The 241,371-nt window shown below is 50.7% G+C and overlaps 3 protein-coding genes across 14 annotated transcripts; all 3 read right to left on the reverse strand.

The window, feature by feature from the left end:
* Nucleotides 1-11,462: 11,462 nt before the first annotated feature.
* Nucleotides 11,463-183,501, reverse strand: ARHGEF9 (Cdc42 guanine nucleotide exchange factor 9). 12 transcript variants are annotated; one of them, XM_058032786.1, is made up of 11 exons: nucleotides 183,482-183,500; nucleotides 74,895-75,074; nucleotides 64,372-64,563; nucleotides 58,201-58,380; nucleotides 55,583-55,815; nucleotides 50,590-50,719; nucleotides 42,244-42,375; nucleotides 25,970-26,213; nucleotides 25,196-25,264; nucleotides 15,194-15,353; nucleotides 11,463-12,783 (listed from the first exon to the last, which is right to left on the reverse strand). In XM_058032786.1, the coding sequence occupies exons 2-11, from the start codon at nucleotides 75,018-75,020 to the stop codon at nucleotides 12,777-12,779; spliced, it is 1,473 nt and encodes a 490-aa protein (XP_057888769.1). In that variant the 5' UTR covers nucleotides 75,021-75,074; nucleotides 183,482-183,500; the 3' UTR covers nucleotides 11,463-12,776. The 12 variants fall into 12 exon arrangements, with proteins under 12 accessions (XP_057888769.1, XP_057888773.1, XP_057888781.1 ...); XM_058032790.1 differs by lacking the exon at nucleotides 15,194-15,353; XM_058032798.1 differs by lacking the exon at nucleotides 11,463-12,783 and having other exon boundaries at nucleotides 12,837-15,353; nucleotides 183,482-183,501.
* LOC131088605 (uncharacterized) lies at nucleotides 123,864-124,450 on the reverse strand. The gene has a single exon (XM_058032799.1). The coding sequence runs from the start codon at nucleotides 124,041-124,043 to the stop codon at nucleotides 123,864-123,866; it is 180 nt and encodes a 59-aa protein (XP_057888782.1). The 5' UTR covers nucleotides 124,044-124,450.
* LOC131088702 (uncharacterized) lies at nucleotides 183,413-219,490 on the reverse strand. Its single transcript, XM_058032949.1, has 5 exons — nucleotides 219,407-219,490; nucleotides 193,340-196,065; nucleotides 186,829-186,976; nucleotides 183,482-183,591; nucleotides 183,413-183,430 (listed from the first exon to the last, which is right to left on the reverse strand). The coding sequence occupies exons 2-5, from the start codon at nucleotides 195,995-195,997 to the stop codon at nucleotides 183,413-183,415; spliced, it is 2,934 nt and encodes a 977-aa protein (XP_057888932.1). The 5' UTR covers nucleotides 195,998-196,065; nucleotides 219,407-219,490.
* Nucleotides 219,491-241,371: the final 21,881 nt, after the last annotated feature.

The following is a 241,371-nucleotide window of genomic DNA, read 5'->3' on the forward strand; positions in this document are numbered from 1 at the left end:
CCTCAGCCCTGGGCTGCCAAGTTGCTGCGCAGGTTGTGAAAAATGCGTTTTTTATGATTGGCTTTTCGCAAATATTCAAATGAATATTATATGTGTTGTGTTAGAAAGTGATGCTGTATTAATTCTCTTAAGTAGTGTGTTAAATATAGTTTTAGGTTACAAAAATTGTTAAAGTAGAAACTGTGCTATGTAGGATACTTTTTTTAAATAAAGGACTTGCAGCGAGACAGCAGCCACAGGACACCTGAATCTTTCAGAGAAAGAGAATTTATTGCCCCATTATCAGAAGAAATGAACTTCTTCCCACCTCAAAGGTGCTGTTTGGATTCAGAGGAAGAACTTGACCATGACCAGACAGAATCCTGTGTTTGAATGGAATTTTTGCATCATTTATGAAGTGTATGAATATGCAACAGGCTGTTGTTTTTAAGGGTTAATCCTTTGTTTACTTGTGTCCTTTTTCGGGCTTGTGCTGCCCAGAAAGAGGCACCCGGACGTCCATAACTCTTTGTCACTGTTGTCTCATATTGTCCTAATTCAAATTGTCCAAATTATCATTACTCTAATTGTATTACTATTTTTATAACCATTTTATTACTATTAAACTTTTAAAATTTTAAAAACAAGTGATTGGTGTTTTTCACACAGGTGTTTGTCCTCAACCAGTGACTCTTGGAATGGTCTCCTCCCAGCCAGGAGGGGATGATCCCTCTCTGTGTAATGAATGTGATGGGAGGGGATGATCCTTCTCTGTGTGTGGATGTGATGTGTGTGTCCACTGAAAGGAAGATAATGCTGCCCTGTGAATTCCCTCTGGATCCTCTGCCTCTTCCTTCCAGCTGAGTGACATTTGTGGATGCTCTGCTGGGTGAGTTTGATCAGGGCAGCAGGATGGAAACAACTGTCTTCTAAGCTCTGGAAGAGTTTTTTATTCAATTATTTCAAATTAAAAACATGGGAAGGCAAATCCCCCTTCTCCCTCAGCAACCTCGAGCCCCCAGGTCTGTAAGAAGCACAAAGAAATATTTTATTTGTGAATTTGGCTCCCTGCTCCCCCCAGACAGGGAAATACCTGCGGAGAGGCTGTGGAGCCAGGAGGAAAGGAAAGGGGAAAGGAAGAAAAAGTTGCAGCTTTGTCATGAGAAAACTGAGTAGAGAGCTGGGTTTGGGTCAGGAATTCCTGATGCCAATGATGTATTAGGGGATATTTTCCTTTTTCCTCCCCTCCTGCTCCTCCGCTGCTTTCTCCAGCACCTCTCTGCTCTCACATTTTGGGAGTACCAAGGCCCTGAAGGGCTGTGGTTTGTTGATTTCCCTCTGGGATTCCTTTTCCCTGGATTTTCTCAAGTGTTTTTCCTGTGGGGAATAAACCCTGCCTGGTACTTTCCTCCTCACCAGGGTTTGATGGCATTTCCTGGGACAGAAATGCAGGAAAAAATAATTAGCAAAGCTCCCAGCAATAACAAACTGTGCAAATCTTTGCCCTCCAATTCCACTGTTTGGCATTATCAGGGAGAAGAAATGTGAAAGTGGTAACACTCTTTAATTCATTAATGTGCTAATTGATTTCTCAAAATTAGTTTGCAGGCACTAAAAGCAGTTTTTCTTATCTGCTTTTCCTGAGCTGCCAGTACAAAGCAGAAGCAGAAGTAGGGAAGACACTTGCACAAATAAATGGAAATAGTGATACAAAAAACGTTGCCTGAAAGCAAAAATCAAATTCTTCCCTGTTCTGCTGAATTTGGCATGCATCAAAAATACAAATTTTCTGCATTTCCAGCACTCTGGAGAACAAAAGGGCCAATCTTTTAACCCCCATTAGCAACAAGCACCTAAGGGGCAGTCAGAACCCAGGGACAGGGAGCAGCCCAACTCCCTGGATTTATTTAATTGTCAGAAACCCCCTCACCACTGTTTGTCAGAGATCCCAGCTAGAGAGAATGGGGACAGAGAAATGAAATGGAGTTGTTGTCTCCTCTTGCAGTGGTGGTGATTTTTGGTGTTGGTTTCCAGCTCAGGCCCTCTCTGGGTGCTTCCCTGGGGAACTTTCTCCAGGTGTTTTTTTGAGCATAGATGGACAGTGGAGAAACCAAACCAGCAATGCAGCAGCAAGGGCAATGATTTCAGAGTTCCTCTGGAATGGTTGGGGTTTGCCATCACTTTCTCAGCAGCTTTGCTTGGATTCCTTAAGCCAAAGGCTCTGCTGCTCTTGGGGATAACAGACTTCTTCCCCTGCTCTCCCCCTGACCCACAGCCAGAGGGTAAAAATGGTGCCCTTGGAAAGAGGAAAATAAAAGTGCAGATTGCTCATTTGGAAAGAAAACATTTTATTTTTTTCTCCCATTTTAAGTGAAGATGGGCTTTAGTAGAAAGGAAGGGAAGGGATTTGTCCTCCCATTGCTGATGGAAGCAGAGGTGGCTGGGCAGGCACTGCCAGGCAATGGGTGCTGCCCTCACTGAAATGAATCTCAATTTGCCTTTCATGGCTCTTCTCAGGTATTTTTTGCTGGACATTTTTCAACAATCCAACCAGTCTGGGTCATCTCCAGGTCACCTTTGATTTTGGGAGGTACTTTGGGGCTGCCATGGGCTGCATTGAGGGTTTCTGAGCACACAGGAAAAGTCAATCCTGGCCCTTGCACCAGGAGGGTTTGCTCCTATGGTTTTCCAGCCTGGGAACAACCTGTCCTGCTGGGAATGTGGAGCTGAACCTTGGGATTGTGGCTACCATGGAGCTTCCAACTGTTTGGGGTTTAGGAGAAGTTCAACCATCTGAAAGTGCATCATCTGAACATTTGGCAGGATGAAAATCTGGAGGAGAGAGTATTGAAAATTTACTTTTCATTAACAGGAGCTAATTAAACCATGCAGCCAGCACTCTCCGTACCCAGAGCAGGCAGCCACGTCTGTTTTAAGCTTTCCCTTCTCCTGCCAAGCCCAAGTCTCCAGACCAGCTTTATTTTTCAGTGGGAACTGAGGACTTTGGGACAATGTCAAGCATCACGCTCTGGATCTGCTAATTTGTGGCTGGGTTGTGCAATTCTTGCCCAGCTAATTTTAGCTGTGCCTCGCAGGGTGAGAGTGGGACAGCCTTGGTAAAGAACAGGCCACAGGAGCAGCCCCCAGCTCCGAGATTAATTGTGCAAGAAGCAGCAGAACCATGGGTAAGGCTCATGTGATGGAGCCTTTCTTTAATTCTGCCTTGTTAATGTGAGCTCTGCTGCACTCCAGCTTTCCTGAGGATATCATTTATAACACACTTGCTGCCCAACAACCTTTTCCTTCTCAGCAGCAGAACCAAACCCCTCCTGTGGTTTCAGCACAAAGTCTGGGAAAAGGGAAAAGGGAAAAGGAAAGAGGGAAAAGGGAAGAGGGAAAGGGAAAAGGGGAGAGGGAAAAGGGAAAGGGAGAAGGGAAGAGTGAAAAGGGACTTTCTCCTGGCTTGTTGTGCCATCATCTCTTTGCCGTCATCCCCTCTCATCTTTGTTGGATGTGGGCTTTGTTTTCCTTGAATAAATTTATTTTTAGCTCACTAAAGTGCACTTGAGATCCCCTCCTTCCCTGGCAGCCTTGTTCCTCCTGCAGCATTTAGGGGAGGGGGGATTTGAAGCTGCACTGAAACCCTTGTGGTGCCTGGATTGGAGCTTTTTTTCCTGGGAAAGGCTGAAATCCTGGAAGCTCAGAGTGAAATCCTGAGAAGTGACGATAAAGGGGGAGTAGCCAACAAAACCAGGATTGAAACTGGGGCTCTGTGGGTGTCCAGCAGGAGCAAACCTGACCCAGCTCCTCAAGCAAAGCCCCTCTGCTCCTGCTCCTGTCCCTCTGCTCAGCTGTGGATGGACCCAGGGGTGAGAGCTGCTCCAGCCCCTGCATGCCCAGGGTGCCTTTCCAGGGGCTGGAGAGCCTGTGGAGCCGGATCTGTGTCCATTCCAGCTCTGTGTCCATCCCTGCTCTGTGTCCACCCCTGCTCTGTGTCCATTCCAGCTCTGTGTCCATCCCTGCTCTGTGTCCATTCCAGCTCTGTGTCCACCCCTGCTCTGTGTCCACCCCTGCTCTGTGTCCATCCCTGCTCTGTGTCCATTCCAGCTCTGTGTCCATCCCTGCTCTGTGTCCACCCCTGCTCTGTGTCCATCCCAGCTCTGTGTCCATCCCTGCTCTGTGTCCACCCCTGCTCTGTGTCCACCCCTGCTCTGTGTCCATCCCTGCTCTGTGTCCATTCCAGCTCTGTGTCCATCCCTGCTCTGTGTCCACCCCTGCTCTGTGTCCATCCCAGCTCTGTGTCCACCCCTGCTCTGTGTCCATCCCAGCTCTGTGTCCATCCCTGCTCTGTGTCCATCCCTGCTCTGTGTCCATCCCACCTCTGTGTCCATTCCAGCTCTGTGTCCACCCCTGCTCTGTGTCCACCCCTGCTCTGTGTCCATCCCTGCTCTGTGTCCACCCCTGCTCTGTGTCCACCCCTGCTCTGTGTCCATCCCTGCTCTGTGTCCATTCCAGCTCTGTGTCCATTCCAGCTCTGTGTCCATCCCTGCTCTGTGTCCATTCCAGCTCTGTGTCCATCCCAGCTCTGTGTCCACCCCTGCTCTGTGTCCATCCCAGCTCTGTGTCCACCCCTGCTCTGTGTCCATCCCTGCTCTGTGTCCATTCCAGCTCTGTGTCCATTCCAGCTCTGTGTCCATCCCTGCTCTGTGTCCATCCCTGCTCTGTGTCCACCCCTGCTCTGTGTCCATCCCAGCTCTGTGTCCACCCCTGCTCTGTGTCCATCCCTGCTCTGTGTCCATTCCAGCTCTGTGTCCATTCCAGCTCTGTGTCCATCCCTGCTCTGTGTCCATTCCAGCTCTGTGTCCATCCCTGCTCTGTGTCCATCCCTGCTCTGTGTCCATTCCAGCTCTGTGTCCATTCCTGCTCTGTGTCCATTCCAGCTCTGTGTCCATTCCTGCTCTGTGTCCACCCCTGCTCTGTGTCCACCCCTGCTCTGTGTCCATTCCAGCTCTGTGTCCATCCCTGCTCTGTGTCCATCCCTGCTCTGTGTCCATTCCAGCTCTGTGTCCATTCCTGCTCTGTGTCCATTCCAGCTCTGTGTCCATTCCTGCTCTGTGTCCACCCCTGCTCTGTGTCCACCCCTGCTTTGTGTCCATCCCTGCTCTGTGTCCATTCCTGCTCTGTGTCCATCCCTGCTCTGTGTCCATTCCTGCTCTGTGTCCACCCCTGCTCTGTGTCCATCCCTGCTCTGTGTCCATCCCTGCTCTGTGTCCACCCCTGCTCTGTGTCCATCCCTGCTCTGTGTCCACCCCTGCTCTGTGTCCATCCCTGCAGGACCATGACACCAGAAATGCCTCAGAGGGGCTGTGCTGGCACAAATGCCCAGCTTGGGGCAGCCCTTGGTGACACTCAGCCAGGTGGGAAGGAGGCACCAAGGGGCTCTGAGCTGTGCTGTGTCCCCAGGTGTGCCCTGCACAGCACTGGGATCTCTGCCTTTGGTCACAGCTGCTTTGGGAGCCCCCAGCCCTCTGTGTCTGGCCCCAGCCCTGCAGTGATGTCCCTGAGGCCACCCCTGCCCAGCCCTCCCCAGCTCCAGCACTGCAGCCAAACAGAAATGAGGATTTTCCAGAGCAGCTTTAATTCATTACGAGCCACAAGTCAAGAGGAACATTTTTTTAAAAATTCCATATATTTTACCTAGACAAGTGTTCCCATGCCATTCATTCTGCCTTTGCTGCTGAGGCTTTTTCCAGCCCCTCGCTCCAAGCACAGCTGGACAGAGCTGCTGGTGGCTCTGCTGGCAGCTTCTCCATGCTCAGTTCCACCTGAAGGATCCCTCCACAAGGTTTGGATAGAAACCCTCCCATGGTTATTTATTGGAACCATCTGTTTGCCCTGGCACAGGAGGAGCCCAGCACATCATTTCTGTTGGTTTCCAGACTCTTTGCACCCCTGCAGACCCCAGTGAGCAGCCCCTGTGTTCACATGGTGTGGTTTGGTGCAGGGATGGATAATCCTGGCACTGAGGGCAGAGCCCTTTCCCTGCTGCCCTTTTGGAATTTCTCCTGGGAACGGGGTTATAATGGGGTGGGGCATGGAATTCAGACATTCAAACTGGCATTTCTGCAGCAGTTTGGATCAGCCTTTGTTTGTGTTTGCTGCAGGAAGAGTGTGGCCTTTACCCCCCCCTTCACCTGTCACCAATGTGCCTTTTTATGAAAAGCCAGGAGAATCACAGAGGCAGGACAAAGCCCAGTGCTGAGCAGGTTTCCCCCCTCTCAGAGCTGTTATCTCTGGATTTTGGGGCATTCCCTGAGTGCCACCCACCTGTTCCCTGTTTCCACCCCTCCCTCCCAGGGCTCTGTGTGGGGAGGGGATGAGCTCTGGGGTCAATGTGGGCTCTGCTGGAGCAGCCTCTGGGAATGGGCTCTGATTTCTTCTGCAGAAGATGCCAGAGCTCAGCCCCTGCCAGCCCAGCCTGGCTTCCCTGGGCTGGGAATCCACAGTCAGCACGTCCCAGATGGAAATCCAAGCACCCATTTCCCTTTGCCAGGGAAGTGTTGTCAGCCCCCTGCTCCACAAACCCAGCTGGGACCCCCACCCAGCCAGGGATGTGTTTGATGGAGCCCTGTGGAGGCTGAAAGCACTCAGCTGTGAGCAGGCAGCACAATCCAACTCTTTAGTGGTGCATCCACACAGGAGGAACGGGGGAACACCAGCCTGGGCCAACATTTCTGCTTCTCTCCATCCTTCTCCCTCTGCCCCAGCTGGTCAGCAGGCTGGGCATGGCACAGCCAGGGAGGGGCTGGGTACAAACCTGGGGTGCCACAGTCACCAGGATCCAAACCTGGGGTGCCATAGTCACCAGGACACAAACCTGGGGTGCCACAGTCACCAGGGCACAAACCTGGGGTGCCACAGTCACCTGTCCCAGCAGCAGCAGAAGGAGATGCAGCAGAGCTGGGGCTTGGGGAGCTGCTCAGTCCTTGGCAAGGGCAGCAATCCCTGCTGGGCACAGCCAGAGCCCGTGGCCCCCCTGGCTCCCAGCAGTTATGGGTATTTATTGTATGAGCTCCTATTCTCCTTTCCTGGTCCAAAGATTCGGGATTTCCTCTGAATTGCGTGAAACCACCGCAGCAGCAGGGCTGGCCAGGCACTCCTCTCGTGCTGCCCTGGATCTGTGGGGGAGTGAAACTTTGAGGAAAGCAGAGCGATGGTCACATACTCCCTGAAAAAGCTGTGGGACAAGGCTGGGTTAAGGCAGGAGGGCACAGCTCCCCTTGGACCTGTGGCCTTTACCCCCCTTTACCTGTCACCAATGTGCCTTTTAATGAAAAGCCAGGAGAAACACAGAGTCAGGACACAGCCCAGTGCTGAGCAGGGAAAAACCAAAAAATCCCTCCCTGTTCCCTGTGCAGACAGCCCCACCCTGTCCCACCTGTGGGGATGGGAGGCGTTTGTGTCACCTGGGTGTCCCCAGAGCCCTTGCAGCTGGCCATGGACACCAGCACAGCAGAGCTGGGCTCCAGCCAGGCCAAAAAATAAATCACAAATCAACTAAAATAAATCACAGAACACAAACAGTCTGGTTTAGGACAGATAAGGCAGCAAGTGACAGAGATTTTGACAATTGCACTATCAGTACAATTTGCTTGTCTTGTCCTTTGCTGATTTAGGGCCGTGTAAAAATCAGGCTCTGTAAAAAGCACCCACTTTCTGTCACCTGAGCTCTGTGCTGTCAGGCTGCTCTTTGTTTGGCACAGAAAAAGCACAGTTTGGCTGCTGAGGAGTTAAACCAGAGCAAATGGCCCTTTGCTCTATCCAACATCCAAACTGAGCACAGAGGACTTGTGTGATGGCTCAAATGTGTGGAAAGCAATTCCACTCCAAGACGTGCTGCCATTCCTCAGACTCAAATCTCCCTGCACAGGAGTGACTGATGAAGGAAAAGCCATCAAATGTCCAGGTCAGCAGCACCAGACTGAAATGAAACCAGGCTGGGCAGTGCAGCTCTGCCCAGACCATTCATCTGGAGAGGCCAGGCTGCAGGAACAGCAGTGACAAAGGACTCTGTGACACAGCAGCAGGGACTGACTCCTGTAAATGACTTCTTTGTTCAAACCTGCTGCTCCCCTCACATTTCTGCAGTGCTCAGGGTGTCAACCCAGCCTCTGTCAAACCAGACTTAAAGACTGCTGCTGTCTTTGGGATGAGGCTCCTCTTAAGTCCCAAACCATTTCCACCCAGGGCAGACCACACTGTGGGCAAGGGCCAGCTGCTTTTTGATCTCCTGTGACCTTGCAGAGGTTTGAATGCACATCCACACCCTCTGAGGATTTACTGAATAAAAGCTGAACAGCTTTTGTAAAGGTGAGCTAAGAAGAGAAGCAAATACACCAATAGATCCTGTAATTGCTTCTCCAGATGAAAAACAGAGAAGGAAACTTCTCTTCTGAAGTTAACTCCACTGGCCATGAGGGCAGCCCTGAGTGTCTTGGAGATGATTCTCAGAGGTTATTTATAAGTGAATTTAGTGCCAGGATTTGTGGTGGAAAACCAGATCCTGGCAAAAATGTGTGTCTGTTCCAGCTGTGAAAGAGGAACAAGGCCAGAGGAGCTCTCTGTGTGTGTTATGGGTTTGGGTGTGTGCAGAGCTCTGTAGGTGTGAGCAGCATCTGCTTGTGAACAGAGCTCTGGGTGTGCAGAGCTTTGTGTGTCCAGAGCTCTGATTGTCCAGGACCTGTGTCCAGTCCTGTCTGTGTCCCCAGCTCTGTGTCCATCCTCTTGTGTGTCCCCAGCTGTGTCCAGCCCTGTGAGTGTCCCCAGCTGTGTGTTCCCCCTCCTGTCCCCCCAGTGTCATTCCCAGCTCCCCCCCAGCAGTGTCACATCTGACAGGTGCCCCAGACCAGGCACTGATGATTTCTTTATGAGACACATGTTCCTGCAAGGGTGGCACCTTTAACACGCTCTCCTGAATGGAAAATAAATCCTCCCCAGTGTTCCCTGTCTCGTCTTGTTGGTATCAGGAGAAGAGGAAAGTGCTCTGTGTCCTCAGACAACACACAGGCCACCCTGGTATTGGACAGGGAAGGGCTGGAAGGAAATCTGGGGATGTGCCTTGAGGGGCTCCTGAAACAGGGAAAGCTTCTGAGCTATTTCCAGCCTGGGAAAGGGCTGAGCACAGAGATCTGTCAAACCTCCAAGAGGTGACAAACTCCTGTGGCTCTAACAGGAGAAGGTGCAAATCTTCACCAGGATGAATTTTGCCTGGAGAGAGCTGGAAGAAAAAAGGATGTGAACATTAAAAGCATTTCAGAAATACCTTCTGTCTCTTTTCCGTAGCAAAGGTGGGAGGTGCAGACAAATAAAGACAGTTTTACAATTTGTACCTGCAGCTTTGGGGATTATATTTGTATTTAACAGCTCCTGTCCTTCCTTAGCAGCTGACTGTGGAACCTGTGGTGGACAGGGCTTGGAAATACTCTGAAAATGCCAATTATTCCAATTCCATCTCCCAGCACATGCAATTTCAGTCATTCCTTATAAACCAGCACAGATGGTGCATTACATGCTTTGGGATGCTGCCCTGCTGCTGCACTTAGTGCAGAACCTGGTGCTGCTTCTTAGCTCCAGAGTAATAAGAAAATGGATTGTTTGGGGTGGATTGGGATGTGTAATCCCTGCAGCATCACTCAGGCTGAAAATCTCATTCCTTAAAAAGCAAAAGCTGCTCTGTAACACCACGGACACACACAGGGATAACCCAGAGCTGGCTTTGCCACAGAGCCCTTCCCAAACACTGCTGCCATTCACAAACACATCCCTCACTCCAGAGGAGCCAGGCCCACCCTGCCCATGGCTGTTCCCAGCTCTACACGGGTTCCTGTGCTCCAGGTGAGGCACAGACACACCTGGGCTGTCACCCTGGAACACCCCCAGCCTCCCCACAAGAGAAGGGGGTTGAAATGGGTTTCTTTGGTTTTGCTTTTTGTTCTATGCAAGCAAGGTTTGGAGTAGCTGAATGCTGGCTGGCTGGAAAAGCTGAAACCAAACAGATCTCACGGGAGGCAGAATTTGGCCATCAGCTACAGGCAGCAGCAGCGTTCCTGGCCATGGAGGGCTGGAAAAGCTGAGGGGGAAGCAAACAGGGCTAGGAAGGGCTGCAGGGCAGGGAAGGGCTCCTCTGGAGCCTCGGTGGTGCTGCCGTCCCAGAGCACACCCAGAGCTGGGTGCCTGCGCTCCTGCTCTGGGCCCATCCATCCCCAGCGGGTCCTGTGCTCTCCCGTCCTTCCCCACAGCTCCTTCTGCAAACCCGGGGAGAGCAGAACGTGGAAGGCTCTGCTGGCCTGCACAGACAGCGGGGTGGCAGCACAGGAGCTCTCCGAGGGCAGGCTGGAGCCGCAGTTTGGGTGTGCGGGCCCTGCTGTTCCCTGCTCCCCTCAGGGACACCCTGAGGGAAACAGCAGCGCTGGGAGAGGGGGCCCCAGCACAGCCCCAGCGGCCTCTCCACTGCAAGCAAGGCAAGCAAGAGATGAAGCTGGGCTGGGGGCGCTGCTGAAGCGGAGGCAAATGGGAAGCTGCGATGTCTGAGGCTGCTCCTGAAGCTGCTCAAGGCGCGGCCCCGCAGGAGCCTTGGCGCCGCTTTGCCTCTCCTCCCTCATCCTCTCAGAGTTCCTTGGCCTTTGTGGGTTCTTACTGCCCTGACTGCTTCCCTCACCTGTGCAGGATGTGTCACAGAACCCTGGTCACTCCTCGCCCCGACAGGAGCCCGGGGAAAAGAGGAAAGCCCTCCCTGAAGAAGGAGCAATCCTGCCGGGATTATTTCCATCACCCGGCTCCTGTGCCTGAAGGACATCGAGCACCGCTCCCAACCCCCTCCTCCTGGTCATAATGGCATTTTTAGGCTGTCTAGAAATACACAGCTCACCTGCCTTACCTGGGAAATGCCACTGGGGTTGGAGAGAGCACCTGGCTTTTCAGGGATAAACCCCCCTCTGCAGAAGGGCCGGGTGTGGCCGGGCTCCCTCCCCTCAGAACCCACCCTGCTCTGTTCCACAGGCTCCGAGCTGCTCCTGGGCTGCTCACAGCACACCAGGGATGCTCACAGCACACCTGGGATGCTCACAGCACACCTGGGATGCTGAGAGCTGCTCACAGCACCCCTGAGATGGTCACAGCAGCCCTGGGATGTCTGTCTGTCTGTCCCCTGGGGGCTGGGAGCCCGGCAAAGCAGGGACAGAACAAATTTAACCCCGTGTTTGATCCGAGCTGCACTCGGAGCAGCCCCTGCCAGGGGTTCTGTCCTCATCAATTCCTCGGTTCAGAGGAGGGCATACAGCAAGGGCAGGGAGATTTTGCCAGGACAATGCTACTTTTTGGTGGCACAGACTGTCTCAGTGGCCATGGGAGCTCAGCCCACCCGTGCTCAGCCTTGGGAGAAGGGTGACCCCGCTCTGAGGAAAATGATGTAAAATGCCTTCAGATGCCTTTTCACTTCTTTTTATTTAATTCCATAAATATTTTCATAAGGCTCAGTGTCTTTACAACACTTTTTTAAACACTTTTTTTGTTTTATACACACAACTTTGACACTTGTTTGACAGGGTCAAACAGTCCAATATAAACAAAATAATAAAACTGGCAAGTGCGGATCAGCTGGGTTACCAAAATCCTTTTTTTCTTTTTTTTTTTTTTCTTTTTTTGCTCTTACTGTTAAAACCCCAAAAGCACTAAAATATCAGTATTTGGCTTCAAACTAGAATTTTAAAAACCTTTTTTTTTTTTTTTTTTAATTCTCTGCTACAAGTCCCTGTCGTCATAGTGCCTTTAAGCTCCTACAGACTCTTCTTTTCTTCTTAAGGAAAAATAAGCTTGGTGATGCCATGCAGAACTTACAATAGCTACTAAATATACATGTTCCCTGAAATGTAGCTGCAATGAAAAGATGACAGAGCATAAAGAGAACAAAACCAGAAACCCAAAGCACCACAGTGTACTATCAATAACATTGCAATGGACGGCTGGTGCCCATCCAGAAACTGAAACAAATTTCAAATATATTTCTCTATGTAGTATTTTATATTTACAACTGTTAGATGCACCTAGGTTGGTTCTTGTTTGACTTTTTGGAGAGGGTGGGGAGGCGAAAGTCTTGAATTTAGATCCTCTGTTCTAGTGTCTAGGTTAAGGGTAATGCATGTCGTTTACCTAGGGAAGAGGGTTTCTTTTTATTTTTTTTATATATATATATATATATATATATAGATTCAGCCAGAGAAATACCGTAAACAGTTAAGTTTGTTACAACTCTCTTGTTTCTGCATATGGAATGGGAAGTGGGTTCCTCCTGTCTGGCATTGGAATGAAAAGTCTGTACCAGATGCTCAGTCAAGTCACCCCCGTCTGCATGGGCGCTGCTCCCAGCGCTGTCACACTCACGCTCCAGCCCTGCTCCCTGCTGGGACAGCCACAGCAGGGGCTCAAGTGGGACCCAGCGCTGGTTCTTCTCTGTGCCAATGCTCCATCTCCTGCAGCACCTTGGCAATTTATGGAGGGGAAGAGCTTTCTTGAAGGCCCGAGAGCCAAGCCCCTCGTCCCTGCGGCCGCTGTGCCAGCGCCAGCGCGAGCGGCGCTGCCTGGGCAGGCTGCCCACTTAACAAAGAAGCTGCGAGTCCAACAAGTGGCCTTGTCAGATCTTGATTTATGATGCAAATAATGGTGTGGCGGTGGTGTTTCTTTTTTCCTAGTGCTGAATATTTAGGAAGCATCTTCTCATAAAAATTATGGATGTCTCATTCTCACTCTCTGAGGCACAAAACAGTAAATGAACAGGCTTAACTAATGTGCTTGTTACTTGGTTGTTTTTTTTTTTCCCTAAGCAATTAAAAAGGCAAAAGGAGTAAGTGAAATTTTCATCAAGTTGACAACATTTTGGAATCTCTCTCTTTCTCTCTCTCTCTCTCTGCCTCTCTCCAGCCATTCAGAAATAGTAAAACATTTCAGTTAACTGACAAGAACCCATCTCATGCACTGCTTTAAATACCCACTCTGTTAAAGAAACAAAACAATATTTGCTATGTATCCCACATTAAAATCTAGCCATAAAAATGCAAAGATACAAAAGAGCATAATAATAATAAATAATTTTGGATATAAAATGGGGTTGCTTCCTATTTGGGATTCCTGGTGTTTGCTTGCTGCCTGTCACAGAGGGGCCACTTCTCCTCTCCAAAACACTAATCTGGCTTTGCTGGTTATTGATAGTTTCTAGATTATTCAAAAGTATAAGAGAGATTATTTCTGGATTTAAATAAAAATAATGCCGCCTTTGTGACATGCCCTGAAATAAAACAGGCTCCATGGAAACAATGAAATCACACTCTCTGATCTTCATTCACTTGGATTTCTTGGGGGCAAAAAAAATAAAGCCAACAAAACAAAAAAAAGTATCTCCATGCTCATTGTCCTGGGGTGCTTATGTGGTGGATCAGATTCCAGAGAAAATGGCAAATACCCTGATCAATCACTTCGTCCCACATTTTCAAAGGAGCTTGTAGAATAGCTCTGCAAAGATTTCAAGTTCATCTTCTAAATCTGGTTAAACAGTCTCATTTGCCCTAGGAAAAAAAAAAAAATCCTCCTTCTGACAATGGTCTGTTTTACAAGCTTAACCATAAGCTCCTGCACTTGCAAACAAATGTACTTAAGGCTGAAATTGTAGGAAGGGTCTTTAAAAATAGAGCTGTGAATCTCCAGAGGGAGAAAAAGAGAGAGAAAGAGACCTGGAGGGTTGGGCTGGTCCATCAGCCCAGGCCCACTGCCAGTGACACCTCCAGGGGACACAGAGGGGCCTGGACCGGACCAGCACCAGCTGGGACTGGGCACAGAAGCACAGCCACGCTGCCCAGTCACACCCACAGCTGCTGCCAGGAGCTCTCAGCTCCTCTGCAGCTCGGGTTCAACCTCAGGTGGGCTCTCCAGGGCTGGGGCGAGGATCCTTCCACTAATGGGGCAGAGCTTGGGGGAACCCAGCGTGGGGTGGGCACTGAGAGCAGCCACTTTGGGGCTCACTTTTGGGGCTCACTTTTGGGGTCACTGCTGCTGCAAATGGCAATGAGTGCTTCTTTAGGTGCTGCTGTGCAGGCTGAGTGTGGCCAAAGGATGGGACCTTAGTTCCTGAAGACAGAAAACTGGCCGCTTGTCGGAGCCCCGGAGCCAATTTTCCTCTCTGCAATGGAGGCATGAAGCCATTGGGTTTTAAGCTTTTATCTTTGCATGGAAAACAAAGATAGGAGTGGGCTTTTCAAGTGTCTCAGCTTGAAAAGAAAATAAATCAAAGTTAAGCCCACATAAACAAAGCAAAAAGAAGAAAAGCCCCTGATTCTCTTTTCTCCGTCTTACTCCGAGTGTGAACAAATCACACCGAATTGAGAAAAAGACAAGTGCTTAAAAAAACGCAAAAGATGAACTGAGCAAAACCCATCCCTCACTTCCTAAATAGCTGCTTGCCCTTCTGCTGGGTTTCACCTGCCCACGAGAGAACAGTTAAAGCCAGAGAAATACTGCGCAGCGGAGCGGGAGCACAGGGAGCACATCCAGACAGGCACAAGTCAGACGGGGATGCAGGACAGGGACAGTGCCCGGGCTGGGGACCAGGGACAGCCAGGGAGGGACAGAGAGGGAGGGACAGGGAGCAGAGACCTCCCAGCACTCCAAAAAAACAAACAACACCCCCCATAAATAAAATCAAAGGAAATATACACCAATGTAGTCCATGAGGAAGTTCCATGACGGAGTCACACAAGCGAGAAAGCATTCTGGGATGCCAGTGACGACTCGGATGGGAATGAAGGAAAACAGGAAAAAAAAAAATCCCAACAAAAAGAGATGTCCAACCAATGGAGTAAAATAAAATAAAACAGGTCACATGGTTAGAAATCATTGGTGCTTCCTAGTATCTAGTAGCAGATTACTTCCCAAAAACAACAAAAAAAGTTTTTGGTCCTTCTATATATATACATATATGTATATATATTATTATTTTTAAAATGTTTGTATACATATATATATGTATATATATTTAGTTGCAACAGTGCTTCTCCGAAAAAAGGTCCATCTATAAATATAATTTTATTTATTTTTATTTTTTAAATTTTAGTTCTTTTAAGTTAAAATTCTCCATCTCTCTAGGTATTATTTTTTGAATGGTGTTAACCTGCTGAAGTTTTGCCAGAATGGTGCCTGGCTGCGTCTGGGTTCGGTGAACTCGAAGACCTGGGACTGGGATATGCCATCTGTCACCATGTATTGTCCCTGATTTAATGGATCCTGGGGTGGTGGGTAGGCTGGAGGAACCGACTTGGAGTAGCTCACACCTGCATCGATGATTGGGGGGAAAAAGAAACAGATCAGTCAAAGAGCAATCGGGTCAATAGTCGTTCTTCGTCATGCTACTGCTCCTTATCACTCCTTATCACTCCTTATCGCTCCTTATCACTCCTTAACCAGTCCCACACGCCAGGACATGCCAGACCTGGCCAATCTCCAATCTCAGTGCCTGCCTGACCTCTCGGCTCTGAGGCTGCCTCCCTAAGCCAAAGCTCCAAGGCTGGGACAGGATCCATTACTTTTGCTGGGCAGAGCTCTGCCCGCCCTCATGGAAAAGTCCTGTGTGAGGCAAGAGAGCCGGGACAGGCCCTGCCCCGCGAGGCCAACTCATCCTGCTCCCATTTAACAACTCCTGTTCCAAGCTCCTGCTCACCCTCCCTCCCAGCTCTCCCTGGAGAACGGCCTTGCCCCAGCATGCCCCACTGACCAGCCCCGAGCACGACCCCGAGCACCACCTGCTCCGGTTCCCGCACAGAACGGAGCAGAGCTGCTGTGGAAGAAGCCCTACCCTGCAGGGATGCGCCTACACAGAGGGCAGCTCATTCTTTAGAACAGTTTAGGACTTTTCCATAGGGTTTGTTCTCAATTCACCAGTCTGGTTTCAGCCCAAAAGCGGCCGCACACAATGCAGAAAAGGCTGAGTCTGCTCAATCCAAACTGGGAGCAATGGATGGACTGGCAAGGCTACGCTTTTAGGGCTGAGATGTTCAATTCCCACACAGGTGAGGCACAGCTCCTGTGCAGGAACTGGGAGAGGGGATGCTGCCCTTACAGCTTTCCCACGGAATGAGGGGGCTTCAGCATTCTGCTGTAGAGGATGGTGAGTAAAGGGTGACTGAAGTGGAACAGAAGGGATGTGTGTCACCACCAAAGCGCAGCCTACGGGGCACAGTGACACAGGCTGGATGTCCTTCCCCACAAAGACAACCCCTCCTTCAGCCTCGGGGCAGCAGGGCCAGCTGGAAACCATGACTCCAGGAAGGAGAGAGGAGCAGGGCTGTGGAGCAGCTTGCTGTAAGCTCTGGCCATCTCTGGATCATGCAGAACTGCTCTTCCTTCTGCAGGAGGGGGCCGTCGCCTCCCCAGGCTTTAACCACAGCAGCGAGGCCACTGTCCCCAAGCAGCTCAGTGTCCTCATCTGGACAGCGGGATGGCATCCCCCACCTACCTCACAGGAGGGTTGTGAAGCTAAATTAATTAATGTTTGTAAAACACTTTGAGATCCTCGGCTGGGAAGGTGCTGGAGAAGGCAAAATACGGTGATTAGCGCCCAGGAACCAGAGCAAGGTGTGCACAGCAATGCGGCTCCTACCACACACAGACACACCAGCGCTGGCCGGGCAGGACGGCGGCACACGACGGGCACTGACACACAGGGAAAGCCTCACGAGGGCACCCACAGAGCTCACCCACCACACAGCTGGGCCAGGTGCTGCTGGGCAGGCAGGGCCTCTTTGGGGTAGGAGCTAAGGCGTATCTTTGGGGAAGAGAATTGATTCACTTCTCCCTGCTATGGAATTTACCAATGGAGGGTGAAAATGCTCAAAGGGTTCAGACCAGATAGAGATGTCTTGAGTACATCTAACTGATTTCTCCTTCTTTCCTGTATTTTGTGCAGCTCTCTGTCCACTGTAGAGAATAACCAAGATCATTCCTCACAGTGGGCAAAAACCGCTCTGTGATTCACACTCATTAACCTTTAATGAATTCATCACAATTAGCAGTTCAAACTTGGAAAGACCAACCTGGAGATGTTCTGCATCTGTACTTGCATGCTGGAATAGTTACTCATGAAGGACTTCTCTGCTCTGTCTCCCCAAGTCCTGTCTGCCACCTGCAGAGCCGAGGGCAGCCCCAGAGTTGTGCTGGGGTCACACCTGGGCAGGGGCAGCTGCAGGAAACCTGACACAAATTCTGCACATTGAAATTCAAACTGTTCCTTGGAGTTCTGTATCCTTGGTACAGAACTCCAAGGAACAGTTTGAATTTCAATCACTATGTGACTGAAACCCACAAGGGCAGGGCACTGAGCTCCTCTCTGCCCACCTCTCCCATCCCATCTCCTGGCACTGTCCTGCTCTGAGCTGCCCATCTCCAGGCTGGCCAGTGTGTGGCCAGTGAGACCAACTGCAGGGGACAAACTCCAGCCCTCAGGCCACCCAGGAGGTCAACCTTCTCTTGGAGGCCAATTTTCCCAGCAGAGACTGGTGAGGGATTTTAGGATCTGTGGGACTGTTAGGATCTGTTAAAGGTCCCTCACACAGCTCGAGTTGGGAAATAAATCTGCTTTGGCTCTCAGACTGACCACAAATTACCTTAAAGGTAAACAGACCTTGTGCCACTAAAATTACTCATGTTCTGCAACAGCAGAGCTGTGAATCTAAAGCTGCTACTGGGGGGGACACAGAAATTGTTTTTAGCTTTGGAAGTCCTTGAAGCCACCTTGCTTTAGTGACATGGTCCCATGGCTTTGGCATCCTGTGGCTGGGCTCTTTACTGCCTCTAAACCAGTTTGAGGATGGTGAACTAATGTATTTTAATGATGATACAAAATGCTAGGAAGTCTCCTGGATCAGCAAAATGCTGTGCACTTGGAAAGCTGAAGAAGTAGAGAAAGGACAGTCTGGCTGATGTCCACTGACAGCGATGGAGTTACTGCAAGGAATGGAACCCATAGTCTGTCTTCTCCAAAAGGGAAAAGGGCAGACTCCCCTGGCCAGATCACTTCTAAACCCCACTCAGTTCTTTCCCAAAATTCCTGAAAAATGTCTGTCCTTGCTGGAAACACACCCATGCACAGCCTTCCCCCTCCCTCAGGAAAGCAGCTCTTCCCACAGGTGTGTGTGTGGTCATGTGATCTGGGCCACTGGCATCAACATCTGGGCAACTGGCATCAACATCTGGGCTGGAGGAATGCCAAAAGCTCCTGGCTGGTTCTCCTGGCATAAGCAGCTGAAGGTTTCACATTTCTCTTGTTCCTCCAGTGGCCTGAAGGATCAAACGTGTGGATCTCAAGGACATGCACCCTCACTGGTGTGGGACATGCAAATACAACCACTGTGCTCTGGTCATTCCAGAATGCATTTCCTTGTGGAACTGTGGGACAGCACTTTACCATAGGCTCAGGTGCCCCAAGAATGACTTCTCTAGTTTTTTTGGACACACCAGAGATCTGGAGAACAGAAACTGGGAGGGCAAGATTCACCTAATGTGCATATCTTCCAATCCTGAGAAAGAGCAGTTCTGGAAAAGGTCTGGCAGGCAGGTATTTTCTGTTCTGCTCTGAAGTGGTTTGTTCCCTCATCAGAACTCGGGGCCATCGTGCAAAATTGTCTCTTGAGGGCTATTTTTTTAATATGCAAAGCCATAACTCCGCTGCAATTCACCAGAAAGAGATGGGCAAAGCTCTTTTCCAAGGCAATTTTGGGCAGCGTGGCGAGCGGAATTCAAAGCACAAAGGGAAGAATCAATGGGTAAGGAACGATTTCCAGGCACAGCAGCAACTGCACCCCACGGGCAGAGCTGGAGCTCCTTCTGCTGGTTTGTGCCTCATTCTGCAGCCCGGCTGCAGCTGCACCGAGGGATCGCTCACAGGGCGGGGCTGCGAGAGCTGCTCACGACGAGAACAAGAAAATTCCCAGATTCATAATTTGGCTAGACAAAACTGGTGAGAGATGCTGCGCTGTCACTTGAAATCATGTCTTTTTATAGCACCAGGCAACGTCACTTGGAGCCTTTTGGATTTCTCAGCTCAGAAGGAAACAATTAAAAAGATTTAAAACTGTCTCGATTTTCCCTTCTAGTTTGGGGGGGATTTTTTTGTGTTTTCGGGTTTTTTTGAGTTTTTTTCCAAAGTGTCTCTTCTCTTTGGGGTTCCAACGCGATCTGAGCAGCACGTGAAGCATGCTGGTAACCCACAGGCAATCCACAGGGACTCGTGCAGACAGATCATCCAGCAGGACAATGCCCCTCCCCGGGCTCACACGACACAGACACGGAGAACACGCACATCTCCTCCACACAACCATGGAAACTGCCTTGCAAGCTGCTTACTCCATCCTCCACCTAGGAGATTTTAGCTTGTCCTTTGATCAGCAGCTGTTTGCCAGGCTTTGCCCCCACCCTGCTGTGCAGTCCCTTGGTGCTCATGAGCCAGGGCTGGGGAGGGGACAGTGACATCGCCACCCCTGCTGGCAGTGCTGCCTAAGGACCCTTCCAGCTCCCTCAGAGCTCAACAGCAACTTGCATCTTTCAGGAAATGCTCAAAACCCCCACAAACTCAGTTTCCTCCTGCATACTGCACCCCACACGCGGGGAAGCCATGGACACACCTCCAGCACTAATTGTTCTATGGTTAATTACTCCTGTCACAGCAACGAGTTTAAGTTAAAGGAAAGAGCAGAACTGGCTGGGTGGGTCCAGCCCTTTGCCCTCTTCAGCACATTTCAACAGAGGATCTCAAAGCACTGCCTGGGCCCCGTGCAGGGCTGGCAAAGCACGATGTGTCTGGGGCTGGCTGTCCCAAGGTGAGGATGGAGCTGGGAACAGGAGCCCTCTGCCTCCCCAGGCACTCCTGACCAGCTGGATTTCCTCCTTTACACCTCCCTGCTCAATCACACAACTCTCTCTTTGCTGTACTTGCCCAGCTCCAGAGGAATTTCAGTGGTGCCTCAGGCACAGCTCTTCACACAGCCAGGATTTCTCTCCAGGCCCTGCTATTCCCAGGGATGGTGAACATGCCTTAGCTCCCTTTGCTAACCATGAACCTCCCTTCTCTGCTCAGGAGGGAGAGGGCTGGCTGCACTTTGAGAAATGCAGGAGGAAACAGTCATCTCATGTCCTGATGTTCCCCAGACAACCACAACATCTACCTACACACACTGAGCTAACCCGACCTTCTGGAGTCTATTTATCAAGTCTGCTGCTGCAGCCTGATGTCATTATAGCAGCCATTAAGATAATGATTCCTCGTGTGATAAGAAAAGCTAATCGAGGCAAGATGGAATAAATGATACTGGGGCTTTATCCATCAGAGCTGGGTGAAAAGCAATTCCTGCCATCCTGTGTTTGTACAGCCTGCCTCTCCTCCAGGCTGATCACACAGCTCACTCCCTGGGTTTCCTGACAGGAAGGGATCAGTTCACACCTGGAATGCTGCTGCAGCTTCTGGGGAGCAGCTCCTTCCTAAAACCCTCACCAAACTCAAGGTGCAGGAGGATCTGTGCTCACAGACTTATTTCAGTGGGAATTTCAACATGTCATTGATGGCACCACCTTGGCTCTTCCCACGAGGGTCATTAACATCTCACCAAAAACTGCACTGGGGGATTTGCTCAGCAAATGTCACCAGTACCATCCTCAGAGACCCCTGGATAAGGATTTATTCCTGATTTGCCTTAGCTGGTAGATCTGACTGGGTCCTGGGGGAGGCTGAGGATCCCAGGTGGATTCCAGATGCCTTCAGTGGGATGATGATTGTGGACCCACTGGTAGGGTCTGGATTTTACAGGAAATAGGGTAAACTCTGAGATTGCCTTGAATCTGTGGGGAAATACCACTGACAACACGATCAGCTCCATTCCTTCACCTCCTGTGCTGCGAAAATAGGGAAGTGCCCCTGATTATCCGAAAATGCAAATGCCCCTCTTTGTTTTCAAGCACTTGGGCTGGGTTGCTCAGGCTCCTGCAATCCCCCGAGGCTGTGCCTACACGTGTGAATCGATGGGGAAGCAAGGCAGGGCCACGTCAATCTCCTCAGCAAGGGAGATGCAATAAAATGGGATTAAACAGCTGAGAGGAGCACGGGAGGGAGCCTGGTCAGCCCTGCCGGGGGAGCAGAAGTTCAGAAATGTGGGAAGTCAGAGAAGCTGTTGCATGTCTGGGTCAGGGTTTTTATGACAGAGTTGGCTGTGAGCTCTAGTGATCAGAAAGGAATAAATTAACAGGAAAATCCAGTGATTCAGAGGTGTTTGGTGACAGGCCAAGGCAGTTCATGCTGGTGAGGATTTAACCCCTGCTGGGTCTGCAGGGCTGAGTGTTCACGGGCAGCTTTAGGGGCAGCATCTCAGGTGATGCTGACTGAATCTCTGCTTCCCTCATGCCAAAGAGCTGTCAGGGCTGAAGGCATCTCCTGGGGGAAGGGAGAGGAGCTGGGTGTACTGTGGGGCTCAAGAGCTCTCCTGAGGTGGGAAACACCCCCAGCTCACATTAAGGTCACTTACTTAAATCTCAACTGACATTTCCTTTTCCAGAGGTGGGCAATGGTGCTCTAAGAATGGAGTCTCCTTCCTGGAAGAATCTCTAATTCCCTGACATCACTGGCTGGAGGCTGCTAGGAATATGAACCATTATCTCTTCTGTGGACAGGCTGGCCTGAAAGGGGCCAGATGTGGACAGAGGTGAGGATTAGAGAGGGAACTGAGTGTTGCTGCAGGCTGCAAACACAACCCTTGAAGGGAGGATCACAAGTGGCCAGGGAGCAGAGGCCCCTCATGGAGAGAGGCACTCCACGAGCTTCAAATGCTCAGCAATGGAAAAATGACCCTGGATTAACCTTTGTCTGCATTAGGAAAGGACTGGAGATCCACAAGGGATCCATTCTCCAGGCAGTGACAAGCACGGTGCTGGCACATAGGCCAGTGCCACCCTTGTGCTGCCCTGTCCCTCAGTGGGAGCCAGGCTCTGCACAGGACCTGCCAAGGGCTGCAGGGAGGGACTTTGGTTGTTTTCTAAGATAAAACAAATCAATTTCTCCCGTTACTTCACTATTTCTAGGAGACACCAGACTGAATTCTGTTCCCACACTGCCACTGAAGGGCAGAACCAAGAGGCAAAACCTTGAACAATCAATGCAAAAGGCAAACAGCAGCCACCAGCCCTTTTCTCTGTCACTGAGGTGCAGGGCCAGCACCACCCATCCCCTTGGTGTCTAATGGACTTCAAGAAGGCCAAAAATTGGTTTAATGCTGTCTTAAGGCACCTGGTCTAATATTTATTGTTATGTCCTGCCCAATCCAATAAGGAGTGCAAATCCTGGGATGCTGCCCACCATTAAGTGGGTCTGGCAGGGAGCCTGGCCCTGCACACTTTGCTGGGCACACCTGGGAGCCACGAGGGGGCTGCTGCCCCCACAGCACCCTCAGCTGGGCATCAAACACTTCTGGAAATGCTCAGAGAGTGTTCTCACTTAATCACCTGGATAAAGGTCCTGGTAGTTTAAAAAGCAGAGTTTTAAGGTTTCCTCTCAGCTGCTCTCCCCCTCTCCTGCTGCAGCCAGCAGAGGTTTAAATGCCTCCTTCTCAAACACATGCCAGCCATCTCCAGAGCAATACTTCTGGGAGGTGTGGTACAACAGTGCATGAAATAAGCAGCAGTTTATACTATTTGAAAAATGTTTTTCTGCTTCACCTCTAACAAAGTTGATTGCATTTTCCATTTCACCTCCTTCACGGCTTTTCTCTCTTCCTTAAGTGTTCTGTGACAGGGGAATTACCATGGTTTCCCATTTAAGAGGTGCAGGGAACAAGTGAGATAATCTAGGAACAAGTCTGTAATAGTCATCCTGTGACACAGGAGCTGGGCTGGCAGCACCTCGAGCTGTCAAGCCCTGCTGCAGCCACTGAGACCATCCTGCATTTAAATAAATAAATACATCTACTGAATTCAGTGACCTATTCCTCCTTCTGAAAGGCTTCCCTGCTTTTCAGGTATATCTGATGCTCCAAAAGCAGCTCCAAGGCCCTGCAGGAGGGCAGAGGCAGCAGCAGCAGCAGCCCCTGGCACAGGCACACCTGCAGCCCCAAGTGCTGCCAAGGTCTTGGCACAATAAAACACTGTCAATATCTGTAAAATGCATAGGGCAAGATTTAAAAAATCAGTCACCAAAAGCCACCTCTCAGGGGTTTCCTCCTACCTCCCTCTTCTGAGCAGTGCCAGCAGCTCCCTGCTCTGGCAGCCTCATGCTTTTTAGTTGGGTCTTGGGCACAGGACAAACCCCAGAGTAACAAAACTAAGAGTTCTCAGTGTCAATATTTAATTTAATCAACCTGGGACTGGGCTATGACCACCACAGTGTAGAGCAAAGCTTACAGAGCTACCATTTTAATTACCCTATTTATTGTTTTTCAGATTTCACATCCTAAAACCAACCAGGCTGTGCTTAACTCAGGGCTGGGGTGTGACTGAACTTCTGTCTGGCTCGAGGACTTAATCCCATAAAAAGAACTGCCAGTGCCACAGCCTAGGCTCGTTCTTCACTACAGAAATGCTGACTGCTGGTTTAGGAGCTAATGAATTTCATAGTCCGAGAAGCCCAAGATAACAACCCCTCCTTTTTCATCTCAGAGAGAAAGAGAGAGAAAGACAAAGAGAGCAGACAGAGAGCAATTGCTGTGTAAGACACCAGTCCTGTCAGGCAGATTGTATTTGTCAGGATGCAAGTCCAGTAATTTACGTGGGAATACTGGCAGGCATGCTCAGGCACCTCTCCACTGTGTCACTTACTGGCTGAACAGTACAATTATTAATTAATACCGCTATTAATTAATAATATAATGAACTGAACAGCAGCAATAATTGAACCTGGTTTTGTCATGGCAGTCATGCAAGTCAGGCTCTCTCATGGTGAAGCTCCACAAGCCCTGTGGATGCTCCCGTGCTGAGGGACAGACATGCAGGTGCTGAGGGGCTGTGACAGGGGACACTGTGAGGCACCTGGGCCTGCTCTGGGTGTGCACACTCTGAGCTTAGAACATCTGGCCAGGAGAGTTTTTAAAGAACATCTCAGGAGACAACAGAAGAAGTTAGGAGAGAGGAGAAGACTGATGACAATGGAGAGACACAGCAAACCAAGGAGTTCACAGCTGGCCTGGCAAACCACTCCTGGACCAGCAAAGCCAGTAGACAACACACAGGTGAGGCAGAAAGCAAAGAGCTCCTTCAGCTTCTGCAAACCCCCCAAAACATCTGCACAGAGCGGGGACCAACCTGCCTGCACCTGACCTGAGCCAAGCCTTGAGGAGCTCTCTCAAAACCCACTTGTAGGCCTACTTGTGCTATGGTACTTTGGTAACAAATCAATACATCCAAGACTGTGTGAAGCTTTGGAGAACTTGAGGAATGAGCTCTCTGACCTTCCCTCTGTGTTGAGTATTTCAAAACCTGTAGCTGCAAGAGTTATTGCAAGAGAGAATTAAGCTGGCTTTGGCCAGTTGAGGCTCTGCCTAACACCAGGCAGGGCACTGCTCAGCTGGCTGCAGCCTGCCTGGCTGGGGAAATGAATCTGACATTCCAGAGGTACAGTGTCTTTACTAAAATCCTTTATTTCCTACAGTTGATGCTACTGTGCTGTCTTAAAAAAGTTACAGGCAGCCCCAGGAAAGAAGAGTGTCCCTTTCCTTTCCAGCAGCAGGAAAGGGGTACTCCCTCCCCAGTTCCAGCATTTTAGCAATTTTTTTTTTTTTTTAATTTTTTGCTAATGGGAGACTTTGGGAATTAGCAGAACCTCTACACACCTCCGCACTCACTCCCATTTCAGCCTGAGATAAACAACTGAGATAGATTTCTGCCCCCAGGGACAGCTTCTGGACATCAGACTGGAGACACGAGATCAAATTCATCTCTGGTGCAGTTCCACTGGCTTTCAACCACCTTCGACCAGAGATTAATTTGGCCCACAGATACATTAAGGAAGGATACAAAGCACAAACGGTATTTGATATAAAAAGAGAAGGGAGGGGAAGTTGAGGGGATGCTGGATCCCAGCCCAGCAGGATTCAGCCCAGCCCGCTCCACCCTCACATCACCAGGCACAGAGCGTGTTGCCGGTTACCTTTTTGCTTACTGACTTTCTTTACTGTCATTGCCGCTTGCCGCTTTTGATTCTCAGAAATTTCAAAGCCTGCAAAAGGGAACACGGCAAACACAATTCAGAAGGTTGCTCACAAAGCCTCACTTCCTTTTGGGGAGGGGGATGCTCTGCTCTCTTTGCAAACAAGGAATGCTCTGGGTGTTCTACCGAAAAGCAACTCTTGGATGCTCTGCCCTGTTTGCAAACACAGAATGCTCTCGGTGTTCTACTGAAAATCAACTCTTCCTTGGCCTCCTTCTAATCTCACTTGTGCAGGGGCTGGATGAAAAGTAAGATTAGAGCCATTTTTATTTATATAGTGTCATAAATATGCCCAGTGCTTTAGACCTGAACAACAAACTGAGCTTGGACTGACACTGGTCACAGTCACTTTAGGGGCTGGTGCAAGGGAAGGGCTGCCACTGACTCTGCTGCCTCCCTCTGCATGAAACATCCCTAACCAGAGCAGGAGGATGCAGCCAGGAGACCCTGAGGTGGATGGCCAAAGACTTCCCTCTCCCACACACCCACAGAGCTCCAGGCTTGAGCTATGGGGAGAATTTGTTTATTGAGGGCAAAAAAAAACAGTAACTAAGCTGGAAAGAGACCTATTTATGACTAGGAGAGCAACCAAGGACATTTCAACAAGGTTAAACTGTAATTCTACCACAAAGAAAATATGGGCTCCTCCACACATTGGGGCTAAATTAAACACTACCAACAACCTCCTTCCAGATTCATTTCCACATTCCTCACCTATCTTTTCATCTTCTTTTACCATCTTCCTTTCTTCTCTGAAAGCTCTAAGCCATCGTAACTTCTCCTCCAGTTTCTTGGCAAAGAATAAGTGCATTTCCTCAGTCTCCTTGTTATGCAGTTTGAAGGCATTCTTCATGCTGACATTGAAGTCATCATCTCTCCCATCTTCTATATCCACCACTTCATATTTATCCATGTCTATGCGCCCTTTGTAATACAGGATATCCCTTCGGATCAGATCCTGCACAGGGAAAAGGAGACAGGGATGGTGGTGAGAAATCATGGAGAGCCTGGGCTCAGCAGGGAATTCCTGGGAGAACTGAGGGAGAGAAAGGAGGGATGGTGAAACCTGGTCAGGTCCTGCAATTCCTGGAAAAGCTGAGGAAAATAAAGAAATTATGGTGAAACCTGGTCAGATCATTCAGTTCCTGGAAAAGCTGAGGGAGAGAAAGAAGTGACAGTGAAACCTGGTCAGGTCCTTCAGTTCCTGGGGGAGCTGAGGGAGAGAAAGAAGGGATGGTGAAACCTGGTCAGGTCCTTCCAGCCTCACCTCTGTGAACATGCCTCTTTTTGGCCAAAGAGGACAGACCATAGGCAGAGAGGAACAAAACACAATCCCTGAGCTGCAAAATTCAGTTTGTAGGCACAAAGAAATGCCTCTGAGTAGGTGCCATGTTCCAGCATTTCCCCATGGGAGGTTCTGCTCCACAGGGTGAGCAACGTGAGGCCCAGGCCTGGCAGGGCCCAGCAGGCTGTGCACACACCTGGAGCCATCACTGCTCTGGCAGCACAGTCCAGATCTGTTTTTCACACACATTCCCACTCCCATTTGGGACTGTAAAACACTTTGAGATCCTCCTTCTCCTTGGAGCCCATCTCCCATTCACACACAGCTCACTGGTGAGAACCCACCCTGATTCCCAGCTCAAAGCACTCCCAACCTACCTCTGGTCTCATCCCACCCTGGATTTAACCTCTTGATCCAGCTTTTCTCTCCTTGGTAGTTATAACCTTTTCAACCAAACTTTTCATGCTCACCTCCTTTCTCAGTTGGTTATTCCCTGTTTTTCAGCAACAGCTCATTTCTCTGCATTGGGAAGGGAAAAGTAAATTCCCCATTGGCCCCATAGCTCTGTCCCTGTTATCTCAGATAACAGAAGATGATCATCAGAAAACAGAATGTTAATTCTCTAGTCATGGCCACACAAGGTGATTCAATTTATTTAAAACCAAATTCAGCAAAACAATTAAGATTTACTTCCACTTCCTCTAACCACTCTCAAAAGTATCTTAATATTTAGGTATATTAAATCAATTTAACCTAAACAGCTTTGGATTTTTCAAAGTGCCCTAAAGATAAATGCTATGTCAAAGGATTCATTTGAGAGAAAAAATGAAGGCAATATACAACATTTATTTATTGAAATAATATTTAGCAGTGAGGCTTTTTCAAGATAAGCAGTAGGTACTATTTTATACAAATTAATCTTGGAAAATAAACTCCACATCATAATGATTTAGCAAACTTGCTCATGAATCTGCCAGACAGTATTAACTATCACAAGACTGGCCAGAAGCTCACAGGCTTTAAATCCTGGCTCCTTCCTCTGGAATGCTCTGGGCAGCAGGGGAGGAATTTCATTAACAAATATCTTGTACAGAAACCTTCCTCTGGTGTAGCCTGAAATAGTGATAGTCCAAAACATAAGAAAAAGGTATTTCAGGCTGAATAGGCAACAGAAAACAATTTCAGTCTTGTCCTAACTTAGGCAATTGTTTCTTTCCCTCGGTGCTGTGGAAAGGCTGCAAGAGGCACACGGAGCTGATCAATCAGTCAATGCCACACACGGTGTCTAATGGAGGCTGGGGCTTGTTCTCACAGAGAACATTTATCTGCAGCACCTCCTCAAAAACACCTGATGGCAAAGCTCTCAGCAGCAAGGATGAGCTCCTTCCATCACTGCACAGCAGCTGCTCCCCTTCCCACTGCTGCTGAGAACTCCAGAACCAGCCCCAACAGACCACACTCCAGTGAGAATGGATCCAGTGCCCCTTTCCAGGCAATCTTCATGACTGTGGAGAGATCTGTTCATAAAGTATTCAAGAACCACAATCACAAGCTCTGAAAATCCCAGGCTCTGTGCACTGCTTGGGCAGGATAATAAACAGGACCAAAGGAACAGAGCCAGCCTGTGAACAAACCTGTGATCAAATCTCTAACCGTAGAGATTAATAATTTCTTCATTTCTCTCATTCTAATTCTCTCATTTATCCCTGGATAAATTGGAACTGTTGGAACCCTGGATGCTGAGAATTTTAGACTTTCTGTGCTGACAGGCACAGACCCCCAAGAGAATACTACATTTGACATGAGGAGAAGGGTTCCAAAATGGAATGATAGCACTGGGATTGTGGGTGTGGAGTTTGAATAGAAATGTGTGATATCACAGGGTGGAAAACTTGGAGTTTAAAGTTTTTGAATATAAATAATAAATAAATAAACAAATAACTAAATAAATAATGTGCATTCTTTCCTTACACACACTAAACACATTTTCCCCCTCCTATCTCCCCAGTTTTGACTCAGAAAACATTATGAGCTATGTTTAACAGCTACTGCCAAGGGAATGCTTTACCAGCTTTGTGCTTCCAGAGGACAATCCATGGGTTTGGACATTTCTGACTGAGCTGGTCCACACATTTCTCCATTTCTCCTCCTGGGATGCAGCAGGAGCTGCCCTGTCTCCAGGGAGGCTCCTGAGCTGCTCAGCACTGGATGTGAAGATAAAGGTGCTGCCCAGGAGCTCCTGAAGGAGCAGTGAGGAGATAATGGAATCCTCCAAGTGCCTCTGGAGATGAAATGGCCCCAGAGGTTATTGCTGGGGAAATGCAGGAGGGGGGAAGCAGCAGCACAGGAGGAAACACCATGGTCTGGCCTTGAGCTGAGCAAGGGAAGGCAACAGCACAAAGCTCCTGTCTGCCACTTCCACTGTCACTGGAGAAGGAATTCAATAATGACTCCAGAAGAAATGGATCATCTTTCTCCCAGTGCTTTCCTTCAAAAGAAGGACCATTCCTTACTTGTTGGCCATGAACTCCACACTGGTACTCTGAATTTATGAGACACTTTATTCCCCTCACAAACATCTCATGAGCAGCACATGCCTGGACATGGAGGACTTTGTCCACAGCTGGTTCCAAAAAGTTCAGTCCCCAGATCAACAACTGTAACTGGATAATTTCATTTTTAATGGGCTCAGCATTTCCTATTATCATTCTCCCTTCTTCTTGCCAACATTCAGTGAATGAATATTATTTCTCAACTGACTGAATTTTAACACCCATAATATGGGAAGCACAATAATTACTTGATCCATGGCTATTTTATCACAACTTTTAAACAATAAAAGACACTACTCAGCTCCTTAGTGAAGCATGGCCCTCTTCAAACACCTTGCAGTGTAACTGAGCTGAAAAAAATGCAGGTACTCATCAGGCAAACAGCAGACAGCAAACAAGGACAAACCCTTGTTTTAAGGAGCTTTTAATGCACATGGACAAGAGGAAATGGAGAGAGCACAGAGGCCATGAAGGGATGCTGCTGTGTGTTCTGCTAGGGGCAGGAGCAATGCTCAGACAGGAACCTGCTGCTCCTCACGCCACTGTGTCCAGCATAGTTCTGTCCTTTTCCCAGCATCTCCATGGAGCCAAGGAAAAGATGAGATTAAGGAAAGCACTGTGAGGCTGAGGAGGGAAATGGATTGTTCCACCAGCCTGGTGCAAGTACTGCATGGCAGAAGGACAAAGCAGATCCATGCACAAAAATGGAGATTTATCTGCTGCAGAAGGAATGCTGCTCCTGCTCCTGGTTATCTCTGAAGGTCCTCACTTCAATCCTCATACAGGGCACCACCAAATGTTGATTACTTAACTTCTTTTCTGCCTCTGTCAAGGTCGGTATTTGGTGTTCAGACTCAAATATTTATTATTTATCTGCATCACAGTCCTACAACTCATAAGTCCCAAACCATTCTACTAACAAGCTACAAAATGCTTAACTATCTTTCTCTACAAGGTTGGTTAAGGCTAAACTATCCAATTAAGAAATGACACCTAGATTATTTTCACTTTTAACCCAATAACCAATCACTCATGTCCTGCAGTGCAGACTTTTTGATTCAATTGCACAAAACCACCCAAACCCATGGAGAAGGTGAAGAACAACCATCTTGCCTTATATATATTGCTATATTCTAAACCCTTAAACTCTAAGTTTTCCACCCTGTGACATTACATGCTTCTATTCAAACTCCACACCCACAATCCCAGTGCTATCAATCAATTTTGGAAGCTTCTGCACACCCTCAGGTCAATGCAGTGTTCTCCTGGGGGTCTGTGCCTGTCAGCCCAGAAAGTTTAAAGTTCTCAGCATCCAGGGTTTGAACAGTTATCCAGGGATAAATGAGAGAATTAGAATGTGAGAAATGAAGAAATGATTAATCTCTAGGATATAGCTTTGTTCACAGGCTGGCTCTGTTCCTTTGGTCCTGTTTATTATCCTGCCCATGGCTCAGCCAGGGTGACCATGGGCTGCTCTGCACTGGCCAGTTCTGAATGTCACACAAGATTATTTCTTGTAGTTAAATCAGGCAAGACCAAGAAAATACAGAAACCCCCCAAAAACCCTCTCAAAACCTTATCAGTGGGGAAAGGCCAAAGAAATGCAGCTGTTTAATGTAGAAAGGCCATAACTAAAGAGGAATGTGCTGTTGGTATTCCAGTATGTGAAAGCTGCTCCTCTTTTAAGGGGGCAGGTGATCAGTTATTCTCCATTTTGATTGTGGCTTGGCTTAATTTACCACAAGGGAGAACAGGATTAGAAACTTGGGGGAAAAAAAAGTTTTTATCTAGAAGAGTAGTTAAACCCTAGAACAGACAAAACAGGGAAGTCTTGGGACAGCATTCCTGGGGGATTTTCAAAAGAAGGTTAGACAAACATCCATCAGAGATGATCTGAGTGTGCTTAATCCTGCGCAGGGAATAGGGAATAGCTGCTCTCCCGGGCTCCTGCAGCTGGATGGAGTGAGAGGAGCTGCCAGATGGGGCAGGGCTGGGAGCAGTGGGATGAGCAGGACCTGGGGCACAGTGGGGCCAGCAGCAGAGCAGCAGTGGCACAGACCTGCAGCCTCTGCAGAGCACCCAGCCTGCCTGCCTGCCTCTGAAGGAAATTGATGCATCTGGGTCATTTGCACTTATTTGTCTAAATATGATCTTTTTTTACCCTACAGCTTCTACGATTTCCTTTTCTTCCCCTCGCTGAGGTTAATTAAGCTCTTCTGAATAATGCTCTGCAGTCTGTTCACGTAATCTGTACTGAGGATTCACAGGGAGAAGATGAAGCCAAAAAAAGTGGTTTGACAGGAGCACAAAGCAAAGTTCTGACACGTTACATAAGCCCCCCACAGCTCTGCTCTCGGGTGCTGGGTTTTGTGGCCATGCTTGGGGCTTGCCCTGCCTTGGGACCTGCCTGGGCCACCCTCTCTGTCCCCACCCCACCACTGTCCCCTCCTGGAAGGGGAAAGGCAAATTCATGTAACTGTGCTTAGAAAGAAAGAAATCTTTGTGGCCATCATGAGGAAAGCAAGGCTGAGCTTTATTGGAAAATCTGGACACTGGAAAGGGCTCCCACTGGAGGTGAGGCCCCCCCAGGCCAGGGCAGAGCAGGACAATGGCCCAGCACAGGGATGTCCCTCATGGCTCCAATGCCCTCCCTGGCCCAGGACAGGGATGTCCCTCATGGCTCCAATGCCCTCCTGGCCCAGCACAGGGCTGTCCCTCATGGCTCCAATGCCCCTCCTGGCCCAGCACAGGGCTGTCCCTCATGGCTCCAGTCCCCTCCCTGGCCCAGCACAGGGATGTCCCTCATGGCTCCAATGCCCTCCCTGGCCCAGCACAGGGATGTCCCTCATGGCTCCAATGCCCTCCCTGGCCCAGCACAGGGATGTCCCTCATGGCTCCAATGCCCTCCTGGCCCAGGACAGGGATGTCCCTCATGGCTCCAATGCCCTCCCTGGCCCAGCACAGGGCTGTCCCTCATGGCTCCAATGCCCTCCCTGGCCCAGGACAGGGCTGTCCCTCATGGCTCCAATGCCCTCCTGGCCCAGGACAGGGATGTCCCTCATGGCTCCAATGCCCCTCCTGGCCCAGGACAGGGATGTCCCTCATGGCTCCAGGGCACTGCTGATGTTGTGTAAAGCTGCTGGGGATGGAGGGATGATCCCTCCAGCAGCACAGAGCACCCAAGGGGGAAATGAGCTCCTGAGGGGACCTGGCCTGGTCCCAGAGCTCCATCCCATGTGTGCAGCATTCCAGGAGTTCCACATTCCCCCATTACCTCCTGACTGTGGGGTGTACAGGGGTGCACGGGGAGGCCTCAGGCATGGGTTTGGATTTAGGATGGTGTCTTTTCTCAGGAGCTGTGGTTTACCCTGTGCTGGGTCACACTCCACTTCTCATGCATAGAACAAATCATCTGTGAAGCACAAATAGGGAAAGAGCCATTTCCAGCCTGAGTCATCAGATCCCTCTTAGGAGCTGACAGGACAGGAGATGCCAGCTCCAGAATCATCCATTACAAGCTCCTCACTGCATATGTGGGTTATTGGTGCTCCTGTTTATCAAACCCTGCATATTCCAGTGCCAAAGGAGTCTCACAATGACTCGAGGAGGGATTATGTGCTCTGAGGGCATGGATGCAGCCAGGCTCTGGGAGGGCAGCCCCTGGGGCTCTAGGTGAAATGACATTTCCCCCTCAGCCCTTCCCCATCTCTACCATGGGATAATGATGTTTATTTATTGTACAGATCAATGGGGAGCTCTAAGTAACCAGTGAGACACACTGGAGGGCTCTGGTGGTGGATCTCTAACAAATCAGAGCTGTGTGGGAACAGCTCAGCATTCCCCATGCCTTGGGATCAGAGCTGCCAGAGCCCAGGGAAGCAGGGGAGGCCTGTGGGCAGCACAGCACAGCCCCTCCAGCCTGAGGGGCACAGAGAGGAGGAGGAACAGGCAGCACGGTGGCCCTTCCAACAGGGATCATCCCTCCATCCCCAGCAGCTTTACACAACATCAGCAGTGCCCCGGAGCCATGAGGGACAGCCCTGTGCTGGGCCAGGGAGGGCACTGGAGCCATGAGGGACATCCCTGTGCTGGGCCAGGGAGGGCACTGGAGCCATGAGGGACATCCCTGTGCTGGGCCAGGGAGGGCACTGGAGCCATGAGGGACATCTCTGTGCTGGGCCAGGGAGGGGACTGGAGCCATGAGGGACAGCCCTGTCCTGGGCCAGGAGGGGCATTGGAGCCATGAGGGACATCCCTGTCCTGGGCCAGGAGGGCATTGGAGCCATGAGGGACAGCCCTGTCCTGGGCCAGGGAGGGCATTGGAGCCATGAGGGACAGCCCTGTGCTGGGCCAGGGAGGGCATTGGAGCCATGAGGGACATCCCTGTCCTGGGCCAGGAGGGCATTGGAGCCATGAGGGACATCCCTGTCCTGGGCCAGGGAGGGCACTGGAGCCATGAGGGACATCCCTGTGCTGGGCCAGGGAGGGCACTGGAGCCATGAGGGACATCCCTGTGCTGGGCCATTGTCCTGCTCTGCCCTGACCTGGGGTGGCCTCACCTCCAGTGCTTGGGCAGTTTTGGGCACAACAATATAAAAAAGACATTTAGCCATTGGAGAGAACCCAGAGGAGGCCACGAGGATGGGAAAGGCTCTGGAGGGGCCTGGAGGAGCAGCTGAGGGCCCTTGGATTGTTCAGCTGGAGGAGACTGAGGGGAGACCTCAGTGATGTCTCTGCCATCCTCCCAAGGGGCAGCAGAGGGACAGCTCTGATCTCATCACTGGTGACCAGGGACAGCACCCAGGGCATGGCCAGAGCTGTGCCAGGGCAGGGTTAGGCTGGAGGTCAGGAAAGGTTCTGTCCCCAGAGGGGGCTGGCACTGCCCAGGGAATGGGCACAGCCCTGAGGCTGCCAGAGCTCCAGGAGGGTTTGGACAGCACTGCCAGGGATGCCCAGGGTGGGGCTGTTGGGGGTCTGGGCAGGGACGAAAAGCAGCAACCCCTGCAGATCACCTCAGCAGAGATGAGTGTCACTTGTGCCCAGGGGACAACAGCCAGCCAAGGATGAGGCTGGCACAGCCCCACCCTGGCCAGCCCTGCCCTGGGAGCAGTTGCCATGGAATGGGTGATGACAGTGAACAGTTGGGGCTGGAATTAGGCAAGGACTAAGCCAGGGCTCCCAGCACCTGCACCCAAATGCCAGCTCAAGCTCTGGGAAAGGCAGAGGCTGGGAAGAGGCTGAGTTGCTTTTTCACTGAGTTCAGGGTGGGTCTTAGACCCTCTCTGTGATTTCCCACTGCTCTGCAGAGCAGAGGAGCAGAGTTATCCAGTGTACTCCTGCAATTTGTCCTGATTTTCCTGCTGGCCTGCTCTGTCTCTGTCCTGTGCCCAGGCTGCCGTGGGCAATGAGAGCATGGCACGCTGCCACTCTGCCATGTCCTGGCTAGCTTTAGTTATGAAGGCTTTCAACCTTCTTTGACTTTTAAAAGAAAGATTCTGAGCCTACATTTTTAAAGTCTAATTTACCTTACAGAGAGCCTTTGACGAAAGCAGCCTAGCCTGCTCTCCATGAACACCAAGGGGATAATTTTCTGTAGCACTTGTACATTTAATTTAACCCTACAGTGGCTGAGTGCTCAGATGGGACAGTAACAGTGACACATGGTGGAGCTCAGTGCACCACATTGGGCCTTCAGTCCAAATGAGACCCTAAAGCTCAATGAACCCTTTGGAGTGTTTTTGCCCTAAATATTCTTGATATCAGGAAATAAATCCAAGCTCTGCTAAGAGTTTGGACGCCAGAGCTTTGCTCTGAGCCCTTGGACACAGCATCTAATGGCATCACCAAAAGCCATCAGGGGTTTCAACAGCACAGGGCATGGAGGAAATGAGCTCCTGAGGGGACCTGGCCTGGTCCCAGAGCTCCATCCCATGGGTGCAGCATTCATGAGGGCTCTGATGGTGGATCTCTAACAGCTCAAAGCCCTGTGGGCTGGGCTGAGGGAAATGGGTTCTGCTCAGCCCAGCCAGGAATGAGGTAAAGGATGGATCCTATCAGGGACAGGGGGATGCCACCACCACCTCCCCAAAACCCTCTCAGCCACTCACCTCCCACCCCAAACCTGCCTGGGGAGTTTGGGAGTGTCCCTGGGGAGCTGAGCTGCTGGATCTTGGTAACTCGTCCTGCACAAGGCAGGGGAGGGAGGCTGGCACATCCCTGCCCAGTTATTCAGCACATCCCTGCCCAGTTATTCAGCACTGTCTGGATCCTGAGCAGGGAGGAGACGTTGGACTCATCCTCAACAGCTCCGTGGAGCTGCACTGTGGGATCCCAGAGTGTCAGTAGTCAGGACATTCCTCTGGGTGTCCAGGATGGCCAGGACCCCTGCCAGGGGGCTCAGAGACCCTGGCACACAGCCCAGAACACCTGGGGGTTTGATTATGACCTGTGGAGCAAATTGCCAGCTTTGTATGAAGACCTGAAAGCCACAGAAGTTTAAGTAGTGTGATAATAAAATTATCACTAGGTGAAAAAGTAGATTTTGGGGTTTTTAGAATAGGGGTTTTGGGGACAAGATGGAGGGACTTGGGCATGTCCAGCCTTTCTCCTTCTTCTCTACCTCCATCTTCTGCTGTGATGGTGGCACTCACAGATTGGTTTAGAGCAGAAGCTCACTGTCTAACACAGGTGATGGGTATTGGAAAGTAACTGTAAACATTGTACACGTGGTTTTTAGTATAAAGCCATAACACTGCCCTGGGGGCAGGCGGAGTGCCTGGAACTGTCCTCAGCAGGGCAGGAGAAAAATTTTTATAGATGAGATACAATAAACAACCTTGAGACTGAGAAATGAAGAGCCCTGACTCCTTCTTCCTTCTTCGAACACGTGGGACGAAACAGAGACTGTTCATGTATCTCAGGGCTGCAATAAACTGCAGAACTGCTGAGACCAGAGGGGAGGGCTGGGGCTCACAGCGTTTGTGGCAATGCTGTTCTCACTCCATGGATTCAGTGGAGCAGCACTGGCATTCTGGTGCCTTCTTCCACCCTTGTTCAATCCCTCTGGCTGCAGAGCAGCCCAGTGAGGGCCTTTCCAAAGGACTGATGGCAGGAGGAGATGTGGAGGGATGTGCCCCCTCTTGATGGAGTGACCAAATTATCCTTTGTCTACTTAAAAAGGAAAAAAGCCCAGAAGTTTCTCTCCTCAATTGGGTAAAAAGACACCTCATAGGACCTGGGGAACTTCACCTCAAACTTGAGGAGAGCCAATTGGACAAAAGCCAAAAAGCCCTGCCTGGGCAATTTTCTAGAGAAAGAAGAGAACAAAGGAACTAATGGCTTTTGTGAGGTGTTCTACCAGGAGCAAGAACCTCTTGAGCCTGGCTCAGTTTTTCTCTGTAAAGAGCTTTGTTATTTTGCCTTTTATTAAAACTTTTCTGTTTCCAACAGTACCACAGAAGCCATTCTGCTGATTTTATGCCATCTGAGCTATCTCAAGTGTGATACAGATCTCCAAGAGCTTATGAGACCTGGCTGGAGGAGACCATATATCAGAGCTGGGAAACCCTTGTGCAGCCAGGTCACTGCTCTGCTGATCCCAGGGGCTTCACATGGGGCTGATGAAAGGCCACAGCAGCAGCAGGGGTTTTCAGATCTGCAGGTTGGCCTGTGGGCCAAATTTACACCCACTGCCATTCCAGGAGGGGTAAATAAAGCACAGAGCGTTTTGCAGAACATCCTGCCAGTCTGTATGGTCACAGGAGGCTAAAACAAAGACTGGATGTGGCACTCAGTGCCATGGATTAGTGGAGGTGTTAGGGCATGAGTTAGACTAGATGATCTTTAAGGTCTCTTCCAATGCAGTCATTCTGAGAATTCTTTGAATTCTGTGAATTCTGTGAACCTGATCCCTGCCCAGACAACCACAGAGAGGTGGAGAACTCCAAATTCAGCCCTTTCTGGATTTTAGGACCCCTCCTGCTGGCTCCTCCAGTCCCTTTGGATCCTGCTCTTCCCCCTCTGCTCCCCTAGGCAGTGGAAGGGCAGCAGGTTCCATGTCAGCATTGAGCTCCCTGTGACACTGTGGGACATTGTGTCATGGGCCCCTGTGGCACTGTGACATGAGGCCCTGGGACATTGTCATGGGCCCCTGTGGCACTGCTCAGGCCATGTCACCTGCACAGCCCTGCAAGGGCTCACCCAACATTCCAGGCTGTGGGACCATTCACAGCAATGTTTTCTTCCCTGAGTATCCCTGCCTGAAAGCTGCAGTGCTGTTTCATATTTGGTTTTAAATGCTGGACTTGCCTTCCTTGGCTGTCTGCTGGCCAAGGGACTGGTGAAGCACCCAAAGTCCCTTCCATGGCCTGTGGTCCCACAGAAACCTCCTGCCTGCAGACAGCCCCAGCTGGACAAGAGCACAGGGGTCTGTCAGCAGGGCTGGGGCAGCCCTGCTCTCTGAAAACTTCATTTCACACTTTGTGACCAAGCCACTGTGCTGTTCTCTTTGGTTGTCTCCATGCCCACCCTATGGAATCATGGAATGTCCTGGGCTGGAAGGGACCCCCAAGGATCCTCAGAGCCCAGCTCCTGGCCTTGCACAGGACACCCCAGGAATTGCCCCAGCTCCAGCAGCAGGCTCTGCCTGTCAGGCCAGCACTGAGTCTCTCCTGAGCTGCTGCAACCCAGCCTGGCCCATTTCCCCACTGCTGCAGGCTGGACCCAGGCCTGCCCCAAAACCTGCATTTTGTGGAGATCTGTGTTACTGGGAGAAAAAGAGAAGAGCTGGGAGGTGCTGATGAAGTCAAAAACCCACTTAAAGTAATAAGAGCTGTCCCAGGGCTGCTGTGTGTTTGCAAACAAGGTTTTTGGCTGCTCCCACAGGCCCTCTTTAGCCTGTAATAAAAGCAGGGCCGTTGTTGTGGTGCAAAGATCACCTCAGTGTTTCCAACAGAAGCTACATGGGAGCTAAACCCTCTTCCACTGAAAGCACTCAGAAATGTCTCTTTTATCTTCCCATTTGGAAACCTGGACTGCAATGGAGCCTGACAGGATTATTTTATTTACTCCATCTCCTGTAGCACCGCTATTTCTGGCTGCCTGTCTGGCTGGTGCTATTACACTGGTCTCATTTTGCTTCCATCCAACCTGCTCTGCTCAGGCAGCTCAAGGGAAGACAGCAACAGCAATAAACCACAAGCTGGAGCTTGCATTGCCTCCTGATTACAAGAGACACATAAAAAGCACAAATGAAAACTAAATGTGTTTCATGCAGTCACTGATCTTTCTGCACTGTCAGAAAACACTAAAGGGGCCCCATCGAGGACTGCTCAGCTATTGGTGAAAGAAAAGGGGAATTTAGAGCAGTAACTCTGTTAACCCTTCCTACTTCAAACTGTAATTCCCAGCCTCATGCCACGGTGCCCTGGAGCCCATTGGGGGAATTCAAATTATTACCCAGAACAGCAAAAAGAAGATCCTCATCTGCTAAGAACCTCAAGCATCCCCAAGTGATCATAATTAATGCTGTGTGGCACAGGCCTGGATGTTAAGTACCATGATTTGCAAATCTAAAGCATCTCCATGTCAAACTCTCTCAACTTCAGGGTGATAAGGAAAGTGGACCCTGTGCCTTTAAGGCAACATCTTTTAGTGTTACCATCATCCAGGATTGCCTTCATTTCTTGGTAACTGCGGCCAGCATCCCAGAATAGGCATTTTTGTCCTGATTATGCACATATGGCAAGGCACACTGAGGCACTGCTTGTTCCTGCCCAGCCTATTCCCTTCTGCCTTCCCAACAGGCAGCTCTGAATTAGGGTCTCCAACCAGAGAAAGGCACCACCTTGTCCTCATGCCCACAGCAGTGTCCCAGCCTCAGGAAACATCCATGGGAGAGTTTCACATTGATCCAACAGCTGAAAGTTACCTGGCTTTGCAAGGAAAACCTGGATCCTGAGCTCTCCCAGTGCCTCTGGATCAGGACTGGTGTTTCAGCACTCAGTTTGTGGAACCCTGGAACAGCTGACAAAGCCATTTCACCTGATCAATCTCCTCGCAGCCTGGCACCAGGACAGCATTCAGTGGTGATGTTAGGAAGTGACCAGTGGCAAAATCTAAGCCAAAGAGACTTATCTGTAAAGCTTGGAAACTATTTTTTGTGAAAATGATCCCACACAAGTTGCTCTGCAAGGTGTTTGCCAGCAGGGAAAGGTGCCTGCCACACTGTCAGCTTCTCCCTGGAAACCTCAGTGCAGCTTTCCTGCTTGGAACAAATACCTCAGTACATCCACAGTGGTGGAAATAACATCTGCCAAGCACATCCGAGTGCAGTCCTGGGTAATTCTCATTTCCCAAGCCAGGTCTCTGTCTGAAGGTGTGCTGGTCATGGAAATGCATCCAGGAATTCCCAGTCTTGCAGCAGGTGGCAAAAGCAGGCAACAACCAGGTGATAATGTCAGGAATGATCACCCTGAGAGTTATTCTCCCTCACAGAAATGTCCTGGCCAGGTGTCCAGCAAAAAAAAAAAAGCCCTGAAACCTTGAAATATTTCCAGACACCAAGAGAAAGGAGTGGCAAAGCCTCTGGAGAGCAAGGCCCGAGCAGAACAGATGGGATTTGTTGGAAATGTGTTACCTGCAGCTGGACACTGGGAACACTGCACAGGAGTGTCCCTTCCTCAGCCAGGGAACACTGGATGGGCCAGCAGGGAGACCCCTCATCCCACACTGCAGGAACTGTGAGCAGGAACCTGCAGGGTGAGCCCAGGGGGAAAAGGTCTGGGGACAATGGAGTTCACAGGGAGTGCCAGCAGCAGAATTGTCACAGATTGATATCAATTGTCACAGTTTGATATAAACTCTGTCCCAGCAGAACTCCTGTATCACCTCCCCACCCACAGGATCCATCTGAATCACCAGGGGATGCAAACAGGTGAGGAAGAAGAGGAGGATGTGCAGGTAACTGCAGTGGAGATCTGGAGGAGAGAGGGATCCTGTCTGAAATCTGTGTTTGCCTCCTAAAGCCACTCAGGATATCTCCCATGCCTTCATCAAACTGAAGCATCTGTGGCATATTTAAATAAAGAATTAGATTCTTATTTCTATTAAAAATCTCTTTGGGCCAACAAAGAGATAAAATCACCATAATAATTTTTTAAAAAGTGTTTTTTATATAGACTGTGTCATGATGAAGGATATATCACACCTATTAATAATCTCCTTCACCTGAAGAAAACCCACAAATGGAGATTTTCAGAAGATTCACTGAGATGTGCCATCCTAAGTGGTTCCAAAGCTGCTCTCAGGGGTGTGTGGATCATATTCCACCCCTCAGTTTTAGAGCAGGGGAAAAGGAAAGCTGCCCCCAGGTTCCCAAACCTCGAGGTAAATGGTGCCTCCCTGAGGGGCCCAGCCCTGAAGCAGAGCTGATCCTTACTCTGTCAGGGGATCTGTCAGGGGTCAAAACAGCACAGACTATACACCACTCACATTTTACTTTATACATGGGATGTGTGGTCCCAAAATGGAGCTAAAACTCCTCTGAATCCCAGACTTGCACACTCCTTCTGAATAAAGGGAAATGTGATCAGGATGGGAGAGCCCAGCTGGAGCCTCATCTCCCCTCCCAGCCCAAGGCTGGAAAGCAGCAGCTGCAGTTTGATGCTGGGAACAGACACAGAGTGAGAACTGCAGTGGGGTCTGAGCCTGTGCCCAGGGGTCACCAGAGGGGCTGCCCTGTGCCCTGGCACCCCAGAGCTGGCTGGGCACACACAGCACAAGGCCCTGGCACATGGAGCCAGTGGTGTCAGGAAGGGCCAGAGCCCCTCACAACCCACAGGGGTTCCAGGCAGCACCTCCACACTCCCAAAATGCCTTTGCCATGCAGAGGGAGGAGGACAGCGAACCACTGGCACTGGCTGGACTCTGATGAACCCCACAGGCCCCCAGCAGCCTGCTGTGAACTGCTGACCACTCTCCACTCCTGCTGATGACCACGGGAATCCCAGCCTGATTTTCCCAGAGTTAAGGGAATGCTCAATACTTCTCTGCAACAGACCCAGTGCAAGGCAGAGCGGATGCTGCCATCTGAATGGGAATTCAGGGTCCCAGGCAAAGAGCAGGAGGGCAGCACTAGGAAGGGAAGCAGCTGTGCCCCCCAGGCTCACTGCAGCTCTCCCTGCTGCTCTGTGCCTGTTCCTGCACAGGGCTGGGCCAGGAGGGAAAGGGACAGCAATGAGGGGGAAAACAAGCACAGGCATTCCAGAAGGCAGAACTTCAGTCAGCCATGACTCAGGAGAAGCCAGTGCCACCCACTGCAGTGCCCGGGCTGTGGAGGGGCAGTGATGCTGTGCTGAGTCAGGAGCCACCCACGTGCCCACCCACAGTGCCAGGGCCTCCTGGGGGGTGCCAGGCTCAGCCTGCCCTGAGCCCAGGGGCTGGGACAGGAACACAGCCCTGTGCTGCCCCAGGGACACCCCCTGCACAGCTTTCTGTGGCTGCAGGAGTGACAGCACACCCTGACCTGCCACAGCCAGCCCTGAGGAGCTCTGTCCCTTCCTGTCACACAGGGGTGGTGGCAGTGAGCTGGGGTCACCTCAGTGGGACACCAGAACTGCTGTTGGACAGTTTCTGTGGATCACAGCTCACCTGCTGCTACAAACACCACAGCACAGCATCCTGCATTGCCCTCCCTCCTCCCCCACGGGCTCCTGTAAAATCCCAGCACAGACAGGAGGATGAGGCTTGAAAAGCCTCTCCCCAAGCACCAGCACAGACACCCAGCGCAGCCTGGCTGCTGCTCATCACCATCTCAATGCAGCAATTGGGCTGTCAGCCCCAGTGCCAGGTTTTGTAGTTCATACAGGAATTGCAGGGCTATCTAATCCCAGATCATACACTGCAGCCAAAACCTAAAACGAGAAGGGAGGCAGCGAGCCAAACCAGGGGCACATGAGATAAAGGCATGAAAAGAGCAAGTGGAGGCTGGATTTGCTATGAGTACAAAAATCCCTCTATCACAGAGTGCTCCCCACCCTGAGCATGCAGATTGTCCTTCCTCAGGGCTCTCCACATCCTCCTCTACACGTGCAGCCATCAGCCACTCTGCACTGGCAAGCCTGCCCACAGCATGCCCTTAGCTGTGTCCTTACCTTCTTGCAGAGAACCATCTGGTGATCAAAGAGAAAGAAAACTCGCTGCTGGTTCCGTCCATAAGGCTGGTAAATCCAGGACATCTCTCCCGTGTAGATCAGCTCCGAGCTGCGGTCCAAGATATCGTCCCCCTGGAGGGCACAGGGAACCAGCCTGAGTAACTGCACTGACAAGTCTGGCTTTGTACACTGGGCAGAAGCAGCAATTTTGTAAGATTTTGGCCCTTCTGCAGCTCTCAAACGCACCCCATCTGATTTCAGACCAGAAACTGGGATTGGGGATAATTCTGAAGGAAGGGGAATAAATGAAGGAGGTGTGGATGCTTGAAACGTGGTCACTGCAGCTCCCACTGCAATGGGGAAAGAGCTGCCCCAGACACTGCCCCCACTCCCCTCTCCAGGTCCCTCCAGACCTTGGATCTTGCTGCAGGTGCTGGTGGCATCAGGAAAACAAAACCCTTTCCTCCTCAAAGCCCACCCCAGAAACACTTTGAATTCAGGACACCAAATTCCCTGCACGCCCTCCTTTAGAAGAGCATCCCAAAGCACTTCCCCTCCTGAAATCTCCAGCCAGCTACAAAAGCCTGGGACACACTGGGGCAGCAGTTCCCCACCTCTGAGGCTGCCAGAACTCAGCCCTCTGGATTGCTGCCTCTCTTCTCACTCATGCAGGCACTGCCAGTCCCTTCTCCCACAGCTCATTAGAGCTCCCCACCTCCAAAATCCTGTCAGGACCACCCTGGTTCCTGTGGCAGCCCCAGCCCCTTGGCTGGCCAGGCCTCCCTGCTGGCTGCCAGAGTGCCCTCACCCTTCCCTGCCTCCGGCTAACACTTGTTTTCCTCTCCCGAGTTTTTTTTAAGGATTCATGAGCAGATGGTCTTGAAAACACAGTGCTCTCTCTCCCACTCTCTGAGAGAACAAATGCAGTCACCCTCCACTAATTGGAATGAGCTGGACTTTTTAAAAAGTTAATTAAAATCTATTTATTAAAAATGGGTGAATTCACCACCACCTGCCCTGTGGGCATCTCAGCAGAGCACTGTGGAAGGAGGTGGGATGGCTCCAGCTGAAAGGTGAGGCAGCACTCAGGAGCAGCACTCAGCAGCAGCACTCAGGAGCAAGACTGAGAACTCTTTTTTTTTTTTCTTTTTGGCTGCAAACTACTGCAGTTCTGGCTTTGATGCCAAGCTGGAACCGATTTCTGGGTCGAGAGCATCCCAAAAATCCCAGCAAACAGCTTGTGGAGGCTCAGCCAGCTATGGGGGGCACCTAGCTAGACACACACTTGTGGTGCTGCTCTCACTTGCAGGTGCCAAGGCAGCCAGGAACCCTTCCTGGTTCCATGGTGAGGATTTCAAACTGCTGCTCAGGTAAATGTGTAATTAACCTCTCAGCATTGATTGGGAGCGACCGCCTGTGTCCCCGGGCCCTGTGACAGCAGCAGCTTCATTAAGTCACTGCATCACCAAGCTGCAGCACAGACTCCAAATGGCCTTAGCCAGGGCTTTATGCACCTCCCTGCCTCCCTCCTGTGCCTGTGCTGCCCCAGGGGCTAAGGAGGGATGGACACAGAGGGTCAATGCCCCCAGGGGTGGGCTGTGACCACCCAGAGCCTCAGCAGGGTCACACTTCAGCCTGGTCACAGCCTGGGCACCGAGTGCTGCTGCCACAGCTCAGGGGGACATGATCCCCAGAACCCCAGAAACCTCTGCAGGAAACACACCAGCCCCAGAAACTGTGAGATTTCCTGGCTACACATGAGCTTACATGAAGAAGATTCCCACAAGCCTATGGATGGGAGCTTTAGGAGAGGGGGCGAGCTTAGGAGAGGCTGGCTGCTAAAAATAGAAAGTCAGCTTTGTCTTTTACTCCTGTGGTAGCATCTGAAGCCTGAGGACACACAGAGGGCTCTGTAAACACTTCTACTTGATTAGCTGAATCCAAACTGTGTAGTCCCTGCAAGCAACATAACCCAAAAACATCCAGATCCAAAATGATGGGATTTGTATTGCATTTCTTATGTGGGGAAAACAATTTCTATACCCAGTCTCTAGGCCAGAAATAGCTGATTTCCCACTTGGGGTGAGCAAAGTGGGAAATACAGATTGCACAGAGTTTGGGACTGGCACGTGGCTGTCAGGAGCAGCGTGTCCAAGGTCCTGCCCTGCTCCTCCAGCCTGGGCTGCTGTGCCAATTCCCACAGAGGAGCTTCAGGGCACATCCTCTGAGCCTCCACAGGCTTTTCTTGTCCTGACACAGTTGTAGCTCTCTGAAGAGCACAAATTGTCTCCTCCTGGTCCCCACTGAGGGCTCGGGGGGCAGTTGCAGGGTGGGGACAAAGAGGGACATTGGCTGCCCCAGCACGCCTCGATCCCTGCTCCAGACAGACGTCCCCAAACGTCTGTCCCAGTCCCACGCCTCCAAATCTCTACAGAACCAGGAAAAAAATCTCCTTTTTCTTCTCCATTTTTTTTCCAACTCCTACAGAGGCTGGATCATCTGTATCCTTCTGCAAGTTAAGACAAACCTGCTGAAAAAGGAAGAGGCTGAACTTTGAGTTGCTCTGAACTGGCATACATTCAGCAGAGCACAGCAGCAGAGTGGCCAAGAGAAGCCCTGACTCCTGACACCTTTTCCAACCTGACTTTTGTCCCATAAGCCTCCAAAAACCCCCTCAGCCCTCCCCAGACACATGCAGGGTTTTCAGAGCACATCCTGCAGCACCCAGAGGGCAGCCAAGGAAAGCTGACTCCCAGAGCCAGGCAGAGCCCCTGTGTGCAGCACTGGGAGCACAAGGCCCCAGCTCTGGGCTGGCTGTGAGCCCCTGGAGCCCCCAGTGACACACTGAGTCCCCAGGCCACTCCTGGCTGTGACAGCTCAGGGTCAGCTCTGCTGCTGCTGCTGCTGCCTGGGAAGATGTGGATGCCAGCTCCCCAGTGCTGCTGCCCTGGCCATGCCCTGTGATGGGCAGCTGGCAGGAACACAGAGCTTGGAGAGTGCCATGAAATAAATGGGAGCAGCAGGGCAGCAAGGCAGGGCCGGCTCTGAGAGCTGCCCCCTTCCCAGACACCTCCTTGGGCTCAGGAATGCCCAGAGCCCCCCGAGCTGCCCCCTGCCCACCCCAGCCCTGCCCTGCTGGGCACCAGGAGGGATCTGTGCCCTCTCCAGCTCCCAGGGAACCAGCAGGGCTCTCTCGTGCCTGACACTGCTGTTCTGCAATTAGAGACTGACAGGCTGATTAGCACCCGGGGCTGCACTGAGATCACACAAAGGAACGGCAGTGAAATGTTGTCCTTTTCAACAAGCTCAGTTCTGATACCTTCTGTTGCTGGGGGGAACGAAATAAAAGAAGGAGAAAAAAGAAGGCTCCATTTCAGTCCCTGCCATGGTGCTTTTTTCCCAGGAGGATTTCTCATCAGGCTGCCCTCACTTTGGTGTTCCAGGCAGCTTCTCTTTGTGGCACTCTTGGATTCACTGATGCAGTAGCAGGCTCAGGCCAGTGATTATAGATTACATAATTAAGGGCAGCAAGTCTTGATTTAAAGGACCCGTAAATAACAGGAATGGGAAGAAATTTAAAAGGACAATGCTCATTAAATTTCTCAAATATATTTCTCCCTTCATGGAAATGTAATACTCTTGGTATATACTCTGCCCTATTGGCAAACCATTAGAATCTCTGGTAGAAGCATATAAATATCTACACAAACCAAAGTGATCTGTTTAAATAGCAAGTTCAAACCCATCCAGGCTGATGAGCAAGGCTCTGTCCTCTGTCAAACCTGGTTAACTGTCCCCTGTTGGATCAGGGACTTCCACAGATCTCCTCCCAGGGAATGGGAGCCAATTTTCCTCCCTCCTGTGAGAAAAAAACTGGGCTGAAAGGGAGGAAAATGCTGCTGGAGATCTGGAGATGGAGCCTGAACTGCTGCAGTGATTGCTGCTTCATTTTGTTTTGATGCAGTTCAAGAGCTGTGTGAAAAGGCATAAAATTGAGCAATTCCAGGTGTGCTGAGGCACAGACCTGTTTTCCATCCCCACACCATCCATACAGGGCACTCAGGGAGGCTGTGCTGGGCCCTGCCCATGGGAACAGAGCCCAGATCTGCCCAGGAGCAGTGGCACAGGTGGCACAGAGCTCCTCAGACTCACAGGGGAGCAGGAGAGAGGGACCAGGAGCAGAGGGAAAGGCAGGGATGTATCTCTGAGAGGTGTAAATACAATCCTGGCTTTGTGGAAATCTCTTTAAATCCTGCTCTGTGTGTGTCTGGTCTTGTATTTGTGGGGTTTTCAGACAAAGGAAGGAATGATGTATTTGATTTTATGGTTTTGAGGTTAATTTATTATTTTATGATACTATGTTATATTAAAGAATACTATACTAAACTATACTAAAGAATAGAGAAAGGATAATTATAGAAGGTTAGAAAGATAAGAATGAAAACTTGTGACTCTTCCAGAGTCCTGACACAGTTTGACTGTAATTGGTCATTAAGTTAAAACAATTTACATTAAATTAATGAAACAATTACTAGTTGGATAAACAATCTCCAAACACATTCCACATGTGAGCAAAACAAGGAGAAGCAAATGAGATAAGAATTTGGTTTTTTTCTTCTCTGAGGCTTCTCAGCTTCCCAGGAGAAAATTCTGGTGAAGGGATTTTTCAGAAAACATGACAGTGACACATGGAGCTAATCCCACCAAGCTGTGAGGGCTGGAGCTCCCTCAGAGGGCAGGGCCAGGGAAGGGAGAGAGCAGCAAAGGCTGCCCAGGATGCTCTGGCTGCCCCCTTTGAAGGCAGCTCTGTGTGGAGATTTAAATGTCACTGCTCTGATCTGAGGGTGTGTCGCCCTGAGCAGGGGGACAATGGAGCTGGAACATCAGGGAACACTTCAGACCTGAAAGGCACTGAAAGGGCTCGGTGGGAGGTGGTGGAAGCCCCAAATTCTGAGCCATTACCAGCTCAAAGCACCGCAGGACTGGTGTGGGCAGCACCTCTCCGGGTCTGTTTATATGCTGGGAATTCAGGTTACAAAATAAATAAGTGAGTCACACGTGGCAGCAGACCAAGGCAGGCTTCTCAGGCAAGCCCACATTGCCACAAATTACACAGGAACTCATCTCAGAGTGGGATTATTGCTGATTTACAGCAGCCAGGGAGATCAGAATCTTCCCTTACAATTCTGCTCAGTCATTTCTTGTCCAAAGATGCCAAAGCTGCCAATAATTCCTTAAGATTTCAGGCCTGGCTGTCCCCTGTGCCAGGTCACCCTTTCCTGGTTCCACTGGAAATTTAAACAATCAGATCCTGCTTGCAGGATTTCTTGGGGAGAACCTCTGGCTTTGCTTAACTCAAGGATATTTGTAATTTTCAAATACTCACCCTGAAATTCACCACCATGGGGCCACACATGTGATAAATTTTTATCCCATGGAGGGATAAAAAGGATTCCTAAAAAATGGGATTTAGTAAAACCCCTCTGTTTAAAGCAGCTTGAACACACCCTTACTTCGCCTATTTGTTTTAGGATCAGCATTCCCAACACCACCTCTCCTTGCAAGAAACTGTGCACACATTTTATATACCACAACATTTCAAATATTCCCTCACTAAGTATTTTTTGTTTGGTTGGGAATTTTTCCTTCTTCTTTAAAGAATCTTTTTCCACCATCTCCTGACAAAACATGGGTAAATTTAGAAATGAAAACTTCAGAGCAGAGAATCAGCATCATCAGTCTCAAGATGCTGAGGAAAAACAGACATTCCTCCAAATGAAATATCTCCACATGCTGCAACATTCAGCCACTGAAATCAGTTGTGAAGTGCCAACGTGGTGGGAATTTGGGATTAGCTCTATCTTGTGCCCTGCCTGCATCCTGGGTGGAAAAAGTCTGAACTGATAATTTTTTATGGCTGGTTCCTGTTTTCTTGGGGTCCATGCTGTTTCCAGGGGGTCTCAGGAAGGCTGGGCTGTGCCTGTGCTCTGGAGCCACTGGGATGGACAGAACAAGTACAGAAAGGTCAGATTAGAGCAGGAGCAGGGCCAGGAAAGCTGGGAATTACAGCTGGGGATCCTGTCTCTGCTCAGGGAACTCCACAAGCCTGGACAGGACTGACAGCAACTGACAGCAAACACCAAGTGGGAGCTGATCTTCTCCTCAAAGCAGACCTGTCCCTTCCCCAGAGCCTGGAGAGGCTGGGGACACACACCAGGAGGTCCCTGCTGCACCCAGAACTGCACAGGAGACAAAGCTCTGAGCCTTCAGGGCTGGGTGAGGAGCCAACCCCCCTGCTCCATGTCCTGGGAGCGTCCCTGGGAGCAATCCCAATTACATCCCTGCAGCCTCCAAGTGGGGTTTGGGGTCTGCAGTGCCACAGGAACACCTGCACACATCTCAGCACATCCAAGCACTTCCCAAAGATCCAATCCTTTCATTTCTCCCACTCTCTTCCTGCATTACACTGTGGCTCACTCCTGGGTATTTTGGGTTTCTGTGCATCCTTCTGGCTGTTCCATGGACAGCTGTGCAGTGGGGGCTGGATCTGGTGATTCAGAGCTGCTTTAGAGGAAAGAATCAAGCAGTAAAATCCTCTGCTGGGTCCAACCCTCATCCTCTACTTTCTCATCAAAACTCTGTGACTCTACTTGATCCAAAATCCAGAATAAAAAGGGCAAGGAAGGTGTTTTTCTTTGACACCTTCCTTGCCCCTTTTATTCTGGATTTTGGCTGTGTTCCCTTGGGATTTCTGAGCAGAGCAGCAGCAGGCTGTGCTACGTTATGAGAAGCTGAAGGATGCTGCTGCAATAATGTGCTCAAAATCTGGAATAGCTGAAAAAAGCCTGGAAGAATAATTTGGCAAGTGCCTGAGGATGGGATGGAGATAAAGAATGGGTACTGCTAAGCAGGAATGAATTATCAAGGACAGGGCTAAATAAAAATGAATTATCAACTGAGCTAATGGAAGAGAAAAAGCAACTGCTATTCCACAGATTCTGTGTGGAGGTCACCTTGGCTTCCCTCTCACACATGAATATTCACTGGCTTGGAATGGATCTGTCCTTAATGGAGATTTATTTACAGTGAGGGGCTGGGAGCTCCTCACAAATGACCCCCATTAGCTCATCCCATGGCACACTCCAGGGCTGAGCACGGAGCTGATGGTGCTGTGCCTCCTGCAGAGCACTTTCTTCATTCTGGAAATGAGTCTGCCTGGCAGTGAGAGATGTTCCTGAGCAGTAAAACAATCAGACACATTGTCTGTGCTCCCTGCTCTCCCAGCCAGCCACAATCCCAGCTCTGATTGCTGCATTTATGTGTTTTATTGTGTGTTTTATCACCAGATCCAGGGTGATAAACCTCCATCCTCCATCACAGCAATAGCAATGAAACTAGCTCAGCCAAGGAGGACACAGGTGATGCACCTGTATTTCTCTCCCTCTCCTCCCAGCCTTCACAGATCTTTGCCAGAAATAAATTAATTAAAGGATGAATGCCTCTTTCCCACACACTCATTTCCACAGTATGATCCCCATGACTGGAATGTGGAGTTATTTCAGACTTCACAAGTGAGGAAGCAGAAAGGCTGCTCCATCACTCTGATTATCTCCTTGCTGAACACATGGGCTGATGACAACAGCGAGAGGATTTACAAAAACGTTTGTCCTCAATCTGCTGCAAAACCCTATTTATGGATTACTTCCATACAATGATTTTTAAAAATCAGGGACGAAAAGAAAGGGAGAACATAATTTTAGTATGGCTTTTCTTCCAAACACATGGCACAAATGTAGAGACTGAAGGCCTGCTGGTGAGGAATCCTTCTGCTGACTCTGCCTTCCCTGTGCCTCTCAGCTCCTTAATTACACCATCACTACACACAGGGCTGCTTCAGAAATATCTTTAAGTGGGATGTCATTTATAAAATGCAAATAACATCTCTAACTGCAGTTTAACAGTTTGGCTTCCAGTCATAAAGCAATCACCAGAAGGATTTTCTTCATTTTCTTAACCTCTTGCAATTTCCAGAGCTTTTTGCTACATCTTTCCCTCCCTCCTCCCCAGTGACACAGCACAGAGGCAGAATGCACAGGGGGTTGGTTTGCTCCAAGTCTCACCTACTACCAGCACTGCAACCACAAAAGTCACTCCAGATTGCTAGTGATGAAATTGGAGCAGGATTTTCTGTAGGGCACTGTTAATGTTTAAGCACCACCCCGAAGTCACGACTGTGCCTTCTCCACACCAGGCTTCATCCCAACCCATGGGAAATGAACTTTAGGGTTTTAGATAACCCAAGAACAGCCTGGAGGTTGCCAGGCTGGCAGGGCAGGGTTACTGTACCTCCCAGTCCAGGACAGAGGCCTGCCACTGAGCGATCTTGTCGATGTTCTCCAGCCTGCGCTTGCGCTCGTTGATCTGCAGGGTGACGTTCCTCATGACGGCGAGGGCAGCGGCCACGTACCTGTAGTCACTGCACACACAGGGAAAGGCCATCAAAGGCACAGCAGGACATGCCCAGCAGTCTGTCACATCTGCCACAACCTCACCAGCCCACAGGGACACGGGCAGGCGTGACCCCTCACTGCTACAATGGGATTTTTCCAACAGGATTGTCACGATAGAGCAGCTCAATGGAAAGTGGAGCTGGGAGCCCAGTCTGGCCTCTACCAACCCAGCCCTTTGGGTGAGCCCTCTGCAGCCTCATGGAGCCCAGTGAAGAGCATTCTAAAGACAGGCTGAACACTTTTACAGCCTCTGTCTCTGGGCCTGGATTTTTCTGGTTTAAAATGAACATTTAGTAAAGGGTTCATTTAGGCAAAGGCCAGAGCACCTTCCAAGCCACTCCCAGAGAAGTCACCCCATGGAATTCAGTCTCACTGCAGATTTCAGGTGAGCAAGTCAAGCAACTCTTTTTTCTTTAGCCTGCACAGCCCTGTGAGTGCAGTAACACAGAGTGAGAACAGGCTCCTGCCAGGGCCACTGAGGATGATGATCAGTCTTTTCAAAAAGTGATGCTGAAATCAATGCCATTGATTCCTGCCCTGTGCCTGCTCTTCCATTCCAAGGAGCTGCAACGTTCATTTCCACTGGGGAGACAGGCAAGGCCAGCTGCCACAACACCACCACAATGTATTATTAACTTAAGGGCTGCTATTGATTGCTGACTAATGAGAAAAACTGCCATCTTGGGCAGCTGCAGGGGGAATGGCTTTATTGATTATTGCTAAGGATTGTGCTGGTGACAGCTAAAAGAGGGATGAATACTGGGAATTAGATCTCCCCTCCATGTGTTCCCAACAGGATAAATACTAAGAAACAAGCACACTGTGATATACAAAAAATATTATTTGCTCAAGGATAAATAAAATATTATTTGTCCTTGCTCATGTGAAATCTTGAGCTGAGCTTTCATTTTTTCTTAAATTCTTATGTCAAAATTCTAGGTGTGGTTAAAAGCAATCTCACAAATTCCAGGACAGCAGGAAAGGGCCTTCAGCAAAATAAAGGAAAATAGAGGATGGGCTGCCTGATCTATCCCATCCATCACAGAGAGGTCTGGGTGAGGGGGGACCTTAAAGCCCATCCAGCTGCACCCCCTGCCATGGGCAGGGACACCTTCCACTGTCCCAGGTGCTCCAAGCCCCATCCAACCTAGCCTTGGATACTGCCAGGGATGGAAGGGATCGTGCTACACAATGAAGAACTTCTTGTGCCTCCCTTTGTGTGAGCATCTGTGTGAAGGGAGTGTTGGTTGTGTGAGGCAGGAAAGGAGCTGCACCAGGGGGACATCAGGGTGGCCTGGAGAACATCCATGAGCTCTTCAGGGAAACAGGGAGAATCTGGAGAGACAGGGAGAGGTGCAGGGTTTGCAGACAGTCACCAATGATCTCCCAGCAGTGATGCTCATGCTCAGACGGGAGGGCACTCCCTGGCAGAGTAATGCCAGGGAGTAAAATGTAAAATGAGCTGAGTGAACTCATGTTCCTACATTCCCAACTCCAGCTCCCTTCTGCTCTGGGAATGCTCAAAATTCCAGCAAGCTGCACTTAGGACCTTCCTATATTTAATTAATATTAAGCTGGAGTGGATCTTTAAGAGGTGAACAGATGTGGCTTTGTGAAAAATTCAAAGGAACCAGGCTGCAGACAGGAGGGAGGCTCTGAGCTCAGCCCATCCTGCCTCCATGCAGAGTGGGACAGTGCCAGCTGCTCATCCTGGGAATGCTAATTCCCTAATTCCAGGGAGAAAACCCCAGCAGTGTTTTCCTGTCATGCTGTAATGAAGAAAAGGCTCAGGACTGAACTTTTTGGGCTCCCAGCCCATGTCTGTGGCAGAGCTGGCAAAAACTTAGAAGAAAAAGACAACAGGAGGAGAGCATTTGGCCATGAGGCAATAATAGGATCCCATTAGCCATGAGATGAAGGCAAATAAATGGTTTGTCAATTCTGTTGGGGCTGCAGTGGCCACTTCCCAGTGCTCCATCAGAATCCAAGCCTAGATCCTTGCCAAGCATCACGTGCCATCTCTGGGGAGCCTGCTCTGGATGCTGGATTCAGCATTGTCCTGACCTGCTGCAGGGAAAATCCACAGCTCTGCAGGTGTGGTGGCAGTGAAAAGGAAGGGACAAAAGAAAAAGACAACATGTTCCTCTGTTAGATGAAGCTCACATCCCTGCTTTCCCCGGGAATTCTGTGTTTTCCCATGTTCTGTCTCACTCCAGGGCTGGGATATGGCACCACTGTGCAGCCACAGGTTTCCTCCCTGTGCTGTCAGAGCTTCAGGGTTACTCCTCCCAATGCAAGGTGAGCAAACCTCTCCCTGCCCTCCCTTCCCAGAGCACAGAGGAACAGAGAAATGAAGTGTCCATGGCAATCCAGTGGCACAGAGCCCTCAGGCTGAGTCACCCAAGTGCTGCTCCCAGGGCTCCTCAGAACACGACTCTGTGTGACTCCTTAACAACATGGTGAGTTTAGAACACCCCTAAGGGAACAGGAATGTGCTCCCAAAATAACCCAACCCTGGTGTTATCACACTGCCCATATCCCCTTTGCTGTGGCTCCCAAATAACTCACAGAGGGTCATTTGAAACACCCTCCTGGTGGGAAGCCACATCTGAGCTCCCAGCCAGGGCTGTGGGTGCTCCTGTGGCTGCTGAAGGGGAAACCCAAAACCTGTGGGATCCCAGAGCTGCCTTCTGATACCCTGAGGTTCCCATGAGTCCATTCCAAGTTTGATTTTGTCTTTGGAAAAGCAGGAATTGGATCTGAAGCCAAAGGCTTGTGCAAACTGGTGATTTGGGGCTACCCTGAGTCACTCAGACTTGTGGGTCAGGTCAAAGCAGATCAATGCATCTCTGCTCCCATCACACTTCTGCTCCGGGCCTGGGAAAACAAGCCATCAAACACTTGAAGAAGTTTCTGAAACATCTCTGCTCTTTTCTGTTCTCACTTGCTTTTAAATGGGTTTTGGAAAAAGTAAGAAAATTGGCAGGGCAGGAACAAATCTGCTCTCACAGGGCCTGATTTTTCTTTCACCTTATTTTCACAGCAGTAAATCCCAAGTGGTATCACAGGCACTGCTCCTGATTCACACTGTCAGGCAGCCAGGCTGATTGTCCTCAGCAGCAGCAAAAGAGATGCTGGAAATTTTGGGAAGCAATCAAACTGCAGGTGCTCCTCTGAACCTAAACTCCACAGGAAAACCATGGATGGGACTGGGCTGAGAAGCTGAGCAGGTTTGGAGCTCTCCCCACATCAGGCTCCAGCTGCAGACCCTGGCCCTGTGCTCACTGTGTGCCCAGGGTCTCCCTGGGAGCAGGGAAGGAGCCTCTCAGACCACTGAATGCTAATTAGGTAATTTTTCCAGTGTAACTGGTAGCATCAGAAAGTACATCCAAGGGTAATTAGTTCACATGTCTGATCAGAACAGAGCTGAGTGTGTCTCCATCGAGAATTGCTGCTTGGAGAAGACTGAATTGTCTGCTAACCCTTTGTCCTGCTCCTGTTTATCCAGGATGTCACAGGGACAAGAGCTGGACAGAAAACCCCAAGCCCTGGGGGGACAGAGCACTGGACAGAAAACCCAAGCTCTGTTGGGAAGGAGCACTGGACAGAAACCCCAACCCCTCTGTAGGGAAGCAGCACTGGACAGAAAACCCCAAGCACTGGAGAGAAAACCCCAACTCCTGTGTAGGGAAGGAGCCCTGGGCAGAAAACCCCAAGCTCTGTGTAGGGAAGGAGCCTTGGGCAGTAAACCAAAGCTCTGTGTAGGGAAGGAGCACTAGACAGAAAACTCCAACCCTTGGGTGGCAAGGAGCCTTGGACAGAAACCCCAATGTCGGTGTAGGGAAGGAGCCCTAGACAGAAAATGCCAACCCTTGGGTGAGAATGAGCACTAGACAGAAAACCCCAACCCTTGGGTGGTAAGGAGCACTGGAGAGAAAACCCCAAGCCCTTTGTAGGGAAGGAGCTCTGGGCAGAAAACCCAAGCTCTGTGTAGGGAAGGAGCCTTGGGCAGAAAACTCCAACCCTTGGGTGGGAAGGAGCACTGGACAGAAACCCCCAAGCCCTGCTGGAAAAGAACACTGGAGAGAAAACCCCAAGCCCTGTGTAGGGAAGGAGCACTGGAGAAAAAACCCAAGCCCTGTGTAGGAAAGCAGCATTGGAGAGAAAATCTCAAGCACTCTTGGGAAGGAGCCCTAGGAAGAAACCTTCAACCCCTTTGTAGGGAAGGAGCACTGGGCAGAAAACCCAAGCCCTGTGTAAGAAAGGAGCACTGGAGAGAAAACCCCAATCCTTGGGTGGGAAAGAGCACTGGACAAAAACTCCCAAGCTCTGTTGGGAAGAAGCACTGGACAGAAACCTCCAAACCCTGTAGGGAAGAAGCACTGGGCAGAAAACCCCAAGCCCTGCTGGGAAGGAGCACTGGAGAGAAAATCCCAACCCCTGTGTAAGGAAGGAGCCCTAGACAGCAACCCCCAAACCCTGTAGAGGAAGAAGTACTGGACAGAAAATCCAAGCCCTGGGTGGGAAGGAGCACTGGGCAGAAAACCCAAGCTCTGTGTAGGGATGGAGCCTTGGGCAGAAAACTTCAACCTGTGGGTGGAAAGGAGCACTGGACAGATCCCCCAGCCCTGCAGGACAGCAGCACTGGACAGAAACCCCAACCCTTGGGTGGGAAGGAACCCTGGACAGAAAAACCCAAGCCCTGGGTTGGAAGGAGCACTAGACAGAAACCCCCAGCTCTGCAGGGCACAGCCCTGGACAGATCCCCAGGCCTGGACAGCTCCCCCAGCCGTGCAGGGCACAGCCCTGGCCCCGTGCCCACAGGGTACCTGTGCTCCTGGGCCGTGTACTTGAGCAGCTCTGCCAGCTGCAGGGGGTACTTGCAGATCTTCTGCACGGGGGTGAGCAGGAAGCCGTCGATGGCGATGTCGATCATCTGCTGCAGCAGGCGGCACGCCTCGAAGAAGTGCTGGTACCTGCTGTCCTTCATCAGCTTGGAGAGCTCCATGCACGCATCCAGGTGGTTGTTACAGTACTCAGAGTAGATCCAGAAGCCGTCTTGCTGTGAGGGCAGGAGGAGGAGGACGGGTCAGGCAGAGATCTGGCTGATCCATGCTCCACCAGGGCTGGGAAGGGCAGGGTTCTGTGGGACATGTGGGGCTGGTGGGCCCACAGGGCAAGGAACCACAACTCTCCCCTGGAGAGAGAACCCTTCAGGCCACTAGGGTGAGAAAAAGGCTTCTCCCACCCTTTTCCCTTGCTGTGACATGCAGATTCAATGGATCCCATTGGCCCTGGTGTTCTGTCCTGCCTCTCAAGATCCCCATATAAACACCTGCTTTCGCTGCCTCAGTGGCTCCTTTGACACTGAAACCTTCAAGGAAGAAGCTCAATAAAGGCTCTCCTTGGAACCCCACATGAAGTCCCCATCTCTCCTTCTGTGTCTCCTGCATCCCAGAAGAGCTGAAACCACCCAGCATGAGCACAGACATGCCTGTGCCTCCCAGGTGTCTTTTTCCATACCCCTCTTCAGGGAGGTCACAGCACTCTGAACAACATCCATCACAGCAGGGATACTGGGAGAAACTCCTCTGGGAGGTGGGGAGGCCCTGGGATGGAATTCCCAGAGAAGCTGTGGCTGCCCCATCCCTGGAAGTGCTCAAGGATGAGCTTGGAGTCTCATAAGTCTATAAAGGTGTCCTGCCCACAGCAGGGTGTGGAAAAAAATGATCTTCCCAACCCTTCCAACCCAAACCAGTCTGGATTTCCAAGAAAGCACAGACCAAGCAGGAGGAAGGACAGATCCTACAGCGCTTCTCCTGTTTGGAAGAGGTGCTGGGAAAGGAGGGACTGCAGAGAGGGACCTGCACTCTGGCACAAGCTCGAGGTCTCTGCAGGTACAGGTGTGTTCATTGAGCCCTGCACAGAGCTGTGCTTGCTCTTAGCTTCAAATCCTGCAGGGAAGGTTTGAAAGGCACAACCCAGCAGAGCTCTGGCTTTTGGTAAGACAAGAGGACAACCTTGTTATTTCTAGAGCTCTTTCCCTGAGCCTGAAGCACCTGACAAGTGTTTGGGGGCTGGGGATGTTTGAAATTCCCTTTACCATTGGGGAACTCAAGGCACTCTGTGGATTTCCCCAGGAACAGCGCCCCAGAAAACACTAAAAACAAACAAAAAACCCACTGACACGTGTGCTCCTCCACCTTTTGGACTGGTCCAACAAGTTTTCTGGTGTCTATTTTGTTGGAATGTCCTTTTTCTGCCTTCACTGACCACAGACTGTCACCTTTAACTTGGGCTTGATTCATCTGGGCCATGCAGACAAGGCAATGAAAGGGCAGAGGAAGATTTCCCTGGGCAGGAGAGGGGCAGAGCCCAGCACCACAAATTAACTCTGAGACAGCCCAGGTCACAGGCAGGTGTTGCAAACCAGCCAGTTCCACCAAGCTGTGGTCAATGCCTTCCAATAAAAGGACAGATTCTATTTAGCCAAGACATGCCTGCCCAGCAATTGCTTCTCAATCCCTGAGGGTCCAAACAAGCTGCTTCTCTGGGAACAGTGATCCAGTGTCCTTCCCATCCCTACAGCTGACCCAGCCACGCACTGACAGCTCTCTCTTCCTGAAGAAAATGAGGAACAAGATGCTTTGGAGATCTCTAAACAGGATCTAAACATCCTCACCCCTCAGTTTCCCAAATGGCTAAGCAGGGACAATTTATCAGGAGTTTATCAGCCAGCTCTCAGCCCCTGTCTGGTGACAGGCAAGTGTCAGATCTTCCTCCAAATCTCAGCAGCAATTCCTGCTATTGTCACTATCAATGAATTGACAGCACAGCCTCAAGTCATGACATCTGAGTTACTGATTCTCAGCAAGATTTCCTACATCTCCCTAGCACAGAGGTGGAATGTGATGCTGCTTTCTGCAGGCTCTGATAAGAACCAGCCATGTTAACACCTCATGCACCTTCTCAGAGGAAACCCCAATGAGAGACCCAGGGATGTTTAAAAGATGCTGTGAAACTCTTTACAGATGTCCTGCTGAAGTTTCAGGAATGTTTGTTGGGAGTTTCCCTGATAAGCAGTGAACTGCTGCCCTGACACAGCACAGGAGCTGCTCCCCTCTCCCTCCAGGAAAGCCTCCAGCTCCAGGGCTGGCATTTGTTTGACATTTCCTGCCATATTTACAACATTGGCCAATTCATCAGCTCCTGCAGGAGGTGGTTTATGGAACAGTAGGATGGGCCAGGCCAAGTCCTCCAGTATCTTCCAATCCATGTGACTCAGGTGTACTGGGAGTTATCCAACTGCATTTCCAAGCTCTCCCTCCTCTGTATCTCCCACAGTACATGGAGCAGCCCCTGATCTGTTACCAGAAGAGGTTCCTGCCTTTGGGGTTTCCCTCCCTCCCTCCCAGCCATCCTGGAGGGACAGTGGCAGTGCACTCACGTGTTCCAGGAAGCAGGGCCCAATCTCACTGAGATGGGGGTCCTCGTTGTTGTACTGCTTCTCCAGGTCCCGCACGAAGCCCATCTGAAATCTGTAGATGTCCTCAATGTTCCCAAAGATGATTTTCAGCTGCTCGTCACTGAACATGTCCCTCCTCTTCCGGCACTGCTTTAGGTAACCCTGGGAGAGTGAGAAAGGAGGATTTGCAGGGAGCAGCCACAGTCAGGGCACAGCCCCAAGGAGGGGAGCTCAGTGCCCCTGCAAACCCCACTGCCCCCAACACCTCCTGCTGTTCCAGACTGCAGTGCAAGATGTTTTCCATTACCATGGCACATTACCTTTGTCAAGTGGGCAGTTTGCCTTATCTCTCTCTCTGAGTGACCACATTCACACCTCCCTGGGGAGGGGACATTGCTGATAACAATGTCCCTGCATGGCTGATAAGAACTACAGCATCCCATTGGGAGATGGGAGCCCAGAGGGAGGAGCCAAGCATTCCTACCCAGATATAATCCAGAGGTTTTGAGACACCAGCATGGCTTCTCCACTGGATTCCCCAGAGGAACAGCAGCTGCCTCTCCTGCCACTGGATCTTCAGAGGAAGAATCCATCCTTCTCTACAGCACCCCTGCTCCAGCAGAACCACCCCTGACACTGCAGCAGGGCAATTCCAATGGGACTGCTGCCAACACCCTGACCCACAGGGTGTCAGGTTGGGTTCTGACTCTGTCAGTGTTGTTCTAGTGAACTGCATTGTTTATTTTATCCTTTTACTTTTTTTCCTTTCCCTATTAAAGAACTGTTGTTTCCTGCTCCTATATTGTTTGCCTGAGAGCCCCTTAATTTAAAATTTATAGCAATTGGGAGGGGTGGGAAGGGTTTACATTCTCCATTTCAGGGGAGGCTCCTGCCTTCCTTAGCAGACTCCTGGCTTTCCAAACCAAGGCACCTACCCAGGTCTCCTACAAGCACTGCTGCCTCCCCATCATTCCAGTGGCTCAGCCTCCACAGAAAGCTGTGAGGGGCTGCTTGAGCCTGCTCTGATTTCTCCTTTCAGCTCAGTAATCAGGATAAGGAAGCTGTTTAGTACCATCAGCAAGTTCTGTTTAGTATCTTTATCAACCACCTGGATGGCTGATGGAGTGCACCCCCAACAAGTTTGCAGCTGATGTGCTGGAGGGTGGGAAGGTTCTGAGCAAATCCCCTCATCCTCCCACACTTCACCTGTCAGGATGATCATCACTGAATCACAGAATTGTTAATGTTTAAAAAGACCTTTAGGATCATCAAGTCCAACCAGAATGATTTAGACTAGAAACTTTGCAAGGCCAAATCTCAGATGTTGCAACTGGTCTGGTCTATTTTGCAGCATCCTGACTAGAAAGAAACAACACAGGGGTCATCAGGAGATGACTGTGCTTACTTTGCTTGCCTTTATTACATAGGAAGGGGAAAAAATGAAGGGAAGAAAGCGCCAGCAGCTCCAGTGGAATGGCTAAATTTGGGAACTCGGGATGCTTAGTCACACTGCCAGCTGGTGACATGCAGCTGCTGGGCCACAATGAACACTGGAACCCTGCAATGAACTGTCCTTCAGCTTCACCATGTGGTTCCTGGCAGGGACAACTTCAAACATGAATGGGAAATGCAACTCTGGCCGACCTGGCCTGGACCCAACCTCTGCCATGTGCAGCTCAGCTCGGAGGATGCCGTCACCCTGAATTTCCTGGCTTTTCAGCTGAGAAGTTTGGGTTATGGAACACCTTCTACACTTCCTAATCTAGGTCTCTCTTCCCCCTGGAGCTCCTTGATGACTCATTTCCCTGGGTTTCCCCCTCTGATTTTCCAAGGCCACGAGGAATGGGAGCAGGCTGCTTCCCACACTGCGGGATGGTCACAGGGCAAACCAAAATCCAGAGTGGGGAGAAATGACACAGAGCTTCCCTTCAGGCAGATTTTTCTGTTTAACTGATGATCTCAGAACAGCCTGGGAAAAAACCCAAGGAAAAAGCCAGGAAAAATTCCTCCCTGTGCCCATGGGGCAGTGTCCCCTCCCTGTGCTCTGTGACATCCCTCCCCTCCTGAACACAGGAATGACTCCCAGCCCTAGGGCTGCCATTGGCTGCAATTCCCATCCTCACTATTCCCACCCTCCCTGTGCTGCTTCATCATTTCTCTGGAATCACGTGTCTGGAGGAGCTGAAGCAGCACATTTCTGTGCAGGCACCCCTGAAAGCAGAGGGAGAATAAAGGAATGTGAGGAGTTCCCAAGCCTCATCCTCTCTGTGTGTTTGAAGGTGGTTTCCAGCACAAGACAGGAAAAGGAGACTGAAGATTCACCCACAACACACAGCAGAGGAGGCTACTGCAGAGTTTTTCCAGTAAATTTACTTCTGTTACATAAAACAATGTCATCTTCCTTCTGCTCATCCCATCAGGTTTGCTCAGAGAAGGGAGAGCTGACTGATGAGCAGATGTTGGTGACTGCTTTGCTCAATGATACCTAAAAATAGCTGCCAAACTGTCTGGCTTTAAAGTACTTTTCCATGTAGTCCCTGAAGTATAGGCCAAAGTTGGGCAGGATTTGCAGGAGGTTAAGTGCTAAGTTTTCTTCACCCCACAGTGGGCTTAGACACAGCCAGGAGAGGTGGTCAGTCCGTCCATCCATCCATCATCCATCCATCCATCCATCCATCCATCCATCCATCATCCATCCCCCATCCATCCGTCCATCCATCCATCCATCCATCCATCCATCATCCATCCATCCATCCATCCATAATCCATCCATCATCCATCCATCCATCATCCATCCATCCATCCATCCATCCATCCATCCATCCATCCATCCATCATCCATCCATCATCCATCCATCCATCATCCATCCGTCCATCCATCCATCCATCCATCCATCCATCCATCCATCCATCATCCATCCATCATCCATCCATCATCCATCCATCCATCCATCTATCATCCATCCCCCATCCATCCATCCATCATCCATCCATCCATCCATCCATCCATCCATCCATCCATCATCCATCCATCCATCCATCCATCCATCCATCATCCATCCATCCATCCATCCACCATCCATCCATCATCCATCCATCCATCCATCCATCCATCCATCCATCCATCCATCCATCCATCCATCATCCATCCATCCATCCATCCATCCATCCATCCATCCATCCATCCATCCATCATCCATCCATCCATCCATCCATCCATCCATCCATCCATCCATCCATCCATCCCTCCTGGTGCTGGCCAGCTCCTGAGCTCCCTGCCTGGCCAGACTCGTGCCATGGGTGTTGGGAATAGCCACAGGGTTTGCAGTGACACAGGAGCAGGGGCTGGAAATGCATCCTGAAGCAGAGGGGAGCAATGGGAGGCCTCTTCATCACAACCCCCCAGGAACAACCTCACATCCTCAGGTGCCTCCCTGGGGTCAGGATTTGTTATTTGTTATTCACTGCAGCTAAAAACAATAACCACACACAGCTAAACTCAGCACTAAACCAGGCTCAGCCCAGCCAGAGTTGCTCTGCCATCCCCTCTCACACCTCATCCTTCATCCTACACCTAAAACACCCTAAGACAAAGAGCCTGGGAAGAGGGGAATGTGCCACTGTCAGAGCAGCTCACCAGGGGCTGTCTGCTGCCTGCTCGTGCTGTGGCACAAACAGCAGCCCTGCCCATCCCACCAGGGCATGGGGAGCCCAGTCCAGCCCAGCTCTCCCAGCTCAGCCAGGCTCTCCCAGTCCAGCCCAGCTCTCCCAGCTCAGCCCATCTCTCCCAGCTCAGCCCATCTCTCCCAGCTCAGCCCAGCTCTCCCAGCTCAGCCAGGCTCTCCCAGTCCAGCCCATCTCTCCCAGCTCAGCCCAGCTCTCCCAGTCCAGCCAGGCTCTCCCAGCCCAGCCCAGCTCTCCCAGTCCAGCCAGGCTCTCCCAGCCCACCTCTCCCATTCCAGCCCAGCTCCCACCCCGCTGTTCCAGCCCCAGCTGACAGAGCTCAGGGAGCCTTGCCCAGCAGAGGGATTGCTGGGATTAGTCTGAGCATACTGAGCCTCTCTGCAGCAAGGCACAGCCCATCGTGGCACAGATGAGAATGCCCATTTCAGCCTCCTCCCTGCTTAGCTGAATCATTTCCTTGTGCTCTACCTGCAGGTAAGATTTATCCCCTCAATCCCAGTCTGCATCACACAGAGCAAGGATCTCTGGATCTCTCCTGTCTGGGACACATCATTAGGGGCAGTAAATCAGTGCTCCCCCACTGCAGCTGAACCTGTCTGCACCTCCTGAGAATCTCAATTGGCAGAAACATGGTGACATGGCTGGAGATGCAAGTCAAGGTTTATTTTTGTTTCTTTTGTTTTTGTTTCCAACAAAAAGTGCAAATGCAGGAAAAGAAACAAAATGTGGAGAAGTGTCTGCAGTCTTCCCTTCTCCAATGCAAAGCTCTCTGACTGAAATAGCACATTGAAATTAAGCTCATTTGTTCCCAAATTGAAATCCCAAGGCTCTTCCATATTTGTAAAGTGTCATAGATGCTTTTTGGATGGCTGCTCTGCCTTGCTGGGAGAAAAGCAGCAAGGATGAAGGGAGGAAGACATTCCTCTAAGCACCATCCCCAGGGGGCTTTACCACATTGACTGGGCACAGGCTCACTAAATCCTAAACATTGCGAGGGATGAGCTGAAAGCCATCCCCAGACTTTGATTTCAGGGCTCACAAACTTCTGCCTCTCAGTGATAAGGACATCTCCACACACAGTGCCCAACTCTGGCACAGCCACGTGTTCCCCTTCCCAAACACCCAGCACCACAGCCTCTGCACCTTGGGCTCAGCTCAGGGCACTAATCCTGAACCTAAGGGGTTGTAGGGGTTAATTGTACCCTAATGAACAAGAACCAGGTTGGGGATTTGTGGGGTCAGTCACTAAAGTCCATTGCTTGCTGGTTCCCCTCTTCATTTCCCAAGGTGGGAACGTTTTGCCCTCAGTCTCGCCATGAAAAAGGCAAATGGGGGCCGTCCTGAGCCAGGGGAAATTGTGAACCCGACATGAAAGGCACAGATGACATGGGTAACTGATTGGTTTAATTACAACCTAATTTCCTCAATCACAAGTTCAAAAGTAGATGGCATTGGGTTTTAATTAAGAGGGCTGCTTGAAGGATCTCAACCTCATCATGTTTTAGTCAAAGAGCTATGGAATAAAGGTCAGGAAATTGCACTTTTGGTTAATACAAACTAAAGGAATTATCAGATCCAGCAGGAAATTCTCAGAACTATCAATACATATTGACAGATGCTGCTCCTCCATTAGACACAGTCCTCAGACACTTCAGCTTGTTTCCCAAATCACCCAGGAACAAACCCAGGCTCAACCCTTGCCAGCCCCTCACCATGGGCAAGTGTGCCCCAGCTCCAGGTACCTCACAGATGTCCCTGAGGGGTTTGATGTGATGGGGACAGATCCAGGTCAGCCCCCATGTCGTGTTCCCACCCTGGGTACCTCACAGGTGTCCCTGAGGGGTTTGATATAGTGGGGACAGACCAAGGCTGGCCCTCAGGGGTGCCCCAGCCCAGGTACCTCACAGATGCCCTGAGGGGTTTGGTGTGGTGGGAACAGACCCAGGCCAACCCCCATGTCCTGTTCCCATCCCAGGTACCTCACAGATGTCCCTGAGGGATTTGGTGCAGTAGGAACAGCCCCAGGACAGGCCCCAGAGGTTCCCCAGCCCAAGTACCTCACAGATGTCCCTGAGGGATTTGATGCAGTGGGGACAGAGCCAGGGGAGCCTCCATGTCCTGTTCCCAGCCCCCATGTCCTGTTCCCAGCCCCAGGCCCTTCACAGATGTCCCTGAAGTGTTTGATGCACTGGGGACAGAGCCAGGCCCCACGTCCTGCTCCCACTCCAAGCACCTCACAGATGTCCTTGAGGTGTTTGATGCAGTAGGATCAGCTCCAGGCCAGTCCCCAGGGGTTCCCCAGCCCCAGGTACCTCACAGATGTCTCTGAGGTGTTTGATGCAGTAGGATCAGCTCCAGGCCAGTCCCCAGGGGTTCCCCAGCCCCAGGTACCTCACAGATGTCCCTGAGGTGTTTGATGTAGTAGGAACAGCCCCAGACCAGCCCCCAGAGGCTCCCCAGCCCAGGTACCTCACAGATGTCCTTGAGGTGTTTGATGTAGTGGCGCTCGGTGCTCATGATCTCGTTGATGACGTTGGCTCTCATCTGGTCGCGGTTCTGCACGGTCCTGCCCAGGCACAGGCAGTCGGCGCTGGGGTCCAGGTGCCCGTTCTGCACCTCGCTGGTTCCCTCCTCCACGCCATCCTCCTGGTTCACCCATAGCTGGGGACAGAGGCAGGCACAGGGATCACTGCCAGCAACAATAATTCCAGGGCTGCAGGGCCCTGGGAGATGTTGGATCCACCCATGGAGGATGCACAGAGCTCCCAGCCCACCCTGCCCAGCTCCACACTGGAGCAACCAGCCCCAAACGCTCCCCACACACTCCCCATCTCCTGGGGATGGCAGTGCTGGCTGCTCTGACCCCAAATGTGAAACCCCCCTGTGACAGGGTAAATAAATGAGTGAATGCTCCAAGAGCTCCCAACTGAGAGGGACATGAGTGAGACAGGGCAGCCTGAGGAAACGGCCGTGCTGGTGGCAAGCACACTGTCCCAGCTCCTGCCACCCCCAGCTGGGTCCCTCTGAACACAGGATCCTCTGGGAGTAGGGCTAAGCCCTTCCCAGGGGACTGATTCCAGGTGGAGATATATCCATATGGATTCCATGGATATGGAGATATCTGGCTGTCCAGAGACCTGAGGGGCACATCAGCTCTGGGCTGTGTTTCTGGAGCTCTGTGACGTCCCAGGCTCTGAAGGAGCCCTGATTCCACTTCTCAGCAGCTTTCCCCATCAGCTCACAGGGACAGCCCTCCTGGCTCAGGCACATCTCAGCAGCCCAGCACTGGGATCCCCAAACCATGGCACCCCCAAAGAACACAGAACAGACACCCCTGAGCAAGGGTCCTAAACCTGGGGGCTGAGGGCAGCTTGGGACAGGTGCACAGGGCACTGAAAATTACAAAAAGCAGTGAAAAATGATCTGTGTGTTCTCAGCACACTGAAGCTGCCTTCCAATATCAAATAAAAAGCATCCATAGAAATTGCAAATTCCACCTCTCCCCTGTGTGTCTGAACCAGCCTGTGCTCTGCACACACCATACGGATCAAGGGCTCCTTCTGGTACCTTTTCCCACAAAAGCTGCTTCAAATAACTGATTGACTCCAACTGGGCTCAGGGTAGTTTGTAAACAAACATTAAATAGAACTTAGAGCTGACAGAAATACCTCTGTCTTTCACAGACCACCTCAGCTGTGATGGAAATGAGGCAATTTCTCTCCTCAGTGTTTGAAGTCCCCAAATCCTGGGGACTTTCAAACTAAAAATACATTTTCCTGTGAGCAGTGGAACTGTCCACACACAGAGTACAAGCAAACCAGGCAGCATCATTAACCTGATCTTCAGGCTTCCTTTCAATGTTAATAGTGTTTCCTGCTTCCCCATTATTCAGTTTAAACTGGGCTTTGCACAGATTGTAAAGGGCAGTGTTCCTGTAAATGAGGAAAGTAAAAACCTCCAAACCTGCCCCTGCTCCTTCCCTGCATTCCCAACCAGCAGCTGTTCTGCTAAACCACCTCTCGCAGCTCCCACGTTCTGCCCTCCCACAGGGAGTTGTAAAGGCCAAGAAAGAATAAAAAACAAACACCAAAAAACCCAAACCCATCTCTTCTTTAGCAGGATGTTAATGATGCTGCAAATCTGAGGAATCAAAAAGGGGTTTTGCAGGATTTCTATCAGCACTGGGAGGCCCTGGGTCACTGTGAGGGAGCTGATCATCCAATCCTACCAAATACAGTGGAATCCAGCATGGAAAACCTCTCCTGGCATGCTGAAACAAATGTCTTTTGTTCAGAAAAACAAAAAATTTCTAGCCCAAAATCTGGCTAGAAAAGTGTCTCTTTCAGCAAACCCACCCTCCTCTGGAAGAGGTTTGGGGTCCACTGAGGCAGAGCAACACCCCATGAACATGAGCAATGGTTTACGCTGAAAATAAAATAATTAAAATAAAATTTAAATAAATAAATGAAACAAGTGTTCCTGCTGAGCAATGTCCCTGTTGGGGTAAGGGACAGCAGTGCCACCAATGTGCTGGGAAAACCTGGGGGCACCCTGAGAAGGGAAAATGGGTCCTGGCAAGGCCAGAATGGCACAGGGAGTCCTGCAAGGGACATGTCCTGGTGGCAGCTTCACTGGCATTCCAACAGATGTGGAAAATCCAGCAGGAGCAGTGTGGGGATTAAACCCTGTTGGTTGAAGTTTAAAATACCTTCCCTCCCTGCTTTTCCTCTCCTACAGAAAGGGATTTTGCAGCCTTCCCAAACCCAACAGGAACAGCCTGTTACCAAGTCTGATGACTTTCCTGCCAGTTTGGCAGCAGAGCACATTTTTAAATGTGCTCCTCCTGGAGTCAGGTGATCCTGAGAAAAAAATTGATTTTCACTTAAAAAAGAAGCCAGAAAGATCTAATCATTACAAGGCATGTGTGTGTAAGCCTGAGTCATGAATCCTAAAGGCTTTGAAACTCCAAGGCAGATAGCAAACTTACAAACTTCCAGGATTCCTCAAATTCAGGCTGCCTTTTGTGCACAGCAGGAACACTCCCTCCTTCCTCATCTGCAAATCTCAGGAGTCCTGCTTTCTTCTTTAATGAAATTTTTGCTCCTTCCTGCTAGAATCCATGTTCCCAAAAGGAAAAAAAAAATACATTTCTAGTCTAGATGACTTCTGCCTTAGATTAAAAACAAATGCAACAATTTTATCAGCTCCAGAGGAAGCTGAAGGTGCTTCCACCCTGCACCCTCCAGCCCCGGCTGCTGGAAGGACGAATCCCACAGGTCTGTTCAAACACTCCTGTTTCCATCTAAACCTCTGAAGTTCTCTGAAATTCCAGCAAGGATCCTTCTTCCAGGGCATCATTTGAAGCTGGGACCATGAGTAATAAAAGCTGAGGAGCAGCTCAGGCAGCTCTGGCACTGACCTTGGGCCAGTCCCTGCAGCTGGAGGAGGTTTCCTCACCCAAACCCAGGGATAACCATGGAAAATGAAAATATTCCAGGGATAATCATGGAAAATGAAAATATTCCAGGGGTAATAATGGCAAATTATAATATTCCAGGGATAATAATGGAAAAACTGATGGAGGTGTTGAAATATGGGCTGAAATGCATCCCCAGACTGTTGCTCTCACCCAGGAGCAGCACCTGGTGAGACATCCTGGGGCTGGGTTTGCACAACCAGCTCTCAGCACTGGGGGGAACCTGGGCCATGCTGGGCCAAGGGGAGGTGGCACTCCAAGGGTTAACTGTGCCCCCTGTCCCAGTGCCACCAGCCCAGGCTGGATCCCTGGGCCTCAGTGATGGAGTGCAGTGACAGGGAGGTGGCACAGCCACACTGGGGAGATGCTGGCCTTGCCCAAAACTTCTGCAATGTCACATTGAGTGATTTGGGTAAAGCTGCAAATGCTCCTGCTTTAACCCAGCACCTCTGACAGGGTCATCCCTCTGTTCCACACACACCGGGCTACCAAAAATGCCTGAATTTCCCTCCCTCCTGTGGGGAACAGCTGAGTTCACACTCCTGGAAAAGGGTCTGTGTGCTCCCCATGTCTCCAAAGGGACACAAAGGCACAGCTGCCCCTCCCTCTCAGGGCAAGTATCTCCATTCTTAGAAAAGAAACTTCAGAACTCTTGTTTTTCCCAGTTTCATCCCACCTCAGGATGGGTGGCTGCCATCCCTGTGGGAATTTCTAGGGATAAATAATAAATAATAAACAATAATAAAATAAATACAAACAATAATAAATCCAGGGTCTCTTCAACACCTCTGCAATGGAAAACATCAGGGGCTGTAAAATAAAACAGCACTGGGAGGGCGTTCCCCAGGCCATGAAAAACACCCAGCAACCAAACCACCAAGCCCTGAGAGCCATTTTGAGCACTTTGTATCAAGAATTAATTAAAAAATCAGTGAAAAACAAATCTAGTTGCTAAATGCTGGTCCTACGTGATGTTCCCATTGAGAGGCCCCTCCATGTTGGAGAGGAACAGACTTATCATGAGGCTCCAAGTCCTGTTCCAAAATTCAACCCTAATTGGGAAGTCATGACCAGCTCTTGTGTAATGCAAGAACTTGCAGAGGCAGATAAAAGTAAAATAATCACAGAAAAAAGGCCCTTTTCCCTAAGGAGCACTTCTGGGAGCCAGGGAGGGCTGATGGCTGCATTGTGCTAATTCATGCTCTCCATGAGTGACATCCTTTGGAAAGGAAAAAAGGGAGAGCCAGGGAGCCCCAGGCCAGGCAGGCTCACCCCAGGGCCCAGCAAGGAGAAGATTCCTGGAAAATCTGTTCAGGCACGTGGAGGGCAAGGAGAGCCTTCCATGGGGAGAGCCACCAGAGCTTCCCTGAGGGCAGAGCGTGCCTGACACATCCAGAGACCTGGGACAGGGTGTGACAGAGCCCAGAGCCCTGCCAGGGCCTGAAGGGGCTCCAGGAGAGCTGCAGAGGGACTGGGGACAAGGATGGAGGGACAGGACACAGGGAATGGCTCCCAGTGCCAGAGGGCAGGGATGGATGGGATATTGGGAATTGGGAATTGTTCCCTGGCAGGGTGGGCAGGCCCTGGCACAGGTGCCCAGAGAAGCTGGGGCTGCCCCTGGATCCCTGAAGTGTCCAAGGTTGGTTGGAGCTTGGAGCAGCCTGGGATGGTGGGAGGTGTCCCTGCCCAAGGAATCTTAAAATCCCTTCCTAGCCAAACTTGGCTTTAAACTGAAAGGGAGTAGGTTTACATTAGGTATTGGGGAAAAACTGATCCCTGTGAGGATGCTGAGGCACCCTGAGCAGCTGGGGCTGCCCCTGGATCCCTGGCAGTGCCCAAGGCCAGGCTGGACACTGGGACACCCTGGGACAGTGGGAGGTGTCCCTGCCATGGCAGGGGTGGCACTGGAGGGGATTTAAGGTCCCCCCCAGCCCAAACTAGTCTGTGATTCTATGATATAAAATTTCTATGAATACAATTTATCAGCTTGCAGCTTTACCCAAATGGCACTGAGCCAGCAGCACTGCCCTCAATCATTGCAGATTTACCCTGCTCAGTGCAGGCTCTGGATGGAGAGGACTTTTCCCTTCAACAGGCACCAAGGCCTGATCACCTCATAATGAGCACAAACCACAACAAAGCAAACATGTTCGCAGCCAGCTGGATGATTAACCTGCTGCCACTGGATATTCACAAGGACACAACCAGAGATAATGTGCCATGCTGGATTCTCACTCCCAATTAGCTAACGTGGCAGATTAATGACACACACACATCCTTCAGAGAGCTGCTGCCATCCCAGGGAATCTGGATTGTACAGGACAGGGGTTACAGTGCCAGAGGCTCCAATAACCTGAGAAATCCATGGAAGCACAGAGCCTCAGGACTCTCATCCAGCCTCCACCTGCCCTGCAGCAGAGCAGCTCCATTCCCACAGGATCTGCTCCTTTTCCTGCCTCCCTGCCTGCTTCCAGGGCTGTGTCCTTGTCTGCAGTCTCGTGCAGTGTCACACCCTGTGCAGTGTCACACCCTGTGCAGTGTCACACCCTGTGCAGTGTCACATCCCTGTGCACTGTCACACCCTGTGCAGTGTCACACCCTGTGCAGTGTCACACCCTATGCAGTGTCACACCCTCTGCAGTGTCACATCCCTGTGCAGTGTCACACCCTGTGCAGTGTCACACCCTGTGCAGCGTCACACCCTGTGCACTGTCACACCCTATGCAGTGTCACACCCCTGTGCAGTGTCACATCCCTGTGCAGTGTCACATCCCTGTGCACTGTCACACCCTGTGCAGTGTCACACCCTGTGCACTGTCACACCCTGTGCACTGTCACACCCTGTGCAGTGTCACACCCTGTGCAGTGTCACATCCCTGTGCACCGTCACACCCTGTGCACTGTCACACCCTGTGCAGTGTCACACCTCTGTGCAGTGTCACATCCCCAGCCCTGTCCATCCCCAGCCCTGCTGTATTGCAATAAACAGTTTATTTAGTTGTCTCCCGGGCTGGGAATGTGGATGCAGTTTGCTGGGAAGCACAGAACATCTTCTGTATCCTCTTCCAGGACAAGGAACAGCACATTTGGCAGCAGAAGGAAAGGCAGCTGAAGCAAGGTGCTTTCTCCTCCTGTGGCCCCACCACTCTTCTCTTCCCCAGCCTGAATTTCTCCCTCAGTAATCTGCCCCCAGCCTCAGTGCCCTCCACACCTTCCAGCCCACGGACTCTCTTCTCTTTCCTCCCTCCAACTGCCCCCAGCTTTAGCAAAGCCTCTTAGGTTCTTCCTCTCTAAAATTCTCATTCCCAGCCTCAGAAATTCCCTTTACCCACGGTGAGAAACACCCTTTAGTCATTTCTGGGAAAGGAGAAAGCAGGGGATCCTGTAGGGACAGCTTCAGGCTCTGTATCCCCAAGAGGTGAACAAGAACAGCTCAGAGACCAGGCCCTGTCCTCCCTCCATACTCCCTGTGCTCCCTCTGTGCTCCCTGCAATCCAAATGCACATCCCAGGGGCTGCAGCTCCAGCAGGGACCAAAAGCTGCTTGGACACTGCAGCAAACTGCATGTGCTCCATCAGAACCCCAGGAATCAGGGCTCAGCCCCCATTTCCCACAGCCCAAGCCCCGCTGGCACACAGGAGGGAAGAGCAGCAGCTCAGAGCTCCCTCAGAGCCCTGCCAGGCTGAGGAAGGGCAGGCCAAGGAAGGGGCTCTGCAGGTTTCTGCCAGGAGGGGCTGTGCAGATTCCTGCCTGCTTTGCCTGACTCAAAGAAAGGCCTCAAAACTCTGGGTTTGCCCCTCCAAACTCTGGTTTAGCCCCTCCAAACTCTGGTTTAGCCCCTCCAAACCAGCCTGTCCAGGGAAGGGCACAGTGTGTGACCCTCTGGGGCCCTGTGTGGGCTGCAGGTGGCACAGGGAGCCCTGGGGTGCTCCTAAGTTGCCTTTAGGAACCCCAAACTCTGCAGCTCAGCCTGTCCCCAGCAGTGCTGCCTGTGTGGGCCCTGCCTCCAGCACAGCTATTTGTGAGCTGGATTTGCCACAGGAGAATCAAATCTCCTTTAGAAGGCTCTGACTGCAGCTCCATCCTCTTTCTTTGGGAAATCTGATGGCCCTGGCTCTGAGGGAATGCTAATGCAAGAGCTGCAGGGGGGGAAAGCAGGTGAGTGATGAGCTCAGTAAGATACAATCAGATTTTACAGGCAAAAAGAAGCAGAAGGGGCAGCAAAATGGAGAATTACACCTGCAACACAGAGCAGGCACAGCTAAAAGCTAAACCCACCTGCCCAGTAAAGGCACTGGGACCAGGCTCTGGGTTCAGAGTCTCCTTCTCCACAGTGCCTTAAAAGCTCACTCCAATTTATCCAGCACTTCTCCTTTAGCAGCAGAAAATAAAGTGGGTCAAAGGCAGCTTTTCAGCAGGAAAATCAATCTAAAATTACAACACTTGGGGGAACCAAGGCAGTGGTGAGAGAGAACACGGAGCACTGCCACCCCTGCACTTCTCCACCCCTGCACCTTCTCCTGGAAGAGGAGACCATGAGGGTTTTACAGCCCCTCCTTGCTCCTTGGCAGGACCATTTCTTCCCCTCTTCAGTCACCAGGCACCACAAGAAGCTGCAGTAAAAGCTCCTCAGCCCCAGTTTTGCTCTTTACCTTGACTTAGTAACATAAGGAAGGGAGACTCAGCATTGCTGAGGTGAGAAGAAATATATTCTGCAAGCTCAGTCTGGTATCCAAAGAGACCAAGGAGAGCTTTACACAGGAATAAATCCCCCTCTCTGCCCAGGACTGGGGCACTCTGCAATGTCTCTGAGGAGAGATTCCACTGCACAGCATCCATAAGCTTTACTCTTTTTATTTCTCTTGCAGTGGAAATATGTCAGAGCCCAAACATTAAGCCATTTGATTTCTTGTGTTTGGAGTGTCTCACCTGGGCTATTTTGGAGCCTTGATGAGAGGCTCTGCAATCAAAACTTTGCTGTGCTTTCTGAAGGAGACCTCAAGGTACAAGAATGGGTCCATGGGCAGCCCTGGACTGTAATTCTGGGCTGTAAATCCCTCCCAACACTGAGCCTGCTTTTCTGAGCAGTGTCAATGTGCTGGTTATGCAAAAACTCATCTGGAGCCCATGATGTACAGACAGCCCAAGGCTCTGCCATCCACAGAGGGGGGAAAAGTGGCATTTCCACCACCAGAATGTGAAATATTGTTTGAAACTCCTGCTGTTTTTTCTCAGCTGTACCTCCCAACCTGTCAGAGCACTGGAAGCTGACAGGATGTTCAAAGGCACCGTGCAGCCACCACAGCTGTGCCCTGTGGGTGTCCAGTGTGCTCAGAACAGGCACTAAAATACACCACAGACACCTTCACCTGTCTAAACCCAGCTTGTTGCTGGGTCTCAAATTTAGTTGTGGAGTTCTCATCCACCTTTCTGACTTAGGGGTGTTCATGACCTTCTCCCTGGTTGCAGCATCTCCCTGGAGAAACCCTTCACCATTCCCTGCTGGCTCCAAATTTTACTTCTCCTGTGCTGTGCTTTCTCTTCTCCCAGATAAACATTGCTTTATCTATCCAGTTTCTCCTTGAAAGTTCCTGAGCTCCCAAACCTCTGTGGTTTCTTCTCCCCACCTTCCTTCTGTCCAAGCTACTAAGAGGATTAGTGCAGGTGTGAGCAGGGAGACAATTGCTGTGTGTGCAGGGAATTCAGGAGCCTTTTGGTTTGCCACCCCTGGCTGTCATGTAAAGGAGGCCAAGGGAATCAGCAGGTTCCTGTTTTCCTCTCCACTTGCAAATGTGAAGTTCCCTGCTATGAGATTTCGTGAGTGCCAAATGCTTTGCCAAAGGTTTTCAGATGATCTGGCTGGAGAGCAAGAAGCGTCAGACAGCTCATTGCAAACTGGGTTCCCAGCCCAGTTTTGTCCTCAGAAGTGATTCAAAGGACTTTGAGAGGAGCCCAACTGTGCAGTGATCTTCTCCTGCACTCCTGTTAGTACTTACAAGAGGCCTGAAGTCTGAAATATCCTGAAATTAATCCTATTTGGCTTTATACCTGTCTGCTCTGTCTGACATCTCTCACTTGAATACTATTCATATTCTATGCAACATATTGTTCCCTTTTCCTTCTGTGCTTGCAGAAGAGAAATACAGATAGAAAGAAAAGCAATTATTTTGCAAGTAAAACTAGAACCACCCAGGCTAAATCAGGCAGTTTTCTGGCATCATCTTAAAAAAGCAGGGCTCAAAGTACAACAGAGAAAAACGCAGCCTGCTCATGATGTGAGTGATCATCTGCTCTTCTCGCAGTTCTTTCATTCCTTATTCAGCTGCTTTGGAAACCTGAGGGGCAAATCTTTCTCCCCAGCCTCCCTTCAAGACCTGCAGACAAAATGGGCCAGAACTGTTGTTTTTAAATATTAATTCTCACTAAGGCAGCAGAGGCAGGCACTGCTCCCCTCTGGGAGGGGAAAGGGCAGTGTCTGGTCCCTGCTGCCCTCAACAAGTGATTCCCAGATGGAAGAGCCAAGCCAGCCTCCTGCAGAGCTGATGGAGGATTGCTCTCATTGGGATACTGGACAGAACAGGCAAGAATCCTGCCTGGTCAGGCTGTTCTGACCCTCAGCACCAAGGATGAGGATCCAGGATTTGTTCCAGACATTTGTCTGAAATTCACTGATTCCTCTCTCCTTTGTTCCCCAGTTTCTAAAATCACCTTCCCAGCCTTTGGAAAGTGTAGGGAGAGATGGGGAGTTCAGCCAAGACCATGATCCATGGGTTGTGGCCCTAAAGACACTGGTTCAGTTGTTTTTCTGGTGTGTTCTTAAAAAAAACAGAACAGTGTTTTCCAGACTATTCTTAAACCTCCTGCAGATTGTTTGTTTGTGACACCACACCAAAGGGCTGTTAAATCTTTTCCCCAGAATCACAAAGAAATCAGCACTGGTCTGTGCACTGAGAGGTTAAACTGGCCCAGAATATTTCAGTGTTTAAATTAAGCAAACAAAATGAGATTGTTCTGTTTAGCCTTTCCAGCTGCAGCACAGTGTCAGTGACACAGGTTGAGAGTGTTTCTGCAAGAAGGTTTTCACCTCAATCACACTTGACACAAATCCATTTTCCAGACTTGTTGCCACCACTGGCTCCAGGGTCAGACTTAAAATACCAAACAATTTGTTATCCCAAAATCCCAAACACAATTTGTATACCCAAAATACCAAACACAATTTGTTATCCCGGGCCATAGTAACAGTATGGATTTTTTGGGCGGCCCAGCTCCAGTTCCAGTAATGGATCTCTCCCTCTTGGCACTGGCCATCAGAGGGGAAACAATTGTGTGCTGGGGAGGCAGCAGCAAGCAGAAACCTTCTTTGCTGCCCATGTTTTGGACAGAAAGCAGGCAAAGAAGTGGGAATCAGCATCAGCGAGAACAAACACCATAAAAACAGAGTGAGAGCTCAGTTCTTGATGTCCTGAGCATGGGCAGGGATTCCTTAGGGAGTAAAAAGCAGAAAATCACTCACCCTCACGAAGCTGGCGGGAAACCATCCTTCCTCATCGTCGATCTGACCCCACCACCAGTCCTTGTTGGAAGCATCCAGGACCTTGATGACGTCTCCTGCTTTAAACGCCAACTCCCGGTTGGCCATGGTGACGTGATCCCATACTGCCTCAGCACTGACAATGGAACCACCACTGATCAGCTTGGGGAGAGAAAGGCACAGTCAGGGAATGGCTGCAGCCCCAGCCCCTCACATGCACAGCAGCACAGCTCGCAGCCAAACCACATCTCCATGGCAGCCCCACCCTGCCCTGCCCTCTGCCCTCATCCTGCTGCCAGCCATGCCACACAAGCTCCAGGTGCTGTGTCCGTGTCCCCCAAGCCTGGCACCTCCCCTCCCACTCCATACAGGCACATCTGTCAGGGACAATTCCACTGACACAACGTGCAATGCCCAAAAACAAGCAATGGTGTCCTGCAGAGGAATTTTCACTTTGGTTGAAATGTCAGAGGCTTTCCATGCAGATCCAAGCAAGGTTAGTGCACGTATTTAGAAGGGTTTGTTCAAAGTTAGTGCACATATTTAGAAGGGTTTTTTGATAGTTAGTGCATGTATTTAGAGGGGTTTTTTTTGAAACTGGAGGCTGCCTGTTTTAGTGCTGGTGATGTACTGACACCCCTCACTTGTGACACACTGCTGACCTGCCTCAGCCCAGCCTGCAGCACAGCCCAGGGCAACCCTGCTGCTCCTGGCTGTGGGGACAGGCTGCATGGAGCTGGTCATGGGCCCTGGACACTGGATGAGGCCAGCCTGGTGTGTGACAGGACCTCAGGAGCATCTCTATGGAGCTCATGGAGCCTTAGAGGAGCACCAGCACAGCCCAGGTCCCCTCTGTGACAGCCATGGAACTCCTGCTCCGTGCTGGCAGGAGGGAACATCCCAGCACTGGTGTCTTCCACACCATCAGCCATGCCCAGGACACCCCCTGTCCCTCTGAGTGACAGCTGTGTGCTTTTAACAGAGCAATAAATTGTGTTTATGTGTTGCCCACTGCAGGCACTCTGTGCTGAGCACCGAGGCTGCCCCAGCAAACACAGATTTTCCCCATGTGCTAATCAGAGCCATCCTGGGCTCATTAGCTCTGCCACTGAGACACCCTGACCATGGACTTGGGCTGCCTCCAGGTCCCAGCTTGAGCTCACAGGGGCAAAGCTCAACTCTGTGGCCATTCCAGACCTTGCTGTGGTGAGGCTCTGAGAGTCCCCTCAGCTGGGGGAGGAACACAGACACACAGACAATAACCCCTCACTGTGGGTGTGCAAGTGGAGAAGCTCCTAATGCAAGTCTGGCATCCCCAAACCCCTGATAATCACTGCCTGCACAGTGAGAACCTCAAGGAAACCTTTCAGCATAGCTACAGGTCCTCAGCATCAACAGAGAACACTGAAGTCATCCAGACAATCCAGTCAACAGATTAAAGGGCCTGATTTACCATTTGCCTTGGGCTGGCTCTCCTTTACAACTCTGATCTTGGCTTTGGGACAGCTGGAGCTGCAGTCCCAGCCCTGCAGTTGTGGAGTCAGCAACACAAAGCAGCAAGACCTACAAGGCTTAACCTGGCAGTGCCTTTCATCCTCCAAACCCACACAGATCCAGTGGGCAGCAAAGCAAAGCTGTGCTCCTCCCACCTCCACTTTCACAAATTGTCCCTTCTAATTCAAAATCAGCTGCAGAAGAAATCTTTGTCCCCTTTGTGTGTCATACAGGGGATTGTCCACACCAGCCTCACAAGGTCCTGGACCAGGCGCAGAAGAAGCTCTGAGGGGATGGCTGAACTCCTGGCTGAGGGCACCTCCTGCTTCACTGAGGGGCCATCCCACATCTGGGCTTTTGAGACACACTGGAGGCAGCTGGGCACCACAGGGGCCCCCCAAACCAGCAGCAGCTGCAGTCAGATGGTGATGGACCCCCAGATCAACCCAGAGCTGGCTCAGCAAAGCAGGGGAGCCACATCTGGAGAAGTTACAGAGACTGATTGTGACCCCAGAGCAACAGCTGGATGTTTCAGTGCCTCCTCCCAACCCCTTGCTCTGCTCCCAGTCAGGGTTCCTGGATGGTCTCATAAATAAAGATCAGTTTAAAGCACAGAGACCCCCAGGACAGATCTGGAGGGGATGAGACTTCAGAGCTGAAGAAACCCCACATTTGATACATTTGAGACCAGGTACCATTTATCCGTTCTTGTGCCTGGACTGAGCTCTTCTCCTTCCCCAGGCCTTTCCCTCTGCCATATTTATGGACACTGTCCAGGTGTGGTTTCCCAGGTAAGGAAGTTCTGTCCTTTTCCTTCCCCCAGGCACTTCACCAGCCCTTCCAGGCTTCCACATTCCCTGCCTGCATTTTTTCTGGAACACAGATGACCAGAATTGCAAATACTATTCCCAAAGGGACCTTACCAGAGATTTGTGGAACAGCATGAAATATTTATTGTAGTGTCACAGAGATCTCCCAGTAATGCCTCACATGTCCCCCTTTCCCCACGGCCACCTCCCACCCGTGGCTCACAGGGATCCTGCACTCAGCTCCTCTCAGTAAATGCTGTAGAGTACGTTCTCTTTGGCTGGAAAATCAGTTTTCTTGTCAAAAAATGAACGGGGTTGGCCTGACACTTGTTCCTTTTGTTAATGCCATTGGGTATTTCAGTCCCTTCTGCACTGATGAGGAACCAGGAACAGAGCTATTACGCAGGAGCCGTGTTCCTGCTGCTTCTGCTTCAGCTGACAGAGGCTCTGCTGTCACTTCACACACAGCCAGTTCTGGGCACAAACTGCCACAGAAACGTCACTGAGCCCAAACTTCAGAGGGACTGTGCTTCAAACCCTCCCAGCCTACTTTGCAAAAATCCATTGCCGAGCCCGAGGCACAAATCCCAGCTCTGAGGAGACACACAGGGACAGGGGGTCACACCTCAGCCCTTTTGTGCTGAGGCCTGGAAGGTGCTTTCAGGGCATGTCAGGAGCTGGGGGGGTTTTGCAAGGAGTTCTTGATCTCAAGGAGAAAGGCTCCAAGTCCCTGGTTCCCACTGATCAGTGCCAGCAGGGCCCTGCCCAGCCCTGGCCCTTGCTCTCAGCTCAGGGAAGGGATCCACATCCCAGGAATCCTGCTAGCAAGCCTTGCCCTTTTGGAACACAAGCCCAGCTCAGCCTGTACCAAAAGGACAGCGAGAACTGGAGCTCCAGCCATGCCACATGCTGAGCCCATTGAGAGAATGTCAGGGCCTCAAATGAAAAGATCCAGTTTAATTTATCTTGCAAGACATCTTGCTGCATCCATGGAGCCATCCAGCCCTCTCAGGGCAGGGTTATGGAGACAGAACCTGACATCTGCAGCAGCAGGAGATGGCAAACTGGAGAAAGGTCAGCATGAAATATTATTTTCTCAGAGAATTCAACACAGGAGCTCTTCACTGCACAAAGTTCACGTCTCTTGGCTTCAAGGCTGAGCTGAGTGCTGTGGTCAGAGATATTCAGCCAAAGAAATCCTTGGAAAGAACTTCTCTGCCATAAAGTCAGGTTCTCCCACACTGCAGCTGAGGGAGTCATCTGGACTCCCTGATAGCCAGTGAAGAGAAAGAAACACATCTGGAGTGTGATTCATCCTGGCTATTTCAGCAACCTACCTTCCAGCCAGGTGAATCATGCCCTAGAATTCACTCTGTGTTTAAGTGGCTGAGGCAGAAGTTTGCATTTCCCACATCTTAATCTCCATCCCATCTACGATTTGGCCATTGCCAAAACCAAAGAATGGAATTAAAGAATAATGATCACTATAGGAATAGTGAAATATTAAAGCACACTGTCCCAGACAGAACAAATTTCTGAAGGGTGAAGGTTGATGGAAACAGTTATGTTCTCTGAGGAATTCACAAAATCTTAGCCTTGTAAATTTACAAAAATTGGAACTTAGATATTTGGGAAAGTGTCCTACCCACAGGAAAAGAGAAGCAGTGAGAAGAAATGCAGCAGGTGACAAGGACATTTAGTGTGACATCCCCTGAACACTGCCTGTCTGCCAGGTGGAAGTTCTACTTCCTCTTAAAATCAATTATTCTTGTCAGTTGCTTGTTCAAAGAAAAGAGCCCAAAGAGAAAATCCCTCAATGGTTTCACCTGCTAACATGAGTGCAGCAATGCCCAGGAGCATTTGGGAACTACAGAGCTGAGAATAATGATTGCTGCTGTGCAGGAGCCTGCAGAGCACTTTGTGGGGTGCAGGAAAAACCTTCTCAGTGGGGAGAAGATGAACTCCTGGGATGTTGTGTGGGGTGGGCACCAGGCACTGCCCAACAAACACAGGGCACAGAGAGGAGGAGCCACTTCTACAGCCCAAGGAATTTAATGAGGAAAGAAAAAGGGCAAAAAGACCAGGCTCTGTCTGACTCCATGCACAGCTTCAGCACCCTGAGAACAGGGGGGATGATCCCTGAACCAGCAGCACCAGCTCAGCCTTCCCAGGCATTTCCCCCAGAGGTTTCAGTGACAAACCCTCCCTCTAGAGATGCTCCTTCACTGCCAGCACCCCAGCACAACAGGTGAGAGCTTTACAACAGCAAAGCCAGAGGAAAGGAAGGAAACCATTGCTGCTGAAGGGCTGGGAGAGTTTTGCTTTCTCTTCCTGTCTGGTGGCATTTCCAGGATGGAACGTGGCCACTGAAAATCCAGAATTACATTAGAGGTGCTGCCAAAATAAAGTGACAACAACAACAAAGAGTAAAAAGGGTTTCAGGGGGCTCTGCAAGGCCCCAGCTCTGCCAGCTCGTGCCTGGGATGCTGAACTTGGTCCTCACCAAGGCTGGGAGAGCTCAGAAAGGTCCATCTGGCCAAAGATCCCCACTGCCTCACTCTCCCCTTGCACTTTGCAAAGCCAAAGGACTTTAAGGTGTCATTAATGCCACACAGGAGCTTCCAAGGAATAAAAAGGGGGTGCTCAAAAGTGGGAGTTTGACTCCAGATTTTACAACTTTCTCTTCTGGCCATACCTTTATCAAGATAAGATAAATGTCCCCATCAAAGTAAGCAGGAAAATAAAGAATAAAAGGAGTAACAGGAGCAGGTCCCTGTTACAGGAGCTGGTGGGATCTGTCTGACCCTGCTACTGGAGCAAATCCACACGAGGCAAAGGAAAGGAAGGGAAGGGGAATGCCTCTCCCAGCTGTATCCACAGCACATCCTGATGAAAAAAGCCCAGGAACACCACCTAGGATGGCTTCCCAAAGCACATTTACAGAGCCAGGGGTTACAACTCCTCCCAGGCCACTGCAAGGTTTAAATCCCTGAGCCATGACCCAGCTGTGCTCCTGCTGAGGGACTTTGCTCCTGCTCCACATGACAGAACCAACTGGAAAATGTTTCTGGGGAATGGGTGAGCCTCTGCCTCCAATCTGGTGCATTTTCCCTGGCTCTGCTCACTTCCCAAGCCAGGATGCACAATTGGACAAGAACATCTGCTCCACCTCAGCCCCTGCCTTCAGTGAGGCAGTCGAGGATTAAACATCTTTGAGTGAAATCAGCCACTACTGCAACGTTTTGCTAAATATTCCAAACACATCAACACTTGCTGGCTTCTTATGGGCCAGCCTGAAGAAGAAATCAGGGGCTTAGTGGTCCATGGAGACTGAAATGTGCACAAAAGGGCCATTCAAACCACTCTCACCTGTCCATTCCTCTTTCAGGGATAAATAATCACTGCAAGCCCACAAGATTCCAAGATCCTTTTCAGCAGAGAGCTTCTCAAGAATCCAAAATGCACTTTATGAAGAGCCACATTCACAAAAAAAAAAAAAACCCTAAATAAATCTATCATCATTCACCATCTCCTTAGAAAACTTCAAGGACCTCAAAGTTTCCAGCACTGTGGTCTCTGGAATATGAATAATCTTTAAGGCAGGAAAGTGTTTCTCTATTAGATCATTTATTACTGCATCAGTAGAGTTGTAACAGTAAAAAATGAGAGCTCTGAGTAGTTCCCTTTCAAATCTGTGTTACATAAACTGTGTCCTCCTCCACGGGAGCAGGATGCAGGAATAGGAGCAGGCTGTGAGGGGAGGAGGCAGAAATGTGGTGAGTGGATGCCATTTGCTCAAATTGTTCTTGTACAGAGCTGCTCTTTGTTCAGACAACATCAAAGCCCTGTAAAACCACAATAGCATTTCCCACACTGTGCTCACCGGCCCTTCCACAATGGAGGCAGCCAAAACAGCTTCAAAGAAGGATACACAGAGGGTGTTCAGAGGAATCACTGCTGGGGGGAAGGACAGGGCCCAAACAAGGGAGAGCAGGGTGATCCTGGAGGGGAGGCACTCACACTGCTCAGTGCCACCAACACTGCACAGCCTGATGGGGCTGGGACATCCCAGAGCCATCAATTCCCAGCACAGCCATGCCCACCGAGTGAGGAGGGGAGCAGGGCATGCCCGGTGCCAGCCCCACACCCTGCTGCTCCTCCCTGCCAGGCCAGGGCTGCCCAGCTGACGGAGCAGAGCACAGCAGAACAGCCCCCAGCCCATCCTGCTGCACTCTGCTCTTGCATAATCTCCCCAGAGTCCCTTTGATGGTGTGTTTATTTTTAAACCTCTCGTCAGGAATTATACAAAGTGAATAATGCCCAATCTCGGTGAATGGCCCCACGGCTCATTCACAAACACAGGGGAGGGCAGCTCCACTTGATTTGCTCATTCTCTCAAGAGGTGCAATCACCCAAAGGTTAAGCACAAGTCAAAGAATTTCCCTTTCTGCTTTCAAGCCCCTTGATGAATTTAACTAATGACTGGATTTCAGCTGAAAGAGGCTGATTGGAGTGAGAGTCTCCCATATCCCACATTCTGGGAAGGCTGCCACACTCGGTTGGAAGCTTTATCTATCTTTCATTTATCTGTATGTTATGTGGAGAGTCAGCACAGACAGAAAGGTTCCTAAGGACTGGCTTGTTCTGTTATTCATTGATTTCCATTTTCTTAAGAAGATCTCACCTGGCAGATAGGAAATCACCTGGCCTCAGCCAGGCTGCAGCAGCAGAGCCCAGGGGATGACATTAGTCTCATTTTCCACCTTATTGTGATTATTGCCCATGTCATTCCTATTAATAACAGCAGCCACAAGGCAGGGCCATGGATGGAGAGCTGAGTAAAAGCCTGGCAGCAGTGGGGAGGAGAATGGAAGGTGGTGAGGAGGCAGAGGGGCCCCCCTGAAGCACAGCCCACGCAGGTGTGAGGTGTTGGGATGGAGCATATGTCACCCTAATTGCCCTCCCGTGCATGGGGCACATCAACCTCCCCTTGCCTCATGACATATCTCTCCTGTAGAGTAATTACAAATAACCACTTGCCATCATCTTTTAACTCAGATAAATGATGGGACTGGGGCTGGAAGTCCAAGTTTGAACTGCTCCAGGGCAAGCAGCACCTTGAGCGAGCAGAGCCAGGGCAGCTGCCAGGGCTGTGGGCAGGGGCTGTCAGCACAGATCCCTCACTGCAGCACTCAGCAGCAAACAATAAACACCCTCCAAGAGCCAAACCTACGATACTCCCACAAATCCCAGCCTCCTGCCCCCAGAAGGGACTCCTGACATTCCCAAGCCAAGGCCACAGCAGCCTCAAAGACCTGGAGATGTTCTGAAATCCCTCCTGAGCAGGGGGCTGGAGCTCTGATTTACATCCAGCCCAGCCTCAGTGGATGCTGCCTGGGGGTGGGGAGCAGTCAGGATTCAATCCCAAGGTGTGCTCCCAGTCCCACAAAGCCCTGTTGGAACTCAGGACTTCCCTCTGGGTGCCCTGGAGGGCTCAAGCCCCTGGCTGGGGGCTCAGAGACCTTGGCACAGAGTCAAAAACACCTGAGCCTTTCATTTTAACCCATGGAGAAAATTATCAATTTTGTGTGAAGATTTACAAGGCAGAGAGTTTAAGTAGAATGATAGTTAGCTTGTCACAAGGTAGAAAAGTAGAATTTTGGGGATTTTAGAACAGGGGTTCAGAAGCCAAGATGGAGGGATTTGGGTGTGCCTTGTCTATCTTCTTTCTTCTCCGTAGCCTCCATCTTCTGTGTGAAGGTGGCACTTCTGGATTGGTTTAGAGTAGAGACAGACTGTCTAACACAGGTGATAGATATTGGAAAATTATTGTAAATAAAGTACATGGAGTTTTAAGTATAAAAAGATAACACCACCTCTGGGGCAGTCAGTGTGCCACGGACAGACCTCAGAGGGTCAGAAAAAGAATGTTATAGATAACAGAGAATAAACAACAGCCAAAGAATCCTGACTCCTTCTTCAATCTCAGGGCTGGGAAAAAGAGACTTTGCAACACTCGGGGTCACCTCGAGCACAGAGACCCCAGGAGCAGCCCAGCAAGGACTGGGCCCAGTAACACTGAGGCACCATGAACAACCAGGAGGGACCTGGCACTCTCTCTGTCACCCAAGGGGCAGAGTAAGGCAGATAAGCAAACAGAATATTATTAAATAAATATATTACTAAATAGCTCTAAATTCAGCTCTGGGAATGTACAGAGAAGGACAAGATGCTGCTGGGGAATGCTGAGCACAGGGCTGAGGGACACAGCATGGACAAACAGCACAGACACCATCCTGAGCACCCCTATGCCCGTGGTGCAGCCAATCCACAGACTCAAAACCCCTCCAGGGATGACCAAGACTTGACTGGAAGTGTCAGGAATGCCAAATCCAGGCTCATTTTACCCCAAAAGCCTGTACTCATTCAAACTGGAAAGCAAACAACTTCCCTGCCATGGAGCACACTGTGGGAAAACTGAGTTCATCTGACTAAATGGTGTTTGCAAGGAGAGGAGATTAAATTGTCATTGCTCTGAGGAAAGCAAGAGTAACCCTCCTTTGAAAGGATATTTAAGTTAAAATGAACATCACCTGTTACTCTGGACATGGAATTTTCCAAAGCAGAAAGGAACTAAGGAGAAAATCACACAAATGACTCCCAGGGGATTGAATTATTTAACACAGCTCCCCACAAAGGGAACAACACATGGATCTGCTCATCCCAGACGTGGGATCTGTGTCCCAGCTCCCAGGCAAAGCTGGTGACACACAGCTAAGCCAGGAGGGATGGCACAGAGACACCAGGGGCACCAGAGCAGCCACTTCCCTCACCCAGAGCCAGCAGCTCCCAGGGAAATAAAGGGGCAGGAGCAGAACTCACTAAACTCTGTGTGGATGCTCTGTCCTCTAAAAGCTGACACAGCTGGCCAGGTTTAAAAATCATGGGAGGAGATGAATTCAAATGCAGGACTAGGAATACAAACCAGGAACATCTCTCCTGGATGGCCAGGAACAGGGAAGCAGCTGCAAGAGCCCCTTTGTGACTGAGTCACTGCCATGTGCTCTAAAACCCCATTTGATAATGAAGCAGAGGCCTGGACTGTGTCATTTGGACCACAATGTATGAAACACATCCCCAGGAATCCTCAATAATGCATATATTGGTATTGCAGTAAGAGGCCAACATGGTAATATTAAAAAAAGGATATTTTTAGTACTGAGAACTTGGAACTTAAAAAGTAGTGGCTGTTATTAGTGCAAATCAATGCCCAGGCTGGATTAAAGTCCAGATGAATGTATTACACTGATTAAATTCACCACCTGGGCTCCTTATTTGCTGTTCTCATCTCCTGGCTTCTCAGGGTAAGTCCCTGCAGCTCCCATCTAACAAAGTCCAGGGGGGGATTGTTGGCAGAGGAGGGCAATGACATCTACAAACGTTTTACAGACCCTGAGCTCACAGAAATTTAATTAAAGGAAGCACAAAAGGAGCAATGGCTGGAGAAGCAACACCTGGCCCCAGGAATCAGCACTTTTGGGTGACTGCAGGGGCAGTGAGAGCCTTTCCTCCCAAGCCAGGGGGAAGCAGAGCCCATCCAGCAAAACAAAGCCACCCAGTGAAAAATCCCATTAATTCCTCTTCCAGTAGCAAAAGGAAAAGACAGGATGAGCACCCAGAATGAGAAATGGCCAGACAAAGCTTTTTGCCACCAAAATGATGATATTCATGAGAATTATTCCAACAAAACCACAAGTCATCCTCAGATTTCCAGGATTCCAGCACGTGGACCAAAAAGCAGCCATGGGCATCCTGAGGGAGCACAGGGATGAGCAGTAAGGGCACAGCAAACCCAGCCAGGCACAGCTCAGGTCCTCACACCAACCACATCTCACCCTCCATCCCCAGCTCTGAGAGGGCAAACAGGCAGGACTTGAGCAAAGCAGCTTCTCCCTTGAGCCTCTTGTTGAGCCAAAGCTGTGGCATCCTCTGGCTCTCCCAGGACACTCTGGCCCATGAGCTGGAGAGCCCTGAGCACTCCCAGAGCAAACCCTGCCCTCCTGCTGGGGCACCTGGGGCAATGGAGAGCACAGGGGTGGCACTGCAGGGCCATTGAGAACATGGAGCCAAATTTTCATTTCTCCCCTCGTCCTGGGGACCTCACACACCACAGTAATGACTGGGTGCTCGTTACAGGCACGGGATTGTCCTGCAGATTGCCATGGGATCATCTGAGCCTCTTACAGGGGCACCTGGGGCAATGGAGAGCACAGGGGTGGCACTGCAGGGCTCTGTCACACCCCACCTCTGTCCCTGGCTTCCAACAGTGACAATCCAGCTGACACCACGCTCTTATTCCCATCACTATTGCCTCCTAAAAGCTGAGGGGACAGTGCTGGCTGGGAAGGCTGCCGTTACAGGAAGGGAATTGTCACTGTGATATTTTATGAAAAATCCTTTTGCCAGGATTTCTATTCCTGGGAAGCTGGGAAGCTTCAGCTTCTCCCTGTTTTGTTGTTTTGGAATGTGATTTGGAGAAGTGTTTATCTAATGTGTGAGGTGTTTTAATTTAATTACTATCTCAGTCCAGCTGTGTTGGGACTCTGGTCAATCACGGGTTTTTTATTATTTTTTCTTTTATAGCCTTCTAATGTATTTTTTTCTTTAGAGTAGTTTTAGAATATAATATAGTATGATATTATATAATATAGTATGATATAATATAATAATATATCAGCCTTCTGAGAACATGGAGTCGAATTTTCATTTCTCACCTCGTCCTGGGGATCTCAGCACATCACAGTAATGACTGGGTGCTCGTTAGAGGCATGGGATTGTTCTGAGCCTCTTACAGGGACTGGCCAGATTAGCACAGGGATGGATGTGCAGCCTTCCACCTCTAAGCTGCTTTGCTCAGCTCAGCCTGGCCATGAATGGGATCATGGCTGATGGCTTCTCACTTTTCATGGACAACTGCCATGTCCAAGATGTCCCTTCAGTGGGAGTAACTCAAGGCAGCCACTGGCTACAGCCTCCTGCCTCAGCTGGGCTTGGATGGCACTGCCACAGGATGGTAAGGTCAGATCAGGGGTTTTTCCAAGCCATCACCACATTCTGACCCCGGAGTTCCCCCCCAGCCCCCTGGGCTGCTCAGGAGCCAGCAGCAATGCAGGCACAGTGAGAACAGCCACGAGCATTCCCATCTGCCAGCCCCACAGCTGCTGCACAGCCCCACACCCTGAGAGAGGCTGGGATGGGCAGGGACTCCACCAGGACACATCAGTGTCACCTCATCCTGTAGGGGGACACAGTATAGGTGAATGAAGGTGGTATAGAATGTAATCTTATCCCCTAAAGAGTTGCAGCTGAACCAATTACTAAAGATTAGGAGCAGGCCTGATGTTAACAGGCCACACCTGTAGCCAATAAGAACGGTGGTATAAAAGAGTGGATTGATGGCATCTGGAGTCAGAGGGCTGCTGCAAGGACAAGGACCAGTGCTTAGAGGAGGTACAAAACTCTGGTGATATGGAATCCTTGCACTGTAATGATAATAGAACTCTTGAAATATAAGACAACATCATCCACTGTGTAATTGTCCCCTTCCCCTCTCTCCAGGTCATGCTGCACAGGACACAAGCAAGAGTTGTCCCTTCCCTGTCCCACTTCACCTCATCAGGGGCCACATTTGCTGCCTGCTGCACCTGGATGGTGCTGGAGAGATCAGCTCTGCACCAAGATAATTCTATTCAAAGTCTAGAGGGCAGAGCTGTCACAGATGAAGTATGTCTGTGTATTATCTGTTGGCAAACACAGGATGTAATGGCAGCCACTCAACTTAATGGCTCAAATTCCAGCTCCTCCAAAGGAGCCCATCGCCCTGCATGTAATCACAGAATGTATTTAAAAGTATAATTTCCATCCAAAAGGACCAGAGCTGGAGCAATATGACTCATGCAGCTCCCTGTGCATTGGGAAACATGTCAGGAAGCCTGGGAATTTGTGAGCCCATTGCCATCTGTGTAGAAACTGGGCTGTGGACACGATTCCTCAAACCATTCCTGTGGCATCCCTGGGAGCCTGGAGGCTGCTGGGCCCCCACACTGGGCCTTTGCCTCTGCACCCAAGGGAGCAGAAACACTCTGAAGCACAGGGATACAAATACTAAAGAGAGAGGCAATGGAATTAAAAGGCATCTCTCCCCATGTACCTATTCCAGCACTCCAGAGCTCCACAGTTACAGCTGCAAACTCAGCTCCATTTCTGCCATAACAAAATCATCTCCACAGCATAATTAGTGTGCTCGTGTTAAAATGGTACAAATGCAGGGGAAGAGGCATCCAAATATGATTTGTTTTTCAAGACAACATGATGTTTTCCCTGGCTAATAGATTGGATTCATTAAGGAATAACAAGAGCCAAGCACCACTTGCAGCAAACCTTGCTGCTTTTAGCAGTGAATTATCTATCCCCAGATTGGTTTGCACACTATGCTTTTTTACCTGCTATGACTTGACAACCTTTTTTAGTCTAACCTGCCTACACATGGCTTGCAAAATATCTCTTCTGTAACTACTGCTTAAAATCCTGCTTATTCCTAATTTCCTTAATGGCTCAATTAAGTCCCCAGCACTGTTCTGCTCTGGGACTGGATGACTTCCACATTCACAAGCAATTTTCAAGGTACTTGGACAGTTTGTGTGAGCAGGTATTTGCACTAGGATTTGCAACACTCTCTCGGGGCAAACATCTGAGTTGTCTGAAGGGGTTTTGAATGAATAATTTCCTGTGTTATCCACCTTCCTCTAGAAATAACGCTCCATCTGTTCATGGAACAGTTCCCTTCTCTTACCCAGGCAGGAGGAAGGTCACGCAAGGGAAAGAAAAATTTGCACATCCCCAACGCCCTCCAACAAAACACAAGGCACGTACCTGGCCAAGGTCATTAAGCAGTCAGGGGAAGAAATACAGCTGTCAGGTTAAGGGGAGTGAGTAATCACCCAGTGCATCATTGCTGCGACAAGCACCCCGGGACACGGGCTGGAGTCACAACATGTCCTGTGCAATTAATCACTAATCACAACCTGCTACAGAGAAGGCAAATGGCAACTCCAGAGGTGAACCAACATGTTACCTTCAAAACACCTCAGCTTAAAAAACCCCAAATCTGAAAAAACTCAACTGTCCAAGCTGAGGGAAAGGCAAATGGAGTGTGTATAAAACGCCCAGCAGCCTCTGGGTGGGAAGCAGCTCCTCTGGGCCGTGATTCACCCCAGAAGAACTGGCAGCAGCAGAGCCCATGTGGAGCTCATCCCTGGCTGTGCTGTTGTGGAAGATCTGTCCTTTCCCTGGCCTGTCCCACTGCCTGCTCTACAGAACCTGCAGTGGTTTCCATGAGAACAGCAGGGCTCTGCTCATCCTCCCTGGCTCCCTGTGCAGAGCTCCGCCTGCCCTGGGCTCTCTCCTCCTGCATGTCTGGGATAACCACTGGCAGTAAATTGGTCACTCACAGCAGCTGGATAGCCCTGGACCCAGGAGCATTCACAGTCACAGAGTTACCAAATCATTAAGGCTGGAAAACCACTCCAAGGTCATCAAACCCAACCTTTGACCAGATGCCACCACACCATGGGGTGCCAGAAAGGAGCAGGGTAAATGCAAGTGCTGCTCTGGCTTCAGCTCAGAAATGATCCAGGAGCCTCAGGGACAGCTGGGCTCCTATTCTGAAGAAATGCAACCAACTTCCCTCTCAGTCACACCTCCAAAGCCTCTGGTGGAAAGGAGCCTCCAGGAGAAGCTCTTGGATGGAGGTGATGCATTCCTGGGCTGGAGCATCTGATCCATCCCCCAGACTGCCCAAATTGCAAGAGGTTCCTGCTGTTCCCTGCTTGGACAGGGCAGGGAGAGGCTGGGATTTCCCTCCTGCACCCAGATGAGCACAGCCAGCCTCGTGTGAGGCTTTGTCCTTACTGGGGAGTGACACCAAAGTCCATGGGAGCTCCTGGGAGCCCATGTCCATCAAACACCTCAGGCTCTTCCCTCAAGGAACACCCAACCCTGGTGGCTGATGGACAATTTCAGTGCTGCTTTCCATTCCTACAGCAAAACTGGAGTAAAGCATGAATGGCAATCCAGGAGGTTGGCACACACAGGTACAGAGAGATGTGAGAGCACACAGAGCTTGGGTCTGCATTGAAACGTGCCCAAATGGAGCTGTCAAGGCTGAGTCCAAGGAATTCCCATCCAAGGATCCACTCAGGCTCAGCCTCAGCTATTCCATATATTATCTGCCTGGCAAGCAGTCTACACTCAATTATATCCAGTCTATAATTATTATTCCTTTCAGACACCGGTTTTCCCAATGCAGAACATTGGGAAAGGATGCCTTAAAGGATTGGTACTTCTAGGACAGGAATACCCACAGAAGAGACCAAATAACAAAGGTGGGAGATTCTGACCTAATGGGAAATCTCCAGCTCTTCTCAGTGTGATTTTTTTTTTTTTTTTCAGTTAATAGCAGAAGCTGAGTGTGTGAGCTTCCCTCAGATGTTCCATGGGGTGTCCAGGTCATACCAACCACACCATGGATGGGACAAGCATGGCAAAGGGATCCACCCAGGGAATTCACAGAGATTTTGCAATGCAGTACCACAGGAGATTACATTAACTGATAGTGAAATATACCCAGATCTCTGAAATAAAACTTTAGCTATTTTGACTAATTGCTGAAAATCAGAGCATGTACCCTCACTGCTCTGCAGCCCATTTCACTCCTCTCTCTATCACTGGAGCAATTTCCAAATATTCCCAAGGCTATGCCAAGTCCTGCCTCACTCTCAAATGTACCATCATTAAGAACTGATTCTGCTCTTTGAAGGCATCCAAGATGTTCTCTCCAGGAAAGTGCTTGCTAAGTACCCTCCTGAAGACATCTGTAAGGAATTTTTACTACTGGCCTAGATATTTACTTCACCTGGAAGAATTAAGTGGCTCTAAGGAGCTTTTAGTAGAAGTAAATCCTCATTTAAACAAGCCCCAGGAAAGTGGACAGGGAGTTCCAATTGCCTCATTTGCTTTTGTTTTATGACCCACTCAGAAGAAAAGAAACAGGGAAGATAGAATGTGATCTGTGTCTCCCAGGTTTCTGTTGCTATTCCACACCTCACTCCTCAGTGCTCTTCTCTCCTCCAGCAATACCATGGAAACAATAAATTCTCCTACTCTCACAAATTTGCACAATCATTTTTATGGTCAGTGCTGCTCAAGAAAGGAGCTGCCTCCCTGGAACTGCACAGCTGGGGCAGCCAGGGTGTGCATCTGAAGGAAGAACTTTGGAAAAGAGAAACTGGAGATGTGGCCAGTGGCAACAGGGGTGGGATGGGCAATGGGGCCAGTGCCTGCATGGTCAGGCATGATGGACAAACCCCTTCTCCTTCCTGTTTCATCTGTAATAGCTGGAGTCAGGCAGAACCTGGAGATCCCAAAAGCATGGAGAGTTTCTTCCTTGGGTTTATTTGGGTTGGTTTCCTGGCTCACATCCTGTGTTTCCTGGAGCTGGCACAGGTGGGAGAGGCTGTCCCAAGTCTGCTGTTACCCCACAGGAGATGGCATGGTTTCCACACCAACATGATGGAAAAAAGGATAATTTCCCCTCCAGTTCAGCTGCAGTCTTTGATAACCTGGATCACAGCCTGAGTCTGCTGTCACACAGGTTTAGGATCCTGTGATGCAGCACAAAGCAATAAAAAACAAGTGCAGAAACCAAAGCCAACATTTGCTGTGGTCTTTGATAGCTTTCCATGTCCATGGCAGTGTGGAAGAGGTGATGCTCTCCCTGACATTCTCTGCTGATATCAAACAGGCAAACCTTGGGAATGCATCTGAGAGCTGAGAAACAGCTGATAAACAGGAAGGAAACTCATTCCAACCCCAAATTCAATGGGAGAGATGCTCCCAGGGCCAGGAATCACAGGAGCAGCAGAGGCAGGGAGTCAGAGAGGAGCTGGGAATGCACTGAAATGAGAGCAAGATCCATGGGAGGCTGCAACATTCCCTCCTCCATGGCTTGTTCTGCACCAAGCAACTCATTCCAGACAGATATCGACAGCGTGGGAGGCATTCAGAGAAAAAGCAACAAATTTTATCAGAGGTTCTGCAAGGATTAATACCCAGGAAAAGATTAAACCCGTTAAAAGCTCAGCTAAACTCCCATTTCAGAGCCTGCTAACACAGCTTCAATGGTTCCAGAGAGGTATTAGATATGTATAATGGGGAGAGCTGGGAGTCTGAAATGGAGAAAGGCTCCATTTTAACCATCTGAAAGGAAAACACCAACAAAGGATTTCAAACAGAGGATCATCAAGGTGAGAAATATAAAATCAATTAAGGAATTTTCCCAAAGCAGTCCAGGAGGGCTGGAGGGAGAAGAGCCAGGGGAGAGCCCCTCTCTGCACCAGGAACCAGAACTCTCTGAGCCATGAGAGCTCTGCATCCACCCACCCCAGCAGCCCCAGCCTCCCTCCTGGAAGGAGCACAGTGCTGCCAAAAACTTGAGGCAATTCCTTCAAATCCTCCCTTCTTTTTGTGCCTGTGGCTTTTTGGGTGTTCAACCTCACCTTTTCCCACCCTTCCTGGAATTCACTTGTCCCAAAAAGTACCCAAGTACTTGGACACATCCTCTTTGTCTCCTTAAAAAGGCAAAAATAATCCCATCCCTGTTATTTATTACACTCCTTGGAAATGTAGCTCCTCAAACAACTTTTAACTCAAATCACCAGCCAGTAAATCCAGAGGACATTTGTCAATGTTTCAAAGCACTTTAGTGCCCAAAATAGCCTTAATTAAGTAAGACTAGATATAAATGCCAGAGGATATTGCAATAAAGGTGTCTACATTATCACCAGTGCCAGCTTAGAACACTGTTGCACTGGACAAAGCCCCTGGGGTCACTCAGAGGAAGAACTGGGAATAATTTTTGCACTTAGAGCGGGAGGAATTGAAATCCAGATTAGGCGCTGAATCTGCTGAATGAAGGCTTTGGCACAGGTGTGCTCAGGGAGCAGCAGCTACCCAGGGGAAAGGAAAATTTTCCTGGATTCAGCATTCCTGTTTCACAAGGGGATGGAAAGAGAAAATAAAAGCACCTGCTTTTCTGTGAGCTCTGGACACTGGGAACACATTTTCCAGGAGCTCCTGAGTCCATCCAAAGCTGCTGTCTCAGGTGTGCACAGGCTGGGGGCACATGTGGCTACCCAAGGGGACCTGTGCACGCTGTCACCTGGCACAGGACCTAGGGACACACTTCCCTGGGGGGCACAGGTCTGGCACAAGGAAAGGCACAAGCCTGCAGTGCCCAGAGACCAGGAGAGGATGAAGTCTCATGGGAGAACCTCCTTCAGTCCTTACCCTGTTAGTTCTGCTGCACATGTGGGGAAAGGAGGATTCCTCAGAGCTTCTAGGGATGGCAGATCTAGGGATCCCACTCAGTCCCTGCTCTCCAGCCAGGGACATGCACCAGAGCAGCCAAACCCATAACCAATCAGCCAAAACCAAAGCTCTTCCTGCTGATGGCACCCCAAATTCTCCTGCAGCAGCCCCAGTGTAACCCACTCCATCCTGGAGCCACAGCCCCAGGGAAAAACCCTCAGTTCCCCACCTGCCAATGTCTGACCCCCTCCAAGTGCCAGCAGCTGAGACTCCAGGACCTCTTGGTGCTGAAGGCAGCAGAGAGTTTGGAAATCTCATTAAGAGCCCTGAAGCACAGTCATTATTTCCCAGGGCTCCTTTTGGCTGCAGGTAATTGCTGCAGGCACACAGGACCGAGGCAGGCAGCTGTGGATCACAAGTCTCACCAAGGTTTGTCAGGTCGTGGCCATCACCACGCAGGAGCTGGTGAGCCACAGCTCCAGCTCATTAAAACTGCAGGAGCAGAGCATTCAGCAGGTCTGAGCACAATTACCCAAGGGAGAATTTTGCCAGGACACTGTGACTTAGCCCAGTGCTTTGTGCACAATGCACTGAAGGAGTTTAATTGTCACCGCTGATGGGAGCCCAGTCTGTGACTCATCCCCAGCACTCAGGGGCTGCTTTCCCACTCCTGATTCACTTCCAAGGCCACCATTCCACCACCAGGACCATGCTGGGAAGGGGAAATGTCCTCTGCATCTCAGAACACCAGGCTGGATCCATGGTTTCCCCTTGGGCCCATCTCTAACAGCTACCAGGGCAACTGGAGCCAGCAGAAGGAGCTGTAATTTGGGAGGAGTCCTCAGGAACTGGAGGTTTTTTCCTGACATAAAATAATGTAGTCTTTAAATGTGCATCTTCTGATTCTTTCAAGCATTTAACTTCTAAAATTGACTTGGGCTTTATTTAATCTTTTAAACACCAAAAACAACCCGAGTTAAAAATGCCATAACAAGGGGAAAAAAAAAGGAACAAAAAAGCGTAACTGCTTGAGTTATGCTCTTAGACATTTGTCAGGATAATTTTATTCCTTCCAAAACACAAACCCTTTCCAAATGGTGAGCAAGGTTTCAGTCTGAAAGCTGCAAGGTCAGAGTAACACAGGTTTGTGTTATGTGAATGAGCTCCCTCCCCACACACACCTTTGGAGTGGCCATTCCCAACTCTTCCCCCCAGATCAATCCTGTCAAATTAATTCATCAGCAAGGACAGATTTTTTTTCCCTGGCTACTGTGCGTTAATTAGCGCAAGGGTTGCCATGGGAACCCAGCAACACTCGTTAGCACCACAGAGCTCCCCATGCTGGAGTGAACGTGGGCAAGAGCAGCAACAGCCAGAGCTGGGGACGTGCTGCAGCCAGATTGGCTCTGATGGAGGCTCTGACGTCCCTCTGCTCAGTGCAAGTTGGGAAAACTTCTAAAAACGTGGATATTGCAAGGATCTGTGGTGGTGGGACAAGGGAGAATGGCTTTAAGCTGAAGGAAATTTGGTTTAAAGGGAATATTGAGAAGAAATTCTTCCCTGTGAGTGGTGAGGCACAGGGTGCCCAGAGCAGCTGTGGCTGCCCCTGGATCCCTGGCAGTGCCCAAGGCCAGGCTGGACAGGGCTTGGGGCAGCCTGGGATGGTGGGAGGTGTCTCTGCCCATGGCAAAGGGTGGCACTGGATGGACTTTAAGGTCCCTTCCAATCCAAATCCTTCTGGGATTCTGTAACATCAGGACCAGTTACTGTGAGGGTCAGAGCCTGTGGAGCACAAGCTCCATTTTCCTGATGTTTTAACAAACACAATTTAGGACTCTGGTAGGAATCAAAGTGAAGCAAAACAGGTTAAGCTGAGAGTGTATGAAAAAAGCTCAGGCATGTGCCCAGCCCCAGGCACTCACTGCAAATAGTTATCAATAATTATCAATGAACCTTGCCCAGCTGAAAGCCTGTGGCACAAACTGCTGTCAGCAGCAGGCTGAGCCATGGCAGTGACCAGGCTGCTCTGGAGGGTCCCAAACACCCCCTCCCTGGAGGGATCCCCACTCCCAAGCCTCTGTTCCTCTGGACCAGACACTCCTCCTAAGAGCCTGGATGGTGCTGGGATCATCCCACAGCTGCTGGTTGCTTGCCCTGAAGCAGTTCTGCTCAGCAGCTCTGTCCTCAGAGCACTCACAGAGCAGCTCCTGCTCCACCAGCACCCAGCCAAGGCTCTCTGTGCTCACCTGCACAGACACATCCTTCATTGCCCTGTCCTTGTCCCCGTGGAATTCCACTCCTGTGCAATGCTGCCCATCAGTCTGCCCAGTCCTGTCCCCATGACATTTTCTGAAAAATCCCTTTGCCAGGATTTTTTCTCCTGAGAAAGCCTCAGAAGAGAACTGTAAATGATATTATCTGATCACTTCTCTCTTGTTTTGCTGCTTTGGAATGTGGCAGGTGCATCTTTGATTGGGTCCATGTGAATTGTTCTTAATTAATGACCAATTCCAGTCCAGCTGTGTTGGACTCTCTGGCCAGTCATGGGTTTTTATTATTCATTCTTGTTTTAGCCTTCTGATGGATCCTTTCTCTTTCTTTAGTATAGTTTTAGAATATGATATGATTGATATTATTAATATTATTAATATAATATAATATAATATAATATAATATAATATAATATAATATAATATAATATAATATAATATAATATAATATAATATAATATAATATAATATAATATAATATAATATAATATAATATAATATAATATATCAGCCTTCTGAGAACTTGGAGTCAATTCTCATCTCTCACCTCATCCTGGGGACCCTCACAAACACCACAACACAGTCCCACTGAGGCTGCCCCACTGTTTGCCACAGGGCATTCATCTCTCCTGGAAATCTGTTTCCTAATCCATCCTTGAATCACACCTTGCTTTTTCCTGGCTCCTGCCAGCCTTTGACCCCTGTAGGGGCCAGGCTGTGTCCTGGGCATGGCTGGAGCTGCAGCAGCCTCCCCCTGCTGCCCTGCACTGCCAGGGACCTCATCAGCCCTGCTGCCTGCTCAGCTGGAACCCTGGGAATGTTCCACATCCTCCTCTGCAGGAACGTTTAAGGCTTCAACCGCCTCTCTAAATAGTCCACTTTCACCATCTGGGTAAAATTAAACCCAAATCTCAGCACAGTAGTGAGGAAGGTATTTCAGAAGCAGAACAAGATCCCAGCTTCCTCCAGCCAACAAGACCAGAAATAAAGCAGGATTTGCCTGCACTTTGCTGAGCCAGCTCCTGAGGAAGGCAAGGCCAGGTGCTCACCAGGTCAAGGCACATTCTCCTCTCCTCCACTTACTGGGAGAGAAAGAATTTTGGCTTTTCCATCATGTGAAATAGCAGAGCCCGCCCTGCTGAGGGCAACCACCTCCCCTGCACCTACAAACACTTCACTGGGAAGGAGGAGCCAGATATGACATTTTTAACCCTTTTCCCTTTCTCTGAATAAGGATGCACATGGCTTGTGTCAAATCCTGAAGAAGGGCCAGGGAACCAGCCCTGAGCATGTCCCTGCAGAAGTGTGGTGGCTTCCCAAATAATCCCCCCTCCAAACACCTCCTCCCACTCCAGGACTGCTTCCCACTCTGCAGATCCTCCTCTCTCACAGCACAGCACAGCCATGCCACAGCTCAGCACAGCTGTGGAGTGAGAATCAACCCACACACCTCTGGATTCTAAGAGAAAGAAAGGGAGGTTCAGGTTCACCAGAGCAAGTTATGTGGGCAAGCTCATCTTCTCCAGGAGTATCCACATTAAGAAAATTGAATTTCATCAAGCCATTAAAGCAATCAAGCTGAAAAAGATCCCCATTGCCAAGTTTCTCCAGCCCTTCAGATCATTTTCTAGCAATCCACCCGCAGGAGTTTTTCTCATCCTGAATAAACAGTCATTTTTGCACCTAAGGGAAGATGAAAACATTTTCTATACTTTCAAACCTTCTCTGGCATCTCCATCAAGCTCAAATCCCTCCTCAAAATACCCTCCAAACTCTGGGGAAAAACATTTGTGCCTTGTGCTAAAAGCTCCAGAAAGTTTCCTTCACAGGCTGATGTTTGTGCAGTGACTCGCTCTCCCCTTACATAAGCCAAGGGCCCAAAAAAGACACAAACAGTGAGGAACAGAAATGCTAAACCAAGGCTGGTCTCCAAAGCCCAACTGAATGGGAAACCTACAACAAGAGAGACTCAGCTTCTGGAAAAACAACTTTTTGACAGCACAGAGCATCTGCCATGCCCCCGTGCCCGCTGCTCCACCTCAGGTCAGAGGGACTCAGAGCTTTCATGTCACACAGTCCAAGTGCACAGAGCCCTCCTCAAACCAAGGGCACTAATTGTATTAATGAAGGCTTAAGGTCAGTACATCCCCATCAAGCCCAAATTGCTGTTGCCTGAATTAACAGTTCTCCGTCCAGTTTCAGGCAGATGGGAATCCAGAAAGCACCAGTGGAGCTGGGAAATCACTGTCAATATGTTACATCCAGTAGATTTAATTGTTGGGTTTTAGGAGAGTGAATGAGATCAGGACTGGGTCTTCTTGTGCCAGGGTAGGATTGGGTTACCTACTCCTGCAGGATGCCTGGTAAAGGGAAGAATAACAAGGGAGGTCAAGAATTAAGGGGAACGAAGAAAGTAGACATGTCATCCAAATTTGCAACAAGATATGACTATACTTGGATAATTCCCAGGCACTTTGTGAGTATCCAAGCCAAAAAAATTCCAGGAAATATAATAAACATGCACAGAGCCCCAAGGGCCAGAGCCATGCACTACCAGCCCTGTACATGCAGAGGTGCAGGTACAGCCCACACACAATGCCATGATCTGATTCCAGCTGCTTCAGGCCATAATTCCTTATACAAAGTGGGACTTATGGACTTTCTATGCCTTTATCACAGAGAGAACCCAAAAACTCCTGTGAACTGCTCAGTCGGTGTGGGTGTGCAGTTCTGCCTGCCAGAGCCAAGCCTGCATGAGCACAGGGGCATTAGCACCCTGCTCTGGCCTCTCCCCTGCCACCCTTGGAGCCAGAGCCGTGTCTCACCCCCAGAGCTCTCAGCCCAGATGGAGCTGCTGCGAGTGAGGCCAGGAGCTGCCCAGGGAAGGCTGGGGCCAGGCAGGCAGAGGTTAAAGCAGAGGAACACCATGTGAGGAGCTGCAGGCGCCGTCAGTGGCCTCAGCAGCGCTCAGATCCAGTGACCTGACACAGCACAGCTGCTCTGGGTCCCCAGCACAGATCTGAGGATCTGCCTCCTGAGAGAATCCCTTCCCTCCTGGAACCCACTGGAGTGCTGCTGTGCCCAGGCTCCTGCAGCTCTGGAACACCTGGAAATATGGGAAGCTCTAGGCCTGCCAGTCTCCAGGAGTGACTCTTGCTCTGGTGTCTAACCTGGGAACACTGAATGCCACCAAAACTGAGCTCAAGGAGACAAGGGACATGCTTGGGGAGAGAATACTGAGAAGCAGCACAGCAAAACCAGCCACATGCCCACAGCCCTTCCCTGCAGCTCCTCAGCTCTGCCTCAACCATTACTGCTGCTCCAGTGCCTCTCAGAGCTACCAAACATGTCTGTCAGCCTCCACTGCAAACCTCCTGGGTAAGAGATGGAACACCCCCTGATCCTTCCCTCCAGGAGTTAATGCCTTTCATTTGGCCAGATTGGATGCTCTGCCCCCCTCCAAGCCCCCTGTGTTGGGCAGACACAGTGTGAGCCCCCCAAGCTGGGGCTGCAGCTCCGTGTGTGCTGCCAGCTCAGCTCTCCCCTCATCTCCCCTCACTGCTGTTCCTAGGTGCTCTCTCCAGCAGCTTTGATCTGAGCATTGTCCTGCACTGGGAGCTGCAGTGCTTTTGTGTCAGAGCTTTCCTGGCAAGGCAGATTTATCCTGGTGCATGCAAATGGTGCCAGCATGCAGGAACTTGCTTCGGACAGAACCGGGAGTTTGCAGTGCGAGGCTGCTCTGGAAATGTCACTGTGCAGGATCCGAAGGGGCCTCCACCACCTCCTCATTGCCAAGGCCATCAAGGTGTGTGCAATGCTTCCTCCACCTGGGTGAAAACACTCACAGAGTCATCCATCCATCCATCCATCAGTCCATCCATCCATCTGTCCATCCATCCATCCATCCATCCATCCATCCATCCATCCATCCATCCATCCATCATCCATCCATCATCCATCCGTCCATCCATCATCCATCCATCCATCCATCCATCCATCCATCATCCATCCATCCATCCATCCATCATCCATCCATCCATCCATCATCCATCCATCCATCCATCATCCATCCATCCATCCATCCATCCATCCATCCATCATCCATCCATCCATCCATCCATCCATCCATCCATCCATCCCCCATCCATCCATCCATCCATCCATCCATCATCCATCCATCCATCCATCCATCCATCCATCCATCCATCCATCCATCATCCATCCATCCATCCATCCATCATCCATCCATCATCCATCCATCATCCATCCATCCATCCATCCATCCATCCATCATCCATCCATCATCCATCCGTCCATCCATCATCCATCCATCCATCCATCCATCCATCCATCCATCCATCCATCCATCCACCATCCATCCATCATCCATCCATCCATCCATCCATCCATCCATCCATCCATCCATCCATCCATCCATCCATCCCCCATCCATCCATCCATCCATCCATCCATCCATCCATCCATCCCTCCCTCAGATTTTCCAGGCTCACAGAGAACATCCCAGCCATGAGGCAGCAGCCCTGTGCCTGTGTCTGGCCTCCCTCAGGGCTGCAAAGCATCACTTGGCATTACTTAGCCACAATTCCAACCCCAAAATCCACCAAATTTCTCCAAAAGAAGGGACATACAGCACACAGTACTGTACAGAAGACAAGTACAGTACACAGCTCAGCAGGTCACAGATACATGAGCTGCTACCCACCCTGCATTTTCAGCTTCCGAGCACTTCACATCATCTCATCCTAAATTCCTTGCTTCAACCAGCACAGAAAGTCCTCCAGCACCTCGAATGTTTAACAGAAATTAAGCTCAACACAACATTCTCCCATACCCTCCTAAACTTTTTTTTTCCCCACTGCAAACCCTGTGCAGTGGGGCTGACAAGCACAGAGTGAGCCTAAGAATTCTAAAGAAAAATACAGAAACTGAAGAAAACCTAAAGAAAAATGAAACTGAGAACTGGGTTCCCCCAGCTGGACAACAAGGAAAGCACCTGGTGTCCATGGGAAAGCTGTCATGGCCCTGCAATTCCCTCCCTGCAGTGCCCCAGGCAGTACCAGGAGTTTTTAAATCACTGTTACCTCAACCATCCTCTTTTTATTTGGGCCTTGCAGAAGGGAGATTTCTCTCTGTTATTTTTAAACTGGAGCCCTTACAGATGCCAACCTTTGCAGCCCAGCTGGCAGCTGGGATGGTGCCCATGGGAAGGCACCAGAGCCATGCCTGGAGCTGTGGGGATGCTCAGCCTCCTGGGGCACAGCTCTGGATGAAAAGGAGCTTTCCCTGCTTTCCTCCACTCCCCATGCTCAGTGCTGGAAAGAATTCCAGACTCAGGACCCAAGGGACATTCTGCAGAGAAACCGTGGGCAGCTGATACATCAGGGTAATTCTGGAACTGAAAGCTGGAGGGACTTTCCTTTATTTTGGCTTTTTCGAGTGTTTTTTTTTAATGTCCTGAGTGAAATTCTGTTTTTTTCAGAGGTGCCTCTGGAAAATTAGCAACAGAGATTTGCTCTGAGCTTGTGAGCTCCTGTCTGCAGTAGTTTGCAAACACTAATAGAAGATTTTTTGTGTCTCTGTGTGTGCCTTGGTTCTGAAGGACAATGAGTGGGATGAAGGTCCCACAACAGCAATTCCTCACTCAGCCTCCATTCACTGCTTGAGAGTTTGGCACAGAATCCACTGAGGGCCCAAAGAAAGGGTGCATACACCTCCAAAAGCTCTGTGCCATCCAGACCTACCCTCTCAGAGCTGTGCTGCTGACACATTGCCTCTCCCTGCAGCAGCCACAGACATCAGCCACAAGCCTGGAGAGGAGCAGAGCAGCCTCACAAATTATTAAACTGAGAGGAAACCGTGCTCAAATCCAGCTGGGAGACAGAAGGCCAAGGAGATGTGCAGGTGGATGGTAAACCAGCCAAAATGTTGGTGTTGTGGTGAGCACCAGCCAGGCTGGGAGGGCACATCTTCCACCAGGGAGGAACAGCAGCCTGGCCAGGGCTCCCTGCAACCTTGGATTGATCTTTCCCATTTCCCATCACACAGGATCTCACAGGGTGCAGCATGTCACACAGTGGAAGAACATTTCACCCCAGAGCAGCTCACCATGCTCAGCCCCCTCTCCCCCACACAACCTGGTCACAGGTTTTCCTTGGCTGGTCAATTTGAATAGACACCATTCAATCAATCCCTGCTTCCAAACAAAGCTCAGCTCGCTGGGCCAAGCTGGGAGTGCCGCCCCAGAGCATGTGGATGATCCCACAGCCCCCATGAGTTAACAATTGAAAAGGAAGACCCTGGGGTGTGCAGCAGCATCCATCCCTCCCCATGCTGGCAGAGCCCCTCCTCCCAGGAAAGCCTCTCTGCCCCCACGGGCTTCAGCCCAGGCACTCCTTTGATGCTTCCTCCCAAACCCTGACACCAGGATTGTGGATGTCAGGAGAGGATGGGATCTTAACTGAGAGATAAGGTGAGCACTTTCTGCATTTCCATTGCAGTTTCCATTGCATTTCCTACCTGTGTCCTTCTGTGGGCAGCCCTGTGGCATTCCTGGAACAGCTTTGGGATAACACAGCCAGACCTGAGTGAAATCACTCTCCCTTCTCACATCTTTCTCCTCATTTCTGTGTTCTAAACACACACCAGCCCTGAGCAGCCACTACTAGAGGGTGAAGGCTGCTCACTCTCAGCCTCTGCAAGGGACCAGCCTCAGGGATGGAGGGTTTGGAGTGATGCCTCAGGTTTAGCTTTTCTGTTTTTCACATTCTGTGCTGCTTTAGCGTGTGGGTCTGGGCTTCATATGAGGGGATGGTGAGCTCTGTGCACAGAGCAGGGAGACAAAACAATTCCTGCTCCAGCTGGGGACCAAGGACAAATGATCCAAATCTCAGCCCAAGAGCACAAACAAGAGAAAGACAAGAAGGATGGGACTTGATAACCTAAAGCTGGAATTGGACAATGAACTCCAACATGCAAATGGAGCAGAACTGATCAAAGTGAGAGATCCCGTGACTGGTTGGGGATTTTGGGACCATTTTGGGTTGTGCTGCCCAAGCTGGATCTATTGAAGCCTCTTAATAAATCCCTACTTTATTCTTTAGCTCTGTCCAGCCTCAGCTCTAGGTCAAGCTTTGCAGGGCATCAGGAGGAAAAAAGTCTTGGAGCAAAAAATTCTCAGCTCAGACTCCTCAGAAAGCAACATGGAAAAGGGGAGGTGCTATGGGATCCCTAAAAAACCTCACATCTTCATGAAACAGCAACAAAATATTCATCAATCAGAGGAAGGTTAAAGACCCAAAGCTCCTGTGGCAATGTCCTGCAGCCTCTGAGAGCTCATGTGAGCTTCCTGCAGGAGAAATGCAGCCACATGCTTGTGCCACCTCAGGGAATTTGGTGTGTGAAGGAAACACAGGAATATTTATTCTGCCTGCTCTTCCCAAGGGCCACAGACAGCTACATAGAAGGGATGCTGGCTCACCCTGTAAACACTCAGAGATTTGGGAGCAGAATTCCAGGAAAGACTGCAGGGCACAGAGCATCCCACCTGCAGAGAGCACAGCACCAACATCCTCTGCCTGCTGCAGCAAGCTGGGCAAAGTTCATTCAGGAATGAAGAAAAAAGGAGATAAAATACAAGCCTGGCATCCCAGAGGAGGAAACATCCCAGTGCCACAGAATTCTGATGTTTAAACTATTAGGGGTTTTGGATTTTCAGACACAGAGTAAAATTCCAGCTACAGAAAACCATCCCTGCTGCTGCATTTTGGGACTTCTCTCTAGGTCTGGTACAAATTCTGCCACCCCCCAGACATCAGGAAACATCAGCTGTAAACAGCTGCCAGGTCTCCTCTTTATCCACAGAGGTTTGTATTCCCTCAAACTCCCAAATAACAATATATTTTGTTACACTGGCCAAAAATAACCTTGAAAATATGCAAAGAGTTATGATTTCTGACCTTCAAAATATTGTACTTGTGACATTTCACTTTGGTATTCCAGCCATGGACAAATGGTTCTGCTAAAATATCTGTCACAAAGCAGTCCCCTATGCTCAGACCACAATAATCTTTTTAGCAACTAAAAAGGTTCTGCTAAACCATTATGAACTTAACTCCAGGCAGGAAAGAAATGGAAGAGCTGGAGCACCAAGGCAGCAGCTATTCTTGTTAAATTGGTCTCAATTTTTCAAGGATCCTGTTGAACATTATAGAGGTCACAGCCTGCACCACTGTGAAAACCTAAGAAGTCTCTAAAACCCACCGAGTTTAATAAGGAATGCCATATTCCCAAATTGCCTCAAATGTTTTACAGGGTATTATGACTTCCAGTTTTATAGGTCCAAAACACTAACCAGATAAAAAGACTATTTCCTCCAGATTTTCAAGGTTCAATTTTTAAAAGGCCGGAGGCACAAACTGTTCCTGTGAGCCAGGGAAGCCTCAGCCATCAGCTTCCCTCACAGACCCAGCTGTCCTTCCCAGCTCCCAGGGCTTGTCCTCCCAGTGCCCAGGAGTTGGTTCCCATGCTAACCTAGTGCCATTTGCTTTTCTCAGTGCCCAGGAGTTGGTTCCTGTGCTAACCTGGTGCCCAGGAGTGGTTCCCATGCTAACCTGGTGCCATTTACCTTTCCCAGTGTCCAGGAGTTGGTTCCCATGCTAACCTGGTGCCATTTGCTTTTCTCAGTGCCCAGGAATTGGTTCCTGTGCTAACCTGGTGCCCAGGAGTGGTTCCCATGCTAACCTGGTGCCATTTACCTTTCCCAGTGCCCAGGAGTGGTTCCCATGCTAACCTGGTGCCATTTGCTTTTCTCAGTGCCCAGGAGTTGGTTCCCATGCTAACCTGGTGCCATTTGCTTTTCCCAGTGCCCAGGAGTTGGTTCCCATGCTAACCTGGTACCATTTACCTTTCCCAGTGCCCAGGAGCTGGTTCCCATGCTATCCTGGTGCCATTTGCTTTTCTCAGTGCCCAGGAATTGGTTCCTGTGCTAACCTGGTGCCCAGGAGTAGTTCCCATGCTAACCTGGTGCCATTTGCTTTTCTCAGTGCCCAGGAGTGGTTCCCATGCTAACCTAGTACCATTTGCTTTTCTCAGTGCCCAGGAGTTGGTTCCCATGCTAACCTGGTGCCATTTACCTTTCCCAGTGCCCAGGAGTTGGTTCCCATGCTAACCTGGTGCCATTTGCTTTTCCCAGTGCCCAGGAGTGGTTCCCATGCTAACCTGGTGCCATTTACCTTTCCCAATTTTCCTCCTCACAGAATGATGGAATAGTGTGGCAGCACCCAGCTGGTCTGTGTCACCAAAGGAAGGAGGGTTGCAAAGAATGGTTTGGCTTGAAAGGGACCTTAATGCTCATCTTCCTCACGCCATGGGCAGGGACACTTTCCACAAGCACCCAGGGTGCTCCAACCTGGTCTTGGACATCCCCAGGGATCCAGGGACAGCCACAGCTTCTCTGGGCAACAATGTTCCCAATGTCTAAAGCTCTTTTTGTATTTTTGAGATAAAACTTCACCTAAAAATCTGGAATCACCTGCCATGGGACCCTTCAGGCCGAACAGCATCAGATGATGAACCTCAGGATCCCAGGGAATCATGGTGCCCACTTTCCTGGGCTGTAGTTTCCCTAAATCTCCTCCATGGAGGTCCCTATTTCCCACCAATGGACTACAGTGGTTTATTGTTTTCTCCCTCCTGCTGCCCTCAGGCCACACTGCTCCTCCCTGGCAGCCTGAAGCCCTGCCCAAGGCTGTGCCACCAATCTGCTGATGGACGCCACAGGCAATCCCTGGGCTGAAGGCAGCTCCATTGACAAGGATCCTTGACCAGGATCTGCACACAGGGTGGGACAGGAGCTGTGGCAGGGATGGTGCTGCTGGTGCCTGTCCAGCTGGACTGAAGCTGTGACATTCCCTGGGGTCAAACAGGGCCTTTCCAGGCACCACCAGTGGATTTACACTTTTCATCTGCTCAATGCCTAGGCTGTAATATTTCATCTTTCTTCCTGTGCTGCCCTTCCCTCCCAGATTAATTTCATTAATAGCTTTTTTTATGGACACTGTAAAGCACCATTCCACATTTGGGCACTGTTTAAGGGAACAAATTTCTACAGGGACCTTCTGGGATCTGAGGGTGACTCTCCAAGCACATTCCTGGTTTTCCTCACTGGATCAGAGTCTCTTTGTCCCCTTCAAAGGAAGTCTGACCTGTGACACAGCCATCAGGTACTGAAATATTGCAGCTGCTTTCTCTAGGATGCAGATATTGAACATCATCACCCCCAAAATGCACACAAGAATGCTCAGGACCCATGGCCTTCAGGTCAGCTCAAATCAGCTGCTGGAAAACCCTTGTAAATGCTGTTTCTTTGGGATTTCTACTTGACTTTCCCCCCTCAGGTTTCCCAAATAAAACCCAATGTCTCATTTCCCACTGACTGACAGCTCTGCGGTTCAGCAAATTAACAAACCCATGCACGACTGTGCCTTGATTACTCCCTCTCTTTTTTTATGAAAGAAAATGTCAAATCCTTTCATTTGACTCTTTGAGGAGCCTTGAGCAGTTCTGGAGCAGTTTCTCACCTCGAAAAGGAGCTCACAGGGGCTGCTCCACACAGCCCAGATGCCACAGCTGATCCCAGCAGAGCTCAATCCAAATCCTGCCAGGCTGACTCCCAGCAGGGAGGCCAAATCTCTGCTGCCTGGCACTGAAATTCTTATCAGATATGGAGACTTTAGGCCGGATTTTCATCTTGATGCTGAGCTGCAAGCAGCAGCTCTGGGTAAGCCGAGCTCTGCAGACACCCATCCAGCTCAGGGGCCATCACTGCCATCGTGCCCCTTCAGATTAAGGTGTCACCACCCTAAGGCCAGCCCTAAGCACCTGCCTCCCACCAGTGCTACATCCCCTCACATTTTTCACTCTCTCTGATGTAGCCTCATCCACCCTGTCCCAGTGCTGGTGCTCCCAGCAGCCGTGTGGCTCCAGCTCAACATATTAATGAACTTTTGATGGAGCACTCAGCTCCTGCCAAGTCCCAGGGGATGTTTTGCAGGGAGCAAGTGAGCCCACGCTGGGGGCTGGGGGCAGCCCAGCCCTGATGCTCAGCCTGCCAAGAAAGCAGAGCCAGCAGCACAGTCCTGGAATATCACTGCTTCCATCCATCCCTCACCATGGAGAAACACCCTCTGTGATCCTTGCAGAGGATAAAATGCTGCTCTCCTCACTTTCAGGGCTGTTGGGAATGCTGCAGGTTTGCTCCAACCACAGCCATGCTCGCTGCTAAATGCTGAGTGTCTCGCTCCCTCCTCCTCTCCCTCGGAATTTTTCCTCCCCTGTTCCAGCCAATCATGCAGGGGAAAATTCCAGCCTGAGCTTCATTAGTGTAAGATATAAAAATAGAAGTGCATTATCTTCTGTAGTTCTCTCAGTTGATTCAGCAGCAGCGTGAAGGTAAAATAATTAAATGTTTGTCTGGTGATAAAAACAAGCCCAACAGGAGGGATTGGGCTGGGCTTTTCTGGAAGCTGAGCGTGGAGATCTGGGGGCTCTTGTGCTCCACAGACTTTGCCCTCCCCACTCTCCATAGCTACCAAAAGGATGATGATGCCTCCCTCCCTCCTTCCCTCCTCCTCAGCTCCAAAATAAACACAGGATGGAGGCTTCAGGAGAAGCTGGCAAATGCCTCTGCTGCAAAGCACAGACCTCCTGCAAGAACTTTTGCTGCCATCTCCCCAAGCCCTGCCTGGCAATTCCCTCAGCGCCTCCAGAAGCTCTCCAGGAGCCAGGAGAGCTGCAGGAGTGGGGGGGTGTCTGTGTGGACCAAGGTCAACACAGGAGATGTTCAAAAAACATTAGTGAGTTGACTTGATCCTTCATCAAAATACTTTCTGCTCTTCCTTCCTAACACTTCACTGCCCACGACGTGGCAGGCTGAGCCGATGTGACAAACTGTCGAAACACATTTTTTTGAACAGAAAAAAAAAATTAAACCTAGACTTTAAAGGTAAAACTGGCCCCTTTGAGTCCCTCTATCATATGTGACATTCCTGCTGGAAAAAAAGGGCTCTGATAGCAACTTGCTGGGAAAAGGCTCCAATGAGCTGGTAAGAGCTCCAGTCCGCAGGGAGCTCCTGGGCCTCACCTTGTCTTTTAAGCTCCCATTAGTTAATAAAAGCAAGCAGAGAGGTAAAAAAGCACCTGAGCATTTGTCAATCCCCAGACACAAACCTACAATAAGATGCTGTTCATTGATTCCATAAAGTAACCAGCAAAAATTCCCTAAATCATTCTGCTGGCACCAGCAAAAATACCTGCTACCAAAGGGAAAGGACCATCATTTCTCTGTCTCCAAATTGCCCCTCTGTGCTTTATTCCTGCTGTTGTGTTGGTAATGACCTATTTACCACCAGGCTGTGGAGGGTGGCAAATCCCACCCACCTCCGAGTTCCCTGCTGGAGCTGAGATTGCTATTGATGAGCTCTGTGCTTTGATGGGAAGGAAATGAGTTGAGTTTAAGGGCTGCTGGCACTCTCTCTGGAGAAATGCCAGGGAATTTTTAGACAGTCTTCAACCCAACAATGAAATGCCATGGATGTGAGTCAGAGTGGATGTGAGCATCTCCCCGGGAATCTGGGAGCAGCCAGCTCTGTCTGGATGTGCAGCATCCCTGCCCAAAGGAGCCACCTGAGAGCCCAGGTGCCCAAATCCCCTGATTTGGGTCTCTGGAGCTGCACACAGCTCAACACTCCCTGCATGCCCAGAGGGTCACCTTTACTGCCCTGGCATCCCCAGCACCCGGGCAGGTCATTTCTAATGTGTGGGGCTGCAAATCAAATTTGCAATCAATGCAAATCAGCACAAATCAATGTTGTGCTCACACAACATTGTGAGTGTCTGCAACATGTAACAGCCTATAGAATTTTTATATTCTTAGCTTATAAATATATCAGGTAGTAAAAATCAGCCTTTTCTTGGGGTGGATGGGTATTGAGTGTGTGTAGAAAGCAACTTACAAATGCCTGGCCATATTCACTAATACAGACTCTAAAGAAACTAAACCTTTATGTGTGTCTCCACAAACTGCTTACATATTTACTTTTATTTCAAAAGGATTCTCCTGGAAGTGGCATGGTTTAAATTATTTGTATGTTATGTCAATGCAGGACAGTGTGGGTCTGTTAATTTTAATTTTTTATTTTTAAAAAAATTAAAACCTGATAGCTGAAAAAATCTTGTTACTTCCTAACACATTGGAAACCTCTGAAATTTAGCTAACCAAGAATCTGGTTCATTATTTTAAAGGTCTTGGGCTCATGGCCAAACTCCCAGAATGTCCCCTGTGTGCTCCACTTTTAGGTCCATCAGGATGAGCAAGATCCCTGGAGTTCCAGCTCACAGATTTAAAATGGCTGGAGCTACTGCAGGGAGAGAAAATGGGGGGAAAAATCTGTTCTGCATTTATGCACTAACACCAGGTGGGGAGAGGCTTTGGATAAGTAGCACAGGATGCAAGTGAATTATCTACAAATTAAGGCCTATTTTATGTTAGAAGAAGAGCCCAGTGCTCTTGGTAATAAATACATGAGGCATTTTAAAAATCAGAGCTTGAAGCTGCTGGACACAGATAAGGCTCTGTGGCCTTGTCTCTGCAGCACCCCAGCTCCCCCAGCACTGCCTGTGCTTCCTAAGGTCATCCATAAATCCAGAGCCCTTCTGGCCACACCACAACACCAGCAAGGCTTGGGGCAGGCTGCTGAACTGCCAAGATAAATCCTGCTCCTGCAGCCAACCCACCTCCATCCATCTTCTCAAAAGCAATAATCCAAACACTCATTTGCAGGATCTCACTTACTTGTGTCTCCTTCTCTAGGACCAGTGCCAAATCCAAGACTTATGTGCAGCTCCTGGCACCTCTGACCATGGTCTGCACCAAACCACCACCAAAGCAAACCCTGAGCTTCCAGTAGAGCAGGTCCCAAAAGCACTGCTGAGACATGGGACACTGCAGCCAGGATGGATGGATGGATGGATGGATGGATGGATGGATGGATGGATGGATGATGGATGGATGATGGATGGATGGATGGATGGATGGATGGATGGATGGATGGATGGATGGATGGATGGGGTGATGGATGGATGGATGGATGGATGGATGGATGGAGGATGGATGGATGGATGGATGGATGGATGGATGGATGGATGGATGGATGGATGATGGATGGATGGATGAGGGATGGATGGATGATGGATGGATGGATGGATGGATGGATGGATGGATGGATGGATGGATGTATGGATGGATGGATGATGGATGGATGGATGATGGATGGATGGATGGATGGATGGATGGATGGATGATGGATGGATGATGGATGGATGGATGGATGGATGGATGATGGATGGATGATGGATGGATGGATGATGGATGGATGGATGGATGGATGGATGATGGATGGATGGATGGATGGATGGATGATGGATGGATGGATGATGGATGGATGGATGGATGGATGGATGGATGGATGGATGGATGGATGATGGATGGATGATGGATGGATGGATGGATGGATGGATGGATGGATGATGGATGGATGGATGATGGATGGATGGATGGATGGATGGATGGATGGATGGATGGATGAGGGATGGATGGATGATGGATGGATGGATGGATGGATGGATGGATGGATGGATGGATGATGGATGGATGGATGATGGATGGATGGATGGATGGATGGATGGATGAGGGATGGATGGATGATGGATGGATGGATGGATGGATGGATGGATGGATGGATGGATGATGGATGGATGGATGATGGATGGATGGATGGATGGATGGATGGATGATGGATGGATGGATGGATGGATGGATGGATGGATGGATGGATGGATGATGGATGGATGGATGGATGGATGGATGGATGGATGGATGGATGGATGGCTCCGCTGCCGAGCTTTCCAGCACATCCAAACTGGCAAATCCTCCCATCCATTAAAGGCTTGGATCCAGTCCAGGTAATAACAATAAAACACTGCCCTCCCCTGCCTGAGCTCACCCAGGGCCCATTTCCAGAACCCTTCTGCTCCTGGGGAAATTTGCTGCCCCTCTTCACAATTACCATCAGAATAAACTCTATTTTGAGCACATTCTGCTGCTGCTGCCCCTCCATGAAGCTGTGCTGCCAGAGATGTATGCAGGAAAAGCTGTGCCTCTCAGAATTCAAGGGGCTCTGGGCTCCAAAAACCAGACTTGAATCCTCTGTTCTGCTCACAGGCCAAAGGAAGACTGTCTCTTTGAGAACCTGTTCTGATATTTTCTCTAATCCCATGAGAACTGCCCCACGTGAAGGTACTTCAGTTATTTTCCAGAAGTACAAATCCATGGCCTAGTGGAGTACATTTTCTGCATGTTCTAATTTGTCCTGACCTCCAGCCCCAGATTTCCCTTTATAACACACTCCTCTATTCTTAGTTTTACCTCCTGCTTTGTATCCTTCCCCCTCTTCCAGCTGCACTCTCTCAATTTGGAAAAGCCTAAATGTTCTCTTTCCCTGCCTCCTTCCCAGACTGAGGATGGTTCCTTTGCATGCAATCTCACCAGATTCATCCCTCAGACTCATCCTAACCTGCTGCAAACTCTGTTCCCATTTCTCTCTGCTGCTCCAAGCCAGCATTCTAAACACAAACACATTTAAGACCCTGCAGTGAGAGTGACACGGTGAGGGGGACACGCTTGGAAGCCAGGAGGGAGGTGAAGGTGAATTCCCTACCTGGAGCCCACTGGGTTTGGGCCATTCTGTGGGGAATGTGAGTGTTTGGCTGCCAGGAAGCCCAGCTGCTCTCTGGATTGCTGTCTCAGAGCCTCACCGGGCTGTGAGGCTGCTGTGGGATCTCTGAGGGGCCTGGCTGCCTCCTGGGGAGCTCTGGCCTTGCCTCACCGCCTGACTCCATCTCCAGATGGGACAAAGGGACACTCCAAAGGCCACGGCAGCACAGCCTCCCTCCCTCCAGGAGCACAGGGATCCTTCTGCAGCCCCAGCTCTGCCCAGACCCATCTCTGGGCAGCCTCCACAAGGCCCTTGCCAAAACTGGATCCAAAGCAAGGCACCCTCAGCAGCCCCCAACGCTGAGGAGGGACCAGAAACAAGGCAAAACCTCCCTCACAAATGCCACCAAATCCACCAGAAATGTCATGTTGGCCTTTCAGGAGACTGCTGGGAATGGCATGGATGACATCTGTGAAAATCAGGACTTAATTCTGCTGGATTACCAGAAGCCTTGAGCACTGATGGACTTCCACCAGTCTCTTAAGCTGGGAAAATCCATTCAGTGAAAGGAACTTCCAGAGATGAGGCAGCTGCCATGCCTGTGCTACACCACCTCATCCCATGGATTTAAAGGAGCTGATCAGAGAGAAGAGCACAGGACGGCCCCAGCTCCACCACTCACACAGAATTCCTGCCCAGGGAAACTCCCTGTGAGGGAAAACAGCCTGGTCTGACCCCTCAGCCATGCCTGGGAGATCTGGGGTGATCCTACAGAAACCCCAGGGCTCCCACATTCCAACACCCCATACCCAGCACCGAAACCACTCCAGGGTGTTCCTCAAGACACAACAAGAGGCAAATTCAGAGCACAAAGCCCCAGGACAGCCCCCACTGCCCACCTGCCACACATCAGGGGGACATCTTTCTCTGGCCATTGCCAGGAAGGAGGAACTCAAATTGTGGGAGGAAGCTGAAAATAAAACAATCCAGAAAGCTGCAAACATCTGTAAGGCCAATGCTTTGCTCTACAATTCTGCATTGATTTCTTGCCTCAAATAGATTTCTAGATGGATTGCAATTAAAATGAGTTACACAATGCTGGAAAAACATCACTCATTTCCGATTCTGATTTTATTTTTGCATCTTTGCTTTCTAGATCCTTTTGCGTTTCAACAGCCACTCCTTGGATCTTAACTTTTTTTTTCTTTCCACTCTTCTTCTGGCCAAATTGTTCTGCATCCATTTTTACCTTTTATTCCAGCAAGGATGCTGCTGGTGGTGGCTCACACAGCCCTGGAACAATTCCCTGGGCAGTGGTAAAAATCCCCACTGTGAGCCCTGACTGCAGCTGCTGAGCAAACCCACAGAAACCTCTGAGCATTTATCAGAGGCAATTCTTCTGTGAGCTGCCCTGAGCCCTCAGGATCCCCTTGTCACATGCCTCCAGGACATCAATTTCCATCTATTGTCCTGATTCCTGCTCAGAAGCCACAGGGAGGGAGGGAAACGGTGAGGAAGGCTGGGCTGCAGGAAAAGAGATTTACTTTGCTGAAATCCTTGTAAAGGCAGCCCAGCTCCCCTGAAAAGGGCAGAGCTGCCACTGCCCCCGCTCCAGCCCTTTGCTGGCCATTCCTGCACTGGGATGGACGAGGTGCAGAGCCCTTTTTCTGGTTTTCTCTAATTTTCTCTTATTTTCAAACAAGATGACAGAATGTGGGATTTCCATCCAGGCAGCAGCAGCAGCAATGTCAGTCAGCAAGCCCAGCTCTCCTGAGTTTCACAGAGTAGCTGGGACAGATTAACTAGAGACCAATGAGAGAGAGCAGGTTTAGAGGGGATATTGAGGAGAAATCCTAAATCCTTCCCTGTGAGGGTGGGCAGGCCCTGGCACAGGATGCCCAGAGAAGCTGTGGCTGCCCCTGGATCCCTGGAACTGCTCCCTGGATGGGACTTGGAGCAACCTGGGATAGCAGGAGGTGTCCCTGCCCATGGCAGGGGTGGAATGAGATGAGCTTTAAAGTCCTTCCAACCCAAACAATTCCATAATTCCACTATTGCATCATTATGAGCACAGCAGTCCCTTTGCACTTTGCCAACACAACCTCAGTCTGGAGCTGCTGTGAATAATACAGAGAGCTGCTGGTATTCCCAAGGCTTTGATCTTCATTTGACTTTTGAGGGTTTTCAGGCACCATTTTCATTTAAAAATAGAAGAAGTACTCAAGTATTTATACAGCACAAAGGCTTTAAAGGCTTTAAAACTTCAGAAAAGATTTTTAAGATGCTGGGATGAAGAATGTCAAGTATTATTATCGTTTGAATTTCAACCTGAGTTGGAAAAACCCTGCAAAGGTAAAACTGTCTGCAGGAGAAACAGAGGCAAAAAGGGCAGCAAAACCCACTGCAGTGATGGGGAGATGTTTCCAGCTGTGGGAGACCGGTTCAAAGGAGGAGCAGAAGTCTTCCTTGACCAGCTGAGAAAACCACGACAGACATGTCCTGCCTGTCCTGACAGAACAGGAGGGAACGTGCCCCAGGGAACAATCCTCCTTTTGGGGAGAGGATGGCCAAACACAGAAGCTCAAAAAGGAAAGATTTGGGAATTAAGATGTGAGCTCATTCCACTCAGTCAGAGACAGCACATCCAGAGCATGGCTGGGCTGCCTTGGGTGCCTTTTGTGCCATTCCGTTGTGCACCATGAGCCTCCCCTGGCTCTTTTTGCAGGCTTTGGGGTGGGAATTGTGGATACCCTGGGTGGTTCTGCCCCAGAGCTCAGGCCACAAGAGGCTCAACAGCTACTCCAAAGCTCCTGGTTTTACTGAGGTATTTCTACTTAATGCAGATTAATTTCTCGACAGCACAGAAATACCACAAAAGGCTTAGAGAAACAAAAAAGCCTCATTTAGATGAATTAATAACAGAGAGCAAGTGTATTATTATTGAAGGCTCTAAAGAGGTGCAGAGCTCTTCTCTAGCTGCAAAAACAGAAGGCTGAGCTCTGACGCTGCATATGCAAAATATCTGAGGCCAAATGAATCTTTGGTGGAGCCCTGCTGACATCACTGTTGGGATCTCGGGTGGAATTCAAGATGCTGCTTTAAATGAAAGCAGGGAGCTCCTGGGTGGGAGCTCTGCTCTGCCAGAGGCCCCCGCAAAGCCCCAGAGGGTGAGAGGCATTTTTCATCCATCTGCTCCAATCCCACCTGCCTCCAACACAGCGCTTCTCATCCTCACTTGCCAAACCCTTGAACAGGAAAGGGCAATTTCCTTCTCTACATTTTACAGAAAGAGAAACAAAGATGTAGAAAGATGAAACAGCCCCTGCAGCATCACCCTGGCAGCAAGAGGTGGGGAATGGGGGGCAGTTCCCCCAGACCCCAGCCCTTGGAGGGCACCATCATTCCCCACTTGCTCCAAACACTGGGCAGACACAGCTCAAACCAGGCTTTTCAATAAAATATGGAGAGCCCTGACGGATGGTGGACAGAAAAGCCCATCCCGTCTGCTCAGCTCATTAGAATTTCTGGTTGTAACAGAGACTTTTGGATTTAAAAATATAGATTTAAATTCTCTTGTCTCCAAACACCAGAAACTCGAGAGCTAATGGAGGTGAAGACAGAGTGCTCCGGATAAACACATTATCCTGTCACCACCAATTGTTGTGTCTCTCTCAGTGTGCTCTGCAGCCCTTGGCTCAGACACTGTCCCAGCCAGGGCACAGAGCTGCCTGCACTGCTGCTCTCAGCCAGCGGGGCAATTTCAGCCTCCTTGGGAAGGCTTTGATATTGGAAAAGCACAACTGAGCTTTCTCTGTGCTTGAAAGGCACCCACGGGCTCAGCCACTGCGAAAGCGTTTGCACTGCCCTGAGAGATCAAAGCTGCTCAAAACCTTTCGCTTTCATCGGGCAAATTAAAAACAAACAAGGCCTTTCCTTCCTTTGCTTTCACTCTGCTAACGCCCATTCCCCTCCTAGGCTTTCCAGGCGTCCTGCAGGATACAGGGATTCCATGAGCAACCTGGAATTAAGGCTGGCACTGGAGATGGAGGAGCAGAGCTGCAGCACCATGGAGAGCTGAGAGCACCCGCCCGCCGTGCAGGGCTCTGTGCCTCCTGCTCCCATCCCTGCCCGTGCCAACGCTCACAAGCGTGCCCAGGATTCAAACCCCTGGCATCCCTGCTGTCTGACTCCCTTGGATTTTTGTTTTTGCTCCTCTGTGTGTCCATAATTCCTGCTGCTCCCCCCTCACTGCCTGGCCAGCACAGAGCAAACTGCGCATCCCTCTGATCCCTGATGCTCCAGCACAGATCCCAACGGGACCAGCCAAGTGCTTATCCAGCTGCAGGAGCCTTAAAACGGTGATGAAGCCCTTCTGAATCGTGTGTGGGCAGGGCACGCACGGCGAGAGAGAGGGGGAGAGCCGAGGAGCAGCAGCCCGGGGCTAAAAGCGGCTCTTGACTTCACTCTCCCATTTGGGAGTAGGTGGAGGAGGTGGGTGGCCGTGAGCAGAGGGGAGGCGGAGGGGGCAGCAGCTATTTCCAGCTGCACTCATGTGCCATTTCTCTCAGTGCTGAGATTTGGGAGAAAACAGCAGGAGGTGGGGAGTGGGGGGAACCAAAAAGGAAAATCACAGACTCTGTGCAGGAGAACATGTTAAGGAACAAGAGAGAAGTCGTTACCAACAGCACAGCCCTGAGATTCTACCAGTACTGGGGGGTTTAAAAATATAACAAAACCCAAGGCTGCTGGGACTGCTTCCCTGCACTGCACACAAGAGGATATGATGGAAATGAGGCCACTGACTGAGGGGCCCAGGCCAATGTGTGGCCCCAAAATGATGGTAAAAGCTGCTGCTTGCAGAAAGCCTTGCTCCTAATACACTGCGAGGTTTTCTTGGCTCCCAGAGATTATGTAATATGTTCTTGCCTGCTGCTGCTGCTGCTGCTGACTCATATTTTCCAAAATATATCTGGGAAGGAAAACATATGCACATGTGTTTTAATGCATAGGTTTCCCTGGCCTTGTCCAGAGTGACCCACAGGGAGGTGCAGCACTGCCTGCACATGTGTGTACATGTGTGTGTCCTGACATGTTTGGGGAGGAGGGACAGGGACAGCCTGGCAGCTGCTGGAAAACAGAGATTAAAGCAGCACTGCTTTCTGGGGCAAAGCACACAACTCTATCACAGTGCAGGAGGGAGCAGGGGACAGGGAAGCCAGGGAGGGAGACAGCAAAGGGAGAAGCAGGGAGCACACACTGCCAACAATCTCCAGACAAACCTGGTCTCTGGGAACCAGACACAGACTCGTACTGAGCTTCAAATCAGCTGGGAAAATGGGCTTTGTGGCAGCTGGGGCCACGGTGACAATCTGCAAATGGCACTGGGCTGAGAGGGACATCGGGGCTGGCCTCAGCACCTGGCTCAGCAGCACCCACCCCTGCAGAGGGGTGCTGGGCCAGCAGGGCCAGTGCTGCCTGAATTCCATAAATCTACAGTCTGCCTCCTGTTAATGCCTGGGAACACACTTCCCAGGCTCTGGGTGTGCACTGAAGAAGCCAGGCTTCTCCTGGATGAACATTTCTAGTTCTAAGGCAGCCCGTTAGTCTTAAGCAAATTTGTTCCCAGCCTGCAGGTTTAGGAGGTTTAGCTCCTCTGCTCCATGCCTGGGTGCACTTCTAATTCCTTAGGAAAGACTTTTTGACAATTCTGCAACACTCTCAATATCCAGGAGCTTGGATCGATCTGCTGCTGGGCATTGGAACAGAAATCCATCTCCCCTAGACCAGAGGAGACTGAAAATCTATGCAGATGTCAGCCCCTGATCACCACATCACGGCAGAAGCCTCGCACCGATGACAGCCTGGTTTCTTGCACTGCCTGCTCCTTGTGCCTGTGTGCTCGGGAAAAATCAGGGGACAATTCCCCACACAGGGACAGGTGACAGTGCCCTGTCCCTTCTCACCTTACACACACCTCTGGAGAGGGAACAGGCTTTCTCCTTCAGCCCTGCATCATCCTCATGCCCATACAAGGGCTCTGTTGATATTCCCTGCCTTAGGCAGCCAGCACCAGAGTTAAGACAATTCTATTTTAACACCGGAAACTTCATCAGAGCCAACTCTGCTCTTTCTTGTTCTAAAACTTTACAATGTTTCATCTGCATTCAAAACTGCTTCTATAATTGCTACTTTTTAACTTAATTCTCCTAGAACTTCACAAAAGAGCAAACATCCAGCGTGCCTAAAAGGCTTTGGAATAAACCTTAAAAACAAACATTAAAGATTGATCACGCTTTCTCAAGATTATACTAAAACTGACTGAAGCTCAACTAGATAAGGAAAGAGAGTTGCACTAAATTAATCAGCACCTTATCAAGCCAGGAAGAAAGAACTGTAGATAACAAGCCTTCCCCTAAATTTGGTATCAGAACAGAAACTTCAGTGCACGACGTACTGAGAGAACCTTGTCAGATTTACTGAGCACAATACAGGGGAGTGGAGCAGCAGAAATAGCAGGGGAATGAGGTCCACAGAAATGCTTTGAAAAAAACCCTGTTTTCTGGTAATGCCAGCAAGAGCTGATGCTTTTGTCAAATGGAACAATTTAATTTGACAAAACTTTTCCCCAGATATGCCCAGCAAATTAACCCGCTCCTACTGGGGTAGAAGACGGATCCTTAGGGGTTTGCTGTGCACTCCTGTTCGTGTAGCTGAGGCCAGGCTGCATTTGCCCGATGACAAGGGAACAATTCCTACACAATTCTGTCCCTTTTGCTTTCCAAGCCCTCGGAGCTGGGCTGATTCCTCTCCCAGCATCTCCCGGTGTGAGCTGCAGCCACTCTCACAGCTCTGAGCTCCCGTGCAGGGGCTCAGAACCCCCAAAACTGGCACCAGCAGCAGCTTAACCCTTTGGAAACTTTGGGGCAAACATCCCGAGTCCCGGGAGTGAACAAAGCCAGCCAGCAGCACCCAGGGATTTTGCGGGATGCCTGGAGGGGCTGCGGAGGCTCTCTGCGGCACAGAGCAGCGCATCCCTGAAAACCAGACACTGTCCTCAGCATTCCAGGCGGGACAGGAGGGGAGCAGGGCTGGGGACAGAGCCCTGGCAGGGAGCAGGACAGCCAGGCTCGCTGCTTGCCCAAGCAGGAGCAGCGGGAAGGACATTCCAGCCTCAGCCCCCGGCACAGCGCAGAGCCCCGGGCGCGCCGAGCAGCGACAGCCTCGCTCCAGAAGGACAGGAGGACACCGGGGCACACACGGCTCATGTCACCACTGCGACCAGCCTAGAAATCCACTTGGGGCTTTAGCCAGGGACAAGCAACTGGGGCTTTATCCAGGGACAAAAAGGGGAAACAAAGAGCAGGGCTGCTTTAAGCGGGGTGAGCCTGCCCTGCCTCCCTGGCACCCAGGGCACGCTGCCGGCTGTCGCCAGCAGCCACAGGGGTCAGTGCCTGCCCTGCCCATCCCGGACAGGTCCTGGAGCAGGGCAAGGGGCAGGGAACAGCTCATCCCGGGAGAACAGCGATTCATCCATCCCTGGGAACAGCTCATCCCCGGAGACTGAGCCCAGCCCGGCGAGCAGGGCGGGCTCAGCGCGATGCAGCCGAAAATAGCCCCACGCCGGCTGCCAGCAGCCCATACGTTGTGTTATATATGTCTCAGCTGATGCAAAGGAAGGGGCAGGCGCTGAGCCACATGGCCCTTCACATGGGCACGGCCACACTCGGCTGCTCCCGGCTCCAAAATCCCCCAAACGCAGCCTCAGCCAAAATGCCCAGCACCAGCCTGGCCCCGGCGCTGCCCCACGGCAAGGGCTGCAGGAAAATTCACAAACCAGACCCCAAACACGGTGTCAAACAGCCTCCCCCACTGGTGAGCCCCGCATCCTGCTCCAGATGCCAGCCCCACTAACCCCATCCCAAAATGTGCCACTCTGCAAACACCCCATGCCTCAGTTTCCCCAGCTCTGTGACAGCACAAGAGGTAGCTGCCCAAAGCAGCACACTCCTATGAAATTATATCCCCTCTGAGATCCAGACCTAATTCTTTAAATCCTTGCATACACGCACTCCCTTCATCCCCCAAAATTCTCTTTAATTCGGGTGGTGAGGCTTTCAGGCTGGCCAGCACAGCTCTGGGGGCTCCCTGCCCACCATCAAGGTGGTGTTTCTGACAATGCCAGAGCAATTCCCAGGAAAAGCAGGAATAAGGAGCAGATGCCACATGGCCCTTTGCTGGTTAGAGCCACCCCAGCCGTCTGTCGTGCTCGCAGATTAAGGCTCATTTCCACCCAGGAAAGAAATTCAACCACAACTAATAAAATAAAGACAATAAATCACAGTTCCTCCAGCAGCTCTTCCTCCAGGAGCATCTATTTTTAGTGGGAAGCATCAATCACCACAGCTCCTGCTGTCTACAAGGGCTCCAACGGGCACAACCCAGGTAGGCAGAGCTGGGCCAACATGGGCACACACATGTTCCCCACCTGCACAGCCAGAAAGGGCACACACAGGACAAGATCATGGCTACACCTCAGTGCTGTGTGATATTCCTCTATCCCAGATGGAAAAGAGAAGCCACAAGGCAACAAAGAACAAAGGAACGCGCCCAAGGCCATACAGTAAATCCGTGGCAAAGCCAGGAGCTGGCAGAACTATCCTCTGCCAGCCCTGGAACCCCTGCACAAGCACCCTCCTCAAACAGGACAATTCTTACACAATTATCAACATTTGGGAGTTCTCCTCGAGCTTCCCAACTTCTCCTCATTGGAGCCTCCGCAGCTCCGAGACAAATCCTTGAGTTTTACCCAAATATCCCTCCCAAGGTTTCGCTGGGAGAGACACACTGAGCACATTGTCACACCCAGCTGAGAAAATGCACAGAGGAATTGGAACACACAGGGGGAGATCACCATTCCAACACGGAGCACACGGACACACATGCAGGCAGGCACGGCACACAGACAAACCCAGCTGAACACACAAACCAAGCACCACAACAAAATGAAATGACAACACAGACAGGGGTTTCTAGTCAGAAATTGAAACTAAAGCAACCAAAAAAACCAAAAAACCCAAAACCAACAAAACAACTAAAAAAAAAAAAAAAAAACCAACCAAAAAACTTACATGGATTTTTGGCAATTTTCCTTCAGACATTATACACAGCAGCTGGGCTGTGTACTGAATACCTGATCCAAAAAGAAATATAACCACATTATGCAAACAGATGGGGGCAGGAGTCAGGTGAACATGCAGCTCTTAATAACAGTCATCTACGGGCTGAGAAAGCACCTCTGCATTCCCACAGAAGGGCTGGCATCGGGGCAGATCTTCACTCCCTCCCCAGCAAACGCCAGGGCTGTGCTGCTGCCATCCCGGGGGAAAAGCCAAATGGCAGGACAGGGCAGAGCCACCGCGTCACCGAGCTCGGAGCTGTCCCATCCCCTCCAACTTGTCATGTGAGGTTTTAAACAGAGGTGGGAAATAGCCAGGGTGGGGGAGGAAGCCTTTCGAAACCCGAGGGGAAAGCACTTTATCTGCCTTAAAGACAGAGCATTAGGAGCGCCGTGCAGGCAGGACAAGCCGGGATCATCCCCACGCTTAAGCTCTCAGGGAAGCACCCGGAGAGGGGCACATCCCCCTTTCCCTGCCGAGGAGGTGCCTGAATCTTTAAGACGGCGGATTGCTGCTCGGGAGAAATGGACTTTTTATGGACTGTGGGAAACGGGGTTGCTATGATACAGGCAGAGGCATTTTCATGAATCCTGTGGCAAATAACATTGAATCCTGCTTAAGCAGACAACAGCAAGGCAGGTCTCCCATCACCCAGCCTCAGCAAACACAGCAGAAGCATGGAAAGAGATTATATGCATCACAAATATGCTTTCTGCAGACAAATTTGTATTTTTTTTTTCCTTTGGGGCCATATTTTTCAGAGGGTCAGCATTTTGATTCCTTTAAAGGAATGATCCTTCTGCCTCATCCCTGGGTCTGAGCATCCTGGGGGAGTCACGGGGCCAAAGCATTCCCAAGGACCCGAGCGTGACCCCAATGGTCCCACAGAGCTCTGGGACACGTTAAGCTCCAATCCCAGGGAATCTCACAGCAGGCAAATGCCACCCAAAGCACTGCAGGCACAGTCCCTTGGGGGAACAGGGATCTAGTGGGGACTGGCAGCGCTGTCACCCCAGAGAGCTCCCAGTGCTCACCGTGGGCTGAGCCGCTGTGCCCAGCTGGGCAGAACACAGGGGCTCCTGCACCCTTGGAAATGCCAAACTGCAGCTGCCAAAATACAAAACTGGGGCTGGGGCAGGGCTGGACAGGTGGACACTGAGGCCTGGGCTGGGAGACAGAGACCAAGCTAAACAAGCAGCCAGCCCAGCCCTCGCTCACTCTTTCACCTCTCGCTTCCTCTCTTTTGCCCCAAAATTCCATCAGGAAGCCCGAGATAACGAGAACAGTGCTGCTACAATAACAAAGTTTGCTGCTGCCAACTTTCCTATTGCTCTACATTAACTTTCCTTCTTTAACTCCACCAGCCTTCAGGAGGAATAAAAGGCAAAAAGTTGTAATAAAATCACAGGAATTCTCCCAAGCAAGCACGTTCCGCGACAGGAAGAACTCGGCTCCCGGCGCTCCCTCCCAGCAGCTGAGCGTGCACAACCCCTCATCCTCCCCATGCAGCCCCAGCACAGCCCCAGCACAGCCCCCAGGGATGGAACCACAGGGGAGAATGCAGAAGGACCATGGGGCATGGCAGGAACATCCAGCACCCAACACACACCATTCCCAAATATCCCCCCAGGAGTACGAGCTCTGGATCAAGGAATGCGCCCGGGAAACCGCGGCAGGTGCTGGGCATTCCTCGTAGAAATCATATTGAAAGGTAAACCTTAGTGCCAGAGAGCCCTGAGAAAATAAACATTCAGGCACAGCCATGGCCCATTGTAACTCGCTGGTCAGTTTTGGGGTTGGGTTTTTGCTCATTTTTCCAGCCTTTCTCCTCCAAATCCCTTTGTCGCTCAAGGCTGTTCCCCTGAAAGGATGATTTTGGCTGCTGTTTGATCAATTCCCTCTCCATGGTGATCTCAGCTCATTTATTACCTTTCCAGGAGATTCTGCAACCTATAAAACTAATGACACAGAATGGCCAACAGGCAAATAGAGCAAATTTGAGCCGTTTAACAACCCAAACCATCGTCAGCATCAATTTTATTCACTGGGTTTTTTTAGGGAAGAAGATTGACTCAGTCTGCTGTGGAGTGAAGCAGGTACCTCCTGCAGATAGCTACAAGTGCAGAGGGTGAACGGAGCCAGCAGGCACCACAGCATCTTCCTGGGGTTGGATCCCTGGCTCTCCCTTTCCTCCCCACTAAAACAGGCTCCTGCCCCACAACACTTTTGGGGATAATTGTTCTTACCCTAGCACTCAGGGAAAAATTTTTTCTCTTTTATTTAGAGATAAAAGCACTTTGAAAGTGCCAAATTTGCAGGATTTAACTCCGTTTCCAGTCATGCCACCATGGAAAAGCCATCGGCTCCCGAGCCCTGCTCAGCATTTAACTCCCAGCACACAAACCTCCATTGGGAAATAACTCCATGTCTCCATCTGTAACCTCCAGCTCCGTCTTTATCTATCAGTTACATTATTATTTTTTTCCCAGAGGACATCAAATAAATAATAGACAGCTGGAATAAGCATTAACTAATTAAATTATCAAGGCAATAAAATTCCAGTGACCATCAGCAAAGATAAAAACATTTTCAAACTGATACTTTTGTTTGTTTTAAGCAATTCTGATTTTTCTGGAGGGTGAAATAATATATTTTAAAAATCCTGAAGACCTCTAACAGAAGCACAGAACAGAGATATGTTTTCCAGAGGAAAAGGCATTACTCTTTCCAGACATTCCCTTCGTATTGTCTCCAAACTTCTCGTGCTGCCACTGGAGCCCCCAGCCAGCCCTGCTCCCAAGCTGTAAACATTGCAATTTCGGGCTAGAAGCACCTCTAACTGCTGGACACCTTTCCAGCAAGCCCATAATGCACAACTTAGCACTTCATTTTCCAGAAAATCAATGTAAATAAAGTCACGCGAAGCAACCCATCTCAAAAGCTCGTTATCCTTGAGGTGAGCAAAGATTTTTCTTAGATACATTCCCCAAAATTTTATAAATACACACACACATGAAAAAAAGAAAAGCAAGCCAAAATCAGATCTCTAGAAAATCAAAGCAAAACCCAACCCCTCCGTATCTGTTGCTTTAGCAAAGAAAAACAAAGCTTGTATTTCCCTTTCTCCCTTTGATCTTTCCTTCCCAATTTGCAGAGACAGAAACCACGTACAACCAGAATAAAAACCCAGCAGGTTATGTTTTGGTGCCTCTCACATCTCTAAAGAAAGGAGCTGGGTTACATCAGTGTGGACATAGAATTTGGAGGCTTTGGGGCTGAATCTTCAGAAATCAAATCAGATCATCAAAGCAACACAGATAAATACAGTAAGTAGAATTTTTCTCTCTTTTTTTTTTCTTTTTTGTGGCTGAATGTTATTTTAGCAAAGATTTAATCCTTTAATAGGATTTCTCAAACACCACCCTCCCCCCTAAAAAATGCCCACAGCTCGATTCCGTTGCACACAGCAGCACCTCTCACCTGGCACCTACACGGTTACTCTCACAGACATTGCACATTAACTGCTTGCTAGAAATCGCACACAAAATGACTTATTATTAACTTGAGCCTCTATTTCAAAGGAAAGCAAAACAACACAGCCAGTGCTCACCACAGACAGACCATTTCCACTCTGCTGCTGCCTAAAGAAGCACAGCTCTGTCTCGCTAGCACAGAATCACGGAGCACTGGATCGCTATTATTATTATTTATCACATTTAAAACCCCGGCAAAAGCAGCTACACTTACAGGCATACTTAAAAGACAAGACATGACAAAAGATTTAGGGAGAGATAATAATACCAACGTCATACATATCACAGCGAGGCCATGTTGAAGCTCAACGCGTTTCCCCCCTCAGTAAGAAATCTCTCTCTCTCTTTCTCTCTCTCTCTCGCCTTTCTCTCTCTCTCTCTCCCGCTCGTGCTCTCTTGTTGAATTGCTAGTGGTAGTAGTAGCCCCCAACAGCTCAGGAGAAAAAATCCATTTAACGAGTGCCCAGGAAGAACATGAGTATGACATTCACAAGCAATAGCACCACAATCACTGCAAAAACGACCACCGTTTGAACATCCAAGGTCATGGTGCAATGCAGAACACTGTAGTGTTCGAGGTGTGGGGCTGGCAGATTTGGAGAAGTCAACCTCTGCTCTGTAAGACTGTCCATACATCCACCATGCTAGAATAGAGGAGAAAACTGTTCCTGGTTTTGGGTTGGTTCGTAATGCTTTGTGCTCTGCCTTTAGTTTCTCCCCTATCTGCTGTCTCTAGCTCATTCTGAGCCCGCTAAGTGAAGCATCATCACAACCAGTGAGCACTCGGGATGCAAAATCCTTCCTTTAGGAAAAGAGCGAGCGCTGTCTGCAAGCTTCTCTCTCTGTCTCGTCCCCCCTCTCTCTCCGGGTCTCTCTCGCTGGCTGGCTCGCTTTTTAATTCGTCAAGCCAGTGCAGATACGGAGCCCGTGTGAGTGTGACAGCTCTGCAAGCTGCTGCGGCTGCATCCCTCGGAGCGAGGCGGACCCTGGCGCATACTAATCAGCTCCAGTGACCAGGCAGCGACGGCATCCTGGCTGTCACTCAAACGCAGAAGGAAGCGCTGGCTCCATAAATACGCGAGGCTTCCGCCCGCCGTGACAGCGAGCGCCACGCAGCCGCGGCTCTGCCCCGCGCTCCCGGCGCGCCGCTCCCGGATGCTCCGGCCCGGCGGCTCCGAGGCGGCTCCGAGGCGGCTCCGAGGCGGCTCCGAGGCGGCTCCGAGGCGGCTCCCAGCGCTCCGAGCCGCGCACATCCCGCTCCGAACCGCCCCGGGATGCGGCTGCCCTGGAAGCGCCCTGGAAAACGCAGCCCCGAGCCCGCTCGGAACGGGGAGGGGAGCGGGAGCAAAGCGGCCAAAATAACAAAAAGGCAACTCGTGGTAACCTGGGAATTCGCTGTGAGACTGAAATGTGGGAGTGGGGCAGGGGGAATCACGGTTTAGCTCTGTGCAGTCGTTCTCCCATCACGAGCCCTATAATATCTCCCCTCAGCACTGTGCTGGCTGTCTCCAGCTAAGAGTTAAACTGAATTCTGACTCTACAGACAGAGATCTATAAAAGGGGGGTAGGACAGATGGAGGACCTTTATTCCTTCTGCAGCAGCCAGAAATGCTCATTCCTACATTAAAATCACACACACACACTCAGGGTTTATGATCCAGGTGCCAGGTGCTATATCCCAAACCCCAATCTCAGCTCCCAGAACCAGCAGGTACCTCAGAGAGGCATCACAACGCACACAGACCAGATACACTCAGCTGGAAAAAGCAAACGATTTTCCAGACAAAGACAAATATAGAAATGCTGCCAATGCATATGCATAATGCACTAAAATGTGCATCCGGGGGCTGAGCACGGCACCTTCCAGGAAAGCTGCGCCTCCGAACGCTCCCACACAGACACGAGGCCAACAGGCACCACACAGCACCTGGTCTGTTCTCCTGCAGCAAACGGGGAGAGCTGGGCAGCATTTCATGTCTAAACCTGGCCAACCTCATGCTTTAACCCCACCACCAAGGGCAGCCTGTCCTGCAGTGTCCTCCCTGGGGAAGGGCAGGACCAGGGGGTGATGCTCCTGCCCCATCCTCCAAAAATTGGAGAGATCCCAGGGGAATGCCCCATGACCTCTCTGGACTCCTCTGTCTCCTTTTTGGACATAAACCTCTGGTGTTTGTGGATTAATTTTTGTAACAACCCCACCACAAACCCAGCTGTTCAATTCAAGGCTTGCTTCATTTTCTTTCTTTCTTTGCCAAGAGAGCTCCCTCAAAAACAGGAGCATCCTGTATCCACCCCAAACACCATCAAAGGAGAGACCATGTCAGGACTGTCCCCTCTTCACAGGGTCTCCCTCAATGGTCTCCACTCAGACCCACTGGTTTGTGCCAGACCAGCACTCAGCCAGCCCCATCCTGCTCATTTCTGACCAGCTCTGGAGCACGTGCAGGCTGTGATGTGTTTGCAGATGCAGAGGCTGGGCGGTGTTGAGCAGCATTAGAAACAAGAGCAGTTTGGGTTCCTTATGAGGTTTATTTTGGGTGATAAGTGCCAGCCAGAGGCTCCCTCCTGCTCTCTCCAAGCAGGGAGTTTCTCATTCAGGAAGGCAGTGAAAAGCCCTTTTTCACCTGTAAAATCACAGGAGGCTCCTTTAAAGCTGCCCCAGGCTGCCCTGTTAGCACACAGGCCAGGCTGGATCCAGGTGATGGATCTGCCTCACCCCCAGCTTCCAAACCTGCATTTTCTATCAAGGATCCATTTTTAGGATAGCCAGTCTGTCTGATGTAATTTTAGACTAATCAGAATAGCAAACATAGAATGATTTGGGTTGAAAGGGACCTCGGAGATCGTTTTGTTCCAACACGTAATAGATGTGGAATATTTATTATTATTGCTACCATCCTTTCCCAAAACAACACAGGCAATTTTCCAAACCATAAACCTGAACTTACAAAAACAGCCAGGAAATTCCAGTTTCAATCTCAGAAGCAGCAACGACTTCCCCACAACATACAACCAGCCTGAATTCAGAGGGGTTTTATGGCCACGTTATCTTTTCCTCTAAACTGCAGTGAGCACAGAGGGAGCCTGGGTGTGGAGCCCAGAGGAAATGTTAGAAGCAGCCCGGTGGGGATGTTCTGCTGGTCCCCACTTCCCCAGGGCCTGGGGACCTCAGCAGGCACAGCCCATCCCTGGCTCTGCCTCCTGGAGGTGCCAGCGAGGTTTCAAGGCAGAAGCCCCGCAGGGAGCCTGGGGAGCCAAAGCAGGGCAGGGGGAGCAGCAGAGGCTGGGAACCCTCCAGAACAAAGGTGCACACCTCACACATGCTCACTGAGCACTTCCGGAGCCCAACGGGAGGGATTCACTGCCAGCACCGAGCCTGGCAGCGCTGGGCTGGCATTCTGCGAGAGCCGAGCCACTCAGAGCGCGGGGGAGGGCACGGATCACAAACAGAGCCATAGAACCACAGGGCCAGCCCCGCCTGGGCTGCCGGCCCCAAACCCCACCACGGGAGGCTGTGGGGACCCCACTGCTGTGCTGCCTGCCCTGGGGAGCCGGGGGGATGCTGCACCCGGGGGATGCTGCGCCCGGGGGATGCTGTGCCCGGGGGATGCTGCACCCGGGAGGCTCAGCCACAGCATCCCCTTCCCCAGGTCCAACACCCCCTAAAAGACCAGGCAGGAAAGCCCCGGGTGCCTGCCCTCACCCAGGGACAGTTTGGGGCTCCAAAGGAGGGTCTGGGTGTGTAACAAGAGCACAAACAGATTTACTGCAGAGAAGCTTCTATTTAAATGATATTCGCAGAATTCCCAACAGTACTTGCTGCTTTATATAATTTCCCATGCCTTCTGCGTGCACTAAATGTTAATTTTACTACGAAAATGGATGGTACCTTCTCTTAGAAGCCTTCCTGATAAAGCACACCTACACAGCAGGGGTTTATATAAAACCACGGTGAAGTTGAACTTCATAGAATTCTTTGTGGGAAGTTTGGTCTGAGGTTCTGTATAGAGCGAAAGGAGGAAGGGGAAGATTTGTATCAGTTACATAAACCACACACCCCTCAGTGCACAGAACACGCTCCAGGAGCTTTGGGAACACGGTTTGTGATGCAGGACCAGCCAGGGCTTGTGCTGGACGAGAAGGGAGGGTGGAATTTCAGCACCTCTGCGAGGGACAGCAGCGGGGAAGGAGCCGGGGCTCCGCTCACATCACACCCATCCCGCTTTGTACCCGCACCCAAAGGATGGACACGGGTACAGGGCAGGCAGTTCTGGACACCCGAGTAACAAACAGGGGGCCCTACACTGACATTAAGTACAAGACAGAAATTCTGCAAGCCAAGGAAGCGGATGATGCCAAATTCTCCCGTGCGGAACGCGCCGGGCTCAGCCTTGTGACCACGTCTCCCTCCAATGGATGTCTCCAGTAATCAGCACATCCCTCTCCTTGCAGCTCGGCAAACAGCAGCCAGGGTCTGGGGCTGCAGTGCTGACAGATCCTGCCCTCCCCGAGCACGGGCAGCCCCCAGACCCCCACACCAGGAGGGGCCAGGACAGTGCAGGGGCTGGGGCTGTGCACAGTGTCAGCCCCAATTCCCTGTCCTGATGTCAGCCCCAATTCCCTGTCCTGATGTCAGCTCCAATTCCCTGTTCTGCTGTCAATCCCTGCACAGAGTAACACCCTCCACTCTGGGACAGGCACAGTGGAGTAACTTATTTTAGATGCCTCACCTTGGAACAGGAAACTCAGGCTAAAGATTGTGTCATAATTACAAAGGAAGATCATGTTTTCATTATGTTGTGTTTCCTACTGTTAAAATTAACTGAAGCCTGACAGGAAGAAATGTAAAACCACGCACACAAAATAAATCAGATGGACTCCTCAGAGGCAGTCTGGAGAGTCACATGTTCCTGTGGCAGGGGCTTGTACCCTGCTGGGTTTCCTTTAGACTGGCTAGGGCTCTAGTCCATCATGAACAATTCCAATTGAATGTGAGGAGCAGAGTTCTGTCCCAACACATCAGCTCCACCTTCTATTAACTGAGAAAATGAGCTACTAAACTCTTAGCCTTAATTAACCAGAGAATTCTGGCCATGCTAGTGTAGGAAGCAGTGTGGCAGAGCCCTGGGATGGTACAGGAGGAGCCCAAATCTGCTGCCCTTTGACCAAAGGAGCTAGGTCTCAGTGAACTGGGGGAAATTTCACACAAAACAGTGTGGCTCATGATTCTGAGCAGGAATAAAACTTGTCTGGATGGATGAAATCCATGGCCAAGGGGAAAACACTGCTGGTGGCTGTCAGCCCCAAACTGCTTCAGCTCCTTTGTACTCCCACTTGGAGCACAAGCTCTAACCCAGAGCTCTGTGGCACCATGAGGGAAGTTTAAACTTCCCAGCTGAATTAATCCTGCCCCCGAGAAGGAACAGGAAGTTGTGGTACCCAGGGACACAGGAGCACCTTCTCCTCCATTCCCAGGGGTGTGGGGGTACCTGCTCTTCCATTCCCAGGGGTGGTACCCAGGGATGATTCCCAGGGATGGTTCCCAGGGATGTGCAGCATGTTCTCCTCCATTCCCAGGGATGTGCAGCATGTTCTCCTCCATTCCCAAGGATGTGCAGCACCTTCTCCTCCATTCCCAGGGATGTGCAGCACCTTCTCCTCCATTCCCAGGGATGTGGGGGTACCTGCTCCTCCATTCCCAGGAATGTGCAGCACCTTCTCCTCCATTCCCAGGGATGTGGAGCATGTTCTCCTCCATTTCCAGGGATGTGCAGCACCTGCTCCTCCATTCCCAGGAATGTGCAGCACCTTCTCCTCCATTCCCAGGGATGTGGAGCATGTTCTCCTCCATTCCCAGGGATGTGCAGCACCTTCTCCTCCATTCCCAGGGATGTGGGAGCACCTTCTCCTCCATTCCCCGTGTCCCACGTGGGTGCTCCCAAACGCTGCTGTGACACTGGACACCAGGGGGTGACTCACAGACTCCAGCAGAGATTATAAGAAAACCATTAAATTTTTTTTCCTAAATCTAGGCAGGAATTAAGCTCAGGGTTTCAGAGATTAAAGGCCAGTGAGATTAGGATTTGCTGTTTCCAAAAAGGAGGATTTCCTTAAGCTGGGAGTTGCCTCTTTTTCCTTTCTCTTCCCAGAATGCCTGACAGAGCCCTCCTTTCCATCCTGGGCCAGATGGGAGGCACCAGCCTGAGAGCTGCAGAGCTGCTGCAAAGGCAGATTTTTTTCCTCAGGAATCTCCATAATCTTTTATGTTTACGAAATAGCTTCATGGGAAGCTTTAAAAATCCCCAAACGCCTAAAAGTCCTTACCCAAACTGCAAAATGGAGGAATACTTGTAGAGACTTGGACTTGGGCCTGATTTTGGCTGTGAAAAATCAACTTTCCAGTCACCCACAGTTCCTTGCCTGCCCACTCCATCCCTCAAATGGAAAGTTTCCTCACTGTCCACATGAACTTGGCACTTTTTTTCCAGTAATTTCCTCTTCTTAAGGACTGCAGAAGCTGAGAGATAGCAAAGCAGCAAAGTGGGAGAGAAGGTGGATGTGGGAGAGAGCAGGGAAGGACCACATGAAGCAAGATGCCTGGAGTGCTGGAAAGAGAAGAAATTCAGTTCCTAAGCCCACTTCTGCAATGTTTAGAGCACACAGGGCCCTGCTGGAGGTTGAATTCAGCTGCACCTGCATGACCACCTGGCCAAGAGCTGCACAAAGCTCAGAGGCCATGGGGAAGGACCTGAGTATCTCCAGGCCACTGCTCCAAGCATTCAGTGAAAAAACCCACACAAATTGCACCCAAAGATGGGGAGCAGCTGAGCCACAGCAGCAGTGGCCCCATGGAATCAGTGCCACAGCCTGGGACACTACCCAGACCATGCTGAAAGGGCACAGAGAGCCTGTCAGGGGGGGCTGAGTCCACTGTGCTCCTCTGGATTGCACTGAGAACAACAAATCTTCTATTTTTAAGTTGACTTGAACTTAAAGCATTGAGACAGGCTAAAATCTCCTGCCCCTGGCAATGGTGGTGGAGTGCTTTCTGCTCTCTTTGCATCTACTGCACATTCCAGCCTGCACTCCAGAAGCATCTTCACATTCCCAGTGGTGAAAAAGAAAATAAAACCCCCTCAAATCCTGCAGAAATCAGATGTGGTAACACCAATTACCCTGGTCACAGAGAAAGACTTCAGGGGCTGAGCAAGTTCTGTTTAAAAGGACCCATCTAATTCTGATGCTCAACCTTATGTAAGCTCTCCTTGTCTGAAAAAAACCTCAGCCTCTGGCCTAAAGGAACACAGAGACCTTTATTCCTTAATTTCATTTCTCAACTTTTGGGTTCACTGTTGAGCCTGGAAAAAGGTGAAGAAAGCAAAGCCCAAAGTGCAGAAAAATGCAAGCCAGGTCCCTTCCTTGGGGGAAGACAAGTGCTCCCTCCAGGCACTCTGACATTAAATTGCAGAATCTTCACATCAGCACATGTCTGGGCAAAGTGCTGTGTGAAAAATAAATTATTACATGCTAGAAACTAAATTCTGAATTCAGGGTCAGTATCACCCAGAGAAATTCAGCTGCAGAGGCACAGGGAAACTCTTTGGCATGAAAATCAAAGGGTGCATTTCAGCACCTGCAAGGGAATGAGGAGGAAAAGCAGTCGGCCAGAGCTCCCTGCAGCCTCCTCACCCCCCTCCTGTGACACTTGGCTCTGGCTTCCCTGGGCTTCTCCTCGTCAAGACACTGAGAAAAGGAAAAACCATCTCATTAAGAAGCTGACCCATGGGTCTCATGTTCTTCACACAAATTAACCCAGAGAATTGGATGTGTTTCATAGAAATCCTTTTCTCCCCCTCTCTCTGCCTCCCAAAAAAAGGAGAGGGAACAGCCTATTGAATCTGGCACTCTTTTAATGAAGAAAACACTGCAAGCCAACTTAATGAAGTAGGAATTCCAGATGGATGGCAGTAGGTGTATGAATAGAACATAGTGCACTCATTTTTATCAGCAATATCAGCATTAAAAAAGAACTTTAGAGCCTTTCTCTACTTTTTTTTTTCCTTTCTCCCAGCAAGGCAGGTGAATGCCAGGAGGCTCCATTCCCTCTCCCAGCTCAGTGGGATTCCTTGCAGTGACAGTGAGCACAGGCTGCTGCCTTCCAGGAACGGGCAGCACTGCCCTCCTGCAGTTTGTGACAATGTGTGACAGCCCAGGGGACAGTGGCTGTGCCAGAGGGACCCTGGCTGTGAGGGATCACAGGGACAATGCCCCTGTGTGGGACACAGGAGGGCACCTGGTGCTGTGCTGGCACAAGCAGCACACTGGCAGTTCTGTGTGGGGATCAGCAGCACCAAAAGGAAAATCCAGGGGGATGGAGCTGAGGTTTGTTGTGCTGCCTGGAACAGGGCCCTGCAGGAGTGGTGAGTGCTTCAGGTGCTGCTGAAACAACCTGGCAGAGCAGGTGTGGTGCAATTCACTGCCCAGCGTTATCCTGGGTCACACCCAAGGAATTCTGCAGCATGGCAGAATGGGAGGAAGGGGCTGGGATCCCCTCTGAACACACTTCTGTACAAGAGCACTCCTTGGCTTCACTGGGACTCACCTGAGCTCCAAACAAGGAATTCTTAACTTCTCATCCACACTAAGCTGGAGATGGCCCAGCCTGAGCCTGCACTCCTGCCTTTCCCAGACACAGCACTCGGCCAGTCCCTACCAACACCTCTCCTCTCCCTGCCCATATTACATAATAAGCATCTTTATTTCTTTTTTCATAAGTTGTCTTTTCATAACAATAGAAACTATTGGAGCCCGAGATAACTTGATGAATTTTTCCTATTATCTAAGAGCTTAGTCACTCAGGGAATTAGTCATGTTCAAAATAACAGCCAGGCTCAAAGAGATTCAGAGCAACCATTCCAGAGCAGAAGCAGCTAATGTCATAAATACATTAAGATGTCAGCTTGAAGCATTTCAGAGATTTTTCAAGAAGTGTTCAAAAAAGAAAAACTCTTTGATGAGATACAAGGAAATCAGGTTCTCAGCAGTTAAAAACCGTTGTGGTTTGCAAAGGCTGCGGTGCTCAAACACAAACCCTGAGCAGGAGGGACAGATGGACATGGTGACCACATGGGGTGTGTGGCTTCCCAGCAAGCACAGCCTGCTCAGAGCTCCACAAAATCCTGCTTCCTATGCCTATGGCACCCTCCCAGGGTTTTCCAGACATTCCTGATGTATGTCAAGAGACACAGGAGTCACTGGTGTGTCCCTTATCCAGCAGGTGGGAACCCCATGGAAATGGAGCCAGGCCTCCTCCCAGCCCCTCCTGGGACTGACACAAGGACAATCATCAGCATGGAGCAAGGATTTATCAAACATTTTTATTTACCACAGCATCAGCTCCTTCTTAACCTGGATATTTGGCAGAGCAGCACTAGCAGGAGGCTGGAACTGAAAGGTTAAAGCAGCCCCAAATTGGGAGAGAAATGGAAAAGTAAACAGCAACTATGTAAGAAAAATCCCACACAGAAATGCCTTGGGGGGATGGACCTGGGGCTTTGGAGGCTCCATGGCCCTGCAGCACCCACAGAATTCTCCACTGCATGCAGAGCTCAGGCAAGACAAGCAGCAACCTCCAGTGACAGGAGACCTGCATGAACAGGAACAAACTTCCAAATGTCCCACTCTGCTGGAAAATCCCTCCCTGCTGAGGCCACAGGGCATGGAGAGCAGGCAGCATCCTCTGCAGGACACCCACAGCACTCAGGAGCTTGCTGGGACTGCTCCAGCAGCAGCCAGCTCTCCCTGCTCCCTTTGATCTCTGCAGGAAAACTGCTCTGGGCCTCTTCAGTCCCATTTTTCCCCAAGGCCTGGATATCACAAGCTCCTCTTTCCACCCGGCCCTGGCCTGGCAGCTCTCCACCAGCTGCTTTTGCTTATCCAAACTTTCAAAACTGAAAGTCAAACCCAAACTGCTTTTTTCTACTTCTCTTTTCCAGACTTCACATTGAGATTTTTAGGATTGTGGAGTGCAAGGAGTACTTTGTGCTTCCAATACCCTGTGATTTTCAGACTGATAAGTGAGGAAAAATGCTGCTGACCTGCCCCACTCAGGGGCATCTCCACCACTTGCAGCTTTTGGCCCTTTGATTCACTGAATTAATTTTCACCATATTTTAGGCTGTGATGATTTACAAGAGTTTACTTTTTTCTTATGAAAGAAATGGAAAATATTGACAGCAGCTTGATTTTAAGTATTTCAACAATAGGCAGTGTAAAAATATCACTATTTAGGGCTGTGAAAGAAAAAATCTGGGACTGCACCTATTGCAGGTGATGGCTGCACTCACCTGGACTGTCACAGGCACAACATTAAACCCAAAAGAGACCCTTTGTGAGGAAATACCATGGAAGATTCCCACTTCTGTTACTTGCATTACAGTCAAAGACTTGAGAAAAAACTCTGCCCTTGTCAGGTAAAAAACTATTCCAGAAGAGGCTGAATTTTGTTCTGATTTAATCCAACTCATTTGATTACCATGCTGGATCAATACCCTCTGAAGAATGCCAGACCAAATAATCATTGCACTCACACACTGCTCAGATGTGCAGATTGATTCTCATCACTACCAATGACAATTAGCTGCATTTTTCTAGATTAGGAACAGATACTAGAGAGTTTAGCAACGTGGTACCAGTGAAGCATGGAAAACACCCCCGTGGGATGCCAGCATAATTGGCAAAAGATTAATTGTTTAAAATATGGGAAGCAGCACATGCAAAGGAGGGAAAAAAGAAGCTCCAACAGCTTAATATTATGGAATAATAGCAAGGGTTTAGGGGCTGATTTGGAAAAAAAACACCTGCCACAAGAACAAAAGGTACTATCACTTGTAAAGCATTAGTGACATGCTTCTTAAAGATGAGTAACTCTGAGCCTTGAACCCAAGCTGAGAACAATAGAAAACAGCATTTTGAATAAATCAGTGCTGTGTAGAATTTGGGAGAAACTAGGCTAAAATCCAGATTTTGACCAATGTGCCTGAGCAGAACAAAGTCCAGGGGTGCTGCCAGAATAAATGTGTATTGCTGGTCTTCAGCAGCACAGTGAAAATAATACTGGAGTTAAAAAGACAGCTGGAAAACCATACCTGAGACTCAGTGCCCATGGAAATGGGTCCAGTGATGCTCAGGATGAAAGGCTGAGGTTCTGCACTGCATGGGAGGCTGTGTGAACAGAGCAGCCAACCTTCACTCAGGGGCAGAGCTGGCTGATAGTTCCACAGCACATTTTAGCCAGCAGACTGAGGTGATAATATTCCCACTGATTACTGAAATGCAGCTACTCCTGGTGCGGAGTAACTCACTTGTTTAGCACAGTCCACCAAATGATCAACATCTGAAGTACTAAAATTTCAAATAACTTACCAGTGGGGACAGCAAGGAAAATGTGCATTGGAGGGAATACTGCTATCCACACTAGCACTTGGCCAGGACATCTGGACTGACACACCTTGTCTTGCTAAAGGAGCAGAACTTGTAGGGTCCAAGGGTTGGCAGGACCTTGGCTTTAGGTGCTCCCAGCATCCCTGTGCCCCAAGGGCAGGAGCCCCTGACCCCTCGGGCCAGCCATGCCCAGGGACACAGACTCCTCGCCACCAGGGACTGCAAACACCTTCACTGGATTTATCTTACTTGGTTCAGTTTCACTTTGCTGCTTTGAAATAATTTTTTATTTTTCAGGTATCTGGAGATATGTGGAGTATCTCCAAACACTGCTGAGGCTGCTGAACTGCTGTATGAAATACAGAAACCACAGCTCTCTCTTTTATTTCTCCCTTGTTAGAGGGAGCAATATTGGGGAATTCCTGCTACAAAATCAACTAATGGAGTTTTACTTTCCCAAGAAAATATCTTCTATTACACCCTACAGTAACCACTGTAATTTCTCTCGAAAAGAAAGCAAAGATTAGACTAATGAGAACAGAATAACACAGCCGGCAGCACGGAAGGGATCTGGGAAGATGAGAGGGCAAGAAGGCGTCAAGTCCTGTGCTGGGGCAATTAGGAAAGCACTTTGTCCTGCAGCAAGGCAGTCCCTCCCCAGCGGGGCTCAGCAGCCACCGGGGAGAAGGGGGAAATGGAGGCGAGAGCCCCATCCGGCTTCACTTTTATCCCTGACACGGGGCGGGACAAGGAGGACAGAGGAAAGACTCCCATCCCTCCGGGTGCTCCGAGGGTGGAAGGCGGCAGCAAAGCCCCCGAGGTGCTGCTGGGTGCCAGACAAGCCCTAACCAGGACCCCAAACAAGCGCGTTGAGCTGCAGGCTGCTGCCTACACCGCACAGGGCACTGCCAGCACCGGCGGAGCCCTGCGGGAGCACAAACCCCCGGGCCGTGTGTGTGTGTGAGGAGCGGGGAGGGCATGGAGGGAACGGGCAGCGATCCCTCTCCAAGGCTCCCCGCAGGCAGCAGCATCTGCCCGTGCCCCCGGAGCCGGAACGCGGGGGCTGAGTCGGGTGACGCCAGCTCGGCCTGAGCCCTGAGCCCTGAGCCCTGAGCCCTGTGCCCGAGCCGGAGCAGCCCTCAGGGATGGCCGAGCCGGAGCAGCCCTCAGGGATGGCCGAGCCGGAGCAGCCCTCAGGGATGGCCGGAGCTGGGAGCAACCCTCAGGGATGGCCGGAGCTGGGAGCAACCCTCAGGGATGGCCGGAGCTGGGAGCAGCCCTCAGGGATGGCCGAGCCGGAGCAGCCCTCAGGGATGGCCAGAGCTGGGAGCAACCCTCAGGGATGGCCGAGCGGGACCAGCCCTCAGGGATGGCCGAGCCGGAGCAGCCCTCAGGGATGGCCGAGGCGGGAGCAGCACCGAGAGAGCCGAGAAGGGCAAATCCAGCAGCACCTGCAAAGCGCAGCTCCGCACGGAGCCGTGCGGGAGATGCCAGTGCAAGGCGGGCTGGGGCGGGAGGAGCATCTCCAAACACCCGCATCGCTTCCCGGGGAAGTTTCTCACTGGGCTGGGGGAACTTCCCCGCTTTCCCCCGGCCATGCAGCCCTCGGAGCCGGCTGGGCTCGGCTGGGCTCGGCTGGCAGGGCGGCAGGAGCTGCCTTGGCGGCTGTGCCGAGCCGGAGGAGTGTCTGTGTCTGCCAGGCTGCTGCAGGCGCGCCCAGGCTCGGCACGCCGGGCTCCCCCCGCACCGCAACTCATCATCGGGCGGAGGGGCACGGTGACAGGTCCCGGCTGCCCCGGGCACAGCCAGCCCTGTACCGGCACTCCTCTCCTCCAGTGCTCTCCCACCGCACACCCCACACGCCGGGGAACCGGGCAAACCCTGTGCTCTCCCCCACGAACCCACCGGCTCGCCCTACGGAACCCCCTCCCACGCCCCGAGGCATGCCCACCCTCCTTCCTTCCTTTCAATTCCTTCTTTTGCTCAGCAGTTTGGGAATGCAGAGTCTATAAAATGGCTACAGAGTGATCAATGGTTTCAAGGACAGGGAGTAAAGGAGGAGTCAGGAGATAGGACGAAGGTTCATTTCCCTGTCAAAGTACTGCAATAAGAGGAAAAGAGAAAGACATAGCTACCTGAACTCACCATTCCTGTTCCATCCCTTAGCCACTGCATCTTGCTTCTGATGATGTCCTTATTATCAGGGAGGGGAAGGAAAAAAAAAATCCCTACTGCCTGGCGAGAGCTGGCAGGAAAAAAAAGAAGCCCCCCACCCCCACCCTAGCCTGGAGCTTTCAGTCAGCCATCCCTCAGCCCGGCAATCCCGTGCCTGTCAGGAGCACGTTATTAGCAGCCTCCTCACTACCTGGGATTTGTGCTTATTTATTTCAGTCACGGACCGAGGGATTTGAGGGGAGGGGGATGTCCTTTTTCTTTCTTTTTTTTTTTTTTTTTTCCTGCCGTGCTTTGAAACTCTGCAGGAGGGGAGGGGAGTGGAAGGGAGGGGAGGGAGGGGGGACCGATGCGAACTTGGGGAGGGTCCCCGCGGGCACCCCGTGCCCTCCTGCCGGGGCCGGTCACCCTCGCCCCCAGCGCTGCAGGACGCCGGCTCTGCAGAGCCAGCACATGCTCCACGCTCAGCAAGGGCTGGGGATTTTGCTGACGTTCAAAGGGCAGCAGGTTCTCACTCTGCTCTGCACATGAACAAGGATGAGTCCCCTTCCCACTGACAGCAAAGCTCCCGGCCCAGCCCAGCGCTGCACCTGCCCGGGGTGATCCTCCCCCAGCACCGGCGCCCTGCTCCCCTCTCCGCCTGTTCATCCCCTGCCTGCTGCCCCGGATTTCCCCCACTTTCTGGCCACCGCTGCACACTTAAGAAAGCAAACACACTCGCTAAGCGTTGCTCATCGATCCGGCCACCCACCACGTCGAGGGAGAGGAGCTGGCGGTGTCTGGCGCTGGTTAGAAGAGGCGGCGGCAGCATATGGGATGTGTAGAGCCAACTGGGAACGGGGCTGAATCCTGGCGGATCCTCCAGCCGGGACACGCACGTCGACATGGTCCGGCCCATGCTGGGACAGCACACGGGGCTCCGGCACCTGGCCAAGGCCGCTCACGGCGCCGGTGGCGCAGCCCCCGCCGCCATCCCGGGGCTCGGTGCCCACAGGAAGGGGCAGCCCGCAGAAGGACTGACACACCCCTGAGGACAGGAAAATGCCCCACCAATATTCCCAAAATCCCCTCTTTGGCAGCTGAGGCCGCAGGGATAGGACAGGGCAGGTAGGAACCCTGGAGACAACGTGGGGAACGGCCGGCAGCGTGCTCTGGGCACAGGCAGGACACTGGGGACACTGGACAGGCTGGATCCACGCACAGGATATGCTGTAAAATCTGTGCAGGAGCTCCAATCTCCTCACTTACAGCTGCAGAGGATTTAGGGTTGTGTTTGTAAGGGTTTTTTCTCCATGCGTCAAGGGCAGAAGGGCATTTGGATCTCCCGCTCCTGGCCTCTGGAGGAGTCAACATTTTTCCTGCAGCTGGAGATTTTGAGTCAGGGAACAACACGCAGCTCCTCGTGACTGCCACTTTCTGCTGGTCCTGTGCCACTCAGCAGGATCAGGGCTTAGGTGTCTTCACTTATTTATTGAAATGGGACAGACCAGAAGTGCAGGCAGGACTGAAGGATGCTGCCCAGCATCTCTGCACTGCTGAGGCCCCACACAGCCTGCTCCAGTTCCATCAAGCCATATCCCATCACCTTTTGCACAGGCACTGACAGCCATCATTGTTCCCAGAGATGGCTGACAAAAGAAGGAGTCAGGAGGCAAATGCTTATAGCTGTCCAAACTTTGGAATTCTGCCTAAGTTTCCAGTGACAGAAACACCAGGCAAGTTATTTACATCCACAGGAGGGCTCTGGTTGGAAAATCCCACCTCTGACAGCTACTCTGGAGTGTGTTGTGAATCCTCTCCTCTCTGGGGAGGGCCCCATCTCCTGCAGCAGGTGATGGCCACGGCTTTGTGCAGCCCTGGAATTCAGATCTCACAGGTACCTCACCTGTTCAGGGTGTCAGACACAGCCAGCACAGCCTCACCAACTGATTCAAAACCTGCAGGGCCTGGGAGAGCTGGGACAGCAGAACTGACTGACAGACAGACAGACATCCTGAGTGGACACTGCTTCCCTCAGAAACTTGCACTCAATGCAGAGCAATGATCAGGTTGTCTTTAAGTGAAAGGTAAATGTTTTTCTACCAGGAAATGTTAAATGAGATCTGCCCTGTTGTCACCACACACACAGAGAATACAACAGTGACCATCTTAAGCACAAGATCAGCTATAAACCATGCACTGCATCATCCCAGTAACTCCGCTGACTTAGGCCAAAGTTGCACCTGGCAGTGCCAAGGGAAGGGGATCTGTCTGGCACATCCCACCCTGCTGCTCTGCCTGGGAGTGTGGATCTGGAGGAGGAGGAGGGCAATTTCTGTGGAGGATTGTTATACATGAACAGAATGATCCCAGTTTCTCTCCTCCTGCCAGCTGTTGACCAGGCCTGTCAATAAGGCTCATATTCCACTGTTTCACTGCCTATGCCTTGTTTACACCAAGCTGATTTGAGAAGCAAACCAAGAGTTGCCAGGTTAGTTCTTGCTCCCTGCAAAGGTGCTCAAAGGCAAGAATCCCCCAAGATCAGCCAAATCTCTGAATGGGCAGCAGGCTGCACACAATCCCATCCTGCCCAGAGCGCTGGGGCAGCCGTTCTCCCTGGCACAGGGAACCTCAGAGAGAACCCAGCTGCATTTCCCTGCCAAGAAAATGCACCTCTGCTGCCTCATTGTCAATGCAAAGTGCTCTGCAGGCAGCCAGCGGGCAGGGGACCAAGCCCCGAGTCCCTGCCAGAGCAGGGGGAGCAAGGAAAGCCACTTGTGAGCTTCTTCTGGGTCCTGTGCAGGGCCAGGAGCTGGGCTCTGATGATCCCTGTGGGCTCCTTCCAGCCCAGAATATTCAGTGACTCTCTGTTTTTCCACTTCTCCACACTGGAATAAAGCATCTTCCAGGGAAGGGCAGCATGTGCTGGCTCCTGTGCCAGGTGTGCCAGGGGATGCTGCAGCCCAGCACAGCTGAGGGCACAGTGAGCTCTGTGCCCACCCAGCACACCCCAGACACGGAATATTAGCAGGCACACCCTGAGCTGGGTGTGAGTCACAGAGCACTGTGGGATTGTGCCATGGGCACTGCTCTGCTAGGAAAACCCACAGTGCCCACAGGGAGACAGAGGCAGCTTTCAGTGTGTGCTGCTGGGGCACTGCAGGCTCCTGCCCTGGCATTTAGCCTGCAAACAAATGGGATTTCTACCACCTGTGTGAGCACATCCCAGTGGGGAGGCAGGACCAGGCTTTGCTCAGGTGGTTTGTCTGGGGGATCACTCCAGAGGAAACCCCCAGGAAGAGCTCCAGGGTTGCTCATCAATAACACAATGTCCCAGTCAGTCTCAGCAGAGCTGTGGTCTGGTCACAGCCTCCAAAAATTTCTCTCTCTCTCTCCAGAATAAGGACCAAAATCAGCTGGTGTGCCCCAGTCCAGTCTGGAATCTCCTTGTGACTGCCAATGACACCAATAATGGGCAGGAACCTCCCAGGGGAGCAGAGGAGGGAAGGCAGGGAAGGAAGGGACAGTGCATACTTCTGCAGTAGGAGGGACAGCCTAAATTATCAGATTAATGCCACTTTTCCACATGGAATTTATTTTCTCCTCATTCCCTGCAGCTGGAGAGCCACTCAAAAGCCAAGCTGGGTATGAGCAGGAGGACACAGAATCACATCACAGTGAAACAGCAAAATAACCTCCATCCTTGTGCCTCATCCAGCACATCTAGAGTCATGGAAATGGCACACAGGGGACTTTACCAACATTCCCACTGCAATCCAATCTCCAATCCAATCCTCCCAGAAGCCACCCTGCTCTCCCACCATTTACAGTATTGCAGGGCAGCTCTGGGAGCAGAGCCCTGATTTGAGACACCCAGAACACAGCCCTGAAGGTTCCTTTTCCTGCAGCCTGTGAGAGCAGCGTTGTAGGATTTCACCTGCCTCTCCTCTTTTCTTCCTGCTATTGTGTTACCACATCACCACTGAAATCTCCTTCAGATCTTCAAGGCCTCCCTTCCTTAATCCCACTGGAGGAGTTTTGCTCTAACCACTCCCTGGATGTGGGAACTTTTCCCAAAATGTTTTTTCCTCCACCCTTCTGCTGTTTTCATGAGGGGATTTCCCTTCTTTTGCTTTTCACCCTCTGCCTTCCCTCCCCAGCTACAATGCTGAATGGGACAACATCCCCCAGCCAGCAGCTCCTCATTGAAATTTCAGCTGGAATTTCCTCTCTGAGACAGCAGAGGCTGGCAGTGCCCTTTGGAGAGCCCTGCCACACGCTGGTATTTCACTGCTGCAGAAGGCAGATGTTCTTCATTCCATATCAGAGAGCACAAATATGTTCCTGCAGTCATTGTCTCTATTGAACTGCAAAGAACAGGCACCAAATCCTACAGGTTAATTAATGAGAAAGGAGGGGAATTTGTCTAACCTCTACTAGGAATTATCCAGCCTGGCTTTATAAACCAATCAGCCACACTACAGAGCTATGAAACACGTACCTTCCTGCAGGAAAAAAAGCCCAAACCCCATGGAATACTCTCATAATGGCCCAGTGCCTCCCTGATTAGCACAGCAATAACACAGTGCTTCGGGCTCTTGCAAAGTATTATTATTATTTATGGTACATTACAAGGGACTTTGTTTGTTCTTTAATAGGAGATGACATATTCAGAAGCCCAGATCCGAGTGTCCTCCTGAACTAACTCTGACACAAAGATAGTTTCAGTCATAAATTATAGAATCATAGAACCACAGGACTGGAACAAGTGCCTGGAATGCTTTGCTCTGATGGATGTGATTGGGATCTGGCTGTTTACCACAGCAAGGAGAGACAGCATTACCTGAGAGAGAACCAGGGGCTTCCCCTGCCCTGCCAGGGGGACACAACGGCCACTGGCAGGGACAGACAGGCCAGCCCAAAGCTGCCTCCCCCTGCTCCAAACCCCTTCTCCAGTCTGATCAGCTGCATGCACACTCTGTATGCTGGTACAAACTCGAGTTATTTCTAATTTAATGATGTGCATTGGGCATTATTAATTAATTGCAGTATTTATATTTAGCAGTCACAGTGCAAACAGCCCCCATCTGGCTGCAGGCAGAGGTGTGTGGCACACACAGCCTGCTCCATGGGGAAGGAGGGAGGGCATGGATTGGGCATGGATTTGGCATGGCCACGCTCCTACAGACCCCTCTCCAAGGGCTTTTTGTGGGATTTTACCAACAACATGCCAGCTTCAGTTTTGGAGAGGATCAAAACAGACTGGAACTTTTACAAAAGCTCTAGTGGGAAACCACAGTTTGGAATCCTGTTTGTAAAAAGCACATTTTTTATTAAGTAACCTTTTCAGTTCACTGCCCACAGCCTGCCAGACACACAGAGGTTCCTCCCAGCCCTCTCCAGTCCATTCAGCCCTTGGGAAGGCAGGAAAACAGGCAAATCCTGGATGTGCCTCCTTCCAAAACATCTCCTCCAACATGGGCTGCATGTTGTTTACTATTCCTTCTCCTGTCACCCCCGCCTGACTGACAAGACTCCTCATGCCTCAACCCATTTGATTTGCTAATATCTCTCAACTTTTTCCATTTGCAAACCTCCCACCTCTGCTTTAATGAACCCAAGGAGTCTGTTGCCAAGGAACGCTCTCTGTTGCCATGCCCTCTGCTTTAGAGGTGAAAATTAACAGCCTGCAGACAAATTAAACTCCTTGGGTGATGAGGAAAGCACCCCAGTTCAGATCCCCAAGCCCAGTAAAGTCTCTCCAATGCATCCAAGTCTTCTTTATATCCATCTGTCACTAGCACTGCCCTAGTTCTGCTTATTTAGGGAAAATCCTATGGAGATTAAAAAAAGGAATAAAACTAAATTTGAAACTGAAAGGGCTTTACAAGCAGCACAATGCTCATATATAAATTCATTTCATTTGTCTACTAAGAGATCTGCAGCCAAAAATATATATATTTTTTAAAGAAAACTAGAGCTTAGCATTGCTGTTGTGAGAAGATTGACGGGGAAACAATAAATGCTGCCCTGGGTCATGCATTTTGAGGTCACAAGGGACTGAGAAATCCATAAACCCTGAGGCTGTGCTCCTCCCTAGTGCCTGGAGGGACAGTCCATGCAGGAGCAGAGGATGGAGCTTCAGGGCCCTCAGCATGGCCCTGTCTCATGGCCTGGGGCTCTCAGAGCCCTGCCCTCTTCCAAAACCAACAGCCAGACTCACATCTGAGCTCCTGCCTGTCCCAAACCAACAGCCAGACCCAAAACCCAAGCTCCTGCCTGTCCCAAACCAACAGCCAGACCCACACTGAACTCCTGCCTGTCCCAAACCAACAGCCAGATTCACACTGAGCTCCTGCCTGTCCCAAATCAACAGCCAGACTCACACCTGAGTTCCTGCCTGTCCCAAACCAACAGCCAGACTCACACTGAACTCCTGCCTGTCCCAAACCAACAGCCAGACCCAAAACCCAAGTTCCTGCCTGTCCCAAACCAACAGCCCTGAGCTTCTGCCTGTCCCAAACCAACAGCCAGACCCACATCAAGCTCCTGCCTGTCCCAGACCAACAGCCAGACCCACACTGAACTCCTGCCTGTCCCAAACCAACAGCCAGACCCACATCAAGCTCCTGCCTGTCCCAGACCAACAGCCAGACCCACACTGAACTCCTGCCTGTCCCAAACCAACAGCCAGACTCACCCCTGAGCTCCTGCCTGTCCCAGACTCACATTGAGTTCCTGCCTGTCCTAAACCAACAGTCAGACTCACAACCCAAACTCCTGCCTGTCCCAAACCAACAGCCAGACTCACACTGAGCTCCTGCCTGTCCCAAACCAACAGCCAGACCCACACTGAGCTCCTGCCTGTCCCAGACTCACACTGAGCTCCTGCCTGTCCCCTGTCCCCACCCACAGCCCATGGGGATCTCACTGGAGTTCAGTGCTTCGGAGGAGGCAGCCCAGCCTGGTCCTACACCCACACAAACACACAAAGCCCTGGACAGAACTGGTTTTCCTGCCATGGAAAGCACAGCAGTGAACTGGCACAGCCTGATCCAGGCATGGCACAGCTCCCACTCAAACCCACGGGATTCCTGCCTCCAAACCAACTCTACAGCTTGGCTCTCCAGCAGCAAAGCACAAGGCAAGGAGGAGGTTGGTCCCCCAGGAGCTCTCCTCTCCAGCAGGCAGGTGAGGGTTTAACAAGCAGCTGGGATTTGTGGCCACAGTTGATTGGAATGCACGGAGCCATCAGAGGAGCCTCTCACATTCACTCAGCCCTCCTCCCGCTCTGTTATTTAATTCAAGCTGTGACCCCTGCCCTGGATGCTGAGCTGCAGCAGCTCAGCTCCCAGCCCTGTTTTCATGGCCTCAGTCAGTCTGAGCTACCAGGATGTGTTGGGAGCCCCAGGGGTGCAGGGAGCAGCACACAGCAGAGCAGGGAGGGCTCCTGGAGCAGCCCAACCTCAGCTCTCCAAGTGGGGGCTGTCCAGTGATGGACACCCAGGACAATGAGGACTGTTTGGACCAGGATGAGGTACATTCAGTCCCTACATGTCCATTTTTCCAGCGTGCCTGGGTCAGGTCAATCTCAAGGTTTCTCCTGCACATTTGTCTCCCTGCTCCCCTGTGCCTGCCCTCAGCTGTGCCAGCCAGGGTACATCTGGGCAAGACAAACAGGAGGGGAAAGGAGCAGCTGAGACCAGCCCCTGCCTCACCAGGAGAACTTCTTGAGCTGGGGCATCATCTGCATGGACGCTCCATCAGCCTAAGGAAACCTCTTTGCTGAGCTTCTCCATTAACTGGAACAATTCACTTTTAGGGCCAGGAACATTTCCCAAAGAAATGCTCTCTTTCAATACTTCAGGCTGCTAAAGCATCGAGAGGCTTCCCTTCTGAGAGCCTTGCCTTGACTCACCCTCTGGAATCAAAAGCAAAGCAAAACAAAGAGATTTTCTCTTCCCCACTCACCACGTGAGGGATGTGAGTTCCCCTGGGCTGTGGCTCTCCAAACCACTCAATGGGCTGCTTTCACTCCCAGCTACTTTTCCAGACCCCTCCAAATCCCACCACAGTCCCCTCCTCAGATTTCCACAGGTCCTCCCCACTGGGCTCAATCTGCAAAGGAAAGTTTCAGTCTTGCCTCCCTTTTAAAAGAGTATAAAATTCACTTTCTAACATTGCCTTCTTAAGCTCCCACCCCTCTCCCTCCCTTCAGCCCTCCCTCCCTTGCTGGTGTCCTTTGAAATTGGTACAACTCATCTGCCTACAACAATTACTGCCTGGATGTTTTCATTCCAAAGGAAACCAGCTGCCTCTTGGGCCTGTTGGATTCCAGCAGAGGTGACATGGTTTGACATCTTGTATCTCCCAAAAAAACTCACTTCCTTTTCAAACCAGGACAAGAGGGAACAGGCCATGGGCTCCAGGAGTCAAGAGATTCCAGCAGGGGGAACAGGCCATGGGCTCCAGGAGTGTGGAGATTCCAGCAGGAGGAACAGGCCATGGGCTCCAGGAGTGTGGAGATTCCAGCAGGGGGAACAGGCCATGGGCTCCAGGAGTCAAGAGATTCCAGCAGGGGGAACAGGCCATGGGCTCCAGGATTGTGGAGATTCCAGCAGGGGGAACAGGCCATGGGCTCCAGGAGTGTGGAGATTCCAGCAGAGGGAACAGGCCATGGGCTCCAGGAGTGTGGAGATTCCAGCAGGGGGAACAGGGCATGGACTCCAGGATTGTGGAGATTCCAGCAGAGGGAACAGGCCATGGGCTCCAGGAAACTGGAGATTCCAGCAGAGGGAACAGGCCATGGGCTCCAGGAGTGTGGAGATTCCAGCAGGGGGAACAGGCCATGGGCTCCAGGAATCAGGAGATTCCAGCAGAGGGAACAGGCCATGGGCTCCAGGAGTGTGGAGATTCCAGCAGAGGGAACAGGCCATGGGCTCCAGGAGTGTGGAGATTCCAGCAGAGGGAACAGGCCATGGGCTCCAGGAGTGTGGAGATTCCAGCAGGAGGAACAGGCCATGGGCTCCAGGAGTGTGGAGATTCCAGCAGAGGGAACAGGCCATGGGCTCCAGGAGGCTGAGGCCTGCTGGCTGAGGGGAAGGGCTTTGGTGTGCTCGGTGTGCTGTGGCTAACTTGAGCAGACAGGCACACCCAGCAGCAGCCAAAGGTGTCCCCAGGAAGCCATCCCACAGCAGGGATGCCATCCCACAGCAGGGATGCTCGACACAAAGTACAGGGTGTAAAACACGGGCAGGGATCACCCAACAGGTTCCAGAGCGTTTCAATCTCAGGCTGTGCACCAGTTGAGGTCTCCAGATGTAAGAAAGGCATTCTGTGCTGTTCCTGTGAGCCAGTGAAGGCTTCCTAAAGATAAGGAAAACCCTATATATCTCTCGAGGAGGACACCAAGGCTATCCCTATGACAACATGATGGAAGAGAGAAAGTTCAAAGGTACAGACTCTAGCTGGCTCACAGATGACATGGCTCCTTGTTTATCTATTGAGAACTTTGTTTCTTTCTTATAACCAATGGGCAGTGAATGTGTCTGTCAAGTAAATGTAAATCTCTTGAAAAACTATAAAGGCAACATGTTACTATAATAAATCTGTCTTTTGCACCTTTTGATGGAGTCGTGGTGCTCTGCACTGTGTCACACCCTATAGTGACATCCAGCAGCAGTCAGATCTCAGGAGCAGCTCTAAAACCACCCCGGAGACATGAAGGGGTTAAACCCAGCGTTGGGACTGCCTGGCAAGCCGTGGTGAATTCCTTCATTAAACACATCCCCAGCGCAAACGAAGCCATAAATATGTGGCATTCTCTCCCTCTAGTGGCTGGCGGCTTGGAAATGAGGGGGATGGAACCTGCCCCTGCAATCTGCGGGAACCAAGGGGGCTGTCCCGGGCTGCCTGTCCCCCAGGGCCAGCCCAGAAAAGGGGTCACACCCTCTGCCACTGTCACCCCCCAGCACTGCGAGGGGCTGAAGCTCCCCCTGCTATCAGCAGGCACCTGTGGGGGGCTGCCCCAGCCACTGCCCTGCCTGTCTGCGTTCCCTGCAGCGTCCCCACCTCACCAGGCTGCTCCTTGTTCATGCCCCACTGCCAGAACACACAAGAGCTACTCGGAATTACTGTCACCATGTCACTGTGTCACCCCACAGCAGCCAGGCTGCCAGCTCTGCTCACTCCTTACAACACTCTGAGCTTGTAGGAAAGCATGAGACACAAAAAGGCACCCAGAGAGACACAGAGACATCAGTGAGACAAAGCAGGGAGTAACTCAGTATGACACACGAGGAACAGCTCCCCAATAAACTGCTTCTGAAGGATTTTAAACAAACACCAAACTGCACCACACCTGAGGTTCCCAGATTTGGTGATGAGGTTACTCCAGTTATGGGAGAGCTGGGGCTTGTTCCCACATAAACCTTCCTCTAAGGACAGCTAGCAGGGCCCAGGACCTTAATTTGCAATAATGAGTGCTGTTTTTAGGAGGACAGCATCCTTGCAAGGAAGTAAACAACATCAAAACCAGTTCAACACGGCTCTTTTCCACTAATTGCAATACAGTTCTACCATTTCATGTATTTTAGCTAAAAATCCCAAGGCTCTCTGTCAATAATGCACCATTACATCACCACAGAATTTGTGTGTGGGTATGAATGTGGATGAATATCCTCAACAACAGCAGAAACCTTCTTACAAAAGGCCAGGAAGAAGGGAAGAAAGAGGAGATGGATGCTGTCCAAGCAAGGTGGTGGGTTTGATTCAAAGATAACATTTGCAAATATTCTCTGCAGCTTTTCCAGGGTGGCATGGCAGACAGAAACACACCTGAGTGTTTTCAACAGCCTCAGGAAAAGAGGGGGAGTTTGAAGTGGGAAGGCCTCAAGCTTGACACAAAGAGGAAAAAAATTCCAGAAGGAAAATACATCCAGAACGAAAAAAAATCATCTAGAAGGAAAATCTGTTCTGATCTCACGTGGGAAAGGTTACCAGAGCTTCCCACAACCCCCGTGGTTCTCTGGCCATGGTTTCAGGCACTGCTCTCCCACTACCCCAGGGGAACGTGCTGGGACAAGCCTGCCAGGGGCCTCTCTGAAATCACATCCCCAGTTTGACCACAGGCACTCCAGTGTGACTTTTGAAGTGGATGCAAACCAGGATACATCCACCCAAACAGTGCCTGCACGAACCAGAGAGGCAGGCAGGCATTCAAAGCCACAATTACACCCAAATCCCATTAAACCACATTTAATCCAAATCCCATTAAACTGTGTCGGCCTTTCCTGCCTCTCCTTCCCTGCTACTCATCATCCAGGAGTCAGGATGCCTCTGGTTTCTGCCTTCCAAAACTGTCCTTCACCATTTGGTGCTTGGATTGGCAGTGGAGCTTGTAATTAGGTCCCAAATGTGGCACCACATCAGTGCTGACTACAAGGGATTACACAGAGGTAAAGACTTTAAGAGCTCGTGTGATGTGAAGTCTGAACACCATCCATCGCCTTCTGGAGTGCTAAATATACCCATATTTTACTATTTACTTGTCTGCTTAGCTATCTCAGGAGCAGTCTGTGGCAGTCCCTAAAGAAGGCACTTTTCTATCTATATATAATGTGCTTAGCAATTTTTGCCACTGAAGTTGCACAGATATATTCCACACAGAGCTTTTCATCCTTAGAAACTTCATCATGGGAAAAATCCAGGCTGCACTAATCTTGCCAGGTTCTTAGAAAGGATGCTGGCAGGCAGGATGAGTGTCCTACCACCCCCAAGCCTGCAATTCCTGTCAACTGCCAGTTTGAACCACCTTAAGAAAAAATATGGCATGAGAAATAAGTGATGCTGGCAGCCATTGGAAATTTCCCTACCTTCCACCTACAAGAATAGATTTTGTGGTTTACCCCCAGTTTGCACAAAATACCTTTAAAATAATATAAATATAATATAACATAAATATATAATACATACTACATATAATAAATATATATAATATATATAATAAATATATATAATAAAATATAATATAATAACAAAATATCTCCTCTTTCTTCCATATAATATATACAATATACAATATACAATATACAATATATAATATATAATATATAATATATAATATATAATATATAATATATAATAATTATATATATATATATATATATATATATATATATATATATATATATATAATTATATAATTATAATGTAATAACAAAATATCTCCTCTTTCTTCCCTTCTTCCTGGCCTTTTGTAAGAAGGTTTCTGCTGTTGTTGAGGATATTCAACCACATTCACACCCACACACAAATTCTGTGGTGATGTAATGGTGCATTATTGACAGAGAGCCTTGGGATTTTTAGCTAAAATACATGAAATGGTAGAGGGATGCACAGTCCCTCAACAAAAAAATCAAGATTTTTTTGCATAAGCCAGGTAAGGCTGCAAGATCAGGTGTTGAGATTTTCCCCCAAAGCTCAAGCTGCTGGAAACACAAGCAGCTCACGTGGCTAAAGACAATCCCTGAGACTCCTTCAAGTCTCAGCTGTGAAAAACCAAGCCAGAATCCAAGAGGTGCTGAGATAAATGATGGCAGTGTGGCCCTTGCCTGCTTGCACTCTGCCAGATGGGCCCTGTAATGGCATTTGAAATCCATGAAAAGCACAACACGAGCTGTGCCCGAGGCTGGAAATGCAGCCAGCAAATTCCCCTGCCTGGTGCTGATCCAAGCACTCCACTGCCATCTCCCACCTGCATCTGCTGGGGTGGGGTTATTTTGGAAAGGAGTGGGTTTGAAATGTACAGAATTGTTGCTAAAACACCATTTTTCTTAACTAAGCTGTGTTGTAAGGAGATAAAAATAACCTGTTGGGGAGAGCAGACTATCTGTGGAGGCATCCCAAAAATATCCTGTGTGAAGGGAAAGGTGTGAATGCATGTTCTCAAAAAGGAATGTGTGGCTTATGCTTTACTCTGCTTCCACTACACAGCCATATGTTGGCTGCTGGGTTCTATTAATAACCTCAGTTATTTATATTAATATCCCACTTGGTGTCTGGGTGAGCACAACTCTGGGTTCAGCAATCCTTAATGTTGGTACTTCCAATTTATAGGAATGCTCAGGTGTCAGCTGTGCCAGAAAGGGAATTTGATGGAATCTCCTCCATTAAGAACACACTGATCCTGATGCCTCAGGGTTTAGTTTTTCTATTTTTCACATTCTGTGCTGCTTTAGTGTGTGGGTCTGGGCTTCATTTGAGGGGATGGTGAGCTCTGTGCACAGAGCAGGGAGACAAAACAGTTCCTGCTCCAGCTGGGGACCAAGGACAAATGATCCAAATGTCAGGCCCAGGAGCACAAACACCGTGGGCTGAGAGAGAAAAACAAGCAGGGTGGGACTGCAGGGGCTAAAGCTGGAATGGGACAATGAACTGCAACATGGAAATGGAGAACTGATAGAAGTGAGAGACCCTGGGACCAGTCAGGGATTTTTGTGACCATTTTGGTTCATCTTGGGTGCAGCTCTGCCTGGGCTCTTGTGCTGCCCAAGGTGGATCCATTGAGGAGATTCTTTCAATAAATCCCTGCTTTATTCTGTAACTCCATCTAGTCTCTGTTCTAGGTCAGCCTTCACAAGGCATCAATCCCAAGAAGTTCATGGAGAGGAAGGAGGGAGGGGTGTCCTCTGTGCCTCTAAATGACTCTAATCCCTCACTAATACACGGCCATTTTTGTCATAAAGGCAGAGAAAACTCATACAGACCCTCCAGCTGGCCCTGTACACCTCACATTCAGAACAGCAAGCTGGATTTGATGTTTAGGCTCAACGCTTGTGGCCTGCCAGTTGTTGTTCCATTCACAGCCACATTCTTTCATTCCTTACTGGATGCCCAGCCTCTGTTTCCTGCTGATACATAAACTTCCCAGAATATTTTGGACTTGATGGCTACAAAAGAAACCAAATGCATGGAGAGGGAAAATGGCTCACTATGAGCTCTCCCCCCAGAAGGAGTTTTTTTCTTTTTCTGTTCTCCCCTTCACTTTTCTTGTATTTCAGTGTTATTTTTAACTCCATTAACAGCTCTGCTCCCCCACCCCTGATGGGGCCAACCCCTGGGACACCCCAGGAGTTCTCTGCCCCATTAACTCTGAGCCCACACAAACCAGCCCAGGCACAGGGGCTGAGCTTTAGTGCTCTTCAAGCATTCACTTCTTTGTAATAATTTCACTGTTCAATCCTGTAAGAGATTCTGCACTCCAGTCATTTTCCACTCATTTGCAGGAATTACAATATCCCCTTTCTCTTTCACTGAAACAGAGCTGGCTGTTGAGGGCTGCCATTCATGGCAGCCCACAGAAAACCCTACAATAGATTAAGCCCCAAAGTAAAGAGCTCTCAAACATCCATTGTGCCCCAGCCAGCACAGAGCTGATCACTAAATTGTGGCTTTTGCACAAAACACTCACATACATTAAAGCTGCCTTTGTTTGTGGAGGGTTTATTTTGTTTATTTTTTTAAATGAGCTTTCTGAAGAAAATTTTCACCTGAAAGCAAAGTGTGGAGACTTGATTACAGTTCAGAGACTTAAAACTTTCTGATTTTTCTGTTTGAGCTTTCACTCTCAAAAAGAAGGGAGAAACTTCCAGATAGCAGAATGAAAACAAAAATTTGTTGTAAATCTGGCTTTCTGACTAGAAACTACAATGGAAAATCTCCAAACAGCCCTTAAGGAAACCATTCAGCAAAAGCCTGGATGACCATTGGTCTGTTCCTGCAGGGTTAATGATGAATAAAGAGAAGAAAATGGGCAGATGTCCTGTTGGACACTGTGGTGCCACTGCCTCCAGCAGGAGTTTCACATTTGGATTTACTGCAAAGGCCCCAAATGCTGCATTCCTTGTCGAAGACATCTTTTCATGAAAAATCCTTTCCTTTGGATTTTTCCTCCTGAGAAGCTGGGAGGCCTCAGGAACAAAATGCAAACAATGATTATCTGCTGCTGTGGAATGCAACAGGTGCATCTGGGATTGGTCTCATGGGGTTGTTTCTAATTAATGGCCAATCACAGTCAGCTGGATTGGATTCTCTATCCGAGCCACAAACCTTTGTTATCATTCCTTTTTATTCTTAGCCAGCCTTCTGATTAAGTCCTTTCTTCTATTCTTTTAGTATAGTTTTAATGTAATATATATCATAAAATAATAAATCAGCCTTCTGAAACATGGAGTCAGATCTTTGTCTCTTCCCTCATTCCAAGAAACCCTGTGAGCACAGTCACAATTGCTCACCCAGAGGCTCTGGGTTCAGCAACCCAGGATGGGCAGTGGTGCCAGCAGGGACATTCCCCAGGGAATAGCTCCAGCAGGACTCCCAAATGCCTGGCAGTGCCAGTGCCAGAGGTTCATACTTCTGACCCACCAAGGTGCCTGCACAGCTCCCTGAGGATCAGCTCTGGGACTGGAGCTGCTCTGAGCACTCTGGAAGGAACAACAGGGCCATTTATCCTTCAGAAAATTCCCATTTCTTTTTTGCCCACCTGCTTTATCTGTTCCCTGAAGGAGGTTAGTGCTTTCTGGAGTTCAGGAGGATTACTGAACCCTGCAAAGCCAGGCTATGTGAAGCTTGCTGGGAAAGCACCTCTGCGATATCCGTACAGTCCACTGAAACACAGGCTGGCAGCACATTAAATTGCTTCTCCCACTGAGTCTGCTAATTGTCTGTGCTTTTAAAAGTTACCAGTGAATTCAGAGTTGGCTAGAGATGCTCATTTAATCAGCCCCAGCCTCCAAAGCAGACACTGGATAAGCAGCCCCAGCAGAAGTTCCCCGGCACTCTGCACTGATAAGGGCTGTGAGGGACCAACCCCCATGAGCAGCAGAGCCCAGCCAGGCCATCAGAACGCCTGACACTGCCCTCAGAGCCCCAGCCACCCCTGTGAGGGCAAACCCCTCCTCAGGGACCCAGCCCCTGCAGTGCTGCTGGACAGGCAGATGTGCCCTCAGAGCTCTCCAGCCCCACCTGGGCACAGAAATTGGCACTGGGGCATCTGCTCAGGAGGCACCAGCACTGCCATCACAGAGAGGCTGCCATCTGTACCCCTGTGCCACCCCCAATGAGGTTCCCCACAATAAACCACTGCTTCTTCACCCTTTTAGCAGCATTTTTCCTTAGCACACCCCATTCCCCCTGCCCAGCCCAGTGGCACCAGCTGGGAGCTGCTGCTCCTGTTGTGTTGGGCACAGAGGGAAGAGCTGACTGTGAATCCTCACCCAGAGCCTCTGCTCTGCCCCAAGAGCTCAGCATTTAGTGTCAACCCTCAATATTCAACTTCCAGGCTGAAAACACATCCCACAATCCAAACTCTGAATCCCAAAGCATCTCTGGGCTCTCTGTGCCTCTCCCACTCTGATCTGTTCTTCTGGAGCTGCTCTTCCAGAGCTGAGGGATGCCTTTAACAAGGCACATCCTAACAAAGCAACAAATCCTTCTCCTTCCACAAGGCTTTTGCTCCTATTCCCAGATGTGCATTCATGTGCATCTCCTGCCTGCTTTGGAAATCCCAGCTGGAACTGCATGCCAGAACAGTTAGAAGATTCATAAACTGATATGGTGGGAGGGGAAAAAGCTTTATTTGTCCATGAAAGCTGCTTGAATGTCTCTGAGACAATGAAACAGCAGGGCAAATACCTCAAATGCAAGCATTTCTCCAGTTTCAAAAAACTGGAGTCTTCAAAAAACAGGTTGGACTGGATGACCTTAAAGATCTTTCCAAGCTCTGCAGTTCTATAATTTTGTGATTCCACTGATTCTATCCACACCCTGTGCCCCCTCCACATTCCAACAAACTAAGGCACCGATACATCCTTGCACAGAAAGGAAAGCAGGTAAACAAAGGAATTTATGCAGCATTTCCCCTGCCAGTCACGTCTTTCATCTGCCCACCCTGAGCCAAGTTCAACACCTTCTTTTTTTAATAGCAAATAATTAATCCAACCACACTGAGCAGAAATTAAAATGACACATAAAACATGAAAGCCATAAAATGCTTTCCAAATATCCTTTTGCCCTCTCATTTTGCATTTCATTTAGAGGCTGCTGTATTGACTGAGCCCATCTCTCTGTGCTCACTACTGAAATCACACTGGCAGCTCCTCACAGCAAGCACGGGGCATTTTGCAGCAGCCATTTAGCCAGCTGGCTCTGCTGTTCACAGCAGTATGACCAATCCACTAAAGCAGACTTCAAAGTATTCAACACTTAAAATCAAACAGAGGCTTTAGGAGTGTTGGGTTTGGGGCCTGGGTGGTAAATGTAACACAAAAGCTGACAATTCACTTCAATTACTGCTATGTGATGCTAAATTGCCAACATCAAGAGAAGCAGTGCCAGCACAAGTGCAAGGAAATAATTAGCATTTAATATTTCATCAAAACGTTGAATTTTTAAACATTGGGGTTGTCAGGGATTTTTTTTTCGTTATTATTATTATTAGTTTTAATTATTTAGCTGGTTTTACAGAGTCCTTGAGAATGGATGCCAATGCCTCAGGTGGTCTGATGCCAACTGCTCACCATGGGATGCCACACACGGTGCTTTTCAAGGTGTCAGCTCTCAGGGAGCTGTTTAATTAAAACCTCTGCTCCTGACTGCCTCTCATGAGGAGAAGCACCTTCCCTTGGGAGCCCACACACCCCTGGGAGAAGCCCAAGCCCAGCCTTTCTTCAGGCAGCAAGGATGGCTCTGTCCCACACCTGCCTTGGGTTTGGCGCTCTCTGCTTGCAGGGGGTTCCCTGAATATTCCCTGGGCATTCCAGCACTGCTGCCAGCACAGCCACATCCTGATGGAGCCCACAGCCAGCCCAGGGGCACAGACATAGCCAGGCTGTGCTGCTGCTGCAGTCCCAGCAGTCCCTCTGCACCCCCCAGTCACAGCCCTTCAGCTCTGGGGAAGGAAATCTCACATCAGCCCTCACTTTCCTTCCCTCACCCCAGGACAACACATCCCCCCTTCCACACGGAGTCCTTCCCACGTCCCAAGAGCCAGAGGGATGCAGAGGCACTGTACTGCTCACTGCCCTCTCTCCCCAGCAACATCACAGCTCTGGGAGCACAGAGAGAAAAACAAGGATGGGACTTCATGGGCTGGAGCTGTAATTGGACAGCAGAGTTCACCCTGACCTGGCTCTGCCTGACAAAAAGGCTTTTTATAACTGTGACGTGCACATGCAGCAGGAGCACACACACCTGCCAGGGCCAGTGAGCAGGGACAGGACCATCCCTTCCCTGCAATCAGAGCCTGGATTGCACTCAGGGAACAAACCCCAACCTCTGCAAGCCATTCCCACCCTCACTTCCCTGTCTCTGATCTGCCCTTTAGCATCCCAACACAACGGCACAGGAGCAACATGACAACACAAGCTGGCAAATCCTGCATAAATACCCTGCCAGAACTCTGACTTTTAGCACCAAGCCTTGGCTAAAAGCATCTCAGGACCTGCTTGTGTGCAGCAGAACAAAGCCAGCGTGTTCCATGACTCTCTGTACCTGGCTGGGGCTGGCATGAGATGTGGCTCCCAAACAGCATTGCCAGGATTAAACACAGTGCTCAATAATTTTAATCCTTCTCCTGCTGCCACTTCCACAAGCACAGATTTCAATGGCTCCCCACACCAAGAGCTTGTGAGGGTTTTCAGAGCCCACTGCACCAAGCAGTCAGCAGTTCACCTGGAAACCAGGACATGCAATCGGATTCTTGTTTTCCCAGCTTCTAAGAAATAGATGGGGGAGCTAATATTAGCTCTTCCAGGAATAGTTAGGTGGCTAAAAAGAGAACAAAGGTGATAAAACAGCCTGTCTGTGCAGCTGCAGGTTTTATTCCTCCAGCCTGTCTGTTGTTGGCTTCAAGAGCCTTTGGCTGGCCCTTGCTGGAGGGCCTGGGCAGAGCCTTTGGGTCAGCCTGTGACACCCACAGCAGTGATGCACATCAGCCAAAGCTGATACACTGCTGGCTTTGGGCCTTCTCCAAATTAGATGAGGAAGGAAGAACCTCTGGCCAGCTCCAGTGGCTCTTCCTAACTCACCTCCTTCCTGACCACACAGCACTGCAGGCCCAGGGGAGGGCAGTGGGGTGGAACTCTCTGTGTTCCCTCACTGCAAACCCCCAGAGGGTTCAGGAACTGAATGTGCATTTGCAGATTTTCTGCTGCCCAAGGAGACAAAGGTGGGTTTGAGCCAGAGCCCAGCAGCCCCCAGAGCTGCAGTGGGACCCTGAGCTCCAGGGTCATCTCTGGGCTACCAGGTGGGTTTGGCTCCTGCCATACCCTTTCCTCATTTCTGCTCCACCACACAGTCCTGAACATGGGACCCCTGGGATGAAATTACTGCTACCCTTTCTGTACAGCCATTTCTTTAATTTTTAAACTATAAATCACCTGATGGTTCAGTGTTCATTCTTGGTTCACCTTGGCCAGGAGAGGGAAAGATCCAAACTCCACAACAAATAGAAATGAAGTGGGTCAACTCCTGCTATGCAAACCCCTGCTACAACTAGGTTAGAACATCAAAAACCACGAGTTAAATTTCCTCCTGGATGCTTCATTTTCAAGAAGCTGGATAACAGTAGGGAACTGCATAATTGCATAATTTGGTTCCATTTTCATGACTGCATTCTGCCTTTTTGGGCTGCCACCAGGCCTGGCTTTAATGCTTTGCAAATTACACAGAAATAGTCATAAAGTGTACTGAACTACTAAAGGACTTTATTTCCCTTTTTCTCAGAAACAAAAGTTGGACTTGATGAACCTGGAGGCTTTTTCTAACCTGAATGATTCCATGAAAGGCTTGACACATTGTGGCCCTATTAAGCCCATCTTGAATGTGCCTGCTTGGATGACTGTAATTACAGGAATTTAGGAGGGTGCTTTGTTTCACCAGCTAAAAAAAACAGGGAGCTAGAGGAAATGGAAAATGAAAGACCACTAGACACAAAGAAGTTTTCCAGGAACCACATGAGGGAGTGTGAGGAACTGCTGTTCGTGGAAAGGGATGATGTTAACAATGACAAAAACAGTCATTAACCAAAGGACATGCAAGGGGCACAAGGAAGATTTGGGGATCCCATTAGATGGGAGGTGTGCTCTTGGCTTGGCACCCAGGCAGGATCTGTCCCCTTGTCTGCAGAGCCCAGCTCTACCCTGTATCCATGGCCATATCCTATATCTATGACTATATCCTATACCCACAGCCATAACCTATATCCATGGCCATATCCTGTATCCATGGCCATATCCTATATCCATGGCCATATCCTGTATCCATGGCCATATCCTGTATCCATGGCCCTGCTCCATCCTATACCCATAGCCATACCCTATATCCATAGCTATATCCTATATCCATGGCCATATCCTTTATCTATGACTATATCCTATACCCACAGCCATAACCTATATCCATGGCCATATCCTGTATCCATGGCCATACCCTATATCCACAGCCATAACCTATATCCATGGCCATATCCTATATCCATGGCCATACCCTATATCCATGGCCATATCCTGTATCCATGGCCACAGCCTATATCCATGACTATATCCTATATCCATGGCCATACCCTATATCCTTAGCCTATATCCTTAACCTATATCCTATAGCCATATTCTGTATCCATGGCCCTGCTCTATCCTATATCCATGGCCACATCCTATATCCATGGCCATATACTGTATCCATGGCCATATCCTGTATCCATAGCCATACCCTATATCCATAGCCATACCCTATATCCATGGCTATATCCTATACCCATGGTCACATCTTATATCCATGGCCCTGCTCCATCTTATACCCATGGCCATATCCTATATGCATGGCCATGCTCTGTCCTATATCCATGGCCATAACCTATATCCATGGCCATATCTTATATCCATGGCCCTGCTCTATCCTATATCCATGGCCATATCCTATATCCATGGCCATATCCCATATCCATGGCCCTGCTCCATCCTATATCCATGGCCATATCCTATATCCATGGCCCTGCTCTATCCTATATCCATGGCCACAGCCTATATCCATGGCCATATCCTATATCCATTGCCATATCCTATATCCATGGCCATGCTCCATCCTATATCCATGGCCATATCCTGTATCCATGGCCATATCCTATATCCATGGCCCTGCTCTATCCTATATCCATGGCCATATCCTGTATCCATGGCCATATCCTATATCCATGGCCATGCTCCATCCTATATCCATAGCCATATCCTATATCCATGGCCATATCCTATATCCATGGCCATGCTCCATCCTATATCCATGGCCATATGCTGTATTCATGGCCCTGCTCCATCCTATATCCATAGCCATACCCTATATCCATAGCCATATCCTATATCCATGGCAATACCCTATATCCATGGCCACGCACTATCCTATATCCATGCACAGGGAGCCAGGAGAGGAAGTTCTACCACACTGTGAGTAAGGTGGGCTCACTCCACAGCACATTCTGAATTTGTCAGTGCTGTGCCCCTCATTCTCCCAAAAGTGGCCAAGGAAGGCAACACCCTGGAGGAGAATGTGGATATCATCCCCCCAAACCCCCCCAGGAAGCACAGCAGCAGCTCCCAGTGCTTCAGGGTTTGTTTATGGAGAATAACAGCACACCAGCTCTGGGATGCTGCCCTGAGCTCATCCCCAGGAACAGCAGAGGCTGCACAGGCAATGCTGGCATTTAGGGAAAAGCAGCACAAGCCTGGTTTCACTCATTTCTGTATCCTTGCAAACTGCGCCATTTTGCAGTGGAAGGATGTGGATTTTCCCAGATGGGCCCCAAAACTCAAAATCCACCCCCTGGCCCAATTCCTGCATAACCCTCCCATGCAGACAGGGAGCATCTGCCTGCACAGGTCTGGGAGCTAATCACTATTACACAAGAAAGGAGCTTTTGGGGAGGATTTTTCCCTTGCTGATTTGGACAGCTGAGAGCAATAACAGCTTGTCACTGCTGCAGTCTGCCTGCAATGGGAGCAGGCCTGGGAATCCCACAAGAGATGCGTGGATGTGATCCTGTGATGAGTGTCTGATTTGGATCAGCAATCAGCGAGGTACCTCGGTGCCCTGGTGCACATCACTCCTCCCAACAACTCTCTGCATCTATCAGCAGCATCTGCTGCTAATAAATAAGGAGAAGCCAAGCTATCAGCTCGCTGCTATTTTTGGATGAGAAGCTTGTTTTGAAAGCAGAGGAAATTTCCAGCCTTCACAAAGGCCTTTCACCTTCTTTATGTGGGAAACTACCTGCTGCACATTCCCACCAGGCATGCACTCACATACAGAGTCTTTAAATTACCTGAAATGCTATTAGCTTCATTTCCAAATCAGAAGCTGCCAGAGAGAGAAAAGAGGTTCTAAATTAACATTAGCCACAAGTGGGACATAAACCCCACTCAATGCTGCCAAGCTGGTGAGAGACAGATGAGCCATCAGCTGCTGGTGCAGAAGGGCACTGAGCAGGGAAGGAAAATCCCTTTTCCCATGCCACTGGAGCTGGGGGAGTGAAGCCACACACTCTGGGATGTGGGCAACAAGAGTCTGCCCACCCCCTGCCCTGCCAGTCCTGTGGAAACCCTGCTCAGATAACAAGCAGCACTAAGGGTCAAAAAATCTGATATCTGCTGTCTTTATGGACAGATTTGCAAGAAAATAGGGAGCTCTCTCACCCCTGCAAGGTGCTCCACAGCCCAATGCCAAACCAGCATTCTGCCATACTCCTTGGGGTTAAAAAATAATAGTGGCACACTTCTTGGGGTCCAAAAATAATAGTGGCTGCAGACTGGAGCTGAAGGCAGGCAGAGGGATCTCTCCTGTGATGAACACAGCACCTTGCCTTGTGGTACATCTAGTCCTGACACTTTTGTCTGACTAATCCATAAAAGATATCAAGGGCCTCAAGCAAACCCACAGATCTTCAGTAATTCTCTGCCTCGCAATCGAAATCTCAGTCTGGTTATTTGAGTCTTTCACCAGCACAGGGTGTTCCCAGCAGAGCTCTGCCAGCACCTGACTCTGCCCGGGGGTCTCAGGGTATGACAGGTTTTGAAGCCTGGCTCAAGTCATGGATCCCCCTAAAACTCCTGTATTTCCCAAGTGCTAATTTTTAATTCCTTTCTCCCAAGTGCCACCAGCCTGCATGAACCAGATGTGAACAAACCCGAGGCAGGGAATCACAGGACTGAGACACGTGAGCCAAACCAGCACAACAACTCCAGCCCAAAGGCCACTGTGGAGAAAGAACCCCAAACTAACATATTCCTTTTATTTCCACTCCAAACAAAGATGCAATTTTCCCCCTCAGTGTTATAATTTGGGGTAGGTGCTGAGGGCTGACTCAGGACTTGTGAATGCTCCAGGCTGGCAGTGCTGCAGGGATGGGGAAACCACCATGAAATGTCCTTTTCCTCAACTCTGCAGAGTATTCCTGCAACCAGAGAACTGCAGAGCAGCAAAGGACCACCCCACAGGGGTCTCCAGTGACATTTTGCTGCTCCCCCTCACCCAAACTCTCTCCCACCCACCCCAGTGTCCCCCTTTCCCTCCCTCCCGCTGCCTTTGCCGCAGGGAACACAATCCGGAGCCGTGAATATCCACCCTGAATATCCACCCTGAATATTCACCCTATTGCAAAGCCGTGCAGGCTGTGATTAGGGACTGAAGCCTGCGTCACTGGATCTGCACATCAAAGCCCTGGCAGCCACAGCATCCGCGGGGATGGGGAGGGAAGGAGCACAGCAGAGGTGACACCGGCTCTGCTTTGGCGTAGGGGGAGCTCCCCACTGAGAATTTTGTCAGACTGTATTTAAAGATCTGGGATGCTGCAGTTCCTCCAAGCTTCCAGAATTCCTGCTCAGCACAAAACTGGCTCCAGCAGCCCTCCTCCCTCTCCCTGCTCAGTATCCAAAGTGTCAGCCTGAGACTGATGTCAGGCTGAAATCTGCTGGCAGAAGTGGCTGTTTTTGCAGTTTTGTTTTTCCACTTAAGTTTGTGTTATCCACAGCAACGTGAATATTCCAATAGCTCAGATAACAGGAAGGGATGCCTCCAGTCTGTGCTGAAAGGGGACTGTCAGAAAAGAGAAGCCCAGCTCTTTCAAATGCCCTGAGATGCTCAGATCTTCTCTGGTTTTCCTCAACAGCCAAGTGACTTTTCCCCTGGCCCTGCTTCCCACTCCTTTGATATGATCACCAAAATAAATAAATAACTTGGTCTTTGGGTACTAATTTCACCAGCAGACACTCTCTGAACAACCATTGCAGTCACTTTATGCAGAAAAGGTGCTGGGGTTGTCCCTTCCCTGATCCAGCTCCCATTGCCAGAGGTGTGCAGCTGTTAGTTTCATTTTCTCCAGATCTTTCCAGCTGCTGGACTGCTCCACAATGGCCATGGCTGAGCAGGCAGCTCAATTCCAGGTGCCTCACCTCATGCTATCCAGCCAAATTAGCTTGTAGAGCCCTAACAAATTTCCACAGAGAGAAGCACAGGGCAACAGATCACTCCAAGATGTATTTAAGCTGCCCATTATTTAGACTCAGTTCTCTTGGTTATTGTTCAGAGACCCCTCCAAGGCAGCACTGAGAGCACAGTTCATCAACCAGAGCCTGAAATGATTCACCTGAGGCACCAATTCCTGGAGCCTGGCAGATTTCCAGGGCTTGAAGGCTGCCCAGCAAACCTCAGCTTCAGGAGAGAGAGGGAGGGAATGCTGGGGTGACAGAGAAGGGTAAAGTTTTAGGCTGTGACCCCTCTTTGAGCCAATACCCCAATTGCCAAGTCTGTTATCTTCTCATTGCCAGCTCGGTTATCCAGGGGTGCCCTGAATCCCTGGGTGAAGAACCCCCTATCCAGGTATCCATGAGGAGCCCATCTTCCTTCTGTGCAAATACTGAGGTGCTGCAACTGCATGCTGAACAACCCATCTCACCTTCCTCAGAGCCCTGCAGGACCATCTCACCACCCATCCTGCTGGATTTGGTGCCATGTGGAGCTCTGCAGAGGTGATGGGGCTGCCCTGCCTGAGCTGCCAGGAGCACAATTCCAGCCCCCAAATTCCACTGAAAGCCTTCCCAGGGTGTGCTGACCATTGGATTCCTTACATAAGCAAGCAGCACAGTGTGAGCTGCAGTTAATGCTGCCTAAACCAAGGGCCAGATTTCCCTTTGGGAGAATCCTCCTGCTCCAGGGACTGAGATTTGTTCTTTAATGAACACACAACTCCAGGTATTCATGTGAACACAGAATCAGGGATCAGAGGAGGGGTGTGCACATACCTTAATCAGCACTTCAGTCTGTTTTTTAATATTTTGTAGATTTTTCCAATCCTTTTCACAGCTCCAACAAAGAATAACCCATTAGCTGAACTCAAAAATAAATCCCAACAGCTTCAAGCTATAAATAACCAAGTCAGACATGCAGGATTCTGTAAACTCCTATTTTCACCCTCCAAGAAAACAGGAAAGGCAAGGAGAAAGGGTGGAGTTAGAGCCTTTTTTTTTAACAGCATATTGCTGTAACAACAGATAAGAGATCTACACAAATCCTGTGCAGGGTCAGGATCCCAAACCCCACATTGGGAAAGCCTGGAAGGGTGTCTGACACAGGAAGGTTGGAACTCCAGGCTGGCAGCAGGAAAGCCACAGCACACAGATTTCATCAAGAATCTTTTCCAGGCCTGGAAGGAGCTGTGGAAGTGCAGAGTGCTGTGAGTGGAGCAATGGCAGAGAGGGGAATAAAGAGAAGAGATTCAAGGAAATCCAGCACTGCAACACTGCCATGATCACCCGGCTCCCCACTTTGCCAAACCTGCAGAAATAGGGGATTATTTCCCCACCTGAACAATTCCCTCATTCCCACCACACTGGCATGGCCCAGCAGGCAGTGACTGAAGCCAGACCACTCCAGCCCCTCAGGAAGAGGCCATGGAGTCCCTGGAGGATGTTTGGGGACCCTCCTCACAGGAAAACATCTCCATGAACGTCTCAGGTTGGAAATGGCTGTGTGTATCCTATTCCTATCTGATGGGGCAGTTTTTCCCTTTCTCTCTCCCACACCAACCCTCCCTGCAGGAGATCTCTGCTGTCCATGGCCACTGAGTGTCCCTGCAGGGCTGATCCAATCCCAGCATCCCATGGGGAGCTGCTCCGCCCAGGGGAGGAGCCAAGCATTCCTGCCTGGATCCAATCTGGGCCTGGCACAGCACAGCAGCCTTTGCCCCCTGCATTGCCAGAGGAGCAGCTTTCTGCTGCCCTGCATGGCCAGAGGGAGCCCAGGCCCATCTGCAGCAGCCCTGGAGCTGCAGAGGAAAACTCCCCCCTTGTGCAGGATCCCTGCTGCAGCAGAGCCACAGCTGGCACTGCAGGAGGGCTGAGCCCCCATGGCATGGGGCTGGGACACCGCCCTGGCACACAGGGGACAGGGCATGGTCTGACTCTGGCAGTGGGGTTTTGTATTACTGATTTTTATTTTCTTCCCTATTAAAGAATATATCTTTATATCTTTGCCTGAGAGCCCCTTAATTTCAAAATTATAATAATTTGCAGGGAGAGGATTTACATTTTCCATTTCAGGGGAGGCTCCTGCCTTCCTGAGCAGACACCTGGCTTTTCAAACCAAGACAATGGACCCATCTGGAGGGCTGGAATTTGCTCATCCTCAGCTCCATGAGGCTGCAGGGGATGCTCACACCTCTCCTAACCAAAAGGGCTGCAGAATTCCTGGCCTGGCACTATGCAGGTCTCCATGATCAGTATATTGTAGGATATCTTAAACACCTCAGCATCTTCCTCCCAATCCACTCCTATCCCTGTTTCTTAATTACAGCTTGCAAACCTAATTTTAAAAATTATGGTTCTCATCACGTTCAGGCATAACAGTTTTTGTTTACAAATGGAGCAAAGAAATGGTATAAATTATGCTCAAGAAAACCCTTTGGCATTTTAACAGGCATTGGAAAGAACCAATTTCAGAACAGTGTCTCATAATGGGTGTCTCCATGGATACCTCTTTGTCAGCACCTCATTAGATAAGAGCTGAGATACCTAAGAGTTCTTCTCCTGCATTTCAGAAGGTACCTCAAAAACACTAATTATGCAAATCTCCATCCTCCTAACTGATGGATACTTGGAAGTTCAGCTGACAGAGTGGATCAGCTGAGCCCTGGCAGGAAAGGAAACACATTTCATTTAGACTCTTCTTCTTTATGATTGCTGAGGCTTCAGCAATTACTGGGGCCACAAAACTGTGTCCCCCACACTTCTCCTTTTCCTCTTAAAAGCAAGAAAAAAGAAAGGAGGAGACAAATGGAGATTCCAGGAGCAGCAAGAGGAACACCTGTGGGGTTTGAAGCGGGACAGGCTGTGTGGCAGACCCAGCAGGACTCCATGATTTTTGACTGAGCAGTAACTGCACCCACATTGAGTAAATCAAATATTTCTGCTTCATGTCAGCAAACACCAGTGGATTTAATTATACCAAAATTGGCTCCCTTGTGACCCATCTTTGTTATTAGTCCTTTACCTGAGGCTGTGTGAGCAGAAATATTTTGAGTTTTTCTAATGACAGTTCCCTGTGTTTCCATATTGGCATGCCAAAGAATCCCTCAGAACTGTGAAAAGCTTTATTTATTTATTTATTTATCTCTGAATTTATTTATTTATCCCTTTATTTATTTATCCCTGAACTGCAGCCACATCAGCAGTGCAAGGTGCCAGCTCTAACACAACACAGTGACCTGGGCATGAGAGGAGGGAAGTTTTCCAATCAGTGATCAGAAGGCAAAAGAAAAAACTTCCTACAGCTTGTTTTAGCTTGTTTCTCATCCCTGAGACCTTCAGCACAGTTCCCCCTAGCCCAGGCAGTGCCTTTGGGACGCTGCCATGCAGACACAGGGGTGGCTCTTCACAATCACAGAAAACACAGAAGCTTTCGTGCTCTGAATGTGCTGATAACTGATTTTTTTTTTTTTTTTTTTTTTTTTTTTGTCGGACCTTGAGGCTGGAGCCACAGAGTCAGGGACCCTAAAGTAAACACTGATGTCCTGCAGCTTGGGGAATGCTCAGAGGAGGTGCAGGCACTTCTCAAACACAGGAAGGAAACACTGCAATTTGCAGAGAGCACTTGGGAGTCTCCACCACTGCTCATTCCTTAAAGGGCAGACTTATGCAAACCTTCAATTTCGAGCATTTTTTCTCCCAGAAAAAATAATTTTTTTTCTCAGAGACCACAGCCTTGTTGTGCATGAGAAAGGGGATGCATCCACTCCTGAAAATCTTCAGCATGTAAGGAAGATTCTCTCAGAGATTGTGGGCTCCCAGCTGTGCTCCCCTCTGCCAAGAGCAGCAAACCAGGGCTCCCAGCTCAGCCAAGCACTGGAGTGTGGCTGCCTGAAGGTTCAGTGGCACAATCACACTGTGGGAGCTGTTTGCAGCTGAGCAGCTCCCTCTCAGCAGGTGTGAGGGAGGTGAGTGGCTGGGGTTAACCAGAGCCAGGTTCTCCAGATTGAATGTGACCTCAGAAATGCCAAGGCTTGAATAAAAACGCTCATAACCTCCAGAGAGGGCAGGAGTGGAGAGCAGGTAATTCATTTCCTCCAATTCATTTCCACCATGACCTGGAGGAATCCATCAGGCTTTTCTGAGTTTCATTTGCCTCTTGAGCCTCCCAGGAAGGATGGCTCAGAGTCACTGGGGTGAAAGCTCTGTGAGAGCAGCCGTGCCAGGCCCCCTCTGTGGCTCCTTCTGGGAGGTGACATCCTTTCTGTCACAGCACTGCTTCTTATTCTCCATGAATTTCCTCAATGACTGCAGCTTTCAGAATATATTTCTTAAGACAAAGACCTGCTTGAATATTAATGCTATCAAAAAATAATGGCAGTTGAAAGGATGTCCTTGATCATGTCTAGACAGGACCAGCTATAATGGATTTCTAGGATCAGGGTAGTAGATATAAATAGATTAATATTACTCAAAGACCTGCAATGTCTCTATGCATTATCCAGAGAGGTGTGATCCTATAGCCCTTCATGAATATCCTCTGGCTTATGAAGAGTGAAGGAATTGTTCCCTGTGAAGGTGGAGAGGTGCTGGGACAGAACTCCCAGAGCAGCTGGGGCTGCCCCTGGATCCCTGAAGTGTCCCAGGCCAGGTTGGACATTGAAGCTTGGAGAACCTGGGACAGTGGGAGGTGTCCCTGCCCAGGGCACAGAGTGAAATCTTTAAGGTCCCTTCCAGCCCAAACCATGCTGGGATTCTGTGGAAATATCTGGGAGAAAAATCTCAGGGGGTGCTGGGAATTGCTCAGAGTCCACTCCTGCTCTGGTAAAAGCAGTGACAAACACCATCAGAACAAACAGAACTGAAGCTCAGTAAACTTTAAAGATGAGGAAATGGCATCCAAAGAATGGAGTCAAAGAGCCCTTCCACCCTATGAGTCAGAGAGGAACCTCAGTGCTCAAGTCAAATCAGTGGCCAAGCAAACCAGATGTGAGGTCAGACCTGGGTGTGATGCCCATGGCTGTGCTACAGAACCCCCACAGGCAGCAGCAGGTGAATTCCTGACTCTGAACTCCAAAGAATTCTTCTTCCCATCGTGTGACAGCCCAGCCAAGGCATGAGCTGAGCTCCTCCAGCATCTCCCCCAGTGCCAGTGCAGGCTGCTGTGCCCAGAGCCCCTGGGAATGCCCACTGTAGGTTCACGGGCAGCACAGAGCCAAAGGGATTCAGCTCCAGCTGCATCCAAACTAGTGAGGGCAGGAACAGCATCCAAACTTTGTGTGATTGCTGTTCTTTGTGCTGTTTCCCAGGCAGATTTGACTGAGGGTCTCACACATGTGACTGCAATGTTGTCCCTGCAGGCCACCCCTCCTTCCCTTGGGAAGGGAGAATGTGACCCCCATGAATGGGCCCCAAACTCTCCTCACCAGTGCTCAGAGTGACCCCTGCATCAAGCTCAGAGTGCTAACCCTCCAAATTCCTCTTTCACTGACAAAAAGCCTCCATCAGGAACTGGCAGATCTTTTTGGGAAGATTTAGCTGGCTTTGAGCCATGGGCCAAAGCAGCACTTGCTCCCTACCAAGGCTTGAGCATCCCAAATGTTCACTGAGCAGCACCAAAACCAGGGAATGTCACCCAGACCAGGCTTCTGAGCAATAAAACCAGGGAATCTCACCCAGATCTGTCTGCACAAAACCAGGGAAACTCACCCAGATCTGGCTGCTGAGCACCAAAACCAGGGAATCTCACCCAGATCTGTCTGCACAAAACCAGGGAAACTCACCCAGATCTGGCTGCTGAGCACCAAAACCAGGGAATCTCACCCAGACCTGGCTGCTGAGCACCAAAACCAGGGAATCTCACCCAGATCTGGCTGCTGAGCACCAAAACCAGGGAATCTCACCCAGACCTGGCTGCTGAGCACCAAAACCAGGGAATGTCACCCAGATCTGTCTGCACAAAACCAGGGAAACTCACCCAGGCCTGGCTGCTCAGCACCAAAACCAGGGAATGTCACCCAGATCTGTCTGCACAAAACCAGGTAATGTCACCCAGACCTGGCTGCTGAGCAGCAAAACCACTCAGGAGTCCAGGATCCCTTCCTGTGCTTCAGGAGCCCCCATTGCCACCACTCACGTCCACAGGTGTGTCTCCCCTAGAGCAGCACAGAAATGCCCATCTGGACCCAGGACTGGCCAGTAAAAGCAGCAGTGTTGGTTCAAGAAGCATTCCCACTTAGCCAGCATTCAGCAACATGAAGACCACAGCTGGCAAGAAAGAGGAAAAAATGAGAAAGGAAGGGGAAAAAAATGAAAGAACAGGAGCAGGTTCATCGATGAGTTAAGGCTGTTTTAGGTATAAGCCTGGGGGAATTAGTTTAACACTCCATTTCAGCTTCTTTTTCCCATTTTCTTTTGCACCAACTTGCATCTCTCTCCTGTCAGACTTTGATGGCTTTATGTAACTGTTTAAAAATTGAACAAGCTTCTTAACTTAGGTTTAGAAGAACACACTTTTCTGCTTCTCTGTCTCGAATGCACATTAAGAATAAAGATTTCTGGAGAAAACAAGACCTTTTCCATGCTCTGACATCAGCCACTGGAGTACACAAAGCCAAGTCCTTGAGGAGTGGATATTTTGTACATTCTGTTCCAGCACAAGCCTGTGCATCTGCAGCCCCAGTGGGTTTTAAAACTGGAGAGGAAAACTCATGCCAGAGAAAATGCACAGGTTCCCCATCCTAGCAGCACCCTGCAGTGGGGCAGAATCCTAGAAAGCAGGAAGGAGGGAATAAACCCAAAACCTTGGCAGGGAAGCACAGCAGCCACAGCCCTGAGTGGCACAAGGGCTTTGCCCCTTTGAGAAACTGATGCTATTGTGAGAATCATTTTTCTTTTTTTATTAATAACCTTAATACAAGCTGAAAATATTTCTGCTCTATGTGACTGATGTAAAAGCTTGAGAAGAAGCTCCCTCAAGGGCCAAAAAGCAGAGGTAAATAGCCCCCATCCTTTTCTGTGTGTTTGCAGTTCCTAATTACACCCATCTCTAAGCCAGAACTGTATTTGTTGATGCTTCAGCTTGGCAATGCTGATGGAAGAGGCTTTGAGGAAAGCCAGTAAAAATATTCAACATCAAGATTTGTAATTAAAACTCTTTTTTTTCTCATGTTTTGTCTGTTAGAAAGTGTTTGTGTTTGCAGTGTGGGCTCTTGAGGGCAAATGCTGCTACTTGCACAAGCTCAAAATAACTGAGTGGTGCCACAAGCTCTGCCCAAGCCAACACACAGCATGGACACCTCTGCAGCAAAACCACAGGGCCAGGCCTGCAAAAGGCACCAGCATGGAATCAGCCCAGCTCCAGCTATGGGGACAATGGCAAAGTGCTCCTGGTTTGGGGATCTCAGCGTGGGTCAGGCTGGAGGGACCAGAGAGAGCTCTGATCCCACTGCCTGCTCCAGCAGGGCCATCCCAGAGCACAGCACTGCACTGGAATATCCCCCTAGGGAGGGAAACTCCAGCAGGGCCATCCCAAACTCCAGCAGGGCCATCCCAGAGCACAGCACTGCACTGGAATATCCCCCTAGGGAGGGAAACTCCAGCAGGGCCATCCCAGAGCACAGCACTTGCTCTGGAATATCCCAGGGAGGGAAACTCCAGCAGGGCCATCCCAAACTCCACTAGAGCCATCCTAGAGCACAGCACTTGCTCTGGAATGTCCCACGGAGGGAAAGTCCAGCAGGGCCATCCCAAACTCCAGCAGGGCCATCCCAGAGCACAGCACTGCACTGGAATATCCCAGGGAGGGAAACTCCAGCAGGGCCATCCCAAACTCCAGCAGGGCCATCCCAGAGCACAGCACTGCACTGGAATATCCCAGGGAGGGAAACTCCAGCAGGGCCATCCCAAACTCCAGCAGGGCCATCCCAGAGCACAGCACTGCACTGGAATATCCCAGGGAGGGAAACTCCAGCAGGGCCATCCCAAACTCCAGCAGGGCCATCCCAGAGCACAGCACTGCACTGGAATATCCCAGGGAGGGAAACTCCAGCAGGGCCATCCCAAACTCCAGCAGGGCCATCCCAGAGCACAGCACTGCACTGGAATATCCCAGGGAGGGAAACTCCAGCAGGGCCATCCCAAACTCCAGCAGGGCCATCCCAAACTCCAGCAGGGCCATCCCAAACTCCAGCAGGGCCATCCTAGAGCACAGCACTTGCTCTGGAATATCCCAGGGAGAGAAACTCCAGCAGGGCCATCCCAGAGCACAGCACTTGCTCTGGAATATCCCAGGGAGAGAAACTCCAGCAGGGCCATCCCAGAGCACAGCACTTGCTCTGGAATATCCCAGGGAGGGAAACTCCAGCAGGGCCATCCCAAACTCCACTAGAGCCATCCTAGAGCACAGCACTTGCTCTGGAATGTCCCACGGAGGGAAAGTCCAGCAGGGCCATCCCAAACTCCAACAAGACCATCCCAGAGCCTCTGGAATATCCCCATCAGGGCCATCCCTGAGCACAGCACTGCTCTGGAACATCCCCAGGGAGGGAAACTCTCTGTGCAGTCAGGGCTCTGCACAGGGATGAATTTCTTCCTCATGTCCAAGTGGAACTCACTGGGATCAGTCCCTGCCCATTCCTCTGGTGCCATTTCTGGGCCCTGCTCTGAGCCCTCCCTGCACACAGGGACAGACTGACAAAATCCCCTTCTCTTGCCTCTTCCCGAGGCCAGTTCTGCTCCTGGCCATCCTCTGCTCCCAGAGCATTCCTGGGCTGGGTGATCCCAGCCAGCAGGGCCAGAGTTCACCTCCCAGCAGTGCTGGGCTTCCCTCAAGTCACCCAAAATTCCCCAAAACCAAAACCATCTTGTACCCAGCAACTCTCAGTGAGAGGACCTGGGATGGGTGGAGACCGTGCTGTGCTGCCCCTGCCAGAGATGGCAATGCCCAAGTGCAGCCAAAGTTGGAGTTTTCCTGTGTCCCACAGTGAGTCAGCAAAATGACATTAAAAACCAGCCCCACTAAAAAACAGCCCCATTAAAAAACAGCCCCATTAAAAAACAGCCCCATCTGCTGTTTGTGGGGTTCCAACCCAGCCCTGCCCACACCCAGCCTGCTGCAGAGTGGGCTGGCAAACACCAGAAATGAGCAGCTGAAGAGTGACAGAGTCTGTCAGACACCAGCACTGTGCTGCTTCCCCTCTGCTGCTTTCCTGCCACCTCCCACACCAAGCTCCCACAGAACCCTCAAGGATGCTCGGCCCTGACAGGACCCTGATCCCCTGGGCTCATCCCTACCAGGACCCCAGTTCCTCTGGGTTCAGCCCTACCAGGACCCTGCTTCCCTGGGCTAATCTCTGACAGGACTCTGTTCCCCAGAGCTCACCCCTGCCAGGACCCTGCTTCCCTGGGCTCACCTCTGCCAGGACCCTGCTTCCCTGGGCTCATCCCAACAGGACCCCCAGGGTTTACCCCTGACAGTACCCTGCTTCTCTGGGCTCATTACTAACAAGACCCTGCTTCCCTTAGCTCATTCCTGACAGGACCGTGCTCCTCAAGGCTGATCCCTGCCAGGACCCTGCTTCCCTGGGCTCATCCCTGCCAGGATTCTGCTCCCATGGGCTCATTATTAACAAGACCCTGCTCCCCAGGGCTCATCCCTGCCAGGACCCTGCTCCCCACCTGGGAACAGGCTGCTGCAAACTGGAGCAAAACGTTCCCCATTCCAGATCAGAGTTGAAAACTGCAAAATTCTGCCCCCAGCTGCCACTCCTTACCCATCCCACACATCCCCTGAGGGATCAGCACCCTGGCAGAGCTGCCCACACCTGCAGGACACTCCAGAGCCATTGGGGCAGCTCCTGTGGCACCCCAGCACTCCCTGGGCACCCCATGAGCAGCAGCCTCCAGCAGCTCTGCTCCGTGCCAAGGCAGAGTTACCCAACTTCTGACCTACTTCTGCCTTGTGCTTCTCCCCTCCCCGCTCCTGCCCTCAGTCCCCAATTAAATCTGTGTGAGATTTCCTCAATTATCCCCTTCCTGCTAATAGATGTGGAAAGAGGATGCCATAACAATGTATTCCCCTGGCACTGGTTCAAAATACATCTCTGAATTAATGTTGAGGAGTGCAGGATGCAGGAGCACTTTAATTAAACAGAAATGTATAGGAACCAGCAGCTAGGTTGAAGAAAGCTGATCTTTTGCTGCCACCACAACACTTCATGCAGTGAGAATCCTTGTGCTCCTCTTTAATTGACAGGCCAATAAATCAGCACTAATCTCCCCTCTCTGTGTAGCTGTGCATGCTGATGTTCAGCTATTTTGGAATTCACTGGCACAACCTAAGCAGTAACATGCACAGGAACCCTGCATGGAAAACACTCCAGGCAAACCTTGAAACCTGTAACAAAACTTGGAGGGGGACCTGAGCAATAAAAACCTGTGTTTGGGAATTGTGGCAGGTGTAAAGCTGTATATACACCTTTGGAAAGAGGAGGAGCAGGAACAGAGAATCCCAGCTGAAGCCATTCAGATGTTCTGATAGGCATTTGCAGTTCTGGATGAATACAGAGATAATTTGAACACCATTTCTAATTGAGACAAAAACTGTGTGTGAAGAATAGGGAATGAGCCTGGGAATCACTCTGCCCATTACAGAAGGCATCAAGCCTCTGCTCAACTTTACAGCCCCCTTCTGCCTCATCCCACAAAAGTATTGGGAGATAAGAAATTGCAAGTCTTCATAAAAAGGAGGCTTTAATCCAATGGAAGCTACATCTGCACACCTCCAGCTGCATTTTCCATAGCCAAGTTCCTGCTTTATCTCCTCTCCTGGCCCAAAACCATCTCCTAACAGCTTGATAACAAACTGCAATTAACCACATCACTGCAAAGGGAGCTGGGGGTACAGAAGGAAAACACAAGGTTATTTTAAGCCTGGTGGAGAGGAACTTGCAGCACTGTAAAGGAAGCCAGACCCCAGCCCTGCTGCAAACACCCAGAAAACTCCCAGGCAGCAAATCCCTGTACACAGCAAACAGCCACTGGGGTGATCTCAGAATTATTTAGGGCAGTGCAGTGCTGGAAGAGGCTGAAATGAGAGGAGATGAAGACTCAAGCCCAGGCAGCATCTCTGCATGAGATGTGAAGCAGCCCCCAGAGCTCTCTCAGAATCCCAGGGGAACACAGCAGGGACCAGGTTTTCCCCATGCTGGAGATGCTGAACATAGGAAGGAAACATTTTTTAACTTTCTTTCAGTATTTCTTCATGCTGTGCCTGGGACCTGGATGTTAAAATTACCAACACCTCTGGGACCAGAGTGCCATCTCTCAAACCCTCAGTCCCCTTCATCTGTAAGAAGGAAATAACTCCCATCCCACTGGCATTACAAGCAGCAACACTCTGGAAAACACACCTTGTTCTAAACATGAGATGCTCTGAACAAAAAGCTGCAGCTTCCCCTCTTGCCTCCCTCCCTGTTTGCTCTGTGTACACCAAAGGCCTTCATTTCCACCTTACTGCACATGTACTGAAGCTATTTTTGGCCAAGAGTGACGTGGCTTTGTTTGCATAACTGGGTTCCCACCTCATGATCTGCCGCTCTAATAGTTTGCAAAATAATAGCTGGAAAATGCCTGACTCCAAATAAGTGCCTGCAAAGTTCAGTTTGCCTTTATCTTAAGTCCAAAATAAAGGAAAATAAACAAAAAACCAAAAAAACACAAAAACACAAAACAGGAAACAAGCCTTCCTGCAGCATCACTTATAAAATGCTTCAGCAAGATGTAATACAAATTATTTAGTGATGACCAGCTGGGATGTGGGGATTTAATTCTGCTCCTGATTTGGATGAGGATAGGAAACCAGAAAAGACAAGCCCAAAGTCACACAGGAAGAAAACCATTTTACACAGTGGGACCTTAACAATTCACGTCAACCCAAAATATCATCTGCAGGAAATGCAAACTTATCACTGATGGCTAAAAACAAAAGCACAGCTGAAAATAGCAGCATTTCAGATGAGGCAAGTACGTTGGTTGGACTATTCTCAACTGTCAGAACTGAGCTGCAATCACACATCTCTCTTGAGGAATATTTGGTATTTGTCCAGTATTAAAAATAAAATGTGAGATATCTTAGAAAAGAAAGAGATGGCTCCAATAAAGAATGGGTGGAAATAAATCCTGCATACAGAAGGATCCAACTGCTGGTTCTTCTTGTCCAAGTCCCAACTCCTGGCAAAAGAGGGACAAAATCCATTTCTACAAGAACTTTGTCACTGCAAAACACTGTGAAGTTGGGATGAACACTGTCCTAGTCTGCAGAGCCAACTGAGCCAGGGGAATTGGCCATTTTTGTTTTAGCACGGGATGTTTTGGATGTACCAGGTTCTTCCTTCACTGCCAGAATGGTGCTGCCCAAGCAAAAACTCCATATGTGGGCAGGGTTATTGCTCAGGTCTGCTTGGGACATCTCCCTTCACTGTCCCCCCTCATCCCTCAGCCACCTCTCCATCCAGCATGAACAGAGCTTGAGGCATTTCCCTTCCCACTTCCCAAACTCCCTGGCCCCAGGGAAGCCCCAGAGCAATGAAGGTGTGGAGTCCCAAGTGTGGTTATTAATTGTTGTGGTGTTGTGAAGGTCTGAAAGATTAATAAAAAACTTGTGACTGACCAGTCTTGACACAGTTGGACTGGGATTGGTCATTAAGTAAAAACAATTCACATGGTGGGTAAACAATTTTTCAAATCACATTCTAGAGTAGCAAAACATGGAGAAGCTGAAGTTTCTCAGCTTTTCATGAGAAACAATCCTGGCAAAGGGATTTTTCAGACAATATTCAGTGACATCCAAGGTCATGGTTCATGAGGGAAGTCACAGGAGCAGCTGAGCCCCTGCAGAGCCCAGCCAGAGTGAAGTGCAGGAACAGAGGCTGTGAGCTCTCCCTCCTCATTTCCAGGCAGGAATTTCTCACCTGCACAAACCCCTGAGCTGCCAGGGATGGGAGGAGAGTCCAGGAACATCTTTCTTAGCCTGCTCTGGAAGGACAGCATTGTGCTGTGCTGTATTCCAGCAGGAATCACAGCGCAAGCACCAGGCAAACACCTGACAGCACACAATGCAGCAGCTCTGATGGCAACAAAATGCCAAACAAACGTGCACAGAGCTCTGCTTTGGTGTCTCAGCCTTCCATGGGGTCAGTGTGGGGTGGAAGCCCCCAGTGCCAAGCCCAGGGCTGTCCTGGGGGATCTCCAGTGGCACCACAGCTCCTGCTCCCAAGGCAAAGGCAATCCCAGCACAGCTGCTGCCAGCACTGCCTGGGCCACTGATGCCTCAGGTTTCACCTTTTCTGTTTTTCAGCTTCTCTGCTGCTTTAGTGTGTGGGTCTGGGATTCACATTAGGGGATGGAGAGCTCTGTGCACCGAGCAGAGAGACAAAACAATTCCTGCTCTAACTAGAGACCCAAAGACAGCCAATCCAAATCTCAAGCCCAAAACCACAAACAGTAGACCAAAGAAAGAAAAACAAGAAAGATAAAACTTCATGAGCTAGAGTTGTAATTAGACAATTACCTCCAATATACTCATGGACCAAAACTCATCCATGTGAGAGACCCCGTGTTTGGTCGTCCATTTTGTGACCATTTTGGGTTCACCTGGAGTGTAGCCCTGGCTGGGCTCTTGTGCTACCCAAAGTAGATCTATTGAAGCCTCCTAATAAATCCCTACTTTATTCTTTAACTGTGTCTAGTCTCTGTTCTAGGTCAGCCCTCAGAAGACATAACCAGTCCAGAGCAAACAACATGGCCAGGGCATCCCATGGCATCGCAGCCACCAGAAAGCTCCAAACAATTCCATTTACCTTTGTCTCGTTGTTTTCCTGCTTGCTGGAGGATTTCTCCTGCCTGCAGCCTGTTCAGGTGCCTGGCAGACACCTGCAGCAAGGCAGGCCTGGCCCTGCTTGCACTGTGCTGCTCACTGCTCAACTCAGTCCCCTCCCAGCACCGTGGTGACACTGGTGTGACACAGCCACTGCCACACCTGAGCAGCTCAGACACAGCCAGTGCCCCCACAGCACAGCAAGTCCCCTCTAAAAGACAGCCAAATCCCTTCCTGACTGCAGTGGGATTCTCCAGGCAAGGTTAAACCCACCTCAAAATTTGTGTCAAGAGGTAGAGCTAAGGAGCAGCCACCATACACAGCACTGGAGTTACTCCTGCTTGTAGTGAAGTCCTTGCACAAGCAGGGGTGGAAAGGGACTCATCCCACAGGGACTCATTCCTCCTGGAGCTGTTCCCTGGGCATCCCACTCCAGCTGCAGCTTGCAGCAATTGTTCTGCTTCCCTGTCTCCCCCAGCTGACACACAGCATCCCTGGGGACAGCCCTGCAGGGGACACCAGCACAAGGAGTGCCAGCAAGGTGGGACAAACACAGCACTGGCTGAGCTCAGAGATGTGCAGCAAAAACAGCTTCACCTGGGAAGCAACCTGTGCCCAAGCAGCTCCACACACTCAGAGGTTAAACCCATTGCTGAGGGCAAGAGTGCTCCAAGGCCAGTGATAAAAGCCCCCAAAAGTCCCCACTGGCCACAACCTCTGTGCTGTGACCCTGCTGCTTCCCAGAGCTGCAATCCCTGCAGCCTTCCCTCCCCAGAGGATGCTCCCTGCAGGAGCTGCTGCACAGCCTGGCTTGGTCCTGGGTGGGAAATGGGATTTCCCACTGGGAACAGCAGCACTGGGTGGGAAATGGGATTTCCCACTGGGAACAGCAGCAGTGCAGCCAGCTGGTATTGCCTGTCCTTTCCAGTGCAATCCCTGAACCTAGCACAGCAGAGCTGCCATGAAATGTCTGCTCTTGTCCAGAAAAGACTGATCTCTCAAGGTTTTTGGACAACCCTAGATATTAGAGACTGAAAGAGATTTATTAGGGGAATCATTCTGTGGATTCTGTGCAGTCCATGAGGAGATGAAGCTTTCCCTGCCCCACTGAGGAGCTCACTGCAGGCCAGGTGACTGCATTGATATAATACCCAAGTCCCCTCTGCAGCCTCTCATCCTGCTCATTTCATACTCCTCCAAGTACAATCACAGTGTTGGGTCAATATCCCAGTCCAATTCACGTGTGAAGCCCTCCATAAATCTGCAGGACAAAACCAGCGACAAAATTAGACCCTTTATTCCTACCTTTGGTACTAGGGACAGCTTGTTACCAAATCCACTTCAGCTTCTTGAATGCCAAGGGCAGAGCAAAAGTCAGAGCAGCTGCAGTTTCCCTGTGAGCCCAAATTTTCAGGTGCCAGCACCTCAGCAGTGCGTGCAGCTGCCCTGGATTGGGGGTTTATGAACACACCCCCTCCAAAGTGCATGAGCAGCTGGGGTGAACAGCAAAGGGGACAGTCCCAGATGTTCCTTCCAGGTCATCAACAGAGCCAAACCAGTGCTCTGGACACTGTGGGATCACAGAGCTGCTCACAGGAGCAGGATGGTGCTCCTGCCTCTCCAGGATCCCAAGGGAATTGCCCTGGGCCGTGCCAGGCTGTGAAGCACCCAGAGCTCACCTCAGAGTCCAGAGAGCCACACACAACCACTCCCACCATCCCCACCCACCCTGCAGCTTCAGCAGCACTTCTGGGATGCATCTCAAACCAAATGCAGTAGCTCAGAAGACATTTTGGAGCTCTGACCTGTGCTTTTACCCTGTCCTTCCCAAATTTAGCTCCTTTTCAGCTACACACAGGTGACACCAGGGTGGCCTGGAATCAGGAGCACAGCCAGGGCTTAGGAGGGCTTAGGAACAAAAGCATTTGTTCCAATATTTACTCAGGGATTTTTCATGCTACACCTACCACAGCCTTTAGTTTATTGGGAACACAGTGCACAGGGGAAGGGCAAACCACAGAGTCTATACTGCTGCCAAGCAAAATGTCATTAAGGTTTTAGCAATGCAACACAAATTGAGTTTACATTAAAGCTTCTTTTGTATAAACCATATCCCAGAGTGAAACACGGTGACAGAGCTGAGTAATGACTTGGAGCAGAGAAATCAAGGTGGAACTACAGAGCAATAGGAAAAAGGAGCCATTCCAAAGTGCTATTTAAAGTTAGGCTGAGAGCTCCATTTGAAGTACAGAAGTGATTATGTACAGTCACCACTGCACACAGTTAATGCCATGTAGGATGCAGTACCTACCACCTGCAGCTGCACAGAGACACCCTGAGGTTCAATGGCACTATAAAAACCATCACCAAGGAGGCTGAGATTCTTCTTAATATAGACCTATACATAACTGCTCAAGGGCTGAGCAGTCTGGAACTTCAAATCTCTCTTGTGCTGCCCAGCACATAAACCCACAACTCAAAGGTGACCATTTGCCATTTCAAACCTCTCCTTCCTGCAGGATTCAGAGTCCCTGAAGGCCCCCAGCCCGGCTCTGCACAAAAACACAGCACTGCTGAATGATTTTCTAAATCCCCAGCAGGCCTGCCTATTATTAGTATAGAGATAATACTAATATTATACTATATTATAGTATTTTATATATATATAAACATATATATATATTATTAGTGTATATTATATTATAGTGTATATTATAATATAGTGTATATTATAATATAGTGTATATTATATTATATTATATTATATTATATTATATTATATTATATTATATTATATTATATTATATTATATTATATTATATTATATATTATACTATATATATTAGTATGTCAAAGAAGCTCCTCTCATGCAAAGTTTCCAGTCTAGCTAATTAACAGTGGCTTCCTCCAGCAGATAAATTTGGGCTTTAGTCCCTTGTACACAAGTGTGGTGGTGTTCACAGGGGTTCCAGGATGAGGGAAGGGATGAGAATCTTGACTCCAGCCTCCTTCAGAAGGCTGATTTATTATTTTATGATATACATTATATTAAAAGAAAATTATATACTAACACTACACTAAAAGAATAGAGAGAAAAGGATTTCATCAGGAGGCTAGAAAAGAAAGGAATGGAATGATAATAAAATTTTGTGACTGCTCACAGCCTCGACACAGGTGGCTGTCACTGGTCATCAAGTAAAAACAATTCCACATGCTGGGTAATAATCCTCCAAACCACATTCCAAAGCAGCAAAACATGGAGAAATTGAAACTTCCCAGCTTGTCAGGAGAAAAGATTGTGGCAAAAGGATTTTTCAGAAAATATGTGTGTGACACACAAGTACAAAGGGCAGGAAGGGAGGGAAGGAGCAGAGGACAGCAATGGCTGCAGTCATCTTTAAAGGCTGCAAATTAAAGACAGAATGAACACACATGGAGAGGAGGCTTGCAGGGCATGGCAAGGTTGGAAAGAGCTCTCATTTCCAGTTGCTGCTGTGTGCTTTGCACTGCTCCCCGTGCATCCCTGGGGAGGGGCCCAGGGCAGGCCCGTTCAGGCGAGAGGATGCGAACGGGCTCGGGGCTGAGCTGCAGCTCACACTCAGCTCTGCCTGCCCGTGCACACCCAGCACATCACACACAGCTCAGGGGCTGAAAAGGCTGCACTGCTGCAGCCAGGGGCCAGGGACCCTGCCTGGGCACTCCTCATGCACACAGATGGGGCTGGATCACAGCACTGCAATACTCTGAAGCTCAATCCCTGTTTCCCCCTCAAAAGAGCAAGCCAATTTTGATTTATTTGAGTTTTTCAGAACTTGCAAAAAATTTATAAATGGCTAAATATATTAAAAAAAAAACAAAAAACTCCATAAAGACTTCAGAGCACTGCTAAGCAGAGCAGCTGAATAGGTTTATCAAGATATAAAGCAGCCCTCCCCAAAATATATGGCTCAGACATACCCTGCCAGCAGAAATACTCAATGTTTAAGATGAGGGAAGAGAGATTCAATGAGGATTTGTTTCCCTGGCAGCCCTCCATACGTGCACATAAACCTCTTGTAGCACCACACTGATATTTAAACTAATTAGCACCAGGAAAGCCTCAGGACTGTGCTTTTCTCCCAGCCTGTTCCCAGGGACACAGGGGCTCCAAAATCTGGCTGTGATCACATCCCAGTCACAGCCCAGGAGCCCCAGCACAGCCCCCTTCCTGCCCAAGTACACAGGAACACAGGGCAGGACACTTGGCAAAGGGAAAAAAATCCCCCCTCTGCCCAAAGTGCCCACTCAGCACTATGTGAGAGGATAAAAATAGCAGGCAGGAGAGCTGGCCCTGAATAGCAAGCAGCATTCCTACCCAAATCAACTTCCCCTTCACTCTGTTCTCCTGCAGGCTGCACGTTGCCTGAATTTCCTATTCCTCATAAACACAGCCATGGGGATTTAGCTCTGGGGAGCTGCAGACTGGCACATCCACCATCATTGCTCTGGCAACCCCCCTCCAGGCTCTGGAAAGAGCTCCTGACTTCCAGAGGAGAAGGGACAGGCTGGGGGGTGGGTTTTGTGAATATTCAACACCTCTGCACAGCAGGCCTGCCTATTATTAGTGTAGGGGATGTCAAAGAAGCTCCTCTCATGCAAAGTTTCCAGTCTAGCTAATTAACAGTGGCTTCCTCCAGCATATAAATTTGGGCTTTAGTCCCTTGTACACAAGTACACAGGGCAGGAAGGGAGGGAAGGAGCAGAGGACAGGAATGGCTGCAGTCATCTTTAAAGGCTGCAAATTAAAACTCTCAGCTAAGAGAGGGAATTAATACACGTTGAGAGGAGGCTTCCTGTTTCAGGAAGGGCTGAATATCTCTTCTTTCAAAAAAAAACCTGGATGTGGCACTCAGTGCCATGGTTTAGTTGAGGTGGTGTTCGGGCACGGGTTGGACTCAATGATCTTAAAGGATTTTCCAACCTGGAGGTTCTGTGATTCCTCCTGGAGCACATCCCCAGAGCACCATTTGGAAAAGGCTGGGATGATTTTGACTGGGCAGCAAACAAGAAGCAAAGATTCCCTCACAAGGGCAGCAGAGGCAGAGATTTGGGTCAGGGTGGGACTGTCACCCTCTGCCTCTGCCATCCAGACCATCACACATCTCCCAGCACTGCTCTGGGGCTGCAGAAGGGAACTCACTGCTGCCCTTGCTCCAAGGATCAGCCCCATCCCAGGTGGCAGAACCTGCCTGAGGGTAAATCAGAGGCAGGAGAGATGCATGGGTCCTGTCAGGGCAGCCTTTCAGGGCGCTCTGATCTCTGCTGCAGCAAAGCCTGCACTTCAGGGCACCTTCAGTCTCCTGCAAGTTGGTCCTGACTGTGCCAAACAAAGGCTCTAAGGGACCTAAGTGCTAAACCAAAATGCTCTGCACATAAACTGCTTCAACACAGAGTTTTCTCCAGGCTGAAGAGTGTACTCTGGAAAAAATAAAGACTGAAAACTTTTGGAAGTCTGACCTTATTTATTTTTACTTGCTTCCTAAATCAGGAGAGAAATAAAAAAAAAATATTGTATGGCTCCACATGTACCACCCTCCAGTGGTTCAGTTTCTTACTCCCACCTCCAAAGTGGAACAATAACCTTATCTACTCCATAAAAAACTTCTCCAGCTTGTGCCCAGATTTCAGACACACTTTCTTGGAAGGATAAATCCCTGCTTTCTGCACTGCTCTGCCACCTCACTGGGGTCAGCTGTCAATGAAAGCACCTCACCAGAGACAGCCAGGCCCACAAATCTCACTCCAAATTTATACATTTGCCAGAGCAGAACTTCTTTCTGGCCAAGAGGTGATGTGCAGCCCTGTGGATCTTCATTGAGCTTGGGGCAGAGGTGACAGCTGAGTTTTCCAGCACTGCTGCTGTTTGCCACATTTGTGTATTCTGCTCCTGCAGCACCTGCACAGCACCTCTGATTTATAAACCAAAGATTTCAGAGCTTCCTGCTTGCCATGATTTAAAAACAAACTGAACAGACCTCCCCAAAGCCAATTCTCTGCCTCAGGGGGGCACATGGCATGGCCATGTCTGAGCCAAACAGCACCCACAGATCTCTGGGGCCATGAGCTGCTCACTTCCCTTTCCAGCTCCACATCCCTCCCACCATCACCACAGGAGAAGCAGTTTCTTTGCCAACCTTTCCCAAACTTCAGCAGAGTGTTTGTTTGCTGAGGTTTCAGTTTTCCACAGCTTCTCTAAGGGCCTCTGATGCAATCTGGACTCTGTTTGCAATCTGAAACAGGCCTGGCTTTAGGATGCTCAAGGCACAGACAATTCAGGAACAATTTTGTGTCAAAACAGCACCTTGGCTTCCAGGAGGGCCTCCAGGACAGCCATGAAAGCTGTAAGGCTCCTCTTAAAGAATTAATAAAATGATTAATTAAGGTGTAATGAAGTGATTAATTAAGGACCAAATCCATCCATGCACTGGTCAGTACCAGACCCTGAACAGGGACACAGCTTATGGGTAACACACCTGAGACACTCCAAGACAGGGCTTGCACACTGCACAACAGGATACTGCACTGCTCTGCAGCCACCTGCCTTTATCCTGGCCCCAAGGACAAACAGCTTTATTGGACAGGGATCATTTCATCTTCCAGGAAAACTTTGTTCAAAGCTTTAGATGTTCAGCTTGTCTGAAAGCAGAACAGCTTTCCTGAGTTGAAAGGAGCAGTTCATGTCTCGGCAGCGAGGTAGGACCCAAAGGGAAGGAAGAGAAAAAGAAGAGATGAACTCCTTGTCTGTCTCTCCTCTGCCTTTGTACCTCAGCCCACAAAAACTCAGCAAAGAAAACAGAAGTGATGCAAGATGGAATTCCAGAAAGTCACAAGTGACAAAAAATCCAGCAGTTCATCCCTGCGCGTGTTCCCTGGAAAGCAACACCCAACACAAGGAGGGTGGAGAAGTCAGCATCACTCACTGCCAACTTCCTGTGATGGAAAAGCACACACAGAGGCCAAGGACCCCTGGCAATCACATTTCAGGAAGGCAGCTCATCAAATATCACAGGGGAAAGGAATACAAGAAAGGTCTGGTAAGGAAGGACAGCAGTAGGGAGGGAAAGAGCCACAGAGACACAACAGAAGGTCAGTTCCCCTTTCCACTCCAGCAGGGAAATTCCTGGCTCCCAGTCCATCCTTTGTTCCTGTGCCCTAGAGGAACAACAAGGGCTGAACCTCTTCTGCCATAGTCAGTAGAAAACTCTGCCTGCATCACAGGGCAGGCTGGGAAATCTGCTGGGTTTGGGACAATGTGGATCTGTTGGGTACCAGTGAACCCAGACTCATGAGCACTGCAAATCCAAAACAAGACCATGAAATAACCAAAGCCTCCAGACTTCAAACACAGGGCACAGCAAAAAAAAAAAAAAAAAAAAAAAAAAAAAAAAAAAAAAAAAAAACAACACAACACCCTGCCCAAGCAAGGAAACAGATCAGACAAATTATACAATTTTTGCCATCTTTTCTGAATTTTTCCCAGAGAAAAACATGAACGTCCCCGGGCCCACAACAGCTTCTACTTCCCCCACCAGAAGCATCATTCACAAAAAAAGAACCAAGTGGATGGATTGTGCCTATATTTGCAAAACACTTTGGGAAAGAAGCAGTGACATGAATTTGTCGCCGAGATGGTGCTGGGAGCAGCACCAAACCCAAAGGACACAGGGCTAAAAAAGGAAGGAGAAAAAATAAACCCATCAAAACCAGGGAGCACATCTGAAGGCGATGGGAAACGTCACAGTTCCCTCCACCTGCAAGGAGCACTCAGCCACAGGCACAGGAGGCCCAGTGACAGCCCAACAGCCTGTGCCACGCATTGAAGGGACACTGATTTGGGGAAAAGACAACACACCTGAGCTTTTATTGCTACAAACCAACACCAAACCAAAACCCCATCTGTGGCTGAAGGACCCAGGCATTGAGGAAGCTGTTAGTCAGGCACATTGCTCTAAACACAAAGCCCAAAGCAGGCAGGGACACATTGCACACAGCTCCTTACCCGACTGATCTGCAGCTTCTCAGCTCCAGGCTTGAAGAGGTTCCATCGACGGCCGCCGTTCCTGCAGTTCCCGCGCACCTTCAGGGTCTTTGAAGCCTGCTCGTTCTCAGCTGCCAGGAGAAAATCCACAGGAACAAAAAAATAAAAAAGGAATGACAAAAGATAAATGCTGTGCTTTAGCTCAGGCTGGGGGCGGAGGCTGTTCTTTTAAATGAAAGAAACAAAATTGTTTGCAAGAGACTCATTCAACCTCTCCTTTAGAAAAAGAGAGCACAGAGTATATTTAGGTGCTTTATTCAGTGCTCTTGGGATGCAAGGGAAATAGTGCAGCTTGGATACTACAAAAAGGCAGAGCCAGGAGCCACATCCCAGCGTGGGGTCGGCCCAGCAGGGTGTGGAGCCAGGATGCTCTGCCAGCAGCTGCAGGAGCAGGAGACCCTCAGCAGCCTGTCCCAGTGTGCCCAGCAGCTCCCTGGGTGCCCAGCAGCAGCACCTGCAGCAATCTCAGCTGCACACTCACCATGGTCCATAGGTGGGTGCATTTTGGACCTTTCCAGGCCTTGGAAAATAAACAGTTCCTCCAATTTACACACAAAGCAGAAATGGGTAAGGCCATAAAAGCTGTTTTTTTAAGGAAACTGGGCTGGTTCTCACCCCCAGCATTTCAGACCAAGCCCTCAGCAATGCAGTTCTGCTCTAGCTTTTATATTTTTCAGATTCTCACACCAGACCCCAGACTGGCCTTGCAGATGGCACTACCCAGGCACACAGCAGCTTGTGAAAAAGAGGCAAATGAGCTCTACTTTTCCAATCAACCAAAATTTTCAGCTCCACATCCTATCTCTTTCTTTTTGGGGTGAAGCTGCCATTATGTATGAGACCAGAGTTTTCCCTCCCACATTTGGCAAGCTTAAATTTTAATCCCTTCTTCCATCAGGTTTTTTACAGCCCCTGGCCTAGAGGGAAGGAAACAGAACTGAGCACCACTGGTGTCCCCAGAGCAGCTGCTAGCACAGGTACATGTGATCCAGGCAGTGCTCATATGTGATACATGCATCCTCACAGGTGTTTCCAGCACCTAGAGCTCCTCACCCCAGCCATGGAGCAAGGATCTACAGAAAACAGCCATAGATCTCTGGGGTCATGAGCAGCTCGTTTCCCTTTCCTGCTCCACATCCTTCCCAGCTATCACCACATAAGCAGCAGCTCTGGAATTCTTCCCTAAAAGATGCACAATGCTCAATTTCTATCTCCTGACGTACCTCTCACCTGGCAGAGGTTTCAGACTGCGTCAGTCCTGAGGGGTTTGAGACCAGAATAAATGGTTCCAGGCTTTGGGAGAGAGGAGACCCCCAAACCAAACAGGTGGGGGCTCTGCCCTGCCCAGGCTGGAGCACAGCAGGGCTGGGATGCTGCTGCAGGCTGCCTGGGCAGCCATCCTGGTTTTCCTCCAGCATTGTTGGGAGAGAGATTGCACTGAGACCTATTTCCTCAATGCTGATGCAGGCAGCCTGCTGCTATTTTTAGCAGCCCACGTTTCACTTTGGAGACTCTTGGAGAGCCAGGCTGCAGCACGGTGCCGGCTCCAGCAGGAGGAGGCGATGGAAGGAGCAGCGTGCAAACAGGAAATGTTCACTCTGAGGGGCTGTGTGACCCCCCTGGGCTGGAACCACTGCACCCCAGCAGCAGAGCCATCAATTAACAGCACAGGCAGCTAATTGGCCTTGTCCTCCCCAGCTCTTCTGAACCCTGACGTGCTGCCACCATCCATCAGCTGCCTGGATCCCCGGAGTGCTCCTGAGTGATGCCAGCACAGCCTGGCAGCGCTTCCCTGCTCGCCCATCACTAAATCACAGGATCCTTCATGCCAGCAGTGGCCCTTCAGGAAATCATTTCCTTTCTCTCATTATCAATCTTTTTAATTAGGAGGTTCAGAAGATGATGTCATCTGTTCAGCCATCAGCCAATTCACCTGCCAGCATGAGACACTGCCAGCAAATACATTCCAGGGTGCTCTCTCTGGTGTCACTGAGCAGGACAAATGCAGAGAGGTCATCCCAGTCTTTGGCTCATGAGACTCTCTCCTTCATCATGAAAAGTACCCAAGCACAGGAGGAAAACACCCTTCACTTCTTGTGTTTCCAAACAAACATCAGATTTGAGTTCTGATCTCAGTATCCATCACTCACCACCTCCAAACAGTGAGTACTCAGTGAGTACTCACACAGAGGATTCTTAGAGGACAGAAATTCAAGAGAAAACCACCAAATATAATCTCACACAGCAGCTGCTGAACAGCTTTTACACCTCACGTGCCTACTCCTGTTCATCCTCTCATAACCAGATTATGGGGACTGTGTTCAGAGACATCAGAGAGAGAAAACAGACTTATTTCACAAACACACTGTACACAAGCAGATCCTATTAGCCAGCAAGAAACTCCCCAGCATGTGGCTCTCAGAGCTCCCTCACCTGGTGTCAGGGATGTAACCAGCACGGATGCAAACCACATTCCTGACTTTTCCACCCCTGCCAGCCAAGAGCTGCATGGGTGACACCCAAAAAAGCAAAGGTGGCAGAGAAGGGGCACTCACCACAGCTCTGGAGCATGGGTGACAACAAAAAGCAAAGCTGGGAGAGGGGAGGGAATTCACCATGGCTCTAGAGCATGGGTGACACCAAAAAGCAAAGGTGGCAAAGAAGAGGCACACACCATGTCTCTGGAGCATGGGTGACACCCAAAAAACAAAGCTGGGAGAGAAAAGGCACTCACTCATTACAGCTCTGGAGCATGGGTGACACCAAAAAGCAAAGCTGGGAGAGGAGAGGCACTCACCACGTCTGTGGAGTATGGGTGACACCCAAAAAAGCAAAACTGGCAGAGAAGAGGGACTCACCACTGCTCTGCAGCATGGGTGCCACCAAAAGCAAAGGTGGCAGAGAAGGGGCACTCTTTTTAGAAGGGGAATGTTCTTTTTAAAAACATCACGGCTCTAGAGCATGGGTGACACGAGGAGAGGGAGGGAAGGGAAAGGGAAAGGGAAAGGGAAAGGGAAAGGGAAAGGGAAAGGGAAAGGGAAAGGGAAAGGGAAAGGGAAAGGGAAAGGGAAAGGGAAAGGGAAAGGGAAAGGGAAAGGGAAAGGGAAAGGGAAAGGGAAAGGGAAAGGGAAGGGAAGGGAAGGGAAGGGAAGGGAAGGGAAGCGAAGCGAAGCGAAGCGAAGCGAAGCGAAGCGAAGCGAAGCGAAGCGAAGAGAAGAGAAGAGAAGAGAAGAGAAGAGAAGAGAAGAGAAGAGAAGAGAAGAGAAGAGAAGAGAAGAGAAGAGAAGAGAAGAGAAGAGAAGACTCACCACGCCTGCGGAGCAGGTGCTGCATGCGCCCTCCCAGCTGGTCCAGCCCCATGGGGGTGCTCTGTGACAGCGGCTCCGAGCGGCAGCGCTCCACCAGCGCCTTGAAGGGCTCTGCCTGCGGGCACGGCTGAGCAGGGGGAGACGTCGGCTGCAGAGAGAAGGGGCACAGGATATTTTACCAACAGCACTCAAATCTCGGGCCAAGCAAGCGCATGACATACAATAATACACGGAATTACCACGGCACTGCTACCTGCACTCTGCACCCGGGGCATTTCTGACCTGCTGGCCCTGGTGTGCAGCCCCCAGTGTGTGGGAACCCAGGACATCCCTCTGCTGTCCAGGATGGCCAGGACCCCTGCCAGGGGGCTCAGAGACCCTGGCACAGAGCCCAGAACACCTGGGGGTTTGATTATGACCCATGGAGCAAATTACCAACCTTAGATGAAGGTCAGCAAGCCACAACAGTTTAGGTAGAATAATAGTGAAGTTATCACAGGGTGGAAAAGTACATTTTGGGGTTTTTGGTATGGGGGCAAGATGGAGGGAACTGAGCAGATCCAGCCTTTCTCCTTCTTCTTCTGGGCCTCCATCTTCTGCTGTGATGGTGGCACTCACAGATTGGTCTAGAGCAGAAGCTCACTGTCTAACATAGGTGATGGGCATTGGAAAGTAATTGTAACCATTGTACACGTGGTTTTTAGTATAAAGACATAACACTGCCCTGGGGCAGGCAGAGTGCCTGGAACTGTCCTGCTGGATGGACCTCAGCAGGGCAGGAGAAAATTTATTATAGATAAGATACAATAAACAACCTTGAGACCAGAAATGAAGAGCCCTGACTCCTTCTTCAAGCGCTGGGCTGGGAAAAGACTTTGGAACTTTTCTCAGGGTCACTGTGAGCAGCTAAAGATCCCAACACCAGTGCAGGGGGCTCAGACCTTGTACAGCTTTGAGCCCAACGCTTCCAGTGGCACTGAGTGTCCCAGAACTTCTGGGAGTGACCCTGATGGAGACCCCCTTGCTGCTCTGCATTTTGGGGTGAGGCTGCTCACCCATTCCCAAGCCCCAGCAGGAGCAGACACAGGGAGGAATCAGCTGGTGCTGAGGACCCCGTACCAGCAAGGGCTGGCTGCTTCCAAGGAACAGCCAAGAGCAGCCAAATGGGTTGGCAGCTCACTGAGGGCAACAGCTAACCAGACATGTCCTTGCATCTATAGCCTACGAAATATTTACTTAAATAAAATAGTTGCAATTGATTGAAGCACCCATAAAATGGTCAAATATCTCAGTTATACCTTAATGCTTGGTAACACTAATGCAAAGAGTTGGCATTTACAGCTAAGTGGGGAAAAATGTTGGTGTTTTCCTCACTCCAACTTTTATTATTCTATTCCGGGAGGAAAAGTTCCTGAAAATGACAACTGTACCATGACATTTTGCAGAATGGAATGTTCTTTTTAAAAACATCACAATTCAAACTCCTACTTTTCATTTTATTCTCTGTGACATGTGACACCATGGAAGTCTTGCCTGTATAATCTTAGAGTCAAGAAATCAGAAGAAAAATCATTTGACAAAGGTCAAGGGAAGCAAACAGGAGGTGTTCCTCTCTAAGAGGTTTCTAGGCTCAATCACAAACACATCTGTCACACTTCCAGGAGCCTGCTAATAACTGGGGGCCTGGGATGGTTTGGTGGATCCATCCTCAAGCCTCCAGCAGCTCATTTTCCGATGTGCTGTTATTTTCATTTACAGATGAAGAACAAAGCAGACAGGCTGTAATTACCCCAGAAGAAAGCTGTGGATGAATTAAGGCTCCATCTCCCAGCACCAGCATCATCTCCAGTGAGCCAGTACACCTCTCTTGGCTGGAAAGCAGCTGGGAGGAGGTAAAAGCCAAAGAAAACCTTCCATCCAGGGAATTTTCAACACAGAGTCCCTTTAGCATAAGGCCAGCAAGGCCCAGAGGTGCCCCTTCCCACCCCTACTCTGATGCCCTGGTTTCACTTTTGAGGCTGGGAATGGGATAAAGGAAAGACACAGCATGTGTTTAAAGAAAACATGTGGAAATTTGAATTATCCATGTGTTCCATAGCTGGTTCTGTATACATGCAAAGCCTATCAGCTTTGCAAACTCAACCTGCCTTTCCCCGACAATGTTAAAAATATGTTTCCCAAAAAACCCTACCCACTATAGATAGCACTAAATATAGGCTTTAATTCAAGATTTTGCTAGCACCTCCTGGTTATTATGAATACAAGAATCTGCACAGCTTGAAGATAGGCTTTAGAAGTTTTGTCTCCTCTAAAAATAAAATGATTGTCAGACACAACCATATTAAAAGCCATAAATACCCAAAATCTTCATTCTGCAAGTAAATTGCACCTCACTGCAGACAGGGATACAGCACTCTTTTGGCAACAGCAGGATTTAGAAAGTGAAGTACTAATTCTGAATTTGGAAGAACTATAAAGTCTTTTGTTACAGCAGGCTGAGACACAACCCAGAAGCTGAATAACCAGGAGATGAAGAAAGCTCTGAAGATCAACTCTCCCCAAAACTATTTCCTGGTCAGTGCCATTCAGCAGTGGAAAGGGATAAATCCACCCAGCAATCCCATCTCTACAGCTGCTCCCACAATAAACCAATCTCAAGCTAAAAGTCACTATGGGCATCACCTGCAATTTCTCCACAAACACAGATAAAAAAGGAAATTTTGCTGGATCTTCCTCTTGTGAAAAGGCACTTGGAGCTGCACTAAAGCCAAACCCCAAAGCTGTGGGAGGATCTGAGCTCTGCCCCAGCTATCAGGCAGCAGATCTGCAAACCCATCCCCTGGCATGTGCACACTCAGGCAAATCAGCAATGCTGCACTTCCAGTCAGACCCACCGCAGCGAGAGGCTCCTGCTTTCCCACACACAACACCTATGGAACCCCAAAAACCTCCTAACAGCACCCACATCCATGGGGCCACTTGGAGCAGCAGAACACCCTGCACCAGGGACAGCCTTTGTGGCACTGGGACAGTTTGGATCTGAGGCCAGGACCTGGAGAAACAACCTCAACACCTGCTCTGGGGAACATCTGCAGTGATGCAGGAGTTTGAACACACGGCCCTTTACAGAGCCCTGAAACCAAACCCAGCATCCCACCAGCCTGGCACCTCATCCTGTGGGACACACAGCTTTTGCAAGGCTGACAAGCCTGTAGAAATCTCCTTTGCACACTTCTGGCAATCCTAATTCCCCCAGAGAACAGCCTCACAAACGCAACTGGGGGCTGGTGCAGAACAGCCAGAAGCAAGCTGCAGCCTGCAAATCCCCTGGAGATAAAATTCTCAACCCCAAGGAAAAGATTTGGCTTTTGATCCATCAGAATAACCTCTTACTTCCCAAGCAAGCCAGCAGAGGGCACAGAAAGACTGCAGTGAAAGCCTCTGCTGTCACTGCGAGGGTGACACGAGCCCAGAGATGCTCCTGGTCACGGCTCTGGGACAAGCAGGGACCTCTGCCAGAAATACACCTGACATTTATTTCTGGGTCCTAAAAACCCCAAACTAATACCTGAAATATGAATTCAGATGCCTATTCTGTAATCTCTCCTCGTGTCACCCCAAAGGAGGTATCAAATCACCCACAAACCCCGTCCATGGACACACCAGCCAGCCTGGAACCCTGATGGAAGGCTGGAATTGCAAAATATATGGTATCAAAGCTGCTTTCCATGTAAACATCATCTCAAGCTACTGGAAATGCTCAAAGACAACTCCTGGGGCTATGCCTGACTTCATGCAGCAGCACTTTCCCTGTTGGGATGCTGTGGTGTTGTTGGAGGAGGATAATTCACTTCAGCAGAGTCGTGGAAAATGAAACACTGTCCAAAAGCCAGTGAAAGCTCCATGTCATGCTTTACTCCATGTCTCATGTCTCAGAATAATGATGGTACTGTGACTCCAGAGCTGCAGCAGTGTGAATGGAGTAATGCATTTCCCACTGACCATTTGTTTTGACCTTTACTGTTCTTCCAATTCTTCAAAACATTTTATCTCCACTGTTTCACAAGTTCCCAGAACACATGAGAATTTGGGATGGGGACTGAAAGCAACTCTCAGGGATGTGCTTTTCTACTTTTCTGTATCTGCTTTTACTAAATGCTGCTGCAATGCTATTTCCTTTAAAGCACCAGGATCAAACCCTACCAAACTACTTGCCCATATCATCACTCAGCTCCTGCCCAAAGACATTAGAATTTTAAAAGGCAAGACCAGGAAAGCAAAAATCAGGTGCATTAGTTGCAGATATAACTAAACAGATTTACTTACTGACAGAACCACTGTAGAGATCATCCCCTAAATCCCATCCAGCATCCCTTGTGCTACACCAGCCTCAGTTTCTCACACCATCTCCCCACAGGAGCCTCTGTGGGAACAGGCACTTTTATGCTTTTCTTGGGGTAATGTTTAAGTTGTTTGGGAAATGCTGTCTGCCCCACTCTGCTCACACACTGTAAAACTGCTGGGAACTTGTTCAGAGCAGCTGGCCTGGCCAAGCCACCCCATCCTGGCAGCACCTTCTCCTGCCTGTGGTTGAACACCTCCTTTGAAATACAAATCCTACAGTTAATCAGAGCAGCATGGAGTGGAGGCAGCAGGGCCAGTGGCTGTCCTGAGAAACAGGTGCCAGCAGAGAGATGGACTGAGCCCTAAAACAATAAGAGGCTGGAGTGTGCTGCTACTGTCACGCTCAGGCTGAAGTTACTGCTCTCCCGTGTTTATTTTTGGTAAAGAGTTTCTGAGTGCCACTCCCTGATGGGAGATAGGCCAGCAAATCCCTGGGGTATCTCAGGTCATTTGTTACTGGAGCTGCTGGCAGACTCTCCAGGGCTGCTCCTGCCCAGATCCCTCCTGCAGCCTCCCTCTGCTCTGGGTTTGGTGCCACCACTCCATCACTGTGCATTGCCAGATCTGCAGCAGGAGCTCCTGGGGTGCAGGAGGTGTCCAGAACCCAGGGGGGGCTGTGTGCTTTCCCAGCCCCTCCTGCCACAGGAAGCCTCAGCAGCCCGGAGGCCGTGTGCTATCGCCACGCTGCACGGGAACTCGGGGGAGGTTTCCTGCCCAGTTATCTCAAGCACCATATTTCAATTTCTTGGTCATGTTAGTAAGCTGCAACAGCTGAGCTGGGACTTAGGGTATCTCCTGTTCACACAGCTGAGCTGGGAGAGCGCTGGGATTGTGCCCTGAGAGCTCTTTGTGCCCTGAGAGCTCTGGGACCAGACAGGCAGGCCCTGCTCTCCCAGCAGGGATGTGGCTGCTCCAGGAGAACAGTACTGATATTTCCCTCTGCTCCACTCCATCCTTTCATGCCTCTCTCATCTTTCAGCTTGGTCCCTGTGAAGGGATATCACACCACAGCTCTCCTAAGCTCCTCATAAAAATGTTTCTTCCAGAAACCCCAAGAAGTGACCAACCACTACTCACTCCTCTGGAGTGCCTGGGATTACACAGAGAGCTTCTGTAACTCTTTGTATTACACAGAAACAGCAGAAAACCAAAACCAGGAATAACTAACAATACTGCTGCCTGTTTTAGCTGCGAGTCAGAAGTTCAGATTTTCCCCCCAGCATTTCTAATCTGCTGCCAATTTTCAAACACTTCCCCTCTTGGCTCGGAAGTTACTGCAACCCCTTTTCCAACAGGCAACAGTGTCACCACCTCTGCAATATCTCTTGTCTCTCCAAACCCAATAGGAAAAGAGAAAGTTTCTTCACAAATCAACCTTATTTTTCTACCTGGCACCTTGAAAACAGAAAAAGTCCTCATTCCAGCCTCAGCTAACCAGCAGGTACTCAAAAGAACTCTAAAGCTGGGCTTCACACTGGCTCCACAGGACTTCTGAAGTCTCATAGCAATAATCTGGATAAGACAGATTTGTAACACCCAATCAAAATTGAGCCTAATCAAAAATGCAATGTCCACTTACATGTTCTGAGGATTTTAAGGGCTTTGAAAGACTTGCTTGTACCAGACAGGAATGTCCTGCCATGACTGAAAGCACTAGCATTGCCTCTCATTCATCACCCACCCCATCACTCCTACAACTATTTAAGGTAAAGAATCGCACAGGTCAACACACAATTGCTGAATTCTGTTTGCCCACAGAACACTTAAAAACTCTGCTAAAACCCCTCTTCTTAGAAGCTTCTACTTCAAATGAACCTAAATGCAGAGAGAAAAAAACTAAAGCTAGTATCTAGGAACTCATAAACTGCTACACACTCTTCAAGAGACAGTGAAACACACGAAAGGTCTTAGGAGAAGTAGCTCTGGAGGTTTAAGAGCTCACACTCAGACTGATCTAAGAGCTGTGTCTGCTGCCACTATTCACAGAACAACCTCCTTAGCTGCAAATCCCAATGAGGGATGTACAAAAATGCTTTCAAGTGTAAATAAGCTTTTTGAGATGGACAACAATGTGATCTTACTGCAAACCTTACAAAGCTGCTCCTACCTTTCCATTTTTGAGGCGTCCAGAAGAGACAATCCTGGAGACGTGCACCTGGAAGGGCCTGCACTCCGTGCTGCAGTCAAACTCTTCCACTCTGTCCATGACCTCCACAGAGTTTTGTTCCACAAATGAAGCGGTTCCCCGCTTTTTAATGCGGCCACCAGGCTGTTCCAAACCCTGCCTTTTCACTGTGGAACACTTGAAAAAAGTCACTACAGAAAAGTCCACGTCGGCAACTGCGGAACAGCCCATGCCCGCAGCATCCAGAATATCCTCGGGAATGTCCTGAGAAGGTGGCAGGTTCCTGCCTGTGACCTGACTCTTCTCCAGAGTACTGACAGTGTCTTGGTTCTCTTCAGTCACAGCTGCCTGGGGCAGGTGGATCAGAGCCTCAGGTGCTGCAGAGGAGTCACCATTGGCAGCTGAGGAATGGTCCAAGTCCACAGCACCCAGCTCATTCACAGGAAGATCAGGAGAAGGTGGCACATCCCTGTCCACAGCCTGTGATGTCTCTGGAGTACTGCCCAGGTCCTGAATCTCCAGATCACCACCCAACAAGTCTTGCAAAGGCAGCTCAGGGTTTCTCAAGTCCTGATTATCCAGTTCTGTCCTTGAAATTTCCTGAGCCGCAGCTGGAGATTGATCCATGTCTTTAGCAATCGCTGGGGCACAAGCCACGTCCTCAGTATCAAGTTCAGTCCATGATGTCTGTGCAATGTGGGCCTGAGCCTCAGACACTGCAGGAAAGGCACCATCAGCAGCTGGAGAGCAGCCCAGGCCTGCAGCATCCACATTACTGACAGGAAGATCAGGAGAAGGTGCCAGGTCCCTGCCCACGACCCTCTCCAGGGTACTGCCAGTGTCCTGGAACTCCAGCTCACTTCCAGACAAGTTCTGCAAAGGCAGCTCAGGATTTCTCAAGTCCTGATTATCCAGTTCTGTCTCTGAAAACTCCTGAGCTACTGTTGGAGATGAAGCCATGTCTTTAGCAACCACTGGGGCACAAGCCACATCTCCAGAATCCAATTTAGTTGGTGATGCCTGTGGAAGGTGAATCTGCACTTCAGTTTCTGCAGGTAAGTCCCCACTGGCAGCTGGAGAACAGGCCAGGTCCACAGTATCCACACTATTCACAGAAAGATCATGAGAAGGTGACAGGTCCCTGGCCATGACCTGGGTCTTCTCTGGATTAGTGCCTAAGTCCTCAATCGGTTCAGCCAGAGTCATCTGTGCAAGTTCAACCAGATCCTCAGAGGGATCTTTGCTGTTCAGCTCAGTGAAAGAGCCGTCTGCAAGCTCTGCCAGGTGGGACATGGATGGCTCTGGCCCAAAAGGAGAAGGTGAGGTTTCATTAAGCCTGTCATTGCCACTGTCCAGGCCAGAGGAATCAAGGCCTTTCAGCCCATCTGTGGTTTTGCAGTGCTGCAGGGGCTCCTTCCCCCCCAGACTCTCAAAGCTCAGGTTCTCCCAGGTGCCCGAATCCGGGGACTGCAGGCAGGCTCCCACCGTGCAGAAGGCCTTGGCGCTCTCGTTCTCGAGAACCAGGCCCTCTCTGGGGGAGGCCACGTCCTGCCTGCGGCCCCGGAAACTGCGCTGAGGCCTCCTCTCATCGGGGGAGAACGCCCTGGAGGAGCCTCGCAGCCGCCGGGCCGCCTCGGCCACGCTGCTCAGGAACCTCACAACACCCCCAAAGTGAGTGGCTTTGGCAGCACCATTTGATTTTTTTCGCTGGCTGAGATTTTCCTCACATCTTGTATCAAAGTCAAAGTAAGAAGCGGAATGATCAGTTGTATTTTCCAAGTTCTGGAAATTGGTTTCAGCCCTTTGATCTGGGAGCTTTGAATTATCTTTGCTAGCTAATGAAATTCCTTTCAGATAGCTCCAGACATCAGAGCTCCTTCCTCTCCTGCTCTCCTGTGGGAGCACAGCACACCTCTTTTGATTGTCCCCTTCTATAATTGCAGGACTCTTAACGTGTTCAAAATTCAAAGATTCGCTCTTCCTGGCCGCTATTCTGTGGCAGTTACCATCATTATCCTCACCGTGTAATCTGCCACTGATATCCCTGAGACATTTACTTTCAGTGGCATCGAGTTCAGGAATGCTGATGTTCAGCTCTATGTCCTCAAAAGAAGAGTCCAAATCCTCGATGAACCCCGCGTAGGAATGGCGGGAGGGCCTCCGGCCGTCACCCAGCTTCCTCACCCTGTAGACAGCCCTCTGCCCACTGCCATGAGGGTCCTCCTCAGGATCACACACGTCCTGCACTCTGGATGCTCTCAAATCCACGTTCTTGGATGTCCTGGAGGATCTTCCCTTTTTTGACGAGCGTACCCTGTCCATGAAGGATGGCTTTTTCAATTCTGGTGCCTCAGAGGCAACTCCCAGCAGAATCATGGACTGGGGCCTGTCTTTATTTGTAGAGAGTCCTTTCCTTCGTCTGACAAAATTCCAGATCCGGCTGCCCTTGGTTGTCTTCTTATACCTGTGTGTTTCCTCCTGCTCACCGGGGACTGCGTCGCCAGAGGCGCGGTGCTCAGCACCACAGGCCTCCAAGGCATCAGTGCTCCCTCCATCCATGTTTCCTTGGGAAATCCTGTTGGCACATCCATTGGGAATGCTCACAGAAGCAGTACGCTGGAGGCCCTCGAGAACTTCCATCGCCCTGGCTCACAGGCTGGTTCCAGGAGTCACGGATGCATGGTCCTCAAATTGCTTTCTTCACAAGACTTTAAGGGAAAAGAACAAAGGAATGCAATTAGAGCAGAAAACTTTTAGAAGACACATTTTATAAAGCATCACAAGTCAAACCTTATCCCAGTGGTGGTGGTGGTTTTGCCCATTGATTCCAGGGAGGCTGAAATTTTGCCTCCAAACCATATAAATTTTAAAGCTACTTAAATCTGCTTTAAATGACTGAACACTCAGTGACCACAAATAAACTTCCTGCACTAATAAAGTTACCACAAAGTATGCTCAGAATCCCATGAATCACATCTTCACTGTGCAAGTCGTGGAGACTCAAAATGCATCAGAGTTCATGGCAGAGAGGAGAGAGGAAATTCCAGTCGCTGCCCCTGCACATGTCACTGTCATCTCCACCATCCCCATCTGCCAGGAACTGGCACCATGCTCCCAATAGCTCCGTCTCTCCAGGCAGCCATTCAAAGAAAAGTCAGGATGAGCCTTTTCCTGGAAGCAATGCAACTCTAAAATACTGAAACATCAGAAAACTCGTGGAATATCCAAGCCAGGTTTTTCATACAGTAGTGATGGCACCAGCATGGGAATCCCTCCTGGCACTGCTCTGCTCAATGAAAGCTGCTTGGCCACCAATCAACATTACAAAAAATGTGTTCCCCTCAAGTGAGTTCCAGTGGACAGGATTAAAATCCAGTTCCCCCATCCAGAGCAGCAATGGAAATCATCTGAAGCAGCTGTGGGAATACAGCTGAACTCCTGCTCAGCTCCTAAAGCTTCCCTTCCCCTGGAACACATCTGCCCTGTCTTGATATTACAGCTTCATGGGGCTGGATCTGCTGGTCCTGGGTTTGCTGTCTAGAAAGCAGAACTACATGCTAGGCACTCAATGGGGTTAAATTCCCTCAACTTCCAATCCTAATCTTAGGAAGAAGAAGAAAGAAATAGTGAGCCCCCAAGATATGTGTTTGACAATGGAGAAACTCTCCACTTTCCCCTAAGCAGCAGGAGAGCCACACTAGCACTGTGAACAGGCCCCAGATCTACTAAAAACATTTAAACTTGCTATTTCTGGTAAAACTAAGGTTATTAATCGAGCAGCTACTCCCTGGGCATCCCATGACCCTTGCATTCAATCAAATAAGTCTGTTTCTACCTTGCCACCATGTCTGCCTCCAACAAGGCATGAAACCCCCATGAAACCCCCAGGGACGGCAGAGGCACCACAGAAGCAGAGCACAGCCAAGAGAAACAACCAGCATCCCTCTTTTTTATGGACAACAGTCATCTGGCTTTCCATGAGCCCTGCCACAGCGCTTGTGCCAAGCATTTCTGGCACCAGCTGTGCTTAGGGTAGCAGAAATGAGTGCTTGCTGCTGTGGTGGTCTGCCAGATGTCCACTCACTGTGCTGCCCACCCCAGGCAAGGGGGGAATAAGAGGAAAAAGCTGATGGGCTGCTATAAAAATACAGTGACCCCTTCCCAATCCCTAGCAATTCGATTTATCACCAACCGATCTGGATAACGAGAAACAAAGATAAAGCTAACACAATGTCTTACCCCCACCCACCACGGCTCAAGTTCCCCATTTCTGAGGGGATCAACCTCCCCTCGAGGGGTGCAGAAGGATTGGGAACTGGGACAGGTATGATTGGGACATGATAGTTGTCCTTCCTTCTCACACTTATCCCAGGCTCCTGTGGGGCCTTCACAGGCCACGGCTCCTGTCGGGGGAGCTGCTCCTGTGTGGGGCCTCCACTCGTTACAATTTCTGCCAGGAATCAGCTCCACAGGATACAATTCCTACCAGGAACATCCCCCTCCTCCTGTGTGGAGCCTCCAGAGGTCCCGTTCCTGCCATGCGGAGCCATCACAGGTCCCGCTCCCGTCAGGCGAAGTTGCTCCTGTGTTGGGCCTGCACAGGCCACAACTGCTGCCAGGGACCAACCCCTGTTCAGCCCCTCATCCTCACCAGCCTCAGTGCTCACAGAGCTGCTTCTCACCTTTCTGTATCTCCCCTCCACTCCTCCGGGCCATTTTTGCCCTTTATTAAAGGGCGAAAAAGCACCTCACTATGTGAGGCGCTGCTGGCTCTGCTCTGGGCTGTGGGGGAGACACTGGTGGCACTGCCTGTGCCCAACACACCCCACAGTGGCACACCCTAAATGGGCACTGCCAGATACACCCCACGGTGACACAGCCTAAATTTACACTGCCAAATACACCCCACAGTAACACATCCTAAATGGGCACTGCCAAACACACCCCACAGTGACACAGCCTAAATGGGCACTGCCAAACACACCTCACAGTTACATTTCCTGATTGAATACAGCCAAGTTCACCCCACAATTTCACAACCTGATAGTATAGAGTCAGATACACCCCACACTCACACAACCTAAATGTGCACTGCCAAATACATCCCAGACCTATACAATATCACTGGATACAGCCAAAAACACTCCACAGTTACACATCCTGATGGAATACTGCCAAATACACCCCACACTGACACAGCCTAAAAGTGCAGCACCAAATACACCCCACACTAAAACAGCCTAAATGTACCCTACCAAATATACCCCACTGAGTTACACATCCTGAAGGAATACAGCCAAATACACCCCACGGTGACAGCCTAAATGAGCGCTACCAAATACATCCCACAGCTGCACAGCATCGCTGGATACAGCCAAACACACTTCACAATTGCACACCCTGAATGCCCTGTGGGGTCTATCCCACTGCCAGACAGACCCCACAGCTCCCCAGCCCAACCACACACACCCCATGCAGTCCCCTAGCTCAGTGGGTGCCTGCAGTCACACCTGAGAGTTGCCCAGTCCAAGCCCAGTCCAAGCTGATGCTCTGTTCTAGCTGTCTCTTTACTCAGCCTCCTGTACCCACCACCATGGAGGTTTTAAGAGAGAACCTCCTTCCCCAGACACTTCTGGGCCTCAGCACCACCTGCCTCCATTTAAACCCTGCAGCAGAAATCCATGCTGGAGCTGTGCTGCCATGGGTCCCTGCAGAGACCACAGAAGCTTTTGTTCCCAAAAACCAAGGGTTGAGCAGGACAGTTCCTCCATCTGGTGCCTGAGGAGGAGACCAGCTCCTCATTTCTCAGACTGTCACTTTGGGATGTGAGTTATTCCCAGACATTCCTGCTGCAACTTAAAGACTAACACATTGGAATGGGTTGGAAGGAGTGGTGGGGGGAAAAAAAAAGAGCACTTCAGTCGTTTCAAGTTGTGCAGCCAACTGGCAGCAAAAGACAGAAATCACAAATGGCCCTGGTTTTTTGTTTGTTTTCTCTTTCCAGTTTTATGTTTTATTGTTTTTGGCTGGGTGGATCCTGCATGAGGAAAGAAGATTCAAAGGGAAGAGGCTTGCCTGTGAAGTCTTTGGAGGGATGCTAGCACAGAGGAGACAGGCTGTTCCTCATGTGGCAGGCAAAAGAGAGCCCATAACAAGGCACAGATCCTGCACAGCCTTCCCCAGAGAAGCAACAGAATCCAGAATCACAGGGCACATGGGTGGCTTTAAAATTAAATAAGGAGGGTTTGTATTATTTTTTTTAAGCAGCTTTAAAGCAGATGGAAATCAGAGCTGCCACCATGAAGCCAGACCCGAGCACTCTAAGCAGAGAGGAGAACCACTCTGTGACCAGTGTTTGGTTCCTCCTCTCCACCTCCCCTTCCACCACAGCCTCACCTGAACCTCTCCTCATCTTCAAAACCACCTTGTTGGTGTTTGAATTCCCCTAGTCACACCTGCAAGACTGCACACACTGAAACTGATGCCTTGAGAGGCTCCTAGAGCAGAGGCTGGGCAGAGTTAAAGGAATCAAGTGGGGATTTATTAAAAGGCCTTCACATGATTCACCTTGGGTAGAACAAGAGCCCAGCCAGGGCTACACCCAAGCTGGATGAGGGTCATGAGTTCTCACACTTTTATCAGTTATGGTCCATTTCCATATTGGGATTAATTGTCCAAGTCCAGCTCCAGGTGATGCAGTCCCATCCTCCCACATTGCTCTCCTCAGTTCTCTGCTGTTTGCACTTTCTGGGCCTGAAGCTGCAGTGGTGTCCTTGGCTCTGGGGCTGGAAAAGGATTGTTCTGTGTGACTGAGCTGTGAGGAGAGCTGCTAACACTTTATATGGAGTTCAGGGTTATACACCAATGCAGTACAGAATCTGGAAAACATGAAAACTAAAACTGAAGGCATCAAAACCAGAGGCTGACCTTGGCAGGAGCCAACCCCCAGGACAGCCTCCTCAGTGCCCACAGCCCAGCACTGCCCCTGAGCCAGCTCCAGCCCCGGGACTGACACTGCCCCACCCAGAACAAACCTCCCACCCCCGAGGCAAATTTCAGCCACCTTCCTTCAGTGTTCCCTGAGCAGGAGCCCAAATCTGCTCTGCTGCAGTGCCTGCAGGAGCTGCTGAACACAGCACCCACTGCTCTGCAAACACCTGCAGCAGCTGCCTGGGGCAACCTGTGCTTCCCCAGCCAAGCAGGGCAAAGGTGGCTTTACCAACCAAACCACAGGGCCCTGGGGGCATTTGGGCCCATCATGACAAAATACAATTTGAATATGGAGGAACGCAGCCCTGAGAGTGTCTGATGAACCACTGCTCACCTTTCTGGGGTGCAGGGGAAAGAGGTTTTGAAGAAACGCTGTGGGAACAGCTATTAGTCAGAAAACAACACCACTTGTCAACCACATGTTTATTTTTGCCCTCCTTGAGCTGCAGTTGCAGATGTCAGGTTGTAACGAGTCACCACCCAGCAGCTGAGCTGGGACTACCATCAAGCAGGGTTTTAACCACAGAAAACACAATTACCTTCCACCTCTTCCACTGCCCACAGATTACCTGAGCCTAAGGAGGGTGGCTCAGCCAGGTCTGGAGACCAAAGGCTCATGGGTTTGCTCTCCAAACACACAGAATCTCACCTGTGTGGGAAGGTACTTACATAAAACTCCAGCTATCAAGCAAACACTGCCAAGAGCTCCAATGTACGTCCCTGCCTTGCCCTGCTCTTCCCAAAGCAGCCCTTCATCCTGAAAATTCACTTTCCTTTTCCAGGTCACTGAGGGGGATGAATAAACTGAGATTAATAAAATCCCCAGCCATGGGCACCAGGTGTGTTACACAAACATCTGTATCTGCAGCCATGACTCCCCCTCCAAATTCTTTCCATATTTTTTGTGTTATCCCAATCTCTAAGAAAGAAATAGGTGTCTGTATCTCACTCGTGGTTGCACAACATTCCCTTGGCAACAGGCTCTTCCTGCACAATACAGGTGGGAGTAAGAGCAATTTTGCTCCTTTTCAGTGTGATTTAGCAGACAGCCAGCAGAAAAAACAGAACAGGCCCAGGGAACACCCACTGAAGTTGACAGTTCTCATAGATTTAAAGCACACTGAATCAGGCCCATGCAATCAGGGCTGTCACAAGCCACCCCTCAGGGAGTGACACTTCCCATGGGCAATCTCCTGCTGCTGAGCTGCCCTACACAAGTTATCCACAAACAGAGCAAAACCAGGCTGTTTAACCAGGCTAAACCACAACACCAGGTCCAAAGGCAGCAGGGTAGCAAGAGCTACTAGAAAGGAAGCATCAGTGAGGAAATTAGGATTAGTCTGATCCAGGCGGAGTTTTCTCAAGAGACCCTAATGATGGAAACTGCTCATTTAACAGCACACAGTTCAGGCTGTTTGCCAGGCAGGCACCACACAATCCCTGAAATCTTCTTCAGATCTCAGCAGGTTTTGGGCAACAAGCAGAAGTAACTTTTAAGAAATATATATTTAGTGCTCTGAAGGACTAGAAGGGCACTGGAACAGGGTGCCCAGAGAAGTTGTGGCTGCCCCTGGATCCCTGGCAGTGTCCAAGGCCAAGCTGGACTGGGCTTGGAGCAGCCTGGGATAGAGGAAGTTGTCCATGCCCATGGCACGGGTGGAACAAGATGGTTTCAAAAGTTCCTTCCAACCCAAACCATTCTGTGCTTCCAGGATCCCTTGGTGCTGTGGGATATTCCAGGTTCCAGGCAAATGGTAAATCCCTTCTATCAAGTGACCTGAAAGAACTATTTTGTCTGGGGCCCTGAGAAACAACAAACCTTTGAAGGGAACAAAGAGGAAATTGGTGGTGGGGTTGCCCTTGGGGCAGCCTAGACAGGATCACATGCCAGACACTGTGCTCTCCTCCACAAAGCACCTGGAGAGACCCAAGGTCATCCTGGAGATTTTGGAGGCAGAGAGGGTCTGAGGCTCAGTGTCCCCCATGTGCAAAGGAGAAGCTGGGGGTTCAAACCATGTCAGAACAGTTGGTAGAAATGCCCAGCTCCTCCTGGCACTGTGACAACCTGCGCTGTGCTGGATGTTCAAGGACAGGATCTGCACTCACTGTGGAGCAGTGACTCCAGACACCCCTTCAAGGCTCTCCATCCCTCTCCCCTCACCCCTCAGCATTGCTAAATTCATTTCCAAACCCAGCGTCCCCCCCCAGGAGCACAGGGCAGGAGCGAAAGGCGCCGACAGCCTCGGCGGGCGCTGCCAGAGCTGGAATGCACCGAGGGCCCCTGGGGACACGATCTTCCACTCGGCTCTTCCTCTGCAGGATCCAAAAAAACAAACAAGAAGGAGCCTTTGGCCATTGTTTCTCGGGGAAGGGGGGTGACAGGGAGAGGGCACGCAGCGCAGCCTGCCAGAGGCATGGCTGAGCTAAGGAAGTCCTGCCCGGGCTTCGCTGTATCCGCTCCTCTCCAGGAGGGGCGGGGGGAGGCAGGAAGGAGAGAAAATAGAGAACAAATGATCATATAACCCTTGAGAGAAACCTGTCTGCTCTCCGAGAGCGTATTTAGCCCAAGCATGCAGCGCCTCTTGCTATACAAAAGAAAAAGAGGAAAGAAAACCCCGCCAGTTCTTCCGTTACCATGTTCTACCACTGAAAAAAAAATGGGAGGAAACAGATGTTAAGCTCTCCAGCGTCAGGAAATTATCTCTTTCATGGGGGTACAGTTACTTCAATGTATTTAGGTCAAACAAATAGGGAGAGAATCGTGACTTCTCCCCCTTTCTGTTTATGTCTCCGCAGACATTTCAGACTTGCTGGGTGCTGCATCCAAGGACCAAGGGCAGAGCTGTGTTTGCCCACAGAGCACACCCTGAGGATGCCACCTGATGAGCAAGTCCCTGCCCACCTGGCAGATCCCTACCCCATAAACCACTGCAGCCCCTACAAAAATCCAGCATCCTCTGTTTCTGGGTCAAGGAGGATGGTTTGCTGCTGGGCCCCAGCCAGGTGCGGCAGCACTGCAGCTTGATTGTCCATTTATTTCAATCGAGGTGGAAGGAGAGACCTGGGTGAAACATCTGCAAAAGGGATCTCCAGCCCATCAGCGAGCGCAGTTACGACTTTCCGGCACCGGGGTCCCCAAGGAGCGCGGGGCCCGTGCCCATAGGAAGGAACCAGAGAACTGAACCAGCATTTCACATGCTCTGCAAAATCCCTTCCACAGGAAGCTAAACCCCTCCATTAGGAGCAGGAGACAGACAGAGGAGCAGTCTGAATCCCTTCCCAGTCAGGAATGGACAGACATTATCAAAACACTGAGTTTTAGAATCACAGAATCATTAAGGTTGATAAAACCTCCAAGATCAATTCCAACCATCAATCCACCACCACCACCCACCACTAAACAATGTCCTCAAGTGTCACATCCACACACTTAATATTTCCAGGGATGGTGGCTTCACCACTTGCCAGTGGCAGAAGGGACCCTGCAGCAATGGTCTGCTCCATCACTGAGGGCAGACTAGCAGACAAGATAACCCCAGGCAAACAGGACACGCTCTCTGTGGCTGCAGCATCTGCCCCACATGGTTTGCACTGGTTTAAGCCAAAGCTTTTACAGTCCTGGATCTGCATTTGTGCTCCTGCTAATTCAATGTCCACCAGGCAGATGGATGGATGCACAGACTGAGAGCTCCAGCCCTGTATTTATAAGGACGGAACTCAAAACTTCAGGCTGAGTAAATCAGTTCACTCATGTATAATTTAAACATTACTTCCTTCCCATTTCAGGGAGCTTTAGAGTTTGTGAGATGGCCAAACACAATGAAATTAGAGCAGGAGACTCATTTTGCCTGCAGCCACGGGAGAGCAGAGAGCTGCTCCACTGCATCTGTCAGACAAACTGGGCTGGTGCTGGTGCTGCCAGGCAGGGAGCAGCTCACTGCAAACACCACAGCTCCACACTGGAGATGGGCTGGCACTGCAGGGAGCTGCCAGGCAGCTGAACAGGGCACCAGCCCTGGCCTCTGCAGCACACAGAGCACTAAAACCTTACACCAAGCCAGGATCAGCTTCACACACACTGGGAAGGAGAGAGCCAGCACCCAGCTCCTTGTGCAAAGCTGAGCAGAAGCTCCAGATAAAAACACAGAGATATAAAATCCCTGGAATACAACTGGAATGAAATAATGAAGATAATAGATCAGTTCTTGCTGAAGGTGGATTTCAGACCAAGCTTCTCACAAAGCCCACACACCTCTGGCACTGCACCTGTGCTAAATGTTCCTCCAGATGCACACTGCTGATCCAGGAACTGCAGGTGTAGATTCACCCTCTGCCCACTGAGCCACAGCAGCAGCACCCTACACATCTCCCCTTTTTTGCAATTCTAAGTTCTTCTGCTCTACAGAAAATAAACCTGACGTGAGTCCTGAAGGGATCCAACAGGATCCTTCTGGTTCTGGCAGCCAGGATGGACAGGGACCCCCAGGAAAAGGAGGGAGCCTGAAGGAGGAGTCATCTGCCAGCACAAGGTTGTTTTGATGCACAATAGCTGTTTCCCCAACCTCTCCAGCTATTTGGCACCAACTGTCACCATTCTAATACCAAAATATCTGCCATTACATGTAGATTATTTAAGCTGTTCAGCAGTCAGTTGAAAGTAGTTAATTATATGTGAGAACATTTAATTACTATCCAGTAGCAGCTGTAGGTACTTTAATACCATAGTGATGAGCCAAAACACAATGGAACAGGCAGATTCAGGGGTCTACACCCATCCACACCCCATTAATGTCAGCTGAACAACACTGAACCACTGGCTGCCAACCTCTGGGAAGCAACAACTTCGTGGTGCTTGTGACATTGCTCTGCATTCCCAATTAGTCAGTTTGGTAGAGATGCCTCAGGAACTTCACCGCTGGGACATTTCTTTAAAATCCTTGCCTTCTCCACAAATCTCTAAGTAAGAAAGCACGGTCTGAACATCAGAGCAGAAATCAGTAGCCAGTGTTTAATTGTTTATATCTTGAGACAAAGATAGTGTCTAAATAATTGTCTATTGTATCCCAGAGACAGCACAGGAAAGCTCTTCCCCTCGCTGGGAGCCTGCAGGTCACACATGCTTCTGCCATAACATTTGCTATAAATAATCCTCGCTGAGCCCAGCTAGGTACAGACCAAGGCAGCACTGTGCTCCTATCGCTTTCAGCCATTACCCCTCCCCAGAGAGTGCATATCCTACCCTATTGTTCCTGCTCCAATGTTTGAAAGAATTATTTTTTCCTTGCTCCTTTTGTTTGGGGAGTTTATTTATATTTCCTCTTTGACATGGAATTACTACGAGAAGAAAGGAGTGCCACCTTCCATGGCACCCGCCGGTGCCAGCGCTGAGATGAGCAGCAGAGGGTCACATTTGGAGGACACTGCCATAGCTACAGACCTCCCAGTCTGGCATTCTGTGCTAATGTAGGTTCAGCGCATTCAGATCAGGATTAGAAACAAAGAGCTGGATGCCGGCACCAGCCCCAAATTCACAAGCAGAGACTCGGAGCACAGGCAGCAACCCGTTCTGCTCCAACATTTTCAGGGATTATTTCAGCAGGTTACTCAGCAACTCCCTGATGTGGCCCTGGTGATGTCAAAGAACACCTTACGTCTAATCCATTGTCTCATTTCCAGCCCTATTTCTACCTCCAAACAGATCCCAAGTGACCTGTTCTCTCAGGCAGCTGCATGGGTGGAATTTACCCTTGTCCTCCTTTCCCCTTTTCCTCAGAGCAGTTGAACACAACCATACAAACACAGGGCTTGGCTCTCAGCTCCCCAGGCACCTCATTGTGGAAAACCCACCTCATCCAGCACAGCCTTTTGAGTACAAGGTGAGATATCTCCCTGCCCTGCTTTGAAATTGGTGACAAGTGTCACTTTAGAGCCCCAGGTATAAAGCGTACAAGTGCCTTTGCCCTCAACAGCAAACAATTCCTTGAAGAGTCTTCTGCACTGTTTTCCATAAAATAATCCAGTTTCTGGCTGTTGGAAGGTGTGATGTCCCAAACAGGCCAGTGATACCTGCTGTGCCTCTGTCCATCGCAGCACTTCAGGATATCCAGCTCAGGAAGGCCAGTGCCCACACACTAAATTGCCTTTAGGCACATGATAAAACTGCTCTGGTATTTCTGGAAAACCACAGTGACTGCCACGTGCCTGGCCTGCTCTCAGGCTGGGGCTTTTCACCCTAGAAAGGCACATTCATGGGTCACACAGAGAACTTTTGGTACTTTGACACCTGCCTGCACCTTACCTTTCCCTCCACCAACCCCAAGGTTGGTGCAGAACACTCCAAAGTCACAAGGTGCCTCCTAGACAGGCTGACACCTTTCTGCTGCTTTTCTCCCTAAAGCAACAACCAAAACTCACTCTTCTCTGCATCCAGAGCCCCTGCACAGCAGGCAGCAGCACACACTGAGCCCAGGCTGGCACACAGTGATGCCCTGCAGGAACTGGGGGTGGCTGGGTGGGTGATGCCTTGGTGGGAATGCTGCTGTCACTGAATTATCCTCCATTTGTGCAGCTCAGCTGCTCCTCATCTCCTAACCCAAGGCTTCAAATCCACAGCTGACCAAGGCCAGCCTGCCAGGATGATCCCACAGGGACACTAAAGCAGCTGAGGGGAGGGATGGGAGCACAGCCCCTGCTGGCCATGCCCATGTGCCCAGCGTGGCTGTGCCCTGACAAAGGCTGGCAGCTCCCACTGCTCCAGGGCCTGCTCCAGCTAGCAATGCAAGGAGCCAACACTGCACCCAATTAGCATCACTGCTGATGAGCTTCTCCCCTCCTGCCCCTGCCCCAGGGATGGGGCTGAGCAGGCACAGGTGGCCACAGAGCTCTGTTTCCCCTGCCTGCCCACCCTGCTCTCCCCAAGGGTGCTCACTCCTTTTTATCAGGGATCAAAACTCAGCACAGCAGGAGCAGCTAAAGTTTCCCTTTGTCCCAGTTTATGGACCAAACTCTGAATCTTTCTACAAGGAGCTGGGGGTTGAGTTCTGAGTATTAGGCACCTTTCTATTTCACCCTTTTCTGTAGTCTGTATATTCTGTAGTCTCTCCAATGAGTCCTTTTCAACAGGAAACAAATTTATTGCCCTATGTGGCAAAGCTCTGTACAAAAGCCACAAGCAGGGGAGGACAGGACCAGTCACCCTGAAAGTGCCCATCCCCTGTGAGGTGCAGATCCAAGGAGGAGCCCAGCACACCTGCAGCTTCAGCCAGGCTTTCAAACACAAATAGTCTGGAACACGTGCAGGCAATATCTAGTTTCTGCAGGAAATTGCACAGCGTGGATATCCAAACATTGCCACCAAGCAGAAACAACATCTTGGTTTGCCAGCTCATGTCACACAAACCTAAATTCCTTATAGGAGACACTGTTCAGCCAATGCTGAGCAGCAGTGAGACTCTTCCAAAGCTCTGGAAAGCCCTGGGGCTCCACAGCAGCCAGGCATGAGGCTGCAAATCCTTAGCAAAGACAAGGATATGAGTTCTGCAAGGATGTGCACCCTGTGGAGGGGCAGTGAGCCAGGGCACCCCAGACTGTGTTTCAGTGCTGCTTTCAAGCCCTGCTCAGCTGCTGCAGGAACTCCCACGCAGGCTCCACGTGCCTGCACAGGCAGGGCAGCACCAGCCCCAGCTCCCTGCAGCTCCCCAGCCCTGCCAGCATCCCCAGAACCTGCTCAGCTCCCTGCATGCCCCTCCAGAGCTGGGCCTTCCTTGTGGCTGCAGCAGCAGGGCAGAACCCCCTTGGCTTCCAGGCCATGTGCTGGATCTTTGCTACGTGCTGACACATTTCCTTCCTGTAGTAAAATCACCTCCCATCCATAGGCTACAGCACTGCCTGGTAACCCAAAGCTTCAAGGAGCCAATCCTTCCTGCCCATCCCCCTGGAGAAGCAGCAGAAGTGCATTCTGAGCTGTGGTCATACCCAGCCCTTTGGCACAAGGGCTGCAGAATGCCTCAGGACACCAGGGTGAAGGCAGCAAATATTCTGACAGGTGACTGGTCCCAGTGACAGCACCTTCCCAAAACCACTGTGATTCACAGCTCACGTCAGCAGAGTGGAAAAAGTGACCCTTTCCTCCTTCAGAGGAAACAACAGACATGCTTCAACAAAAAAAAAAAAAAAAAAAAAAAAAAAAAAAAAAAAAAAAAAAAAAATTAAAGAATAAGGGCTTGTCCAGCAGAAAACCTGAGCAAAACTCAATTCCCACAGAAGCAGAGGGATCTTCCATTGACTGTAATCCCTCTTTTTCTTGTCTGTCCTTAATTCCCTCTCCCTCCTCCCCACAGGAGCAGGCAAACAAGTGCCAGCCCAGCAGTGGCACTTGCAGAACAGCTGCTGTTTCACAACTACCTGCAGCAAGAAAATCAAGAAACCTGACAGAGCGTGCCAGAAATAATCTCCCTGAAAGACAGAGCAGCTGGGAAGGGCTGCAAAGAGCCATCCCTGGCACAGGGCAGGTGGGTGCCTGTGGACAAGGGCAGGCAGTGACCCTCTGCCCCACAGCCCCCAGGGGTGACAGGACAGGTCCAGCAGGGCAGGAAGGAGGCAGGAATAAAGTCCCCAGTGAAAATCAGCGAAACCCACTGAAATCTCTGTGACCCTCACATCCAAGGCATTGCCCTTGTTTCATTTGTTCCAGCCCTGGCAGAAGCCTGTGCTAAACTCCCCTCCCAAGCTGCCCCTCCACTGGGGGTACAAAAGCAGAGAAGGAGCAAAGGAAGAGAGAAATTAATCCAGCCCCTCATCTGGGAGCTGGGTTATTTGGTGATTTTTGAGGGCTGTCTTGTGCAGGATCAGGAGTGATCCTTGTGGGTCCCCTTCAACTCAGGAACACAAAGTTCTGACCCCAATGCAGCTCCCCAGCCACCAGACCAAACCAACTGTTATTTATCCAGCTTAAAATGGGCTGTCCCCACACCTCCACTATTAGAAATCCCAATTTAAGCCATGTGAGGCTGAACCCCAACCCTCTACCACCAGCAAAAGAGCAGATTAACAGCAGGCTCTGAAGGCTGCTTGGCTGGACTCTGCAGAAGATCCTGTCCCAGATTTTTGCTTCTCTAGAAACCCTCCTGCACACTCAGGAAATGCTCCCAGACACCCCTGATGCAGCCCCTGCCAGTGATGCCTTGTGAAGGCTGATTTAGAGCAGAGGTTGGTCAGAGCTAAAGAATAAAGCAGGGATTTATTAAAAGGATCTCCTCAATGGATCCACCTTGGGCAGCACAAGAGCCCAGCCAGGGCTGCACCCAAGATGAACCAAAATGGTCACAAAATGGTCATGGGCTCTCTCACTTTGATCAGTTCTGCTCCATTTCCATGTTGCAGTTCATTGTCCCATTCCAGCTTTAGCCCAGGCAGTCCCACCCTGCTTGTTTTTCTCTCCCAGCCCACGGTGTTTGTGCTCTTGGGCTGAGATTTGGATCATTTGTCCTTGGTCCCCAGCTGGAGCAGGAATTGTTTTGTCTCCCTGCTCTGTGCACAGAGCTCACCATCCCCTAACATGAAGCCCAGACCCTCACACTAAAGCAGCACAGAATGTGAAAAATAGAAAAGCTAAACCCTGAGGCATCACCAGAGGGAAAGCTGTACCTTTAACACCAAAATCAGATTTCCCACTGACACATGCCAACATGTATTTAGGTGCCTACATTGAACTCAAATTAGGGATCTCAGTATTCCTCTTTGCCATGTGTTATTCAGCAGAGGGGACAGAAAAGAACCAGGGAAGGTCCTCCAACACCACCTAAATCCACATCTCCTTCTTGCTTCCAGCCAAAGCTGCACCTCCTTTTGTGTGTTTGAGGGAGGATGGGCAATGCTTGGGACCTTCTGAGCAGTGCCTCAAGGAGCATCCAGCAATCAATCCACGTTTAATGGAGTTGTCCTGCAGCACTCTGCAGTAAAGCTCTTCCCCAAAGGAAAAAAAAAAAATCTTCTTTTTTGACTGTCTTAATTAACACATGCTGTAGCTGTAAATAAAGGTGAGACTCTCCAGGAATCAAAGCAAGGTGCCTGGAAAGATTACAGAGCAATTATCACACACAACATTCCAGCCTGAAATCACAGGAATGGACTCCCTGTATTTCTTACAGATCTTTTTGGTGGCATTGTCCTGATCCTTTATGGTTGCAGAACCCACTGATCAGAGGGGAGCTTTGAGGAGTACAAACATGCCAGCCTGGATCATAAAACTTCCAAATAACCTGCTGCTTCCTCCTGTGCTCTGGACAAGGGCAAACCCTTCAGAGCAAAGAGGCATGAACTTCATTAAGGAGCAACTATGGAATAATCTGTGTCTTGGAGAAAACTGCTTCTAGCTGTGTCAAACACAAGCTGGGTTATGTAATTTATTTACTTCCATTTTATACAAATATTTCTACCTAATGCAACTCATTATCTTTACAAAAGTTTATTTAAATAGTTGGCTTTAATTATTATGTCAAGAAGTCACGGAGACCAGAGAGAGGCCACAGAGGAGTTCCTGCCCTTGGAGAATTTCTCCAAGGCATGCTGCTGCATCCCAGAGCAAGAAAATATCAACTCCAAAAGAGTCAGAAGCAAAGATTTGGCTCTGGCTGCAGCAGACCCCTTCTGCAGGATCCCTGTTTGCAAGCACCAACTCATTTACACAGACCTGGCCAGAGGCTCCTGGACAGCCCAGCTGAAGAGTTCAGCTCTGGCAGAATTCTCATGGCTCAATGTTTGCATTCACAAGGGGCTTTGTGGCCCCCATTTCCCTCACCCTGCACACCTGAGGTGCTGGCACAGCCCTGCCACCCTGTAGCACCTCACCCCATGACTAACTGCCCTTTTTCCTGTTTTTCCCTCCTCCAGCAGCCTCTCTCTCTCAGGAACAGGAGTGCAGCCTGCTCAGCCCCGATTGTTCAGTGGCAGCTAGAGCCCTCCCAGCTCTGTTTGCCACTGGGAAACCTGGAATTATTCCTTTATCTTGGGTCAGCACAGCTGATCCAGCACTGCCTGGCACAGGCCCACGCTGCAGCCCTCCAAACCTTCCAGAGGAAGGTGTTCCTGCCCAGCCAGGGCCTGGAACAAGATGTTCTTTAAGGTCCCTTCCAACCCAAACCATTCAAGGATTCTGTATTTCTAGTGGCTCTGCTTTATATTCAGTTTGTTCACCCGAAACAAATTAAAAGCCAAGAAGAAGGGGGTTTAAGATCCACCCCCATTCCCACTGGAACATTTAAGATCTTAGAAATCTGCCTTTGCAGGAATGGAAACAAAATGGTGTCACAAGAGGAACCATCAGCTGAAGGCACCAGGGCTGAGACCTGGGATGGTCCCACAGCTCCAGCCCAGATCCAAACACAGCCTCACATTGTCTCAGCTCTCACTTTAACACAAGCCTTGTCTCCAAGGTCTTTGTCCTTCATTAACCACCTCCAAGGGCAACTGAAGAGATGATTCATAGGAAAAATCACCCAAAATGAACCAGATCCATCTGGCTGTGGAGAGACCCTACACAGACTATACTGTGACATTCCTTAGATCTTTTAACTAAATCTAGCTCTGAAATTTATCTGAAGGACTGAGGAAAAGTCACCCTGGAAACTGCTGCTCAAAGCTCCCAGCTCAGACCAGCAGAGCCCCTGGGAGAAACCAGGTCCTTGTAAAAGGTTCTTATCACTTCTCTAAAACTGGAGCAGCAATAACAGGAAGAAATTGTTTTGGCAGGACTTACACCACATAAAGTCAACTCATCAGCCAGTGGTGTGTGAAATCTCCCTGGAAAACACAGAGGGAGAGAAAGAGCACAGGGTGCAGAGAGCATCCCCCAGGCTCAGCTGGGCTCCCAGACACCCATCCCAGCCATGCTGAGCATTCCCACACCAAGGGGTCTCACCCACAGCATGGGGCAGCACAGACCCTGCTGGCACCACCCACACCATGGGGCAACACTGACACTGCTGCCATCACCCTCACCATGGCGTTGTGCTCACCCTGATGCCACCACCTACACCATGGGGTCACCCACACTCTGCTGCCATCACTCACACCATGGGGCACCCTCACCCTGCTGCCATCACCCACACCATGGGGACATGCTCACCATGGTGCCACCACTCACACTATGGGCAACATCCTCACCCTGCTGCCACCACACACACCATGGAGTCACCCTCACCATGGTGCCATGCTCACCCTGCTGCCATCAGCCATGCCATGGTGCCATGCTCACCCTGCTGCCATCAGCCATGCCATGGTGCCATGCTCACCCTGCTGCCATCAGCCATGCCATGGTGCCATGCTCACCCTGCTGCCATCGCCCACGCCATGGTGCCATGCTCACCCTGCTGCCATCGCCCACGCCATGCAGCACAGGGCACTGTGTGGAATGCCAGGACATCACCCTGAGCCCTGCTGCTTGTCCCAGCTTTCCCCGTTATCCCTCAGCGGATGCTCCCAGTGTGACAGCAGAGGGACACGGGGTGTGCTGCTCTCCTGCTCTCACAGCTGCCAGAGCCTTTCCAGCTCCAGTACCCAGGCTGCAAACCCAGTTTAGGACGTGCTCTGCACCCAGGAACATTGTCCCTACAGTGCAAGGGAGGGATGGGAAGGTGGTAACAGCCCCTGGGGTTGCCTGATGGGGTTTCACCCTTCCAGTGCAAACCCAACGCCTCTCACTGCCCAAAGATGTGGGGAATGCTCTCCTCCTCCTCCTCCCACTCTCAGCTGCAGAGCCAAGCTCAGACAGGACCCTGGTGCCAACCCCTGCCCCAGCCTGCTCAAAGGAGGCCACAGGGTGCTGTGGTGGAGCCCAGCTGCCCAGCCAAAGCTCCTCTCTGGAGTTCTGCAGCCACCACGGGCCAGCAGGACGTGTGACCTCCCCCTGCAGTGACACAGCTCCCGTGCTGGGGACGGGCACTCACACAGTGCTGTTGCTCCCTCACACAATGGGCACTCCTCCCAGCCACGAGTGACACGGGGCAGCTTTCAACTGATTAATGGCTCTCTCAAACAAGCCCTGAGTGTGCAGGAGGCCCTGGCAGACAATGCCAGCCCAGTGGCAGCAGGACGGCATCGGCTGGTGCCCTGTGCCAGCGCGAGAGCAGCAGCAGCAGATGAGCTACGGGCACTGCCAGCGTGGCTGGCACAGCTGAGGGACACAGGACAGACAGCTGCTGCCAGGCTCCCCGTCCCTCTGCCAGGCACGTGGCAGCACGGGCACGGCACTGAGGCTGCTTGGGTCCCTTTGTGTGCCAGCCCAGCCACCCTGCTCCACAAAGCCAGCACAGCCTCCCCTGCACAGCCTGCAGGGCTCTGCTGGGGCAGGAGAAGCTCGGGAAAAAGCCCTGGGAAAGTTCCAAGCTGAATTCTGCCCTGGTGTGCAGCAATGTCATGCATCAGTTTCTCTGGGTCTGGATTGAAGGCACTTGAGCAGGTAGCTCATGTTCAGACTCAGATATTTTTTATCAGGAAAACAGCCTCACAACCATGAGTTCAGCAGCTTTTCATTAGAAGGCACAAAATAGCTAACTATCTCTTGTTACAAGGTCTTTTAAGACTAAACTATCCAATTAAGAACTGACACCTGGATTATTTCCCCTTTTAACCCAATAACTGATCCCTGGAAGCCCACAATGGAACTTTTCTGCCCAATTACAAAATGCCACCCAAGCCCATTAAAAAGGAGGAAGAAGAAGCTGAAGAAGAAACCCATGAGAACACCCTGTGCCCTCCATCTTGCTTCTATTCACAACACACTAAAAATCCCAAATCCTAAATTTCTCACTAAGTGATACACCTACACTGCTCTCTATAATCTACTTCACACTTTAGTGGATTCCAGTCTATCTTGAAGTCTGGGAAACTTTCTCCATGGATGAGGGTCAGAGTCAGTGCTGCCCTGGGGACAGGGCACCCCAGAGCAGACACAGAAATATTCCCTGTGGTGCCCTGGATTGCACAGTCACACGTGCAGCTTTGCTCTTTACACCCACCCTGGTTTGGTGCCTTCCCTCTTTTGGGATGGCAGCCAAAAGGGAATGAAAAACCCGAGGAGGGTGAGCAGCCAACAACAAAGCTTTGGGATCTTCCTGCTCCTGCCGGCAGCCTAAACATCCCAGGCAGCCTGAGAGGAGCTGTGGCTCACACGGGTGAGTGAGGAGCAGCCTGTGCAGAGCCCAGCCTGGGAAAGGCAGCAATCAAAGCCAACCATCTAAGCCACAGGATTAGTGCAGGGGGAAAGGCAAAGTGAAAGCACACACGGGCAGAGCAGCTCACTCCAACACCCCATAAGAACTGAGGCACAGCCAGAACAGGCCCTGGTCATGCCACGAGGCTGTGGCAGGTGAGAACAGAGCTGCCACGTGCTCTGCCTGCCTGCACACACCCTGAGAGCCAGGCCACACGTGTTGCCATCTCCAGCAGTGCTCAGTGGGTTCTGTACCCCACAAACCCTGATTCTGCACCCCTCAGGGTGCACCTGCTCCACCCCCCTGGCTACCCAAGGTGCCCACCACACACCAGCCACAGACAGGAGCGGGCTGAGCAGCAAAACACTGCCAACTGCAACAAAGGACTGTGCCCTGCTCAATCCTCACTCCAAGTTTTCCTTAACCCCGAGGTTTCCCATGGAAAACCAGAGGGGCGGGTTTGGTCAGAAACGCAGGGATCTGGGCTAAGCATGAACCCTGCACAAACCCAGCTTGGAGCTTTGTGCTCCTCCTGCAGCCCTGGCTATCCCACCACATCCTTTCAGCACAGTGAGACACTGGAGGATGTGAGCAAGCCCGAATCCTGCCCTTGCCCCAAACAATAGGCTCTGCAATAATGGTGCAACCAGAATTTCCTGCGCGGCGGCGCGCGCCAGCTCCGGGGAGAAAACACCCTGGGAAAGCTCTGCCACGGGAACACAGCACCATGGCAGCTCCTCTGGGCTCCTGCCCCTGCTGGGATGCTCCTCTGGCAACAGGGAAAGCACCACACTGAGCCCAGGCTGGGAAGAAGGGAAAAAACCACACCGGTGGCTTGGAACAGGAGCCATCCAGGCTGGGGATAATCCATTACTGCAGCAGCCTCTTGCAACATCTGGACCTGGCTTTTCTCTCACAGATGTTTCATATCCTGCAGTGCTTGGGAAAGCAGCACAGAGCAGGCTGGAGCTTGGGAGGCTCATGGAAATCTCTCCATCTCTCCTGGAAAGATGGCACAGGTGCAGCAAGGACAGAGCTGCTGATGGCATCGGGCACCAGAGGCTGCAAAATGCTCCAGTGTTGGAGCTTCTGTCTGGAACAAGGATCAGCACAGCCCCAAACCCTGAGAAAAGCCAAGGACAAGCTCCTATAGCAAAGCAGGAATGGAGGATGATCCCAGGCTGGAGCAGGGGAGGAGTGCAAGGAGTGCCCTGAGAAGGAAGAAGGGGCAGAGCCGAGGTGTGATGGATGAACTGATCACAGCCACCACTCTCCATCACCCTGCACCACCAAGGGAGAGAAAGGGAAGAAACTGGGAGAGAAGTCAAGCCTGGGAAGGAGGGAGGAGTAGCATGAAGGTGTTTTTAAGATTTGGTTTTATTTCTGCACACCTTCCCCATCAGCCCAGGAAGCCCATTACTCTGGATGTGCAGAGAGGTCAGCATTTACTGCAGGAGGAAAAAGCTCAGGAAATGGGTGATGGCACCTGAGCCTGGCTTAGCAGGATCCTGAACCACTGGGGATGCTCCAGCACCTCCATGAGACCTCCTGGAATGAACACAAGTGCCCAAATCCACTCCCTTCCTGCTGGATTTAGCACACAAACTGTAAGCCAGCAGCTGGCACACCAAAGAGGGAACCAGGGAAACAGAAACAAGGTTTTCACCCCATTTCTTCCATCAGCTCCCCTAATTTGCCTCTGCCTTGTTCTCCTCAGGCCTGAAGAGAGGACGAGGATCCCACCCATGCAGCAGCTCCCACCAGCCCAGGCTGTGGGCACCAGGGCAGGGCTGACCCCTGGAGCCCTTAAAATCCCCCTGCACCTGCAGCAGGTAAATGCTGAAGGGCAGAGAAAGCCAAGCCTTGATGCCAGGGTTAAGGAGGGCTCTGGGTTTGGGATGGGGGCAGAAGAGGTGAGGACAGGGCTGGTGAGGCCCCAAATCCAACACACACTCCTTGCAAAAAACCAACCCCAGAGCCCAGCACAGCTCCTGGTGTGCCCCAGAGAAGGACTGGCTTTACTGGGCAGGACTGGGCAGGACGAGCAGCTCAGCACCACCTTCCAACAGAGTGAAGACAGAGCTGTGCACTCCACACCCTCCTTCCAGAGAGGAACAGCAGAGAAACCTCATGCAAGAACACCAGAGCTCTCAGAGCTCAACCTACAGCAAGAAACAATTACTGGGAGATAACTGGAAAAACATTTTTCAAGAGTTTCCTCAGAGAAAAAAAAAAATCCAAGGCTACTCCACAGTTTCTTATTTTACCAACTACTGGGAGCTAGCAGGCTGCAGTGGGACTGGGAGCTGGCCTCCTTGCACTCAGCCCTAAATGACCCAAAATTCATTTGTTAGTGTTTATTTGCACAAGAATTTCCCCCAAAACTCCGCGGTTCCCAGACAAGCATCGCTGCCTAATCCTCCAGCCGGGCTCACCCTGCTCATCTCCCCACCACCAAAATCCTTTGTGATGTTTGCAAAATGCCCCCTTCTGGCAAATTCCAACTCAGGTTTTCAGGTCAGACCGTGCAGATGAAGAAAACTCCAATAAATCTGTCATTTAACGGAAAATTAATACAGTGTCCTAATGTCAGCACCAAGCCAGGAATAACCTCCTTCCCACAGCTATTGCGGGCTGGCTGCAAGAAGGCCAAATGCAACAAACTTTTCATAAAAAACACCCCACAAAAAGCCAAGCTGGTGATGTTCATGCCCTGAAACAAGGCTGGCAGGGGGCCACAGGCAGCACACGTGGTGACATCCCTGGCTCCCGGTGCCAGCAGGAACCTGGCCCATGGAGGGGCGGGGATGGAGCAGCTCCCACCCATCCTGAGGCAGAGGAATTTTATTAAATCAGCTCATATTCAAAAATTGGGGAAGTCTTTGGGATCAGAAGACACAAATACAGCAGCAGGAATACAGGCAGAAGTAACTGCTCCAAGTGTCACTCCAGTAATTATCTGTGGGGTTTTCAGCTCCCCAGCTCAGATCTGGGATGTCCCAGGCTATTGCTGAGGCTTACTAAAGTAAATTGAAAAGCAAACCCATTCTTGAACTTCACCTGGAAGTTCCAGAGGAGCCTGCAAGCTGGAGAGAACAAAACCCCACTGAGCAGGATGGCTGAAAGCAATCAGCACTCAGGAAACGGAGCAGTAACAGCAGGCAGGAACCTCTGGAGCTTGGGAACCAGGATGGGAAGAAATAACCTTTAAAACAGGCGTGGGATGAACCAAAAATGGAGCAAAGGACTGAAATCAACTTGTTGCACCTGTGGCTTTCAGTTCATCTTTCCAAAGCAGACCATTCTGTTTTACTTCCAGCTGTACTTCATCAGGAGGGTCCCCCAAGGAGGGGATGCATTTTCCCTCCCCATGTCATGATGCACCTGCCTCTCCTTCCTTCCCACCAGCAGCTTCTTCCCTTGGACCATCCCTTTGCACCTGTGCCAGTGATTGCACCACCCAGAGCTCCTGGAGTCGCACCTGGACAAGCTCCTGAGCTCTGGGACAGCTCCTGGGGCAGCAGGAGAGCAAGGCAGAGAGGCCACTGTCACCTCTGAAAGACAGAGCCCTCCCTGAGGCCACAGTGGGCACCTCAGTGTCACATAGGGGGACTCAGGGGACTTTGAGTCTGTAACTTCCCTGGATTCCAAGGAGGAGTGGCAGCACAGTGTTCCCTCTCCACCCAACACTAACACCCGGCCAGCCTTCCAGCAATGCACAGAAATCAGATTAATTCCAGGAAAACGAGGCGGCACAGCAGAAATTCAGCACTCCCAGTCCCTGACGGGTCAAGGAGGCACCAAAAGCCACTGGAATGAGCCGTCCTGCCAGCACTGGAGCAGGGCACCCAAACCCTCTGGGCAGGAGCTCCAGCAAAGCATCCACCTGCTCCAGCATTTACTGTAACAGACCTAAATCTGGCAATTTTCCTTTCCACAAAGCCAATCAGAGACGATACCGGGCAGGGAGTGAGCAGCATTCCATAAATACTTGATTTGAACAGTTCCAGCAGTTTGGACCCGGCAGGGCGAGGGTTTAATCGGCTATAAGGATGCAGCCCGCGGGCTCGGGGCTGTCCCGGCACCGCAGCCCGATCCTGCTGCCGGGATCTGTCGTCACTCGGGAAGGATTCGTGCCTTGTTTTATAACAAAACCCGAGGGAGGAGCAGGGAGGTGATATCAGCCATTAATCCCCGCGTTTTGAAATCCCTCATCTCATAAATGTTCAGGTGTAAAACCAACGCATGAAGGTGGAGGTGGGAACAGGGACCCTCCAGCCAGGCTCTGTGAACACCTGAGTGCGACTTTCTCTCCGTCAGCTTCCCCAAAACCACTAAAACCACTAACTGAACGCTCCCAAGCACAGAACTCCCACCAGAGCCCACAGAAATGTTCCCCTGGGCTCAAACGCGCCCTGAATCACCGTGGGCGAGCAGTGACCCCGTTCTCGGGAGCTCACACGGGTGTAAACCCGGCTCAAACCGCTCAATTCCCCCACACGCGGCGGAAAATAAACCCAGACCCGGGCACGGCAGGAACTGCCCCGCTCAGCTTCGGGCTGGTGCTTCCTCAGCAGCTCCAACACAGCCAAAAACCCCAACAAAGAAAAGATTCCCACGTGATGTTCTATCAAAAAGGGAGGTTTTGCGAAACTAATCCGAACTTCGCGGCTTTGTGACCGCTCTGGTGAACAGGAGGGTTGGTCCGGCAGGTACCTGCGCGGGGGTGACACGGATTTATGGGGTCAGAGAAGTGATGCGAGGCTTCACTCTCATTGAAGCCGCGGCCCCGGGGGCAGCCCCAGCCCGGGCCGGGGCTCGGGGGTCCCGGTGCCAGCCCCGCTCTTACCTCGCTCACCGCATGGCCTCGGCGCCGCACGCTCACGCGGTCCCGGCGATCAGGGCAAAACTCTGCGCTGGCGTCGGAAAGTTGAAATGTTTTTTTAAAACAAAAATCTTAAAAAATAAAAAAAGTTTTAAACCACCAAAAAGAATAACAAAATAAAAAATTTAAAAGCGCCCGAAGGTGCGAGCTCCTGAGAGGGAGTTGAAAAGCACGAGCAGAGAGCAGCCCCGCTCCGGGAGCCGCTCCCGCCGCCCTCCCGGCTGCGCCGGGCGCTCCCCGCCGGCCCCGGCCCGGGAGCCCCGGCAGGGCCGGCGGAGCGCTCAGGGGGCGGCGGCGCGGCCCCCCCCGAGCCGGGCTCGGGCCGTCCCCGGCGCCCGCCCGCGGGCAGCGGGGTTCGGGGGGCGGCCGCCGGGGCCCGCCGCGGGCCGCGCTGCTCCGCGCATCCCCCGCAGCCCCGTCCCGTCGGGGCCCGCCCGGCGCCGCCGCCGCCGCTGCGCGCACACGGCACCGACGGCGAGCGAGGCGAGACGAGGCGAAGCGGCCGCTCCGTGCGGTGCCGGCCGCGCTGCGAGGCGCGGGGATCGCTGCGGGATCTCTGAGGGATCGCTGCGGGATCGCCGAGCGCCCGCCCGCCGGGCCCGGCCCCCCCGCCCGCCCGGCGCCGCCCCGGCCCGGCCGCGCTGTCCCGCCGGAGCTGCTCGGGGCTGGGGGCGATGCCCGCACGCAGCTCTCGGGGGTCGCTGTCCCCGCTGTGTCCCCGCTGTGTCCCTGTCGTGTCCCCGCCCCGCTCCGGCGAGCAGAACAATCGGAGGAAGCGCGGCCGCGGCCCCGGCCCGGCCCACGCAGCCCCGGCACCCCCGGCCCCGCAGGCCGAGCCCCAGGCCGGGCTCTGAGGGCTCCAGGCTCTGAGGGGCCCGCGCTCTGTCCCCCACAAGGGCCCGGGGCTGGAGCCGCATCATCCCCAATGTCCCTTCCACAGTGATGAGAGGACACCTTGCTCTGGCACACTCAGAGCACCCAACACCAGCTCTTCCATCACTACTGAGCCGCCCTCATGGCGGGAATTAAATTTACCTCGATTTTATCCAGGGTTCTGGTTCCCAAATGGAGTTACTCTAAATCCGTTATCTTCTTTCAAGCTTCTCTGTTCCCTGTCTCAGGGAGGGAGATTCCTTCTTTCACCTGCTTCTAGCCCTGGGTAGAAGGAGAGGAGACCTTCTGCCTAGCCACAAACCCACCTGGGCAAGCCCAGCTCATTTGGGCCTGACCAGGTGCTTCAGATCACTGCTTGGAACCAGAAATACCCGGACAACATCACCAGCCCGTTCCTCACAGAACCATGGAGTCATGAAGGCTGGAAAAGCCATCTCAACCATCAAGTGCAACATTCCCCCAGCACTGTCAAGGCCACCACTGACCCGTGTCCCCAAATGCCACATCCACACAATTTTTGAACACTGAAAGCTTAAAATGAGAGTTTTCCCACTCTAACCATGCATCCTCCTTTCCATAAATCCCTGCAAACCCAGGCCTGCTCTCCACCCATGTTCCCACATGGATAAAGAGGAGATCACACAAATAAAAGAATTGCTTTGAAGAAACTGCCTTTATAATATTAAAAATAGTACAGGGAAATGAAATAATTATTTGGACAAGGCTTAGTGGATTTAATTGCTGCTTTTCCATCACGTGTAATTGGTGTTTTAAGTGATGCTAAGAGTGTTTCCCGTGGAGAGGCAGGTGTGTGCCACAGAACGAGGCTGTTGTTAATAGGATAACCACAATTAAGTGTAATTGGGAGCATCATATCAATCACTCCTTGCAGCAGCACGCGTGCAGAGTTTTCCACCTGCTTTTCCCATGGTTTAAAAGATGCATCAAAACCAAAGAAAATACTTGAAATTCACCAGGGGTAGCAAGAAACTCCTTAACTTTCTGTGCCATTGGCCCATTGATGGGGAGTTAATCTGAGGGGCAAAATTCCATCCCAGTTCCTGCCAGGACCCAACATCTGATGGAGCAGCGCTGTGGCAGGGCAGTGTTTGAGGCTGAGCTGTGTCCCAAGGAGAGGGGACTGACACAGGGGTCACATCCAGCCCCCTGCCCACCCCACAAACACCTGGCACCACAGGGAGCACTCACAGAGCTGCTGTCCTGGGCATCAGACACCTGGGGCTGGGGAAATGGGGCTCTGCTCCAAACTGTGCTTAATATTCCCATCAGGAACATCATTAAGTGCTGTCATCTCCTGTTTTCCTCCTCAGGGGAAGCAGCTAAAAGTTCCCTTTTCCAGGAAAGCTGAGAATCCAAGGGGTCACACAGCTGCCTAAGCCAGGCTTGAAGAAAACCTTAAAAAATGTTGGGTTTTTTTTTTAATTAAGAAAAAGAAAAATTTCAATTAGCACAAAATGCAGGGGCAGCAACACTGACGTGCCCAAATGGCTGAGGGTAACACCTCACAACCCCCAGCCCTTTTTTTCCCCCTAAACCCCAGCTTTGATGATGTATCAAAGGTGAAATTTTAAACATGACCCAGCCCTCGGGGTGGCCTCCCCAGTCACTGTCCCTGCCTCCCTCTTCACCTCTCCCCCAGCAGACATTTTGCTTCCAGAGCCATCCAAGGACATAACCCCCCCCAGGGCCATCCAAACATGGCTCCTGAAATATCTCTGAAGTGCAAAAAACACAAAACAAGAGTGATAAAGAATTAGCAGCCTCTTGGAAAACCCAAACAACGTTTCTGCGGTGATGGAGGAGTCAGAAAATGTGATTAAATGTGATTAAGTCACCCCCAGCACTCCCTGCTGGGGTGCCTGGCAGGAGCTCAGCCCTGCAGAGCTGCAGCTGCCTTGGCCAAGAGACCTTGGCCTTCTGCAGGGGCTCAGATTCACACCTGGGTGGGGTCAGGAGTGGGTCACAAACACCAGGTTGATAAAAATGGGTCTTGATAAGCTTGTCCTGGTGGGTACCACAGTGTCACTCCATCCCATAAGCTGCAGTCCCTGTCACTCTCAACTGGCTCTCACACCTCTCCATAGATGATGTGTGCCCTGAAATCCATGAAAACACAAGCTCAGGGACTCCTTAATCCTCATTTTTAATTCAGACCAGGTGCTGCAGCTCCTTTCCCTGCCCAGAAGGGCTCAGCACTTCCATACTCCCAATATATTCCTGAGCTTTCACCTTCATTAGGTCCCAGCAGTTCCTTGTCTCCTTTCCTTTTCCATTACATTCAGTTCAAATGTTTCAGCTGATGAGGACACCTCAGCTGGGCATCAAATCCGAGCTCCCAGGTGGGCACAGGCTGAGTTTTGCTGAGATACCATGCTCTGATCCAGGCATCAGGCCTAAACACAGGCAATTTCCCACCCTGCTGTGCTTCTGTGCTCCCCCTGGCTCTCAGGATGTACAAATGCCTGTACCTGGGCAGGGGATGTTTTAAATATGCCCTTAAATTCAGGTGCTTGTGGTGAGTGAGCTCAAAGGAGGCAGGCATGGGGTGGCTTAGCCCAACACCCACCTTCAGAGCCCCCAATTAATTCATTAATTGGCCCTGGGCTGGGTGTGGTGGCCCTGATGAGCTCAGGGACAGCTTTAGGCACCAGGGGTGTGATGCCAGGTGAGGGGCAGTGGGTTGCACACACACCCCAGGGCCCAGCACAGATTTAATCCACATTTTAGATAAAGCTCAGCCCTTTGGCTCCAGCCCCATGGGGAGGGGGTGCAGTGGGAGGTGCCCCCAGCCAGGGCAGGGGATGGTGCCCTCACCCAGCATTGGCACCATCACCCAGGGCTTGGTTTCCCAAAGATGAGATGAGATAAGGCAAGGCAGGCCCACACACAGCAGGAGATAGAGATGGGTTTTTCCTCCCTTTAACGTTTTAGTGGCTGCAGGATGGGGCAGAGAAAGGCTCAGCTCATTACCAAACCCTGCTCATTAATGGGTGCTGTAATGAGGGCTCATTGTGCTCCTGCATCCAGCCTGGGTTAATCCAGCAGTGACTCCTGTCCTTGCCCTGGGCTTTGCTTCTTCCTCCTCCGCAAGGGGAATTGTTTAGGGAGGGGAAGAGCCTGGGAACACATCCCTGGACCAGCAGGAGCTGCTCAGCATCACCCACACCGCAAACCACAGCAGGAAATCAGTGAGGGAAACCTGGAGGAAAGGGAGAGCCCTCGAGGTGAGAGCTGAGCGTGGGGCACATCCCTGGAGCTGCTCTGCTTCCAGGAGATCCTCCCTGCTGCAACTCCTGCCTGGTTCTCCATAACTCAGCAGAGACTTTGCAGGATGTGTTTCTTGGTGTCCCTGTTTCTCATGCCTGGCTTTGCAGGACTCATGTGCTGCTCCATCTGTGGAAGTTTCTTCATGTGTGCACCCACTGCAGGGGTCTCCTTCCATCCCAGAGCGTGTCCTGGGCTCCAGCTCCATCCTCTGGCTCTGCTCCATTCAGGAACACGCTGAGGAGGATCCTGTCCTAACGAGAAACCAACAGCAGAGGAGCGAACATCAAACAGCGTCAGGAGTTTGCACATCCCCAAATCCACCCCACGCCCAGGAGAGGCTGAGCTGGGCTCTGCTGCACCACAGGATTTATGGGAGAAACTGCTCCTTGCTGAGGTGATGCCTCGAGGTGTGATTGGGGTCAGAGCTGGGGTTACAGCCCCGAGCTCATGGGACAGCATCCCCCAGGGCCAGCATCCCCCGGTGTCTTGGTTTGGAAAGCCAGGAGTCTACTAAGGAAGGCAGGAGCCTCCCCTGAAATGGAGAGTGTAAACCCTCCCCACCCCTCTGAATTGCTATAAATTTTAAATTAAGGGGCTCTCAGGCAAAAAATATTGGAGCAGCAATAACAGTTCTTTAATAGGGAAGAAAAAAAATAAAAGGATAAAAAAATAATGCAGTACACTAGAACAACACTGCCAGAGTCAGAACCCAACCCGACACCCTGTGGGTCAGGGTATTGGCAGCAGTCCCATTGGAATTGTGGCTCAGCCCTCCTGCAGTGTCAGGGGTGGTTCTGCTGGAGCAGGATCCTGTAGAGAAGGATGGATTCTTCCTCTGAAGATCCAGTGGAAGGAGAGGCAGCTGCTGTTCCTCTGGGGAATCCAGTGGAGAAGCCGTGCTGGTGTCTCAAAACCTCTGGATTATATCTGGGTAGCAATGCTTGGCTCCTCCCTCTGGGCTCACATCTCCCAATGGGATGCTGTAGTTCTTATCAGCCATGCAGGGACATTCAATAGCTGTTATCAGCAATGTCCCCTCCCAGGGAGGTGTGAATGTGGTCACTCAAAGAGAGAGATAAGGCAAACTGCCCACTTGACAAAAGATAATCTGCCATACAGATGAGAATTGAAAACATCTTGCATTACAATCTGGAACACCCAGGAAACCATCCCCGGGGACAGCAGCATATCCCGGGACACCGTTACCGGGATAGGGGCATTCCCGGGACAGCCTGCAGCCGGAGGAGGGCAGGAATAACCCGAGCTGTGGGAGGGTTCTGGGGGTTTATCCCGGGCGGAGCAGGCCCAGCCCGTGCCGGTGGAGCAGGAAGGGACTTGCCGGCGTGGGAAGGGCGGCGGGGCTGAGTCACGGAGCATGGCCCGGCCCCGCACAGCCTGATCCCCTCCTCCAGCTCCACATCCCGCACAGCACCGGCCCCAAACCCACCAGGAAAGGCGCCTTTTCCCCCTTCACCCCAAGGAACAGCCCTCTCCCTATTTCTAAGCAGCTCCAACCCACCTAACACTGCTTTTCCCTCCTGTATCCCCAGAACCCCCGTTCAACGCTGTTTCCCCAGCTGGGCTCTCTCAGAAGCAGCACCCAGACCCTGAGCCCAGGCACAGCCCGGGCTGGATGGGAGTGACAGGGAGCAACAGGCCAGCCCCGAGCAGCAAGTGGGAAAACAAGGAAACATTTCCATGTATTTACTTAATTTCCTCCCTCTCCTCCGGCCTGGCAGCCTCACAGGGGGTTATAAATAGCACAGAGTGGATGAGAGCTATGGCTGCAGGAGCCCAGGGCCTGCCCTGACACCCCTCTGTGCCCAGGAGGGGATGGCCCTGGTGGGATCCAGCCCCTGAACTCACAGCACATCGCTCTGTGTGAGATCCACTCTGAACCACATCCCTGCAGCCCTGCAAACGCCTCTCAGGAGAACAGCCCTGAGGGAAGGACAGGGACAGCCAGGCTCTCCCTGCTCCCCCAGCCCGGGGTTCTAGGAATGGCACTTTTAACATCAAACCTCCTGCAATCCCACTCATTTCTCTCTGGGGAGGAGGAAGCTGTGCTCTCCTGTGTTTGCAAAGCAAATGGTGCTGGCACCCAGCAGGGCAGAGGGGGGGCAGAGAGGGGGCAGCCAGAGTCACCCCTCGGTGACACGAGGGGACCCAAATCCCCATTTCCCCACCTCGAGGGGACCCAAAGCCTCATTTCCCCACCTGGACAGACCCAAATCCCCATTTCCCCACCTCGAGGGGACCCAAAGCCTCATTTCCCCACCTCGAGGGGACCCAAACCCCCATTTCCCCACCTGGACAGACCCAAATCCCCATTTCCCCACCTCGAGGAAACCCAAATCCCCCTTTCCCCGCCTTGAGGGGCCCCAAATCCCCATTTCCTTACCTCGGGGGCACCCCAAGCCCCATTTCCCTACCTTGAGGGGACCCAAATCCCCATTTCCTCACCTCAAGGGGACCCAAATCCCCATTTCCCTATTTTGAGGATACCCAAACCCCCATTTCCTCACCTCGAGGGGACCCAAACCCCCATTTCCCCACCTGGACAGACCCAAATTTCATTTCCCCACCTCGAGGGGACCCCATGCCCCATTTCCCCACCTTGAGGGGACACAAACCCCCATTTCCCCAGCTCGGTGTCCCTCTTTGCTGCCCTCCGTGTGAGGACACGTTTCTCCAGGGACACCCTCCTGCCACCGCTCACCCCAAAGCCTGCAGGCACAGGGAATGCGTTTGTGGGACACCCCCTGGGCTGGGCTGGGATCAGAGCTGGATCAGGGGGGGATCCCGAGCAGGAGCCCCCGGGCTCTGCCCAGCCCCGCTCCCCCGAGCCGGGGGTGCCAAAGCATCGCCCCAGCCCTGCCCGGGCCAGTCCCGGCGTGCTCGCTGCGATGGGCACGGCCTCCAAAGGCAGAGCCGGGAGAGCCCCGGGCGCATTTCTGCAGCCTGAATCACACAGAGCCTCTGCAGCAGCGCCCGGACCGGGCAGAGCCCCCGGGACAGCTCCAGGGAGGCTGCACAGAGGGGCAAACACACTGAGCCCTTTCATCTCCAGATCCCCCAGAAATATCCCCCAAGGATCCATCTCCTCCATGGGCTTGGCAATGGTGCAGCTCCAGCAGGGAAAAGAGGGTCCCTGAAAAATATTGCAGCTGGTTTTAAACATGAAAGAAATAATTTTATTTGTCTAGCCTATTCTGAAATGGAGGTTCACCTACTGCTGCCCTGGAGATGTTGCTGGAGGTAAAACCCACAATGCAGAAAACACCTAATTTGATATAAAAGCCTTCAGAGCAATGGGGAGTCTCCCACCCACCTTGAAAAGCACCCTGAGCTGCCAGAATCCCTCTGCAAATCCTGCACCTCGTGTCTGGGGAGGTCCCTGCCCTGCAGCTTGCAGCCTTGGCTCTCCCCTGAGCAAACTCTCAAACACCACAGCAGCAGCACGACCACTCCTAGACAGACCTTGAAGGGTTTCCTGGAGTCCTGGAGTCCTACAGCTCCTCCTGCAATGGGAAATGGAGCCACAATCCCCAGGAAAGCCTTGTGGAGGGAGGGAATTGCTGAGCTGCTCCAGGAGCATCCAGGGTGGCTGCAGGTGATGGATGGAGCTCCCTCACCCAGCAGGATGGTCATCCCATCCCATCCCATCCCATCCCATCCCATCCCATCCCATCTCATCCCATCCCATCCCATCCCATCCCATCCCATCTCATCCCATCCCATCCCATCCCATCTCATCCCCATCCCATCTCATCCCCATCCCATCTCATCCCCGTCCCTATCCCCATCCCTGTGACGGTGTTCACAGGGGTCTGAGGATGAGGGAAGAGATGAGGATCTGACTCCATGTTTCAGAAGGCTGATTTATTATTTTATGATGTATATTATATTAAAACTATACTAAAAGAATAGAAGAAAGGATTTCATCAGAAGGCTGGCTAAGCATAGAAAAAGAAAGAATGAATAACAAAAGCTTGTGTCTGGGACAGAGAGTCTGAGCCAGCTGACTGTGATTGGCCATTTTTTAGAAACAACCACACGAGACCAATCCCAGATGCACCTGTTGCATTCCACAGCAGCAGATAACCATTGGTTACATTTTGTTCCTGAGGCCTCCCAGCTTCTCAGGAGGAAAAATCCTAAGGAAAGGATTTTTCAGAAAAGATGTCTGGGACACATCCCCATCCCATCCTATACACAGAATTCACAGAATCACAGAATCACTGGGTTGGAAGAGACGTCCAAGATCACTGAGTCCATCCCAGCCCCAACCCCTCACCCAACCCCTGGCACCCAGTGCCACATCCAGGCTTTGTTAAACACACCCAGGGATGGGGACTGCACCACCTCCCTGGGCAGAACATTCCAGAACTTTATCACCTGTCTGTAAAAAAACTTTTCCCTGCTATCCAGCCTGTATTTCCCTTGGCACAGCTCGAGGCTGGGTGCTCTGGTTGTGTCAGCTCCTGCAGACAGAGCCCAGCCCCAGCTGAGCACAGGCACCTTTCAGGAGCTGTGCAGAGCCATGGGGGCACCCCTGAGTCTCCTTTTCTGCAGGCTGAGCACCCCCAGCTCCCTCAGGGGCTCCTCTCAGGAACCATCCCCATCCCTCCAGGCCCCTCTCATCCCACCCCCCCAGTGTGGAGCTGTGGTGGGTGACACTCCCCTGAGGCACAAATAATACCCCTGGGAACCTTGGCTTCACAATTCCCTGCTGTGGTGTCATGTCCATGAATCAGCCCAGTCTCTGGTCACAGCCTGTGTTCTGTGTTCACTGCAGCTCTCCTGCTCACTGAGTGTCACTGTCGTGTATTCTGAAAAATCCTCTTGCCCAGGATTTCTCTCCTGGGAAGCTGAGAAGCCTCGGAGAAAAAGGAAAACAATATTATCTCATTTGCTTCTCCTTTGTTTTGCTGCTTTGGAATGTGGTTTGGACATTGTTTACCCAGAGGTGACTGTTCATTGGTTTCATGTGAACTGTTTTTACTTATTGGCCAATTACAGCCCAGCTGTGTCAGAGCTCTGAAGAAACAAGTTTTCATTATTATCTTTTAGCCTTCTGTAAGTATCCATTTTCCATTCTTTAGTATAGTTTAGTATAGTATTCTTTTATATAATATAAATCATAAAAGAATAAATAAATAATAAATAAATAAATAAATAAATAAATAAATAGTTTTCTAAGAACATGGAGTCAAATCCATCACTTCCTCCCTACGACAGAGGACCCCAAAAACACCACAACAGAGTTCAGTGTCCCCCTAAAATGATCAGAAAATGGTGGGGCAGTTTTTGTTCAGTGGAGATCCCAGAAAATGGTGGGGCAGTTTTTGTTCAGTGGAGATCCCAGGAAATGGTGGGGCAGTTTTTGTTCAGTGGACATCCCAGGAAATGGTGGGGCAGTTTTTGTTCAGTGGAGGTCCCAGAAAATGGTGGGGCAGTTTTTGTTCAGTGGCAAAGCAGAGTTGAAGCTCCCCCTGGATGAACCAGCGTTCCAGGTCTGTTCCAGGTCTCGCTGCCTCCCCTTCCCCCAGGGCACAGCTGTCTCAGCAGCCTCAGAACTCCCAAAACAAGGAGCTGAGGCTGCTGGGTGAAAGCAAAAAATATTCCCAGGGCATCCGGGGGTGTAAGAGGATTCAGGAGGAGGAGGATGGGCGAGGCAGAGGGGCTGACAGTGAGGTGTGCCAGTAAAACACCCAGGGCACCCTGCCCTGATCCCAAACCCATCCCTGCTCCAGGGAAGGGCCCTGCAGAGGTGCAGCTTGCTCCAGCCTTCAGAAACGCCTGAGCTGATGCTGCTTTGGGTCAGAACTGGGGGATTTTCTCAAATGGAGCTCAGCAAAGTGTAACAGCCCCGTGCCAGAGCTGGGCCAGGTGGGAGCCCAGGGAAGCCGAGCTGTGCCATCCTCCCCAGGGCACCTGAGCAGGGAAACACTCACAAAACCAGCACCCCACGAGGCAGGAGACACATTTGGGATGTGGAACAGGAGCAGCAGAGCCCAGCTTTGCTCCAGGCACTCCAACATTGGCACTGCCAGCTCCAAGTGTCACCTTGATGAAAATCTACAGGCACACACTGGGAGTTTTCTGTTTTAGACTGGCTCTTGGGGCTGTTCTGGAGAAACAGCAACAGAGAGCAGCACTCCTCCTTCCCTGGGCCTGGCTCACTTCCAGATTTCACTTTTTCCCCTTGGTTTCACACCAAGAGGCACCTTATTATCATAAACAAATAGTTTATCCAAAAGGAGATGGGAGATAACAGCACATCCTTGGCACATGGAATAACTTCCCTGGCTTGCACAAAAGCTCAGGGAAAGCTGCAGTGGAGTGTGGGGGGAGGAATCAGATCAAACAGCTCAGATCAAACAGAACAAACCTCCAGATCAAAGCTAGAACAGCCTCACACGTCACTGTCCCACGGCAGAGACCCAGAGCAGCAGGAGGAGGAGGAGGAGGAGGAGGAGGAAGGTCCTCAGACGTGCTGGAAACACGTGTGGGAGCTGCCACAGGAGTTGTGCCCCAATCTCACCTGGGTTTGTGGGAGGAAGCAGCAGCTCTTCCCAGCACTGAGCCCTCAGCATGGACACCCAGTGGGGTTGGTCCCAGTGGGATCTGTCCCAGTGGATCTGTCCCAATGGGATCTGTCCCACTGGATCTGTCCCAGCAGGATCTGTCCCAATGGGATCTGTCCCAGCAGTGTCTGTCCCAATGGGATCAATCCCAATGGGATCTGTCCCAGCAGGGTCTGTCCCCATGGGATCAATCCCAATGGGATCTGTCCCAGCTCCCAGAGGGGCTGCAGGGGCTCGAGGCACAGCTCCAGAGGGAGCAGCTCCCAAAGCCCCTCTGTGATGGGTGGGGTATTCCCAAGGAAAAAAACAAAAAATCAGAGCAGAGCCAAACTTGTGGAAAGGGACTGAAGGAGAAATCCCACAGGGAGCAGAGGGGAACAGGGAAAGGGTGGAGGGAAATCCCTGCCCACCTTTGGGAGATGCCAGGTAATGCCCAGGAATGTTCCCAAAGGGTGGGGAACGGGAGAGAGCCCTCCTCAGCCAGGAGCCAGGACTGGGCAAGGGTTGGGGCATCCCTGGCACCCTCCTGCCCTTGGGACATCCCTGCCCCAGCCTGGCCTGGCCCCACGACACCCTCAGGGGCTTTTGGGGACATCTGAGGGCAGCAGGGGTGACACCAAGGGACACCAAGGGCAGCAGGGGTGGCACCCCCAGCACGGGCCCCACTGAGCAGGACAAGGGAGGTGGCCCAGGCCCAGCAGGGCACGGCACTGAGGAGGGGCAGGTTCACAGCAGGCTGGGAATGAACCTGGGCTGGGAATGAGCTCAGGCTCGGGGGTCTGGAGCCCCGGGAGGGCCGGGCCGGGCCGGGCCGGGCCGGGCTGGGCTGGGCTGGGCTGGGCTGGGCTGGGCCGGGCCGGGCCGGGCTGGGCTGGGCCGGGCTGGGCCGGGCTGGGCTGGGCCGGGCTGGGCTGGGCCGGGCTGGGCTGGGCCGGGCTGGGCCGGGCTGGGCTGGGCCGGGCTGGGCCGGGCTGGCCTGGGCTGGGCTGGGCTGGGCTGGGCTGGGCCGGGCTGGGCTGGGCCGGGCCGGGCTGGGCTGGGCTGGGCCGGGCTGGGCTGGGCCGGGCTGGGCTGGGCCGGGCTGGGCTGGGCCGGGCTGGGCTGGGCTGGGCCGGGCTGGGCTGGGCCGGGCTGGGCTGGGCCGGGCCGGGCTGGGCTGGGCCGGGCTGGGCTGGGCCGGGCTGGGCTGGGCTGGGCCGGGCTGGGCTGGGCTGGGCCGGGCTGGGCTGGGCCGGGCCGGGCTGGGCCGGGCTGGGCCGGGCTGGGCCGAGCTGGCCTGGGCTGGGCTGGGCTGGGCCGGGCTGGGTTGTGCTCCTCCTCCTCCTGGGGGAGGCTGCTCAGGGCTGCCCGTGCCCCAGGGCTGCTCTGCTGGCTCCAAAGGCATCCTGGGGAAGGAGGAAGAGAGAGATGTCCCAAAGAAAGGATGAACTGATGGAAGCTGGGGCTCAGGGAGAGCCTGGCCACTCCTGGGGTCACCGTGGCTCTCAGCAGCCCTGACTGCTGACCCTGCAGGGAAGTCCCTCTGTTTATCCTGTAGGAATTCTTTCCTCTAGTCCTGTTTTTCAGACTCAGCCCTGATCACTTTTTAATCAGATTTGAGTCTCCTTTGCCTTTGGCATTCCTTAATCTCGGAGATGCTTCCCAGAAATCACTGCCAGGGCTCCCACGGGAGGCTCCAGGTCCCATCCAGACAATCCCGACCTTCACACCAGCGACTTTCCCAGCCCAGGGAGATTTCCATCACTGCTTCCTGCTCTGGAACCGGTGCTTGAAACCCCAAATCCCTCTGCAGCTCTCCTGGAGCCCCTTCAGGCTCTCTGAGCTCTCCCTGGAGCTTCTCCTGTCCAGGTGAGCACCCCCAGCTCTGCCAGCCCGGCTCCAGAGGGGTTCCATGGCCTCCTCCAGCAGATCCTTGGGGAACTCAGCCCCTCATTTATTGGGGTGGGGTTTTGGGGGGGGGAAATTTCTGCTTGGAACCATCCCTCATTAACCACGGGCACTCCTCGGACATCAAATCCCGGTTCTGCTTTCCCAGCCCCTCGGAGCTCCCTCCCACCCGCGCCGAGCCCGCCCCGCCTCGGGCACTCCGTGTGCCAGCCCGCCCTCCTTCGGAAAACAGGAATTTCTATTTTACTGCAGCGAACACACAGAGCGAGCCTGGCACGGGCAGCTCTGTCCCGTCCCCATGCCGGCTCTGTCCCGCTCCCATCCCGGCTCTGTCCCGTTCCCATCCCGGCTCTGTCCCGTCCCCATCCCGGCTCTGTCCTGTCCCCATCCCGCTCTGTCCTGTCCCCATCCCGCTCTGTCCTGTCCCATCCCGGCTCTGTCCCGTTCCCATCCCGGCTCTGTCCCGTTCCCATCCCGGCTGTGTCCTGTCCCCATCCCGGCTCTGTCCCGGGGCTGTTCCGGCTCTGTCCCGCTCCCATCCCGGCTCTGTCCTGTCCCATCCCGGCTCTGTCCCGTTCCCATCCCGGCTCTGTCCTGTCCCATCCCGGCTCTGTCCCGTTCCCATCCCGCTCTGTCCCGCTCCTATCCCGGCTCTGTCCCGGGGCTGTTCCGGCTCTGTCCCGTTCCCATCCCGGCTCTGTCCCGCTCCCACCCCGGCTCTGTCCCGCTCCCATCCCGGCTCTGTCCCGTCCCATCCCGGCTCTGTCCCGTCCCCATCCCGGCTCTGTCCCGCTCCCATCCCGGCTCTGTCCCGCTCCCATCCCGGCTCTGTCCCGCTCCCATCCCGGCTCTGTCCCGCTCCTATCCCGGCTCTGTCCCGTCCCCATCCCGGCTCTGTCCCGCTCCCATCCCGGCTCTGTCCCGTCCCCATCCCGGCTCTGTCCCGCTCCCATCCCGGCTCTGTCCTGTCCCATCCCGGCTCTGTCCCGCTCCCATCCCGGCTCTGTCCCGGGGCTGTCCCGGGGATCCCAGATTTTCCTTCCCTGCCTTGGGCTTTGCACGGTCCCAGCTCCGGACGGGGCTGGCAGGAGTGTGCCCTTTGTTGATAAAACTATCCTTTGTCCCCTCAAAAAGGAAATAAGCCCACAAGTTTCTCTCCTCGATTAAGTGAAAAAGCCACTTCCTAGGCCTGGGGGACTTCACCTCAAACTTAAGGACGGCCAATTGGACAGAATCCAAAAAGTCCTACCTAAACAATTTACTAGAAAAAGAAGTGAACAAAGAAACTGATGGCTTTTGTGGGGTGTTCTACCAGGAACAAGAACTTCTGGCATCCAGCTCGGTTTTTTCCTGTTTGTTATTTTGCCTTTTATTAAATATTTTTGTTTCCAACACTGTCACAGAAGCCATCCTGCTGATTGTTATGCCTCTAAGGGTAGCTGAGCTATCTTGGGTGTGTTATAGCCCTGCAAGATCTTATGAGACCTGGCTGGAAGAGGCTCCTGTAACAGAGGGGGGCTCAGTGGGGCTGTGGTGCCCACCCTGGGGCTTTGGGATGACATTGCCCCATCCCAGCAGGAGCTGCCACAGCTCTGCATCAGAACCCAACCTTCAGCAGGCTCCAGAGGAGATAAAAACCCAATAAACATAAAACCATCCCAAAGAGCACAAACCAGCTGTGCTGGGGGACAGCAGTGGGGACAGCAGGGTGGGTGTGACACAGCGCAGGGGTGCAGCTCTGCCCCATTGTGCCCTCCCTGGGGCACACACGCTGGGCTCAGGGTGCCCCTGGAGCCTGGCACCTGCAGTGCTGGCTGTGCCTGCCTGGCTCCCACACCCTGGGCAGCCACAAAGATTTGGCACCCAGGGTCTCCTCATGGTGTGGGACCCCACAAACCCCCAGCACCTGCAGTGCCCTCACACCCAGGTGCCAATTCAGGTGGCACCAAAGCCACCAAACCCCTCCAGGGTCACAGAATGACTGATTTGGGTTGGGAGGACCTCAAAGCCCACACAGTGCCACCCCTGCCATGGCAGGGACACCTCCCACTGTCCCAGGCTGCTCCAGCCTGGCCTTGGGCACTGCCAGGGATCCAGGGGCAGCCACAGCTGCTCTGGGCACCCTGTGCCAGGGCCTGCCCACCCTCACAGGGAGGAATTCCATCCCAATATCCCATCCGTCCCTGCCCTCTGGCAGCTCCAGTCCTCCCAGTGTGTCCCCAGGGTGTCACAGACCCCTCACCCTGGGTGTGACTCGGAGCTGTTGATGCTGAAGGCTCAGGGCACTGAGGGAATGTGAAGCTCTGGATCATCTCCGAGTTTTCCCCTCTCATGTCCCCAAAAATGCTCCAGGGCCTCGGGCTGCCCCAGGGGAATTTTGGGGAGACTCAGCTCAGCATAATAATAGAACATAGGGGAGCAGTTTAAAACTACAAGAGGAGAGATTTAGATGGGATATTGGGTGGGAATTATTCCCTGTGAGGGTGGGCAGGCCCTGGCACAGGGTGCCCAGAGCAGCTGTGGCTGCCCCTGGATCCCTGGCAGTGCCCAAGGCCAGGCTGGACAGGGCTGGGAGCAGCCTGGGATAGGGGAATGGCCTTAAGGTCTCTCTCATCCGAGCCCTTCTGAGATCCTGGATTCCATGAGCTGCAATGTGGGAGCTCTCCCTTAGAGGTCAGCCCAGCACCAAACCAGGCTCCAATTCCCGGCATGGAGGCGATCCCTGCCCAGAGCCGGGATTTGGTCACCAGGGCCCTCCGGGGTGGGCAGGGCACGGTCCCCAGCGCCTGCAGGAATATCCCCAAGGATATTGTTGGGGAAGATGAAACAGGAAAGCCTTATAAATACGATTGTCTGGCAAAAGATTTTGAGAATATGGAAGCTATAAGCGAGATTGAAATGAAAGCAAGCTTTGAGATACCTCAGTTACTGAACAACAGGAAAACAACGGTGTGGCCAGACTGAAGGTGATCCCCTTTTGATGAAACAACACCCTCTGCTTGCAGACAGGGCCAAGGGGCAGAGCAGGACCTGCCAGCTTGGCAGAAGGGGCCCAAAGAGGAGTTTTTAGGGTTTAAAATGTAACTCAGCATGGTGATGTAGTGATTCTGATAGGCTGTATGTAAATGCTGTAGGATTTGTATAGGGTACTAGATGAATTAGTGAAAATCAGAATATTCAACACAGAAGAAGATTTATTGTATGGTAATGGGAACCTCACGCTCTTACCCCGTTTATTCTCTTACCCTTTTTACTCTCTCCCCCTCTCATCCTCTCTCCCCCTCTCTTCTCTCTTTGCTGCTCCAGCTGTGTTTGGCAGCTCCCAGCAGGGCCCTGCCCCCAGGCCCTTTGCAATAAACCCCAAGTTCCTGACCTGGCTGCAGAGATCTCTCGTCTCCATCCGTCCCAACCGTGCTGCCCCCCAACACTCCTACAGATATTCCCAAGAGCTGAGCTCTCCCAGCTCCTCTCCTGCTCCTTTCCATGCATGGAACAGAGAGCTCTGAGCTCTGTGTCTGCCCCACCCGGGGATCCCCTGCCTGGGGAAGGCCTGGCCAGCTCCAGATTTTGGGGAGCAGGATGACCTGGTCCTGCTGCTGTGACATTTTCCATGCCCACAACAGTCAGGACAACCCCTCAGAGCTTTTTCTTAAGGCTCAATTCTTCCTTCCCTCCTCCCTTCTGACAGACAAATAAAACTCAGCAAAGAGACACCCTCCCAAAAAACAAAATAAAAACCCCAAAAAACCCCTTCACTGACAACTCCTGCATCAGAAAGAAAATTACTCTTCTTCCCTTGTTGTTTGTCTTTTTCTTTCCCAAATCCCCCCAGCATTAAACAGATTTCAGCATTGTTCTAAAAATAGAGGGATTAGAAATAATCCCCCAGCATGGAGCGACTGTGGGGATGTGGCACCAGGGGCTGGACCTTGGGGCTGAGCTGGGGGGACCCAGGAACCCCAAAAACGGTGAGGAGGGGACATTGCTGTGTCCCCAGGACAGGTGTCCCTGACAAGGTGTCCCAGGGCTGTGCTGAGCCAGTGGGAGCCACCAGGTGGGAACTGAGCCCAGAAAATGGGGATGGGATGGGATGGGATGGGATGGGATGGGGATGGAGATGGAGATGGAGATGGGATTGAGATGGAATGGAATGGAGATGGGATGGGGATTGGCATGGGATGGGATGGGATTGGGATGGGGATGGGATGGGATGGGGATGTGATGAACAAGCTCCACTCGGTCCATGGAAGTAGGGAAGGAACTAAAGCAGTTGTCCCAGGTGTGACAGGTGACACAAAGGTCACCAGGCCCTGGCAGCCTCTGGGCACAGGAGCCTGAGGACCCTGGCAGTGCCACAAACCCCTGGTGTTCCCTCAGAGAGCACAGCTGTTGTGTCACAGAGTTGTTGTGTCACAGAGTTGTTGTATTGGTGCTTTTCAAATCACTTTGGAGAAAAAAGAGGGGAAAAAAAAAAGGAACACTTCAAAGTGTGAGATGCATTCCTGTGATGACAAGCGGCTTCCAGGAGGTTTTGTCTGCAGGAATTTGTTTGCAGCAAACGAGTCAATTTGTGTTTACAAGGAGGCAATTAGAGCTGAGGGTTTGAAGCGTTCCCAGCGGGACGGGCCATCCCAGGAGCTGATCCCGCTGTCCTCATCATCATCAGCGCTCCTCTGCCACGGGCTGGGGGAGGAGAAACAAGCCAGGGATAGATGGAATCCATCTCCTGCATCCCCTGCATGCGTCCCTGCCTGAGCTGGGGGTGCAGCCATGGGGAGATTCCTCTGGCACCAGGGAAAATAGGGCACAAACCGGGACCCCCTGGATAAGCCCAGCCCTGGCAGGGAATCCCAGCTTTGCCATCGCCTCGGGGAAAATGCCCCTGCAGCTGCTGCAGGCTCAGAGCTCAGAGCGGGATGTGGAAAGGGAACCCCGGGGCTGTGGGGATGTTCTTTCGGCCAGGAAGGATTTGGGGTGCAGGGAGGGTGTCTGGAATAACACCCAGCAGGCTGCAGGGAGGCTGGATGGGAGCACAGCTCCAGAGGGGGGGTTTGAAGCCTGAATTTTGAGCTCCTGACCCAGGAAGCCCCAGGCACACCACGCTCACCCCTGCCCAGCCTTTCCACAGTTTCTGGCAGAGTTTTCCAGCCCAGGCAGTGCTGACCCAGCCCCACGTGCCATTTTCCCTGATTGCCTTCCAGGCTCTTCCCACGTTTAAAATGAAGGAGAATCAGCAGAGCTCCTTCATCTCCTGCCCTCTGTCCCTGCCTGGGCAGCTTTTCCCTCCCTAAATTCAGCCAGGGGTTTGCAGGAGCTGCTGCCCCTGTCCCTCGCTGTCCCCAGAGGCTCCCGTGGGAGGGACAGCAGGGACGGCGCTGCCCCAGGGACCCTGCCCTGCCCTGCCCTGCTGGGGTGAAAGCCACCAGAGCTGTGACAAACACGAGTGGCACAGTCAGGGCTGCTCCTGGGCCACACCAACCTCATGTAACCCCAAAGGAGAAGCCAAACCCAGAGCTCTGGGAGCTGCTGGAGGCTCTTCCAGCGGGATGAGGGGGGTTATTCCCAGCTGAAATGCAGCAGAGAACAATACAGTGAAATAAACATTAAAATCTACTTAAAAGCATACATATTTAAATATTTAAAAGTGTATATATATATATATATATATATATATAAAGATGTAGTTTATATATCTTTATATAAATATATATTTATTATGTGCAAATAGTATATATTAGAAATATTATTAATAAATATTATAAATGTTTATAATACTATATATTATTATAATTAATGATACTAAATATTAATATAATGTAATTATATATTTATATTTCTATTAGATATGAATATATTATAAATATTGTTTAGTCTTACTATTAAATATTTATATCATATTATAATATATTTACAATATATATTATAATATAATATCTATTGCAATATATTTATAATATTATCGGTAATATTTATAGTATAATTTATATATTTATTTAGAAATATTATAGATAGATATATATTGATGATATTATATATTTATTATATTATATATAGCATTGGTTATATTATGTATATAATGAATAATATGGAGAATATGAATAATGATGGAGAATTTCCAGGGCTCATTTGATGGAGCTTTGAGGAGCTTTACCCTGTTCCAAAGGGTCTCTGTTGCCTTCTCCCATGGAAAATTCAACCTCACTGGCAAATAACGAACAGACAAAGAGGAAGGGGAAGAAAAACATTAAATCAAGGATAAAATAAGCACAAAAACACCAAAGCACCAGTGAAATCCAATGTTCTCTAAAAATCTGCAGTTTATTCATTAGAATTCAGTGAAAGGAACATTCATCTTTAAAACACAATCAATACATTAAAAACTTGAAAGGACTAGTAGCAATGAGACCAGGGAGGAAACAAAAAACCCAAATTCAGCCAGGTTGGTCACCGGGGAGGAGCTGCCAGCCTGGCAGCAGGGAGGGGCAGCTGAGGACAAGGGCTAATTCATTATTCCCTTACAACTGAGAGGCTTTTTGGGATCTGAATTTCTCACTTCACCCAAATGGAGCTTTGGGGTGGCTCAGGGTGGGTGAGAAGAGCAGGAGGCCCCAGCTGGAGAGGAGGGAGCCCAGAATTCCAGGCCAGAGGGAATGTGGAAAGTGGGTCTGAGTGCCCCAGGAATGTTCAATGAGAAACCTTCCCACCCATCCCTGTGGGGAATGGGGCAAACCCAAGCCAGAGAAATTTTAAAAGCACCATCAGGTGAGAAGTTATTAATTAGAAGACAAAAAAAAAAAATCTCTGCAGAGCCAAATCAGTGACAATTGCCACCTCTGCTGGGGGGAAAAAGAGGAGAAAATCTGCTTTGGGCTGGATTTGAGCATTCCAGAAGCTCTGCTCTGCTCTGATGCTGAAGTTGAAGGCAGTGTCATTGCAGGGAGATGTTTTGGTGAGGCAGAGCACAGGCTGGAGCTCCCTGGAGAGGGAGGGAGGGGAAGGTGGGGAGCCCTGCTAATCCCAGGATTATTTAAGGAGCAATCCTCAGGCACCAGGGTGAAATCCCAGCCTGGCCAGGGGAGAGGAAACCTGTCCAAGAGCATTTCCATGCACCAACAGCATCTCCTGCACAAGGATTGAAGGAAAGCCCAAATTTGAGATAAAATAACATCAGCAGACAGCAGGAAAAGCCTCAGCTGGAACCTGTGAGCATTTTATAACATTTGGAGGGAGAAATGACCAAAATCCAGAGATTCAGATTAAAAACAACACTGAAAAGCAAAGAAGGGACAGCTGAGTGTGACAGAGGAGGGTTAAGGACATCTCAAGTGTGTGCAAAGTGTGTTTGTGAGGCCTGGGGGCACATTCCCAGGGAGCAGGTGGGATCTGGGCACAGCAGCAGCAGGAATGGCCTTTTATCCACGGGAAAAGCAAACCACAGCACTTGGAAAGACAAAGACACACGAGTAAAAGAACAGTCTGTAAAATTTCCCCATGATTATAAAATGCAAAACTATACAAAAATAGAGAAAATTGACCGTTTTCTTATGTGTATAAAAACAAACAAACAAAAGAAAACCCCCAAGTCCCCAGAATGCAACACAACCTCTGGGCAGTGCTTCCATCCCAGCTCCACAGCCCCAGCCCCTCACTTCCCTGCAGGAACAGGTGAATTCCTCACGTTTTTCCCTAAATATCCTGGCAGGACCTTCTCTGCTCCTGACTTTGTGACTGGTTTCTGCTTGGGAAGCCCTTTTGCATCAGAAGCCTCAGTGGCCACCCCAGCTGGGAGCTCCTGGGGTAAGGCAGTGTTGGGCTGACCCAGCTCCAGCCCAGCTTTGTTCCCATCGATGCCAAGTGGGGATTTTTGGGATGAGTGGCTCAGCAGGCAGTGAAATCCAATCCCTACTGCAGTCCTCATTGCCAGGCTGAACTACTGCACTAGAAATTCCAATTTCTTTGGGTTAATGGGGCAGAATCTGCCAATAATCCAGCAAATTAGTGACTAAACTGCTTTAGGAAAACTCATTTGAATTCCAGAGATATTTGCCTCATTGAATTCCCATCGAATTAAGAGGAGAAACCTTTGGTATGAAGTCAGATGGCCAAGCCTTGGCTGTGAAGCTCCCCCAGGATCCCAGAACACCCTGGAACATTCATGTAGCACCCAGACATTGCCAGCCCCCAGCAGGACTTTGGCTGAACAAAGCTCCAGAGCCTGGAACCCCCCCCAGATGCCTTTGGTGAGATGCTGAAAGGAAATAAAGCAGGGACTGAACCCAGGCAGGGTGTGAGGGGGTGACAGTGGCCCTGTGGTGTCCCCAGCAGGGTGTGCCCGTGGCTTGGGGTGGGATGGGCACAGAGCTGCCCTGCCCTTGCTCCAGGGGGGGATATCCCATGCTCATTAGCCGCTGTGCTAACGAGGGCACTTTCACCATTGTCCCCCAGGGGTGGCAGTGGCACCAACCCCCAGGTGTGTCCCAGGAAACCCTCCCTGGTGTCCCAGAGGGGTGAGGGAACAGAACCATGGCCCAGCAGCTGCCAGGAAAACATGGAAAAATCCAGGTGTGAGCCCCTGGATGCAGGGATGGATCTGCTCTGCCTCAGCAGGACGAGCACAGCACACACAGAGGCTGAAGCAGCCCTGCCCTGCCCTCCCTGCTCCTTCCCACACACCCAAGGGCAGGGTAGAGGAATCTTTTCTCAAAAGGAATATCAAAACCTCATTTTGCTTGGGGGGGAAAAAAACCCATCCAACCCAAAGCAGCTCCTTGTGCCTGGAAATGCAGGGATGGCAGCTGATGGAGCCACGTGGAGCAGGAGCAGCACTCAGCAGGAAAATGGAGTCTGGCCCAAGCAGGGCCATCCCTCACTCCACACATGTGGTAAAACTCCAGTATTCCCACTTTGGGATTATTTATTTTGAATGCTACAAACTCTGCTGCAAAGAAAAATAGAGAAAGGGCAACGAGGTGGGGGAAATAAAAATCACTGGTAATGGAATTGAATCAGAACACAGAGCTTGGACAGGACAGGGAAGCAGCTTTGTGTCATGGATTGGGGGTTTGGGATCACAGAGGGGACCAGGAGCCTGGAACAGATGCCACAGAGCTCACAGCACAGTCTGTCCCCTCAGCTGTGTCCCTCCTCCACATTCCCTCAAAGAGGCAAAAAATCCCAACCCTCCAGCAGCTTCCAGGCTTTTTGTTCCCTCCAGACAGGAGAGAAGCCCAGTGCAGCTGTGGCCCATCCCAAATTCCAAGGGACACAAAA

The sequence above is a fragment of the Melospiza georgiana genome, chromosome 12 (genome assembly GCF_028018845.1).
Source record: "Melospiza georgiana isolate bMelGeo1 chromosome 12, bMelGeo1.pri, whole genome shotgun sequence".
NCBI classification, from domain to species: domain Eukaryota; kingdom Metazoa; phylum Chordata; class Aves; order Passeriformes; family Passerellidae; genus Melospiza; species Melospiza georgiana.

Coding starts and splice junctions, on each gene's coding strand:
- ARHGEF9 (XM_058032788.1), bottom strand. CDS start 98,712: ATGGCCTTGGCAATGAGGAGGTGGTGGAGGCCCCTTCGGATCCTGCAC. Junction 50,720..55,582: donor TACACGGCCCAGGAGCACAG/GTACCCTGTGGG, acceptor CTGTGTGTGCAG/TGACTACAGGTACGTGGCCG. Junction 15,354..25,195: donor GAAAGTCAGTAAGCAAAAAG/GTAACCGGCAAC, acceptor TCATCGATGCAG/GTGTGAGCTACTCCAAGTCG.
- LOC131088605 (XM_058032799.1), bottom strand. CDS start 124,043: ATGGACAGTCTTACAGAGCAGAGGTTGACTTCTCCAAATCTGCCAGCC.
- LOC131088702 (XM_058032949.1), bottom strand. CDS start 195,997: ATGGAAGTTCTCGAGGGCCTCCAGCGTACTGCTTCTGTGAGCATTCCC. Junction 186,977..193,339: donor GACGCCTCAAAAATGGAAAG/GTAGGAGCAGCT, acceptor TTCTCTCTGCAG/CCGACGTCTCCCCCTGCTCA. Junction 183,592..186,828: donor GCACCTGCTCCGCAGGCGTG/GTGAGTCTTCTC, acceptor TTCTCCTGGCAG/CTGAGAACGAGCAGGCTTCA.